We start from the raw sequence: 248,639 nt of genomic DNA, 5'->3' as shown, positions 1-248,639 counted from the left end.
CTGTGAGCCCATTATTGGGTAGGGTCTCTATATGTTGCCGACTTGTACTTCCCAAGCACTTAGTACAGTGCTCTGCACACAGTAAGCGCTCAATACGATTGATTGATTGATTGATTGATTGATTGATTTTCCCACTGGAGTCCCATGTCCGTTCAAGGAATAGGCCGCGGTTGCTGTTGTCTGTCTCCCCCTTCTAGACTGTGAGCCCGTTGTTGGGTAGGGACCGTCTCTATATGTTGCTGACTTGTACTTCCCAAGCGCTTAGGACAGTGCTCTGCACACAGTAAGCGCTCAATAAATACGATTGATCGATTGATTGATTGATTGATTTTCCCACTGGAGTCCCATGTCCGTTCAAGGAATAGGCCGCGGTTGCTGTTGTCTGTCTCCCCCTTCTAGACTGTGAGCCCGCTGTTGGGTAGGAACCATCTCTATTGCCGACTTGTACTTCCCAAGCGCTTAGGACAGTGCTCTACACACTGTAAGCGCTTAATAAATACGATTGATTGATTGATTGATTGATTGATTGATTGATTGATTGATTTTCCCACTGGAGTCCCATGTCCGATCAAGGAATAGGCCACGGTTGCTGTTGTCTGTCTCCCCCTTCTAGACTGTGAGCCCGTTGTTGGGTCGGGACCGTCTCTATATGTTGCCGACTTGTACTTCCCAAGCGCTTAGGACAGTGCTCTGCACACTGTAAGCGCTCAATAAATACGATTGATTGATTGATTGATTGATTGATTGATTGATTGATTTTCCCACTGGAGTCCCATGTCCGTTCAAGGAATAGGCCGAGGTTGCTGTTGTCTGTCTCCCCCTTCTAGACTGTGAGCCCGTTGTTGGGTAGGGACCGTCTCTATACGTTGCCGACTTGTACTTCCCAAGCGCTTAGGACAGTGCTGTGCACACAGTAAGCGCTCAATAAATACGATTGAATGAATGAATGAATGAATGAATGAATGAATAAGCACACCTACCCCGCTGTTACCTGGTTGTTCGTGGCCATCTCTGAGAGTGGCCCTGGCCTCCTCCTCCTCCTCCATAGGCCCAGAGTTGGGCTCTGTGATAAAAATGGGTTCCTTCTTTCCCTCCGCTGGGCACTGCCCAGAGCCTGGGCCACCGCTAGCCCAGGGCACCTTCGACCCACCCAGCCTCGGGGCCAACCTCCAGCACCCTGTATGTCTCCATATCCTTGACCCTAGAGGAAGGGCCCCTTCCCCACCCCTGACAATGGCAGGGCAATTTCCAAGATGTTGGGGAGGGCCCAGCAGTGGGCTTGGAGGTCATTGATCTCCAGCGTGGCTCAGTGGAAAGAGGCCAGGCTTTGGAGTCAGAGGTCACGGGTTCAAATCCCGGCTCCGCCGACTGCCAGCTGTGGGACTTTGGGGAAGTCACTTCACTTCTCTGGGCCTCTGTTCCCTCATCTGGAAAACGGGGATTAAAACTGTGAGCCCCCGCCCCGTGGGACAACCTGATCACGCTGTAACTTCCCCAGTGCTTAGAACAGTGCTTTGCACATAGTAAGCGCTTAACAAATACCATTATTATTATTATTATCAATCAGTGATCCCACCCCGCCCTCCCACACCTACCCTCCCAAACTACAGTAGTGACCGTCACACTATCAGTCGGACATGGGCAGGCTTTTCTGGTAGGGGAGTCGCACTCACGTTGCTCTCACTTCCTCCCACTGCAGCCTACAAGCCTCCAGATTTTATTTTTTTGCAAGGGTCAGTAAGCGCGTGCATTCTTCCCGGAAGGCGACGACGGGGGGGGAAGGTGGGACAGTCCCCAGGGTTGGAATTTCATCCCTCAGCTGCACTAGAAATCACACACTTATTGACGGTGATGGTACAGCTTGGGAAGTCTCCCATCCTGAGAAAAGGATTATGACCGTTAAAGGTCCGAGCTGCACGCCCTCCCCTATCATCTGAAACTCCTTCCCCTTTAGATCTGCCAAGTCCAAGCTAATTATGTCTTCAAATCCCTCTGGAAGCCCCCACCTCCTTCAGGAAGCCTTCCGCGATCGAGGCTTGTTTGGTTTTGTTCAACATCATCATCAGTCGTATTTATTGAGCGCTTACTATGTGCAGAGCACTGGACTAAGCGCTTGGGAAGTACAAATTGGCAACATATAGAGACAGTCCCTACCCAACAGTGGGCTCACAGTCTAAAAGGGGGAGACAGAGAACAAAACCAGACATACTAACAAAATAAAATAAATAGAATAGATATGTACAAGATAAATAAATAGAGTAATAAATATGTACAAACATATATACATATATACAGGTATATATATTTTGTTGTCCGTCTCCCCCTTCTAGACCGTGAGCCCGTTGTTGGGTAGGGACCGTCTCTATATGTTGCCAACTTATACTTCCCAAGCGCTTAGTACAGTGCTCTGCACGCAGTAAGCGCTCAGTAAATACGATTGAATGAATGAGTGAATGACCCAACTACCCCTTGAAAGGACTTCAGTCCATCAGTAGTGTTTATTGAGCACTTACAATGTGCAGAACACTGTTAAAAGTATTTGAGAGAGTACAGAAGAATGAATAGACATGACCGCAGTCTTCAAGGATCACCCGTAATGCATCACCCAAGGAATCACCCATAATGCATCACAGCCACTTTTCATTCATTCAATCGTATTTATTGAGCACTTACTGTATGCAGGGCACTGTACTAATCAATCAATCAATCAATAGTATTTATTGAGCACTTACTGTATGCAGGGCACTGTACTAATCAATCAATCAATCATATTTATTGAGCGCTTGCTGTATGCAGGGCACTGTACTAAGCGCTTGGGAAGTACAAGTTGGCAACATACAGAGACAGTCCCTACCCAACAGCGGGCTCACAGTCTAGAAGGGGGAGACAGACAACAAAACAAAACATATTAACAAGATAAAATAAATAGAATAAATATGTACAAATAAAATAGAGTAATAAATATGTACAAACATCATATACACAGGTGCCACGGGGGGCTCACAGTCTTAACTGATGCTGGAGGGAGGGAGAGGGAGCCAGGGAAGAGAGGGCTGAATCGGGGAAGGTTTAATAATGTTTCGAGGATGGAGAAAGCAGTGGTCTAGCATATATGAATCATCATCATTATTATTATTATTAACCGACAGGGGTTAGCGATGGGTTGAACATGTGGGCTGAATGAGAAGAGTCAAGGATAACACCATGATCACGGCCTTGTGAGTCGGGAACTAAGATGGCTTATTTCAGGGAGACTGGATTTTCAAGCCTTTCGGGGGAAAGCACTGGTCTGCGGATGGAAAGCATCGGTTCTGCCGTCCTTGACGATGCTCCCCTAGCACCCGCTGCGTGCCCGGCCACGTCGCCATCGCCCCGCATGCCCCTTGGAGCTCAATAACCCTGATTCACAGGTGCCAACTCCGTGGGGGCGAGGGGAACCCCTGGAATTGGCACCACGGCGGTGAATGCCTTCTAGCTTTCTCCTCTCAGCTTCCCGCCGAAAGGCACTGCAGAGGCTGGTGGACTGCTTGTGCCAGGGTGGTCTCTGGGCTGCTTCTTGGCCTGGCACCATTGCTGTTCATCCAGCTCCGATCCCACTGACCCACCCTGGTAGGACCACTGGCCGACGCCCGGGGTACCGTGGGAGGATGTCCCGCAGGGCACGCCGGAAAACGGGCGCTACAAATGTGTCTGACGTCGCGGAGGGCCTGGCATCTCCGCAACTAAAAACGAGTTCACCTAGTCAAGGATGAACAACGGGAATTTCGTTTTATTTCTCCTGAAAGAAGGGTGGCTTTGCCAAGCCCTTCGGGAGCTCAAGGGAGATTACCCAGCGCTTAGAACAGTGCTTTGCACATAGTAAGCGCTTAATAAATGCCATTATTATTATTATTATTATTATTACAGTGAGGACTTCCCCGTCGCAGCTGCTGGAACTCCGCCCCGCTCCCTTCCACGTGCCCTTCATCCTTTTATCATTTAGACTGTGAGCCCACTGTTGGGTAGGGACTGTCTCTATATGTTGCCAACTTGTACTTCCCAAGCGCTCTGCACACAGTAAGCGCTCAATAAATACGATCGATGATTGACGATGATCCTCACCCAGCGTGACGCGCTGGCTGGTTCCAGCCCGGATCGAGTCACGACCCCCGCGATCACCAAGCGTAACTCCTAGCCCCGCTCCTGGACAAAGGGAGCAAGAGGCTCCGCTTACAGACTGTCGGTTAGGGCAGGATAGAAAGGCCAGAATTAATGATGCTACAGAAATATCACACTTCATAAAACTCATGTTTATTCCAAAAAAAAAAAAAGAAACTCCGAAAGCGTAATAAATATCTGTACAGGGGCTGCCCATCTCGAATGAAGCGTGAAAGTTGGGAGTAGAAATGATCTGTAAACATAGATCCTGCGGCGGTAAACGGAGCAAGCGCTGAGCCGTGGGATCTGGGTGGAAAGCACAGGAAAGCCCGTCGGAGTCTTCCAGGCGAGTTCGCTGGCTGTCTCGGGGTCAGAGGGGACTCTGCGCTCGGGAGATGTTCCAACTTCCCTTTCGGAAACGAAGCAGTCCTAGACAGCTTCCTTAGCCAAAGCGCCCTGCCTTGCCCTTTTTCATTTCCGTGGCTCTTGGAAGTCACCGGGCGTCTCAGATCGGAATAAAGTGCAAATTAAACCTTCAAAACTCAATAACGGAACCGAAAATTAAGTAAAACGTTCCCGTCGTGGATTTCTACGGTCAACGTATCTTGACTACGTGTTACCACCAACGTTAAGTGCTAATTTCACTTCAGAAACCCAAACAGCCCCCTTGACATCACCACACCAAATCCCATTAAGCATCTGACCAAGGAGCGGGGGAAAGGCTTGACTCTTGCCGGAGGACAGTTTTCCGAGCGGAACCCGTTTTTACGAGGCCACTCCCGCCGGGGCCGAAAGGTCGGCGAGCTTGTCGACGGTGTTGGGGGGAACGCCATTTGTGCCATTTAATCTCCTCGCGCCTCACTTTCCTTGTCTGGAATACCCGTGCCCCCTCCCCCTTAGACTGTGCACCTCAGGTGGGACTAAGGCTTGATTCCACTCTCGGTTAGTTTGCAACGGGGGGCAAAATGAAGCTCGGTTCTAACGAACCAGAATACTTTCTTAGAGGCGGCTGGGAGTTCCTTCGGCTGACGCAGTGTCAGGGACCGGTCTCTCTGGCGTCGGCGTGACTCGAGAGGGTCGAGTCAACCGAATCTGCAAACCGAAACCGCGGTGCAGCTGAGGCTGCCGACCCCACGGCGGGCCACGGGGACCCCCTTCCCTGGCCCGAGGTCTCCGAGTTCCCGTTCCTGTCCCCAACCACCCTGGCTCTGATCCTCATCCTGCCCTAATCCGTCCATCCCGGGAGGGAAGCGGTGTGGCCTGGTGAGCGAAGCTTGGGGCCAGGAGTTAGGAGACCTGGATCACTGATCTGCGCTGTGCCTGTCATTCAAAAGAACAAAAATCCCTTTGCACCTCAGTTTCCCCACCTGTCAAGTTGGGATCAGATCCCCGCTTTCCCTCTTTGACTGCGAGTCCTGAGTGGGTTCAGAGACTGTGGGACTATCAAAGTAAATACTGTTGATTTCAATGTAAATTTGTCAGGTCTGTACTATTGTTGATTCTGCAAGGGATGGGTAAATTACTTGAAAATCTCACGTGCTATTTGGTTAAAATCCAGAGTTTCAATTCTCCTAGTTTCTTTGTGACTCCGATCTCACCGTTAATGAGTCTGGGAAAGGGATATCAATATTCTACCACAGTCTTCCATTCGTTTATCTCCCCCTTCTAGACTGTGAGCCCACTGTTGGGTAAGGACCGTCTCTATATGTTGCCAACTTCCCAAGCGCTTAGTACAGTGCTCTGCACACAGTAAGCGCTCAATAAATACAATTGAATGAATGAATGAATGAATGATTACCCTGCATTTAAGTCAGCGCTTAGCACAGTGATTGGCACAGAGTAAGCTCCTAGTACATACCGTAAGGCTTAATTATTAGGAGAGCAAACAGAAGCAGCCAAGTTGGGCCCAGAAGCAGCCAGGTTTGTCAGTCGCCCTCCCATCCCCACCCTACAATGGGCAAGCAGCAACGGAGGCACGTTTCATTTGGTCAAGGCAGACACAGACTCTGAGTCTGTATAGGAATATGCCGGTCAAACCGCAGTGATTAGCCGGGGAAGCTTTTGGGGAATAAAAATCTGATTTTTTGTGTCTATCCATCACACTCCAATGAATCCAAATAGGATAAAAAGAGGCCATGAACTGGGATGGTTCTTCAGGCTTGAAAAGCAGTCAGGTAAGCTGGCTCTGAACCCAGACTTAACTTTTGGAACTCAGAGCACAGGAGACTGGGTGGGGAGGGAAGACAGAAACAATGAAATAGTCCGTTCTTCCATACTGCGTGTTTCCACTCTGTATTTTAGATAGAATCTGGTTAAGGAATCGGGCAGCATCCCTCCACTGAAAGCGCGTCAATCTGGAGAGGGCAGGAGGCAGCGTTGGAAGAACCAGCTGTGTGCGTGCACTTACTGACTTCCAACACACAGAGAGACGACAGTGCGAGTTTTCCTTAGCCCAGGGCCCTGTGACAACAAGCCCAGCATTATAGGAGAACTGAATGTGTTGCACATTCAGTTCAACACATGTTGAACTGAATGTGTTGAGAACTCCATGCAAGCACAGTTGAGTCCCTCTGACGATCCCCTAACCTCGTTGGGGTTTCCTGTCAATGAGGTGATTTCATTAACAAGTTCTGGGGAGACAGCTGTAAAGGCAGAGTAACCGTCTAAAGGCCGGGCTGAGCCCAGACACAAAACCTCTCAGGGAACAAGAGCACACGTTTCCACGGCTGTTGGCGTGTCCTTCCCTGGCAGTTTCACGGCGTTATTTTAATCTCCAAAGAATAAGGGACCACCTTTCTCCTATCCCCCGGAAGAGAACGGCACACCAAATCGAACATTAAATATCATTCACGTTACTAAGAGTTCAAGCTTTGACTTAAAAATGGATCTCCCTAACAGAAACATCGGCTCAAACACAAACACGCGGTTCCTACAAAGTACATTTCTACGATGAACACAGCTTCTCCTTCCCCACTGATTTCAGGGAACCTGCCTCACAGAAACAGAACCCACGAAGTAACCAAGCTCAGTATTCACAATTTTTTCTTTGAGAAGCACGTGGAAGCAAACACCGATTGACGCCTTCTGAAATAAGCAGATGATGGGAAAATTTCATTCTGGGGGAAAAAAAAAAAACCCCTCCAAATCTTAATTAGATTTCGTGTTTCTTGTGGGCTCCAGGAGATGGGAAAAGATAGCAAAATGCTATTGATCCAGTGTATACTTGCTTCCCCCTCCACGCATACATACACGCACGTGCGCACACACACACCTTGCCCAATTTTCATAAAGAAAGAGGAGAAAAAGGGTCTGGCTAAGTCTTCTCCCGCCTTGTAAAATCAAGTCACCAAGGCATTCTTGTCTTCTAAGTAACTTGAGCTTGACTGGGCAGGGGAGGGGAACAGAATCTTCTTTTGCCGAGGAGAGAGAAGCAGCATATTAAAATCTCATTCAAGTCTAGGGAACTGTGGAAGAAAGCCAAACGCTTTAGATTTGGATGAATCCCAACCAGGGTCCACTCTTGGAGCTTAGCTTAGCGTCCAGTCGGGAACGCTTGTGAATCACGGGAATCACCTTCGGTCTTCCGCAGTGAAGATCGGGGCCCGTCGATCGGTGCGGGGTTCTGCGGAGCCGGCAGAGTTGCAACTTTGGGAATCAACTGCACGCTTTGCAAGTGAAAACAAAGCGGTGTCCGGGCTGCTGACTGGGACACTTGGGGAAACGGGTTCACGGGCATAGGACGAAGGAAGTACAGCATCTTGAAGGTACCGCTGACCTGGGGGTGGTTTTGCCAGATTCCCGTCGGCCCCGCGTGCGGGGCCGGAACATCAAACCGAGGTTCAGGGGTCATGCTGCCTTTCTGGGGGGCCCCTGGGGAGTCCAGCGAGACGTTGAGCTTGGCATTTGAGGTCCAACAGCCGAGGAGCAGCTGCCTCTCTCTGGGGAGAAGCGGGGGAATGTGCAACTAAGGGCCCTCCGCTCACCTGCTACAACCTCGTGGAGGTCAGTCTCTTCATGCCCCTCCGCTGAGCCAAGTTGGAGGACAACACGGGCTCCAGCCTCGGAGCCTGAGGGGTTTGGTTTAAAGCGAAATAGGTTGCGGCCATGGCACCCTGGAAGATACAGAGGAGAAAAGCATCGGAAGTCCCCCAAGTGATCCAACCGGCAAATCTCCTGAACACCCCCAGCCCTGCCTATCCCTCTGACCTTATAGAGGCCTGGTTTCCCTCGGGGGCCTGGGAGATTAACGTGGTTGCCCTGGGCGCTGCCAACCAGGCTGGTCAAACCCTGCCCCAGGGGACGGAGCCTCGATCCTAGTTCTTTAAGGGTCACGATCGCATCGCACCTCTCTTGGAAACGTCATTCGGTGCCGAGGACCGTTCTCTGGGTAGCAAGACCCCATGGCGGACCTTAGGCAGACTGAGACAATCATCCCAGGCCCTAGGCCTTAAGGAGTCTGGATTCAGTGTGGGGGGGACGCACCGGCTGAGTGCGAGGACCCGGGCACCGGAGGAGAGCAGCCTGGGACGTACCAAGTGCGGCTCGAGGAAGACAGGGCCTCCGCCGGACCCCAGTTTTGAGAGAAACGATGGTCCACGACTAAGGGATCTCTTCTTCCGAATAATCTTCTCCCCTGCGGGGCCCACCCTTTCCTGACCCCACGTCAACACGGGACATTCTCCTCACCTCCCCAGTGGAAAGGGGATGTGCTGTGGCCTCCTCTCAGCTGGGGCTCGGGCCCTCGAAGCCCAGAGCAGGAGACGGAACCAGCCTCGCCTCGCCACGGGGGAGACCAAGGGTGGGGGGCTGCCGGCATCTCAGAACGGACCCCGTCCCCATTCCTTCTATTCTTCTCAGCAGGTCTCAGCGAGGCGTGGGGGGCGCCGGGCAGGCGACGGAATATCCCTCCCTCAAACCCCCAATCCCCAAATGGTTTGGGGCTATTTCTGCTCTGAATGTCCTCTCTACCTTGGCCCTTAGCGGTGTTTATCACGTAGTAAGTGCCTGACAGATTCAATAATCACAATAAAAATTCAGAGATGATATTATATGTCATAATAATATGCATCACTGTCAAATCAATACATTATATGACATTATTATTCTTCTTCAAGCTCCTGCTATCGCCTTCCCTGTGCCCGCTCTGGGGACCTTGTGGCCCCGATTTCCTCCAGGGATGGGCTTTGATAGATGCAGCACCGTTGGCTCGGGTGGACCCCAAAATTAATCCTAAGCCATCAGTGACATCTGCGGAGTTTGAACTAGGAGTGGCGGCAACAAAGTCAGTAAAACCACAGATAACCTTTCCCATAAGAAGGATTTTTAGCCATATGCTTCATCGGGTTCTTCAGATTAGGGCTTTGCACATGACAGCACCCAACTTTTCTGCTATCCCACCATACTGTACTTGTTCGTAGTAGTTTGGTGAGACATTGAGAAAGACTGTCTTCTTTCTAATACACTGACAGGTTGTGATGGTGACTCAAGCCAGCTCCATCCATAGAGGAAGGGGTAAGGAGAGAAGTTGCTAGAGGAGGTAAGCACTGACTCCTCATGACCCCTTCGTGAGGGAAAGTTAACTGGATTAAGGACCAGGTGCTTAGATGGTGACCACTCCAGGAACACAGCCAATCACCGGGCGGAGACTGGGAAAGGAGGAGAGTTAACTGGGGGGAGAAGATGCTCAGCTATTTTGAGTGACGAGTTGGGAAGCTATCATGAAGAGCCTGGAGGCAGGAGGAGGGTTTTTTACGTTGGAGTCGGGAGGTTAGGACCCCAGAGTGGTGGGGATCTTCTCCCTGAGGGAGGGGGAAATGACCACGACGATGACAGCATTTGCTAAGCGCTGCCTATGTGGCAGGCACTCTTCTAAGTGCCGGGTTAGATACAAGCGAGTCAGGTTCATTTCTACCCAGGCATCCAAAAATCTTGGAAGAAAGGATCCAAAGGGGACAGACTTGAAACCGGGGATTCCATGAGGTGGCCTGAGGAGAATGGACTGGAAACAAAAGTGCCAGAAAGACACTGAAAAGAGGGAAAGACCATAAAGACTCTCTAGACTGTAAGCTTGTTGTGGGCAGGGAATACGGCTACCAATTCTGTCATATTGTACTCTCCCAAGCAGTGCAATGCTCTGCACACAGTAAGTGCTCACTAAATACAACTGCCTGATCGATTGACTGGAAAGGAGTTTTGGACCGGGATTAACTCATTTAAAATCCAGCTATTAAAAATTCATATAGGGTGCTAATCTTTGTGTCTGTGCAGGGTAGCTTGGATAGTTCCTGGGTGCCGGAGGGATACGTTTGCCTGGAAGCCGAGGGAGATTCCCGCAGCCAAGCTCTGGAGGGAGGGGGGCTGATTGGACCTGGAATAATCTCCTTGCCGCTGAGGATGCTCATTTGAGAGCCAAGAACTGGTGGTGGTGGTGGTGGAATAAAGGGTGGGGAACTTCTGGAGGGGCTCCAAACTGTTGCCCATGCCCGGAATGGTAAAGATGCAGGCCTTTAGGATCCTGTGGACAATTAGTGGGTCTCTGGGCCCTCCTAACTGGGCTTCAGGGGCTATTTTGGGCTGGGATGGAGAATTGAGAAGATCCCAGTCCCTCAAACAGCTGAAACCTCAAAGCTCGAATTTGGACTTTGGCTGCTCCCCTTTGAAGTAGATTCATGACCTTGGAGTCAATGCAACAACTAATAACAAATCCTCCATAAGTAAAATTTCTTAGGAGGTAAGGAGGTAAGCGTAGGGCTAGGGTTCTGTAAAGGACTGAAAATCTTCATGTTTCTAGGAGGGAATCTACTAAGGCTTTAACTGAGTTTCTCTGAATTGATTGCAGTTCAAAGCAAGGCAGGCTTCACCTATTCGATAGACCTCTAAGCAAAGCAGATTCGGCACAGACCCTACAACCCTGAGAGGCTTCTCTTGATCTCTCGTTTTTGGGTTAGTCTCATCGTTAGTGAGTTAAATAATCACTTCACTCCGCTGCCCGGATCATTTTTCTGCAAAACTATTTAGTCTATGTTTCCCCACTTCTCAAGAACCCCCCGTTGTCGCCCATCCACCTCTGCATTAATCAGAAACATTTCACGTCGGCTTTAAAGCAATCGTCTTGTCCCCTCCTACCTTACCTCCCTAATTTCCTACTACAAACCAGCCCTCACACTTCGCTCCCCTAGTGCCAACCTACTCCCTATTCCTCCCTCTCATCTATCTCATCATCGACACCTCGCCCGCCTCCTGCCTCGGGCCTCTTCATATCCGACGGACGATCGCTCTCCCCGCTCTCAAAGCCTTATCGAAAGCACATCTCTTCCAAGCGGCCTTCATCAACTAAGCCCTCGTTTCTCCTTCTCCCACTCCCTTCTGCCTCAACCGTGCATTTGGATTTGCAGCTTTTATTCACCTCTCCCTCAGCCCCGCAGTACTTATGTTCCCATCCATAATTTATTTATCTATATTAACGTCTGCCTCCCTCTCTAGACTGTAAGCTCACTGTGGGCAGGGAACGTGTCTACCGATTCTGTGATATTGTACTTTCCCTAGTGTGGCCTAGTGGCTAAGCGTGGGCCTGGGGGTCAGAAAGGTCTGGGTTCCAATCCCAGCTCCACCACTTGACTGCTGTGTGACGTTGGGCAAATAATTTAACTTCTCTGTGCCTCAACTACCTCATCTGTCAAATGGGGATTAAGACTTCACATGTGGGGCAGGGACTGTGCACCACCTGATTTTCTTGTGTCTGCCCCAGCGCTTAACACAAAGTGAGCGCTTAGCAAATACCATTAAAAAGTGCCTTAGTACACTATTCCGCACACAGTAAGGGCTCGATAAGTAGAACTGATTAAGTGATTGATGAGAAAACTGAATCCCAGAGAGATTAAGTGACATAGTAGGTCAGTGGCTGTCCTGGGACCAGAACCCAATCCTGACTTCCAAACCCATACCCTTCTAGACTGTGAGCCCGCTGTTGGGTAGGGACTGTATATGTTGCCAACTTGTACTTCCCAAGCACTTAGTACAGTGCTCTGCACATAGTAAGCGCTCAATAAATACGATTGAATGAATATTGCCAACTTGTATTTCCCAAGCGCTTAGCACAGTACTCTGCACACAGTAAGTGCTCAATAAATACAACTGAATGAATGAATACCCTTTTCATGCCTCAGGGCTTGGCTTTCACTCTAATTCTCGAAGAAGAGCCAAATAAAAAAAGCTAAAATAAAAAATAGCTAAGCTGTGTGTTGACAAGCCTTTTACACCTGTGATTCCCCCCCCGCCCCCTGCCCCGCCTTTTTTTTAGACCAGCAAAAGGCATTATAGGTTTGGAGGCTTGACATGGTGTAATTTAGCTAAAGCGCATTTCAGCTGGGACTTTTTGAGTTTCATTGTGTTCCCATGTAAAGATCCCAAAGTGTTCTAGCCCCCAAAGAAACTGAAAATCGAGGACGGGGTGTATTTTGGCCCGTTTTTGTTCACCGAAGGAAATGCTCGGAGAACACTTGGACAGAAAAGGAAGCGCAGGGGAATCTCAAGAGATGTCAAAACTGGGGTGGAAACCAATTGCAAGCCCTCCTTTTCTAGGCTAATCCTAAACTCTGGCCACAGGAGATACTTTCCAGGAAGGAGGGGTGCGGGCCACGACTGCTGGAGCCTCGCATTCGTGCCCCCAGTGCTTCTCACACAGTGGCCTCCAAGTACCTTCACCAGGTGGACATCCTGCCGACTGAGCTGGCTCTGAGACAGGTAGTCTCCGTTGACGATCCACGGGTGTTTCAGAACTTGGACGGCCGTTAGACGCTGATGGGGATCCACATAGAGCATCTTGGACACAACATCCTGCGGCGGAACGGGAAGGAGGAGGAAAGAAAAGGTTTGGTTTGTTTGGAAACACGGATTGAGCACTTTCTGTCTCTCTTCCCATTCCTGGGCCGCCGTGGAAAAAAGGGGTTCAGTTTCTGGGTCACACCCGGCCGAGGACCCGTCTTCTACCGAAGCATCCGAGCCCTTGGAGGAAATGCGTGGCCCCCCATCTAATAATAATAATAATAATGGCATTTATTAAGCGCTTACTATGTGCAAAGCACTGTTCTAAGCGCTGGGGTGGATACAAGGTGGGATGGGCCATCCAACCCCCGTAGCCGTCCATGTTCTTTAGTGCCTTTCTGTCTAGTAACCCCATTAGGACGAGCAGTCCCGGAATGGATCCAAAACCCCTCTTCAAGTACAGATACTTCCAGTCCGCACGATTTCCTTTAAGAAGCATTTCTTTTAGTTTGTTTTGAGTTTACGTGGGTAGAAACACACCCAAGGATTTTAAGAACCAGCCCCAGTTCATCATGGGGCGTGTCTCTCCTTTAACATTTTGGAATTCGAGAACGTAAAAAGTGAAGAGGGAGCCCAATGGGAATAGGGTTTAGGTATCAATCAATCAGTCGTATTTATTGAGCGCTTACTGTGTGCAGAGCACTGTACTAAGCGCTTGGGAAGTACAAGTTGGAAACATATAGAGACAGTCCCGACCCAACAGTGGGCTCACAGTCTAAAAGCATATGTCTAAAAGGTATGCATAATTAAGGACCCAGATGGAGAGTAAAAATGTATATATGTTTGTACGTATTTATGACTCTATTTATTTATTTGTTTTACTTGTACATATCTATTTATTTTATTTTGTTAATATGTTTTGTTTTGTTCTCTGTCTCCCCCTTCTAGACTGTGAGCCCACTGTTGGGTAGGGACTTGTACTTCCCAAGCGCTTAGTACAGTGCTCTGCACACAGTAAGTGCTCAATAAATACGATTGATTGATTGATTAAAAAACATCATTAGTGCTTCAATAGTCTACATTAATCTTCTCCCCATTTGATTTGAAGAGTTATCTCTCTTTATAACGTTCAATCAGATGAATAAGTATTTGCAGTTCAAATAAAGGGCACTGAAGCTGAGGAATGGCCTTCTTGAATACCTAGTGAAATGGATTCTCGGAAACGTTATTTCTCCCAAAGACCTCAGAATGTCATTTGCTCCTGCATTTGGGCAGCTGACTAAATGTAGATGTTAGTGGCTGATCGTCGATGTCCATTTTATTTTGGGGGAACTCAGTCAGAGCACATGCAACCCACTTTTTCCCCCTCAACCTCAAGGTAATGGAATAATCATTACAATAATAATAATAACGACGGTATTTGTTAAGGACGTACTATGTGACAAGCACTTTTCTAAACACCGGGGTAGCTGCAAGGTAACCGGGTTGTCCCACGTGGGGTTCACACTCTTAATCCCCATTTTACAGATGGAGTAACTGAGGCACAGAGAAGTTAAGTGACTTGCTCAAGGTCAAACAGCAGACAGGAGGCAGAACCAGGATTAGAACCCACGTCCCAAGCCCGTGTTCTCGCCATTGGGCCACGGTGCTTCAAAATCTGTCAGCCCAGCTGTGGCAACTGTAAGTTTGATTCTAGGGAAGACTAAGAGGGAAGAGAAAGGCAAAGGACTGTTAGGGGAGGGATGAGAAATAGTTGTTGGAGAATTGTAGGAGAGGAAAGAACACTGGCTATCACAGCCCCCCCATGGATTTGAATGCTCTGGATTTCATTAGATCACTCGCTCCGTTAACTGATAGTATTTATTGAGAGCTTATTGTGTGTGGCTCAATCAATCAAATTTATTGAGTGCTTACTGTGTGCAGGGCACTGTACTAAGGGCTTGAGAGAATACAAAAAAACAGATTTGATAGACATGTTCCCTGCCCACAAGGACCTTACAGTGCAGAGGGGGGAGACAGACATAAAAATAAATTATGGATCAATCAATCAATCAATCGTATTTATTGAGCGCTTACTGTGTGCAGAGCAGTGTACTAAGTGCTTGGGAAGTACAAGTTGGCAACATATAGAGACGGTCCCTACCCAACAGTGGGCTCACAGTCTAGAAGGGGGAGACAGAGAACAAAACAAAACATATTAATACAATAAAACAAATAGAATAGATATGTATAAGTAAAACAAATAGAGTAATAAATATGTACAAACATATATACATATATACAGGTGCTGTGGGGAAGGGAAGGAGGTAAGGCGGGGGGATGGGGGGGAGGGGGAGAGGATATGAGGAAGAGGAGAGGGGGATATGTAAATAACAGTGATAACAATAACAACAACAGCAACAACAATAATAACTGTGGTATTTGTTAAGGGTTTATTATATGTCAAGCACTGTTCTAACTGCTGGGAAAGATACTATGATCAGGTCAGACACAGTCCCCGTCCCACACTGGGCTCACAATTCAAGTAGGAGGGAGACGAGGTACTGAATCCTCATTTTACAGATGAGGTAACTGAGGCACAGAGAGGTTAAGTGACTTGCCCACAGTCACACAGCAGGCATGTGGCGGAGCTGGGATTAGAACCCAGGTCTTCAGACTCTCAGGCCTGTGCTTGTTCAATGACGCCAAGCTCTAAATGCTCTTAAGTGCCGTGGGCCTGAGGGTGGGGAGAATAACGGGTACAAAATCCAAGTGCAACGGTGACACAGAAGGGCGAGAGAGTAGTAAATATGGGAGCTTAGTCATGAAAGCCTCTTGGAGGGAATGTGATTTTATCAGGTTTGTGGAGAGTGATTGTCAGATATGAAGAGAGAGGGAGTCAGGAGGTGGGGGAGGAAATGATGGTGGTAGATGAGATTGAGGTACAGTGAGTAGGTTAGCGTTAAAGGAGTGAAGAGTGTGGGCTGGGTCATAAAGTGAGGCAAGATAGGAGGGGGCAAGGTGATTGAGTGCCTCAAAGTCGATGGTAAGGAGTTTCTATTTGACATGGAGGTGGATGGATAACATGGAAGTTCTTAAAGAGTAGGGAATCATGGAGTGAACTTTTTTCAGAAAAAATGATCAGCACAGCAGAGTGAAATATGGACCGGAGTGGGGACGGACAGGAGGTGGGGGGACAGAGACGAGGCTGGTACAGTAAATTCTAGGCGGGATTGGATAAGTGCATCAGTTAACGTGGTAGCAGTTTGGAAGGAGAGGAAAAGGTGGATTTTACCAGTGTTGTGAAGGGAAAACCGACAGGACTGGTGACAGACTGAATAAGTGCATTGAATGGGAGATGAGGTGAGGATGATGCCAGCGTTATGGGCTTGTGCTGTTTACAGTGATGGGAAAGTCAGCGGGAGGACAAGACTTTGATGGGAAGATAAAGACATGGTAAGTTTGAGATGTCTGGGAGACATCCAAGCAGAGATGTCCTGAAGGCAGGAAGAAATAGAAAACTATAGAAAAGGAGAAGGATCCGGGCGGGAGATGTAGATTTGGGAATCATCTCCAAATAATGGTAGTTGAAGCCAAGAGAGGGAACGAGTTCTCCTAATAATAATAACAATGATGATGGCATTTATTAAGCGCTTACTATGTGCAAAGCACTGTTCTAAGCGCTGGGGAGGATACAAGGTTATCCCACGGGGGGCTCACAGTTTTAACCCCCATTTTACAGATGAGGGAACTGAGGCACAGAGAAGTGAAGTGCCTTTGAGCGCCCAAAGTCAAACAGCCGACAATCGGCGGAGTCGGGATTTGAACCCATGACCTCTGACTCCAAAGCCCGTGCTCTTTCCACTGAGCCACACTTAGAGAGTGGGTGCAGATGGAGAATAGAAGGCGACCCAGACCTGAGCCTTGAGGGGACTCCCACAGTTAGGGGATGGAAGGCAGAGGAGGGACCTGCTAAATATTCTGGGACTAAGTAACGTATTAGGGGCTTGGGAGAGTACATACATGAACTGTGAGCAACTGTTCTTCTGGAAACACTAACTGTGGTTTCTCTGGCAAAGTCCTCCCCTGGTTCTCCTCCTAACTGTTCTTTCTTGGCTTTTTTTTAACCAACTGTGCCTCTTCCCCCGTCTCCCTAATTGTAGGTGCCTTTCGGGTCCGAGTGCCCTTCTATTTATTTCCAATCTACCCTCACTCCCTTAGGGGGGACATCAGCTCTCAAGGCTTCAAAGCTCCCAGATCGCCCTCATCTCGCCCTGACGCTTCACCTTCTCCGCAGTCTCACATCTCCTCCTGCCTGCATAAGCATCTGCAACTCTCCAAAGCGCTCCCGTAATCAGTTTCCTTCAGGAGGCCTTCCCCGATAAATCTCTCATTTCCCCACCCTATTTCCCTTGCCACTACCACTTCAGCACTTTCACTAAACACTTGTTACTTCTTCCCTCCCCGCCTCTTCCCTTAGCCCTAATGATGCACATATCCTTAAATCCTATTTATTTCCCCTACCTGTAATTCCTTTCTGCATCTGTCTCCCCCACATGACGGCAGGGATCCCAAGTGCTTACACAGAGTAAGTGCTCAATAAACACCGCTGACTGACTGATCATCCAAGACGTCGGCAGATTTTGGTGGGTTTGGGAACCGTCTTTGCGGGGTCTCTGGTAGGAAAGTCAAGGACGCAGCAAGGGAAAGACGGACGTTGGTACAAATAAATCGGTTATGGATGTGCACGTAAGTGCTTGTAGGGCTGAGGGTGGGTCAAATATCAAGGACTTCAAGGGAACAGATCCAGGTGCGTAGATGACACAGAAGGGACACAGAGTCAGGGAAAAGAAGGTTTAATTGGGGAAGGTCTCTTGGAGGAGATGGGACCTTTAAAGGTGGGGAGAGTGGTAGTCTGGTGAAAATACAACTGGTAGAAGCAGGACTCGACAAAAAAGAAGAAGAATACAAAACGTCCTCCAACAGATGGGGCATAATTCCCGTCCTTTCTTTTCAGCCTCTCTCTTAAAAAGGTCTAAGGTCTAAAAGGCCTAAGAAGAAAATCGATCTGAGTGAGTTAACAACCAAAAGCCTAGAGGAATAGAGGGAGGCATCTCGTTTGTGATAGCACCTCGAAGGAAAGGCAGTTATTCATTCATCTCCACATCATGTAGAAACTCCGGGCCACTAGCTTTATTCATTCATTCATTCTGATCGTACTTTTGAGCGCTTACTGTGTGCAGAGCACTGTACTAAGCGCTTGGGAAGTACAAGTCGGCAACATATAGAGACGGTCCCTACCCATTCCACCAGCTCCCTCTTTTCTGTCCATCCTTGATTACCTTGTATCTTCCCCAGGGCTTAGTATAGTGCCTGGAACCACTTAGTACAGTGCTCTGCACACAGTAAGCGCTCAATAAATACGACTGAATGAATGAATGAACCGTGTAACCGCTTAACAAATACAATTATTATTAAGTCACTCCCTTTTTCTACTGCACATCAGCACACACTCTCCATTCCTCCAAAGTCCCTTCTCAGCGTGCCTGTTCTTGACTCTCCAACCTAGGATGTTCGGTTCACATCCTTCCTCCTTTGTGGAATTTCTTCCTCCAAATCCACCAAATGACAATCCTCCCCAGCTTCAAAACCCTTCTGAAATCTCAACTTCAGCAGGCTTTTCCTGATTAATTTTTCTTCTCCTCAGGTCTCACCCTAACCATTCTCATCTCAGTATGTCTGCGATCACCACCTCTTTGTAGACACAATTTTTCGTACTATTTGAGCACTTCTTCCTTCTATTTGCCAATTGTTCTATGTGAGCTCCTTATGGGTGTGGATAGTGTCTTCTTCTTCTAGCCTTCTCTCCCAAGCTCTTAATACCGTATTCTGCACGCATTAGAGGGTCAATAAAAACCACCGGTTAATTGACTGATGGGTGGGCTATCCGGATCCTCGATTAGTTCCTATTAGTTTGATGTTTTTGTAGGATGGTTTGAGGGGAACAGTAATAGAAATGTCGTGGAAGCAGCATGGCCCGGTGGATAGAGCAGGGAAGTGGAAGTCAGCTGGGACCTGGGTTCTAATCCCAGCTCCACCAACGATCTGCTGTTTGACCTTGGGCAAGTAACTTCTCTGTGCCTCAGTTTCCTCATCTGTAAAATGGGGATTAAGACAGTGAGCCCCGTGTGGGACACGGACTGTGTCCAACACGATTAACTAATATCTACCCGGTTCGTAGTAGTGGCTGGCACACAGTAAGCACTTAACAATTACCATTTAAAAAATGGTAATTATTCAACACCCGATGGCTACAGTGCACTGAACTAAGCATTGAAGAAAGTACAACATAAAAAAGAGATACATCAGATTGGAGAGCAAATCCGGGGGAAGCTCACAGAGGAGGAGGGTTCCCCTACCTCAAATTAAATATGGACTTTTGAGTTGAGGAGTAGAAGATACTGGGCTCGGACTGGGAGAATGGTAAGATTCTCAAAAGCGGAGGAGCAGCGTGGCCTAGTGGAAAGGCTATGGGTCTGAGAGTCGGATGACCTGGGTTCGAATCCCAGCTCCACCACTGGCCTGCTGTGTGACCTTGGGCAAGTCATTTAACTTCTCTTTGCCTCATCTGTAAAACGGGAGTTAAGACCGTGGGCCCCACGTGGGACATGAACTGCATCCAACCTGATCAGCTTATATCTACCAGTGCCTGGGACATAATAAGTGTTTAAAAAAATGATAGAAACAAAACAAAAAAATAGTGTTTCCAGGGCTGGATAGTCATACGCTATGGTGTTTTCTCATTGTCAAAAAGCCCACGGGGGGTGAGCGAATTTCTGGAAGCAGAACAAGGACGGGACAGCTTTTGTCAGCTGACGGAATATCTGCATCCTCCTTCAAAGCTGCAGGAGATGCTATTTCATGAAGCAACCCGTCAATCAATCAAATATATTTACTGAGCCCTTACTGTATGCAGAGCACTGAACTAAGCGCTTGAGAGAATACAATAATACTAATAATAAAGAATAACAGAGTTGATAGACACGCACCCTATCCACAATGAGGTTACAGTCTAGAGGGGGGAGACAGGCATTAATATAAATAAATCACAGTTACGTACATAAGTGCTGTGGGGCTGAGGGAGGTGTGAATAAAAGGTGTAAATCCAAATGCGGGGGGGGGGGGGGGGCCTCAAAAGGGAGTGGGAGAAAAGGGATTAGTCAGGGAAGGCCTCTTGGAGGAGAAGAGGGCTCAGTCAGGGAAGGCCTCTTGGAGGAGATGTGCTTTTAATAAGGTTTTGAAGGTGGGGAGAGTGATAGCCCATCAGATACAAAGAGAAAGGCCAAAGGCAGGACATGGGCGAGTGGGTGACAGCGAGATAGATGAGCTCGAGGTACAGGGAGTAGATTGGGAGCTGGGTTGTAGTAGGAAAGCAGCAAGGTAAGGTGATTGAGATGTTTTCGTTTAAGGCGGAGCTGGAGGGGCAACCACTGAAAGTGGATGAGGATTGGGGAAACGTGGACTGGACATTTCCTTTACAAAAATGACACGGGCAGCAGAATGCCGTATGGATTAGAGTGGGGAGAGACAGGAGGCAGGGAGGTCAGCAAAGAGGCTGACGCAGTGATCAAGGCGGCGGCGTAGGATAAGTGCTTGGATTAACATGGTAGCAGTTTGGACGGAGCGGAAAGGGTGGATTTTAGTGATATTGTGAAAGTTTAACTGACAGTATTTTGTGACAGATTGAGTATGTGGGTTGAATGAGAGAGATGAATCGAGGATAACGCGAAAGTTATGGGCTTGTGAGGCGATGGAGACGATGGTGCTGTCTATAGCGACGGGAAAGTCAGGAGGAGCACAGGGTTTGGGTGAGAAGAAAAGGAATTGTGTTCTGGATATGTCAGATAGAGGAATTTCGGAGTTAAGGAGGGTAGAGATTATACGGTGACTGGAGATGACGAGATCGAGTGTGTGTCCAAGTTGGTCAGTGCGTGAAGTGGGATGGAGCAGGAGGTCAGTGGAGTCGAGAACTGATAGAAAATGGGCGGTGGAAAATGGAAATGGTCATCAGGAACGTCCACATGGATACTGAAGTTCCCAAGGATCAACATAGGAATGGGGAAAGGAATGCGAGAAAGGGATCAAAATGGTTCAAAAAGTTGGACAAGCGGCCCGGGGGTGGTGGCAGATGACCCTGACCGGTATCCGGAGCGGACGGTGGAGGCGGATGATGTGGACTTCCAAGGAAGGGAAAGAGAGGGATGGGGGAGGTGGGATGGTGCAAAAGCATCCAAGGACCTGCCAGTGCAGCACAACAGAATTGACTCACCTTGGCAGCATCCGACACCGAATCCCAATTTCCCCCAGAAAGGGGGTATTTCCCACTGCCAATCCTCCCCAGGATCTCCTCGGGTGTGTCATCAGGTCCATTTGCAAATGGGGTGAATCTGCCGAATGCAAACAACTGTGACAACAGCAATTTCTGCCGAAGGAAGGGTATCATTTGCTACCGGGCAACAGGATTACAGAGCTAAAAGGACCACCCATTTTCCTTCTTCTCCCTCAGTAAGCTCAAATTCATTGCTGGACTTGATACAAAAACATCGGCTTCCTAGATCCAGGTATAAATTCCAAGGGATGACCTTGGAGGTGGCTAAAGTATAAAATCAAAACTAGAACATTAAAATCTAAGAATATGATGAGCAGAGCCCTGTTCTACAGTTACTCTATGTCTCTCTTGAGGTGCTAATACACTCCCTTTTCTTCAATTAATACCTCTATGCGATGACTCCCAAATCTATCTCTCTAACTCATCTGCCCCGCATTCTCGCATCTCCTCCTCGACCTCTCCATCTGGCTGTCCCACCGGCATCTCAGACTTCACAGATCTAAAACCAAACTACTGATCTTCCCTCCCACATCTCTAACTTTCCTTCCCCTATTTACTATTCTATTTATTTTGTTAATGATATGCACATAGCTATAATTCTATTTGTTCTGATTATTTTGACACCTGTCTGCATGTTTTGTTTTGTGTCTGTCTGCCCCTTCTAGAATGTGAGCCCGTTGTAGGGTAGGGACTGTCTCTATATGTTGCCGACTTGTTCTTCCCAAGCGCTTAGTACAGTGCTCTGCACATAGTAAGCGCTCAATAAATATGATTGAATGGATGAATAAACCCATTACCGACCTCTCGTCCATGAATTCATCCAAAGCCCTCTTGAATTGGCTGCTATTTTCTACCTCACAGTTTCCGGTGAGAATGAATTCCATAATAATTTCCCACTTATGAAACGTTTCCTTGTGTTTGTTTGGAACCCACTCTCAAGTTTCATTAGTTATCCTCGCATCCTGGTGATGCGGGATTTGTTGGACAACATATTTTATTTACCTCCTACCTCACCTTACTGATTTCCTACTCCAGCTCCGCCCGCACACTTCACTCCTCTAATGCCAATCTACTCCCTGCACCTCAATTTCATCTATCTCACCGCCGACCCCTCTCCCTCATCTTCCCTCTGGCCTGGAATTCCCTTCACCTCAGTGCTTAGAACAGTGCTTGGCACATAATGAGCACTTAACAAATACCATCATCATCATTATTATATAATGACAGACTACCACTCAGCCGACATTCAAAGCCTTACTGAAAATCACATCTCTAAGAGGCCTTCCCCAACCCTCATTTCCCTTACTTACTCTCCATTCTGCGTTGTCTATGCATGTGGATCTGTACCCTTTAAGTACTTGATATGCATCCCACCCTGAGCCCCACAGCACTAATGTACATGTCCATAATTTATTTTAATATCTGTCTTGCCCTCTAACTGTCAGCAAAGGATCATGGCTACCAACTCTCCCAAGCATTTAGTACAGTACCCTGAACACCAATCTATCTGGTTGGCACTATATCTATCAGGAAGATCTTAGTATCATCTGCCAGCTGGGACACTTCACCTCACACTTTCTCTTCCAGATCATTTATGAAGAGGTTAAAGAAAACTAATCATAATACCGATCACGGAAGATGACACTATTTTACTTTCCACTTATGAAGTGTCCATTTGTCCCTACCCTGCGTTTCTTATAATCACCGACCTTTTCAAAACCTAGTATACCGTCAATGAACCAAACGATCAGTGGCATTTATTAAATGCTTATACTGAGAACGATCAGTGGCATTTATTAAATGCTTATGCTGTGAACGATCAGTGGCATTTATTAAATGCTTATACTGTGTGGAGAATTGTACTAAGCACTAGGGAGCGAATAAAAGACTTAGTAAACATGGACTCTGCCCTCGAGGCGCTTACAATCCTGGTGTGGGAGAATGGGAATCGGGAGACTTAATTTCTATTGCTGGCTCCAACTCTTGCCTGCTGTGCGACTGTGGGCAAGTTGCTTAACTCCTCTGTACCTCAATTTCCTCACCTGTAAAATGGGGATTAAATTACCTGTTCTCTCTCCCCCTTAAGAGCCCTTTGTGGGATAAGGGTCGTACCTAATATGATTATATTCATTCATTCATTCATTCAATCGTATTTATTGAGTGCTTACAGTGTGCAGAGCAATGCACTAAGCACTTTTGGGAGACGGCAATACAACAATAAACAGACACATTCCCTGACCACAGTGAGCTTCCAGTTTAGAAGGGGGAGACGGACATTAATACCAATAAATAAACGACAGATATGTATATAAGTGCTGTGGGGCTGGGAAGGGGGAAGAACAAAGGAAGCAAGTCAGGGCGTTGCTAAAGGGAGTGGGAGAAGAGGGGCTTTGTCAGGGAAGGCCTCTTTGAGGACACCTTCAATAAGACTTGGAAGGGAGGGAGAGTCATTGTCCGTCGGACAATTATTACTCGGTGTTGCAGGCCAGAGGCAGGACGTGTGTGAGGGGTAGGGCAGCTAGACTGACGAGATCAACAGTGAGAAGGTTAGCACTAAAGGAATAAAGCGTACGGGCTGGGTTGTAGTAGGAGAGAAGCGAGGTGAGGTAGAAGGGGGTAAGGTGATTGAGTGCTTTAAAGCCAATGGTGAGGAGTTTTTGTTTAATGTTGAGGTGGACAGGCAACCACTGGAGCTTTCTGAGGTGAGGGGTGACATGTCCAGCGCTTCGAACGGTGCCTGGCACATACTAAGCGCTTAAGAAATACCATCATTATTGTTACGCCCCAAACGTTTTTGTAGAAAAATGATCTGGGCCGCAGAGCGTAGCATGGACTGGAGTGGGGAGAGACAGGAGGTTGGGTCAGCAAAGAAGCGGATGCGAGAATCCAGGTGGGATGGGATGAGTGATTATATTAACGTGGTAGCAGTCTGGATGGAGAGGAAAGGGCAGATTTGAGCAATGTTGTGGAGGTGGGAACGACAGGATTTAGTGATGGACTGAACACGTGGGTTGACTGAGAGAGGAATCAAGGATATATATATATATCCTCACCCTGGGCTTCAAGGCTGTCCATCACCTCGCCCCCTCCTACCTCACCTCCCTTCTCTCCTTCTACTGCCCAGCCCGCACCCTCCGCTCCTCCACCACTAATCTCCTCACTGTACCTCGCTCTCGCCTGTCCCGCCATCGACCCCCGGCCCACGTCATCCCCCGGGCCTGGAATGCCCTCCCTCTGCCCATCCGCCAAGCTAGCTCTCTTCCTCCCTTCAAGGCCCTGCTGAGAGCTCACCTCCTCCAGGAGGCCTTCCCAGACTGAGCCCCTTCTTTCCTCTCCCCCTCGTCCCCCTCTCCATCCTCCCGTCTTACCTCCTTCCCTTCCCCACAGCACCTGTATATATGTATATATGGTTGTACATATTTATTACTCTATTTATCTATTTATTTATTTATTTTACTTGTACATTTCTATCCTACTTATTTTATTTTGTTGGTATGTTTGGTTCTGTTCTCTGTCTCCCCCTTTTAGACTGTGAGCCCACTGTTGGGTAGGGACTGTCTCTATGTGATGCCAATTTGTACTTCCCAAGCGCTTAGTACAGTGCTCTGCACATAGTAAGCGCTCAATAAATACGATTGATTGATTGATTGATTGATTGATATATATATATGCATGCTTGTACATATTTATTTCTCTATTTATTTTATTTGTACATAGTTATTCTATTTATTTTATTTTGTTAATATGTTTTGTTTTGTTGTCTGTCTCCCCCTTCTAGACTGTGAGCCCGCTGTCGGGGAGGGACCGTCTCTATATGTTGCCAACTTGTACTTCCCAAGCGCTTAGTACAGTGCTCTGCACAGAGTAAGCGCTCAATAAATACGACTGACTGAATGAATGAAAACGATAACGCCAAGGTTATGGGCTTGTGAGACAGGAAAGATGGCGGCGTGTCAACAGTGACGGAAAAGTCGGGGGAGGACAGGGTTTGGGTGGGAAGATAAGGAGTTCTGTTTGGAACATGCTAAGCTCGAGGTGGCGGGAGGACATTCAAATAGAGATGTCTTCAAGGCAAGAGGAAATGCGAGACCTGAGAGAGATCGGGGCTGGAGATATATAATTGGGCATCATCCGCATTCAGGGGGTAGTTGGAGCCACGGGAGCGAATGAGTTCTCCGAGGGAGTGGGTGTAGATGGAGATAGAAGGGGACCCAGAACTGAACCCTGAGGGACCTCTCAGTTAGGGGCCGGGAGGCAGAGGAAGAGCCTGCGAAGGAGACTGAGAATGAATGGCAGGAGAGGCAAAAGGAGAACCAGAATAAGACAGTATCGGTGAAGCCAAGGTTGGATAACGTTTCCAGGAGAAGGGGGTGGTCCACAGTGTTGTAGGTAGCTGAGAGGTAGAGGAGGATTAGGATGGAGTAGAGGCCACTGGATTTGGCAAGAAGGAGATCACTGGTGACCTTTGAGAGGGGGGTTTCTATGGAGCGAAGGGGATGGAAGCCAGATTAGAGGTGGTCAAGCACCTCGAGGTGCTTACAGTCCTGGTGTGGGAGAATAGGGGTCAAGCAGAGAATTGGAGGAGAGGAATTTGAGACAGTGGGTGTGGACAACTCGCTGCTCAAGGGGTTTGGAGAGGAAGGGTAGGAGGGATATGGGGTGATAACCGGAGGGAGCCGTGGAGTCAAAGGAGAATTTCTTTTAGGATGGGGAGACATGGGCACGTTTGAAAGCAGTGGGAAAGAAGCCATTGGAGAGCGAACAGTCGAAGCTAGCTGTTAGGGAGGGAAGAAGGTGGTGGTGGGGGAAGAGTTTGGATAAGGTGTGAAGGAATGGGGACGGATGTGCAGGTGGAGGGGGTGGATTTTGAGAGGAGGCTGGATTTCAAAGATGGGGAGGGTAACGATCTGTTGGGAGGAGGGAGTTCCAGAGAGGAGTCAGGGAGTGAACAAAGCGATGACAGTGAAAGTGAGGCACAGTTTGTAGGTTGCTTTAAAGTATACAGGCGAAACTTCAGTGAGAGAGGAGGAAGGGTAGGGAGCGGGCCGAGAGCCGAGCGAGTGCATTAAAGTCAATGGTAAGGAGTTTTCTGCTTCATGTGGAGGTGGATGGGCAGCTACCGGGGGTTTCTGAGGAGTGGGGAAGCGTGCGCAGAACAGTGTTTTGGAAAAATGATCCAGACGGCAGAGTGAAATGGAGAGGGGAGAGGCTGGAGGCAGGGAGGTCAGAGAGGAGGCTGATGCAGTAGTTGAGGAGGAGTGTGCTGGGGCCAGTGTAGTAACGGTTTGGATGGAGAGGAAGAAGCGGATTCTGGAGACGATATGATTACAGAACTGGCAGGATTTGGTGAGTCAACATGTCGAGGCTCAAACTCAACATGCTCCAAACTGAACTTATCATCTTCCCTCTCGAACTCTCGCCTCTTCAAGTCTTTCCCATCACTGTAGACAGTACCACCGTCCTTCCCATCTCACAAACCCACAATCACGTCACTATCCTGAACTCATCTCCTTCAATTCACATATTCAGTCAGTACTCAACTGTGTTGATTTTATCTCCACATATCCAGAATTCACTCCCCTCTCTCCACTACCACACTGGTTCAAGAACTTGTCATACCCCATTTCGGCAACTTGACCTCCCTGCCTCCAGCCTCTCGAGTCCAGGCTTCACTCTTTTACCCGGATTATTTTTCTAAGAAGGATTTACAGCGGTTGCCCATCCATCTCTGCATCAAGTGGAAATTCCTCTCGGCTGCATTCGAGGCCCTCAATCAGCTCTCCCCACTTTACTCATCCGCACCCCACTCCCAATACAACCCAGCCTGCACATTTCCTTTCTCTAATGCCAATCTACTCGTTGTACCTCATTCTTGTCTCATTCACAGTCAAGCCCTTGCTTAATCATCCTCCCTCCTGGAAGTCCCTCCCTATACATCTCCAACAGACAACCACTTTCCCCATTTTGAAATCTCTTATGAAATCATATCTCCTCCAGTTAGCCTTCCCGGATTAAACTCCCCACTAACCCGCCAATCCGATTTTTCCTCCCTACTACTGATGGCATTTAATAAGCGCTTACTATGTGCAAAGCACTGTCTCCCCCATGCACCTCTCCACCTTATCCACATCCCCACAGCACTTGTGTATATCCTTATCCTTACATATACCTTACCTACAATTTATTTTAACATTTGCCTCACCCGCTAGACTGTAAGCTCCTAGAGGACAGGGATCATGTCTACCAACTGTATTGTACTCTCCCAAGTGCTTAGTACAGTGCTCTGCACACAGTAAGTGCTGGATAAACACAATTAAATGATTGATTGACTGACAGTCTGGGTTGAAGGAGACAGATGAGTCAAAGATAACGCTAAAGTAATGGGCTCGTGAGAATGGTAGCGATGATGGGAATGATGGGTGGCGGAGAGGGTTTGGGTGGGAAGATGAGTAGTTCTGTTTTGGACACATTACGCCCATTACTTCTCTTTTTATCGCATGCTTATTTACTCCTTCACAGCAACCCACCAGATTGGTGAGGTATGGTTTTCCCTAACAGAAATCAAATGGTGTTTTCTCCAACAGACTGTGTTTTGCAAAGTGCTCACTTTCTCTAAGCCTAATGACTGACTCAACTGTTTGCCCAGACATAAAAGTGAGGCTCGCAGACTTTATTTCTCAGGAGTACAGAATTTTCTAACCGGATGGGAGTTCCGTGGGCCAACGGGAGTTCAGCAACCTCTCCTCTGGTTCCTTCAGGAGCCTGGTGGTGGTCATTTGGCCCTGCTATTTGTTTACATCTAATTTATCAATATGATCTAAAATACTCTGCACCGTCGTCACAAATTGATCTAATTCTTCTTGTCCCGCTTGTTACAAAATAGAATGAGTAAAATAATTCATTGACCTCTTATCATCTCCTTTTCATCCCCGAGTGTCCGCTTAACCCCAGGATTCTCTGGCTGACTTCCAGTTTTTGATGTAGTTAAAGATTCCTTGTGCCAGCACTGGCCTCGGGTGAATCATTTTCTGTTCCACTTGTCAGGTGAAGATAATAGGTATAGCCGTATGAAATTACTGATGCAGTTCCCAGAACATTCTGCCTATTAGAAAGGCAGAGCATCTCTAATTTTACAGATGGGGAAACTGAGGCATCGAGAGGTTTAGAGAATTCAATCCCATCCTCAATCCAAACTAACCACGGGCATCCCATTTTTGCGAGGGCGGAAAACTACCAAAAAATCCACGTCTGGATTTTTCTGGAAAATCTGGAAAAAACACAGGTTCAGGGGGGCTAAATAAACTGTGAATGATGACGCTACTGAAGGAAGGTTACTTGTCAGGTAGGCCTCAGGGCAGTTCCAAAACTATCTCGGGGGGTGAAATGCAGTTTGGATCAGGAACGTGCTTTCAGGTGGGCTTCGGAGTCTCAGAAAATAATGATGGTGCCCCTTCTCCTACCTGCCAGATGCAGGAGACTGGTGAGACAGATTCCCATGTCCAGGGGTCGGGGCAGGGAGAGGAACCCGGGAGAATGCTCTTTCTCCTGAGCCTCTGTGGTCCCCTGGAAATGTGTAGGGCAAACAAGCAGTAGCACCAGTTTCTCAAGCCCCTACGGTACGTTAGTTTCCCCCCTGAGCTTCAGAGCTGGAGTTGGACGGAAAATGCAAAAGTTTCTTAGCTACGAACGGTTACTTGGTGACCTGAAAAGAGTTTGGCGTCAGCACCATCACTAAGACTGTGAGCCTGCTGTTGGGTAGGGACCGTCTCTATATGTTGCCATCGTGTACTTCCCAAGCGCTTAGTACGGTGCTCTGCACACAGTAAGCGCTCAGCAAATACGACTGAATGAATGAATAAGACTCAGGATGCCTCTTTTCTGTGATTAAACACTTTGCCACTTTGAATGCCCGTTTAGGGAGTAGGATTTGTCGTACACAAGCTAATATGACCAGGTTGCACAGGACTCTGGTTCATGATCGATTGACAATAATGATAATAATTATGGCATTTGTTAAGTGCTTACTACATGCCAGGCACTGTACTAAGAACTGGGGTGGTCACAAGTAAATTGGGTGAGACACAAGAGGCTCACAGTCTCCATCCCCACTTTACAGATGAGGTAACTGAGGCACAGAGAAGTTAAGTGACTTGCCCAAGGTCACACAGCAGACAGGTGGTAGCGCCGGGTTTAGAACCCATGACCTTCTGACTCCCAGCTCTGAGCGTCTACTAGACAGAGCCCTGAAAAACGCCCTTTTGGCAACGTAAGAGCGAATGCAGGAGGACTGCTCAGAGATCACTCTGAGCCTGGGATATTTTTTGCCGACAGCTCTTCTTGCTGGGGTGATACCCGGGGGAAGTCTTTTGGTGGGACCAGAATAGCTGGTCAGCCTGAAGCTGGGGTGGAATGGGATTGGCAGCTGGCTTAACTATTTGGTTAGTCATTCATCCAATCGTATTTATTGAGCGCTTACTGTGTGCAGAGCACTGTAGTAAGCGCTTGGGAAGTACAAGTCGGCAACATCTAGAGACGGTCCCTACCCAACAGCGGGCTCACAGTCTAGAAGGGGGAGACAGACAACAAAACAAAACATATTAACAAAATAGAATAAATAGAATAAATATGTACAAGTAAAATAAATATGCACAAACATATACACATATAAACATATATATACAGGTGCTGTGGGGAGGGGAAGGAGGTTAATCCATGCCGAACTGGGGCAAAAACGATGGGTCACTAACCTCCCTACAAGTTCTTTCTTAAACAAGCTAAATATCATCAGCACTACCTAGAGGAATGTTTTTCCACAGACCCGGCTCTTTCTTAATTAAGTCTGAAGTTCTTAAAGGCCTAATTAAGGCTGTGTTCTGATGCTTGTGGAGAGGGGACACTCACCCTGCCAGCATGGTGTACAGCAGTATGCCCAAACTCCAGACATCACAAGCTGCGTCGTAGCCTTGCCGTTTCAGCACCTTCGGGGAAGAAACCCACAGGGAGAAGTTCAGTTCACATTTGTGGCCAACTCAAACTAATTTTTCTAATGACGCTAAGGGAGGAGAAAAAAGGGGCCGGGAAATACCACGGGCCCACCCAAACTACACCGAAAATTCTGGGTAATCAGTACCTCGGCCTGATTCCAACGCCCTGGAGGTAAAGCTGGAACGACTCAAGTATGACGTACCTAATAATTATATGTTATAAATTATTTGTTGATATTAATGCCTGCAAATCGGTTATGGGCAAGGAAGGTGTCTTTCGATTCTCTTGCACTGTATTCTCCCAAGTTTTCTATATAGTGCTCTGCACACCATAAGCTGTCAATAAGCGCCTGTCCCGCCGTCGACCCCCAGCCCACGTCATCCCCCTGGCCTGGAATGCCCTCCCTCTGCCCATCCGCCAAGCCAGCTCTCTTCCTCCCTTCAAGGCCCTACTGAGAGCTCACCTCCTCCAGGAGGCCTTCCCAGACTGAGCCCCCTCCTTCCTTTCCCCCTCTCCATCCCCACCGTCTTACCTCCTTCCCTTCCCCACAGCACCTGTATATATGTTTGTACATATTTATTACTCTATTTATTTTACTTGTACATATCTATTCTATTATTTTATTTTGTTAATATATTTGGTTTTGCTCTCTGTCTCCCCCTTTTAGACTGTAAGCCCACTGTTGGGTAGGGACTGTCTCTATATGTTGCCAACCTGTACTTCCCAAGCGCTTAGTACAGTGCTCTGCACACAGTAAGCACTCAATAATTGATTGATTGATTGATTAATTGATTGATTGATTGACTGATTTGCCCAGCGCTTAGAACAGTGCTTGGCACATAGTAAGCGCTTAACAAATTCCATCATTATTATTATTTTTATTATCGAAGTACAATTTCTGCTCTCTTCGCCAGTCCCCCAATCCATCACTAGAGGGCAGTCTGGTTCTTCCTCCGCAACGACTTTCTTCACTTTCATTCATTCATTCATTCAATCAATCAATCATATTTATTGAGCACTTACTGTGTGCAGAGCACTGTACTAAGCGCTTGGGAAGTACAAGTTGGCAACAACTTCTTTCTACCATCATCATCATTTATCAATAGTAATGCTAACTGAGGTTTTTATTTAGCACTTTATGTTAAGCACTGTGGTAGATCCAGGGTAATCCCACAGAAGGTTCGCGGTCTAAAAGGGAGGTAGAACAGGTACTGAATGCCCATTTCACAGACGAGGAAACCGAGGCACAGAGAAGCTACGTGACTTGCCGTGGCCAGTCACATCCTGGCCAAGCTAACAAGTTGAGCGCACTAGCCCCGGAGGGGCTGGCAGTGAGGGATAAGACGCACCAACCTTGGCCATACCTCCTGGAATTACTAGTCTCAGAGGGGCTGGGTGACCAATAAGACCGAATAATTAGACCTGGATTGAGTAAATTGTGATGGGCCTTGTCACATGATCCTCCCCCCGCCCCAATTTTGGCCAAAGAAGGGGAGAGGAACATGAAATAGCAAGATATATATGGGGAGGGGTCTCCGGAAATTCTTGGTACTAGGTTGGAACTCTGTCACTTCTATTAGGGAAGCAGCGTGGCTCAGTGGAAAGCGCCCGGGCTTTGGAGTCAGAGGTCAGGGGTTCAAATCCCCACTCTGCCACTTGTCAGCTGTGTGACTTTGGGCAAGTCACTTCACTTCTCTGGGCCTCAGTTCCCTCATCTGTAAAATGGGGATTAAGACTGTGAACCCACCGTGGGACAACCTGACCACCTCGTAACCTCCCCAGCGCTTAGAACAGTGCTTTGCAGATAGTAAGCGCTTAATAAATGCCATTATAATTATTATTATTATCACATTGATGTGGTGAGTTGCCTCTACCCAGAGTTGGGGACACCCACTCTGTCAGACCCTGTGCTGAGTGACTGACTGGACACCTCCGCGGTATGTTGGAGAAGTTAGTATTTCTGCCTTGAGAACTTGACCCCTGTGTGATTTGAAAGGTAGCCCGTGTTGGGGTGGTTTGAAAGATAGCCCCGGGTGATTGATTCATTCAGTTGTATTTATTGAGCGCTTACTGTGTGCAAAGCTCTGTACTAAGCACTTGGGAGAGCACAATACAACAACAAACAGAAACATTCCCTGCCCACAATGAGTTGGCAGCCCATGATGGGGGGGGTTGAAAGGTAGCCCTGAGTGATTGAAAGATAGCCCATGTTGGGGTGATTTGAAAGGTAGCCCATTTGGGGTGACTTAGATAGCCCAAGGAGACAACCAGTGTCTCCTTCCCAATTTTACCAGCTGCTGGTCACCCATGTTGGGTGACATGCTCATCAGCGTACCTATTGCTTATTAATCTAGGAATAGCTTTGCCTCTCGCAATTCCTTGTACAAATAAACCTGCTTCTATTACCCATAACGCCTGATCACGTAAATCCATTTCCATCCCTCCGCTCCGTGGGCTCACGAGTTACCCGGGGGCTGGTTCCGCCAGCCATGTACATTTGGCGTCAGAAGTGGGACTGGAGGCAACCGGAATGGGTTCTCCGACTTTTTCCCTGAAGGACCAGGGGTGGGACTCCCCTAGGTGGGACGTCAACTGGGTCGATAGACATTGGAGCGACTCAGCCGGCCTGGCGTTGGAGTTCATCATCTCACAGAAAGCAGCCCGCAGGAAGAAGGGAAAAGAGAAGGGAAAGGCCTTGCTGGCCGCATAAGTGTATTTCTCCTGAGTGGGAAGCGTTCACTGGGTGGGAGCTAAGCGCTTTCCTAGATGCAGGTAACTAAAGAAGTGTATTCCTCCTGGAAAGGAAGTCCGATTCGCCACGCGGAATACATTTTGCACGGCTCGGTCTTTCCGACTCCGGTCTCTCTCATCACGTCGCTCCTCAAACCCGGACCCGCGTGACGGGTGACACTTGCTCAGGGAAGCAAAGTGGTCTGGGCCCCTTTACCCCTTCTCTTCAGACAGACCCCTCTTGAGTTGTTTTCCCTCTAGGCCTGCTTGATTGTCTCCTAACCATCTTACTAAGGTGACCAAGAGTAACGCTGGTGACTGGAGTTGTAGAATACCAAGGGGCTGAATGTGTTGGGGCTCTAGACCTGACCTGCTTATCGGTGACCTTTATAATGGCGAGAACCAGGCAGGGCCGAGTACTAACCCTGAATTGGAATTTACCTCTGCTGCCTGTATGTCTCACGTATTGTTCCTGCGAAGCTCGGAGGCTCTGCCACCTTATATAAAGAAATTCTTACTGCTTGGAGCTGAGTTGGCTTTGACTGATAAAGGAAACTCTGCCCATCAACCACCTCCCTACTAGCACCAGTAGAAATAAAACTCGCCTCCGAGATACCCGCTTAAGTTTTCTTCGACATCACGTATCGGGCAAGTGGTGGAACCTGGATGAGAACCCAGGTCTCCTGCCTCCCAGTTTCCTGCTCTGTACACTAGCCACTAAATCTCCCTATTTTCACGCGGTGCCATTTACTGCCCGGTTTCACCCCTAAAGGCAAAATACTAATCAACTGCAGCGTGCTTCACTGACTTTCTGAGAAACTTAGCATGTTTCTCAAACTTAGGATGTGCGAGAAACTGCAGCAATCGTCAACATTTACGCCCTTGTTGGAAAACAGGGTTATTCAACCGGGCCAAAGCAGAAAGGATGTTTAGCAGAAGCTTTCAACTGGATTGGGGGGGTAGTTTTCTCATTTTCAGTGGGTTTTGTGTTGCTTGTTTAAGATCGAGAAGGAATTCAAAACAGTCATTCTTGATGCCATGCTCTTTGCTGTTAGGGATGAGAGTGTAGTTAGCATCTTCATCATTTGTTTGGTACCTGTTATGTGCAAGGCACTGTAGTAAGCCGTGGGAACACAAAACAAATGTAGAAAACGTGGACCCTGCCCCCCAAAAGCTTCTAATCGAACAGGGAGACAAAACCTAGTTTTCTACCTTTCCCACAGCTTTATTTCAGGCTTTGCTTATTATTTAGCCCGAACCAAATCAGAGTCTTTTAGGCAAATTTACTGGGGATATGGGGAAATTGAGAAGCAGCAGAGTGACCCAGTGGAAAGGGGATCAGCCCGGGACTCAGGGGACACGGGTTCTAATCCCAGCGCTGCCCCTTGTCAGCTGTGCCCTTGGGCAAACCACTTAACTTCTCAGTGCCTCCGTTTCCCCATCGGTACAATAGGGACTCAATACCTGTTCTTCTTCTTACTTTGAGCGTGAGTCCCACACGGGGCAAGGACTGAATTCAATCTGACTAAATCGTACGCATCCCAGTGTTTAGTACCGTGCTCGACACGTAGTGCTCGAATTGAGTAAAAACTCCTCAAGGCTTCAAGGCTTTCCATCACCTCGCCCCCTCCTATCTCACCTCCCTTCTCTCCTTCTACAACCCAGCCCGCGCACTCCGGTCCTCTGCCGCTAACCTCCTCACTGTGCCTCGCTCTCGCCTGTCCCGCCGTTAACCCCGGCCCACGTCCTTCCCCCGGCCGGGAATGCCGTCCCTCCACGCATCCGCCAAACAAGCTCTCCCTGGGAGCAGGGATTTGGGGAAGGGAGAGGGGAGATAGATAGAGAAGAGGGTGAGGGGGTGGCTAATCCATTGTGTTCCTCCTGTCTCCGATGGTGGAGAAGGGTGGAATCAGAAAGATATTTATATGCTAAATAAGAAGCATCCAATTCAGCGGCGGAGATGGTGGAGAAGGCCTCGGGGAACATCTCCCCTCATCGGAAATTGGAAAGGCGGCTGACCTCTGGAGCCACGAAGTTAGCCGTGTAGCAGGGTGTCATCAGCAGCCCGTTCTCGGCTCTCAGTTGCTTGGCAAATCCAAAGTCACAGATCCTGATGGAGTCTGGGTTTCCTGACTCATCCGTGTACAGGATATTACTGGGCTTCAGATCTCGGTGGACGACCTGAAGGGAACGAGAAACAGAAACCGGTCAGAGGCCTGAAGGGAGGCCCTCCCGTGAAAGCCGCTCTTTCCAAACTGCCAACTCAGAAGTCTGAGCAGTAATCAATGATAGTAATAATAATAATAATGGCATTTATTAAGCGCTTACTATGTGCAAAACCGCTGGGGAGGTTACAAGGTGATCAGGTTGTCCCACGGGGGGCTCACAGTCTGACTCCCCATTTTACAGATGAGGTAACTGAGGCAAAGAGAAGTTAAGTGACTCGCCCAGAGTCACACAGCTGCCAATTGGCGGAGCCGGGATTTGAACCCATGACCTCTGACTCCAAAGCCCAGGCTCTTTCCACTGAGCCACGCTGCTTCTCTGATCAACAACGGGATATCAAACGATCAATCATCTTTACTGAGCGCTTAGTGAGTGCCGAGCAGAGCACTGTACTAAACGCTTATTTATGCTACTTGGGTTTTTTTCTTTTTATCCGTCCCATGCATTCAGAGACACAGATCTGCTTGAGGGAGGATGGAGGGGAGAATTTCCCTGATGAGTAAACGCTGTAACTCCTACTAGAAGGGAGATGGCAGGAGGTGATGAGTCACTTAAGAGATGGAAAATGGCAGGCTGAATAATAATAATAATAATTATAGTAGTGATGGCATTTATTAAGCGCTTACTATGTGCAAAGCACTGTTCTAAGCGCTGAGGTGGATACACGGTGATCAGGTTGTCCCACGTGGGGCTAACAGTCTTAATCCCCATTTTACAGATGAGGTAACTGAGGCCCAGGGAAGTTAAATGACTGGCTCAGTGGAAAGAGCAAGGGCTTTGGAGTCAGAGGTCATGGGTTCAAATCCTGGCTCCGCCACTTGTCAGCTGTGTGACTTTGGGCAAGTCACTTTACTTCTGTAGGTCTCAATCACCTCATCTGTCAAATGGGGATTAAGACTGTGAGCCCCACGTGGGACAACCTGACCACCCTGTAACCTCCCCAGCGCTTAGAAAAGTGCTTTGCACATAGTAAGTGCTTAATAAATGCCATCATCATCATCATCACAGGGCTGACAAGCGGCGGAGCCAGGATTAGAACCCATAACCTCTGACTCCCAAGCCCGTGCTCTTTCCACTGGGCCATGCTGCATGAATCATCATCATCGTCAATCGTATTTATTGAGCGCTTACTATGTGCAGAGCACTGTACTAAGCTCTTGGGAAGTACAAATTGGCAACATATAGAGACAGTCCCTACCCAACAGGGCTCACAGTCTAAAAGAATGAACATGACGAACATAAACAAGTAGCATAAATAAGTTCATTCATTTGCATGAATGAGCATACACAGATTGATCTCCCTTTTAAAAGTCATATAAACACCTCAGGGTTAATTCCCACGGGCAAGCACACTCAAGGTCCAAAGTGCAAAAAACCACTTCTCTTCTGTGGACAGCAAAGGGGAAATGATTGGAGTCCCTTGCTGGACACTCTAAACCCCCCAAACTGCCTACCTAAAAGAATGTACTTCCCAAGTGCTTAGTACAGTGCTCCGCACACAGTAAGCGCTCAATAAATACAATCGAATGAATGAATGAACAAAGAGACCATCACAGGGTTATGAGGGAAGCTGGTTTAGTTCACGGGAGCCTCAGCCTCGGGAAGGAGAACACACCCCGCAGGAGCTGGATTCGGACTGGGCCACCTCATCAAGGCCATAGCATCTCTTCTGCTTGTCCTTTCGGCCTCAAGGGAGGTTTGAAATGGAGAAACTTTGAGCCCTATGTCCTCGCCACGGGGGCACGCTGGGCTATCCCAAGGGCAGAATTACACTGTGGACACCAAATCCTTCAGCTGCTGCCGGGATTGGATTTGCGGGGCCACCCCGAAGTCGGTCCATCTTCTGGGAAACCTCTGACACGGAAGCTTGGGTGGGGGTTGGCTGAGAAATGGAGGAGTCTCAACTCCTCGAGGCCACCTGCATGCCCCTCCTTACGCGGAGCCGCTCCGATCGGTCCCGGGGCTGCCCGGGAATCCCCGCTCTCGTGTCCCCCTGGGCCCTGAGCTGCGTCCTTTTGTGTGCCACGGGAGCCGGGAAGACGTAGTTCACTCAAGTGAACCGGAGATCACCGTCCTGTTTCCTTTTTTCACGTCTAACCTCGTCACCGACCGCCCAGTGCCCTAGTGGGATCGGCCTGCGCTCGACCAGGTGGCTCCGCGGGTCGGGGTGCAGACGTACCCCCTGGGAATGCAGATAGTCCACAGTCTTTGTGATGGTGCAGAGCACGGCGCTGGCCTCTCTCTCGGAGAAGTACTTCTGCCGCAGGATTCGGTCCAAGAGTTCGCCCCCCCGCATCAGCTCCATCACGAGGTACACGTACTTGCCGTCATCGTAGACCTGGAGGGTCAGAGGAGGGCAGAGCAAACAGGAAACACGGGCTTTCAAAATGCAAAACCTTGGCAGGCACTCTAAAAGCTCCCAGAAGAGCCGGGTGAAATTCTGTCGCCCGAGGAGGGAGGACTTAGCGGACTGTCGCCCGAGGAGGGAGTACTCAAGCGCTTAGTACAGTGCCAAGCGCTTAGTACAGTGCTCTGCACATAGTAAGCGCTCAATAAATACGATTGATTGATTGACTGGAGGGTGGAGGCTAGAGGCGCGGTATACAAAGATTTTACAATTCTCATCTTATCCCAAGTCTTCTCCGTGCAGGCCCGAACCACTCCTGATTCAGCTTCCATTATCTGCTTTTAAACAGGAGAATGGGCATAAGCCACGCTAAAGGGCAGTTGCATTTCATAAAACTTGTTCGCCTCTGTTCCTCAAAAGCCAACCTCCTTGGCTTTAGAGGAACACTGCCTAATCTCCTCTTCCAGAAGGAGCATGCGCCCATTTCAATATGTATGCTTCCCATTGTCTCATCAGGAAAACTGAAGTCAACCGAAGTACATTCAGACTGGCCCAAAGACACTCTCTGGAAGCATCTGTCTAGTGAAATGGGAGTCAAAGGTCAGATTAGAGAGTGTGCCAAAATGAGGTTATTGTGAAAAGAGCATCTCCTAGGAGCAGTGCAATAGATGATGCGCAGCTTTTTTTCTCACTGATCTACGTCTTCCTAATTTTTTAGTGCTATCCCAAACAAACAGGGTGCCTTTTAGAATTAGACTCCATTTATTTTACTTGTACATATCTATTCTATTTATTTTATTTTGTTAGTATGTTTGGTTTTGTTCTCTGTCTCCCCCTTTTAGACTGTGAGCCCACTGTTGGGTAGGGACTGTCTCTATATGTTGCCAATTTGTACTTCCCAAGCGCTTAGTACAGTGCTCTGCACATAGTAAGCGCTCAATAAACACGATTGATGATGATTTATAATCCATTTTCCCCCAATGGGGTTGATTTTAAATGAATCGCCCTGTAACATACACGATACGTTACAAGAGTACAGTGACCTTTCTCTGGTTCCTATGCAAAATCACAGACTAATGCCTGTTAATTATATAAAACCTAGGTGGCAGGTCTGGAGAATATGATGATGATGATAATAATAATGTTTTTTAAGCACTTGTTATGTGCCCAGCGCTGTTCTAAGCGCAGGAGTAGATAAATTAATCATCTGGAACACAGTCCCTGTCCCATGTGGGGCTCCTAGTTTAAGTGGGAAGGAGGCCAGGTATTAGATCCACCTTGATATACACACATACCACATGCTCAGGGCTTTTTAAGTTTTGTTTCCTGTATGTAAAATACAATCCGTTTCTTCTGTTTTGTTGGGGCAGGTGTAAATTAAAAGATTCCCTGCCTCTTTGCCCAAGGCAAAGCTCCTAGAGGGCAGGGCTGTTTTGGTTTAGTTGGCTTTCCACAGTGCTCAATCTAATATCCTGAACACAAAGGCAGTTAACACGTATTAGAATGAGAAAGTGCCTTTACCTATTTATCTGAGTTGAAATTCTATATTCAGTCATATTTACTAAGCGCTGTACTGTGTGCACAGCACTGTACTATATCTACCCCAGAGCTTAGTTCAGTACTAGGCATATAGTAGGCATTTTAACTAATAAAACAATCATTATCATTACTAGTATTAATTACACCTAAGGGAGTTTCACATTTTATTTTAATGGTATCTTAGACTCACGTTATGTGTCATCTTCTAGGAAGTCATCTAGAGGCTATATTTAATACTATATATGTGTACATATATGGATGAATTCTAAATCTACCTCTTCAGTCCTAACTTGCACTTCCTCCTGATTACAGGACGTCTCTATTTGGATGTCCCGCGGAGACCTCAAATTTAACATGTCCAAAATAAAACTCAGTCAGTGAGTCAGTCAATAATAATAATAATAGTGATAGCATTTACTAAGTGCTTACTATGTGCAATGTTCTAAGCACTGGGGAGGTTACAAGGTGATCAGATTGTCCTGCGGGGGGGCTCACAGTCTTAATCCCCATTTGACAGATGAGGTAACTGAGGCGCAGAGAAGTTAAGTGACTTGCCCAAAGTCACAAAGCTGACAAGTGGCGGAGCCAGGATTTGAACCCGTGACCTCGGACTCCAAAGCCCGGGCTCTTTCCACTGAGCCACGCTGCTTCTCCACTTGTGACCAACGAGAGGGTTTCTGTGGCGTGAAGGGGCCGAAAGCCAGATTGGAGGGGATCAAGGAGAGAACTGGAGGAGGGAAAATTGAGAAAGCAGGTGTAGACAACTCACTCAAGGAGTTTGGAGAGGGAGAGCGGGAGGGAGATGGGGCGATAATTGGAGGGAGCCGTGGAGTCAAGGGAGGATTTCTTTTAGGACGGGGGGGACGTGGGCCTGTTTGAAAGCAGTGGGGAAGATGCCGTTGGAGAGTGAACAGTTGAAGGGAGGGAAGAAGGGACGGGGCAAGAGTTTGGATAAGGTGCGAAGGAATAGGAAATAATTTTGCCAGGCAGAGGAGAGGACAGAGTTAAAGCACACAAGAATAAACGTGAAGTGGACAAAGTCGGCCTGATATCGAGATTTCTGCCAGCAGAAATCCACCTGATTAAAATCACATTTTCTCCAAGAGGCCTTCCTTAATCAAGCTATCTTTCCCCCATTCCCTCTCCCTTCTGTGTCACCTATGCATTTGATATGACCCAGTGCTCAGAACAGTGCTTTGCACATAGTAAGCGCTTAACAAATACCATTATTATTATTATTATTATTGTTATATGTGAGCTCGTCCCTAGACTGTGAGATCATTATGGGCAGGGAATGTCTCTGTTTGTTGTTATAAATGTCCCCTCCCTAGCACTTAGAACAGTGCTTTGCACACAGTAAACGTTCAGTAAATACAACTGAATGAATTCAATCCATCCCCAGCCCCACAGCACTTAGGTATATAAGTTTGCAGCATGGCTTAGTGGAAAGAGCACGTGCTAGGGAGCCAGAGGTCGTGGGTTCTAATCCTGACTCCACCACTTGTCCGCTGCGTGACCTTGGGCAAGCCACTTAATAATAATAATAATAATGGCATTTATTAAGCGCTTGCTATGTGCAAAGCACTGTTCTAAGCGCTGGGGAGGTTACAAGGTGATCATCATCATCATCATCATCATCATCAATCGTATTTATTGAGCGCTTACTATGTGCAGAGCACTGTACTAAGCGCTTGGGAAGTACAAATTGGCAACATATAGAGACAGTCCCTACCCAACAGTGGGCTCACAGTCTAAAAGGGGGAGACAGAGAACAAAACCAAACATACTAACAAAATAAAATAAATAGGATAGCTATGAACAAGTAAAATAAATAAATAGAGTAATAAATATGTACAAACATATATACATATATACAGGTGCTGTGGGAAAGGGAAGGAGGTAAGATGTGGGGGATGGAGAGGGGGTCGAGGGGGAAAGGAAGGAAGGGGTGATCAGGTTGTCCTGCGTGGGGCTCACAGATTTAATCCCCATTTTCCAGATGAGGTAACTGAGGCACAGAGAAGTGAAGTGACTTGCCCAAAGTCACACAGCTGACAACTGGCGGAGTTGGGATTTGAACCCATGACCTCTGACTCCAAAGCCCGGGCTCTTTCCTACTGAGCCACGCTGCTTCTCTAATTTCTCTGTACCTCATCTGTAAAAAGGGGCTTAAGACTGTCCCACGTGGGACAACCTGATTACCTTGTACCTACCCCAGTGCTTAGAACAGTGCTTGGCACATAGTAAGCACTTAACAAATACAATTATTATTATTACGCTTGATTTATTTTAATATCTGACTCACTCTCTAGACTTGTAAGCTACTTGCAGGCAGAGAACATAGGCACCAATTTGGCTGTACTGTATTTTCCCAAGCACTTAGTTCAGTGGAAAATGCTTAATAAATACTGTTGGTTGATTAATCGACTTCCGGAATCCTGGCAAAATGATAGGCAGGGAAGCGGCAGGTTTCCTGATTTGTTCCAAAACCAGACTGCTCCCGACAGAACTCATACCTCTTGATTTCTCATCCCAAAGCAACCCACAACCTCCTTAGTTTCGGCTGAAAATTGAAAAAAAAAACCTGAAACCAATGTTATATAGTCACTAACAAAACTAGCCACTGAATACTTCACGATGTGTTGCCAACTTGTACTTCCCAAGCGCTTAGTACAGTGCTCTGCACACAGTAAAGCGCTCAATAAATACGACTGAATGAATGAAAAAATGAATGTTAGTTATTAATAAGATTTAACTACACACAGGATTTTGGCCTCTTCAGTCAGTTTTTTGGTTTTGATTTTTGTCCTGGCTTCTTACAGCCCCTCCTGTCTCTGGAACCTTTGCTCTCTTAACAATTTACGATCTCTACACTTTGCGCATTATAAATATATTAGATAGCCTAATATTACCATATACTTTAAATATTGTAAATACTTTCAATATTTCAGGTGGTCCAAAGCCTGGCTGACCTCCTTAAAGTATCTTGTCCTCTTTTCTGCTTTTGTCCTTTTTGCTCTCAATAATGTCACTATTCCATTTCCTTCCCCTAACCTGTTCTTCAGCATTGCTTAGGAGGGCCCCCTTTGTCTTTCTTTTAGACACTTTTTCCCCAAACCCTGTTTTCCATAGTTGATGTTTTATCCTTTTCAGCAGTCGACAGTAGGCTCTCCCTCCCATTTAGACAAGCAGCAGCAGCACAGCAACAGCAGCCGTGAGTGATCTGAATACCCCCAAGGACTTACATCCTTTAGAGTGATGATATTTGGATGCTGTCCGTATCGCAAGAGAATCTCAATTTCTTCAGAAGGGTCACGTTTGCTCTTCTCAATGATCTGCAAGGAAATCAGAACCAGTTGACTGTCTGTGTGACAAAGGGTCGTCACTCCAGCCTTTTTCATTACTCTTCATTCTCGGCCAGGGCACTGATCTGGGTTGGCCTAAACCCCAAAGAAAATAATAATAATAATAGTAATAATGGTATTTGTAAATCACTTACTATGTGCCAGGCACTGTTCTAAGCGCTGGGGTTAGATACAGGGTAATCAGGTGGTCCCACACGGGGCTCACAGTCATAATTCACATTTTTACAGATGAGGTAACAGGCACAGAGAAGTTAACACAAGGTCACACAGCATTGGATATTGACTACAAGACTAAAGGTCACATTACGAATGGCCTAAAATTCATCATAATTTTGCGTCAAATGCCAAGTGAGGAAAAACAACTTATTTTGGGATGCCACTCGGGGCTGAGTGACAACATGTTCTCAAGGGATTTGGAAAGCTAACCGAGGCTGCCTGTGTCTGTTCCACAGCTGCTACACATAATTGCTACCTGAAAAATCTCATTTTCTGTGAGATGTTTATCTGTTACCAGAGTTTCTTCCCAACACTCTTAAAATGACAGATAAAATCGTTTGCTTTTCCCGCCCGTAAAAATGACTTTGAGGGTCGAAGCCCCGTGAAAAGCAGTCCCTCTCCCTCATTCGATCCGGCCCCTCCAAATCCCCAGCCCCGGACCATCTCCAGAAATCCGGGCACCGGGTCAACTTCAGCCACTTCAAATTCGTCCCCACCACTAAAACTCGGCCCTCGCTTTCACTCAGGAATCCTACCTTCCCTCGCCCAATCCGTTGTCCGTTTCTCCACACTTCTCCGGAATTTCAACTCCCTCCTCAAGCCCGCAGTCTCGCCCCCGTGACCCGGCCAACCACTTTGTTGACAGAACTGAAACCGTAAGGCACGAGCTCCCCTGAAGCTGCTCCCGTCATTTCCTCCGCTCCCTCCTACCCCTTACTGACAGTCTCATCCTTCTGGCTTATCTTTCATCTGCCTTTCATCAATCAGCTTTCTCCCTCCTACTTTTTGCTTCCTCCTCTCCCATCACAAGCCAGACAACAGTCTTCACTTCCCCAATTCCAATCTACTCACCACCACTATCTCTTTCCCACTATCGATGCCTTGTTTCCCCATCCTGCTCCCTTCCCCTTCATATCCCCCTTCTTTAAGCCTACTGAAATCACACCTCTTCCAGGAAACCTTCCCTGACTAAGCTCTCCCCCATCCCACCCAATTTTCCCTCCCTATTATGTCACCCATGCCCTTAGTCCAACCCCTAAAGCATTTAAGTGCTTTAAATTATTCGCCCCACCCATCACCCCCACAGCATTTATGTACATAGCCATATTCATTCATTCATTCAATCGTATGTATTGAGTGCTTACTGTGCGCAGAGCACTGTACTAAGCGCTTGGGAAGTACAAGTTGGCAACATCTAGAGACGGTCCCTACCCAACAGCGGGCGTATATTTACATATCCTTATACTGGGTTGCTTCTCCTACCACAGATGGTTTTACCGTCCATCTCCCCGACTAATCTGTAAACTCCCTGAGAGCAGGCACTGCAACTACTCTCCGAAGCGCTTACTACAGCGCCCTGCACCGAGTAAGGACTCAGTGAATACCCCTGATCAATGGATGCCTCTGACCCCTTCCCGTCTCACTTTCTAAAAACACTGGAGCCTACTCCAGTGTTAGAGAAGCAGCGTGGCTCAGTGGAAAGAGCCCGGGCTTTGGAGTCAGAGGTCATGGGTTCAAATCCCGGCTCTGCCAATTGTCAGCTGTGTGACTTGGGCAAGTCACTTAACTTCTCTGTGCCTCAGTTACCTCATCTGTAAAATGGGGATTAAGACTGTGAGCCCCACATGGGACAACCTGATCAGCTTGTAACCTCCCCAGCGTTTAGAACAGTGCTTTGCACATAGTAAGCGCTTAATAAATGCCATCATTATTATTATTATTATTACCCTTTCACCATGCCTGACTGCAGTCATCTGCAAGCTCCTTCCCCGCGACCTTCCAACCTAGGTGAGGAAGAGTTCATCCTGCAACTGCCAGATTACAAGAGGCCATTTTCCAATCTTATTTTATGTTTCTACCCCAGCAAAGTGCTGGGCACATAGGAAATATTTAACATATACCACTATTACTTGGGCAAGTCACTTAACTTCTCTGAGCCTCAGTTACCGCATCTGTAAAATGGGGATTGAGACTGTGAGCCCCACGTGGGACAACCTGATCACCTTGTATCCCCCCAGCGCTTAGAACAGTGCTTTGCACATAGTAAGCGCTTGACAAATACCATCATCATTATTATTATTACTAATACTACTAGTATTAATTATTGTAGACTGCGAGCTCACTGTGGGCAGGGAATGTGCCTACCAAAAAGCAGCATGGAATAGTGGACAGAGCATGGCTCTGGGGGTCAGAAGGTCATGGGTTCTAATCCCGGCTGTACCGCTTGTCCGCTGTGTGACCTTGGGCAAGTAACCTCACTTCTCTGGGCCTCAGTTACCTCATCTGTAAAATGGGGACTGAGACTGTGAGCCCCATGCGGGACGGGGATTGTGTCCAATTCAATTTGCTCGTATCCACCCCAGTGCTTAGTAAGGTGCCTGTCACATAGTAAGCACTTAACAAATGACACAATTTTTAATTATTATGACAGACTTGTATACTGCACACAGTAAGTGCCCCATAAATATTATTGATTGATTGGTTGTTGGCATAAATTGGGTTTGGAACAGCTACAAGGTATCAGCAGTGTTCACAAGTTCATGCGATCAACTCTCCTGTAACTCCCATATGTTCTTGATTAACTGCGTTAGGAAAAACTCATGCTATGATATGCGCACCTGGACAGACTCTGATGCTGCCGTGGAAATGTCCACAAGCATTTAATCAATCATTCATGCAATCGTATTTATTGAGCGCTTACTGTGTGCAGAGCACTGTACTAAGCGCTTGGGAAGTGCAAGTTGGCAACATATAGAGGCGGTCCCTACCCAACAACGGGCTCACAGTCTAGAAGGGGGAGACAGGCAACAAAGCAAAACATGTGGTCAGGTGTCAAGTCATCAGAATAAATAGAAGTAAAGCCAGATGCACATCATTGACAAAATAAATAGAATAGTAAATATGTACAAGTAAAACAAATAGAGTAATAAATCTGTACAAATATATATACAGATGCTGTGGGGAGGGGAAGGAGGTAGGGCACAGGGGATGGGGAAGGGGAGAGGAAAAAGGGGGATCAGTCTGGGAAGGCCTCCTGGAGGAGGTGAGCTCTCAATGTGTGTTATCAGAAGATCATTCCCCAGTTGCCTGAGAGCATTCTATCTAAAACTTACTCTGTAAACCCATGTTATGGAAAAACTGAGTGTAGTTGGATTTCCACTTAATTATGAGCTTCTCTTTGTGGAATCGAATGTTGGTGCCATTAACGGCACAGTATGACCCACAACAACTGTTAAGCAGTAATTATAATAAACTTATAATTGTGTGTCAGCTCAGATACCATTTTATGCTAGCTCCACGTACTTTTTCCAAACATGAAAAATGTGCTCCATTAAGGAATATCCACGTCATTGATACACACGGAACTTTCAGAAAGTTTCTGTTAATGTCACAATAACTGTAAACATATAGAGCTACCCCGCGCTACTCTCCCTGAGGTAAACACAAGGTTGAGTTGACCTAGTTGGGATATGAACTCATGGCTCCAAGTTTCAAGATGCTTTAGGACATGCAGTAATGTTGGGAGTTTCATCTCTGAGCTTTTACAGAAGTTCAAACAGCCTGGACTTTCCCCAAATGCTGAATGGCGGCCCAACGACATAAACCTCCAAATCATGAAATGATGCGACTTGCCTTCCTGAGACTGAACCTGAGCTCTGGTGCAATTTTCTAGCTCATTGGTGCAATTCAACAGAAACCAGTTTGAATGCTTGGTATTAGACGGAATTTATTTCCGATATTCTGGGTATGATAAGGAGAGAAAGAGTTAGGTGACATTTGATGAAACCCATGTTTCATCAAATTATGGCAAATTATGTTGCCAATCTGTACTTCCCAAGCGCTTAGTACAGTGCCCTGCACATAGTAAGCGCTCAATAAATACGATTGATGATTGATGATGATGAACCCATAGCATTCCAATTCTAAGACTTGAATATCATACATTTGGAGTGGCAACTTCCTTTGGAAAGAGATGTCACAGATGAATTTTGGCAATTTCTATCGTCCCAAAGAGTAACTGAAGTTAAGAACTCAAAAAGAATGACAGTTGAAGTCTAGGTTTTGGAAAGAATCTCCTAACGTCTTTCTAAACAAAAATGAGCAGTTTACATAGGACCCATTTTGTTTTAAAGACAAACTTGCTGCTCCTTAGTGAATTTGGGGGCAGGTCATCCAAAATGGAAAGGTGAAAGAATACCGACAGAGAGATTGCAGTGAGGTATCACGTTCTCTGCTGAACACAAAATCAGAACTGCTAGTGTGTAGCATAGCAGGGCATACAAGCAGGGAGACAGGCATTGTTCTTTGAAAAGCTGACAAAACGAACCACACGGTTGCTAAAAATAATCTCATCTACTGAAACTGTGTGAGCTCATTCTAGGTAAAGCATTCCCTAGTGCAGGAGGCAACTCACTCTGAGAAATACATCTCCCAGATAGTTTAATGGGTAGCTAATTAGGAGGAAACGCGGGAAGCAGTGAGGCTTTGGGGAAAAAGCACAAGCCTGGGAATCAGAGGACTTGGGTTCTAATTCCAGATCTGCTTCCTGCCCGCTGACACTGGGCAGATCACTTGGTTTTTCTGTGTCTCAGTTCCTTCATCAGTAAGTAAACCGGCACTTGAGAAATGAAGCAGAGGGTGCAGGTTGGGCTGTAGTGGGAGATCAGTAAAATGAGGAACGAAGGGGCAACCGGATCAAGTGCTTTAAAATCAACGGTAAGGAGTTCTGTTGATACGGAGGTGGATGGGTAGCCACTGGAGGTTCTTGAGGAGTGGGGCGATATGGACTGAACATTTTTTTTTTTTAAGAAAAAGGATCCGTGAAGCAGAGTGAAGTACGGACTGGAGTTGGGAGAGACAGGAGGCAGGAAGGTCAGTGAGGAGGCAGATGCGGGATAGGATAAGTGCTTGGATCAGTGTAGTAGCAGTTTGGATGGAGAGGAAAGGGCGGATTTTAATAATTAATGATAATAATAGTAATTATTATTATTGCTATGGTACTTGTTAAGCACTTACTATGTGCCAAGCACTGTTCTAAAGCTGGGGTAAATACAGGTTAACCAGGTTGGACACAGTCCCTATCCCACATGGGGCTCACAATCTTAATGCACATTTTTAAAATGAGGTAACTGAGGCCCAGAGAAGTTAAGTGATTTGCCTAAGGTCACAGAGCAGAACAGAGCAATGTTGTGGAGGTTGTTGAATTGAAAGGATCAGATGACCGGCTAAGTGAGTTGAATGACGGAGATGAGTCAAGGATAAGAACAAGGTTACAGGCTTGTGAGATAGGAAGGGTCTTGTTAACTTCCATTGTGATGGGAAAGACACAGAGAGGACAGGATTTGGGTGGGAAAGTAAAGAGTTCATGTTTAGTTTGACGTGTTGTGAGAGGAAGAGGTTTGAGGTAGAGATGCCCCGAAGGCAGGAGGAAATTCAAGATTGTAGAGAAGGAGAGAGGTCAAGGGTGGAGATGTAGTTTTGGGAATCATCCCCGTAGAGACTGTAGTTGAAACCACGGGAGTGAATGAGTTCTCCACAGGAGTTGGTACAGAAGGAGGATATAAGGGGGATGTAGAACTGAGCCTTAAGGGACCCTCACTGGCAGAGGGTGGGAAGCAGAGGAGGAACCATTAAAAGAAACTGAGAAGGAACAGTCAGGGAGATGGGAGGAGAACCAAGAGAGGACAGTGTCAGTGAAGCCAAGGTTGGATAAAGCTTCAAGGAGAAAGGGGTGGTCTACACTGTCGGAGGTAGGTGAGAAGTCTAGGAGGATTAGGATTAAGCAGAGGCCATCAGGTTTTTTGAGAAGAAGGTTACCTCAGAGAACGCTGTTTCCACGGAGTGAAGGGGGGCAGAAGTCAATTTTCTGGGGATTAACAGGAGAATTGGAGGACAGGAAGTGAAGACAGTGGATTTCATTTGTTCAATCGTATTTATTAAGCGCTTACTGTGCGCAGAGCACTGGACTAGGCGCTTGGGAAGTACAAGTTGGCAACATGTAGAGACGGTCCCTACCCAACAGTGGGCTCACAGTCTAGAAGAGCGGATGTAAACAACTCTCAAGAAGTTTGGAGAGGAATGGTAGGAGGGAGATGGGCCAATAACTGGAGGGACCTGTTGGGTCAAGGGAGGGTTTTTTTAGGATAGGGGCTATCTAAGCATGTTTGGAAGCAGTGGGGAAGAAGCCATTGAAAAGTGAATAATTGAAGATGGCAGTCAAGGAGGGAAGAAGAGAGGAGGCGAGTGTTTTAAAAAGGTATGGGAAGGGATGAGGTTGGAAGATTTAGTGAGGATGTGAGAGAGCTCTTCTTGAGTTACTGGAGGCAGTATAGGGGAGTTGAAGTAGCGGGAGGAGGAGGGGGCTTTGGAGAGGAGCTGGGGAGACTTTAGGGAGATCACACCTGATGGCTTCAATGCTGCTGATGAAGTATGTAGCCAGATCATTTCAGGAAAGAGATGGTGGGGACAGGGAGACAGGTCGTTTAAGGAAGGAGTTAAATATCTGAAACAACTGGCAAGGGCAGGGCATATGGGAGTGAATTCTGAAGGAGAAGTACTGTTGTCACGAAGAGGAGAGGGCTGAATTAGGGCAGGTAAGAATGAATTTAAGATGGACATGGTCAGAGAGATAGCTGGACTTTTGCCAACAGCTCACCGCAGCTCGGGCACAGGAGCGGAGGAAGCGTACTATTGAGGCAATCCAAGACTGCGGGTTAATGGTAGGAGACCGATGGAGGGACAACGGAGCGAGTTCAGTGGAGAAAGTGGTGTCAAGAGAAGGTAGTTTGAGAAGGTGGTTTGAAGACCAAATGGGGTAGGATAGCTGTAGAATTATTGGAGGAGTTAAAAGAACAGAGGTCTCTGTGGGGAAACAGTACAGATTTCTGGTGGTTGGGTGTATGGGAAAGAGAGCAGGTAAAGAGGTTGTGGTCTGATGGAGGAATTTCAGAATTGGTGAGGGTAGAGGTTACACATCGACTAGAGATTATAAAACCAAGTGTGTGCCCAAGTTAGTGAGCAAATGAGGTGGGGTGTCATTGGAAGTCATTGGTCTAGAGGAGGTCGACAATGGACATCCACGTAATAATAATGATGGTATTTGTTCTAAGCGGTGAGCGCTGTTCTAAGCGCTGAGCACTGTTCTAAGGGGTGGGGGAGTTGGAGGGAGGGGACTGAGGGCACACGGGGTAAGAGAAACAAAGTCCGGAGCTGCAGCAGTTGATCTGCAGAGCCCAGTGTAACTTATAACAAAGTTGGTCAACAAAATCCCTGCCCACAAGAAGCTTACAGTCTAGAGGGCAACACTAGCAGCACATAGAAATTTCTATCTTTTCTGACAAGTAAAAATATTCTTAATTCATTATGGTTGAAATGAACCTGCCACAAAGCAATTTCCGAACCCGACTATGGTTAAATTCAATCTCTGAGTGAGTCTTCCAGCCTGCCTCTCTCTTGCTTCTGACAGCGGTTCGGCTGGGGGAGTGGCAGGGGACTGGGGCTTGAATTGAATTGTCTGCGCTTTTATTTGAAATCAAACTTCGGAACAAGATTCTTTGACTTGTTCTTCATGGCATAGCTGTGGGGCCGAACCCTGCCCCTTGAGAGCAGGGATCATGTTTATTGTGGTCTCCCAAGTGCTTAGGACACTGCTCTGCCTACAATAAGTGCTCAATAAAAATCACTGAGTAACTGAAGTGGGGCATAGACACAGGTGTGTGTTTTGTGGAGTCATCTGGCCAGTTTAGACTTGTTATTCATCTTCCCCTAATGCTCCGCAAGAGCTTCTTACCTTCACGGCGTACTCGGCGTCAGTAGCTTTATGCACACATCGCTTGCACACTGAATAGGCGCCGATACCAATGTCCTCCTTGATCTCATAGCCATCCGTAAAGTGGATGTTGTTCCCATGTAGTTGCTGCGGAAGGAGAGAGATCCGTTAGATGGCAATCACAATAAAAAAATGATAATAATAATCAATCAATCGTATTTATTGAGTGCTTACTGTGTGCAGAGCACTGTAGTAAGCGCTCAGTACAAATAATAATACTTATTTATTTATTTTTATTTAATAATTATTATAATAAGATTAGTAATAATAATAGTATTTGTTAAATGCTTAACGTGAGTCAAATCCCATGCTAAGCACTGGGGTAGATACAAGATAAACAGACTAGACACAATTTCTGCCCCACAGGTGCTGTGGGGCAGGGAGGGGGGTAGAGCAGAGGGAGGGAGGAGGAGCAGAGGAAAAGGGGGGCTCAGTCTGGGAAGGCCTCCTGGAGGAGGTGAGCTTTCAAGAAGAAGAATGATGCTATTTGCTAAGCGCTTACTATGTGCCAAGCACTATTCTACGCGCTGAGGGTAGATCCAAGGTAGTCAGGTTGTCCCACGTGGGGCTCACAGTCTTCACCCCCATTTTCCAGATGAGGTAACTGAGGCACAGAGAAGTGAAGTGACTTGCCCAAAGTCACAAAGCTGACAAGTGGCGGAGCCGGGATTAGAACCCACGACCCCCGATTTCCTAGCCCGTGCTCTTTCCACTAAGCCACGCTGCGCCCATCACTGGCCTCTTGCAACGGCCCTAGTCCCGCTTGAAAATCCCACCTGCTTCATATCCTACCTTCAAAGCCCTTCTGAAATCTTCTCTCTTCCAGGAAGCCCTCTCCGATTATACCTTACTTCCTCGTTTTATTCATTTATTCAATGGTATTTATTGAGCGCTTCCTGTGTGCAGAGCACTGTACTAAGCGCTTGGGCGAGTACAACAATAAACAGACACATTTCCTGCCCACAACAAGCTTACAGTCTAGAGAGGGGGGGACCGACACTAATCAACATAAATAAATGACAGATATGAACGCAGGTGCTGTGGGGCTGGAAGCGGGAATGAAAAAAGGGAGCAAGTCTAGACTGTGAGCCCACTGTTGGGCAGTCTCTATATGTTGCCAACTTGTACTTCCCAAGCGCTTAGTACAGTGCTCTGCACACAGTTAGCGCTCAATAAATGAGATTGAATGAATGAATGAATGAATTAATGAAGTCAGGGAGGGTGAGAAGAGGAAAGTGGGGGCTTATTCAGAGAAAAGGCCTCCTGGAGGAGAGGCCTTGAAGCCGGGGGAGAGTCATCGTGTGGCGGATTCGAGGAGAGAGGGTTTTCCGGGCCAGAGGCAGGACGTGGGCGAGGGGCTGACGGTGGAAAAAGGCAAGATCGAGGCACAAGTTAGCATTAGAGGAGCGAAATATGCGGGCTGGGCTGTAGTAAGAGAGTAGTGAGCAGAGTAGTGAGTAGTGAGTAGTGGCAGAGTATCCCAGCTCTGCCAATTGTCAGCTGTGTGACTTTGGGCAAGTCACTTAACTTCTCTGGGTCTCAGTTACCTCATCTGTAAAATGGGAATTAAGACTGTGAGCCCCCTGTGGGACAACCTGATCACTTTGTAACCTCCCCAGCGCTTAGAACAGTGCTTTGCACATAGTAAGCGCTTAATAAATGCCATTATTATTATTATTATTATTAGTGAGGTGAGGTAGGAGAGGGCAAGGTGATTGAGTGCCGATGGGGAGGAGTTTCTGTTGGAAGTGGAGGTGGATGGGCAAACCCTGGAGCTTTCTGAGGAGCGGGATGTCACGTCCTGAATATTTTCATAGGAAAATGATCCGGGCGGCACAGTGAACTTTGGACTGGAGTGGGGAGAAATTGTGCTTTCGGGACTACTGCTTCATCTAAACCCTGTGTATTCTCACTTCGGCACATATAGCGTGGCCCAGTGAAAAGACCACGTCTGGGAGTCTCTTGTGACCTTGGGCAAGTCACTTCACTTCTCTGCGCCTCAGTTCCCTCACCTGTCAAATGGGGATTAAGACTGTGAGCCCCATGTGGGACAACCTGATCACCTTGTCACCTCCCCAGCGCTTAGAACAGTGCTTTGCACATAGTAAGCGCTTAATAAATGCCATCATTATTATTATTATTATTATTTAACTTCTGTCGGTCGGGGTTCCCTCATCTGCCAAACGGGGATTCGATGCCTGTTCTCCTTCCTACTTAGACTGTGAAACCAATGTGGAACCCGATTAGCCTGTACCTACCTAAGTGCTTAGTACAGCGCTTGACACATGGAGAAGCAGCGTGGCTCAGTGGAAGGAGCCCGGGCTTTGGAGTCAGAGGTCATGGGTTCAAATCCCAGCTCCACCACTTATCAGCTGTGTGACTTTGGGCAAGTCACTTAGCTTCTCTGGGCCTCAGTTACCTCATCTGTAAAATGGGGATGAAGACTGTGAGCCCCCCATGGGACAACCTGATCACCTTGTTGACCTCCCCAGCACTTAGAACTGTGCTTTGCACATAGTAAGCGCTTAATAAATGCTATTATTATTATTACTTACCAAATCCCAAATTATTATGTACTCTATAATTTCCTCTTACCTGTAATTTAGTTAAAGGACTGTGTCTACCGTTATATTATAAGGATCATGAATGCTCTGAGAACTTGGATACCCTGTTGTATTTACGTACACTCTTTATTCATTCAGTCATTCTTTCAATCGTATTTATTGAGCGCTTACTGTGTGCAGAGCACTGGACTAAGCGCTTGGCAAGTACAATTTGGCAACAGATGGAGACAATCCCTGCCCAACAATGGGCTCACAGTCTAAAAGATATCATATTCCTTCACACCACTGGGTTCCATGATTAAGGCCTCTCGCATTCTCCGAGCAGTGAAACCCCAGTTTTTAATCTTGCTTCTAAGCTCTCTATCTCTTTCATTTAACCTTAAAATGTTATTTTAAACACTTCTATCATTCTTCACGCTCTGTTACTTCTAACTGTAATTTATTTTAGTGCCCATCTCCCCCGTGTGACTTTAAGCTTCTTGAGGCTAGGGGTCATGTCCCCTATTTTTAACAAATACCATCATTATTATTTTACTCTCCCAAGTGCTTAGTATAGTGCTCTGCACAAAGAAGGCACTCAGTAAATACAATTCCAGTCTGAAGAGTACCACTTTTCAGTCTTTTCTCATTCAAAAGCTCATCCATTCCCCTGATCATCCTGGTCGCCCTTCTCCGTACACTCAATACTTGTAGTCTTTCCTTTCCGAGATGTGACATTTCTAGACTGTAAGCCCACTGTTGGGTAGGGACCGTCTCTATATGCTGCCAACTTGTACTTCCCAAGCGCTTCGTACAGTGCTCTGCACACAGTAAGCGCTCAATAAATACGATCGAATGAATGAATGAATTCTGGGTTTACTGGTGGTTGCACAGTGGTTGTGGCAGAACAAAGCCCCTTATTTTCTATCCTCTTCCTGATGATGTTTAACATTTTGATGGCTGAGGTGCACTGTGATACAAGATGATGATTAATAAGAAAAACCCAACCAGCCGCAGAGCGCTGTGACTGGATTCTGACGCCCCACTTTTGCACAGGAGGAGGTAGATTAGCTGACGCGAGTAATCGTTCCTACAATAGCAGTGCAATATGATTTCCCCTCCTATCCCTAAACAAGGTCATGGAAGCGTTTCTTTAGTAGCTTGCTAGGAAGGAGGATTTTGTTAATCTGGGAAAGTGTGAGCGGGATAAAAGTTAAGCAGCTGTGCCGGGGGAAGGAGTGGGCAAAGAAGCAGGGCGTTGTAGCAGCCGAAACTCTCTCCTCTCCGCACCGGAGCGGAGGGCGGTTTAGGAAATTGGTCACGGAGGCAACCTGGGGATTCGAGGTCCATTGGTCTCACACACACACACACACACACACACACACACACACACACACACACACACACACACACACAGCCTTCGGTTCACAGACAGCTGCCTCCGTCACCGTGGCTCAGTGGAAAGAGCCCGGGCTTTGGAGTCAGAAATCCTTCCTCTCCCCCTCCTCCCCCTCCTCACAGCACCTGTATATATGTTTGTCCGTATTTATTACTCTATTTATTTACTCATTTTATTTGTACATATTTATTCTATTTATTTTATTTTGTTAATATGCTTTGTTTTGTTGTCCGTCTCCCCCTTCTAGACCGTGAGCCCGCTGTTGGGTAGGGACCGTCTCTACATGTTGCCAACTTGGACTTCCCAAGCGCTTGGTACAGTGCTCTGCACACAGTAAGCGCTCAATAAATACGACTGAATGAATGAATGAATGAAATCCTGGCTCCGCCCATTGTCAGCTGTGTGACTTTGGGCAAGTCACTTCACTTCTCTGGGCCTCAGTTCCCTCATCTGTAAAACGGGGATGAAGACTGTGGGCCTCCCGTGGGACGGCCTGATCACCTTGTAACCTCCCCGGCGCTTACAACAGTGCTTTGCACAGAGTAAGCGCTTACCATTATTATTATTATTATACACCAACATTATTATTATTATTATTATCACTCACCTGCACGATTGGGTGGACGCTGGCTCTGTGCAGATCGGGTTGGGAGGGCTCCTGTACCAAGCTCGAGGCCACAAAACTGAATCCTCTAAACAGATGGTGAGCGTTGGCACTCGGAGGGACTCCAGGAGAATCTGCAGAGGAAGCACGGATGGGATCAGCACGATTGCACAGTCTTTTAGACTGTGAGCCCACTGTTGGGTAGGGACTGTCTCTATTTGTTGCCAATTTGTACTTCCCAAGCGCTTAGTACAGTGCTCTGCACATAGTAAGCGCTCAATAAATACGATTGATTGATTGGACGAGTTCAGGTAATGAAGATTAAACACGGGGCTGCAATCGGGGATCCCGGACCGTCTCTATGTGTTGCCGACTTGTCCTTCCCAAGCGCTTAGTACAGTGCTCTGCACACAGTAAGCGCTCAATAAATACCATTGAATGAATGAATGAGTAGGAAGGTGGGGCTGGAAAAAGCGCCCGGAGAACTTGTCTCCGGTCCCACTGACTTCTAGCGTGGTGTTGGGTGGTTTCTCTGGAAGTCTGTGACTGAGCCCCCTTTTTCCTCTCCCCCTCTTCCCCACCCTACCTCCTTCCCCTCCCCACAGCACCTGTATATATGTTTGTACAGATTTATTACTCTATTTATTTTACTTGTACATATTTACTATTCTATTTATTTTATTTTGTTAATGCCTTTTGTTTTGTTGTCTGTCTCCCCCTTCTAGACTGTGAGCCCGCTGTTGGGTAGGGACCGTCTCTAGATGTTGCCAACTTGGACTTCCCAAGCGCTTAGTCCAGTGCTCTGCACACAGTAAGCGCTCAATAAATACGACTGAATGAATGAATGAATGAATGAAGAGCCAGCTCCATCCTCAAACTACCACTGAATGGGCACCGCAGTGACGTTCCTGGAGGAGATCAGTCATTCAATCAATCAATGGTAGTTATTGAGCGCTTACTGTGTGCAGAGCACTGGACTAAACACTTCGGAGAGGGCAACACCACATTCGATCATACTTACTTTGTGCAGAGCGCTGCTCTAAGCGCTTGGGAGAGTACCATATAGTCATTCAATCAATCAATGGTAGTTATTGAGCGCTTACTGTGTGCAGAGCACTGGACTAAACACTTCGGAGAGGGCAACACCACATTCGATCATACTTACTTTGTGCAGAGCGCTGCACTAAGCGCTTGGGAGAGTACCATATAATCAATCAACCAATCGTATTTATTGAGTGCTTACTGTGTGCAGAGCACTGTACTAAGCGCTTGGGAAGTACAAGTTGGCAACATATAGAGACAGTCCCTACCCAATGGTGGGCTCACAGTCTAAAAGACACATATAACAGACACATTGCCTGCCCACAACAAAACTACAGTCTAGAGGGGGAGAGAGACATTAATGTAAATAAATAAATTGCAGATATGCTGTGAGGATGGGAGGAGGGAAGGATAAAGGGAGGAAGTCAGGGCGACACAGAAGGGAGCTGAAGAAAAGGCTAAGGGGGCTTAGTCAGGGAAGGCCTCTTGGAGGAGATGGGCCTTCAATATGGCTTCGTTTGTCGGATATGAGGAGGGAGGGCCTTCCAGGCCAGAGGCAGGACGTGGGGAAGAGATAGATGAGTTCAAGTTATATTGAGAAAGTTTTAATTAGAACACTAAAGTGGGTAGGGTTGTAGTAGGAGAGTAGTAAGGTGAGGTAGGAGGGGGAAAGGTGATTGAGTGCTTTAGAGCCAACGGTGAGGAGTTTCTATCTGATGTAGGGCTGGATGGACAATCACTGGAGATTCCGGAGGAGTGGGGAAACGTGGCCTGAACGTTTTTGCGGAAAAATAGTCCAGGCAGCAGAGCAAAGTATGAAGTAGGGAGAGACAGGAGGTTGGGAGGAGGCTGATAAAAGTCATCAAGGTGAGATAGGCTAAGTGGTCGGATGAACGTGGCAGCAGTTGCGATGGAGAGGAAAGGGCGGATTTTAGCGATGCTGTGAAGGTAGAACCGACACGCTTTAGCGATGGATTGAATATGTGGGTTGAATGCGAGAGAGGAGTCAAGGTTCCAGCTTTAGTACAGAGTTGGTAGAAACGGGCCCTACCCACAGTGAGCTTTCAGTCTAGAGGGAATGAGAGGAGGCCAACTTGTACTTCCCAAGCGCTTAGTCCAGTGCTCTGCACACAGTAAGCGCTCAATAAATACGATTGATTGATTAATGGAGAGACCTGTCACTGGCTAAGGCAGAGGTAGCGCTGCAGGAGAAGGCGGGAGTGAGCCAGGCCAGTTTGGGCCACAGGGAGACCCATGCCGTGCCAGCCTGGGAAGTGGCAGGTGTTGAGATAGTTGGGAATTTGTCTCTTCAGCAGAAGAGACCAGAAGTTGTCTCTGCACAAAGTAAGTATGATCGAATGTGGTGTTGCCCTCCCCGAAGTGTTTAGTCCAGTGCTCTGCACACAGTAAGCGCTCAATAAGTACCATTGATTGAATGACTGATCTCCTCCAGGAACGTCACTGCGGTGCCCATTCAGTGGAAGTTTGAGGATGGAGCTGGCTCTTCATTCATTCATTCATTCATTCAATCGTATTTATTGAGCGCTTACTGTGTGCAGAGCACTGGACTAAGCGCTTGGGAAGCCCAAGTTGGCAACATCTAGAGACGGTCCCTACCCGACAGCGGGCTCACAGTCTAGAAGGGGGAGACGGACAACAAAACAAAACGTATGGTGTCTGCCATCTCCCATCGCGGCTTCTGGGGCTCGGCTCCCAGCTTGCCCTGGGCCCGGCCCGCCCCCCGCACTTCAACCACTCCGCGGGCCTCTCCGATCTGGGAGGAGAAGCAGCGTGGCTCAGTGGAAGGAGCCCGGGCTTTGGAGTCAGAGGTCATGGGTTCGAATCCCGGCGCCGCCACGTGTCTGCTGGGTGGCCTGGGGCCAAGTCACTTCACTTCTCTGAGCCTCAGTTACCCCGTCTGTAAAATGGGGATTAAGACTGGGAGCCCCCTGTGGGACAACCTGATCACCTTGTATCCCCCCCAGCGCTTAGAACAGTGCTCGGCACATAGTAAGCGCTTAACAAATGCCATTATTATATAAGGCGATGCTGCGGGTTTCCGGCTTCTCTCTTCTGTGGCCCTGCAAACTCACTGGGAAAACTATGGCCTTTCCTCCCAGAGCCCTCTAAGCATTTTGACCCTGGCCCTCAGCATTTACACTCTGCCGCTTTCCCTATCAGTAATTTATTTTAACTTCTGTCTCCCCAACTAGACTGTAAGATCCTTGTGGGCAGGGATTGCGTCTACCAACTCTGTTGTGCGGTACCAGTCGGTCGGTCAATCGTATTTATTGAGAGCTTATCGTGTGCAGGGCACTGTACTAAGCACTTGGGAGAGTACGATATCCATCAATCAATCAATCGTATTTATTGAGCGCTTACTGTGCGCAGAGCACTGGACTAAGCGCTTGGGAAGTCCAAGCTGGCAACGTATAGAGACAGTCCCTACCCAACAGGGGGCTCACAGTCTAGAAGGGGGAGACAGAGAACAAAACAAAACATATTAACAAAATAAAATAAATAGAATAGATATGTACAAGTAGAATAAATAGAGTAATAAATGCGAACATATATACATATAAATATATATACATACATATATATATACATACATATATACATACACTTGCCTGTCCCGCCATCGACCCCCGGCCCACGTCCTCCCCCGGGCCTGGAATGCCCTCCCTCTGCCCGTCCGCCAAGCTAGCTCTCTTCCTCCCTTCAAGGCCCTGCTGAGAGCTCACCTCCTCCAGGAGGCCTTCCCAGACTGAGCCCCTTCCTTCCTCTCCCCCTCGTCCCCCTCTCCATCCCCCGCATCTTACCTCCTTCCCTTCCCCACAGCACCTGTATATATGTATATATGCTTGTACATATTTATCACTCTATTTATTTCTTTATTTTACTTGTACATATCTATTCTATTTATTTTATTTTGTTAGTATGTTTGGTTTTGTTCTCTGTCTCCCCCTTTTAGACTGTGAGCCCAATGTTGGGTAGGGACCGTCTCTATATGTTGCCAATTTGTACTTCCCAAGCGCTTAGTACAGTGCTCTGCACATAGTAAGCGCTCAATAAATATGATTGATTGATTGATTGACAAGCGGCGGAGCAGAAACTCCTTGCCGTCGGTTTTAAAGCACTCAAACAGTTCTCCCCCTTGTACCGACTATCTCTCAGCACCATCTACAATCCAGCCTCTACGCTTCTCTCCTTCAACACCAATCGACTTACTGTACCTCAGTATCACCTCCCTCACTGTCAACCACCTTGCTCACGTCCTTCCTCTGGCTTGGAACTCCCTCCCACTCCTTAACAGACAGACCACCACTCTCTCCATCTTCAAAGCCATACTAAAACCATATCTCCTCCCAAAAACCTTCCCAGAATTTCCCCACCCTATGTGAATCCCCTTTTCCTCCATCTAAGCACATGGGTCTGTGCCTCTCAAGCACTCTGATACTCGCTCTTGCCTCAGCCTCGAAGCATTTACGAACAAATCTTTATACTCTGCTGTTCCGCTATATGTCATTTATTTATATGCATTATATTGTAGTTCCTTGAAAGCAGGAATCATGTCTACCAACTCCAATATGTTGCATTCTCCTAGACATTTCCTACAGTGCTGTTCACACTTGACTGATTAATAATAACAAACATCCAGGAACAAGTAACTAAGGAGAAAAAGCCCCAGTCTTGTGAGGGGAAGGTGGGGGACAAGGAGGAAGTGTTGGATGTTAACCACCAACAGCCCTAGCAAGCATCTATTAAGCTGCTACAGTGGCGCACTAATTACTTACATTAACAATTATTATCCCTATTTTAGCAATTCCTTATCTAATCCAGAATCACCTGCTTACTCATCCAACCCCACTGGTACAAGCCGCTATCTCAACAGTTCGATGTTCAGAAATTGTTACAGGGGAGTGTTGTGTGGGTGCTGTCCTAAGATGTGCCCTAAGTGTCTAATGTACAGAAAAGATTTCTCTACTTTAGAAAGTCTACAAATTGGAGTCAGAAAATGCAAATATAAATATTTTTGCTGTACGGCCACAGGGATTTCTAACCAAAGATGTAATGGAGACAGACAGGCCTCCCAGCTACAAAGGGGGCCTGAAGTGACTCTCGAAATGCTCTGTAGCTTTTACTCATTTTTGTGTAAAACCAGTGGAGTACATCTAAAGCAACAATATTTTTCCAGGAGCAATGTGGTGATAGAAGATCATAGTCAATGAATCACTTAAGGTATTTATTAAGCATTTACTATGCGCAGAGCCCTGTACTATACACTTTGGAGAGTCCAACAGAATTAGCAGACTCGTTTCTTGCCCATAAAAACCTACGGCCTAGAGGGGATACAAACATTAATATAAATAAATAATTTCTAGTATATCATTTCTAGTTATGTACATAAGTGCTGTGGGGTTGCGGGTGGGGTGAATATCAAATGCCCAGAGGTCACAGATCCAACTATATATATATTGCCAACTTGTACTTCCCAAGCGCTTAGTACAGTGCTCTGCACATAGTAAGCGCTCAATAAATACAAATGAATGAATCCAAGTGCATAGACAGTGCAGAAGGGAGAGAGAGAACTGGGGAAAAGTAGGCTTAATCAGGGCGGACTTCCTACCAACATTACTACAAAATTGTTTCTTATGAAACCTTCTGTTTGAATTGGTATCACTATGTTTCTTTTTTTTTTGTCTACAGTGATGGTAATGACACGGGGTGGGGGATACGGTTTGGGTGGAAAGGCAAGGAGTTCTGTTTTGGACATGTTTAGTTTGAGGAATCAACGGGCGGTCCAACAGAGAGATCCTGAAGACAGAAGGAAATGTGAGATTGTAGAGATGGAGAGAGGTCAGAGCCGAAGACGCAGGTTTAGGAATCATCCACCTAAGGGTGGTAGTTGAAGCCAAGGGAGCAAATGAGTTCTCCAAGGAAGCAGGTGTAGATGGAGAATAGAAAGGGACCCAGAAATGAGTCTTGAGGTACCCCCACTGTCAGAGGATGGGAAGCAGAGGACGAGCCTGCAAAAGAGACTTAGAAGCAGCAGACAGAGAGGTAAGGAGGAGAACAAAGGGAAGACTGTGTCAGTGAAGCCAAAGCTGGATAATGTTTCAAAGAGAAGGGGGTGGTCCACAGTGTTGAAGGCCATTGAGAGGCCTAGGAGGATTAGGATGGAGTAGAGGTCATCGGGTTTGGTGAGAAGGTCATTGGGTACCTTAGGGAGGGGTGTTTCTGTAGAGTGAAGGGGGTGGAAACCAGTTAGGAGGGGACTCAAGGAGAGAATTGGAGAAAAAGTGGAGACAGCAGATGTAGACAACTCTCCCATTTCTAGAGGAATGGTTGGAGGGGAGGGGGTGATAACTGGAGGGAGCTGGAGGTCCAGGGTGGGTTTTTTAAAGATCGGGATACATGAGCATGTTAGAAAGCAGTGGGGAAAAAGCCACTGGAAAGTGAACGTTTGAAGGTGGTGGTCGGGGAGAGGGGCTTGATTTTGAGAGGAGGTGAGAGATCTCCTCTTGAGACACTGCTGGGGAAATTGGGAGGGTTGAGGGAATGGAGAGAAGCAGGGGAGCTTTTAGGAAGATCACGCCTGACGGTTTCAATTTTATGTTGATGTCTATTATTTTTCACCAGCGTCACTTATGGAACCATACTCGATATCAAAGGGCAAGACGAGATCACAAACGTGTTCTGGAGTGGAATCAGCCACTGAAGCTAAGCTCAGCTTAACATAGCTACACTAGATAGGACATGAGGGTAGAATGAGTGCCTTCACGATACCCAAATAAGAAATCCGTACAGCTGCCGAATGGAGAGCTGAAACTGGGAAACCAAAAGCTAGGGCGGCAGAGGAAGCATTTTGAGGACACTGTAAACAAAGCCTCAAATAATGCTATAACCCAGCTTAAAACTGAGTGTCAATTACCGAGGAAAAACCTGCATGGCCCACTGCAATCGGGAAAAAAGTGGGGTTTTTCTTTTTGAGCAAACGCTTTGCAACAAACAAGAGACAAGGAGGCCAAAGAGGAAACAGCTCAAGTGCTGCAAATATTAAGCATTCATTCAGTTGTATTTATTGAGCACTTACTGTGTGCAGATCACTGTACTAAGCGCTTAATACTTAATACAGTACTACCAAGGGACAGACTTTTTGTGCGCAGAACACGGCCAGAATTTGGGGTTCTGCTCTGATCTTTTCAGCCTCCCATAAACTTAAAGGTGAATTTCACTCTCACTGGTGTCTTCTTTTATTCTCTGACTATGAAGGCCAACTGGGTAGGTATATAATAATTGTAGTATTTGTCAAGCACTTACTTTGTGCCAAGGACTGTACTAAACAATGGGACAAGATAATCAGGTGCCACAGGGGGCTCACAGTCAAAGGAGGAGGGAGAAGAGATACTGAATTCCCATTTTGCAAGTGAGGAAAAACTGAGGCACAGAGAAGTTAAGTGACTTGCCCAAAGTCACACAACAGGTACGTGGTGGGGAGGGAATTAGAACCCAGTTCCTCAAACTCCCAGGCTCGCTCTCTTTCCACTAGGCCACACTGCTTCTATAAGAGCGTTATACCTATTTACTCGATCTTAACGATGTCAATCACAGTCTAGTCTCCTCCCCAAGGAACTCAAGGTAAGGGACGATGCCTTTTATGTCCATTGTGAACTCTTCAAGTACGCTCACCTTTCAGTAGCTGCTGGATCCATAATCGCCGCTATGAATATGGATTTCCATGCTAAATTCCAATGTGATGGCTGAATTAATATTACCCGGGATAATCAATGTTGGGAATTGGTTCCCAAACGACAGGGCCACCGAAGGTTAATTAAAAAAACAGAGGGAACGGCCGAGTAGCTTTTAGACTCTGAAAATTAATCTGTGCAAGGCCCAAGAGGCAGAGGAGCCTGTCTTCACTTTTCCAGCTGCACTTCAGCTTCTCTAGACAAGGTTGCCATCTCATTAGTTCGTGTTAGCTCTGCCTTCCTCTTTTCACCTTACCTACAGAGAGCTCAGTCGCCTCTCCCATCCCCGCTGCCCCACAGCACTTATGTACAGGTCTGTAATTTATTTATGTAGATTAATGTCCCCCTCTAGACTGTCAGCTTGTTGTGGGCAAGGAATGTGTACGTTGATTTTTATTTTATTTTGTAGTGTACTCTCCCAAGTGCTTAGTAAAGTGCTCCGCATGCAGTAAGCGCTCAGTAAATACGACTGGATGAACGAATGAATGAAATTGCCCCAGCCACTTGTATCTCACCTGAAATAGTCCCACTGACACCAATACAAAGAGAGCTACAGTGGAGCTTTCCACTGTCTTAAAATAACTGACTGTTTTCATTATCTCCTTTCGGTTTTCTTGTTTAAAAGGCTGGTCTACTCCCACAGGTAGACAGTAATTTCCAGAGGCATGTGAAAAGTTACCTCTGGCATCTCCCCCAAGAGGCCTTCCCTGATTAATCTTTCTTTTCCCCTACTCCCTCTCCCTTCTGCGTCACCGTCTCGATATGTTGCCGATTTGTACTTCCCAAGAGCTTAGTACAGTGCTCTGCACACAGTAAGCGCTCAATAAATACGACTGAATGAATGAATGAACGTCCACCAATTCTATTTCATTGTACTTGGAGAAGCAGCGTGGCTCAGTGGAAGGAGCCCGGGCTTTGGAGTCAGAGGTCATGGGTTCAAATCCCAGCTCCACCACTTGTCAGCTGTGTGACTTTGGGCAAGTCACTTCACTTCTCTGTGCCTCAGTTACCTCATCTGTAAAATGGGGATGAAGACTGTGAGCCCCCCGTGGGACAACCTGATCACCTTGTTAGCCTCCCTAGCTTAGAACAGTGCTTTGCACATAGTAAGCACTTAATAAACATAGTAAGTGCTTAATAAATGCTATCATTATTATTATTATTATTATTGTTACAACGCTTTGTACATAGTACCAATAAATACCACTGATTGTTTGACCAATACATTGGCACCTCTGGAGGGTTCTGGGGGGAAGCTAAGGACAAGTTAAAGGCAGAGGAAGAAGCTTGGGAGAAGATATCTTGGCGACTTCATGGTGAGGTGCCTTGAAGCAGTGCGGCCTAGTGGAAAGAGCACAGGCCTGGAGTCAGAGGCCCTGGGTTCTAATCCCACCTCTGATTCTTGTCTGCTGTGGGACACTGGGCAAGTCACTTAACTTCTCTGTGCCCAAGTTCCCTCATCCATTCCATGGGGGTTCGATACCTGTTCTCCCTGCGACTTAGGCTACGAGCCCCTTGACACATAGTAAGCGCTTAACAAATACCACAATTATTATGTTTATTATTATTGAAGGAGTTCCTGAGTACGAGTGAGAACAGTTATCCAACGAGCACAAAAAGGAGCAATAGGAAGAAACAAATATGTGGAAAATTGAAGTCAGACTAAAGAAACATCTTTGTGAGAATAAAAGCAAGGTGAAGACAATAAGGGGCTGGTGTTTTAAATGGACCGAGGAATGGAAAATGCGGGCTGGAATCCCGCCAGAGAGCCCTCTGACCCTAGTTAGGAAATGGTCGGAGTGGATGGGGGGTCTCAAAACCTCATACACACTAGCAACCCCACATCATCACCTAACCCCCACTTTCACCTCCCCATCCAGAAACTCTCTACCAAGAGAGCTGAGCAAAAACCACTGATACCCTAGTCGTTCTCCCACTGTGACAGTCAGGGCGCCGACTCCCGACAACGGCCTCTGCTTGCTGGTCGCTGAGGAATTACCATAGCAGCAGCAGCAGCAGGAAACCTCTATAAATTTTAGAAGGCCCCCACAGGTCCCCTTCGCCACAAGATTAGTTCAACTTTGTACTTTTATCTTGTCTCATGTTGTTTTGTCTTTTAATTTTACCCTTCCCATTCTTATTCAATCTATCTATTGAGCACTTATTATGTTACCATACTAGTGCTACCACATTAATCCAAACACTTATTCTATCCCAACTTGATGACTGCACCAGCCTTCTCGCTGACCTCCCTGCCTCCCCCCACTCCAGTCCATACTTCACTCTGCTGCCCGGATCATTTTTCTACCAAAAGACGTTCGGTCCCTGTTTCCCCTCTTCTCCAGAACCTCCAGCGGTTGCTCATCCACTTGCGCATCAAGCGGAAATTCCTCACCATTACCTTTAAAGAGCTCAATCACCTGGCCCCCTCCTACCTTACTTCGCTGCTTTCCTCCTACAGCCCAACCCAGAAACTTTACTCCTCTAGAGTCAGCCTGTTCTCCGGGCCTCGATCCCGTCTATCCCATCGCCAACCTCTCACCCAAGTCCCGCCCGCCCTCTTCATACCTGAAAGACAATCACTCTCCACACCTGCAGAGCCTTATTAGAACACGGGTTCTAATCCTCGCTCCGACCCTTGTCTGGGCTGTTACCTTGGGCAAGCCCCTTAGTTTCTCTGCGCCTGAGTTACCTCATCGGTAAAATGGGGATGAAGACTGTTAGCCCCACGTGGGACAACCTGATCACCTTGCATCCTCCTCAGCACTTAGAACAGTGCTTGGCACATACTAAGCGCTTAACATATACCGTAATTATCATTATTACTATAATTATTATTAAAGGCACATCTCCAAGAGGCTTCCCCTGACTATACCCTTATTTTCTCTTCTCCCACTCCCTTCTGTGCCACGCTAGCACTTGGATTTTGTACCCTTTATTCACCCCTACCTCAGCTCCACAGCACCTCTCCATCAAACAGAAGTTCCTTACCATCGGCTTTAAAGCACTTAATCACCTTGCCCCCTCCTACCTCACCTCACTGCTCTCCTATAACAACCCAGCCCATACACTTCACTCCTCTAATACCAGCCTACTCCCTGTCCCTCGACCCCGTCCATCTCACCGCTCACCTCTCGCCCACGTCCTGCTTCTGGATGGAAAGCCCTCCCTCTTCACATGATACACAATTTCTCTCTCTACCCTCACTAAACCTTCACTTCCTTTACTTCCACTCCCTCCTGGGTCACCCTGACTTGCTCCCTTTATTCACTGCACCCTCAGCTCCCTGCCCCATGTCACTTATGTGTGGACCCCAGCGCTTAGAACAGTGGTTTGCACATAGTAAGCGCTTAATAAATGCCATTATTATTATTATCCATATAATTATTATCCATTCGTATTTGCGACTGTCTCTCCCTCTAGACTGTAAGATCATCGTGGACAGGGAACATATCTGTTCTATTGTCATATTATGCTTTCCTGTGCGCTTAGTACAATGCTCCGCACACAGTAAGAGCCCAATCAATACGATTGATTATGTACAGAGCACTGTACTAATTAGGAGAGTATAATAATAATAATTATGGTATTTGTTAAGCACTTACTACGTGCAAAGCACTGTTCTAAGCGCTGGGAGGTTACCAGGTGATCAGTTTGTCCCACGGGGGGCTCACAGTTTTTAATCCCCATCAGTTTCCCCATCTGTGAAATGGGCTTGGCACGACGATCCTTTCCTTCCTCCTGCTGGGACTGAATTAATTCAAGGGGCAGCCCAATTAATGATAATACTAATAATTATGATAATAACTGTGGTACTTGTATGAGAAGCAGTGTGGCTCAGTGGAAAGAGCCCGGGCTTTGGAGTCAGAGGTCATGGGTTCAAATCCCGGCTCCGCCACTTGTCAGCTGTGCGACTTTGGGCGAGTCACTTAACTCCTCTGTGCCTCATTTCCCTCACCTGTAAAATGGGGATGAAGACTGTGAGCCCCCCGTGGGACATCCCGATCACCTTGTAACCTCCCCAGCGCTTAGAACAGTGCTTTGCACATAGTAAGCGCTTAATAAATGCTATCATTATTATTATTTTACATATGAGGTAACTGAGGCACAGGGAAGTTAAGTGACTTGCCCAAACTCACACAGCTGACAGTTGGCGGAGCCGGGATTTGAACCCATGACCTCTGACTCCAAAGCCCGGGCTCTTTCCACTGAACCACGCTGCTTCTCTACATAATACATATAATACACCAGAGTTGGTAGACTCTGCCCTGTCCACACGGTATTTTTAGATTCTGAGCTCCTGGTGGGCCAGAGACCACGTTTAAGTCTCGCCTGCAGATTTTCCCCAGTGCTTAGTACAGTGCACTGCACTCAGTAAGTACTTCATAAATACTACTAATTTTTTAGATTGTAAGCCCGGCTGAGGGATGGGAGCCAGGTCTAATTCCTGCCTGCTATATTATTTTTAGCGTAGTACAATGCTCTACGCACAGTAAGCACTTACTAAACACCGTTACTACTATTGTGTTTCTAATGGAGCTGCGTTTAGAAGCAGGGGCTTCTAGGACCAGCCCTAAGATAGGTACCAGAGGACTTGGGTTCACCAGATTTTCCCCATAATATGTGACTGTCCCTCTCTCGTGGCCTCTACTGAGTACTTGCCACCAAAAGGGGGAAATAAATACCATTTATTTCATCATTACTCTCTCACCTCCCCACCTCCCTCTCAGGCTGCAGGGAGTTCTGCAAACTCAGGAAGAAGCCACCGCATAAATACAGGAATTGCCATTTTATTTCTCCCCAGAGGAGTACAGCAGCCCTAGACACGGACTATAAACTATAAACTAAGTCCACGCCATCGACTCCAAGGATGAGAATCCAAAAGAATCAAGAAACAGCCAATCTCATCTGATTACTGGCACCAGACTTGGTTCACCAACCCCAATCTTTTCCAGCAGCGAAAGTCAGAACAGACTGACAGCTGTTGTTGGAAACCGCGCCTGGGCAGCTTCAATCTCACCCACCCCCAGCCCCTGGAATACCCTCCCTTTTTGTATCTGACAGTCACTCCCCCCACCTTCAAAAAGCACACTTCCTCCAAGAAGCCTTCCCCTACTAGGTCCTCATTTCCTCTTCTCCCACGCTCTTCTGCCTCATCCTTGCACTTGGATCTGCACTCGTCATTCACCCACCCCTCAGCCCCACGGCACTTATGTACATATCCGTAATTTATTTATTTAAATTAATGTGGGTCTCCCTCTCCAGGCTGTAAGCTCATCGTGGGCAGGCAATGTATCTACCAACTCTATTATATTATATTCTCCCAAGCCCTTAGTACAGTGGTCTGCACACAGTAGGCGCTCAATAAATACGATTGCCTGGGTTCTGGTCCGTGGCAGTCTTGGAATTGACTAACCACAGACTGCTGCTTCCTTTCCCAACTGCCCCAAAGCTCTTCCCTGGGACTGAGAGAGCCAAATGATAGCAGATTGCTTCACAGATTGGAGTGTGATGAAGTTCAGTGGAGCAGAAGGGCACTGGTCCATCTCAGTAGTCTTGGAAGAATCATATGCAGAGCACGAAATAGCTAAGAGTTGGTACTCTCGATTGAGTTGATTAGACTGCTACGGCGTTTGATCCAGTCCAGCCGCTGAACTGGGGCAATTTCAGCCAGGCACTCTTTTCCGCCCCTTCCTTTGTGACTATTACTTTAGCCATAGGGGTCTGAGCCATCACATGCGGCCAGCGATTATAATAATTATGGTTAATTATGGTATTTGTTAGAGAAGCAGCATGGCTCGGTGGAAAAAGCACGGGCTTGGGATTCAGAGATCGTGGGTTCTAATTCCAGCTCTGCCACTTGTCAGCTGTGTGACTTTGGACAAGCCACTTCACTTCTCCGTGCCTCAGTTATCTCACCTGTAAAATGGGGATTAAGCCTGTGAGCCCCACAACGTGATCACCTTGTATCCTTCCCAGTGCTTAGAGCAGTGCTTTGCACATAGTAAGCGCTTAACAAATACCATCATCATCCTCGTCATATACAGCAGATACCAGTCTCTCCATCTTTAGAGATCATCTCTCCCAGAAACCTTCCCCGACTAAGCCCTCATTTCCCCTCTTGACCCGCTCCTCTATGTCACCTTTACACTTAGATCCGTACCCTTTAAGCACTTGATATTTGTACTTCCCAAGCGCTGCACACAGTAAGCGCTCAATAAATACAATTGATTGATTGATTGACTGACAACCTGATTACTTTGTACCTGCCCCAGTGCTTAGAACAGTGCTTGACACATAGTATGCGCTTTAACAAATACCATTATAATAATGATGATGGCATTTCTTAAGCACTTACTATGTGCAAAGCACTGTCGTTTTATTATTATCATTGAGGGCTTACTATGTGCCAAGCACTGTTCTAAGCGCCGGGGTAGATACAAGGTAATCAGGTTGTCCCACATGGGGCTCACAGTCTTAATCCCCATTTTACGGATGAGGTAACTGAGGCACAGAGAAGATAAGTGGCTTGCCCAAGATCACACAGCACACAAGTGGCGAGATTCTTGAGTCCCGCTGATTCGGCGTGAAGAGCTTTAGAAACTAGTGGCTCTGGCTGCCTCGGGTCTCGTCGGCAGTGAACTGCAAACCACTTCCATCATAAGCCCCACTCCGAGCCTCACCTACCCCAGGCTCGGAATTCACATCCATCCCTCCCTCTCCTACCATCATTAATGGTCCCAGACCATCGCTCCCAGGCACTTAGTATGATGCTCTGCACATAGTAAGTGCTCAGGAAATACCACAGATGGACAGGTGCAGTTAAGAAACAGGAAGAGTGTGGGTGATGGAGATTTACAGTCCTCAAACTCACCCAGCCTACGCTCTCCATCTTCAAGGAAAGCTTCTCTGAGCTGCTGACAATCAGCTAAATCGATCGATTCCATTTCTGTGTTTTATTCTTGGCTGTTCACCAGCTCCCCTCCCCGTGAAGAAAATGTTAAAAAGGGAGCAAAATTCATTCATTCGATCGTATTTATGGAGGGCTTAAATCCCTTCAGCAGGTAGAAGCGGGAGGGGAGATAAAGGGGAGCGAGGAACTGGATTGTCCTCAAATCCAGGGTACCCAGGGATTCATTAGTCAACCAAGAAGAGAGCCAAACTGCAATGAGCGTTCCCTGCCCCGCTGCCACCCGTTCCAGAGGAACAACCCTTCGGAAGAAAACTCCGGCTATCGGCGCTCACCTGTAGGGGTCCGGGATGTGAATTCAGGATCGAAATGAAAGGTGTCTTCAGGCCTCCCGACGGCCGGTTTGAAGGGTGGCTTGATCTCTTTCCGGTACAGCTTCTGCAAGAAAGGGGATACGACTCCTGACAGCGGCTGACACCACTAGGGGCTCAGTCTGTGAAACAGGTTTTGAATCTCCGCTCGGAGGCACGAAGAAGGTAAATGACTTGCCCAAGACTACACAGCGGACAAGCGGTGGATCCGGAATTAGAACCCAGGTCCTCTGATTCCCAGGCCTGTGCTCCTTCCACTAGGCCACACTGCCTCTCAAATGAGCTCTGGGTTTAGGCTCAGGACTCTGATTCAACTCCATCCCTTTAGCTTCCAGGCAACAGGGCCTGGGCCATGGATGTTTCCTCAAAGAAATGGCTCTAGTCCCCTTTCTGGAAAAGTTAGGGCAAGGGGAGCCAGACTCGAGATCAGGGAATCCTCATAAAGCTGGGTCCAATACGGTTTTGGGACCCAGTTTGCCGGGCTCTGGGCAAGCTCGCTGGAATTGTCTTAGGATGGAGGATTTCAGGTTTTCCTGCCTGACTGGGTTTCCTTTTGCAATCACAAACATAATAATAATAATGGCATTTATTAAGCGCTTACTATGTGCAAAGCACTGTCCTAAGCACTGGAGGGGGCCCGGGGGGGGCTCACAGTCTTCATCCCCATTTTACAGGTAACTGAGGCCCAGAGAAGTGAAGTGACTTACTTGCCCAAAGTCACACAGCTGACAATTGGCGGAGCCGGGATTTGAACCCATAACCTCTGACTCCAAAGCCCGGGCTCGTTCCACTGAGCCACGCGGCTTCTCTAACATGCAGTTTACTCACGCTGGTTTAAGCAGCTGAAAGGTTCTCTCGTCCAAAAGTGCAGATGAATGTTTATCTCAAACTGTTTATTTCTCGGAACTTTGCTCATGAAAGCCAAGGGACAGCTTGACCTAGAAGCACGTTTACTGGGAAGATTCTCTGTTGGTGTTTTGCACCGGGAATTTGAGTTTTACCGTCTCGTGCAAAGATATCTACGCAGTGGCCAGTTAGGGTGGGAATTTAGCCGCCCACGTTTTGTACCTAGTTGTTGTAAGAGGGAGAGGGGGGTCTTCAAGAAGGTTCTGCCGTTCCACAGCTTCCCAGCCCTCACCTCACTTTTCCCCTTACCCCTGTCCCTCCCCAACCTATCAAAATTTCAAGAAGTAAGATTTTCTGCTCTGCTTTCCACAGATGGCCAGAGAGGAACCTGGATGGAAGTCAGAGGCCTTGGGTTCTAATTCTGACTCTGCCAATTGCTGTGTGAGCTTGGGTAAACCACTTAATTTTTCTGTGCCGCAGTTTCCTCCACTGGAAAATGCAGATTAAATACCTATCCTCCCTCCTACTTAGACTGTGAGCCCCATGCGGGACAGGGACTGTGTCTGACCTCATCACAGCGCTTAGAACTATGTTTGACGGATAACAAGAGCTTAACAAACACACCGGGAAAAAAGATGGCAGTCAAGGAGGGCAGAAAGGAGAGAGCAAGTGTTTTAATAAAATATGAAGGGATGGCATCAGAGATGCCGATGTAGATTTTGAGATGCAAGAGATCTCGTCTTGAGATACTCCTGGGAATATTGGGAGAGTTGAATTAATCAGTTAGTCAATCGGCCGTATTATTGCGTGCTTAGTGTTTGCACAGCACTTGGGAGAGTACACTATAAGAGAGTTGGTAAGCACATCCCCTGCTTACAAGTAGTTTAGAGTCCAGAGGGAGAATCGAAGAGGCCGAGGAGGATTGAGGGATTGGAGAGAAGCAGTGGAGATTTTAGGGGATCCTGACTGATAGTTTCCATTTTGTTAATAAAGTAGATCGCCAGGTAATTAGGAGAAAGAGATGGCAGGGGTGGGGGGGACAGGAGGTTTGATTTCCATGCTTTATCTAAGCACCAGTTTGCTTACTGTGCCTCAATCTTGTCTATCTTGCCGCTGACCCCTTTTCCACATCCTTGCTTTGACATGGAACCCTCTCCCCCTCCAAATATACCAGATTACTACTCTCCCTACCTTCAAAGCCTTATTAAGATCCTATCTCCTCCCTGACACCTGCCCTGACTAAGCCCTCTTTCCCCCATTTCCCTCCCTTCTGGTTCATTTATACCTCTGGATCTGGATCTTCTGGGTATTTGGCTTCCACCCCACCCTCAGACCCACAGCACCTATGGACATATCTGTAAATTTTTTATTTAGAGTAATGCCTGTTTACCCCTCTAGATCATAAGCGCACTGTGGACAGGGAATGTGTCTACCAACTCTATTGTATCGTACTCTCCCAAGTGCTTAGTACAGTGTTCTGCACACAGTAAGAACTCAAAAAATACCATTGACTGAGTGATTGATTTCCATGCTTTATCTAAGCTCTGAGCCCTCAATGCTCTTTTACGGTGGCTAATTGTACTCTTCCTGCACATGTGTAGGCAACCTGCATATTTGAAGGCACTGACGTTTGTACGTCTTAGAAGATACACCTTTAGGGTGAGTGCCATGACTCGAATGGTAGCCTTCCTTGATACTCATTCTCACCCAACCTAACACACTCTAAGAATTCACTTCACATTCTTAAGATGAGCCGCTAACCTTAGTTCATATTTTAAGCCCCCTTTCACAGTACATTCTATGTAGAAGACACTATTAATAATGCCTTCCATCTCTCCACCTGTCAATGTCCAAATTTTCTCTTCATAACCAAGTCACACTTTTACACACCAGTTGATGCAACTGCACAACAAATGACTCTCCTGTGCTGAATAACATATTTGCCCAGTCAAACACAGTCAGGGACACTGGAATCCTGACTATACCATTGATTTATCTTTCCAATTATAACAAAGACCCTTATCATTAATATGCTGACTGCAGACTATTACAAAATACACGTGCTAGAGAGACAGTGTTACAAAGTCTGCTTTCTCTAACGGCAGGGACTCCAATGATAAACATCTGCACTGGATTTATTCTTTCCCTGTGGTCCTCGTCGGCTTCTCTCCACGGAGAGCTTGCTGACAGTTTACCCATTACCAGGCAGACAATGCAGAAATAAATTTGGGTTCTGAGCCCCGGCTGACAGGGCACTGTGGAATGTATACTCACAGAGACTTGTGGATCATTTTCAAGAATGCTTGAACTTTACGCAAATTCTCTTTAATCCAAATGTGCCCTGGCCCCACTCATGTTTATCAACACCCCCCCCATCCTCCACCTTCCCACTCTCTCTCGTAAGCAAGTCCTCTCCCTTCTCTGCTCCCTTGGCTCTAGATTAAGAAGAAAAAACATTACTGAAGAGTTTCCTCCAAATCCTAAACTCCATGTGAATAAAGTGGTTTAGCAGATTAGATTGCTTTCAGGCCCAATGCCTGACTTCTTTTCTTTCCTCCTGCCTTCCTTCTTTCCCTCTCACTCTCCTTCCCTCTTTTCCTCCTTGCTTTTTCCCTTTCCTTCCTTCTTTTCTGCTTGCATGCCCCCTTCATCTTTTTCTCTCTCTTTCCACCTAAGCACAACCTCTGGCATGTTGGACCCCCGGAGCGATCGACCTCTCAATGGACAAGGAGAGCAGGGCCCAACGCTTGAGGTAGCCCCGCGAGTGCCACGCTAATGCAATACAGACTGCGTACGGGTACAGCAGTCGAAGCAGTATGACTTAGTGGAAAGAGCACGGGCCCGGGAGTAGGAGGACCTGGGTTCTAATCCTGCTCTACCATATGTCTGCTGTGTGAACTTGAGCAAGTCACTTCACTTCTTTATGCCTGTTACTTCATCTGGAAAATGGGGATTAAGGCCGTGAGCCACATGTGGGGCAGGGACTGTGTTCAAACCGAGTATCTTGTATCTACCCCAGTGCTTAGTACAGTGCCTGGAAGTGTATAACAAATGCCATTTAAAAAAGAGTTTCACTCTGATTTTCTGTTCCACAGCTACGATGCACACTCCCAATCCCTCCAGTCTCCTCACACTGTATGCTGGTAGCTACTGGAGGCAGACCGGGCAAGAGAGTGTGGATGTCTTGGCATCCTGCATCATCAGTACAGAAAACATAAATGCTATGCCTTATTCAAAGCACATCTCCGACAGACCGTCCCTGACAAAAGCCTTTTTTTCCTATTCTCCCACTCTCGTCTGCCTCGCCCTAGTACTTGGATTTGTATCATTTATTCACCCCCACCTAAATCCCGTAGCTATCATAGCTCTGGTATATAGTGTCTGTCTTCCCCTCCGGAATGTAATCTCGATGTAGGCAAAGAAGCTTCTCTGCTATACTCAATTCTCCCCAGTGCTTAATATAGTGCCCTGGACACAGTAAGCACTCACTAAATACCACTGATTGATTAACTGACTGATTATGCCAGTCATTCCAATAGGATACCCTTCGACGCTTTTCCATAAATCCTATTGGGAAGGTCTGCAATCAATCAATCCGTCAACCGATCAATCGTATTTATTGAGTGCTTATTTTATGCAGTGTACCTTAAATAAGCAGAAACCCCCCATTGGCTGGGACCAGGGCCACCCTCCCCACACTGCAGGGGCCCCGCTGCTGCCTGAGCAGGGTGGGAAGGAAGGATTCAAGCAGTGGCAGTGTGAGGCCTCCAAATTCTGGAATAATCAATCAATCTATCAGTCAATGGTATTTAATGAGCCCTTAGTAGGCTGTAAGGTCATCGTCGGCAGGGACTGGTGTCCGTTTACTGTTGTACCGTACTGTCCCAAGTGCTTAGTGCAATGCTCTTCACGTGGTAAGTGCTCACTGAATATGATTAATTCCACTGATTGACTGTAGAGCACTGTACTAAGCACTTGGGAGAGTAGACTACAACAGTAGTAGACACATTCCCTGCCCACAACAAGCTTACAGTCTAGAGGACAATGGAAAGCAGGCAAGGATTTGAACATTACTGTGCTCTTCCAAGTGCTTAGTAGAGTGTTCTGCATATATTACACAGTACTCAATAAATACCACTGATTGACTGATTTGGCTCTGGCTTTGTGACTGTTAGATTCTGGACAGTGCAGAGTTCCGATCTTTGCAATGTGTTTGTCATTGTCCCTGTGTTTTTATGTTTTATCGTTACGTATTCGATCTTTCCCTGTGGGACTGTCCTCATTTTCCCAGCCCCCTTCCAGACTGTAAGCCTCCTGAAGGCCCTGGGGCTGTACCTTGCTCATTCTATATTGTACTTCTCTCCCACAAAGTAACAGTGTTATGGATTCAGTCTGTGCTCAGTAAATACCACCGAATGATGAAGGATGACATCATGTTTCTCTTGGTTTGCCGGGGAAGTAAGTATCTCTCGGCAGCTGGCATTCCCACGGGGATAGAAATTAGGCCTTCCAGATTTGGTGTGGAGCAAAGAGACTGCTTTGGGGCTGAAATCCCACACCAGAAGTGTTGTTTTTGAACATACAAGGAGACAGATAGATAGATGACATGCTTAATAATTATATTTATTATTATTATTATTACTAAGTACCAAGCACTGTACTAAGCTTGGGAAATTACACACATAATCTCCTCCACCGCATAGCTGCCCTGCCCCAATTTTTGAGGAGGAAATATTATTTTTTGTACCACACAATTAAAAGCAATAGTAGCAGCATAGTCTGGGGAAGGAGGAGGAACAGAAGAATGAGATCGTGCCGAGGCTGGAGGGGAACTTAATTCATCAGGACTGGTGCAATCCAGAGACCAAAGAGAAGCTATAACAAATCGGGTGGAGTTGGGCATGGAAGAAGGAGCAGAAAGGTGCAGCACTTCGGAGAGGGCAATAAAAGTAATAAATGCAGTCTCAAATATCTGCCTTCTTTTCTCCTCCTTCTTCCCTCCTCTTTTTTTCTATTTCCTCTCCTTTCTGCTAGACTTAATTCTTATGTTACCTATGTAAAAGCCCAACTCCTTATTCAATGTTACAAAATCTACGCAAAGTGGGGCGATTATACAAGTAAATACAGACTATACAGACTGACAACCTATGGAAATGAAAATTGTCAGATCTTTTTATTTTTCCATTGCTCCACTTAACTCCAATTTGTCAGTAGGATAGGAGGTTCCTCATTGCTTAGTGTCAATAACCACTCTGTGGCCTCCAGGAGAGATTTAAATTACTTTAAAATGAGCACACTGATTACATAAAATTGAGGCTGTCATGATTTTCACAATGAAAAAACAAGTGCTACGAGAGAGGCTTCAAGCTCGCATCCAATCAAATTAATGTGAGATCAGAATCAGAAACCATGACGTACTACTTACATTCCAGTCTATGGTAATAAAGAATGGATGTCGCTTAATTTCTTCCACTCCATCAAGTCCAGCACCTGCCACAACAAAACAGCAACAGAGAACGAAATGAAAGCAGGGCAACGTTTGTTTATAAAAACTTAAAATAACTGTAAGGTTAATAACGATTCCATTATAATCACAATAACAGTGTCCCTAGAAGTCGGAATTCCGGTTCTACTGGGTTTTTTGATGGATTTATACATTTGGGGCTTCATTCGGGTACCATTCTACTATTAGCAGCGTCGCCACTGAACCGGGGGAAAGTTTTCCACTATTTCTGTTTGAGTTGAACCCATTCTTTTGACTTTTTTCCTCCTAAGGAAATCTGTGTAGTTGGCTTCGGGCGCCTAGGTGAGGGGTACCAGCTAAACTGGAGACTTTTGCAAGAGGCAAAAACCCAAAATGTGAAAAGCAGAGAAAAAGGAGGGTGAGAGGGAACACATTAGAAATATATCCTCAGTCTCTAGGATAAAGACTTGTCATGTTTCCCGGGGTAACTCCGAAAGCCCCTAAAACTTACTCTTCAGAGAACCAGGGTGGGCTACTGGAAAGAGCATGCTTGGAACTTTCCTGCTGTGTGATCCTGGGCAAATCATATAATTTATCCGAGTCTCAGTTTCCTCATTTGTAAAATGGAGATTTAATACTTGTTCTCCCTCCTACTTAGACTAGTGGGACAAGAACTGTGTCTGACCCTATTCTCTTGTATCTACCCCAGGGCTTAGTATAGTGCTTGGCACTTAGTAAGCTTTTAACAAATACCACGCACATAGAAAAGACTTTTCATGAGCCACTTTGTGGCCCTCAAATCCTGCTGGACAGGACCAAAATGAGCCAACCCGACTGTGCGCCTCTTTCTAATTAAGACGGTGGGTTCTCCGGGCACGGTAAATGGACAAACCCACTGATGCTCAAGAACTATTATAAATCCTCATCTAGTACATCTTCTGGAGTTACTGTACCCAAACTTAGGCTGGAGGCTCCTAAAGAAACTGGCAAGCCTATCTCCCAGTTTCTTTTTTCAGTTATGGGACGTTTCTTTTAGAATGATTCCTGCTTGCCATGGTCAGTGTCGCTGGAGCCCATCTGAAGTGGGGTGGGGTATGGCCGAACTTTGACCACTAACACGCTGGAGAAGCAGTGTGGCTCAGTGGAAAGAGCCCGGGCTTTGGAGTCAGAGGTCATGGGTTCAAATCCCGGCTCCTCCAACTGTCAGCTGTGTGACTTTGGGCGAGTCACTTAACGTCTCTGTGCCTCAAGTTACATCATCTGCAAAATGGGGATTAAAACTGTGAGCCCCCCGTGGGACAACCTGATCACCTTGTAACCTCCCCAGCGCTTAGAACAGTGCTTTGCACACAGTAAGTGCTTAACAAATGCCATTATTATTATTATTACTATTATTACTATTATTACACCTAAGGGTGCTTCCCTACGGAGGGACAATGAGACTCCGTAAAGAGATGGAATCAAGGACTGCAGTGGAAGAAGCGTCCACAAAAGTTCAAGGTATTAGACTTCTAGACTGGGAGCCCACTGTTGGGTAGGGACTGTCTCTATATGTTGCCAACTTGTACTTCCCAAGCGCTTAGTACAGTGCTCTGCACACAGTAAGCGCTCAATAAATATGATTGATTGATTGATTGATTAGGGCTAGGCACTCATTCAATCAGTAGTATTTTTTGAGCACTTATGGTGAGCCGTGCTCATTTCGAAGCAAAGAAAACAAGAATCACTAGTAAATTTCCATTCTTCTTAGCCTCATAAAGCTAGGGAAACTGGTACAAGTTAAACTGAAATGACTCTACACTGCACTTCAAACACCGTGGGAAACAGGTATAATAACAATAATTCTGGTATTTGTTAAGCGCTTACTTTATCTCAGGCACTGTACTAAGCGCTGGGGTGGACACAAGAAAATCGGGTTGGATACAGTCCTTGTCCTGCGTGAGGCTCACAGTCTCAATCCCCATTTTACAGATGTGGAAACTGAGGCCCAGAGAAGTGAAGTGATTTGCCCAAGGACACCTAGCAGACAAGTGGCAGACGCTCCAAGGTCCATGCTTTATCCACCAAGCCATGCTGCTTCCCAGGTATCCAAAAGCTGTATTCTTCTGGATTCATGTCTTAATGGTTAGGATACCGGTTCAGTCTTCATTAACACTTAGCAACATTCATTTCATTCTTAAAAACCTCCAGCAAATGACATTCCACATATTACCCTGAAAGCAGATTCTAACGCTGATCGCTAGCTAATATTTTGGAATCCTTTACCAATTGGACGCTTTGAGCCCCACTCCTCAAATATGTCAGACAGCAGCTCTCCCGATGTTCAATGCTCACCTAAAACCACACCTCCTCCAAGAAGCTTTCCTCAAATAATTCCCAACATGGCAAACTGTATCACCCCACCAGCCATCACTAGTGTTTATGTATTTATTTATTTCCACCCTTAGCACTTTTGTATTTAAGTTTACTAAAATGTATTGTCAATGATTCTCTGATTATTCTATTTGTAAATAATTTTATATCCATCTTCTTTGTTAGAGCGTGAGCTCCTCATGGACAGGGAATGCATCTCTTCTTTCTGTTGTACTTCTCCAAATGCAGAGTTTAGTTGTTTGCATCCAGTGGGCACTCAATAAATATCATTATTACTACTACAATGTGGAGGCTAAACTACCAATCATTCAATCGATTTATACACTGTATCGAGTTCTCGCCGTGAGCAGAGCACTGTATTAAGCACTGATTTAAATTTGTATTTTTGGCCCTAACTGTACCACCTTTTAGATTTCCCTTTTTCATAATATTTTGTTAAGCACTTACTATGTGCCGGGCACCGTACTAAGCTCTCGGGGAGATCAGATTGTTAGATTAATCAGATTGGATACAGTCAGAGTCCCACACGGAGCTCACAGTCTTAATCCCCATTTTACGATCAGATTGTTAGATTAATCGGATTGGATACAGTCAGAGTCCCACACGGAGCTCACAGTCTTAATCCCCATTTTACGGATGAGGTAACTGAGGCACGGAGATGTTAAATGACTTGCCCAAGACCACGCAGCAGACAAATGGTGGTCCTGGGATTAGAACCTAGCAGACCACGCTGATTTCCCTGTTGAGCATCATTCTCTTTTTGACAGACCGTTTCTCTGCCTACAACGGCTGCATTGAATTTCCAAATTTCTGTTGTCCAAGATCTCATTATTTTACCCCCAACCATAATCTCAATGAATACAAACTCTCTTCCACTCTCCAAGAAGATGTAAAATATTAAATAATTATGCTTACAACAACATGCAGCGACACATTTTAGAATGTGTTTCTTGACATTTGCTGCTAACTTCTGTGAAAGCTGCATTCACACAGTTTGTCATTTCGAATCGAGTGAAAAACTCTAAGGATGATGCCGCATTTTTGGCACTCATAATAGCCTTCAACCTTTTATTTAGTCAAACAAGTTAAACTCATTCTTTCAATTCCAGTATGCTGGATAGTAAAAGAACACTGACCCCTGGCTGAGTTGAAGTCTTCGTTTAGGCACTGACTTAGTGTTGCTATGAGATGACATTTGACCGAAAGATTAAAAAAAAGTGGAACAAAATGATGACAGTCGCTGGGAGCTAGAAGGTGGGTAAGTTTCCTCCAAAAAATCAAAGTAACAGCAAACTGGAACTATGTGTTTCTGACTGTCTTTGGGTCCCTTTGAACCACAAACACCACTTTCTGCTTAAGGGGGAGTCATCCTGGATGTACCTGATGGGCGGTCTTACTGTTAGGCCAGGAGACCTGAAGGGAATTCTTGGAGAGTCAGCTCAGCGTGGTGACAAGGGTTGGGCTGGCCACTGCCGAACATCATTTAAATTTTCGCTAGTGACAGAAATCACACTGCTTTGCAATCAATCCACAATTGGTATTTACTAAGCGCTAACTGGTTGCAGAGTACTGTATTGCGCACTTGGGAGAGTACAATACAACACAGTTGGTAGACGTGTTTCCTGCCCGTAATAAGCTTACAGTCTAGAGAGGCAATGCAACACCTCTAACTCTCCTTTTCTTCTCTTCACCTGTTGTTTTTAGAAGTAACATCATCTCATCTTGGACCTCTGAGGCAATGAGCAAACTGGAGTGAGGTCTTATTGGAAAAACAAGCCGCCTTTCTGAAGAGAACGCCTGCACTGATAACTGAAGTAACTACCCATTACTGTCAGAAATCCTAGGGGCTGGCTGCAGAGAATACTTTCTGGTTTCACAGCAGACAACAGTAAGTGGATATTTTGCTTCTTGCTCTTTATCACTCCCCAAATTCCCAGGAAAATATATGGTGTGCTGGCAGGCTGCTTCAGGGCTCTTCTGTCAGTGAAGGATTTTACAGTGATAAATGGAAGAGGCACACGGCATCTTTTGCATTTATCGTGGCATGCCTGCCAAGTACCCTTCAGTAGTAGCTTCCAAAGAATTGGGTCTGAGTCATTCCTAGATTCCCTCGTCGACGGTCAAACAGAGACGGTGTTGAGTTCATAACTAAGCAAAGGTAGGAGGGGAAGGAGAGAGTGTGAAAGAACATAATAGACCTCTGAAAATCTTGGGAGAGCCAATCTCCTGTCTTCTTTTTGGGTAAAACAATTTACCCCATCCAACTGGCCCAGCATCCAAGCCAAAGAAAGGGAATAGGTAGGAGGGGAAAAGGAAGACTGTAACAGACCCAATTAACTGAAGGTTGTCCTTTGTTGATTTTTGATTACCTTATTCCCCTTCCTAATCAGCAGTGATGGAATTAAGAGGTGCTCTCTGAAACAACTTCCATAAAAAGAATATGAACCATACTTAAAAAGAGAAAGAACCATACAATGGGGAAATGGCCAACCTAATTTCAAAACCATGCAAAATGATTGCTGTGTCTGTAGCATTAAGTGAAATAATAATAATAATAATAATAACTGTCATTATGGCATTTGTTAAGCAAATCCCTGTCCCATGTGGGGCTCACAGTCTCATTCCCCGTTTTACAGATGAGGTAACTAAGGCCCAGAGAATAATAATAACGATAATTGTGGTATTTGTTCAGCGCTTATTATGTGCCAGGCACTGTACTGAGCACTGGGGTAGATACAAGCAAATCCACTTGTCCCACGTGGGGCTCACACTTTCTAGCTCCATTTTACAGATGAAGTAACTGAGGCATAGAGAAATTAAGTGACTTGCCCAAGATCACACAGCCGACAAGTGATTTGTTTTTAGACTGTGAGCCCACTGTTGGGTAGGGACTGTCTCTATATGTTGCCAATTTGTACTTCCCAAGCGCTTAGTACAGTGCTCTGCACACAGTAAGCGCTCAATAAATACGATTGATGATGATGATGACAAGTGGCAGAGCCGGGATTAGAACCCACGTCCTCTGACTCCCAAGCCCGGGCTCTTTTCCACTAAACCACGCTGCCTCTCTAGTGCAGAAGGGAAGTGACTTACCCAAGGTCACACAGCAGGACCAGTGGCACAGCCTGGATTAGAACCCGTGACCTTCTGAATTCCAGGCCCGTGCTCTAGCCACTATGCCATGCTGCTGCTCTGCTCTGTATCAGCCCTTCTTCCAAGATGCTGTTTTATTTTGCTAGTCAGCTGTTCTTTCTTTGCCCCAACAAACATAACCTCATATTCACCCCCAAACAGGAGCTGGCTATCTCACGTCCTTTTAAAGTGGGTAGAAAGTAAGACCTGTTGAACATTTTCCTCTTCTCATTTTTGCTATCAGCCCGAAAGCCCTGCTGATATCCTACAAAAAAGAAGTAAACTCAGGAAAAGCGAAAGTAGAGTCGTAACTCATTAAAAACAAACCCTCAGAATGCTCCTTAAGTATAAACACCAAATGAATACTTGTCCTTTGCACTGACGTTTATCTCAAAGGAATAAACACCACTGACAAAGGAAAAGAACTGATTTTTTTTTACCCAAAATTGAAGCTCAGTGGAGCAAGGTTCATCATCAAAGGCATTTTCCTGGTCCAGGGAACCTGCACATGTTAAGGGTGCATTGTTAATAGCTGTTCACAAAATATCAGATTTTAACTTTTACATGAGGCTGAGATGAGCTGAAGATTGGGATCTGATGCCCCGAATGAAGCAAAACCCGGTGGCATATCGTGAACATCATTTACATTTGATAAATTGGTAAGTTTCCTCCAAAAAAAATCAAAGTAACAGCATACTGGAACTATGTATTTCTGAACGTCTTTGGGTCCCTCTGAACCACAAACACCACTTTCTGCTAAGAGGGAGTCATCCTGGATGTACCTGATGGGCTTACTGTTAGGCCAGACATGCTTCTGACGCTTCTAGTCGGGAAAGCTATAATGTGTTTCAAGATTTAATGATTTGAAACTTAGATTCTGTAGTAAAACTGTTCTGAAAGAAGTGAAAAATTCCCGTTAAATAGTGGGAAATTCAGGTTTGTGTTCATTTTAATGCCAGACCCCTATAAAAGTCTATATATGAAAATCTCCCTCTTCAACAGTAGCAGTAATAGTAGTAGTAGTTGTTGTTGCTGTAGTAATGGCTTGACTGAAATGTACTGTGCCAAGCACTGGAAAAGTTCAAAACAAGCAAGAGACACTATTCAGGATGCAAAATATATACCCGCACAGCCTGGTTCTAGGAATTGCTTCCAAGTTCCCATTCAGTTTGGGTTCTGGCCTGGTACCTCAGCTCTGAGATGGACCATTTCCAGCCTAGTCAAAGGCACCAGGCCCAGAGACAGTTCCCTTGGTCCTTGGTCAATCATGAGCTGAGGAATGTTGCCTGGGGCTCCAGAGTGCCGGCAAATCCAAGGAAATGATTCCGAAAATCCCCCCCAAGGGCCACCTACGGTCAGGGAGAAAAGGGCCAGCCACTAAAATAAACGTCCGAGTGACCACCAGACGTTTCCAGGGCCTCACTGCCACTTTGGTTAGAGTAACGGGGAAGTCACGGTTCTCCGGAACTGAGGAGGATTGAAATGCCGCGGTGGAAAGGAAGGGAAAACTCCAGCTGAGGGGAAGGAAGGTGAGGGAGGAGAAGGCTTTTGGGAAGACCAAGTCTTGCAAGCCTGTTCCGGTTCAATCGCGGAAAAACAGCGTGGCCTCGTGGATGGAGCACGGGCTTGGGAGTCAAAGAACCTGGGTTCCCATCCCGGCTCTGCCACTTGTCTGCTGTGTGACCTCGGGCAAGTCACTTCACTTCTCTCTGCCTCACTTACCTTAACAGCAAAATGGGGATTAAGACTCTGAACCCCATATGGGACATGGGCTGTGTCCAAACTCATTAGCTTGTAATATGTATATATGTTTGTACATATTTGTTACTCTATTTATTTATTTATTCATTTTACTTGTACATATCTATTCTATTTATTTTATTTTGTTAGCATGTTTGGTTTTGTTCTCTGTCTCCCCCTTTTAGACTGTGAGCCCACTGTCGGGTAGGGACTGTCTCTGTGTGTTGCCAACTTGTACTTCCCAAGTGCTTAGTACAGTGCTCTGCACACAGTAAGCGCTCAATAAATATGATTGATTGATTGGTTTTACTTGTACATATCTATTCTATTTATTTTATTTTGTTAGTATGTTTGGTTTTGTTCTCTGTCTCCCCCTTTTAGACTGTGAGCCCACTGTCGGGTAGGGACTGTCTCTATGTGTTGCCAACTTGTACTTCCCAAGTGCTTAGTACAGTGCTCTGCACACAGTAAGCGCTCAATAAATATGATTGATTGTTTGGTTTTACTTGTACATATCTATTCTATTTATTTTATTTTGTTAGTATGTTTGGTTTTGTTCTCTGTCTCCCCCTTTTAGACTGTGAGCCCACTGTCGGGTAGGGACTGTCTCTATAATGTCGCCAACTTGTACTTCCCAAGCGCTTAGTACAGTGCTCTGCACAGTAAGCGCTCAATAAATACGATTGATTGATTGATTGATTTTACTTGTACATATCTATTCGATTTATTTTATTTTGTTAGTATGTTTGGTTTTGTTCTCTGTCTCCCCCTTTTAGACTGTGAGCCCACTGTCGGGTAGGGACTGTCTCTATAATGTCGCCAACTTGTACTTCCCAAGCGCTTAGTACAGTGCTCTGCACACAGTAAGCGCTCAATAAATACGATCGATGATGATTAGCTTGTATTTGCCTCAGCGATTAATACAGTGCCTGGCACATAGTAAGCGCTTAACCAATACCACAAAAAAAAACACCCCACCATCAATGTAACCTTTTGTTTCTCAAAAGCTCTCTGGAATAAAGGCAGAACTGTCAAAGGAAAACAACTGAGAAGTAAAAACACACTGACCTGCCCAACATCCTCAGACGGGACACCCCTAAGATGGTCATCCCTATTTAGCGACAGGAAGAACTGCGGCCAGACTGGCTGGGAAAGCTGCGGATGAGGGAGGATTTATCGCGGAAGAGGAAGTAGCCGAGGTGCTGCTCGCAACACTCGGCCACATTTCCTCCCCCCGACCTTAAAACCCAGTACTGGGAACAAAGCGCGGGAGAAATTGAGATCCCACATCCGTAATGATGTCAGAGCAGGTGCTTCTTTCCTGAAAACCCTATAAAGCTGAAAGGTTGGAAGCCATGAAATCGCTAGCAAATAATTTTGCAGACAGCAAGGATCAGGATGGCTCCCTTTCCCGGACTGCCAAGGCCCGCAGCCTGGGAAAGAAGGTGCCCAGCCCACCCGTCACGGGGACTTCCCGGAAACTCCTGCTCCACCCCAGGGACCTTAAGAGGGTGAATTCTCAACCTTAAATTAGATTAGACTGCAAGCCCCGTAATGGCCAGGAAATGTGTTCTCTTTATACTTCCTCAGCATTTAGGATTGTGCTCTGCCACTGCTGAACATCCTTTAGATTTTCGCTAATAATAATAAATTGCGAGCCCCATAATGGCCAGGAAATGTGTTCTCTTTATACTTCCTCAGCATTTAGTATTGTGCTCTGCCACTGCTGAACATCATTTAAATTTTCGCTAATAATAATAATGATAATAATATCAATCAATCAATCAATTGTATTTATTGAGCGCTTACTATGTGCAGAGCACTGTACTAAGCGCTTGGGAAGTACAAATTGGCATCACATAGAGACAGTCCCTACCCAACAGTGGACTCACAGTCTAAAAGGGGGAGACAGAGAACAGAACCAAACACACCAACAAAATAAAATAAGTAGGATAGAAACGTACAAGTAAAATAAATAAATAAATAAATAGAGTAATAAATATGTACAACCATATATACATATATACAGGTGCTGTGGGGAAGGGAAGGAGGTAAGACGGGGGGATGGAGAGGGGGACGAGGGGGAGAGGAAAGAAGGGGCTCAGTCTGGGAAGGCCTCCTGGAGGAGGTGAGCTCTCAGCAGGGCCTTGAAGGGAGGAAGAGAGCTAGCTTGGCGGACGGGCAGAGGGAGGGCATTCCAGGCCCGGGGGATGACGTGGGCCGGGGGTCGATGGCGGGACAGGCGAGAGCGAGGTACAGTGAGGAGATTAGCGGTGGAGGAGCGGAGGGTGCGGGCTGGGCTGGAGAAGGAGAGAAGGGAGGTGAGGTAGGAGGGGGCGAGGTGATGGACAGCCTTGAAGCCCAGGGTGAGGAGTTTCTGCCTGATGCGCAGATTGATCGGTAGCCATTGGAGGTTTTTGAGGAGGGGAGTAATGTGTCCAGAGCGTTTCTGGACAAAGATAATCCGGGCAGCAGCATGAAGTATGGATTGAAGTGGAGAGAGACACGAGGATGGGAGATCAGAGAGAAGGCTAGTGCAGTAGTCCAGACGGGATAGGATGAGAGCTTGAATTAGCAGGGTAGCGGTTGGGATGGAGAGGAAAGGGCGGATCTTGGCAATGTTGCGGAGCTGAGACCGGCAGGTTTTGGTGACGGCTTGGATGTGAGGGGTGAAGGAGAGAGCGGAGTCGAGGATGACACCAAGGTTGCGGGCTTGTGAGACGGGAAGGATGGTAGTGCCGTCAACAGAGATGGGAAAGTCAGGGAGAGGGCAAGGTTTGGGAGGGAAGACAAGGAGCTCAGTCAATAGTATTTGTTAAGCGCTTACTATGTGCAAAGCACTGTTCTAAGCGCTGGGGAGGTTACAAGGTGATCAGGTTGTCCCACGTGGGGCTCACAATTTTAACCCCATTTTACAGATGAGGCGACTGAGGCCCAGAGAAGTTAAGGGACTTGCCCAAAGTCACACAGCTGACAGTTGGCGGAGCCGGGATTTGAACCCATGACCTCTGACTCCAAAGCCCGGGCTCTTTCCATTGAGCCACGCTGCTTCTCTTCGCTAGTGACAGAAATCACTACTTTGCAATCAATCCACAATTGCTGCCCATTATCAATCAACCAATCGATCAATGGTATTTATTAAGCTCTGACTATGTGCAGAGCACTGTACTAAATGCTTGGGGGAGTACAAGAAGCAGCGTAGCGCAGTGGAAAGAGCACAGGCTTTGGAGTCAGAGGTCATGGGTTCAAATCCCGGCCCCGCCAATTGCCAGCTGTGTGACTTTGGGCAAGTCACTTAGCTTCTCTGGGCCTCAGTTACCTCATCTGTAAAATGGGGATTAAGACTGCGAGCCCCCCATGGGACAACCTGATCACCTTGTACCTCCCCAGCGCTTAGAACAGTGCTTTGCACATAGTAAGCGCTTAATAAATGCCATTATTATTATTGCAATACAGGAGAATTAGCATACATGGTCCCCATAATGAGCTTACAGTCCAGAGACGAGTTTACGGTCTAGAAACTTCTAGATGCCCAGTATTTGCAGTAGTGTAGTTATTGTTACTCTTCTATCTTAATCCTCTTAATGTATTTATCATTGTCCTTTTCTTCTATATAGTATTTTTAGCTTTTATTGTTTCATCTTTTTTAAAAGCAACGTGGCTCAGTGGAAAGAGCATGAGCTTGGGAGTCAGAGGTCGTGGGTTCTAATCCCGGCTCCGCCACTTGTCTGCTGTGTGACTTTGAGCAAGTCACTTCACTGCTCTTTGCCTCAGTTACCTCATCTGGAAAATGGGGATTAAGACTGTGAGCCCTACCTGGGACAACCTGATTACCCGGTATCTCCCCCAGCGCTTAGAACAGCGCTTGACACATAGTAAGCGCTTAACAAATGCCATTATTATTATTATTATTATTATTATTATTATTATTATTATTATTATATCACTGTGGGCAGGGAATGTGGCTGTTCACTGAATATACTGTCTTCTTCCAAGCACTCAGTACAGTGCTCTGCACAGTAAGCACTCAGTAAATATGACTGACTGAATGAATTAATTATACGTCTATCACCAACCCCTTTTCCCTCCTTAATATTCTTAGATGGGTGAGCTAGGAAGGAATGCGGGGATCGTGTCTAATTTTCATCTGGGTATTTTTGCCCAGCACTCAATTCAGTGCTTTGCATACAGGTAGACATTTAATAAGTACTACAGCTACTAGTATAAGAGCTCAAGAGTAACAATAATCCTGATAATAATAATAATAGTACTTGTTAAGTGCTTACTGTGTGCCAAGCACTGTTCTAAGTACTTGGATAGATGCAAGTTAATAATAATAATAATGATGGTATTTGTTAAGCGCTTACTATGTGCAAAGCACTGTTCTAAGCGCTAGGGGTATACAAGGTGTTCAGGTTGTCCCACATGGGGCTCACAGTCTTAATTCCCATTTTCCAGATGAGGTAACTGAGGCAAAGAGCAGTGAAGTGACTTGCCCAAAGTCACACAGCAGACAAGTGGCGGAGCCGGGATTAGAACCCATGACCTCTGACTCCCAAGCTCATGCTCTTTCCACTGGGCCACGTTGCTTTTAAAAAAGATGAAACTAAAAGCTAAAAACAATATATAGAAGAAAAGGACAATGATAAATACATTAATACATTAATCACGTTGGACACAATCCTTGTCCCACAAGGGGCTCACACTAGTAATCCCATTTAAGAGATGAGGTAACAGAGGCAAAGAGAAGTTAAGTGACTTGTCCAAGGTCATCCAGCAGACATGATGATTAGAACCCAGGTCCTTCTGACTTCCACCCCTGTGCTCCACTAAGCCACCCTGCTTCTCAATAGCAACACTAGGGCAAATACTGAAAGTCTGAAAAGAGATCTGAACGAGCGGTAGACCGGCAAAGTCACTAAGTGCCTCATTTCCGAAGCATTCTTTTCCCGTGCTGTTGCTATTCTCATAACTTTTTCCCCCCGATTTGCTTGAGAAGGGAAGGAGGAGGAAGAGGACTGAAGAATGGGGGTGGGTTTTCTATCATGGGGACAAGAAAGCAATCTATGGAATTAGAGAAGTGAGGGAGACTGTAAATATATCCATCACAGAATAAGGGTGGCAGTTATTTAAGGCCCCCTTGCTTCCTGGGGAGCAAAGAGATGTCACCCGAAGTGTGAATGGGCTGGAGGTTTGGAAGTAGATGTATGTCCATAACAAAAGACTGCTCGACTACCTACAATTTGTTTTCTGCTTCCCTTGATCCACTGAGATCACTCTCTCCTAGGTCACCAATAACTGCCCCCTTGCCAAATCTATACTATAGTCAGTTCTAATCCACCTTGACCGCTCAGCTGCTTTCAACACTGTGGCCCACCCCCTTCTCCTTGAAACATTATTTAACCCTGATTTTTCTGACCATTTTCTCCTGGTTCTCCTCCTATTTGACCAATAATTTTCCACCTCTCTCAGTCCTTTGCCTCCTACTGTCTAACTGTGGCTGTCCCTTAAGGCTCAATTCTGGATCCCTTTCTCAACTCACACCCCTCTCGTTCAACCCACAATACCGTCATTATTATTATATTCATTCCGTCACTAAATCCTGTCGGTTTGACCTTTCATTCATATTTATTGAGCACTTACTGCGTGCAAGGCACTGTACTAAGTGCTTGGGAGAGTACAGCATAACAACAGACACATTCCTGCCCACAACGAGCTCACAGTCTAGAGAGGGAGACAGACATTAATATAATAAATAAATTGCTAAAATACACCCCTTCCTCTCCACCCAAGCTGCTACAAAGAGCTTGGGCTTTGGAATCAGAGGTCATGGGTTCAAGTCCCAGCTCCGCCACTTGTCAGCTGTGTGACTTTGGGCAAGTCACTTCACTTCTCTGGGCCTCAGTTCCCCCATCTGAAAAATGGGGATTAAGTCTGTGAGCCCCACGTGGGACAACTTGATTACCTTGTATCTACCCCAGCGCTTAGAACAGTGCTTTGCACATAGTAAGTGCTTAATAAATGCCATCATTATTATTATTATTATCAGCATTTATCCTACCCCGCCTTGATTACTGTATCATTCATTCATTCATCCAATTGTATTTATTGAGCGCTTACTGTGTGCAGAGCACTGTACTAAGCGCTTGGGTAGTACAAGTCGGCAACATATAGAGACGGTCCCTACCCAACAACGGGCTCACAGTTGAGAAGGGGGAGACAGACAACAAAACAAAACATGTAGACAGGTGTCAAAATCGTCAGAACAAATAGAATTAAAGCAATATGCACATCATTTAACAAAATACGTAGAATAGTAAATATGCACAAGTAAAATAAATAGAGTAATAAATCTCTACAAATATATACAAGTGCTGTGAGGAGGGGAAGGAGGTAGGGCAGGGGGGCGGATGGGGAGGAGGAGAGGGAAAGGGGGGCTCAGTGTGGGAAGGTTTCCTGGAGGAGGTGAGTTCTCAGCAGGGCTATGAAGGGAGGAAGCTTGGCGGATGTGCGGAGGAGGGCATTCCGGGCCAGGGGAAGGACGTGGGCCGGGGGTCGACGGCGGGACAGGGGAGAACGAGGCATGGTGAGGAGGTTAACGGCACTCTGCTGCCCAGACTATTTTTCCACAAAAACGTTCAGTCCATGTCTCCCCCGTCGTGAACCTCCAGTGGTTGCCCGGCCACCTCTGCAACAAACAGAAACTCCTCACCAGTGGCTTTAAAGCAGTCAATCACCTCGCCCCCTCCTACCTCACCTCAGTTCTCTTCTTCTATAACCCAGCCTGCACACTTCGCTCCTCTAATGTTAACCTCCACAACATTGCCAAGATCCGCCCTTTCCTCTCCATCCCAACCGCTACCCTGCTCATTCAAGCTCTCATCCTCTCCCGTCTGGACTACTGCATCAGCCTTCTCTCTGATCTCCCATCCTCGTGTCTCTCCCCACTTCAATCCATACTTCATGCTGCTGCCCGGATTATCTTTGTCCAGAAACGCTCCGGGCATGTTACTCCCCTCCTCAAAAATCTCCAGTGGCTACCAATCAATCTGCGCATCAGGCAGAAACTCCTCACCCTGGGCTTCAAGGCTGTCCATCACCTCGCCCCCTCCTACCTCACCTCCCTTCTCTCCTTCTACAGCTCAGTCCGCACCCTCCGCTCCTCCGCCACTAATCTCCTCACCGTACCTCGCTCTCGCCTGTCCCGCCATCGACCCCCGGCCCACGTCATCCCCCAGGCCTGGAATGCCCTCCCTCTGCCCATCCGCCAAGCTAGCTCTCTTCCTCCCTTCAAGGCCCTGCTGAGAGCTCACCTCCTCCAGGAGGCCTTCCCAGACTGAGACCCTTCCTTCCTCTCCCCCTCGTCCCCCTCTCCATCCCCCGCATCTTACCTCCTTCCCTTCCCCACAGCACCTGTATATATGTATATATGTTTGTACATATTTATTACTCTATTTATTTATTTATTTTACTTGTACATATCTATTCTATTTATTTTATTTTGTTAGTATGTTTGGTCTTGTTCCCTGTCTCCCCCTTTTAGACTGTGAGTCCACTGTTGGGTAGGGACTGTCTCTATATGTTGCCAATTTGTACTTCCCAAGCGCTTATTACAGTGCTCTGCACATAGTAAGCGCTCAATAAATACGATTGATGGTTAACCCTCTCACTGTGCCTCAATCTCGCCTATCATATCTCACACTGTCAACCTTTCACTCATATCCTGCCTCTGAACTGGAAAGCCCTCCCTCTTCACACCGGACAGACAATTACTCTCCCCTCCTTTGAAGCCTTACTGAAGGCACACCTCCTCCAAGAGGCCTTCCCAGACTAAGCCCCACTTTTCCTCATTTCCCGCTCCCCTCTGTGATGCCCTGACTTGCTCTCTTTGTTCTTCTCCCCTCCCAATACCACAGCACTTGTGTACAGATCTTTAATGTTGCTTATTTGGATTGATGTTTGTCCCCCCACCCCCAGGCTGTAAGCTCACTGTGGGCAGGGAATGTGTCTGTTTGCTGTTGTAAAGCACTTAGTACAGTGCTCTGCATACAGTAAGTGCTCAATCCACTCTCTTCGTCCCCTCATAGCCCTAGTGACTAAGCCCTCATTTTCCCTCTTGACCGGCTCCTCTATGTCACCTTTACAGTTAGATCCGTACCCTTTACGCACTTGATATTTGTACTTCCCAAGCGCTTAGTACAGTGCTCTGCACACAGTAAGCGCTCAATAAATACGATTGATTGATTGATTGATAGTGAGAGCTCACCTCCTCCAGGAGGCCTTCCCAGACTGAGCCCCCCTTTTCTTCTCCTCCTCCACATCCCTACCTCCTTCCCCTCCCCACAGCACCTGTATGTATATTTGTACAGCTTTATTACTCTATTTATTTTACTTGTACATATTTACTATTCTATTCATTTTGTTAATGATGTGCATAAAGCTTTAATTATATTTGTTCTGATGATTTTGACACCCATCAACAGGTTTTGTTTTGTTCTCCGTCTCCCCCTTCTAGACTGTGAGCCAGTTGTTGGGTAGGGACCGTCTCTAGATGTTGCCGACTTGTACTTCCCAAGCGCTTAGTACAGTGCTCTGCACACAGTAAGCGCTCAATACATACGATTGAATGAATGAGTGAATAAATATGATTGAATGAATGAATGCATTATGGGGCAGGAACATATCTACCATCTCTATTGTATTGTACCCTCCCAAGTGCTCTGAGCACAGTAAGCGCTCAATCAGTACCACCGATGATTGATTGATTGATTGATTAATTGATTGGGAGAGTAGCATCAAAAGAGCAGAGTAGAAAAGGAAAGCAGCATAGAGTAGTGTGGATAAAGCCTGGGCCTGAGAGCCAGAGAACCTGAGTGCGAAATCCCAGTTCTACTACATGACTGCTGGGTGACCTTGGGCTAAAATCCACCCTTTTCTGTGCCTCAGTTTCCTCAACTGCAAAATGGAGATTCAATACCTGTTCTCCCTGAGCCCCACGTCCGACAGGGACTGTGTCTGTATCTGCTCCGGCACTTGGAACAGTGCTTGACACAAAGTGCTTTATAAACACAATAAAAAACAAAACAAAACAGTAGTTGCAGACTATTCCTGCCCACAAGGAGGTTAAAGACTGTGAGGCTGAAGGTGGGGAGAATATCTAAGTTCTTAAGGGGAAGAAACCCAAAAGCAGTGTCACCACCTCCCTGTCTCTCAAGACTACAATTTTCCTGTTATCCCGATTTTCCTTACCTCTTGCCATTTTTAGTCTGTTACTAAATTCTGTCGCTTCTTCCTCCGCAACAATTTTCAGAATCTGACCTTTCCTCTCCTTCCAAATGGCCACCATTCTGCCTCAGATAATATTTGTTAAGCACTTACTATGTGCTGGGGAAAAATGCGAGATAATTAGGTCCCACATGGGGGTCACATTCAAAGTAAGGAGGGAGCACAGGTATTGAATCTCCATTCTGCGGATGAGGGAACTGAGGCACAGAGAAGTTAAATGGCATGCCCAGGGTCTCCCAGCAGGTAAGTGGTGGAGTTGGGATTAGAACCCAGGTCCTCTGAATCCCAGGCCTGGGCTCTTTCCACTAGGCCACACTGCTTCCCTATCCTCCAGTTTCTCTCCTCCCCAGTTGGTACTTCACCCTGCTTTTCAGATCTTTTTTTATTTAAAAAAAAACCAAACTGTTATTTGCACAGGTTTTCTCATTCCTCAAATCCCGCCAGTGGTTGTCCTTTCCTCTCTGCATCAAGCAAGAGCCTCTGATCACTGTTACTCTTAGCATGTTTACATGGCTAAATTGGAGCCAAGCAAGCAAACACAAATAAAATTCTGCGTTAATTTTGCAGAAATATCCAGAAACGGATCCTGGCAAATATGCCAAAACTGCTGGATGCTGGACGCTTATCTGTCTACAATATTATCCATGCAACACAATCCAGAGGACTTAGAATTTAGAATTTCCAGCCGGCAATGGCATTTATGAATTCATTCCATGTCCTGAATTCCCGCACGATGGGTTTTGGCTTCCAGTGCCATCCCCGGGGGCTTTCCTGTCTCTTGCACAATCAGTTGAAATCCGATGTTCTCAAATAACGGTCAATATGTGAGTGGCTGTATGGTCGGGCCCGCCACCCCCGTCACGACGAGGGGGGCACGGTAGGGCAGAGTGGCGAGGGAGAGCCATACCTAGGCGGTTGGCGGGGTTCCTCTTGAAGAGTGCTCGCAGCAAACTCTGGGCTTCGAGGCTCAGGAACTGAGGCATCCCTAGTTTGGCCCTGAAAGACACAGAAGGCGTTCGGGATGGAGACAGAGCAGGGAAAAGAGCTCTCTGAAGAGCCTTTCAAATTCACAATATCTGGACCGCATATCCGATGCACGGCAAAACAGAAACCCCAAATCGGTCAATCCGTCAGTGATGTTTACTGGGCACTTTTCTACTTCTACCACCACCACCGCCGCCTCCACCACTAGTACTTATTAAGCATCTACTAAGTGTTAAGTACTGGGGTAGATACCAGGTTATCAGATCAGACACGGTCCCTGCCTCACTCATGGCTTACAATCTATTTTATTCTCATCATCATCATCATCAATCGTATTTATTGAGCGCTTACTATGTGCAGAGCACTGTACTAAGCACTTGGGAAGTACAAATTGGCAACATATAGAGACAGTCCCTACCCAACAGTGGGCTCACAGTCTAAAAGACTCATTTTGCAGCTGAGGAAATTGAGGCCCAGAGGGTTTAAGTGAGTTGCCTAAGCACTTAGTATAGTGCTCTGCACACAGTGAGTGCTCAGTAAATACGATGGACTGACTGAATGTACTTGTCTCCCCCTTTTAGACTGTGAGCCCACTGCTGGGTAGGGACTGTATATGTTGCCAACTTGTACTTCCCAAGCGCTTAGTACAGTGCTCTGCACACAGTAAGTGCTCAAAAAATACGATTGATGATGATGATGATGATGAGTGGTGTATTTCTCCAAGCCCTCCTACTTAGACTGTGAACCCCATGAGGAGCCGGGACTGTCTGCCCTGATTAACTCGTATCTTGCCCAGTACTCAGAACAGTGCTTGACGCAGAGTAAGTGCTTAACAAATAACATAAAAAGAAAAACCAAAGCCCCGGGCAAAGAGCCAACACCAGAGACTGTTGAATCAATGATCCAGAAAGCAGCCTAGAAGCCTGTACACTGACAGCTGACTGATAAAGAGGGTTGCCTAGCCCTCATCCTCAAGAAGGTGAGCTCACCGTGGGCAGGGACTGTTACTCTTGATTGCTGAATTTTCATTTCCCAAGAGCTTAGTACAGTGCTCTGCACTCAGAAAGTGCTTAATAAATACGACTGAATGACTAAATGAATGATGGAGTGGATGGGAGAGGACCTGGCTCATGCCATGGTCATCCTTTCCAAGCCAATCTCGAGTGTAACTAGAGGTGATCAGCAAACTTGCGTGTCCCGTCGGGCGTCACAGAATGACTGTTCTGACCGCCAGCCAAAAAACGGCAGCCTTTGGTGATGGACGTAACGTTGACTCCACTTGGTTCACAGGAACAAGCTCGTCTTCTAGACTGTAAGCTCACTGTGGGCAGGGAGTGTGTCTGTTTGTTGTTATCTTGTATTCTCCCAAGAGCTTGGCAATGTGCTCTTCACACAGCAAGCACTCAATAAATATGACTGAATGAATATTAAATGGGATAATTCAACCCATGTGCTATTTTTTAATTGTACTTGTTAAGCACTTACTATAATAATGATAATTAATAATAATAATGGTACTTGTTAAGCGCATACTCTGTGCCAAACACTGTTCTCAGCACTAGGGTAGATACAGGGTACTCAGGTTGTCCCAAGTGGGGCTCGCACTTTGTACAGATGTACCCCATTGTACAGATGAGGTAACTGAAGCACAGAGAAGTCAAATGACTTGTCCACGGTCACACAGGAGACAAGTGGCAGACCCAGGATTAGAACCCAAGTCCTTTGACCCCCAAGCCCCTGCTCTTTCCACTAAGCCACGCTGCTTCTCTACTTACTATACGCCAAGCACCACTCTAGCACTGGGGTAATCTGTGTCCAGCCCGAGAATCGGATTGGAAGCAGTTCTCGTTCCATATAGGGCTCACACTCTTAAACCCCACTGTACAGATGAGATAACTGAGGCACAGAGAGGTTAAGTGACTTGCCCAAGGTTGCACAACAGACAACCTAGTGAGCTGCGATTAGAACCCAGGTTACAAGGTCCTGGGTTCTAATCCCAGCTCTGCCACGTGCCTGCTGTGTGACCTTGGATAAATCCCTTCACTTCTCTGAGCCACAGTTACCTCAGCTGTAAAATGGGGATTAAGATGGTGAGCCCTATGAGGGACAGGGACCGTGTCCAACCCGATTATCCTGTATCCACCCCAGCGCTTTCAACAGTGACTTCGCAGTAAGCATTTAACAAATACCATTATTACTATTATTATTATGATAAAGGGACGTATTGTGAGAATCCAAGTGCTTAGGTGATGTGGAAGGGCTGAAGTGATAGTTGGGGGCTATGGGATGGGGAAAAGAAAGATTAATTGGGGAAGGCCTCATGAAGAATACGTGATTTCAGAAGGATGTTGAAGATGGGGAGATCTGCGGTCTGCTGGGTGTGAAGGGGACGGAGTCCCAGGCAGGAGGGGCAGGAGCGAGAGGTTGGAGGTGGGAGAGATGATAATGAAGCACAGTGAGCATTATGGGTGAATCTGATGGGTTTTGTGCAAAAGTGGAAATTTATGGACTCACTTGAGGATGAGCGCCATTGTCTCCTTTCTGTCCTTCCCCTGAAACGGCAGTGATCCCGTCAGCATCTCAAACTGCGAAGAAAAAAATGAATGGTAACGGTATTAATTAAGCACTGGCTCTGTGCCAAGCGCTGGGGTAGATATGAGATAAATGGATCAGACACAGACCCCCTTCCACATGGGGCTCATGATATACGAGAGAGAGAGAACTGGGATTTTATCCCCATTTTATGCATAAGGTAACCGAGGCCCAGAGAGGCTGACTTGCCCAAGGCGTCACAGAGGACAAGCGGCAAGATCGGGACGAGAACTGGGTCTCCTGGCTCTCCGCCCTGTCAATGCTGCCTTCCCATTGCTCAGTTTTGGAAATTCGGGCAAGGTGGGATTACCGAGATGCTTACCAATCCTTACACCCACCTCTCAGGATGGCACCGGGAGAGTTTCCAGTGCTCTACCAGTCTCGACTACAGGAGGGAGAGTCAAGCAGAGGCCTATCCCATTCCCCTCCTAGCTAAGTGAGGGGAAGGCAATGTGCTACGAGTCAAAATTCACCTGTGCTGGGCAGCGGTGGCATGGGAGGGAGTCGAGGGCGGAAATTCAAGTTTACCGCGGGAAACCACTTCCGTATTTTTACCAAGAAAACACCGCCAGAACGATTGCAGATGGAAGTGGGGGCTCTGGGAGAGACGCGTCCATGGGTCGGAGACGGCTCGACAGCATAGGACAGAGGGCAATCTGCAGCAGTCAACCTCAAACAGCAAGACCCAGTGGAAAGAGCAGGGGCCTGGGAATCATCAATCGTATTTATTGAGCGCTTACTATGTGCAGAGCACTGGGTTCTCTGGTGGGTTGCGGTAAGAATTCGAGTGCTTCCTGGTCCAGTGGACGAGCGGATTTAGAAGCAATTCAAAGATGCTTCAGTAGGTAACTGGCCTTCTGGGTGTCATGGAAACACTGTGGGGCTTCAGTTCTTAGGTCAAAGCGGATTTGCTTCCTTGGAGCTCAGATTTTTACTAACTGCTATCATCGTGTTCAGGGTTCTCAGATTTGACTTGCTAGAGGAAGATGAGAGAGACTGGTATCACCCCAGTCACGTCCTCTCCGAGTCACAAAAAGGAAGGGATGGAGAGAAGCAGCAGGGAGAGGAGGAGGAAACAAGAACAAATCTTCCCATCATAAGATTCTCTGGGGAAACTGGGCTGCTCAGGAGCTCGAAGATTTGAAATTGAAGGGCATTCCAGAACCCGGGGCCAGTCTGCATTTTCTGGCACTGATCTGGCCCACTTCTAAGGATCAGAATGGTAATCTCTGATGGTACTCACTAGCATCATCATCATCATCATCAATCGTGTTTATTGAGCGCTTACTGTGTGCAGAGCACTGTACTAAGCGCTTGGAAAGTACAAGTTGGCAAGTACTAGCAGCCAAAGGGTGATTTCTGTAAGACCAGCAGTGACTGAGTAACTGAATCAGCATAGCCTAGTGGAAAGGGCACAGGCCTAGGAATCAGGAGATCTGGGTTCTAATGAGAAGCAGTGTGGTGTAGTGGATAGGGATTGGGCTTGGGAATCAGGAGGTCGTGGGTTCTAATCCCGGCTCGCCACTTGTCTCCCGTGTGACCGTGGGCAAATCACTTAACTTCTCTGGGCCTCAGTTACTTCATCTTTAAAAAGGGGATTGAGACTGTGGGACAAGGGACTACGTTCACCCTCATTTGCCTGTATCCACCCCAGCACTTAAACAGTGCCTAGCATGTAGTAAGGGCTCAACAAATGCTATTATTACCGTGGGACAATCTGATTACCTTGTAACCTCCCCAGCGCTTAGAACAGTGCTTTGCACATAGTAAGCGCTTAATAAATGCCATCATCATTATTATTCTTATTGTTATTATTATTATTATTAATGATAATAATAATTCTGGCACTACCACTTGCCTGCTGGATGACCTTGGGCAAGTCACTTAAAGGTCTCTGTGCCTCAATTTCCTCATATGAAGAATGGGGATTCAATAGCTGTCCTCCCTCCTCCCCCTTAGAGTGTGACCCCATGTGGGACAGGAACTATCTCTGATCTGATTTCGTTACATCTACCCAGTGCTTAGTACAGTGCTAGGCGCGGATTAAATGCTCAACAAATATCACTATTATTATTATTATTGGCAATAATAATAATAATTGATTTCATTTGATGGCACTTTCCTCTGCAGGAGTCCATGAGCTATGAAAAAATAGGGATATTGGCTCAGTGTCTACCTAACTGAAAAACCAGTGGGAAGAAAGGGTTATTACCATCAGCACGCCAAAGGACCACCAGTCTGCACTCTGCGTGTGACCTCTTCGGTTGACCACCTCGGGAGCCATGTATTCAATTGTTCCACAGAACGAATACGCTCTCTTGTCATGGTCAATGGCCTCCTTACTCAGGCCGAAATCTAAATAAGAAAAAAAAAAAAATCTCTCCTCAATCACAGAGCCGTGATAATGACTATTCATAAGGCCTACAGTGTCACAAAGGAATTAGGTCACGGGCCCGTGTGATTTGGGGCACAAACTCCTTGTGTCTGGTTAGTGGGGTCTTGTTCTCACTCACCCTGAAATAATCTTTTCCACAGAACCTTTTTAGGCAGAGGAGAATGCAGACGAGTGAGAGCATAAGCCCAGAGGCAGAAATGAATAAAAGAGAAATTCATGAACCGAGAGTGCAGCAACTTCACAGGCTTTCTCTTCCCCTGGGTTGCTAGTCCATGCAGGGACAGCATCCAGAACCAGAAAAAAGTGAGATATGGACTATGAAAAGGAGAAAAGAAAGGCAGATGTGCAGAAAAACTTAAAAGACGGTGAAATTATTTTTAGCTGTATGCCCACCTAGAATTCAGAAGGAACAATGAAAATGAGACAGGAGAGTCAAATGAAAAGGACCTCGGGAAAAAAATTCACATGATCATTACCCCAAGTGCTTCTCTTGTAAGGGTAGCTCTGGCCTCTGGAAAGAAGTTAAGATTTCCTGGAATAATATCTCCTTTCCTCTAATGAATAAAAACGGTACAGCCTGCTACAACAATGCCAACTGGCAAGAGGAGTGAGTACTGTAAACCTCACACCTGATCAGGATTTCCATCTGTCGTGTCTATGGGGGAATGGGAGGGGAGAAAGTGGAGAAGACTGTCCCTCTGTTTCCAGAGGAGTTGGGCCATCATGCTGCAGCTGCTTATTCAAAGGTCTTACCAAACACCGCTTCCCTCATTTAGGTGTTTTCCTCCTACAACTGACTCAAATGGGGACTTCTTAACTTTGAGATTTCAGAAGATCGAGGGATAAAGTGGCCAGAGGCTCAGATTTAAGTCTTGGTGGCTAACTGCTATCCTTTACCGACCTGTAATCTTAATGTGTCCCTCTTCATCCAGGAGGATGCTGAAAGACAATGAAAGAAAGGAGCAGCTTTAGAAAGAGACATAACAAAATAACCTGTAGGTTTTGACAACTACCAGAAACAACTGAGAAGCGGGTGGGGGGGTGAGACAATTTAGTGATACACTACATACAGAATTCTTCATTAGCATATGCTGACATCCCTCCCTCAATCCCTCAAAGCAAGAATAGTGCAGAGCACTGTGCTAAGCACTTGGGGGAGTACAGTATAACAGAGTGTACTGCCCACAGGGAGCTGATAATCTAGAGGGGGAGACAGACACGTGGGGCTGGCGGAGGGGTGAATTAAGGATGTACATCCAAGTAAAACAGCAGCACAGAAGGGAGTGAGAGAAGAGGAAACGAGGGTTTCGGAGACGGGCCTTCAATAAACCTTCGATGGTGGGGTGAGGGATCATCTGTCCGGTGGTGTTCCAAGCCACAGGCAGGATGTGGATGGTGAGACAAGATGAGATCAAGGCACAGTGAACAGGTGGCACTAGAGGAGTGAAGTGTGGTGGGCTAGGAAAGCAGAGAGGTAAGGTAAGAGGGGACATATCTGACGCCGAGGTGGATGGGCATATGCAGCAGGTTCTGGAGGAGTAGGGAAACATGCACTGACCTTTTTTGTAGAAAAATGACTCGGGCAGCAGAGTGAAGTATGGACTGCCATGGGGAGAGACAGGAGGCAAGGAGGCCAGCAGGGAGGCTGATACAGTAATCGAGGCAGGATAGGGTAAGTGCTTGGATTAACGTGGTAGCAGTTTGGATGGAGAGAAAAGTGTGGATTTTGTCCACGTTTAGCAGGATTGAATTACAGATTAAGTGGATTGAATGAAAGAGATGAGTGAAGGATAATGCCAAGGTTACAGGTTTCTGAAACAGAAAGGATGGTTGTGCTGTCTACAGTGACGGGAAAGTCAGGGGGAGGATCCAAACCAACTTACTCCTCCTAAATGTTCAGTTTTAGCACACAATAATTATCGTGGCATTTGTTGAGCACTTAAGACGTGCCATGAGCTATGGTAGATACAAGTAAATTGGTTATAACCCCTGTCCCACGTGGGGGTCACAGTTTAAGAGCATGGGAGAACTGATGGGTATTTTATCCCCACTTTACAGCTGAGGTAACTGAGGCACAGAGAAGTTAAAGTGACTTGCCCAAGGTCACTGCAAGCAAGAGGCAGACCTGGGGATTAGAAAAAGCGTTCTATGCTCCCAGGCCCGTGCCCTTTCCATTAGGCTATGCTGTTTCTCGGAAGTAACTCAGACATCACGGGAGATCCTGCGGGAGATCAATCAATCAATCAATCAATCGTATTTATTGAGCGCTTACTATGTGCAGAGCACTGTACTAAGATCAGGGTGGAAGTGCATTTGGAGGTGCCCGTACGGGGCTGCATGAATAAGAATGGGTGGCCACGTTTACGCAGGTTACCGTGAACCAACTTGTACTTCCCAAGCGCTTAGTACAGTGCTCTGCACGCGATAAGCGCTCAATAAATACGATTGAATGAACGAATGAATGAACCAACCCTGAGACTAAAGAAGGGCAAGCACTGAGAGGTGGTGATGGGAAACAATCAATCCAATAGGCATATTTATTTTCTTACTCTAGTTACTCTTCCCTTTTCACCAGGTCCCTATCCAGTATATACTCAACACCTACCCATGGGCATTTTAAATGGGAGCCCCTTGGGGGACAGGGACTGTCTGACCTGAATAACTTGGAATAATAACTCCAGCACTTGGAGTACTGCTTGACACAAAGTAAGCACTTAAATGTAATAATAATGACAACAAGAATAATACTTCGGAAGTCAGGAATTCTGGACCTATCCTCAGGTCCACTGATAATGCTGTTTGAAGACATCCACAAATCTCTCAACTTCTTGAAATTTCCATTTTCCCATTTATAAACCCTGATAATTTTACAAGTTCCTTAAAATTTTGGAATGAAACAGACTCCCAACTGCAGCACGTTGTAGGCACTTGGGTAAAATGGCATGTTTTAATGAGGAAATTCAGCGTTCCCCATGGGAAAATCATTAGAGTAACCTCCCTTTCATTTTTTTGAGGATAACCTAAAGGGAAATAATATTTCATAGGGATTGCAAGTTCATTTGTCTGGTGGGGAGGGCAGAGCTCTCCTTTGCTCACATCAGACTAATCTCTGCCTCAAAAAGTACAACTTTCAAGAGTGATAATCTAATAATCCTAATGAGATAAACAAAACCCTTTTCATCAAGTCTCCAATTAACTATTGCTATTTTCTAACTAGGATGACTACTTTGACCTTTAAAAAGACTGAAAAGGCAACATGCCTGCTGATCCTTCAATGTCTGCTGCCACCTTCTCAACACCCACATTAAGCAGAGAAAATAGAAGGAAACCAGCAACAGGGGAATAAATGCCTACAAAATGATGCCTGTGCGGTGAATGACAATTTAAGTGAGTCTTTGGGGCACGGGGCAGACGTAGAGATTGAAAATCAAAGGTACCAGGCAAGTCGCTAATTATCTCTTGATAATTAAAATCACATGAAAGGTGAAAAACTATTTAAAGGCCCAAAATGTTTAGGAAGAATCAGATATGTCAATTTTTAACATGCCCTCACCTTCTCTCAATGCAACAATAACATTGAACAAAACATTCTCGTAACCCCAGTAGCTATCCAGAAAGTTTTTCTATTAACTGTAAGAGTGGTTCTAAAACACGCTGAAAGGCTGTTTGCAGCTAAATAGATAAAGGGATATCTATTTCCCTTATTTCATTCTATTTTTACATACATAATCACTTAGTTCAGTGCTAAGCACACAGTAAGCTCTCAATAAATACAACTGAATGAATGTACTAAGTTCTCCCATAGCCCATGATTTCAATTAGTCAATCAACCATATTTACTGTGCTAAGTACTTGGGAGAGTACAACAGAATTAGCAGCCACTTTTCCTGCCCCTGATGAGCTTACAGTCTAGAGGGGGAGACTGGCGTTTATATAAATAAGTACTTAATAATATATATTTTAAAGAGGGGGAGACTGGCGTTTATATAAATAAGTACTTTATAATATATATATTTTAAAGATATGTACATAAGTGCTGTGTGGTTGGGGGCAGGGCAAGTATCAAATGCCCAAAGGTCACAGACCTTAAAGTGTATAGAAGATGCGGTGTGGTCAAGTGAGAGGAGCCTGGGCATCAGAGGACCTGGGTTCCAATCCTGGCTCCGTCACCGGTCTGCTGTGCAACCTTGGGAAGGTCACTCCACCTTTCTGGGCCTTAGTTATCTCCTCTGATGGGGATTAAGGCTGTGGGAGCCCCGCGTGGGACGTGGATTGGGTCTAACCTGATTAGCTTGTATCTACCCCAGTGCTTAGTACAATGCCCGGCACATAGCAAATGCTTAATAAATACCACTGAAATAAAAAAAAAATTAAAAGAAAAGAACAGGGAAAAGAGGGCTTAATAGGGGAAGGCCTCCTTTCCCCCTCCATCCCCCCGCCGCCTTACCTCCTTCCTTTCCCCACAGCACCTGTATATATGTATATATGTTTGTACGTATTTATTACTCTATTTTACTTGTACATTTTTATTCTACTTATTTTATTTTGTTAATACGTTTTGTTTTGTTCTCTGTCTCCCCCTTCTAGACTGTGAGCCCACTGTTGGGTGGGGACCGTCTCTGTATGTTGCCAACTTGTACTTCCCAAGCGCTTAGTACAGCGCTCTGCACCCAGTAAGCGCTCAATAAATAGGACTGAATGAATGGATAAGGGGAGGGGTCACAGGCTGCAGAAGGAAAGAGGTCGGAGCCGGAGGATATCTGGCTCAACTCCCAACTCCCACCCCAAGCGCTTAATCAGTCGTATTTGCTGAGCGCTTACTGTGTGCAGCGCACTGTGCTAAGCGCTTGGAGAGAGTACAGTAAAACAGAGTTGGTGGACGCATCCCCTGCCCACAGAGAGTTTACAGTCTAGAGTTCAATGCTCTGCACATGGTAAGCGCTCAGTAAATACGACTGACTGGGACGATGCCATTTTGACAACATTCTCCATTAATACTTGCTCTTAGTGATTTCTTACTTTTCAGGCTTGAGATCCCGGTAAATGATTCCCAGACCGTGAAGATGGTCTAAAGCTAAAGCCAGTTCCGCTAGGTAGAACTTGACATCCTCCTCGGTGAACATCACCTGGCAAAGGAGGAGAGACGGATGGGGTCATTTTCGGCAGTCGACAGGCTCTGAGGAACTCCGCTGCCAAACGGCTCTGATTCAGTGGTTCCAGAAAGGACCCGGTTTAATCAGATTCGATCTGACAATGACCACGGGTTCCGAAATTAGCCCTTGCTGCCACCTCCAAAGGAAAGAGCCGCCATCATAATACACGTTTTCATTACGCCGCTTGGATAGGAAAATATTGAAGACTTAGGGCGCATTCTTGTCTGTTGGGATAGAATGCAATCTGGTGTTGGGGCTGGAAAAAATATCCGGGTGGCATCAGTTAAGACGTGAGTGCTATGTAATTTATCCTCAATGTGGGATTCTTTAAGACTGCAACCTCCACATTACAGGAGAAATGACTGCATATTTACTCTGCCTATAGACTTTTAGGACCAATAGGAGAAGATGAAAGATTAAGATTCTACTGCCTGCATTTTATGGGCCAGCTAATAATGAGACATAGCCAAAGCGCAGGGGACCTATCTACAGGTCACATAAGCAACAAAGAGAAGGATAACTTTCTACGACTCTACTGTCTTTGGAGTCAAACCACAATTGATCGTCCTCCCTTTTATTCCCCCTTTTATTCCCCCTTTTAGACTGTGAGCCCACTGTTGGGTAGGGACTGTCTCTATATGTTGCCAATTTGTACTTCCCAAGCGCTTAGTACAGTGCTCTGCACATAGTAAGTGCTCAATAAATACGACTGATGATGATGATGATGACTACACCCTCTTACTACTTCACCCTCCATGAGAAGCAGTGTGGCTCAGTGGAAAGAGCCCGGGCTTGGGAGTCAGAAGTCGTGGGTTCTAATCCCGCCTCTGCTACTTGTCAGCTGTGTGAGTTTGGGCAAGTCACTCAACTTCTCTGTGCCTCAGTTACCTCATCTGTAAAACGGGGATGAAGCTTGGGAGCCCCACGTGGGACAACGCGATTACCTTGTAGCTATCCCAGCACTTAGAACAGTGCTTGGCACATAGTAAGCGCTTAATAAATACCACTATTATTATTATTATTATTATTGTTGTGCTACAGTGCCTTTGGGAGAACAGATTATTTCTTCTTATCTTTTTCTGTTGCCTCGTGTGCTGAGAGTTAAATAACTTGGAGATGGGTATGGTGCTTAGCTCTGTGGAAGAGTTAATCCTAAATGATTAGGTTCCTGCCCCATAGGAGCTTCCTTTGTCTGAGGAAGCGTGAATCTAGCTGACAACAGTGTTGGGCATTTCAGTTTCTGGGATCACACCTGGGGAGAAACATCACGAATATAAGAAATTTCATATATTTCTTATATGAAATCCACATGCAGAGACTCAGCAAGCCTCCTGCACCAAACTGATTTACTTTGAAAGCTTACCTCTTTGGAGAGTCTGGTGAACAGGTCCCCTCCTCGTAGGAAGTCTAATATCAGATAGAGTTTCCCTTCTGTCTGAAAGGCTGAATGGGAACCGAAAAAAAAAAAACCAACAACCAAGGTTTAAATAGTCAACAGCGTTGAAAGTCTCTATGGAATGGATGTTACTCCCACTGAATCAATCTCTTTTTGTAATTTAAAAGCACAATCTCTCTTTTGCTAGCATAACGCGTGATCTTGAACACTGAGTCATTCCAGAGACAGTCCTGGACGCTTCATTAGAAAATTGACTGCTTGGGTACAGAAAATAAACAAGATGACCTATTGTTAATGGGGTTTTTTAAACCTACCTTCACCCAGGGTGTTGAAATTTCCTTAGCCCTATTTCTTTTCAATCCAAATGTCTGTTCATTCATTCAATCGTATTTATTGAGCGCTTACCACTGTACTGAGCGCTTGGGAAGTACAAGTTGGCAACATATAGAGACAGTCCCTACCCAACAGTGGGCTCACAGTCTAGAAGGGGGAGACAGAGAACAAAACCAAACATATTAACAAAATAAAATAAATAGAATAAATATGTACAAATAAAATAAATAGAGTAATAAATACGTACAAACATATATACATATATACAGGTGCTGTGGGGAGGGGAAGGAGGTAAGGCGGGAGGGATGAGGAGGGGGAGGAGGGGGAGAGGAAGGAGGGGGCTCAGTCTGGGAAGGCCTCCAGGTCTGTTCTATTATCTTTGTTGAATGGTACATGGATAAAGCCACCACTCGTCAGCTGTGTGACTTTGGGCAAGTCACTTAACTTCTCTGGACCTCAGTTCCCTCATCTGTAAAATGGGGATGAAGACTGTGAGCCCCACGTGGGACAACCTGATCACCTTGTAAATTCCCCAGCGCTTAGAACAGTGCTCTGCACATAGTAAGCGCTTAATAAATGCCATTATTATTATTATTATTATTCTTATTATTATAATAAAGGAGTTGATGTATAGCCAGGGGATCCAAGCTGAATAAAAAAAATTTGTTACATCAAAGTTGCAGCTGGAGAAGCTGTTTTGGTTCTTATATGAGTAAAAAGTGACATGACACATAAGACAGAAGTGTTAAAAACCACATTTTAGTGCTGCGGCCGATAGTAGCTTCTTTTGGGAAAGAACTCCGATAGGAGAGAGAGACAGAGAGAGAGGGAGAAAGAGAGAGAGAGAGAGCACATTTGCACATCTCTATCCATTTGTGTGGGACCAGTAAGAGAGAGAAAAGAAAAATTTCTTATAGGAAATGCTTGCTCTGTCACTTCCTTGATGGCAGCAGTAAAACTAAAACATTTTATGATGTATTTGTTTGAATCGGTCAATTGTATTTACTGAGCATTTGGTCTGTGCAGAGCATTGTACTAAAAGCCTGCCGGCGTGCAGTAGAGTTAGCGACATGATCCTTGCCCTCAAGGAGTTTGCAACCTAGCAGAACTTTATAATCTATTATTCACCTCAAGTTTTCATTTTTAAAATTAAGGATGAGAATGAAGGAGTGTTGTCATCTCATTATTTTTAACAGTATTTGTTAAGCACTTACTATGAACGAGGAACTATATAATTCCTATTTAATATAGGAACTATATTAAATGATGGGTAGATACAAGCTTATCAAGGAGGACCCAGTCCATGTCCCACGTGGGGCACATAGTCTTAATCCCCATTTTACAAATGAGGTAACTGAGGCTCAGAGAAGTTAAGTGACTTTCCCAAAGCATATTCTGCTTCACATGTAAACGAGACACACACAGAAGACACACACAAACTTCTTCATATTCAAAGAAAGCACACTGATAGTAGCGTGTCTCAGTGGAAAGAGCCCGGGCTTTGGAGTCAGAGGTCATGGGTTCAAATCCCGGCTCCACCACATGTCTGCTGTGTGACCTTGGGCAGGTCACTTCACTTCTCTGAGCCTCAGTGACCTCATCTGTAAAATGGGGGTTAAGACTGTGAGCCCCCCGTGGGACAACCTGATCACCTTGTATCCACCCCAGTGCTTAGAACAGTGCTTTGCACATAGTAAGCGCTTAATAAATGCCATCATTATTATTATTATTATTATAGTAAAGTTCACATATTCACTCCTCACTTCGCTCCTCTATCGCCAAACTTCTCACCTCTGGCGTGGAATGCCCTCTCTCCTCAAATCCGGCAGTCACTCTCCCTCCCTTCAAAGCCTTACCGAAGGCGCATCTCCTCATCATCATCATCATCAATCGTATTTATTGAGCGCTTACTATCTCCTCCAGGAGGCCTTCCCTGTCTACGGCCCCCCTTTCCTCTTCTCCCACTCCCTCCTGCGTCACCCTGACTTGCTCCCTCTGTTCTTCCTCCCTCCTAACCCCACAGCATTTAGGCATCTATCTGTACTTTTTTTTTATATATTAATATCCGCCTCCCCGCCTCTAGACTGTAAGCTCATTGTGGGCATGGGATGTGTCTCTTTATTGTTGCACTGGTCTCTCCCGATTGCTTAGCATAGGACTCTGCACATAATTAAGTGCTCAATAAATATGACTGAATGAATGAAAGAGCATAGACTTGGGAATAGGGGGACATGGGTTCTAATCAATCAATCAATCAATCGTATTTATTGAGCGCTTACTGTGTGCAGAGCACTGTACTAAGCGCTTGGGAAGGACAAGTTGGCAACATATAGAGATGGTCCCTACCCAACAGTGGGCTCACAGTCTAAAAGGGGGAGACAGAGAACAAAACCAAACATACTAACAAAATAAAATAAATAGATGTGTACAAGTAAAATAAACAAATGGAGTAATAAATATGTGCAAACATATATACATATATACAGGTGCTGTGGAGAAGGGAAGGAGGTAAGATGGGGGGGATGGAGAGGGGTCTCTCCCCCTTCTAGACTGCGAGCCCGCTGTCGGGTACGGACCGTCTCTATATGTTGCAAACTTGTACTTCCCAAGCACTTAGTACAGTGCTCTGCACTCAGTAAGTGCTCAATAAATATGACTGACTGAATGAATGAATGAACCTCAGCTCCATCGCATATCTGCTGTGGGATCTTGGGCAAATCATTTCACTTCTTTCCACTTCAGATTCCTCATCTGTAAAATGGGGAGCCAATATTTGTTCTTCCTCGTATTTAGACTGTGAGCCCCATATGGAGATTCCTGTGATTCCCCACAGCACCTGTATATATGTATATATGTTTGTACGTATTTATTACTCTATTTATTTTACTTGTACATATTTATTCTATTTACTTTATTCTGTTAATATGTTTTGTTTCGTTGTCTGTCTCCCCCTTCTAGACTGTGAGCCCACTGTTGGGTAGGGACCGTCTCTATATGTTGCCGACTTGTATTTCCCAAATCATCATCAATCGTATTTATTGAGAGCTTACTGTGTGCAGAGCACTGTACTAAGCGCTTGGGAAGTACAAGTTGGCAACATATAGAGACAGTCCCTACCCAACAGTGGGCTCACAGTTTAAAATGCTTAGTACAGTGCTCTGCACACAGTAAGCGCTCAATAAATATGATTGAATGAATGAATATGGGACAGGGACTGTGTCTAACCTGTGTCCCAGCACCAAGGACAATGTTTGGCACAATGTTTGGCACAAAGCGAGTGCTTAACAAATACCTTTGCTATTCTAAGGGCTGGGGTGGCTTTGCTTTCCTATTAATATCATCATTATTACTTGAGCCCAATGCAGGACAGGGACTGTGTCTGACCTGATCAATTTGTATCCACCACAGCCCTTAGTACAGTGCTTGGCACCTAATAAGTACTTAACAAATACAATTATTACTATCATCATTTAATTATTAATTATTATTACTATAAATGCTTAGTAGATGGTCTGCACTCGGTAAGTACTATTGATGGATGGACACCAGTTCCCTTTTGTGGTACAGAAGAGGCATAGGGCAAGTCACTTCACTTCCCTGGCCTCAGTTCCCTCATCTGTAAAATGGGGATTAAGACGGTGAGCCCCATGTGGGATAGGGGCTGTGTCCAAACTAATTAGCTTGTATCTACCCCGGCACTTAGAACGGTTCTTGACACGTAGGAAGCTCTTAACAAATACCATCATCATTATTATTATTGCACCAGATGTTCCGGATCCATTTTCGAAAGGAATTTGTTCCCTCCCATCCGCCGCAGCAGGTGCAGCCCGGGATTCCAGGAAAGATGGAAAAGCAATAGCAGGATGGTGCAAGTTCATGCCTTCCGGCACAAAAAGTTCTGCTGTTCTTGTTCCCCAATAAGATAACAAAAGAATAATAATGGTATTTGTTAAGTGCTTACTATGTGCCACTTGTGCTTACTTGTACTTCCCAAGCGCTTAGTACAGTGCTCTGCACCCAGTAAGCGCTCAATAAATACGATTGAATGAATGAATGAATGCCAGGCTCTGTTCTAAGCACTGGGGGGATACAAGGTAATCAGGCTGTCCCATGGGAGGCTCACAGTCTTAATTCCCATTTTACAGATGAGGCAACTGAGGCACAGAGAATAATAATAATAATAATAATGATGGCATTTATTAAGCGCTTACTATGTGCAAAGCACTGTTCTAAGCACTGGGGAGGTTACAAGGTGATCAGGTTGTCCCACGGGAGGCTCACAGTCTTAATTCCCATTTTACAGATGAGGCAACTGAGGCACAGAGAATAATAATAATAATAATGACATTAAGTGCTTACTATGTGCAAAGCACTGTTCTAAGTGCTGGGGAGGTTACAAGGTAATCAGGTTGTCCCATGGGGGGCTCACAGTCTTAATCCCCATTTTGCTGATGAGGCAACTGAGGCACAGAGAATAATAGTAATAATAATGATGGCATTTATTAAGCGCTTACTATGTGCAAAGCACTGTTCTAAGCACTGGGGAGGTTACAAGGTAATCAGATTGTCCCACGGGGGGCTCACAGTCTTAATCCCCAATTTGCTGATGAGGCAACTGAGGCACAGAGAATAATAGTAATAATAATGATGGCATTTATTAAGCGCTTACTATGTGCATAGCACTGTTCTAAGCACTGGGGAGGTTACAAGGTAATCAGATTGTCCCACGGGGGGCTCACAGTCTTAATCCCCAATTTGCTAATGAGGCAACTGAGGCACAGAGAATAATAGTAATAATAATGATGGCATGTATTAAGCGCTTACTATGTGCACAGCCCTGTTCTAAGCGCTGGGGAGGTTACAAGGTAATCAGGTTGTCCCACGGGGGGCTCACAGTCTTAATCCCCATTTTGCTGGTGAGGCAACTGAGGCACAGAGAATAATAGTAATAATAATGATGGCATTTATTAAGCGCTTACTATGTGCATAGCACTGTTCTAAGCACTGGGGAGGTTACAAGGTAATCAGATTGTCCCACGGGGGGCTCACAGTCTTAATCCCCAATTTGCTAATGAGGCAACTGAGGCACAGAGAATAATAGTAATAATAATGATGGCATTTATTAAGCGCTTACTATGTGCATAGCACTGTTCTAAGCACTGGGGAGGTTACAAGGTAATCAGATTGTCCCACGGGGGGCTCACAGTCTTAATCCCCAATTTGCTAATGAGGCAACTGAGGCACAGAGAATAATAGTAATAATAATGATGGCATTTATTAAGCGCTTACTATGTGCACAGCCCTGTTCTAAGCGCTGGGGAGGTTACAAGGTAATCAGGTTGTCCCACGGGGGGCTCACAGTCTTAATCCCCATTTTGCTGATGAGGCAACTGAGGCACAGAGAATAATAGTAATAATAATGATGGCATGTATTAAGCGCTTACTATGTGCACCGCACTGTTCTAAGCGCTGGGGAGGTTACAAGGTAATCAGGTTGTCCCACGGGGGGCTCACAGTCTTAATCCCCATTTTGCTGATGAGGTAACCGAGGCACAGAGAAGTTAAGTGACTTTCCCAAGGTCACACAGCTGACAAGTGGCGGAGCCGGGATTTGAACCCACGACCGCTGACTCCCAAGCCTGTGGTCGTTCCACTGAGCCACGCTGCTTCTCTCAAAAACTTCTTCTCTAACAAAAGAGAAAACGGAGCTGGAGGTGGGGAGACTTAAGAAAGTGATGGGCTTCTGAGCAGCTGGATTTAGCAGTCATTTGTCAAGACAAAATTCCCCCGGCGTCCAGCCTGCCCGGGGTCGCCCATTTGAATTCAAGAGAGCCTCCCATGTGGCTTGTTTGGGAGCCGGTTTCTGTACTGTGAAGCAGCGTGGCTCAGTGGAAAGAGCCCGGGCTTTGGAGTCAGAGGTCATGGGTTCAAATCCCGGCCCCGCCAACTGCCAGCTCTGTGACTTTCGGCAAGTCACTTCACTTCTCTGGGCCTCAGGTACCTCATCTGGAAAATGGGGATGAAGACTGTGAGCCCCCTCCGTGGGACAACCTGATCACTATGTAACCTCCCCAGCGCTTACAACAGTGCTTTGCACATAGTAAGCGCTTAATAAATGCTATCATTATTATTACTCATCCCCCTCTCCATCCCATCTTACCTCCTTCCCTTCCCCACAGCACCTATATGTATATATGTTTGTACATATTTACTACTCTATTTATTTATTTATTTTATTTGTACATATCTATTCTATTTATTTTATTTTGTTAGTATGTTTGGTTTTGTTCTCTGTCTCCCCCTTTTAGACTGTGAGCCCACTGTTGGGTAGGGACTGTCTCTATATGTTGGCAATTTGTACTTCCCAAGCGCTTAGTACAGTGCTCTGCACATAGTAAGCGCTCAATAAATACGATTGATGATGATGATTACTGTGGGGAGCCTTCCATAGCAGAAACATCCCTATACAAGGGCCTCATTTTAGTAGGCAGTTCTGCCAACTTGTACTTCCCAAGCACTTAGTACAGTGCTCTGCACACAGTAAGCGCTCAATAAATACGATTGATCGATTGATCTAGAAAGTGCTGATTGGGAGGGGAAGGTCCGGAAGGGAGACGGACAGACCAGCAGCCCAAACTGGAACTCTGTTCAGGGACTGACCTTCAACAGCTTCCCCAGGTGCTTTGGTTTGAGGAATTGAGTCATCTGAAAGCCCTTGGCTTTTTAGTATATTTACCATAATGAAGCTTGACAATGAACGGGTGATTCACTTCCGCCAAAATGTCTCTCTCCATTTTCGATCGTACCCGGTCCCGGACTACGAGACAGAAAAACAAAAAAAAAAAGGCTTTCAAAACGGAGGAAGAGGAACGTGGATATCCAACGGAGATACAAAATTTGAAGCAGGAAATTTAGTCGCAAAACGATCCACAGCCCTCTCCAACCCCCTCTGAAGTTCTCTTGAAACTTGAAATTCTCCTCCCTTTTTACCCCCTCTTCCTTCTCCTTCCTGCTGCTTGCCTTTCGGGCTTTCAATTTTTCAGCTCTTCCGCAGGGAACAAGGGAGGGACTGGAGAGGAGATGAAACTCAAAGACGGTAAATTTGACTATTAGATTGCTGGTTGAAATCCATGCCGTAAAGAAGGTTGCTGGTTTATCTGTGGATTTCCTTTATCCACGGAATCTTTCTCCTTCACATCATAGATCTAACTTATTTCGCAGAACTGTCTAACTATAGTTTAGGTACTTTACTTGGTCCTTGACTAATGGGAGTTTTGCTAGAGAGGAATTTTCACGTAATATCAGCAACACAGTGGAGGGCACGTGAACAGAGGCACCTGTCTCAAGGTCGTTTGGGCCTTTCAGAGGTTTATAGCTTTTTAGCTTTAGCTTTATAGCTCCCGTTCATTATCCCAGAGCCCAAGCCCTGCCTCCCTCTCGCTCTCCCTCTCGCCCTACTACTGCAGAAGAGCAGGAACAGAAACTTCATAAACTGCAAGCCACTGGGGACCTGACTATTTTCGTACTGAAAGAGGAAAAGCATCCGTTTTGATGACTAAAAGTTACTTTTCCGTGTTCGTCTCCTTGCTGGTCTGGGCCCATCTTCAATTCACATATTTTTTTTGCATTTTCCCCATCACTTAGTACCATGGTAAGCATCCAGTAGGTATCCACAAATATCAGTACCACCAGTTTTGCTATAATCCATGCCTTCATTATGTGATTTAGAGACAATGATATTGGAGAGTTAGGAGAATGCTCTTCTCACAGTCAATCACGTAAAATCACTTAGAGAAGCAGTGTATCTTAGAGGAAAGAGCACAGGCTTGGGAGACAGAGATTGTGGGTTCTAATCCTGGCTCCGTGACCTTGGGCAAGTCACTTAACTTCTCTGGGCCTCAGTTACCTCATCTGTAAAATGGGGATTAAGACGGTGAGCCCTACGTGGGACAATCTGCTTACCTTGTATATATCCCAGTGCTTAGAGCACTTAACAAATACCATAATTATTATTTTTATTATTGAAAGTATTTACTGAGCACCTATTGTGCTCGGAGCACTGTACTGGGAAAGTACGGCATTAGTGGAGTTTAGAATCTAGTGGAAGAAACACAAAATGAACTTAAGGTAGAAGAAGAAGGGAAAATTGTACATATTTACTCGTACATATTTACTATTCTATTTATTTTGTTAATATGTTTTGTTTTGTTGTCTTATCTCCCCCTTCTAGACTGTGAGCCCGCTGTTGGGTAGGGACCGTCTCTATCTGTTGCCAACTTGTACCTTCCAAGCGCTTAGTACAGTGCTCTGCACACAGTAAGCGCTCAATAAATACGACAATGAATGAATAAAAAAATGGAAAAGTAGATGGGCAAAAGCTTAAAAAGTACAGTATGTAAGTTCATCTGTTCTTAAGTGCTGTGTGTGTGTGGAAGAGTTGGTGCAGAACAAGAAAAGGTGCTTGGATTAATGTGGTAGCAGTTTGTTGGAGCAGATAGGGCAGATTTTAGCAATGTTGTGAACGCTGAAATGACAGGATCTGGTGACACTGAACACATGGGTTAAGCGAGAAAAGTGCCAATGTTTCAGGTTTGTGAGGCAGGGAGGATGGTAGTGCAGTCTACAGTGACAGGAAAGTCACGGGGAGGACAGGGTTTGGATGGCAAGATAAGGAGTTCCGTTTTGGACACGCTACGTTTGAGGTGTCAGCGGGCCATCATCATCATCATCATCATCAATCGTATTTATTGAGCGCTTACTATGTGCAGAGCACTGTACTAAGCGCTTGGGAAGTACAAATTGGCAACATCTAGAGACAGTTCCTACCCAACAGTGGGCTCACAGTCTAAAGGGCCATTCAGGTAGAGATGTCCTGAAAGCAGAAGGAAATGCAAGACTGCAGAGGAGAGAGATCAGGGTTAGAGATGGCATTTATTAAGCGCTTACTATGTGCAAAGCACTGTTCTAAGCGCTGGGGAGGTTACAAGGTGATCAGGTTGTCCCACAGGGGGCTCACAGTCTTAAGCCCCGTTTTACAGATGAGGGAACTGAGGCCCAGAGAAGTTAAGTTCATTCACTCATTCATTCAATCGTATTTATTGAGCACTTATTGTGTGCACAGCACTGTACTAAGCGCTTGGGAAGTACAAGTCAGCAACATACAGAGACGGTCCCTACCCAACAACGGGCTCACAGTCTAGAAGGGGGAGACAGACAACAAAACGAAACATATGGACAGGTGTCAAGTCGTCGGAACAAACAGAAACTTGCCCAAAGTCACACAGCTGACAATTGGCAGAGCAGGGATTTGAACCCATGACCTCTGCCTCCAAAGCCCGGGCTCTTTCCACTGAGCCACGCTGCTTCTCCAAATGTACATTTGGGAATTATCTGCATAGAGGGTGGTAGTTGAAGCTGGAGAAAGAGTGGTCAGAGAGACAAGAGGAGTGTCAGGGAAGCCAAGATTGGATAATGTTTCCAGGAGAAGGGGTGGTTGACAGGGTCCTGATCCTAATCCTCATCCTAATCCTATCCGAATCCTCCTTAGGATGGAACAGAGGCCACTGGATTTGGCAAGAAAACTGGTGACCTTTGGGCGAGCACTTTCCGTGGAGCAAAGGGGGCGGAGGAGAGAGTCGGAGGAGAGGAACTGTAGACGGTGGGTGTAGACAACTCTCTCAAGGAGATTGGAAAGGAAAGTTGGGAGGGGGATGGGGTCAAGGGAAGGTTTTTTTTTTAGGCTATCAGTCTAGCGTCTATCGCTAAAGCTATACAGCCAACAGGAGCTAGAAGCAGATCGTTTTGCAGCATAAATCACCACCGAAGCATTCATTACGTAACTGACGTACAAACGCTCCAGCACTCCAGCCACCTGGAAGTCGAGGGAGCGTGGCTCAGTGGAAAGAGCCCGGGCTTTGGAGTCAGAGGCCGTGGGTTCAAATCCCGGCTCCACCACTTGTCAGCTGTGTGACTTTGGGTAAGTCACTTAACTTCTCTGTGCCTCAGTTACCTCATCTGTAAAACGGGGATTAAGACTGTGAGCCCCCTGTGGGACAACCTGATCACCTTGTAACCTCCCCAGCGCTTAGAACAGTGCTCCGCACATAGTAAGCGCTTAATAAATGCCATCATTATTAAAGGGAGCATGAAAATGATCTCCTTTAGCCAAGACGCATCAGGTGAAGAAAGCCACATTCATTCATTCAATTGTATTTATTGAGCGCTTACTGTGTGCAGAGCAATGTACTAAGCGCTTGGGAAGTACAAGTTGGCAACATATAGAGACAGTCCCTACCCAACAGTGGGCTCACAGTCTAAAAGGGGGAGACAGAGAACAAAACCAAACATACTAACAAAATAAAATAAATAGAATAGATATGTACAAGTAAAATAAATAAATAGAGTAATAAATATGTACAAACATATATACATATATACAGGTGCTGTGGGGAAGGGAAGGAGGTAAGATGGGGGGGATGGAGACCTCCTGAGGTCTCTTCCAGCTATTGGACTTGACAATTTACTTGCTTCCCTCGTAGGGAAAATACAGACATCCATTACAGAAGTGTTGGAACAGCCTATTCATTTGTAAAACGCTTTAAGAAAGGAAGGGTGAGTCTACTGAGGAAACTGATTACAGTGCAGCTATTCATGTCTATCAGGAAATTTTATTATCTTTACCTAATTGAAATGTCTAATTCAATTTTCTCTTTCTCTTCAATCATTTCTTTACTAAAAAGAAAACTACAAAAGGAACTTGGGATTTTTAAAAAAACAAACTGCCACACTGCTTTGCTGGCTTCGTGTCTTTTCTAACCATGAGAGTTTAGTCAAACCAGCTTTAAAATGAAATTTCCATTTTTCAGGCATCTCAATGAGCAGGAGGCATCACTTGATTAATTTCTTCTAGACTGTGACCCCCCGGTTGGGTAGGGACCGTCTCTATATGTTGCCAACTTGTACTTCCCAAGCGCTTAGTACAGTGCTCTGCACACAGTAAGCGCTCAATAAATACGACTGAATGAATGAAAGTACTGATGAATTTCAACAACAAAACTATACAGGCCATGGAGATTTGCCTAGTAGCCGCATTGTGATTTTTGCCTCTGTATTTGCTGCTTGCAAACAGGAAAAAAAGCAAACTTGTTGACTTGCTTTTCTGAGACACCGTAATAAAGAAGCAGAGAAGAATTAGAGAAGAATAAAGAATTAGAGAAGCGGCGTGGCTCAGTGGAAAGAGCCGGGGCTTGGGAGTCAGAGGTCGTGGGTTTTAATCCCGGCTCTGCCACTTGTCGGTTGTGTGACTTTGGGCAAGTCGCTTCACTTCTCTGTGCCTCAGTTACCTCATCTGTAAAATGGGGATTAAGACTGTGAGCCCCATGTGGGACAACCTGATTACCTTGTATCCCCCCCCCCCCCCGGCCCCAGGGCTTAGAACAGTGCTTGGCACATAGTAAGCACTTAAATGCCATCATCATCATTATTATTATTATTAAATAACAAAAAACCAACGAGTGAAATACATTTCATTGCCTGCTGTGTCAGCAATTCTGCTAATTCTCTTCAGGCTGAATTAAAGAGTCTCAGACTATCACGGCATTCTCGCTGCTTTCTCGACTCAATCAATGAATCACATTTACTGGACACCTCTACTTGGAGATCCTGCCAACACCTCAACTTGACATGTCCTCATATTCCCACCCAAACCCTGTCCGCTCCCTGACGTTCCCATCACTGTAGACATTACCACCATCCTCCCTGTCTCGCAAGCCTGTAACCTTGGCATTTTCTTCGACTCATCTCTCTCATTCAATCCATATATTCAATCTGTCACCAAATCCAGTCGATTCAACCTTCACAACCTTGCTAAAAATCCGCCCTTCCCTCTCCAGCCAAACTGCTACCACACTAATCCAAGCACTTATCCTATTCCGCCTTGATTACCGCATCAGCTTCCTTGTGGACTTCCCTGCCTCTCGTCTCTTCCCACTTCAGTCCATACTTAACTCTACCGGCCAGATCATTTTCCCCCAAAAACGTTCTGTCCATGTTTCCCCGCTCCTCAAGAATATCCAGTGGTTGCTCATCCTTATCTGCATCAAACAGAAACCCCTTGCTAGCGGCTTTAACACAATTTATCACTTTGACCCCTTTCCTTACCTCCCTGATTTCCTTCTATAACCCAGCCTGTACATTTCACTCCTCTACTGTACTTTCCAAGCGCTCAGTGCAGTGCTCTGCACACAGTGAGTGCTCGATATGACTGAATAAATGAATGAAAACCTACTTGCTGTACCTTGATCTCGTCTACCTCCTGCCACCTTCACAACATCGCTAAGATCCGCTCTTTCCTCTCCATCCAAACTGCTACCACATTCATAATCACCCTATCCCGGCTGGATTACTGCACCAGCCTCCTTGCTGACCTTCCCACTCCGGGACTGGAGTCTCTCCCCACTCCAGTCCATGTGTCACTCTGCTGCCCAGATCATTTTCCTACAAAAGCATTCAAGGCATATCACCCCACGCCTCAGAAAACTCCAGTGGTTGCCCGTCCACCTCTGCATGAAACTGAACTCCTCACCATTGGTTTTAAAGCACTCTACCACCTTCCCCCTCCTGCCTCACCTCACTCCTCTCCTTCTACAACCCAGCCCGCACACTTCGCTCCTCCATCTCGCCTATCTCACCCCCAATCCCTCCCCAACTGCCTGCCTCTGGTCTGGAACGCCCTCCCCCCTCAAATCCGACATTTTCTTTCCCTGCCTTCGAAGCCTTAATGAAGGCACATCTCCTCCAAGACATCTTCCCAGACTGAGCCCCTCCTTCCCTCTTCACCCACTCTCTTCTGCATAGTTTCGACTTGGGCCATTTCTTCTTCCCCCCAGCACTTCAGGACATATCTGTGATTTATTAATTTGTATTGATGTCCGTCTCTCCCGCACCCACCCCGAGACTGTAAGCTTATTGTGGGCAGGGAATGTGTCTGTTTATTGTTGTATGGTACTCGCCCAAGTGCTTAGTACAGTGCTCTGCACACAGTAAGCACTCAGTAAATATGATTGAATGAATGAGTGCTAACTGTATCAGCCTCCTTGTTGACTTCACTGCCTTCTGTCTCTCCCCACTCCAGTCCACATTTCATTTTCCTTTAAAAATATTTGTCCGTGTTTCTTCACTCTTCGAGATCCTCTAGTGTTTGCCCATCCACCTCCACATCAAACAGAAACTCCTTACCGTCGACTTTAAAGCACTCAATCACCTTGCCCCCTCCTACCTTACCTCGCTGCTCTCCTACTACAACCAATCCCACACACTAAGCTCCTGTAATAATAATAATAATGATGGTATTTGTTAAGCACATAATATGGGCCAAGCACTGTTCTAATCCCTGGGGTAGATACAAGGTAACCAGGTTATCCCATGTGGGGCACACGATCTTTATCCCCATTTGACAGATGAGATCACGGAGGCACAGAGAAGTTAAGTGGCTTGCCCAAGGTCACACAGTCAAGGCGCTGACCTCTAGCATACATCCTGGCTCTGGCCTGAGATGCCCTCCCTCTTCATATCCAACAATTACTCTCCCCACATTGAAAGCCTTACTGAAGGCACATTTCCTTCACGAGGTCTTCCCTGACTAAGCTTTAATTTCCTCTTCTCCCATCCTCGTCACCCTTGTACTTAGCCTCCCTTTATTCATCCCTCCCTCAGCCCCGAAGCAGAGTTATAGTGATTATTTTTTTTAAAAATTGGAATTGGTTAAACACTTACAATGTGCCTGGCACTGTACTAAGCGCTGGGGTAGATACAAGCTAGTCAGGTTGGACACAGTCCACGTCCCACATGGGGCTCACGGTCTTAATCCCCATTTTACAGATGGGGTAACTGAGTCACAGGGAAGTTAAATGGCTTGCCCAAGGATTAGAACCCAGGTCCTTCTGATTCTCAGGTCCGTGCTTTACCCACTACGCCATACTGCTTCTCATATTGTTCTATCTGCTCTCCCAAGCACTTAGTACAGTGCTCTGCACACAGTATGCGCTCAATAAATACAATTGATCGATCGATTGATTATCTATAATTTATTTATATCAATGCCTGTCTATTTCTTTACAGTAAGGCCATAAGCGTGTTGCGGTCTGGGACCGTGTCCACCAACTCTGCTATACTGTATGCTCCCAAGAGCTTAGTACAGTGCTCTGCACACAGTAAGCGCTCAGTAAATATGATTGATTGCATGCCTACTATGGGCAGAGTTCTGTTGTGCTGTTGTGCTCTCCCAAGCACTTAGTACAGTGCTCTGCACACAGCATTCACTCAATAAATACAATTGATTGATCGATTGATTATCTATAATTTATTTATATCAATGCCTGTCTATTTCTTTACAGTAAGGCTATAAGCGTGTTGGGGTCTGGGACCGTGTCCACCAACTCTGCTATACTGCATGCTCCCAAGAGCTTAGTACAGTGCTCTGCACACAGTAAGCGCTCAATAAATATGATTGAATGAATGAATGAATGAATGAAGAACTTGGGAAAGTATAAGAAAACCGTAAGCTCCCTCCTATGACAAGAACCAGGCACAAATAAATTACAGATAATTACAAATAAATCACAAGTCTTCTAGACTGTGAGCCCACTGTTGGGTAGGGACCGTCTCTATATGTTGCCAACTTATACTTCCCAAGCGCTTAGTACAGTGCTCTGCACACAGTAAGTGCTCAATAAATACGATTGAATGAATACAAATGAGAGGAATATTTAAGATATGTATATAAAGCCACGGGGGCTGTGAACACGGAAGTGCTTAGGTGGCACAGATGGGCAGAAACGGCTTTTGGGGGATATAAAAATGGGGAGATTAGAGAGTACTTGGGGAAGTTCTCCTGAAGAAGATGGGATTTCAGAAGGGGTGTGAAGATGGGAAGTAGGGGGGACCTCCAGGCAGGCAGGGAGGAAGGTATGAGAAGTAGGTTGGTGAAAGAAGAGACGAGAATGTAGTTGTAAGTAGTCTGGCTTGAAGGGAACAGGGCATAGTGGGAAAGAGAAGTATCGGAAGTCTCGGGGGTAATCTTTAGAAAAATTAACATTTAGCTGGAGGCAGATAGGTGAATGGAATTAGACCCAATAGACCGATTTCCAAAAATAGTGAGAAGCGCTCAGAACAGTGCTTTGCACATAGTAAGTGTTTAATAAATGTTGTTATTATTATGCCATATAGCTGTCTGGTGAGCAGCTTGCCTGGGGACTGTTTTTCTGTTTTTTCGGAGTGATATGTACTGAATACCCCCCCGGAGCAATGTATTGGCCTAGATGCTTGGTAAAGTGCAATAGAACGGAGAAGCAGTGTGGCTCAGTGGAAAGAGCCCGGGCTTTGGAGTCAGAGGTCATGGGTTCAAATCCTGGCTCTGCCACTTGTCAGCTGTGTCACTTCACTTATCTGGTCCTCAGTGACCTCATCTGGAAAATGGGGATTAAGACTGTGAGCCCCCCGTGGGACCCCCTGATCACCTTGTAACCTCCCCAGTGCTTAGAACTGTGCTTTGCACATAGTAAGCGCTTAATAAATGCTATTATTATTATTATTAAGTCTTTGCAACATCCTTGCCAAGGAATCTGATTTCAATTTCTGTTTTGTTCTCCCCTAAGAAGGAAGTGAAAACCTGGAACTGAAATATTTCCCAGTGATAACTTCTGAGACTGAACAAAATTAAACCCAACAGTATCCCTCCCTGATCAATCAATCGGTCAATGGTATTTCTGGAGCACTGACTGTGTGCAGAGCACTGAAGCACTTGGGAAGGGATATTAAGCCTGTGTCAGGACTGGAATTCTTACCTTTCAGGGTGGCTTTCTTAAGGACTTTCATGGCATAAAGCTGCCCGGAATCAGATCCTTTGATCTTCCTCACCAGAAACACCTGCCAAGACAAAGACTTGTTGAAACGGAGGAGAACATTGAAGTGGACACATATGGTGCTAGATAATGAGGCTGAGCAGAATCCTGGTCAAGATGAAAAATGAAAAAGGAGTGATTTAAAAATTGTCTTCAAACCCCTTGACTGCCCTATGACCACCTGTAGCCCTGAGAGGAGGGTGCCCAGCTCATACAGACCTAATGCCAACCCTCTCTGCTGGCTCATAGCACCACTTATTCTCATCTTTGCAAAACATATCTTGAGTCTATGCCCAAGAAAGTCCAATCCACCCTCAATGAATAAATCGCCATAATAAGGGTATTTATTAAGCACTTACTATGTACCAACCACTGTGCTGAGCACTGAGGTAAATGCAAGATAATCAGTTTGGACACTGTCTCTGCCCCACATGAGGGAGAGAGGTATTTTATCCCCATTTTAGAAATAATGAAACTGAGGCTCGGAGGAGTCAAGTAACTAGCCCAAGATCACGGGGCAGGCAACTGGCAGAGCCAGGACTAGAACCCAGGCCTCCTCACTCCCAGTCCCATTGAGGAGGAGGAACAAGGAAGAAAGAAAAGAAAAAGGAGCATGAAGAAGGAAGACATTAGAAAGAAAAGAGAAAGAAGAGGGGAAAGGGAAGAGGAAGGAGAAGGGAATGAAGAAGGGGAAGAAGGAGAAGGAGGAAGAGAAAGGAGGAAAGTAATCACAGTGCAGCAGCTTCTCCTGGATCAAAAGCCCCCTTGAGAATCTCTCCGTTCCAGTTAACTTTGGAGTTTCATCCTGAGTCCTAGCTGGTCCAAGATGACCAAGTCACCACTCTGAGCAGACAGAAAGATTGTTCTTGGTTGTACTGTCATGTTTGTGGCCGGCAGCACCTGGTGCTGATTCGCTTTTATCCCCCTGTTTCACAATCCCAAGAAGTTTCTGTTTAGAGACACTCATTCCTTTCTTGATCGCAGTGCTCTGTTCGGGCCTTTCTGTGGCAAATGAAAATGTAGCACGATCTGAGGACGTGTTTTATATATGCTTAAAACACGTCCTCTGCCTTCTCTGCTTTTGGTTTCCCAATTCCAGCTCACTCTTTAGAAGATGTTTAGGTATCCCACTGTCAATAACTCTCATTTCAAGAAGCTCCCACTACAGCTGTGCTGTGAAGAGAAGTTTAATTCAAGGAGGTTGGTTTTGTTGTTTGAGATCTAGCCATTTGATGTACAGCATTAACCCATATGTGACCCCGATGGGACTGCTCAAAGAGTTGAACCAATCAATCCATCAATGGTATTTATTGAGCGCTTACTGTATGTGGAGCACTGTTACTAGGCACACTGGGGGAGAACAATATTGTCTCGAACTTGACTCGAACTCACAGTCCAGAAGGATGTATGCAGCATTTGTGGGGAGTCTGTCTTCTCCCTAATAATATAGCTCTCTGCACACCGTTATTGCTCAATAAATACCTTTAATTGACTGACTGACTGGATCAGGAACAAGTCAAGGATGAAGGGAAGCTTTCGCATGATGGCACGAGGGTTCCACTTGGCTGTGGCTGTGGGGAAGGAAATGCAGGAAAGTGTTGGATGGGAGTAAGCTGGGATGGAGAAGGAGGAGGGATTCGTTGCGGGGGTTGCATTTTAGGTATGAGGGGATTGCTAGGAAGGAAGGACATGGGTAGATTGATTAGAGAGAAGTGAAAGGAGATATGGTGAGGTCAAAAAAGCTTTAGGGTTATAGGGGAGGTTGTCAGCAGCAATAACTGTTTAATTTGGTGGTTTCTTTTAACTGCTGAATTGATCGCAGGACCTTGGCTTAGGAGAGTAAAGAGATAAATATCTAGGAGTAAACAAGAGGCTGAGTCGTTGAGAAATCAGGCAGCTTTTGATATGTAAAAAGTTGGGTCTTTGTCAGACAGCCACACCTGTTCTGTGTTCTCCACTATTTATTCAGGTCAAGCTGCAGGCAGATTGGGAGCGGGGAGAGGTAAGATGAAGGAGAGGCCATTTTTTGGCAGAAACAGTTTGGGAGTGAGTTATTTATGTCCTGGCAGTGATTCTGATGGTTCTGAGGAGGTTGAGGCAGCTCAGAGAGGGATATCTCTGGGTCCTCAAGCTGCTCTGAGGACTGCAGCTGCACAGAGGCAGATCTCTGTGTCCATGGATGTGAGATGATCTTGGGCTGGCTATCCAGCAGTTTTGGTCTTACATTTATTCCTAGTATAAGATTAGCACTATTTGTACTCTCATTTCTGATGTGAATCCGGAAAAATGCAGCTTCTGTAAATCCACGGAGCTGCATTTACAGGCTGACAAACTTAACCCCCTTATGACATTTAACTTGGGCCCGTGTGTAGGTTGCTCTCTGGGAATTGGTTAGTCTGGATATAGGCTCAGCATGAGGAACAGTGTGGCTTAGTGGCAAGGGAGCAGGATTGGGAGTCACGAGACCTAGGTTCTAATCCCAGCTCCCCCGCTTGTTTGCTGGGTGACCTTAGGCAAGTCACTGAACTTGCTGTGCCTCAGTTTCCTCCTCTGTAAAATGGGACTGAAAAGCTCTTCTCCCTCCCCGTCAAGTGGAACGGGGCCAGGGTCAGATCTGTTTTCACTGTCTCTACCCCAGTACATAGCACAGGGTTTGGCATATAGTAAGCGCTTATCGAACAGAATGTCTGTTCGGATACTCCTATGAATTAGACTTCAGAGATTTCCTGTATCCTCCCTACAAATCAGCCGAAGGGAGGCATTCTTGAGGGGCATGAATGCAGTGATGGTGAGGAGAGAAAGTTCTAAGTCTTGTCTTTTCTGATTGGCCTGGGTTGTTCGTTTAAAGCTTTTAGGGGAAACAAGCAGAGCAAAAAATGGTGCTTTTAGATCCCCTTAACCAAGGTTTGTCTCTTCGAGAAGCACTGTGGCCTAGTGGAAAGAGCGCCAGCTTGGGAGTGAGAAGACCTGGGTTCTAATCCCAGCTTCACCACTGAGCCCACTGTTGGGTAGGGACCGTCTCTATATGTTGCCAACTTGTTCTTCCCAAGCGCTTAGTACAGTGCTCTGCACACAGTAAGCGCTCAATAAATACGATTGAATGAATGGTCATGTCATTGAACTTATCTGTAGGGATTCAATACCTATTCTCCTCCTACTTAGACTATGAGCACCATAAGGGCAGGGGTTGCGCCAGAAGTTGTAACTTGTATCTTCCCCAGAGTTGGTACATAGTAAGCACCTAAATGATTTATTTATATTAATGTCTGTCTCCCCCTCTAGACTGTAAGCTCATTGTGGGCAGGAAACGTGTCTACTAATTCTGTTATAATGTACCCCCCCAAATGCTTAGTTCAGTGCTCTATGCACAGCAAGCGCTAAAAAAATACCACTGATGATGATGATGAACAGATACCACTATTACTATTAGAGGAGGCTATTTGCTTTTGGGGGAAGCCCTTAAAGGGCCATGTCTTTATTTTCCTTTCTATCCTTAAACAGGGTTCATAAACATGGGTTTCCCACACCCACTCAGACCGCCACATTTTCTCTGCTAGCTTAATGCAGTGCTTTGAACAAAGTAAGTGCTCAATAAATATAACTGAATGAATGAATGGGGAAAGCAAAGCAAATGTCACAGGAGAATTTGTGCCAAAAGGGGGATTTTTTTTATCCAAAAGAGATTAACAAGCATTAGGAAAACAGGCATCAAATTTTTACACCGCCTTAAAGAGCCCGGGCTTTGGAGTCAGAGGTCATGGGTTCAAATCCCAGCTCCGCCAACTGTCAGCTGTGTGACTTTGGGCAAGTCACTTCACTTCTCTGGGCCTCAGCTACCTCATCTGTAAAATGGGGATTAAAACTGCGAGCCCCCGGGACAACCTAATCACCTTGTAACCTCCCCAGCGCTTAGAACAGTGCTTTGCACATAGTAAGCGCTTAACAAATACCATCATCATCATTATTATTATTAAGCTTGGCCTGAGAGTGCTTTTAATCACTTCTTACCTGACTTCTAAATGTGTAAGAAATTAGTGTATTCTAGTGGTTGACCTATGTATGGTTCATAGTATGTACAGTACAGTACATTGGAAGATGCTGTGTCTTATGAACGTGAATGAATGATAACTGAAGCTGAGGTTCTGATGGGAAATTGGGTTTCTCTGCACCCCCAGTGAACAAGACAATATTCCTGAAGAGTGTAGCAGTTGCAGCCTGACTGCTCACCTCAAATTGGGAGTGCAGAGAAACCTGATTTGGAAAGATTCAAGGGTATGGGTGTGCATGATTGTGTGATTCGCTTTGATTCTGGCTCTCCCACAGATCGCTAAGGGTAGGAGGCTGACTCCCGTATGTGAATCATTCTGACACTGGGTCTGCTCCCCTTTGGTGATGGCAGAAGGAAAGGAAAGAACCTAGGTTGGCTAGGTGCTCAACAAAGCCTGTTGATACTGATGAACACAGTGGTGACGGTAAGGGTCTGACACCCGCCCCTCGCCCCCGACATATGGCCGAAGTCCTTGGAGGGAACCAGCTTCTCCTTCTGAACTTTGAGCTAGGGATAGGGAAACCCTCTGTGAGCAAGTGAGGCCATTCTGAAGGGGAACGCTTCCTTCCTACTCTAAGATATCAGATAAAAGAGGACCCCAGCCCACCCCAATATCCCCTAGACAATGCACTGTAATGAAAATCAGCCAGGTTTCTATTTCGCTGGCTGTTAACCAAAGACGACCTCAGAGGCGAGGGTGAGGAAGATGCTCGGGTCTTTTGAGAAAGAGGTGGAACTGTGGGGGAGTTAAGTCTCTGGGACCAATTTTGGTGAACAGGGGCTGAGTTTTAGGTGAATTTAGATTTTGTGCCAAAATTCAACTGCACTCAACTCTGAATGGAGGATATTCACAGTAAGCATATTTTGGGGGGCATTAACTGCCTCCGGGGCAAGAACTTGGCCTGCGTCCAACCCTTGCATATTCGCTCCCAGGACTGTCAGTGCCGGCAGCGAACCGCACATCTTCCATAATGACTTCCTGTACGCCACTGTGATGGTCTGTAAATTGTGCAGAAAGTCTCCCAGGTGTCAGACTGCATCCTCTTACCTTGCCATAGGAGCCTTGCCCTAATACCTTCAGGAACTCAAACTGTGATGGGTCAGCCTTCTCAAACCCTTCCTTCACGTGGTGGCTGATGTCTATTTCCTTCACAATACCTTCTTCCTGCCAAGAGGGAATCATAACACAGCCTGTTACCAAAATTAAAGTGAAAAAGACATTTTAAAAAATCCAGGACATGTCCCAGTCCAGCATAAATTAATATTAGCAAAATTCTTGGAGAGAGTCTGTTGGAGCTTAATAAAGACAAACATACACATGCCACAGATTGGAACGCAATCTGTAGTGAATTATTCAGAATGCTACTTATGCCGTTGCCCTCCCTTACCTTTCCTTCGGCTATCTGACTTTTGGCTATTTCATAGAGGGGGAAAGAACAAAGGGAGATAAAACTCAACAGGTCCTCAAAAGGTGATGGGGGTGAGACTGAAGTTCTTAGCTAAAATTAAGGGTTTGGGTCATCAATGGATTTTTATTATCCATACTACCCTTGTCGCCTCCTTCTTTTGTCCTCTTTCTAATCCTCTTCCCACTTGCCCTCTGTTCCCCTCTCTCCTTCTGGCGACCGTAGACATTCAAAATTTGGCTAAATTACATTACAGCGCATCTGACTGAATTCATAAACAGTAAACAGAGTCAAAATTATATGCACATCCTGGAACGGCATAAGGGAGCACAAAAAATAGCTTTAAACTTTAAATGAAAACTCAAAGGTGTCATTTTTTCAGACTTTCTGGGGTATTAATGTGAAAAGTGAACAAACTGAATTTAAGTGTCTTCTTTACGGGACAAAAAAAACTCTGGGCACCAGGAGGAAGGGCATAAGTAACAACAAAAGGCATCCTCTTCTGGAATACTGCAGGTAGCTCTGGTATACCACATCTCAACACGGACATAACAGAGAAGCAGCGTGGCTCACTGGAAAGAGCCTGGGCTTTGGAGTCAGAGGTCATGGGTTCAAATCCCGGCTCCGCCAACTGTCAGCTGTGTGACTTTGGGCAAGTCACTTCACTTCTCGGGACCTCAGTTCCCTCATCTGTAAAATGGGGATTAAGACTGTGAGCCCCCCGTGGGACAACCTGATCACCTTGTAACCTCCCCAGCAGCTTAGAACAGTGCTTTGCACATAGTAAGCGCTTAACAAATACCATCATCATCATCATCAACAGAGCTAGAGCAAGTGCAGATAATGGCACCCAAGGCTACTGGAAGGATGGAGACTATTCCTTCTGAGAAACGACAACGACTCCCCAGCCTGGAAATATTCAGGTTGAGAAGTGACATGCTTGAAGCTTACAAAATCATGAAGGGGGTGGATGTAGAGTCGTTCACCAAACTCCACACTCCAAGGATGAGGGGACACTATGAAAACTTGAAGGTGGTAAGTTCACATCGAACCAAAGAAAACACGCCTTCACCCTGTGGGTGCCAACATATGGGATTCAATCAATCAATCAATCGTATTTATTGAGTGCTTACTGTGTGCAGAGCACTGTACTAAGCCGCTTGGGAAGTACAAGTTGGCAACATATATAGTCCCTACCCAACAGTGGGCTCACATGTCCCCCTCTCCATCCCCCCCATCTTACCTCTTTCCCTTCCCCACAGCACCTGTATATATGTATATATGTTTGTACATATTTATTACTCTATTTATTTCACTTGTACATATCTATTCTATTTATTTTATTTTGTTAGTATGTTTGGTTTTGTTCTCTGTCTCCCCCTTTTAGACTGTGAGCCCACTGTTGGGTAGGGACTGTCTCTGTATGTTGCCAATTTGTACTTCCCAAGCGCTTAGTACAGTGCTCTGCACATAGTAAGCGCTCATTAAATACAATTGATGATGATGATGATAAAAGGGGGAGACAGAGAACAAAACCAAACATACTAACAGAATAAAATAAATAGAATAGATATGTACAAGTTAAATAAATAAATAATAAATAGAGTAATAAATATGTACTTCTTCATTCTTCTGAAGTTGAGTAGACAAAAATTTCACCAGGTTTAAGAGGGGTTTGGGTAGATCCACGGATGAGCGGTAACAGAAGCAACATTGGAGAAGCCAAAGTGTTGAATGGTTGGACCATCCCTAATCCTGAGGATGGGTGTCCAGCGTGGCATCCACCACACAGTTCTTTCAAGTATTTTGGGACCACTGCCAGAGAAAAAGAAGTTGGATGGACGGATCGTGGTTCTGATATGTCTGCAAAAATACCAGTAGAAGCTATCTAACCTACAGTACTCTTCCCACTTACGGTTTAATAGTTATTATTGTTATTGTATTTGCTAAGTACTTAGTGTATGCCATGCACTAAGCGCTGGGGCAGATGCAAGTCTGTGAGCCCGCTGTTGGGTAGGGACCGTCTCTATATGTTGCCAACTTGTACTTCCCAAGCGCTTAGTACAGTGCTCTGCACACAGTGAGCGCTCAATAAATACGATTGAATGAGTGAATGAACGAATGCAAGGTTATCAGGTAGGATACAGTCCCTGTCCCACGGCTCACAGTATATACACACGAGGATGCCGAGGCACAGAGAAGTTAAGTGAATTGCCCAGCATCACACCACAGGTGACACAGCTGAGATAATAATAATAATGATTCATTCATTCAGTCGTATTTATTGAGCGCTTACTGTGTGCAGAGCACTGTACTAAGCGCTTGGGAAGTCCAAGTCGGCAACATCTAGAGACGGTCCCTACCCAACAGCGGGCTCACGGTCTAGAAGGGGGAGACAGACAACAAAACAAAACGTATTAACAAAATAAAATGAATAGAATAAATATGGACGAATAAAATGGTATTTGTTAAGCGCTTACTAGATGCCAAGCACTGTTCTAAGCACTGGGTTAGATACAAGGTTAACAGGTTGTCCCACGTGGGGCTCACAGTCTTCATCCCAACTTGTACTTCCCAAGCGCTTAGTGCAGTGCTCTGCACACAGTAAGCGCTCAATGAATACGATTGAATGAATGAATGAAACGAAAAATCCCCATTTTACAGATGAGGTAGCTGCGGCACGGAGAAGGGAAGTGACTTGCCCAAAGTCACACAGCTGACAAGTGGCGGAGCAGGGATTAGAACCCACAACCTCTAGGTCCTCTGAGTAGGTCTGTGCTTTTTCCACTAGGCCATGCCGCTTCCTGCACTGCTTTAGAAACTCCTCCTAGACCGAAGGCCCGATGACCAGCAAAAACCATTTCCCCATGTCTGTTTCAAGCCCTCCTTCCCCAGAAGCAGCACGGCTCAGTGGAAACAGCCCGGGCTTTGGAGTCAGGGGTCATGGGTTCGAATCCCAGCTCCACCAATTGTCAGCTGTGTGACTTTGGGCAAGTCACTTAACTTCTCTGGGCCTCAGTTCCCTCATCTGGAAAATGGGGATTAAGACTGTGAGCCCCCCATGGGACAACCTGATCTCCTTGTAACCCCCCAGCGCTTAGAACACTGCTTTGCACATAGTAAGTGCTTAATAAATGCCATTATTATTATTATTTTTTTTTACATGCCTATTCTGCATTCTCTAAAGCATGATATGGTTCCTTCCAATTGTAATCCCTCTGGATCACAGTCCTTCTAGACTGTAAGATCACTGTGGGCAGGGAACGTGTCTGTTTATTGTTGCACGGCATACTGAATAGAGCACAGGCCTGTGAGTCAGAAGGTCACGGGTTCCAATCCTGACCTAATCGGCCACTTGTCTGCTGTGTGACCTTGGGCAAGTCACTTCACTTCTTTGGGCCTCAGTGACCTCATCTGTAAAATGGAAATTGAGATTAGGAGCCCCACGTGGAGCAGGGACTATGCCTAATCTGATTTGCTTGTGTCACGCAAATACTATTAATAAGCAACAGTATTAATTATTATTATTTAATTCAATTTAAATAAACAATAAGCCAACTGTTACTGTTCGCCTGTAATTTGATTTGCTTGTAGAGAAGCAGCATGGCTCAGTGGAAAGAGCCCGGGCTTGGGAGTCCGAGGTCGTGGGTTCTAATCCCGGCTCCGCCACTTGTCAGCTGTGTGACTTGGGCAAGTCACTTCACTTCTCTGTGTCTCAGTTACCTCATCTGTACAATGGGGATTAAGACTCTGAGGCCCACGTGGGACAACCTGATTACCTTGTATCCTCCCCAGTGCTTAGAACAGTGCTTGGCACATAGTAGCACTTAATAAATGCCATTATTATTATTATTGTATCCACCCAGCGCTTAGTACTGTGGTGGGCATGTAGTAAGCGCTTAACAAATACCATACCACAATTATTATGATTATTACCCTCCCAAGTGCTCTGCCCACAGTAAGCGCTCAATAGATACGACTGAATGAATGAATGATCATGTTGCGAAGGGGTGGGGATGGTGTGGGGACTGGCAATCCTTTCCTCGTGCAGTCCCAAGTCTCTGGTGCCCGGGAGCGAATGAGTTCTCCAAAGGAGTGGGTGTAGATGGAGAACAAACAGAAGGGGACCCAGAACTGAATTTTGAGGGACCCTCACAGTTAGGGGGTGGGAGGCCGAGGAGGAGCACAGGTTCTGGGTGTTGAGAACATCTATTTGGTCATCAAGGGACGGTAGTTCGAGTATGGAGGTGAAGTGGGGCATAAATAGTTGAGAAAATTGGATGGGGTCAAAAGAACGGAGGTCTCTATGGGGGAACAGTACAGATTTTGGGGGAGGAGGTGTACGGGAGAGGAGGCAGATAAGGAAGCTGTGGTCAGAGAGAGGGATTTCAGAGTTGGCGAAGGTAGAGATCGTGCAGTGGTTAGAGATGATGAGATCGAGTCTGTATCCAAGTCTGTGAGTGATAAGATCCGAGCGTGTGTCCAGGTTGGGCGAGGTGGGGTGGAGCAGGAGGTCAGTGGAGTTGAGGAGTGATGGAAGGTAGTCAGCAGAAGGGTCATCAGGAACATCTGTATGGATATTGAAGTCCCCAAGGAGCAATGTGGACATGGAGAAGGAGAGAAGGAAAGTGAGGAAGGGATCAAAATGGTTAAATAAATCGGAGGTTGGACCTGGGGGGTGGCAGATGACAGTTAGCAGAATCTGGAGTGGGTGGCAGAGGTGGATGATATGGGCTTCAGTGGAAGGGAAAGAAAGGGATGGGGGAAGATGGAATGGTGCGAAAGTGGCACTGAGGCGTGAGGAGGAAGTCAACACCTCCTCCTTGCCCAGCGAGTCTGGGGGAGTGAGAGAAGATGAGGCCTCCTCTGGACAGAGCAGCAGGGGCGACTGTGTCGTCTTGGGACAGCCAGGTTTTGATGGTGGCGAGGAGGAGGAGGAGGAGTGAGAGCGTGATGGAGTGGGGGTCCCACAGGCCACACGTGGCTGAAGCTGTGGGAGGGGGGTAGTCGGGGAGAGGACAGCGCGAGAGATGGGGAGGGTTGGGTGGGAGTGAGTTGTCGGGGGCCGGCGTAGGGGAGGGGAACAGGTGCTGGGACACTGGATCTGTCCCTTCCTTCCCACCCAGACAAGAATTTGGGCCATATTCATTCATTCAATCGTATTTATTGGGCGCTTACTGTGTGCACAGCACTGTACTAAGCGCTTGGGAAGTACAAGTTGGCAACATATAGAGACAGTCCCTACCCAACAGTGGGCTCACAGTCTAGAAGATCTCAGCTAGACTCTTGGATCAGCCTCTTTGTCTGTCTTCCTGTCTCCAGCCTCTCCCTAATCTAATCAAAACTACACACTGAGGCGTGAATCATCTTTTATTAATGATGTGCACACATCTATAGTTCTATTTATTTATATTGATGCTATTGATGCCTGTTTACTTGTTTTGTTTTGTTGTCTGTCTCCCCCGTTCTAATAATAATAATGATGGCATTTATTAATAATAATAATAATAATGGCATTTATTAATAATAATAATAATGATGGCATTTGTTAAGCGCTTACTATGTGCAGAGCACTGTTCTAAGCGCTGGGGGGGATACAAGGTGATCAAGTTGTCCCACGGGGGGCTCACAGTCTTAATCCCCATTTTACAGATGAGGGAACTGAGGCTCAGAGAAGTTAAGTGACTTGCCCAAGGTCACACAGCGGACATGTGGCGGAGTCGGGACTCAAACCCATGACCTCTGACTCCAAAGCCTGTGCTCTTTCCAATGAGCCACACTGCTTCTCTATTAAGCGCTTACTATGGTGCACAGCACTGTTCTAAGCGCCGGGGGGGATACAAGGTAATCAGGTTGTCCCACCTGGGGCTCACAGTCTTCACCCCCATTTTACAGATGAGGTAACCGAGGCCCAGAGAAGTGAAGTGACTTGCCCAAAGTCACGGGGCTGACAAGTGGGGGAGCCGGCATTTGAACCCATGACCTCTGACTCCAAAGTCCGTGCTCTTTCCACTGAGCCACGCTGCTTCTGGCCTGTGAGCCCGTTGTTGGGTAGGGACCGTCTCTATTTGTTGCCGAACTGTACTTCCCAAGCGCTTAGTGCAGTGCTCTGCACACAGTAAGCGTTCAATAAATACGACTGAATGAATGACTCTTCTTGGCATGTCACTCGACAAGCATCTCTCTGCGTTCACTGGCTTCCACATCAAAGAAACACTCCTCAAAATCGGCTTAAAGGATTTCTACCAAATTTCCCCACCTAACCTTTCTGTTTTCTTCTTCTGTTTTTCCTGAACTCACTCTCTTCGTTCCCTCCGGGACAATCCTGTAACTCTCGACTCTCCCGCCTCTGTCCTCCCACACATCGAGCGTAGAACGACCTCTCTCCCCAAATCCAGCGGTCCTCAGTTCTTCCCACATTCAAAACCCCCCGAAAATGCCCCCTCCTACGGCAGGCCTTCCCCAATGGATCCCCCAAATTCCACGTTTATACCCATCAGGCATCTGGAGTACTTGGAAACTTATTTATATCCATTCTCAGGATATTTGCAGCCACATTTAATTACTTGTACATTCAATTATTTATCTTAACTACTCTGTAAGCCTTCAGTTACAGTGCAGTCTCTTTGGGGGCCAGTCACTTGTTGCTATGTACTTACCAAGCGGTTAGCACAGTGCATTGCACCAAGTGGACCACTACTACTACTACTACTACTACTACTACTACTACTACTACTACTACTACTAATAATAATAATAATAATTAGTATGACTAATAATAATTAATAATAATTAGGGTATTTGTTAAGCTCTTACTATTTACCAAGCACTATTCTAAGCACTGGGGTAGATACAGAGTAATCATCATCATCATCATCAATCGTATTTATTGAGCGCTTACTATGTGCTGAGCACTGTACTAAGCGCTTGGGAAGTACAAACTGGCCACATATAGAGACGGTCCCTACCCAACAGTGGGCTCACAGTCTAAAAATCAGGTTGTCCCACGTGGCGCTCCTAGTCTTACTCCCCATTTTACAGAAGAGGTAACTGAGGTGAGGTTAGGGAAGCAGCGTGGCTCAGTGGAAAGAGCCCGGGCTTTGGAGTCCGAGGTCATGGGTTCAAATCCCAGCTCCGCCACTTGTCGGCCGTGTGACTTTGGGCAAGTCACTTCACTTCTCTGGGCCTCAGTTCCCTCATCTGTAAAATGGGGATTAAGACTGTGAGCCCCGCGTGGAACAACCTGACCACCTTGTAAACCCCCCAGCGCTTAGAACAGTGCTTTGCACATAGTAAGCGCTTAATAAATGTCATTATTATTAGGTGCGGTTAAGGTTAAGTGATTTGCCCAAAGGTCACACGGCCGACAAGTGGCAGGGCCGGGATTAGAACCCACGCCCTCTGATTCTCAAGCCCGTGCTCTTTCCCCTAAGCCATGTTGCTTCCCCTGACGTCTTTTCCATGACTGTACTGTGCTCCAACACTGTAAGGGATGTCTACTTTATGCAGACGTTGTATTTGGCGTTATAACGTGAAAAGTGACTAATATGTTTGGAGCACTGAACTGACTCCATCCTACTTGCAGAGTGCTGTTCTGGCCACTTACTGTGTGCACAGTTCTGATTAAGGGCACAGAGATCTGCCCAAAATAGACAGTACAACTGCACCGGCGATGCTGAACTTGGGAAGATTCCTTCCTACTTAATTGTTTCTGTTTCTGGGGATTTTGTTTTTTATCTTTATGATATCTTTGAAACACTTACAAGTGCCAGGCTCTATACTAAGAGCTGGATAACAGTAATTGTGGTATTTGTTATGCACTTATTAGGTGCCAGGCACTGTACTAAGCCCTGGATAACAGTAATTGTGGTATTTGTTATGCACTTACTAGGTGCCAGGCACTGTACTAAGCCCTGGATAACAGTAATTGTGGTATTTGTTATGCACTTAGTAGGTGCCAGGCACTGTACTAAGCCCTGGATAACAGTAATTGTGGTATTTGTTATGCACTTACTAGGTGCCAGGCACTGTACTAAGCCCTGGATAACAGTAATTGTGGTATTTGTTATGCACTTACTAGGTGCCAGGCACTGTACTAAGCCCTGGATAACAGTAATTGTGGTATTTGTTATGCACTTATTAGGTGCCAGGCACTGTACTAAGCCCTGGATAACAGTAATTGTGGTATTTGTTATGCACTTAGTAGGTGCCAGGCACTGTACTAAGCCCTGGATAACAGTAATTGTGGTATTTGTTATGCACTTACTAGGTGCCAGGCACTGTACTAAGCCCTGGATAACAGTAATTGTGGTATTTGTTATGCACTTACTAGGTGCCAGGCACTGTACTAAGCCCTGGATAACAGTAATTGTGGTATTTGTTATGCACTTATTAGGTGCCAGGCACTGTACTAAGCCCTGGATAACAGTAATTGTGGTATTTGTTATGCACTTACTAGGTGCCAGGCACTGTACTAAGCCCTGGATAACAGTAATTGTGGTATTTGTTATGCACTTACTAGGTGCCAGGCACTGTACTAAGCGCTGGGGTAGATACAAGTTCATCAGATTTGAAGCAGGCCCTGTCCCACTTAGGGCTCACAGTCTCAATCCCCATTTTACAGAGGAGGTAACTGAGGCCCAGAGAAGTAAAGTGACTTGCCCAAGGTCGCCCAGCAGACAAGTGATGGAGCTGGGATTTGAACCCAGGTCCCTCTGACCCCCCCAGGCCCACACTCTAACCACTAGGCAAGCCGCTCCTCCTTCTATTTAGGTGACCCTGGGCAGGGAAGCAGCAGCACGAATAGAAATGGTATTTTTCGAATGCCCACTGGATGCCTTTTACTAAGAGCTTGGGAAAATACAACGGAAGCAAGAGACGTACTTCCCATCCACAGTGCTCTGAGAGAATAATCATTTTCTTCAAATGCCGTCGAGTCATTCCGCATGGCATCTGTTGGGTGCTTTCTGTGTGCCGGCCACTGTATTAAGCACCAGGATGGACACAAATAAATCGGGTTGGACACAGTCCCCGTCACACATGGGGCTCACAGTTTTAATCCCCATTTTACAGATGAGGTAACTGAGGCCCAGAGAAGTGAAGTGACTTGCCCAAGGTCACACGGCACATACGCGGCAGAGCCGGGATTAGCCATGATGTATCCTCAAGGTCATGCTGCTTCTCGAGAAGGCAGATGTAAAATATTTACAAATAGAAAAATCAGAATAAAATGACCGTTGAGCAACCGACTAAACACGAGTGTTGAGGAACGGAAGAAATAAACACAAATTCTAGAGGGGTTGCTGGGCTAGAATGATGGGGGTGGGGAGCAGAGAAAGTTTGTTGGAGGAGGTGGAACTTTCAGAGGGCTTTGAATAACAATAATAATAATACTAATGGCATGTGCTAAGCACTTACTATGTGCCAAGCACCATTCTAAGCACTGGGGTAATCAGGTTGTCCCATGTGGGACTTAATCTTAATCTTAATCCCCATTTTACAGATGAGGTAGCTGAGGCACAGAGCAGTTAAGTGACTTGCTCAACGTCACAGAGCAGACAAGCAGACACCCACGTCTTCTGATTCCCAACTCCGTGCTCCTGCCCCGAGGCCATGCAACTTCTAGGTGGGGAAAGCTCTGGTCTTTTGGGTTGGGATTTGAGCTCTCTCTATATGTTGCCAATTTGTACTTCCCAAGCGCTTAGTACAGTGCTCTGCACATAGTAAGCGCTCAATAAATACAATTGATGATGATGATGATGATGATGGATGCAAATGTGTATGCGTCCTGCACCTTTATGCATCTTTGTCCAACTGTGTGAGTGCCAATTGTGGGAGTGTGTCAGTGGGAAAATATGTGCGAATGTGTGTGTGTCTCCCCCCTTTTAGACTGTGAGCCCACTGTTGGGTAGGGACTGTCTCTATGTGTTGCCAATTTGTACTTCCCAAGCGCTTAGTACAGTGCTCTGCACATAGTAAGCGCTCAATAAATACGATTGATTGATTGATTGTGTGCACGCCGGCCACCTAATGTCAAGAACCTCAGTATGTGTCTGCTTCTGTCTTTGCTGTGTCTCCATCCCCTCAAATGTTTCTTCCTTTTCCCCTCCACCCCAGTGCCACCAAATTAAAGGAAACTTTAACTTTATAAGAAAAATGTACGCATTGACTTACGGATGGGCCAGGCTCTTGAACAGAAAATTTCTTTCATTTTCTTTTATAAGTTGCTCAACGTCGTTATCACCTGTCCACATGTTTTGTTTCGTTGTCTGTCTCCCCCTTCTAGACTGTGAGCCCGCTGTGGGGTAGGGACGTCTCTACGTGTTGCCGACGTGCACTTCCCAAGCGCTTAGTACAGTGCTCTGCACACAGTAAGTGCTCAATAAATGCGATTGAATGAATGAATATGAGTGAGAAAAGAGTTCCAGGCCAGGGGAGGAAATGGGAGCAAAGGGCAGAGGCAGAAGCATTGAGAGCGAGGTACAGTTAAGAGGTTAGTTTAAACTAATTAAACTAGTTAGTCTAAACCAGTGCCCTCTAGACTGTAAGCTAGCTCACTGTGGGCAAGGACCGTGTCTACCAACTATACTGTACTCTTCCAAGCGCTTAGTACAGTGTTCTGCACACAGTGAGTGCTCAGTAAATATGACTGAATGATTGGAAAAAAACAAGTGGACTGCAGAGTAGCACCATTCATTCATTCATTCAATCGTATTTATTGAGCGCTTACTGTGTGCAGAGCACTGTACTAAGCGCTTGGGAAGTACAAGTCGGCAACATATAGAGACGGCCCCTACCCAACAATGGGCTCACAGCCTAGAAGGGGGAGACAGACAACAAAACAAAACATGTAGACAGGTGTCAAAATAGAACAAATACAACTAAAGCTATATGCACAGCATTAACAAAATATATAGAATAGTAAATATGTACAAGTAAAATGAATAGAGTAATAAATCTGTACAAATATATATACAGGTGCTGTGGGGAGGGGAAGGAGGTAGGGCGGGGGGGATGGGGAGGAGGAAAAAGGGGGCTCAGTCTGGGAAGGCCTCCTGGAGGAGGTGAGCTCTCAGTAGGGCTTTGAAGGGAGGAAGAGAGCTAGCTTGGCGGATTTGCGGAGGGAGGGCATTCCGGGCCAGGGGTCGATGGCGGGACGGGCGAGAATGAGGTACGGTGAGGAGGTTGGCGGCAGAGGAGCGGAGGGTGCGGGCTGGGCTGGAGAAGGACAGAAGGGAGGGGAGGTAGGAGGGGGAGAGATGATGGACACCCTTGAAGCCAAGAGTGAGGAGTTTTTGCTTGATTAGTAGGTTGACAGGCAGCCACCGGAGATTTTTGAGGAGGGGAGTAAGATGCCCAGAGCGTTTCTGCACAGAGATGATCCGGGCAGCAGAGTGAAGTATAGACTGAAGTGGGGACTGGCAGAAGGATGGGAAATCAGAGAGGCGGCCGATGCAGTAATCCAGTCGGGATAGGATGAGAGATTGAACCACCAAAAAGCCAGTGAAAAGAGACACTGACTGGGGTTCAAACTGAGGTAAGAAGGCCACAGAGTCATGATGACCCCTTGGAGTTTTGCGGCTCTGACTGGTTTCCATTTCCATCATCGCTTCCACGTCATCTATGCACTGGGGCACTTAACCGCTAAGTGCTCGAGTCCTTCCCTTGGCAGCATTTATGTAATAATAATAATGGTATTTGTTAAGCGCTTACTATGTGCAAAGCACTGTTCTAAGCGCTGGAAAAAGCATTTTGGGGGGATTTGAATACAAAATCAATATGGGCCTTATGTAGACATTTTTATACTCACCCCCCTGCCAAAACACACACATACACCGGAATTTATTTTATTGTCTGTCTCCCCCAGCTAGACTGTAAACTCACTGAAGAAGGGGTTCATGTCTCTCAAGTGCTTAGTAGAGTGCAGGGCACAGAGTAAGCGCTCAAAAACTTGTCCAATCAGTGGTTTTTATTGAGCACCTACAGTGAGGGGGGAGCACTGGATTAAGTGCTTAGGAAAGTACAACTATAACAGAGGTGGGACTGATTGATGGATGGATGGATCACTTCCCCAGAAAAGCTGGGGGCAGGACACTCCTTTCCTCTTTTCTTTACCCCTCACTCCACAGCAGGAGGGGAGAGCTCAGAACATCAGAGGAGAAGCAATAATAATAATAATAATTATGGTATTTGTTAAGGGCTTACTATGTGCCAGGCACTGTACACCCCACCCTGTACTGCACCCCAGGCGCTGGGGTGGATCCAAGTAAATTGGGGCTCACAGTCTCAATCCCCATTTTACAGATGACATAACCGAGGCATAGAAAAGTTAGGTGACTTGCCCAAGGTCACACAACAGACAGGTGCCAACTTATACTTCCCAAGCGCTTAGTACAGTGCTCTGCACACAGCAAGCGCTCAATAAATACTACTGAATGAATGAATGAATGAAAGGTGGCAGAGCCGGGATTCGAACCATGACTCCCAGGCCCCATGTTCTGTGCGCTATGCCGTGCTGCGATGTACCCTAACTGCATCGCACACTGAATAAATAATAATGATAGTGTTTGTTAAGCGCTTACTATGTGCCAAGCACTGTTCGAAGCGCTGGATCTGAATTCCCTGCCCAGATCAAACCCCAGCAGTCCTGCCAGAACAGTCAGAGGGAAAAGTCCCAGGGATTGGGAATCTGTGAAAATCATTCTTACTCCCAGTTACATATGTACAATATGGTTGTACATATTTATTACTCTACTTATTTATTTATTTATTTATTTTACGTGTACATTTCTATCCTATTTTATTTTGTTGGTATGTTTGGTTCTGTTCTCTGTCTCCCCCTTTTAGACTGTGAGCCCACTGTTGGGTAGGGACTGTCTCTATGTGTTGCCAATTTGTACTTCCCAAGCGCTTAGTACAGTGCTCTGCACATAGTAAGCGCTCAATAAATACGATTGATTGATTGATTGATTGATTACAGGAAAAAAATAGCCAGTGTAGTGCTCTGAACCCACTAAGCCCCCAGTACAGTGCTCTGGTCACAAGAGGCATTCAGTATATACTGATAATGATGAGTTCTGTAAGGGTTAGGACTACAGAGAAGCTGCGAGTAAGACCTGGATTTCTAACTCTACCTTTGCCACTTGCCTGCTGTGTGATGTTACGTAGGACACAACTTCTCTGTGCCTCAGTTCCCTCATCTTGCAATACCTGTTCTCCCTCCCCTTAAACTGTGAGCCCCACGTGGATCGGGGACTGGGTTCAACTAGATTACCTTACCTCTACACCAGCACTTAGGACAGTGCTTGCCGCATAATAAGTGCAAATACCATGATTATGATTATTATTTGGGGGGGGGGGAGGAGAAATACAGGCAGAAATAAAGAGATTCAAATGCCTTGTTGGGCATAACCCCTGGGGAAACTGACTCGGACAGTGGCTTCCAAATAATCGTTGATTGAAAACTCTCAGCCTTAAATGGTACGCTTTTGGGGCAGCGATTACGCCTACGGATTGTGTCAGTCCCTCTTGGATAGTGTAATCCCACCAGAGAGGCTTGGAAGATTTGCAGGCTCCACGGAAGACCTGTAAAAGCATCCTGCCTTTTATCCTGGGGTTTCCTGCCACTGTATTCATTCCGTCAGTCAATCCTATTTATTCATTCATTCAATCATAATTATTGAGTGCTTACTGTGTGCAGAGCACTGTACTCTGCAGGGCACTTGGAAAGTACAATTCGGCGACAGTTACCTCGTCTGTAAAATGGGGATTAAGACTGTGAGCCCCCATGGGACAACCTGATCACCTTGTACCCTCCCCAGCGCTTAGAACAGTGCTTTGCACATAGTAAGCACTTAGAAAATGCCATTATTATCATTATTATTAGATAGGGACAATCCCTACCCAACAACGGGCTCACATTCTCGAGCAATTACTGTGAGCACAGTGCTGTACTAATATCGAGCAGCCTTCAAACTCATAGGTGACATCACTGATGGAAACAGTCGCTTGTCTGTGGAAAGACCCACAGTTCTTTCCACAGCATGTATAAACCCCCTACACACACACTTATGATGACCACGCAGTAAACAACATGGGCACCAAGTAGCCCTGTCCACTACCCAACACTTCTGTATTTCTACAGCCCCTTGCGTTTGTAATACCTTACTAAGTACTGGAAAAGACATTCTGGATGAAATGTAAGACAAGATCTCTCTCTCTCTCTTCATTTAAAGGAATTTAAGTGCTTCCTATGTGTCCAGCACTGCCCTAAGCGCTGGTGTTTAAGCGTTAGTCAGGTCAGACCTACTCCTTGTCCCACATGGAGCTCAAAATTTAAGTAGGAGGGAGAACAGGTACTGAATTCCCATTTTGCAGGTGAGGAAACGGAGGCATTGAGAAGTCAGGTGTCTTGTCCAAGATCACCCAGCAATCAAGTGTCTGGCCCTGCTGAGAGCTCACCTCCTCCAGGAGGCCTTCCCAGACTGAGCCCCTTCCTTCCTCTCCCCCTCGTCCCCCTCTCCATCCCCCCATCTTACCTCCTTCCCTTCCCCACAGCACCTGTATATATGTATATATGGTTGCACATATTTATTACTCTATTTATTTATTTATTTATTTATTTACTTTACTTGTACATTTCTATCCTATTTATTTTATTTTGTTGGTATGTTTGGTTTTGTTCTCTGTCTCCCCCTTTTAGACTGTGAGCCCACTGTTGGGTAGGGACTGTCTCTATGTGTTGCCAATTTGTACTTCCCAAGCGCTTAGGACAGTGCTCTGCACATAGTAAGCGCTCAATAAATACGATTGATTGATTGATTGATTGATTGATTGCCCAAGATCACCCAGCAGGCAAGTGGTGGGGCCAGAATTAGAACCTAGGTCCTCTGGCTCCTCTTTCCACGAGGCCATGCTGCTTCCCACTGAGGGCCGGGGATTATGTCTAATTCCCACCGCTCCGAGAGCTTAGTACAAAGCTGTACACACAGTGAGCATTTAACAAATTCTATCACAACTTCTCTTACCACCACTAACTACCACTAAGAATACGTTAGGGGGAAGGGGGTGGAAATAGACACATAAGGAAAAAGCATAAATAATTAAAAGACAAGGACAACCGATAAACAGAAAGGAGCCGGAGGATTTCAGACTCCGCAGACCAAGTCCCAGGGGTGGTCGCGGAGGTGACCTTCTCTACATTCTCTAAAAGTTGGGAAGGCCTCAAGCTGCCACTGTTTGAATCCTTCCTGGGCTGGAAAGCCTATGGCTTGTGCTTATTGGCTTGCCCCCACTCGTCTCCAAGTGACAGAGATCTTTTGTACCGACGGCTCTCTATTCTTTTTCCTCCAGTTTTTCCCCTTAACTCATTCCACATAACTGTACATCCTAGACGGGGAACTAAAGGGTGTGAGAGCATCATGTATTTCCTCCAGCCCCCAAAAGCTGCAAGCAGTGTGGAAAGTGAATCCCTGCATAGTATGAATACGTGCTCCTGCAGAAAATGCTTCCTCTTCATAAGCCTCCGTAGTAGTTTGAAATCAGTCAAGGAGGTAGAAGAATGCCTAGACCATTGACTTCATCTTCTGCTCAGCCCTTCCTAACTGCCTGATTCTGTCAATCCCATCAAAAAGCCTATCTCTGCCGTTACGTTGCTGCTGGGTGATTAACGAGTATCCTTATTTTCACTTGATGCATGTAACAGAGGCCTCAGAGACGGCACCAATCATAAATTTAAATGTCACATCAGATCTACAATACTTTATTATCCACATGGATACCTGCAGATAAATGTCATAGCAGAAACAATATAGCAGTTATTAGGCCTCCCCATCCGCCAAAATTAAATTAGAACCCAGAAGCTTACAACCTGAAATTCTGAGAAAAACTCGGATGAAAAAAGGCTATAAAAACTGCCTATCAATCAATCTGAACACCACCTGCCAACTCCACACAGTTTCTACATCCCTACAGAATTTTCTCTCTTCCAATACCCTACAAGCTCTGCATTCAAAACTGCTCCAAAAAACGGAAGTTCAAGATGTGAATTTGGCCGCACATGAGTATGTGGAGAATAACAGAACGTTATTTGGGTGCAAAATTTTAAGCACTTATATAAAATGGGTTTTCAACATTTTAAGGAAAAAAATTGTACGCAAAGGTCTCTCGGAAAGATTTAATTCATTAGATTGTAAGTTCCTTGCGGGCAGACACCACATCGTCTGCTTCGTGGTATGTTCTCAAGTACCTCATTAAGTACTCTGACCATTGGAGGACATTGCCCTGCACTTAGTCAGCTTCCAAGACAGTGCACACAGAGCAACCAAATTCCGTTCTTCTCCGTCCCCTGGTCTCAATCCCTCATCCAGGTAGCACAATAATATAACAATATTTCAGTCCATTTCCATGCAAAGCATAGGTTGACATTCTCTTCCTTATAATTACGCTGACCCTACAGATTCCTGATGACTCTGGCTACACAGAGTTTCTCAATCAACTTGTAATTCATTATTATCATCAGTACTATCATTGTTACAAAGCTGGGGTATATAAAAATTCATCAGATCCCACGCAGCCCCTGTTTCCAAACGGGGCTCACAGTGTAAGTAGGTGGGAGAACAAGAACCATCTCTACTCTCCCCAACTCTGAAATCCCTCTATCTGACCACAGTCTCCTCACCTGCCTCTTCTCCCACACTCCTCCTCCCCACCAATCTGTGCTGTTCCCCGAAAGAGATCTCCGATCTTTTGATCCCATCCCATTTTGTCAACTCGGCATGCCCCCATTTAACCTCGATGCCCAAACTACCTTCCCTGGATGACTAAATTGATGCTCTCAACATCACCCTCTCTAATAATAATAATGATTGTGGTATATGTTAGGTGCTTACTATGCGCCAGGCACTGTAGTAAGCGCTGGGGTGGATACAAGCAAATCAGGTTGGACACGGTCCTTGTCCCACCTGGGGCTCACAATCTCAATCCCCATTGTACAGATGAGGTAACTGAGGTCCAGAGAAGTGAAGTGACTCGCCCAAGGTCACACAGCAGACATGGGGCAGAGGCAGGATTAGAACCCATGACCTTCTGACTCTTAGGCCCATGCTCTAGATACTGCACCATGCTGCTTCTCTGCTGAACTCAACTATTCACTCCCCTAACTCTTCATCGATCTATTCTATTTATTTTATTAATATGTTTTGTTGTCTGTCTCCCCCTTCTAGACTGTGAGCCCGCCGTTGGGTAGGGACCATCTCTATATGTTGCCAACTTGGACTTCCCAAGCGCTTAGTACAGTGCTCTGCACACAGTAAGCGCTCAATAAATACGATCGAATGGATGAATGAGTGAACGAATAGTACCACTAAACCCATAGCCCTGGCCAGGTCATTAGGAGAAACAGATGGAGAAGAGTCAAGGACAGGTCCTAGGGAACAAAAATCCCGCTCTGAGAAGACTTATACATTTATTTCAAATGCCTTTTTGGAAGAATACAAAGACTGTCCCTGGACTGTATAGAGCTGTTTTGGGGGAGTCACTGGTAGGACGGCATTTATCTATAAACTCATTATGGGCAGGGTATGTGTCTGCTAATTCTGCTGAATTATACTTGCCAAGCACCTAATATAGTGCTCCGCACACAGTATATGATCAATGAACACCACTGATTTATTGATCTAGTTATAGCTTTGAGGCTAAAAAGATCCACGTGTGGCCACTATTCCCTTCCTACTTACAGGGTCAAGGTCATACTCTGTTGCACTGTTTGTTGCCCTTGCAGCTGCAGTGCCTAAAGTCATTCTCAGTTCTACTTTTAGGAGTCACATTCTCCCCGAAGTCATGGAAATCCTGAGTCCTGCACTCACGTGCACAATTCTGCCAGCCACTGATGTTTTCTTAGCTCTGCTTTGGCAATGTTTAAAACATTAACGCAGACCAAGCATTACTGAACTGATTGTATTTCCCCCAGTTTATGATTTAACAAACATTGCTTTCACGTCGCTGGGAAATCACATCTCCTCTGGGAGGTCCTCCCAGATTAAAACTCCCCATCTTAGTCATCCTTCTGCACTCTGTCCCCTGCTTCCCTTCCCTTCCACCTCCATCACTTCCACCTCCGTATCAAACAGGAATTCCTTAGGACAGGCTTTAAGGCACTCAATCACTCTGTCCCTCCTCCACCTTAATTCCCTAATTTCCTACTACAACCCAGCCTGCACACTTACTGATCTAATGCCAACTGATCTAATGCCCCTCGTCCCTCTCTCCATCCCCCCCATCTTACCTCCTTCCCTTCCCCACAGCACCTGTATATATGTATATATGTTTGTACATATTTATTACTCTATTTATTTATTTTACTTGTACATATCTATTCTATTTATTTTGTTAGTATGTTTGGTTTTGTTCTCTGTCTCCCCCTTTTAGACTGTGAGCCCACTGTTGGGTAGGGACTGTGTCTATATGTTGCCAACTTGTACTTCCCAAGCGCTTAGTACAGTGCTCTGCACACAGTAAGCACTCAATAAATACGATTGATTGATTGAACAAGGTCATTGAACCTCAATCTTGTATATCTTGTCGCCAACCCCTCGCCTGCATCCTGCCTCTGTCCTGGAATACCCTCCCTCTTCATATCTCACAGACAATCACTCTCCTCATCTTTATTAGTAGCACTAAGGACCATATCTTTAAACTCTGATGTTTTCTCGCTATCTGTAATTTACTTTAGTGTCTGCCTAATAATAACTTTGGTATTTCTTAAACACTCACTAGGTACCAGGCACTGTACTAAGCGCCGGGGCGGACGCAAGATAATCACGTCAGGCAGTCCCGTCCCCACAAGAGAGTCATAATCCAAGTAGGAGGGAGAGCAGGTATTGAATCTACATTTTACAGATGATGTAACTGAGGCCCAGAGAAGGGAAATGACTTGTCTAGGGTCATATAGCACACAAGGGGAAGTGTCATGATTAGAATCCAGGTCCTCTGACCCCCAAGCCCGGGCTCTTTCCACGAGGCCACGCTGCTTCTGAGGGAGAGGAGCAGGGAAGTCCTTCCGCCTCAAGACACAGCCGTCCCGACATCAGGCGAGATCCCTCTGGGATTTTGGATCCGACCATCATGAAGGTCAGATGGCAGAGGCGACTGGGGCTCCTGGTCCGGTGGCGTTACCCAAAACGGCTGCCCCATGAAGGTCCGGTTGGGACACGTGCCAGGGAAAACCTCTGGCCTGTAGAAAGAGGTTATGTTCGGGTACGCCCTGGCTCTCCCCCTGCCCCCGACTCCCTTCCCCAGTCGGAGGGCCGGGGAGATGATTTAGTTTCTTAAAGCTGATGTTCAGGAGTTTCTGTTTGATGCAGACGTGGACGAGCGACGAATGGAGCACTCTTTCTCAAGTATTAGTATAAGATAGGTCATCTGACCCAGAGGTTCAATGAATAACCCAAATTCAGGTTAAAAGATGCTCAGAACATATTTGCGTAGCTGTCCCAGCTTTTACATAATTTTTGTAATGTTAAAACTGGGGTGAAACTATTGAACAGTGTCACCTAAGAATTAAGTCTAGTAATAAGAGATATGTAACAAGTAATAAGTCTAACTCCCTCCTAAAACCCCTTTCCACATTTTGCTTTTTAATGACCTGGCAACGTAGTTTATTGAGAAAACTGAAACCATCAGGAGTGATCTCCCGAAAATCCCCCCTGCTCCTCTCTAGTCCCTCCTTCCTCCTGTTCCTTCTTCAATTCTCCCATCCTCCCCAGCAGTATCTCAAGAGGAGATCTCCTGCTTTCTCTCAAAATCCACCCCATCTACCTGCACCTCCACCCCATCTCCATGCACCTTTTCAAAGTGCTTTCCCTCCCTCCCTCCCTTCACCTCTCCCTGTTTGTTCTACAATGGCTTCTTCCCCACTGCTTTCAAACATGCTCTTATCTCCCCTATTCTAAAACAAAACTCTTTCCTTGACCCCATGGCTCCCTCCAGTTAGTGCCCCATCTCCCTCCTAACTCCTTGAGCAAGTTGTCTACACCTGCTGTCTCCACTTCCTCTCCTCCACTCTCCTCTTTGAGCCCCTCCAATGTGGGTCTGTCCCCTTCACGCCATAGAAACTGCCCTGTCAAAGGTCACAAATGATGTTCTTGCCAAATCCAAAGACCTCTATTCCATCCTAACCCTCCTTGCCCTCTCAGCTGCTTTCAGCACTGTCAACTAACCTGCTGTCTTGGAAACATTATCCAATTTTGGTTTCACTGGCACTGTTCTCTCCTGGTTCTCCTCCCATCTCTGTGGCTGCTCATTCTCAGTCATGGGCTCCTCCTCTGCCTCCCATTCCCTAACTGTGGGAGTCCCTCAAGGTTTAGATCTGGGTCCCCTTCTATTCTCCATCTCTGTCCAATCCCTTGGAGAACTCAAACTGCTTCTATGCTGATACAAACGCTTAACCTAACTTGCCTCTGCCTCTTTGCTGACCTCCGGGCCTCCTGTCTCTCGTCACTCCAGTCCATACTTTACTCTGCTGCGTGGATCATTTTTCCAAAAAAAAGTTCAGTCCACATCTCTCCACATCTCAAGAACTTCCAACGGCTGACCATCCAGCTCCTCATCAAACAGGAGCTCCTTACCAGTGGCTTTAAACACTCAAATCAGCTCACCCCATCCTACTTCACCAATCTCCTACTACAGCCCAACACTCACACTTTGCTCCTCTGGTTCCAGCTTGCTCTCTGTGTCCCAATCTCCACTGATCCCTTTCCCACATCTTCCCCTAGCCTGGAACTCCCTCCCCGTCAATCTACACCAGACCACCACTCTCTCCACCTTCAAAGCCTTATTAAGGTCACATCTCCTCCAAGAGGCTTTCCCTGATTAAACCCGTTTTTCCTCTGGCTCCCTCTCCCTCCTGCATTATGTACTGAGATCTATGACAATTGATATTCACTCCACCCCCAATCCCACAGCATTTATGCATCCATACATTAAAGCATATACTATAAATTATTTATTTGAATTAGTGTCTGTCTCCCCCTTTAGACTGTAAACTAGTTATGGGCAGAGAATATGCCTGCTAATTCCACTGTATTGTATTCTCCCCAGTGCTTAGGACATTGCTCTGCACATAGTAAATTGCTTAATAAATGCCATTGATTGATTGATCATCTCTCCCATTCAACCCACGTAAAGTCCCATCAGGTTAACCTTCACAACATTGTTGAAATCTGCCCTTCCCTCTCCATCCAGATTGCTACCACATTCATCCAGGCATTTATCCTACCCTGCCTTGATTACTGCATCGGCTTCCTTGCTGACCTCCATGCCTCTTATCTGGCCCCACTCCAGTCCACAATTTACTCTGCTGCCCAGATCATTTTTCCTAAAAAACATGCAGTCTATCATCCTCTACTCCTCAAGAACCTCCAGTGGTTATCCAACCACCTACACATCAAACAGAAACTCCTTGCCATATCTTTATAGCACTCAGTCACCTTGCCCCCTCCTACCTTACGTCACTGATTTCCCACTAGAACCCAGACCACATATTTCCCTCCTCTAATGCCAACCCACTCACTGTACCTCGATCTCATCTATCTCGCCTCCGATTCCTTGCCCACGTCCTGCCTTGGGCCTGGAATGTCCTCCCACTTCCTATCTAACAGATGGTCACTCTCCCCACCATCAAAGCCTTATTAAAACTACATCTCTTCCAAGAGACCTCCCTTGACTAGGCCCTCATTTCCTCTTCTCCATCCACCACCATCACCCTGGCACTTGAATTTTCACCCTATATTCACCCCTCCCTCAGCCCCACAGCACAGACATACAAATTCAAAATGTATTCATTTATTAATATTAATGTCTGTATCCCCCTCTAGACTATAAGTTCACTGCCGGAAGGTAATTTGGTCAATCATTCATTCAACTGTATTTATTGAGCACTTACTGTGTGCAGAGCACTGTACTAAGCACTTGGAACGTAATGCATCTACCAATTCTGTTTTACTATACTCTTCCAAGCCCTTTAGTACATGTTCTGCATGCAGTAAGCACTCAATAAATACCACTGATTTCTAAGGGATGTGACTTTTTGGGAGAGCTCAGTTCAGTATCTTGCATACAAAGGGCTCTCAAATGCCCTTGATGAAGATGGTTAAGAAGATGAAACCTCAGCCACATCAGGATAAGCCCAGGACAACACAAGCTCCCTAAAACTATCAAACCCGTAGCAACGCCTTCACCGGTGGCAAAGCCGGGTCCATTGGACTGTCGGGAAGAGGGGAGTAACCCAAACCTGCCCCACAGCACAGACGCACAAATTCAAAATGTATCCATTTATTTATATTATTTATTTATTTATTTTACTTGTACATATCTATTTTATTTTGTTAGCATGTTTGGTTTTGTCTCCCCCTATTAGACTGTGAGCCCACTGTTGGGTAGGGACTGTCTCTATATGTTGCCACTTTGTACTTCCCAAGTGCTTAGTACAGTGCTGTGCACACAGTAAGCGCTCAATAAATATGATTAATGATGATGATGATGATGATGTCTGTATCCCCCTCTAGACTATAAGTTCACTGTGGGCAGGTAAAACAGTCAATCATTCATTCAATCAATCCTATTCCTGAGAGTGAGAGTGGTTGCAGCGAGGTCACAGCAAACAAAAGCAGCATGAGAAACTGGATTAGAAAGACCCTGGCGCCATTTCCCTGCCACCTGGCAGGCTCCTTCACCTCAACAATTTAAGTAAGAGTACTGTATGTCTGAGGCACAGCTTTTAATTGCTAATAAGCAACAGCAGGCAGGCTCCGCTGCCTAGAATATACATGATTCAATTCAACCAGCCCAGGAATTAGCCAGAGGCCTCAGGGGTCGGGGGGAGTCAACAATGCCTCTTTCCAAAAGCCACATGCAACATTATCACCAACCCCACCGAAATGGCCAGGAAATTCACCCTCTGGATCAGCCAAATGCCAACTTCTGTCCCAACCCCGAGCTGTTCTTGCCCACTGAATATTCTTGGACGGGCCACGTCTGGTCTGGAGCAGGCTCAATCTGTGGTCGGTTTTGACCTCATGTCATTTTGGCAATGGTGAATATTATTACATTAGCCTCCCCTCTCTCCCATCTCTCTCTTTGGGTGTCAACTCAAGGCAAATGATAGAAGCCAATCCCCCCCTCTTACCTCCTTCCCTTCCCCACAGCACCTGTATATATGTTTGTACATATTTATTACTCTATTTATTTTACTTGTACATATCTATTCTATTTATTTTATTTTGTTAGTATGTTTGGTTTTGTTCTCTGTCTCCCCCTTTTAGACTGTGAGCCCACTGTTGGGTAGGGACTGTCTCTATATGTTGCCAACTTGGACTTCCCAAGCGCTTAGTACAGTGCTCTGCACAACGTAAGCGCTCAATAAATACGATTGATTGATTGATTGATTGATTCAAGGAATGGCGACTGAGAGAGTGAAGACCAAAGTGCACGGGCTTCGGAGTCAGTGGATGAGGGGTCTAATCCCGGCTCTGCCACTTGCCTGCTCTGTGACTTGGGCAAGCCACTTAACTTCTCTGGGCCTCAGTTACCTCATCTGTAAAATGGGGATTAAGACGGTGAGCCCCACGTGGGACAACCTGATTACCTTGTATCTATCCCAGAGCTTAGAACAGTGCTTGGCACAGAGTAAGCGCTTAACGAATACCAAATAATATACCAATATTAATAATAATACCCAACAAATAATGTCTTAACAAATACATCATTATTATCAGGTTTTTCCTCCCTCTACCCCGAGCTTTATGGGCCTCCTGTCCTGCCCCTTGTCGGTGGATGAGGTCTAATCAGAACCTGGTATTCAGGGTCCCATCTCTCCCCTCTAGGGTCTCGATGAAAACCATCGGGACAAGCCGATTTCTTCTTTAATTATGATTGGACCAATTGTCAGAGAAAGAAAATGGACACTGTGGTCAGTCCTCCAAATTATGTCCACAAAAGGAGCGAAACCCACCACCTACCTAAAATTACTGCTAATAAAACCTAGCCTGAGTTGAATTTTACAGTCTGACAATACTGCATCGGCTGCATGTTCCCTAATGCTCCTCAGGCAGGGAAAATGGGTCAGGTTGTTGAGGGTGATTTGATAAGAAACAGGCGAGCTGAGGAAGCAGACTGTGCAGCTAGATGTGTTAGATATTTTGGGAGCATTTCTCCTTTGGAAGACCGGGAAAAGTGCCTTTATTCTAGCTTCCCAAAGGCCGAGAAAGCAGGTGTCTTTCAACAGCGGATGGGAACCAACTTGCAGTCAAGCAAGAGAGATGCCTGTTGGGAACAATTAAGTGTTTTCAGGCTTTACTTGTATGGGTAATGTAAGTTTCCCCAGGCAAAATGCGAAATTCATTTAAAGGAACCATTTGGTCAATCGGTGCTGCTTTGCTCCCCCCTACAGCTCCCAGACTGGGGAGGGCAAATCTCTCTGCCAGATAATTAAACTGAAGACCTGGCTCCAGTACTTCACTTCCTAAATTACCATACATTTGCCTAATTAGCAATTACTCTCCCTGTCACTGCATGCTTGCTAAGTAATCCCTTTAATCCACTGTACATTCTCATCCGCCCTCAGAGGGCTAGACAGCCATCACACTGACAGAATCGGCTGCTATGGGGACAGGTAGTAAAGAAAAGTAGGGTGTGGGGCTTATTAATTAATCAATCAATCGCATTTATTAAACACTTTCTGTGTGGAAAGCACTGTCCTAAATGCTGGGGAGAGTACAATTCAGAAGGGCTGGTAGACATGATCCGTCAGATCCACATCTCCAGCCCTGATCTCTCTCCCTCTCTGCAGTCTCACATTTCCTCCTGCCTTCAAGATGAATCTACTTGGATGTCAACTTATATGTTGACAACTTGTACTTCCCAAGCGCTTAGCACAGTGCTCTGCACACAGTAAGCGCTCAATAAATACGATTGATGATTGATGCTGATGCCCTAGTTGTGGTGATCAAGAGTGAGTCCATCTTGTAACGGAGAAGCCATTTCATAAGAGACAGTTCTTTGACCCAGTGAGCAATCATGTTAGAGGAGGACTTCTAGACTGTGAGCCCACTGTTGGGTATATATGTTGCCAACTTGTACTTACCAAGCGCTTAGTACAGTGCTCCGCACCCAGTAAAGCGCTCAATAAATATGATTGAATGAATGAGGAGAAAAGGACTTTAATTGGTGAAGAATTTGAGGAGAAACAGAATTGCCCTACTGTGGGGCTAATAATAATAATGATGGTATTTATTAAGCACTTACTATGTGCAGAGCACCGTTCTAAGCGCTGAGGAGGTTACAAGGTGATCAGGTTGTCCCACGGGGGGCTCACAGTCTTCATCCCCATTTTACAGATGAGGTAACTGAGGCCCAGAGAAGTTAAGTGACTTGCCCAAAGTCACACAGCTGCCAATTGGCGGAGCCGGGATTTGAACCCGTGACCTCGGACTCCAAATCCCATGCTCTTTCCACTGAGCCAAAGACTTCCAGTTGAGCCCGCAGGGTAGGCGCAGGGAGAGGAGGAGCCATTCCCCCTGGCTTCACCCGGTAACGAGCTTAAGACAGCATTCGGAGCAGTGAATCGGGACCCCTGTTGCGACCCCCCACCCAAGAAACAACTTCCATGAGTGGATAAAAAGGGGGAAATTCCTGGCCCCTGGGCCAGGGCAAAACCATCTAAGAAATGCATGGAGACGCCTACTGCAGCCAGGGCCAAAGCAATCAATCAATCAATCAATCGTATTTATTGAGCGCTTACTGTGTGCACCTAAGATGGGAACCGGGGTGATATCCTGCAGTCAGCCAGACTCCTTGAACTCCTCCGATGTGGGACTACCCGCATAAACTTGGGGAAACCAGTTGGATGGGTAGCTATATCTGTGTTGGTGCGTGTGTGTTTGTGCGCATTTACCCCCTTTTTTAATTAGGCTGAGCGGAATAAAGCTTTCCGCTGCAGCCGGTGGTGGTTTGGTTTCACTTGGAACTTGTCAGCGAGCGCCTGACCCGCTAAGAGCTCCCAGTTAATTAGAGGTGCCCAGTGTGGGAGGTGAATCTATGGATCTCATCCCAGGGACCAGGAATCTGGGGGAGGTGAATCTATGGATCTTGCCCCAGGGGATCAGAAATCTGGGTGAGGGGCATCCAAGGATCTCATCCAAGGGGAGCAGGAGTCTGGGTGAGGTGACTCTTTAGCAGCCTTGGGGAGGCCAGGCAGGGCAAAGATCTCAGTCGGGGCTCATGACACCATCGTCAGCAGCGTGGCTCAGTGGAAAGAGCCCGGGCTTTGGAGTCAGAGGTGATGGGTTCGAATCCCGGTTCCCCCAATTGTCAGCTGTGTGGCTTTGGGCAAGTCACTTCACTTCTCTAGGCCTCAGTTCCCTCACCTGTAAAATGGGGATGAAGACTGAGGCCCCCGTGGGACAACCTGATCACCTTGTGACCTCCCCAGCGCTTAGAACAGTGCTTTGCACATAGTAAGTGCTTAATAAATGCCATTATTGTCTAAAAGAGAACTCCATATATTCCCATCCAAACCCATCCCATCCCTCCCCCTGACTTTCCCATCACTGAAAATGACACCACATCCCTCCTGTCTCACAAGCCGGTAATCTTGGTGTTATTCCTGACTCCCCTCTCGTTCAACCCGCGTAGTCAATCCGTCACTAAATCCTTCCGGTTCAACCTTCACAGCGTTGCGAAAATCCACCCTTTCCTCTCCATCCAAACTGCTACCACTTCAATCCAAGCACTTCTCCTATCCCGTCTTGATTACTGTATCAGTCTCCTTGTTGACCTCCCTGCTTCCTGGCTCTCCCCACTCCAGTTCATACTTCACTCTGCTGCTCAGATCATTTTTCTTCAAAAATGTTCAGGCCATGTTTCCCCTCTCCTCAAGAAGCTCCAGTCATTGCCCGTACACCTCTGCAACAAACAGAAACTACTTACTATCCGCTTTAGAGCACTCAATCACCTTGCCCCCTCCTACCTCACCTCTCTGCTCCCCTCCTACAATCAAGCCCACACCTCTAATGCCAATCTACTCACTGTGTCTCCCCGCTGACCTCTGGCCCTCGTCCTGCTTCTGGCCTGGAATGTCCTCTCTTTTCATATCATCAATCGTATTTATTGAGCGCTTACCGTGTGCAGAGCACTGTACTAGGCGCTTGGGAAGTACAAGTTGGCAACATATAGAGACGGTCCCTACCCAACGGTGGGCTCACAGTCTAGTTTCATATCCGACTCTCCCAACTTTCAAAGCCTCACTGAAGGCACATCTCCTCCAAGAGGCCTTCTCTGACTAAGCCCTCCTTTCCTCTTCCTCCACTCTCTTCTGCATCACCCCAAATTGCTCCCTTTATTCCTCTCCCCTCCCAGCCCCATGGCACTTATGTACATGTCTGTAATTCTACTTATTTACATTACTGTCTGTCTCCCCCTCTACACCGTAAGTTGGTTGTGAGCATGGAATGGGTCTATCAGGTTAGTACTTTGCCCAGCCCCTAGTATAGTACTTTGTACAGAGGAAGTGCTCACGAATCAGTCAATCCTATTTATTGATTGAAGGTACGGAGATCAGCTAGGAGGCTGATGCAGCAGTCAAGCTAATCAATCAATTGTGTTTACTGAACAATTACTGTGTGCAGAGCGCTGTACTAAGCTCTCTTTGGGGAGTACAACATGACAGAGTTGATAGACACATTACCTGCCTACAGTGGGCTTACAGTCTAAAGGGGGAGAAAGATATGACAAGTAAATAATATATTATAATAATATATAATAAAATACACTATGCAATTATATAATAAATATTTTATTAATATGTAATCACATATATTATATATCAATGTATAATACTATAATAATAAAATATATCAATATATATAAATATAAGTGCTGTGATGCTGAAGGAAGGACTCACACATCCAAGTGCAAGGACGACGGAATGGGAGAAGAGAAAATGAGGGCTTGGTGAAGACCTCTTGGAGGAGATGTGCTTTTAGTCGGGCTTTGAAGGTCGGGGAGCGAAGAGGGCGGGCGTTCCAAGGCCTGAGACAGGACCTTGGCAGAGAGTCGGCGATGATATAGACGAGATCAAGATCCTCTAGGCTGTAAGATTGTTGTGGGCAGGGAACATACTCTCCCAAGCCCTTAGTACAGTACTCTGCACACAGTAAGGGCTCAATAAGTATGTCTGATTGATTCATCGAGGTTCATTCATTCAGTCATATTTACTGAGTGTTTACTGTGTGCAGAGCACTGTACTAAGGGTGGACTGGCATTAGAGAAGCGAAGGGTGGGGGGTGTAATAGAAAATCAGGGAGGCAAGGTAGGACAGGGCAAGGTGAATAAATGGTAAGGAGTGTCTGTTTGTTGCGGAGGTCCCTGAAGAGTGGGGAAACATGAATGGGGAAACAATCTGACAGGCTGGCGGACTGAATACGACAGCTGAAAGAGGAGGAGAGAATCATGGATAATGACAAGATTGTGGGCTTCAGAGACAGGGAGGACACTGGTGTTGTCAGGTGTGAGTACTTTCAAATGATGTGTTTTTCTCACATTATGTATCCTCGTGAAGCAGGGAGAGACAGATATGATGAGGAAACTGAGGCACAGAGAGTTTGTGACTCACCCAAGATCGTTTGTTCAAGGGTGAAGTAAGTGGCCTTCAGTTCTCCTGACTCCCAAATCTGGGCTCCTGCCATTGGATGACCCAGCTTCCTGTGTACCAGCCACAACTACTTCCCAAGCGCTTAGTACAGCGCTCTGCACACAGTAAGCGCTCAATAAATACGATTGAATGAATGAATGAACTAAACCTGAACACTTTTCAGAGCAATTTGTTTTCACTGACGCACAAAGAGATCGAGGCCCAAGGAGATCACAACATAAAGATTTCCAGTACACTGAGAGAAAAACAATTTCTTTATTCCAGCTTCCTAAAAGCTCATCCTGTATTTACCTGTCATTGATTCAAGCATCTCAGACTTTTAATGAGCAGCGACTACTATCTGTCTTATAATAGAAACGTTTTTATTTCCCTTCAGAATTAACAAGTGAATCACTGACATTAAGAACAGAAAGGGAAACTAGCCCTCCACAAACTCTTCCCTAAATCTGGATTGCAAATCCCCAAATTTGGCTTGTAAATTCCATCAGTGCTTAAAATAATAAAGTCATATTTTAAAGTACACTAATTTATTCTGCTTCTGAACAAACACACGCTACCAGTGGCAGTGGAAAGGCAGGTTTCAAGGCCTCTGTAAAACTTTCAAGTCCTAAAAAAATGTTATTTGAATTCCAGGCTATACCATTACAAGGGAGCAAGCGCAGGGGAGAATCCAAGAGGAAGGAGGAGAAGGAGGTGTCTTCCTCCTCTTCTCTTTTCTCTTCCTCCTCCTTCCACTTGGCATTGGCAGTAGCAGTCACTTTAGCTGACTAAAGTGGCCCTTCCCGAGTCCTTTTGGAAGTTAAACTGGAGACCCTCAGAAAGAGGCAGGGTCAGTTCAACTGTAATGACTGACTTTTCCCCTGAAGAGGAGGAACAGGAGAATGAAGAAGCGGAGAAGTGTCTCCCGCACTGTCCAAAAAAGCAGGATCCTCATGGTTCTCGGTTTTCCCAAGTTGTGACTATCTAATCTAAAGAGGGATGCTTGGTCTCATGAACTTCTCCCCTTTCCAAACTGCTCATGTCGGTTTGTTTCCAATTCCTCACCACCGCACGGCTATTGCCAAGGGGAGGGAGGGGGGACTGAGATGGATAAGTTCCCAGACAGCCCATTTCACCCAAACAAAAGGGGGGGAAAAAAACAAAGTCAAGGACAAAAAGCTAAATAAGAGTTTCTATATAGGCCGGTCCTTCATTCAATCGTATTTATTGAGCGCTTAAACCGACCAGCCTGCGCCATGAAGGATTTCCAAAGAAGAATCCCCTTCAGGAAATGGCCAGAAAATGCAGAATAGTCACTAAGGAACACTGTTTGGGCTAAGTTTCATCAACGGGGTAAACAGGCAATAATAACATAATCAATGATGCTGAATGATTACTCCACACAGAGCAATTACTAGGTGCTTGGGAGGGGTACAATGGAGTTGATAATAATAATAATGATGGTATTTGTTAAGCGCTTACTATGTGCAAAGCACTGTTCTAAGCGCTGCTAGACATGACCCCTGTCCTCAAGGAGCTTACAATCTAGTGGGGAGGCAAGCATTAAAATAAATTACAGACACTGGAAGCAATCGGTATAAATCTAAGGGCATGAGGACCAACGGGGGGAGAGGTAGGGAGAGTATCTAAGTGCATAGGGGGTAAGGTCTCAAGCCACAGGTGACCCATTAGGGAGGACAAACAGGATGGGGAGATGAGATTAATCAGAGGAAGCTTCCTGGAGAGTAGGAAGTAGTAGGGCTTTGACGATAGGGAGAGGATGACGATGATGATGATGACGACTACTACTACTACTATTATTACTACTACTAAAGAGCTATGTGCCAGGCACTGTCTGATCAGTGGGAAGTGGGAGAGAGCTCCAGGCTGGAGGGAGGATGAGAACAAGGGGTCTATGGTGTGAGAGAAAAGTGTGAAGAAGAGTGAGAAGGTTGGTCTTAAAGGAGAGAAGTATGCAAGCTGGGGTGTAGGAGGAGAGGAGCAAAGAGGTGAGAACTGATTGAGAGCCTTGATTGAAGCCAATGATGCAGAGAAGGATGAGTAACCACTGGAGGTTCTAGAGGAATGGCAAGATCTGTACAGAACGATGTTTTTAAAAAAGGGATGAGAGAGATGAGAGAAATATTCGACAAGGTCACCAACCTCTCTGAATTGGAAGTTCTGCTTACTGTAAACCCCTAGTGCTTGGGTGATAATGTGAGACTAACAACAGCATCTCCTTATGGCACTGGATATTAGACATGAGATCTTGCAGGAAATTTTCGGTAAACTTTAATCCTCCCCAGACCAACTGCAAATGAGACATATAGTCAGGTGAATTTAATTTATTTCCTGTGAGCCAGGAACACTTTCTGAAACAAGTCCTTGGGGAGCAATTAGCACAACTACTCAATGAAGAGTTCTACACGGAAGCTATAACATTGAATTTGCAGGCCACCAAGGATCCTGACACATTTCTCACTGATTAGGAGAAAGTTCAACCACTGCTTTTCAGAAAAACTAGAGAACTCCAAAATGCCAATACTGCAAAGCTCCTGGAAATGCAAATAAGACATATAGTCAGGTGAATTTAATTTCTTTCCTGTGAGCCAGGAACACTTCTGAAACAAATCCTTGGGGAGCAATTAGCACAACTACTCAATGAAGAGTTCTACACGAAGCTTTAAGATTGAATTTGCAGGCCACCAAGGATCCTGACAATTCTCACTAATTAGGAGAAAGTTCAACCACTGATTTTCAGAGAAACTAGTGAACTCCAAAATGCCAATACTACAAAGTTCCTGGAAAGTAAAGCTGTCCACAAGCACGTCCGAAGTAATATTACAACGTTCTTGCTGGACTGGGAAACTAACCCCAGTCTCCTTGATACCAACTACTAGGCCACCGTAAAGACAATGGGCAGAGATAGGCCCCGCTCTTCTACCACAGTGCTTTCTTCTGATCCTTGTTTTTGTATTTAATAATAATAATAATAATAATAATGGCATTTGTTAAGCGCTTACTATGTGCAAAGCACTGTTCTAAGCGCTGGGGGATACAAGGTGATCAGGTTGTCCCACGTGGGGCTCACAGTCTTAATTCCCATTTTACAGTTGAGAGAACTGAGGCTCAGAGAAGTTAAGTGACTTGCCCAAGGTCACACAGCAGACATGTGGCGGAGCCGGGATTCGAACCCATGACCTCGGACTCCAAAGCCCGGGCTCCTTCCACTGAGCCACGCTGCTAATAATGATAATAATGGCATTTATTAAGCGCTTACTATGTGCAAAGCACTGTTCCGAGCACTGGGGAGGTTACAAGGCGATCAGGTTGTCCCATGGGGGGCTCACAGTCTTCATCCCCATTTTACAGATGAGGTAACTGAGGCACAGAGAAGTGAAGGGACTTGCCCAAAGTCACACAGCTGTTAATCGTCAGCGCTTTGTTTCATCTGTCCATGTTTCTATCCCCATTCCCCTCTCCCCCTCTTTATTTTTAGATGGTGAGCCGACCAAGGGACAGAGGTGACGTCTAATTTCCACCTATGAACTATTTCCCAGGACTTTTAGACTTTTAGACTGTGAGCCCTTTTAGACTGTGAGCCCACTGTTGGGTAGGGACTGTCTCTATATGTTGCCAACTTGTACTTCCCAAGCGCTTAGTACAGTGCTCTGCACACAGTAATCGCTCAATAAATACGATTGATTGATTGACTTAGTATATAGTGCTCTGTACACAGTGAGCATTTAATAAATACCATCTCCATAACTAGGCCACGTCACCGAGATTGGTTTGATCCAAATGCTTCAGAGCTGATTGTATTCATTGTAAATAACTGTAAATTGATTGCAAAAGACTGTAAACCACTTTGCCGAATCAGTCAGATATTCAGTCAGATATTCTGCATTGATCGTGTCTACAGAAAACCATATTTACTATTCTGTTTCTTTTATTTTGTTAATATGTTTTGTTTTGTTGTCTGTCTCCCCCTTCTAGACCGTGAGCCGGTTGTTGGGTAGGGACCATCTCTATATGTTGCCAACTTGTACTTCCCAAGCGCTTAGTACAGTGCTCTGCACACAGTAAGCGCTCAGTAAATGCGATTGAACGAATGAATGAATCAGCCTGCACTGGGGAAACCATACAAAAATCTGTTGGCCAATCAATCAATCGTATTGATTGATTAATTGATCGTATCAAGGCCACAAACAAGAGTTTGAACAAAACTCTCTGAATAGCAAAGTATCCAGTTTATTCTCCTTATTTGAATTACAGGACTTAAAATAATAGTTTGTTTTGTTTCATGGCATTTGTTAAGCGCTTTCTGTGTGCAAAGCACTGTTCTAAGCGCTGGGGGGGATACAAGGTGATCAGGTTGTGCCACGTGGGGCTCACAGTCTTAAGCCCCATTTAACAGACGAGGTAACTGAGGCTCGGAGAAGTTAAGTTAGTTCCTAGTTAACCATTTATAAGCTGACTGACCTCTTTATTAGACTATGTAAGAGTGACCAAATTAATCAACAAACAATATTCTTAAAAGCTTATATGAGACATCAAGCTGTGGGGGGGTTGTTTGAAAAAACTGCAACATGTATAGCTTTTCCAGAAAAAAAAAAATCAGAAAACATATGGAAAGATTTTCATCTAGAATGATTTAAAAGGTGCTTCCAGCTGAAAAAAAATGCTTTAAAAATGTCAGGCTACTTGGGCCAGGATTCCTTCTTAATTAAAAGATCCAAAATAGTTTATTGGAACTTTTCATCTCTTGAAGGGTTCTATGAATATACTGTTTCTTTTTGTTCTTTTTTCACTTGTTTTAATTTAGGAAAAAGCATTTGCTTCTGACCAGTTAGCAGCAGCACTGTGATGTATAGGATTTAGAATTCAATATATTTAGAAATTCAGGTGGGTTGCTTTACAACGGGGAATTAGGTAAAAAGAGGTCAGATCGGAGAGTTCTTTAAGTATAAGATTTAGGGCTAAGAACCTCCAGTAATCTCACAGAGGGGAAAAAAGCTGGGGGGTAGAGAGTTTAGACAGAGAAGGCTATCTGGAAGAGATATTAATAGGGCTTTGAAGATGGGCAGGGTGTTAGTTTGTCCGATATGTAGTTCCAGACAGGAGGGAGGATGTGAAAAAGGGGTCGATAGCGGCGGAGTGAGAGAATTAGAGGAATGAAGTGAGTGGGCTGGTCTGTATTGCGGGAGGAGTGAGAAATGGAGGGGTGAGAGCTGACTGAATGTTTCAAATCCAAAGGCGAGGATTTTCCGCTTGATGCGGAGGTGGATGGGCAACCACTGGAAGTTTCTGAGATGAGGGGAGAGGTGGACTGGATAGTTTTTTTAGAAAAATGAAGCGGGCAACAAAGTGCGGACTGGAGAGGGGAGAGACTAGAGGCAGGGAGGTCAGAAAGGAGGCTGATGTAGTAAAGATATGATTATCTAGCTTCCTGTTCCTACTTCTATTCACTGACTGGACTGTATACAACTGCCACATCCACTACACTCGTCCAACCCCCTTCTTGACTCTCCTCAATCGGATTTCTACCCCCTTCAGTCCACTGAGGCTACGCTATTCAAGCTCACCAATACCCTGACGAATCTAACAGATTAATGAAATCACATCTCATCTAGAAGGACTTCCCCAACATACCCCATATCTCTCCACCTAATATCCCTTTAACTGCCACTTCCAACATTTAAATTCTACTTAGAGAATTTAATTTTTAGAGAAGGAGCGTGGCCCAGCGGAAAGAGCACGGGCTTTGGAGTCAGAAGTCTTGGGTTCAAATCCCGCTCCGCCAATTGTCAGCTGTGTGACTTTGGGCAAGTCACTTAACTTCTCTGGGCCTCAGTTACCTCATCTGCAAAATGGGGATGAAGACTTTGAGCCCCTTGGGGTCAACTTGTATCCTCCCCAGCACTTAGAATAGTGCTTTGCCCATAGTAAGCACTTAATAAATGCCATCACCATTATTATTATTACTATTTACCCCGCTCTGAAATTTATTGTGCATTTGCCTCACCCACTAGGAATGTAACTCCTTGAGGGCAGGGATCATAACTAATAATTCTACCCTCTCTCATTGATTGAACATTCTTCGCTGCATCAATTGGGAACTCAAACCATCCACTTAAAGGTACATTCAATCATTCATTCAATCGTATTTTGACACTCTCCCTCAGTCAGTCAGTATTATTTGTTGAGTGCTTACTGTGTGCAGCTCGGGGGAATACAATACAACAATAAACAAACACATCCCCTGCCCACAACGAATTAAAGTCCAGTGGAGGAGACAGACATTAATATAAATAAAAAAATGAATTAAAGATACGTACATAAGTGCTGCAGGATTGGTGGCGGGGAGAGATGAATAAAGGGAGAAAGTCCCTGGGAGGAGATGTGCCTTCACAGTAAGGCTTTGAATGGGGGAAGAGTAATTGTCGGATCTGAGGGAGGATGTTCTGGGCCAGAAGCAGGATGTGGGTTAGAGGTTGGTGGCGAGAGAGACGAGATCGAGGTACAGTAAAAAGTTTGGCATTAGAGGAGAGAAGTGTGAGGACTGGATTGAAGCCCTATTTGCACTTCTCTTCATTCATTCATTCAATCAACTGTATTTATTAAGCACTTACTGTGCGCAGAGCACTATACTAAGCACTTGGGAAAGTACAATAAAGCAATAAAGAGTGACAATCCCTACCCACAACGAGCTCACGGTCTAGGCAGACATCAGAACGCGTAAACAGACATCAATATAAATAAATAAAATGACAGATATATGCATAAGTGCTGTGGGGCAGGAAGAGGGGGGAAGAGAAAAGGGAGCAATTCAGGGAGCTGCAGAAGGGAGTGGGAGATGAGGAAAAGTGGGGCTTAGTCTGGGAAGGCCTCTTGGAGGAGATGGGCCTTCAGGAAGGCTTTGAACGGAGGGAGAGTAATTGTCTGGGAGATTTGAGGAGGGAGGGCATTCCCGGCCAGACCCTAAGTGGGACAGGGACTGTGTCCAATCCGATATTTGAGGAGCAGCATGGCACAGTGGATAGAGCACGGGCCTGGAAATCCGAAGGCCTTGAGTTCTAATCCCACCTCTGCCACTTGTCTGCTGTGCGACCTTGAGCAAGTCACTTCACTTCTCTGGGCCTCAGTTAACTCATCTGTAAAACGGGGATTAAGACTGTGAGCCCCATGTGGGACAATCTGATCACCTTGTATCCCCCCCCCAAGCGCTTAGAACAGTGCTTTGCACATAGTAAGCGCTTAACAGATACCACCATTATTATTAAAAGGGGGATTGAGTGTGTGAGCCCCATGTGGACTGGGGCGGTGTCCAACCCGATTTACTTGTGTCCACCCAGCGCTCAGTACAGTGCCTGGCACATGGTAAGCACTTAAATACCACAATTGAAAGGGGGCACTCTCAGGTTGGGAGGGTAGAAGGAGCACTTTAAAGACATGGTGGAGCCATGTCTTTTAGACTGTGAGCCTACTGTGGGGTAGGGACTGTCTCTATATGTTGCCAATCTGTAATTCCCAAGTGCTTAGTACAGTGCTCTGCACATAGTAAGCGCTCAATAAATACGATTGATGATGATGGTGGAGCAGTCTCAGATACTGGACGTAGCAGAGGGCTGCTCAGAGCCCTCTGCAGCAGATAGACCAGCCTCGAAGGCAGAAATCAGCAGAAGAGCTGCCTAAATGCTCATATATAAAGAACGTAACAGTTAACCAAGGAACTACATTTATGTACTCTGCCAGTCTTCACCTACAGTACCAAACCCACAAAGATAGAACCTCAGAGTCAGTAGCTTCATCTGTGGCAAGAACAGCTCGATAAAAAAATATATATATATACATATGCATATGTACATATATATGTATGTATATATATATATGCATGTACATATGCATAGTAAGCGCTCAATAAATACGATTGATGTACACACATGTATATGATATGTATGATACACGAAAAATACATATAATACAAAAGAAATGTTCTCTGCAGTAATTCCGAGTAACCAGTCAGGAATCCTGGCTAAGTACCACTCTGGCACCAAGCCACATCGAAATAAATCACACAAGTGACTTCTTGTGCCTCAGTTCTTCTGGGTGAATTACATCATCCTTAGGAAAGATGATCAATTTTATATCTGCAAGTACGTTGCCATTTGTGTAATTCACGACAGCTCCGTTGGGCCACAAATCATCAGGACCATGCTAGGGTTCAGATTAGAAAATGGAGCCTGGAGAAATTGAGTAATTTTTTCACGCACTTAGTACAGCGCTTTGCACATAGTAAGTGCTTGATAAATAGGACTGAACTGAATGAAGCAGTCCAAAAGTCACTGTTGAAGGACGGATTTGGTCTGCCTAGAATCGATTTCTTTCACCCACTGAATAATTCTGGCTTTTCTCTATGGGGCTTAGGTGAAGTTAACGTACTTCTGGATTTTCACATGAAAAGGAATCCATCATTATCTGGGTTTTTAACCTTACAATAAACTACAATAAACTACTACAATATTGGACGGCTATCGAACCACCTTGCAAGACTATAAGGACCATCTTCATATATGAATGTATTCAGAACCAAGAATAATGGAAAATATTATCTTTTTCCCCCCATAAGAGCCAATATCAACATCTGTCATTCTCTCTTGATTTTGTTAAAGCTCTTTAGGATTCTTTAACATGCCTGCATAAATTAAGGACAATTCCTTATTTATTCATTCATATTTATTGAGTGCTTACTGTGTGCAGAGCACTGTACTAAGCGCTTGGGAAGTACAAGTCTGCAACATATAGAGATGGTCCCTACCCAATAACGGGCTCGCAGTCTAGAAGGGGGAGACAGACTAAGATGGCATTATTAACCTGAGCACCAGTGGTAATATAAATGTGCACGTAGGCTCTAAAATGACATTTAAAAATGTCCGTGTGGTTGTTTCTTGCCAGAGGAGTATCTAATTGTCTTTTTCCCAAACTCAAGTGGCCTCCAAAGGGGTTTCAGAACTAGAGAAAGTGGGAACCTATTTACAAATGCAACCTGACACTTTATGTCCTTGAATTAGGGAAGGAAAAGTAATTATGACATCTCTATTTTCCATATTAAAAGGATTTAGAACCAAAGAACCATCCTAATGATTCTCGCACTCCCTTCTGCATCACCCTGACTTTCTCCCTTTGTTCTTCCCGGCTCCCAGAGGCACAGCATTTATGTGTCTATCTGTAATTTCTTTATTTGCATTAAAGTCTGTCTCCCCGCCTCTAAAATGTAAGCTCATTGTAGATGGGGAATGTATCTGTTTATTGTTATTTTGTACTCTCCCAAGCACTTAATACAGTGCTCTGCACACAGTAAACGCTCAGGCTTCTCTGATTAAGCCCTCTTTTTTCCACAGCTCACTCTCATTCATTCATTCATCCAATCGTATTTGTTGAGTGCTTACTGTGTGCAGAGCACTGTACTAAGCGCTTCTCCTTTTTGGGTCATCTAAGCACTTGGATCTGTGACTTTTGAGCATTTAACAGTCATCCCACCCTCTATCCTACAGCACTTAGGTGCATGTCTTTAAATTATATAATAAAAAGTACTTATTTGCTTATATTAATGTCTAGTTCCCCCTCTAGACTGTAAGCTCATTATGGGCAAGGAACATATCTGCTTATTCTGTGGTACTGTACTCTCCCAAGTGCTTAGTACAATGTTCTACACATAGTAAGTGCTGAATAAATACCACTGATTGACTGATTTATTGATTGGTCTTTTCAGCCACACACATACCCATGGATGAAGTGACTCCTCAGTGGTGTCTTCTTCAATTAGAAGGGACAACTACATAAATGTCTTTTCTATTGTTGTTGTTTTTTTAATTCTTTCATCCTTCTTTGTCTGTCACCCATATTTCCTCCCCTCCTTAGGTCATGAGCTCCTTGAGAACCAGGGACTGTGTCTCATTTTGCCTTTCTCAGAAATGAATCAATCCATCAACGGTATTTATTGAGCGCTTACTGCACTGTACTAACCATTCGGTGGAGTTTGTAGAAAAGTTCCCTGCCCACAAGAAGCTTATAGTATAGAAAGGGAGACAGGCAGTATTATAAATTATGGATATGGAGAAGCAGCGTGGCTCAGTGGAAAGAGCACGGGCTTTGGAGTCAGAGGTCATGGGTTCAAATCCCAGCTTGACCACTTGTCAGCTGTGTGACTTTGAGCAAGTCACTTCACTTCCCTGTGCCTCAGTGACCTCACCTGTAAAATGGGGATTAAGACTGTGAGCCCCACGTGGGACAACCTGATCACCTTGTAACCCCCCCAGCGCTTAGAACTGTGCTTTGCACATAGTAAGCGCTTAATAAATGCTATCATTATTATTATATGTATATAAGTGCTGTGGGCTGAGGGTGGGGTGAATAAAGGATAAAAATTCAAATTCATTCATTCAATCGTATTTATGGAGCTCTTACTGTGTACAGAGCACGGTACTAAGTGCTTGGGAAGTACAGTTGGCAACATATAGAGACGGTCCCTACCCAACAGCAGGCTCACAAATGCTAACAAAGTATACAAATCCCAGAATCCTAGTACAATGCTTTGCAGAGAGTAAGCCCTTGTTAAATGCCATTACTAATACTACAATAAAAGGGTAAAAACCATGTTGTTTGTTTAAGTCCAAAAACTAATTGCTAATGAAGTGTTAGTTAACAATAATTTAAAATATCCTATAAAGATCAAAGAAAGGCAATTTGCTGAATACATAGAAGCCAAGAACACATAAGATTTCAACTTCATCATCATCTCAATCGTATTGATTGAGCACTTACTATGTGCAGAGCACTGTACTAAGCGCTTGGGAAGTACAAATTGGCAACATATAGAGACAGTCCCTACCCAACAGTGGGCTCACAGTCTAAAAGAAGTCTAAACTTCATGAAATCAAATTACTCCAATTAACTCTTTAAAGCAACAATGGGAATTTTCAATGAGCATTCCACATGTAAAAAGATTAAGGAAATAGAAATAGATGAACAAGGAACATCAGATGGACCAGGTATTTAATAGATTTCCTGGCCGGTCCATGGACTGGAAAAAGTGCCCTTTTGTGTATGTATGGTCTCCACTGCCCAGTTTCAGAACAATCGGGCATCCCTAACCCGTGGCTCATCGCCCCGCTCCTACTGATTTATTATGAGCAATTACCCTTACAAATGGAGCTGCTGCAACACTGAAACTGGCATAGCCTGTATTCTTTCTCTATTAAAATATTCCTCTCCGTTCCCATCTGAATGGATTTCAGAGGCTCCTATGAAATCCATAAACAATGGCAGGGGGGCCAACAGGCTTTTTGAAAGGACTTAACAACTGTAATCGTTGCGATTATTTGTACCTCATGGTTCTCCTCTAAGGCTGGAAGTCAACAAAACACTTCTCCGGAGGTAGAGGAAAGAAAAGTAGATTTGTGTGCTAAACTAGGTCGTCGTCCAACCTTCCAGCTGTATCTTACACTTTATAATAAAAATAATAATAATGTCATTTATTAAGCACTTACTATGTGTAAAGCACTGTTCTAAGCGCTGGGGAGGTTACAAGGTGATCAGGTTGTCCCTCGGGGGGCTCACAGTCTTAATCCCCATTTTACAGATGAGTGACCTGAGGCACAGAGAAGTTAAGTGACTTGCCCAAAGTCACACAGCTGACAACTGGCGGTGCTGGGGTTTTGAACCCATGACCTCTGACTCCAAAGCCCGTGCTCTTTCCACTGAGTGCTATTTGGGACACTACTGTGAGCTCCATTCCCGACTGATCCTTAAAAATTCACCTTCCCTCAATTTCTTCTGTGGATTGAGTGAACAGACTGCTCTAACTTTCTTGAATTAAGCTTTTCTTCTTTCCTAGAGTTGGCCTCAGGATTAAAACTCAGAACAAGTTGGTTACCTGATCACTGATCACAAAGAAGGACCAATAATGGAACAGAAGTAAAGGAAATGTCCAAGGGAATCTAGGCTCCTAAGCAATGATCAAACCAGTTGTTTGAAACTCAGAAATCTAGAGTCAGATGACCATCTGAACTTGAGGTTATTTACATAGGTCAAATGTAGAATATGAGCATTTGTGGCTAACCACACCATGAGTTGATCATTTGGGTAAAACTACTAAACACTTGGACTGTAAATTTCCATGTTTATAAAACAATCTTTCCTCTGGGGCCAGAAAAGGAAGTCATGACTTGTTTTCTCTGGGGAATAGAAGCAGGGAGAAGAAAGCAATTTGGTAATCCTTCTGCTTTGTTGTAACAAATGTCCCAGCCTTCTCTCGATGGTACACTAATTTTTCTCATTTCAGGTTATTTCAGATTATTGATTTATGTGGAGTCGCAACCCCAAGATCTTGTGATCACAAGCTTTTTGAGGACAGGGACTCTGTCTGCCAACTCAATTGTATTGTACTCTCCCAAGTGCTTAGTACAGTGCTCTCACACACGGTAAACGGTCTATAAATACCACTGATCTAAACGATGAGGACGATCATGATGGAACTACCCGTTGGGAACAGTGGATTAGCCTCGGTCTGGAAGTTTCTGGACTGGAAAACTTGCTGGAAGGAATTGATTATCATGCTGGTGACTGTGCAGTGCCACTTAAACTCTCTTCCGTATCAGTCAGGTTCCCACCAGGGGAAGGAGTGTAATAACCAAGTAGGTAGGTAGACATGGAGCACACTGAAAAATGCAAGACAAGGCTTTTTATGTGCCGTTCTCTTTTACGAAGTGATCCCAGCATAATATGGTGCTGTGGCATCATGATTTAATAAGTGGAAGATAATTATAATAATGGTAATTGTGGCATTTGTTAAGGTGACTACTATGTGCCAATGGGCTACACAGAAGATAAAAGTTCAGTCCCGGATGAGGCGCTCAGCCTAAGAGGGAGGGAGGGCAGGTGTGAATTCCCATTTTGCGGATGAGGAAACTGAGGTAGAGATAAGTCACTTCTCCAAGGTGACACAGCAGACCAGAAGTGGAGCCAGGATTAGAACCCAGGTCCTCGGAATCCCAGGCCCATGCTCTTTCCATTAGACCACACTGCTTCTTTTTCATAATAGAATTAAAGTATTTGTTCCACGCTTATTATGTGCCAAGCACTGTATCAAGCACTGGGGTAGATGCTAGATAATAAGGTGGTTCTTTGGTCAGAATCCTTCACCACTGATGGCACAGCCCCAACTGGAGTAGACTAGACGAGAACCCAGTTTAGTCAAGTCTAGTAGACTAGAACTCCAAGAGCACTGCTCTTTCTACTGGACCAACAGAACAGCAAATCTAATCGCGAAAAAAAAAAAGGGAAAACAACCCAAGGGTCTGGAGCGACTGCCCTGACCGGCTGAACAACACTTTTGTGTTTACAACCTGAACCACAGCGATGAATTTCTGAAGGTCTGCGAACAAACCAGCAAAGCAGTCTGCTTTTCCATAATGCATGCTTTCCCTGCGTGCTTTGGATTGGATACGGTAGCAAAAGCAGCAAACGTTCTTCCGACAAGGCATGTACCACTGAGTAAAACATAATGTGACGTTGGAAGGAACTGTTGCGGGCAAAATTAGACACATAATGAGCACTTCTCCATCAGACACAGGTTAGGAACTAGACACAACTTTTCCTAGCAGAGGACTGATTTTATCTGCTAGACGTTCAGCCCCTTCAGCCCCCGCATGGGCGACATGCTCGGACCCCGCCGCTTTCCTCTAAAACCAGTTACATCAAACAGCAGACATCCCATCACACCGTAGTTGCATTCTTGGCAAATACTGTGCCTTCTGAAATTGTTTCTTCTGAATCAGTGAGTCAGGAGGAGATGGGGGGAAATGTTCTGATGCCTTAGATTTTTTGTTCACTTGCTGAAGGGATTTCAAAACAGAACCTAAAATGGATGTGGGATAAGGGAGGTTAAGAGCATGTTACTGTCTTTTTTCCCCCAGTCTCTGGCTCCTTCTCCTGCCGAGGCCATAACCTCCACCTAATCCCCTTCTCCTCAATCTCTTACTTTTATGCCACCTCCTTTCAGAATTAACTGCGCTAGTTCCACAGTTCCTGTTGAGGTGATTTCCGCTCAGATTTCCACATTTATGGATTCAATAGGTAAGTCAACCCACCCAACCTCTGGACCATGGCTTTTCTGCCCCGACTCCCTGCAACCCAGACTCACTTCTCTTTCCACTGTCTCCCTCGTCACCATCAGGCCCCCCGAAAAATCTAAACATAAACATTTTCAGAAAGAAAACATCCAGGGAGATTATGGAGCTCAGTGATGGTGCAGGGGTAGGCGGGGAAAGCAAAGGGCAAGAAAGGATGAGGGAAACAGGCCATTTTAAAAAAAATGTCTAAAAAAGAAAAGCCATAGGCAGAAATGAGAGGCGAAGGACTAGGGGGGCAGGAGGGTGTAAGTTAAGGATCCGTTGAGGGATCAATGAAGGATGGCGGGAAAGCTTCGAGGAACGAGGGAGAGTGGTGCACGGGAGGAGGAGAGGTTAGAGGTAAGGAGGAGCCAAGGTGGAATTTCCTACCTTGACAGGAAACACATCATGAAAATAGTGTATTTTGTGGATGTTAGGTACCAAAGCCTACTGCTTATGGATAGTCTAAAGGCTGAAGTAATAATGCTGGTATAATAAGGTTAATACTTAGATTGTGAGTTCCATTTGGGACAGGCACTATGTCCAACTTCATTGGAGAAGCAGCGTGGCTCAGTGGAAAGAGCCCGGGCTTTGCAGTCAGAGGTCATGGGTTCAAATCCCAGCTCTGCCAATTGTCAGCTGTGTGACTCTGGGCAAGCCAAGCTTCTCTTTGCCTCAGTTACCTCATCTGTAAAATGGGGGATTAAGACTGTGAGTCCCCTGTGGGACAACTTGATCACCTTGAAACCTACTCAGCTCTTAGAACAGTGCTTTGCACATGATAAGCGCTTAATAAATGCCATTATTATTATTATTATTATTAACTTGTATCTATCCCAGCACTTGGAACAGTGCTTTATATATAGCAAACACTTAAAAAATATAATAATAGTGATTAATAAAATATGTTACTATAATATAGTAATAGCAATGGAATTTGTTCAGCACCTGCTGTGTGCCCAGCACCATACTAGACACTGGGAAAGACATGGTCTCTGTTGTTGTTATTACTAATGATACTTGTTAACCATTTACCATGGGCCAAATACCGTATTAAGCGCTGGGGTAGACACGCAATAAGTAGGTTGATTGCAGTTCCTGCCCCGGCATGGGCTAACGGTGGGATGGAGAACAGCTATTTAATAATAATAATTGTGGTATTTGTTAAGTGCTCATTATGTGCTAAGTGAGGGTTAGGTTGCAGGAGAAAATCACCGAGGTAAGAATTTATCCTAGTATTAAGAACACAGTAGGTGCCTGACACCTGCCAAAATTAAATTTAATTTAATACTGTTGAATGAACAATTATTACTTCAGAGCACTGTCAGCTACTAGGTGTTGGCGGTAACGCTCTCCACCAGACGGTCGCGTGGCTCTGGCTCCCAGGGCCCTCAGCATGCCTCTCTACTGGATCACCATGCTGACTCCCCTCCACATCACCGAGGATTCCCCATCCCAAGCTGCCTCAAACCATCCAGACGGAAAGGAGGAAAACGGCCGCAACACGGCCTCACCTCCACAAAATCCTGGAAAGGGTGTAGCGGCTGCTGCTGCGGCAGTCGCCGTGGCCACGGTTGTGACTGTGGACCCGGAGTCTGGAGGAGGCGGAAATTCTGCTCCTCGTGCTATGGCACCCGACAGATCTTTGATTTTGTCTTTACGTCTTCTGCCTTAGTGTTTTTTAATCTCTTTGTGTCTTTTGCCAGTCACCTCCCCACCTTTTTTATCTTTAGATTGTGACCCTTCCCGCCCCCGCGAGGGACAAGGACTATGTCTAATTCCCAGTGCTTAGTATAACCCTCTGCGCTCAGTAATTGCCTAATAAATACTATTACTACGACTACTAGGGCCTAATGATGTGCTCCCACAGACTCCCTTTGTTGGTGGCTGTTGAATTTAGGGAGCCCTGATTTTGTGCTTTACTTCCTCCCATATTAATGGAGGGAGCTTCCAAAATCCAGAACCAAAACTCCAAACTCTGGAGCCAAAACCCAAAGGAGAAATTTTGGAAACAGCACCCAATGTTTGCAGGGAAATGCACAAAGCAATGGCATCAGAATTGTGCACTCTAATTCTCACAGTGAGTCATAATGGGCCTCTTAGGGATAATATTAATAGAATCTGTTGAAACATCCAAGATTTGGGGATTCAGGAATTTTGAAATAAACCCGAAAAGTGAATACATAACATGAGCCACCCACTGTTCCAGGAACATCAGTACAGATTAACGACCCCGGTTATTCTGAATCCAAAATCCCTGCTACACACTGCAGATTGACTCAGCATCCACCTCTGGTTATCAACTTAGGGCACGTACTGGGTAATTTTTCCTACTACTCTAGATTCAGCCACTTATACAGAGAGCTATTGAATGCACCAATACGAAAGGCCCTGCAGCATCCTGGAAATCCGGGTCACTGGCTGCAGACCCACGCCTGTATACCCTGAGGAGCTAGGAGGCAGCTGCTTGAAGGAGAGAAGAAAGACGATTAAAGTAGGAGAAAATAATAATAATGATAATAACGGAATTTTTTAAGTGCTTACTGTGTGCCAGACGCTGCACTAAGTGCTGGGGTGGATACAACTAAATCAGGTTGGACACATCCCTGTCTCACGTGGAGCTCACGGTCTTCAATCGCCATTTTACAGATGAGGTTACTGAGGCACAGAGAAGTGCAGTGACTTGCCCAAGGTCACACAACAGACAAGTGGCGGAAGCAGGATTAGAACCCATGATTCCCGTGCTCTAATCACTACACCATGCCGCTGCCCATATCAAACAATCCATTCCATTTATTGACTACTTCCTGAGTACAGAGCACTGTGCTACAGAGTTGGTTGCCAACTTGTACTTCCCAAATGCTTAGTACAGTGCTCTGCACACAGTAAGCGCTCAATAAATACGATTGAATGAATGAATGAATGGATGTGATCTCTGCCCACAGTGAACTTACAGTCTAGCAGGGGAAACACATATTAAAATAAGTTACAGATAGGGAAATTGGCAGAGTGCGGTGGGGCTGTCAGCCGAGTGACTGCCAAAGTGCTTAAGGGAAAACACAAGTGTATAGGTGAGAAGATCTTGCCTGTCACAACGCGGACCCCTGGCCCACATCCTGCCTCTGGCCTGGAATGCCCTCCCTCCTCAAATCCGACTCTCCCCACAAGTTCAAAGCCTTATTGAAGGCTTAGTACAGTGCTCTGCACACAGTAAGCGCTCAATAAATATGACTGAATGAAGGCATATGTCCTCTACGATGGCTTCTCGGACTGGGCCTCACTTTTCCTCATCTCCCACTCCCTTCAACATCACCCTGACTTGTTCCCTTTGCTCTCCCCCCTGCCCAGCCCCGCAGCACTTATGTATATATCTGCATATATATATATATATATATATATATATATATATATATCTGTAATTTTATTTATTGGTATTGATGTCTGTCTCTCCCCCTCTAGACTGTGAGCCTATTGGGGGCAGGGAATGTCACTGTTTATTGTTCTACTGTCCTTTCCCAAGTGCTTAGTACAGTGCTCTGCACACAGTAAGCGTTTAATGAAAATTATTGAATGAATGAATGAAGAGAAGGGCAAATAGGGTGGGGAAATGACAGGTTAGAAAGGGAAGGCTTCTTGGAGGAGTTAGGATTTTAGTACAGCTTTGAAGATCTGGAGAGTGGTGGTCTGTTGGAAATGAGCTCACGCAACTACGGGCTAAGGAATCTCCTGCCCCCTTGTAAACCTGACTCTGGGGTCAGGCCAGGTTCATTCCCCAGGAGGTCTCTTAAGCCCCTTGGGTGAATTTTAAGCCTTTAGGCTCCAAGCTCAGTCCATGTCAATGGGATCACTACCTCCCCATTCCCAGTCTCCCAAGGTCCAAGGCCTCGGAAGTCTATTTCGGGCTTATTACCTTCCACAGTGCATTTCTCTATCACACATAACCCCAAATCCTATTCTAGTCTGCTTTCCCTGACACTGTGGCCCTCAGAAAGTAGCAATACTCTATGCTTTTCTCCCTCTTAAAGATAGAATATTGTCCCCCACCAGCTCCTCGGGTGTACAACCTAAGTCACTGCGGAAAATAAAATCAGTTTTGTCAGAGTAGATACGAAAGAAGGCCTCCCTCATTATAATGAAATGTGTCTATAGCTATGGAAAATTCCTTACTGCAAGGAAAGCTGCTCCCAGCTTCTGCCTGCCAACCATTAAGTGACAGGACATCACCCTGCCGTAAATCATCAGGAGTATTAAATACGATGTCAAAAACAAAAGCCACTTAGAGTTAATGATTCCAAGAGAAAAGTCAATGCTGACTCAAAACTGCAATGGTTTTCCTGATAAATACCACCCCGCAACCTTGGCCCTGTTGAAAGAGTAGCAGCACCATGGAGGCTAGGCAACCAACCAGACAGGGAAAGGGGACCCCCCGGACCCCAGGAAACTGGGAGCCAGGCTCAGAGTGAAGCAGCAGTCAGCGTTGCACTCTCCACCGATGCTGGAGGAAATAATTCAAGCCCAAATACAAGCCAGGTCCTAGGAGGAGGAAGAAGCTTTGAGACACAACAGCAGGACTCTGCAACTCTGCCCCCCAATCTCTCTTAATGAACCAGCAAATAAGTGTTCACTTTATCTCTTTCCTCTCCCCACATTTTTCTTTCCTCCCCTCACTCTCCTGGGTAAGTGGCACGATACACATAAATGCTCACAGATTTCATTTTATTTGGCTCGTCTATATAAAAAGGCAGCAGGCCCCTGACTAAAGGCTTAGAAAATTCAGATAAGTCCTTTTCCCTGGAGACTGTAGCTTAAGGTCCGAGGAATCATCTTGAAAATTGATTCAATTTTCTTCAGTAACCTCCGAGGGGGTATTTGGGTGCACGCTTGACAATAGAGAATGAGGAGAGGAAGAGTGAGGGGAAGGGAAAGAAAAGGGGGCAGAAACGGAGAGGTAGGAGGGAGAGAGAGGAGGAAGGAGAAAAATGAGAGGCTAAATGAGAAGATGGCAAATAATGAGAGAAAGGGACAATAAGAGGAAGGAAAAAGAATGAAAAGCACTATGGCTTAGCGGAAAGAGCACAGACTTGGGAGTCAGAGGTTGTGGGTTCTAATCCCAAGTCCGCCACTTGTCAGCTGTGTGACTTGGGGCAAGTCACTTAACTTCTCTGTGCCTCAGTTACCTCATCTGTAAAATGGGGATTAAAACTGTGAGCCCCCTGCAGGACAACATGATTGCCTTGTATCTGCCCCAGTGCTTAGAACAGTGCCTGGCACATAGTAAGCGCTTAACAATTACCATAATTATTATTACTATTAATGAGACAGGAGGGAACCTGAAAAACAGAGGAGATTGATGGAGAGGAGAGGGGTGAAATGAATAAAAAAAGAGAAGCATAAAGAAAGGAGAAAGGAAGATGTAATGACAGAGACAGAGGGATCACTTTGTTTTTCTGAGAACAGCAGTCATTCATTCATTCATTCAATCGTATTTATTGAGCGCTTACTGTGTGCAGAGCACTGTACTAAGCGCTTGGGAAGTACAAGTTGGCAACATATTACAGTTACGTGGAGGGAGAAACCACAGCCTCCTTCCACTGGAGTTTGGTACTATTAAGATGTGTATGCTTATTTTTGTGAATAAACAAGCACCTAGAACAAAGTGCTGAGTGCTGCATAGATTGTAAAATTATGCACAACCCTGCCCAGCAGGCTTTAACTCTACATCATCATCAATCGTATTTATTGAGCGCTTACTATGTGCAGAGCACTGTACTAAGCGCTTGGAAAGTACAAATTGGCAACATATAGATTTAGCAGGTAAGACAAGTTACGGACATGGGAAAGAGAGGGGAGCTACCGAGGGATGGAGATGATAACTCCTATTAAGTTCCTTCAACTCCACGGGCATTATGTTTGAGTCGGCTGGCTGCATTTGGATTTGCCCCCTTTATTCGCCCTTCCCTCAGCCTCACAGCACTTATGTACAAATCCATAATTGATTCATTTATATTACTGTCTGTCTCCCCCTTTAGACTCTAAGCTCATTGTGGGCAGGGAATGTGCACCAACTCTGTTGCACTGCACCCTCTCAGACACTTAGTACAGTGCTGTGCACACAGTAAACACTGAATAAATACGATTGATCGATTGGGTGTGCAGACCAAGATGCAGCACACGGGGGCTTCGACATTTCCAGAGTGGAGGGGCAGTTCCACATCAACCCAGGAAGACATCATTTCTTCTCAGAGTGACCAGCGATTGTTGCTCATGAATGCTGCAATTTTGCCTGGGCGCACCGCTGATCTTTCCAGCTTGTTGCAGCTGCGCCTTCTGCAGCTCGAGGCCCCTGCTCCTGGAGCAGCAAAGATCAATCAATCGTATTTATTGAGCGCTTACTGCGTGCAGAGCACTGTGCTAAGCGCTTGGGAAGTCCAAGTTGGCAACATATAGAGACGGTCCCTGCCCAACAGGGGGCTCACAGTCTAAAAGGGGGAGACAGAGAACCAAACCAAACATACTAACAAAATAAAATAAATAGAATAGATATGTACAAGTAAAATAAATAAATAAATAGAGTAATAAATATGTACAAACATATATACACACATGAGACTTGGGGTCAGGCCAGGATGGGCTGAGGGACAACAGGTGGTGGTAGCGGCAGCAGACGAGAAGGGACAGAAGGACCAAAGTAGCCCCCTCAGCCCCCTTCTCCCCGACATCTGCTTCCAACCTCTGTTACCACCTCAGATGTTGCTGTTCTGTTGTGTTCAGATGTTCTGTCGCTGCCCCATCTTACCTCCTTCCCTTCCCCACAGCACCTGTATATATGTATATATGTTTGTACATATTTGCTCTTTTTATTTATTTTACTTGTACATATCTATTCTATTTACTTTATTTTGTTAGTATGTTTGGTTTTGTTCTCTGTCTCCCCCTTTTAGACTGTGAGCCCACTGTTGGGTAGGGACTGTCTCTATATGTTGCCAATTTGTACTTCCCAAGCGCTCAGTACAGTGCTCTGCACACAGTAAGCGCTCAATAAATACGATTGATGATGATGATGCCTGTCCCCCAGTGATCCTCTTTCCCTATCCCCATTCTATTTTAATGCCTGTCTCCCCCTTAGCCTACAAGCTCCTCTTGGGCAGGGAGCACACCTAACAGCTCTGTTGCACCGTACTTTCCCAAGTGCTTAGTGCAGTGCTCTGCATATAGAGAGTGTTTAATAAATACTATTCAATTGACTGAAGACTTTGACTGATTGAGTCTCTCATTCCATCCGGGTGAGCTCCTGATAGCAGCTGCTAAAAATAGCATTGAAGAGGATAGAGTAGATGGGGGGATGCACCGGGATTGAGGATAAGGGGGTGTAGGGAAGGGAAACAGGCAAGCTGTGGGAAAAGATGGTGCAGGGCTTGGTTTACTATCACACGGGGGCCGGGTCTGCATATCTCATCAGGAAAGAAATTCTTTGTACTACATCTGACACTGCGGCCAAACTCACTATACAGACCCACATCATTAGGCTCCCTAAATAACTGAGGTGCCTGCCTACTCTATTAAACAGTACTCTTCCGAGCACTTAGCACACTGATTTGCACACAGTAAGTGCTCAATAAATACCACTGATTGATTGAAGGGGGCGGGGGGAGCATGGCAAACTGAGTTTCTGAAGGAAGAGACCCCAAATTTTGGCCCAGCACGTGGGAGAAATAAGTGTGGGAAAATTTCTATGATGCCAGACACACTATACTGTCCGTTGGACTCTTGCTTGGTTCAAAGGCCAGCTATGTGACCTTGACAAAGCCATTGATCTTCTGGGCCTTTTGATTTTCCGACTTGAAAATGTCTCTCTCCTTCTCAGGGATACTGTGAGGACTGAGTTCATGTGCGGAGTCTTTTGAGGGTCCTGAATGATCCTCAATATCATCAATCGTATTTATTGAGCGCTTACTATGTGCAGAGCACTGTACATAGGGGACAGAAAATAAAAGAGAAGACAAAGTTTGGCCACTTTAAAACCCAAGGCACAAATCGGGTCACTGCCTTTTAGGAAGGACAGAAGAGAGCTGGAAAAGAGAACAGCATCCAAGATTATCAAGGAAGATGGAGAAGCTTCCACAGGTGGAATGACTGAATAGATAAGGAATTCAAGCTAGAAAGATGAAAGATGAGAGAAGCAATGTGGCCTGGGAGACACCAGGGCCTGTGTTCTAATCCTGGCTCTGCCACCTGTCTGCTGTGTGGCCCTGGGCAAGACACTTAACCTCTCTGTGCCTCAGTTACCTCATCTGTAAAATGGGGATTAAAATTGTGACCCTCCCTTGTGACAAGGACCGTGTCCAACCTGATTAGTTTGTAACTACCCCAGTGCTTAGTACAGTGCCTGGCATACAGTAAGCACTCAGCAAATACCATAATGAAAAAGCACGGGTGGGGGGGAGTTGGTGAGTTCAGAAAGAGAGTCGTGTCAATGTAAACACTCAGTGAACACCACTGATTGTCCAGCAAAGATGAGGTCCGGGGTATGCCCAAGTTGATGTGTGGCTTCTGTGGGAACAAGTAAGAAGTCAGTTGAGTTAAATAGGGGGTGAAAATGATCAACAATATGAATGGTCAAGTCTCTGAAGTTCAGTGTAGATCTTTCTTCTTTCTCTTCTTTATGTTATTTGTTAAGCACTTACGATGTGCCAAGCCCTGTTTTAAGATAACAGGAATAATAATAATAATAATGGCATTTATTAAGCGCTTACTATGTGCAAAGCACTGTTCTAAGCGCTGGGGAGGTTACAAGGTAATCAGATTGTCCCGCGGGGGGCTCCCAGTCTTCATCCCCATTTTCCAGACGAGGGAACTGAGGCCCAGAGAAGTGAAGTGACTTGCCCAAAGTCACACAGCTGCCAATTGGGGGAGCCGGGATTTGAACCCATGACCTTTGACTCCAAAGCCCGGGCTCTTTCCACTGAGCCATGCTGCTTCTCTAAGTGACTTGCTCAAAGTCACCTGGCTGACCAGCAGCAGGAACCGGGATTTGAACCCACGACCTCTGACTCCCAAGCCCGTGCTCTCTCATTCATTCACTCATTCAACCGTATTTATCGAGCACTTACTGTGTGCAGAGCACTGTACTAAGCGCTATAAGAAAGGAGTTACAGACACACAGGAATACAGAGGCCGAACAAGGTGGGCTGGGGGTGATGGCGGCTAATATAGCTCTAGCGAGTGGCAGAGGCAGATGACATGGACATGTACATATCTATTCTATTTTATTTTATTTTATTTTGTCAGTATGTTTGGTTTTGTTCTCTGTCTCCCCCTTTTAGACTGTGAGCCCACTGTTGGGTAGGGACTGTCTCTATATGTTGCCAAGTTGTACTTCCCAAGCGCTTAGTCCAGTGCTCTGCACATAGTAAGCGCTCAATAAATACGATTGATGATGATGATGATGACTGTCTCTATATGTTGCCAATTTGTACTTCCCAAGCACTTAGTCCAGTGCTCTGCACATAGTAAGCGCTCAATAAATACGATTGATGATGATGATGATGATGGACTTCAAAATGAGAGGAGAGAACAGAAAGTGTGGGGAAGGGTAAAGAAGTTAGTGGGGTGGGGGGGCAAGTCAACTTTTGAACCTTCACCCAGGAATCTGAAGTGAAGGGGTGAAGGAAGAAATGGGAGTTTGTCAATTACAGAGCAGCTGTTCCAGGGGACACAACTAAATGATGCTGGAAGCCAGGGGAGGATGTGGGGGAGATGAGGGACATAACAAGGCTTTGGATTCGGGTGAGATCCATTGTTGGGGATGGGTCGATTTGGGCAGGGGGAAGAGAGAGGAGGATTGGGATGTGGTGAGCAGAAAGTGGAGCGGAAGAGGAGAGGCATCATGAAGAAGCGGCGTGGCTCAGTGGAAAGAGCCTGGGCTTTGGAGTCAGAGGTCACGGGTTCAAATCCCGCCTCTTTCCACTGTCAGCTGTGTGACTTTGGGCAAGTCGCTTCACTTCTCTGTGCCTCAGTTACCTCATCTGTAAAATGGGCATGAAGACTGGGAGCCCCCCCGTGGGACAACCTGATCACCCTGTAACCTCCCCAGAGCTTAGAACAGGGCTTTGCACATAAGTAAGCGCTTAATAAATGCTATTATTATTATCTGAAAGGTCACTCCCTGCAAGGGAGTGAATGAAAATGGTAGGTTTACAAGAAGCATAAAGGAACTAGTGACTGAATTACGATCTTCTGAATCTACACAGAGATTTTTCTCTTTCCTTTGCCTGTTGCATTAATCACCTCTTTGTGCTTCTGAAATTAATACATGCCATAAAAGGTCAAAGACGCTTCTCAAAAATCAAAGTGCACAAGCTGGCTGAGGACTAGAGAGCAAGGGCTGCTTCGAAAAGGCTGACACTTCTCATTTGTTCCCTTCCTTTCAGATCCATTCTCAAGGCAAACAGGACCACACCTGCAGTCTCTTTGGTCTGAAACAGAAAAAGCTTAAACTTCAGCAAGGGCTATTTCCTTATATTCTGAGGGATGGAGGCAAACACAGCTCAAATTCCCATTCTGTTTCTGGCGTCCCATCCACCCTGTCCCTTCTAATGACAGCAAAATACATAAAAGTGGCAGCAAATGAGTACATCCAGAAATCTAACTCAAGCCTTCCAAGGCTCAATTATAACAGGGCAATTCAGCCTGCCAGCCAGGCTGTGGATTTTGAAAAATAAACCCTGTTCTTATTTCTCTGTTTCTGTGTCTGAAAAAAAAAAAAAAATCACACTAATACATGCCTTGTGGCTTTAACAATTTTTTAGATATTCCTTATTCCTGCTAGCTTTAGCCAAGAGACGTACACACAACATAGCCTGACTATTCCTTTGAGAGTTTTTTTTTAACCTATTCTCTCCTGGCCACTGCTAGAAAGTTTCTAGCCAGAGTAATGTCGCACCATCTAACTGAAGAACTATTCGAAAAAGTACATCCTGAAAGCCAGTGAGATTTTGGATCAGGATGAGGTATTACTAATGTGACTTTAGCTGCAGGAGAAAGGCAGAGAAGGGGTCTCTGGTGGAATGCCCTCCCTCTTTATATTATTATTATTATTATTATCCGACAAATACTCTCCCCTGCTTCAAAGCCTTATTGAAGGCACATCTCCAAGAGGCCTTTCCTGACTAAACCCTCTTGTCCTTTTCTTCCACTCCCTTCTGCACTGCCCTGACTTGTCACTTCATTCATCTCCCCTCCCAGTCCCACAGCACTTATGTACATGTCCTAAAATTCATTTATTTATATTAACGCCTGTGTCCCTCTCTAGCTCATTTTGGGCAGGGAATGTATTTGTTATATTGTCCTCTCCCAAGATCTTAGTACAGTGCCCTGCACACAGTAAGCATCCAATAAATATGACCGATTGATTAATTGATTATACACAGTCTTCATCAAGCTCATGAAGGCTTTCGACTCGGGAAATCACAATGCACTATGCGCTCTTCTTCACATGTCTCACGGTTCAGACAAGTTGGTTCATTCATTCATTCATTCAGTCGTATTTATTGAGCGCTTACTGTGTGCACAGCACTGTATTAAGCGCTTGGGAAGGACAAGTTGGCAACGTATAGAGACGGTCCGGGATCCCCGATGCATTCATTCATTCAATCGTATTTACTGAGCGCTTACTGTGTGCAGGGCACTGTACTAAGCGCTTGATATGAGGGCTCACCAAATTGGAAAAGAAGTCAGCACAGTTCTGGACCAAGGCTAATTCCGGACACCCTTTGTTGAAAAAAAAAAAATGGTGCCCAGAAAGGCTAAGTTTTCACATCAATACTTTACACCACAATGTTTTAGGTTTTGCTGATCAGTGCATGTAACGTGGAGCCTGCAGGCACAATTGCCTCAGTGGGGGACTCCTGAATTTGTACTACTTCCATGCAAAAAAAAAATCTGTGAACTTTTTTAAGGGTATTGTTCAGCGCTTACTAAATGCCAAGCACTACCACTGAGCGCTAGGGTAGATACAAGATAATCGGGTTGGACTCAGTCAGAACTGTCTCACAGTCTAAGTAACAGGATGAAGGATTTAATTCTCATTTTACAGGCTCGGTAACTGAGGCCCAGAGAGGTTAAGTGACTTGCCCAAGACACCCCTGCAGCAAAGTGGCAGAGTTGGGATTAAAATCCATGTCCTCTCACTCCCAGGCCAGTGCTCTTTCCACTAGGCTAGGCTTTCGGTAGGCCACACTGCTTCAGTGAATGACTGTCCATCAGTAGGCAATAGGTGTTCTTGGAAACACACAACTGCTTTGCTGAATGTCTTGCATGAGCTGCTAAAGATGCTGAGCAGAAAATCTGGCTGTAAAAGACCAAAGTCATGCTCCAGTTGGAGCCTAATGCCACAGGGCCTGTCCTGAGTGTCTCTCTAAATGCCGTGCATCTTAAAGCCATCAAAAAACTCCGTTACTTGGGCAAACACCCTGTAATGTTGTCATCTGTACCAGCATTTGGAAAGCTAAAACAGTGGCTCTGGAAAGAAAAAGGAATCAGCCGGAAAACGAAAAATTAATGTCAACAATGTTGTTGCTGTCACAACGTTGCTAGAAAGTAGTGACAACAAGGACAGCATATCCAGTAATTTGATCAATTCCATCCGTGCCATCTAAGGTGGACAGCCAAGACAAATCCTGGCACTCCACTTCTCTGCTGTGTGATCTCGGGCAAATCGCTTCTCTGTGCCTCAGTTACCTCATCTGTGAAATGGGGATTGAGACTGCGAGCCCCATATAGGACATGGACTGTGTCCAAACTGATTATCTTGTATCTACCCCGGTGCTTAGAACAGTGCCTGACACGTGGTAGACCCTTAACAAATATCATTAAAAGGAAAAAAAAAAAAAAAGGCAAGGTCTCATCCCAAGCACTGATGTCCTGCAACACTGTGGGATCACAGGCACAGAAGTGATGATAATGACTTGAGAATGATAATGAAGAGATGAATGATAAGCAGACACCCAAAATGATCTTTTACGGAGAGTTTAGCACTGGAACATGATCCGGGGGCTGGGCAGAGGAAAAGCTACAAAGACGTAAGAGAAGCCAACGTCAAAATGTCCTCCACTGAAAGTAGCGCTTGGTAATTTATATGGCATGAGACAGATCTCCTGGTGCTAGATCCAAGGAGAGCCACGCTAAGGGAAGGGTGGTTTTAACCCCTGCATAACTTCCAAAAACGACCTTCAGGCCAACAGTCTGCAGCGAGCCAAGTACCTCACACCTTGGCCTCCATGCCCATCATGCGAGAGAGTGGAAAAGGCAGGGCCAAGGCTCTGCCACTGTTCTCATTCATTCATTCAATCGTATTTACTGAGCGCAGAGCACTGAACTAAGCGCTTGGGAAGTACAATTCAACCGGAAGCTCCGTCATCAAGGGAAGAAGGCCTGTCTCATTGAGTACTTTAATATTCACCACGGTCAAAACCCACCTTGAAAGCACTTAATCCTTCCCCCCGATTCTAGGAAAGCAAATTAAGGGCAAAGCTGGGAAGAATGGGTGTGATCTGCGCCGAGGTACTGAGTGTTGTTGGAAGGTCACTAAGACAGTTCATGCCCCAAGACTTCCCAGACTTAGACTTGAAAAGGAAATTGATGGTCACAGGTAACCAATTAGGTGCTCTCCAATGTAAAAATCTTAAACAGTCTAGGTAAGCACGATGAGTAATCGCCCACTATGAGGCACATTTTAGATGGGTTTGTAATCTTAGTAAGGCAACCAATTTTGTTGGAAACTTGACAGTAGTACTAATAGCATTTAGAAAGTTCACAACAGAGAAGTGACATGTTGGCAGAGAATGTCTCTGTTATATCATTATACTGTACTCTCCCAAGAGCTTAGTACGGTGCTCTGCACGGAGTAAGCGCTCAATAAATACGTTGATTAATTGATTGATTTTCTGCCACAAGGAGCTTACACTCTAATGGGATCGGCAGACATAAAAGTAAATACAAATAAAAAGTAAATAACTGAACTTACAATTGAATAGCATAAATACAAAAGGGCTCAGGCTGGGTTAAATAAGTATGTAAGTGCTGGTGATGGAGGGATTGTACCACTTGGGGTGTTGGGAAGCAATTGGAAAAGATTTGTAGGAGGAGGTGGGATTTTATAGCGGCACTGAACGCCGGCAGCATGCTGATCTGTATGATTTGAGGGGAGGAGGAGGCCCAAACTAGCAGAACAACGGGGGTAAAGGGAACAAAGAGGGGAAGGCGAGAGAGGTACAGACAGCTGAAAGATCAGTTTGAATAGAACAGCAAAAGTCACCCAGGGAAGGTGGGTAAAGAGATCAGAGATATAGGATGGGGTGTCTGAATGAGAGTTTTTGCTTGATGCGGAGAGATATGGGAAGGCAGTGGAGGGTTCGGAGGTGTGGAGAGGTGTGTGCTGAGCCACGTTCCAAGAAGACGACCTAAGCAGCAGTGGGTAGTTTAGACTGGAGATTAGAGAGGCTGGAGGCAGAGACTCCAGCAAGGAGGTTGAGCTTGGACCAGAGCTTGGACGAGGGTGGTCACTGTTTGGGTGGAGAAGCAGTGGTGGATCTAGGAGATATGTAAAATATTTCAAGTCTACCAACTCTGTTTTCCCACTCAGGATGGCACCTGGAGAGTTTGTAGTACCCTACCAGTCTTGGCTACGGGAGGGAGAGTCAGGTAGAGGTATCCCCATTCCATTCCACATTCCATTCCCATTCCATAGAGAAGCAGCGTGGCTCAGTGGAAACAGCCCGGGCTTTGGAGTCAGAGGTCAAGGGTTCAAATCCCAGCTCTGCCAACTGTCAGCTGTGTGACTTTGGACAAGTCACTTAACTTCTCTGGGCCTCAGTTACCTCCAGTTTTCTCCAAGAGAACTCTTAAGGATACACTACCAGAATGATTGCAGGTGGAGGTGGGGCGTGCTGGGAGAGCCCATGGAGTTTCTGTGGTTCGGAGACGACTCTCGACACCATAAGACAAAACCGACTCCGTTACACTATATTCTCAAGTACTCTGCACACAGTGCTCTGCGCACATTAAGTGCACAATACATTTGATTGATTGATCGCAAGAACTGGGCGGACTGGGGAACAGATCAAATGTGAGAATTAAAAAGCCAGTAAGGAGTCAAGGAAAGTCTCAAGGCTGTGGGTTTCTGGAAAAGGGAGGCAGTATGGCCTAGAAGATAGAGCAAAGGACTAGAAGACAGAAAACTGCAGTTTGTCATCGGTCTTCTATGTGACTTTGGGCAAATCACTTCACCTCTCTGAGCCTTAGTTTCCACATTTGTAAAACGGGTCCAAGAGACTGTGATTCCTGTATGGGACAGAGGCAGCGTTCAGTAGCATAGCCTTGTATCTACCCCAGTATACTCAGCACAGAGTAAATGTTAAAATAATGATATCATTATTATTATTATTATTAGAGAAACAGCATGGCCTAGTAGAAAGAGCACAGTCCTGGGAGTCAGAGAACCTGGATTCTAATCCTGCCTTGGGCAAGAGACTTAACGTCTCCATGCCTCCGTCTTCTCAACTGTAAAATGGGGATTAAATCCTACTTCCTCCTCCTTGGACTGTAAGCCTGATGAGGGACAGGGACCGCGTCTAACCTGATTAATTTATATTTTTCTCAGCACTTACAACAGGGCTTGACGCATGGTAAGTGCTAAACAAACATACTAATAATAATGGGAAAGTTGGGAGGATGAATGTGTTGAGAAGGGAATATAAGTAGTTCTATTTTAGATCTGTTGAGTTTGAAGTACCAGCAAGACAGCTAGATGGAGATATTCTGGAAGCAGAAGAGACACGATACCATAGGTTAGATAAGGGATTAGATGGAATGGTGGTAAAAGAGGTAGAATGGTGCAGAACTGAGACTCTTCTGTGAATTTCTTGACTTCAGATGCAAGTAAATCATAATAATTATAAGCCATTTATTAAGCACTTACTATGTGCTGAGGTACATAAAAGATTACCAAACATCACGGATCTGAGAAATCCTAATGAATCCCAACCTGCCCTGTCAATTAACTAATCAATTAATGGTACTTAATGAATAACTAATGCATACAAAGCACTGTTTTAAGCACTTTGTACAGTACAACAGAAGCAAAACGTACATTCCCTGACCTCAAGGAGCCTAATCAATCAAATCATATTTATTAAGTGCTTATTGTGTGCAGAAAACTGTGCTATGTTCCTGAGAAAGTGCAATATAACGAAGCTCCCTGTCCACATGGAGCTGCCAGTCTAGACAGGGAAGGGACAGTAATTATTTTTTAATAGTGAGAGAAGGAAAAAGAACACCAATATATGACGAGTATGAGTATGAATATGAGGATGAAATAACAGAATCAAAATCTGAACTGACAGTCAAATGTACATTTACACCTAAATGCTGAGGATGGGTATAAATGAACAAATGGCAAGAACACCTTTTGGGTCGAGGGACTCGGGGTGTTGGGAATTAATCAGAGAACGCCGCTGCCTGGAGCGGGAGGAGGGATTTTATGAGGAACTTGATGATCGAGAGGGTTGTAGTCTGGTGGAGGAGAAGGAAGTTCCTGGTAGGAGGAAGGAGAGTCAAGATTGAGGTCTAGTAAAAAGGAGAGGTTGGGAAGAGTAAAGAGTGGGATCTGGTGAGTAGTCAGGGAAGAGAACTAATATGAAAGAAGGAGAGGGCTAGTCGAGAACCTTGAAGCCACTGATCAATTTTTTCTGTTTGATGTGGAGGCAAATTGTAGCCATTGGAAGTACCTAAGGAAGAGAGAAACGCGTACCGAATGAAGATGATCCCGGCATCAACATGCATTATAGACTACAGTGGGGAGTTACTGAAGGCTGGGAGGCCACTGAGGATGCTGATTAGGCTGTCTAGGAATGAGATGATGAGAGCTTGAAACAGGACAGTGATAGTTTGGATGGAAAGGAAGAGGTGCAACTGGGAAATGTTGCTGAGAAAGGATGGACAGGGTTTAACAACTGAAGTGAGAGCTAAAAGACAGCGAGGGCGAGGGGGGAAGGAAGACACCAAGGTTGCAGGTTTCTGGGACAGGGAGGACTCTGGTGTTTTGGATAAAGGTGGGAATGTTAGGCAGAGGAGTGGGTTTAGAATGGTCGAAAGGGAGTTCAGTTTTAGACCTGTTAAGTTTGAGGTTCTGTTTGGGGCATCTATGTGGCGATTTGACACTAAAGGAAATGTGAGATCGTAAAGCAAGAGAGAAGCTAGTGAATAGATCAGAAAGCCATCCACAGAAAAGTGGCAGCTTTATGTGAGTGAATGAGTGTAAAGTGAGACCAGAAGGGGACTCAGAACAGAGCCTTGTGGGACATCCGCAGCAAACAGACGAGTTGAAGAAGAGAAACCAGCAAGTGAAACTGATAAGGAGTGGTCAGAGAATCAGGAGAAAACAAGACTTGAGGGTGTTTCAAGAAGGACGCAGTGGTCAACAACATCAGAGGTGGCTGAGCAGTCAAATAGGATTAAGACGGAATAAAGCCCATTACTCTTGGGTAGAAGGAAGTCATTGGTGACCTTGGACAGTGAAGTCTTGGTGGAGTGAAGGGGACGAAAATCTGATTGACGTGAGTCAAGAGAATTGATGGGGCGAGGGGCGGGGGACAGTGGGTATATGCGCCCATCTGAAGAGTTTGGATGGGGAGATGGGGCAATTTCAGGAGAGGGTTGGGAGATTCAGAGAAGGCTTTTTTTAATATAATAAGGGAGATCTGAGTGAGTCTGAAGGGAAGGAGCTATCAGAGTGAAAGATGGAAGACATCAGTCAGGGAGGGGAGAAGGTTGGGAGCAAAGTTTTTAAAGAGCTGACAGGGGTTGGAGTCTGAGAGGACAGATTCTGATAGCAGGCAGGAGATTTCTTTTTGAAAGACACCTTGGCTAGGTTTAAGTATTATATTATAATCTCACTCTACTGCTGTCTTCATCTGATGAAAATCTATCCATTTACCTTTCCTCTTCACCAATGTAAATTGGCGATGTCACCAATTGTAACCAGAGAACACTAAGTACAGTGGAAGTCTGATCTCATACTACAATTGGGAATGTGTCTTGGACTCAAGGACCAGACCATGAGCATTTAGGAAATCCCTATGATGGCCCTGGCATGATTTTTATAGAAATCTTGTCTAGCTGTGTGCCTGAAGGGTCTCTAGGGTCTGGGGGAGGAGATTTTAAAGGGGGGAACCAAACTAGGAAGACAATACATCAGAGCTTGCAGCGCATCTGAAATTGTAGTGGAATGAGCCACCCTTGTCATTTTACATTTGCACAGCATCTGTGTGTTCTCTGTATTTATACATTATGTGAGAATCTCCAAGGACAATTGTCGCTTTGATGTTTCTGGTGGGAGAAGGAGAGCATTCCTTAGTCATAAAGCGAAATGAGAACCATATTCAAGCATCAAAGGTCTTCCACTTACCATTATGCTAATAGCTCTAAAAACCCGGGCTTTCATAGCTTCTTCAACCTGAGAAAATATTCACGGTACACAAATCCTATTATCAAGTGAAATCATTATTGGAGCTTGAAGCTGCTTAATAGAATTACAGCCTCAAATAATTCTACTTGGCAGCTCTTCTTTTAGTAAATCAGGTATAATAGTACTTATGAAGATTCAGGCACCAAAATGATACGGGCTCTCGGAGGATAAAGAATAAACCTAGGTCTCACCCTGCTTAGACATACTTTCCACCTACAGTTTCCCATGAACCTCCCCTAAAAGTCAGATATATTCCAATGAGTTATGCAAACAAGATGGAACAAGGACGTTGATTTAAAATGCCTCCCTTCCTGACTGCTAAGCAGGAAAGGATAAAAGAGGTTTCTCGCCTTGCAAATCCTTCTTCATCCTTCCTCATCCTGAATTCCCACCAGTTAAAATAGGCTCATCTGACCTGCCCCAAATTAAGCTCTGGATGGGGCAGTGACACTTTGATGCTTTTGTAGAGAAAGAGAAAAAAAAATAACGGTAACATTGAAATCTGGGATTTGTGACAACTAACTGCTGCAAGACAGACACCTGGAAAATAAAGTCATGTCCTGAAGAATAAATGCTGGGTGAGCAAACAAGCCTAGAGTTCTGAAGCATGTGGAAAACCATGGCCTCAAAAATCAAAACTTTTGCATATTTTGGTTACCTCTGATGGCTTTGCTGGATATAAGATTGCCAGGTAACTCAAATTACTCAGGAATTTCTTTTATTTTTTTTCTGTTATTTTATTATTGGAACCTGAAATCAATTTTAATTAGAAATTAAACATTCTAATTAGAAATGGTTTTCATGAAAGCCAAACTGATCCGGAAGGGGTAACTTACGTAGCAAGCCTCCCGGATAAGCTATAATATTCAACTTTCTAAGAAGCTTTTTTTCCATTACGGATGCCAACATAATCCATGATACCTGCTTCAGATTCTCACTGTGGTTGGCCATGTTAATAGTTCAGCTTCCCTTTTCAAAAGTACGTGAGAACGTGGGTACATAGAGTTCTCTCAATTAGGTGTGGTAATGTGTGACGGAAAATCAAAAACGTGTTATTGTGGCCAGTAGTTTTAACCTCCTTCCTCATGAGCCTTTTAACCGAACGGCTAACAAGAAACCTAAATGGCTGGCTTGAGTTTCATCCACCCTAGGGTGGAGCCATTTTTTAAAACAAAGCGGCCAAGAGAGGAGAAAGAAACAGGAGTCTGGGCAATGTACACCTTGGACAAGAATATAACAAGACTGCACTGAGTAGCTGTTCCCTGCAATAGTCACTCCCTTACAACCCCAGACTACTGTTTTACGAAATTAGAAAGAAAAAAAACCATTGATTCGATCAATTTGCTGATCAGTTCTTGGGCAGATGAAAGAATGAGGGCAAACGAAGGACTAATACACAGGTCTGTAGAGCTGTAGGGTTGTCCAACCCTCTCTCTGGCCTTGAGACTAGAATCACAACTAGCACAGCATCATCATCATCAATCGTATTTATTGAGCGCTTACTATGTGCAGAGCACTGTACTAAGCGCTTGGGAAGTACAAATTGGCAACATATAGAGACAGTCCCTACCCAACAGTGGGCTCACAGTCTAAAAGGGGGAGACAGAGAACAAAACCAAACATACTAACAAAATAAAATAAATAGAACAGATATGTACAGGTAAAATAAATAAACAAGGTAATAAATATGTACAAACATATATACATATATACAGGTGCTGTGGGGAAGGGAAGGAGGTAAGATGGGGGACCCGGATCCTTAAGCAGTGACACTTTTAGGCCCTATTCAGCATCAAGAAGCAAGACAAGATCATAAACAATGGAGTCCTAGAATGTAGCCAATGTCTTAGCATCAGAGCTACGTTCAACTTAATGCAACTTTGCTGGTTTAGCCGTGTGAGGAGAATGAGCCAAAGTGGATCCCCAAATAGCTGCTACGTGGAGATGTGGAATTGGCAAACCGAAAGGGGAGCATTTTAAGGACACAGTAAAACAGAGCCTCAGACACGCTTGCATCACGGCTGAAAACTGTGAATCATTTGCTGAGGACAGACCGGCAGGGTACACTACCACCAAGAAGGGAGTGTCTCTTTGAGCGAAGAGAGATGAGGAGGCAAAAGAATGGTTTATACTCCAGGAAAGGGCCAATACTTTTGTGTGCCCAATGCAGGACTGTGGATCCTGCATTGGCCTTTTCAGGCACAGACGCATTCACAGGTGAAACAACCTCACTGTCAATGGTATCTGCTTCAAACATAAAAGACAAACAGAAATTGAAGCATGTCGGTCTAGTGGAAAGAGTCAGAGGAGCTGGGTTCTGACCCTGGCCCCACCCCTTATTAATAATAATAATAATAATAATAATAATAGTAGTAGTATTAATATTATGGTATTTACTAAGTGCTCACTATGTGCCAAGCACTGTACCGAGTGCTGGGGGGAATCAAGCAAATCAGGTTGGACACAGACCCTGTCCCACACTGGGCTCAGTCTTAATCCCCATTGTACAGATGAGGCAACTGAGGCACAGAGAAGTGAAGCGACTTGGCCAAGGTCACCAGCAGACAAGTGGCGGAGCGGGGATTGGCGCCCAAGTCACACTGTGCCTCGGAGGCCTCTGCAATAAAACGGGGATTCAATACATGTCCTCCCTCCTACTTAGATTGTGAGCCTCATGTGGGGCAGGAACTGGGTCTGACCTGATTATCCCGTATCTACCCCAGTGCTCAGTACAGTGCTAGACACATCGTAAGCACTTAACAAATACCATTATAAACATATATAGTATAAAGCAAAAAGTCTGCACAACCCTCTACAACCTGGTATCAGTCCTCTTCGCTCCACTGAGTTTGCTCTCTCCAGGATCACCAATGACCTCCTCCTCCTTGCCAAATCGAAATCCCCCAACCTTTCGGCCGTGAACCACCCGCTTCTCCTCGAAACCGCCACCCAACCTTAGACTGGTTGACATAGTCCTCTCTCAGTTCTTCTTATGACTCTGGTCCTCCTTCTCAGCTTGCCATCCATCTCTCATCCTCTAATGTATCTCTGCTTAGGTTCCCTGCTCATTGTACACCCAGTCCCTTGGTGAGCTCATCTGCTCCTGTGGTTTTCACCACTCCCTCATCTACCTCACTTTGGGGTTCCTCTACAGTCTCCCATTTCCTCCTGCCTCCAGGACATGAGTCAATCAACCTTATTTATTGAGCACTTGGTGAGTACAGAGCACTGAAATAAGCTCTTGGGAGAGTACGATATAACAGAGCTGGTAGACATAATAATAATGACGGCATTTATTAAGCGCTTACTATGTGCAAAGCACTGTTCTAAGCACGGGGGAGGATACAAGGGGATCAGGTTGTCCCACGTGAGGCTCACAGTGGACATGTTCCCTGTCCACAACGAGCTTACAATCTAGAGGGGGAGACAGACATTAACATAAATAAATAAGTGACGGATATGAAAATAAGTGCCATGGGGCTGAGGGAAGGGTGAGACACGGGTACAAACACAAGTGCAAGGGTGAACAGAAGGGAGTGGGAGAAGATAAAATGACGGCTTAGACGGAGAAGGCCTCTTGAAGGAGATGTGCTTTTAATTGGGCTTTGAAGGTGAGGAGGGTGATCATCTGTAAGATATAATAATAATAATAATAACAATGATATTTGTTAAGCACTTACTATGGGCAAAGCACTGTTCTAAGCGCTGGGGAGGATGCAAGGTGATCAGGTTGTCCCACGTGGGGCTCACAGTCTTAATCTTATTTATTGAGCTGCTCTGCACATAAAACAGTGCTATATACATAGTAAGCGCCTAATAAATGCCATTATTATTATTAATCATAATTTTAATGGATGAGGTAACTGAGGCCCAGAGAAGTGAAGTGACTTACCCAAAGCCACACAGCTGACAAGGGGCAGAGCCGGGATTTGAATCCATGACCTCTGACCCCCAAGCCCGGCTCTTTCCACTGAGCCACGCTGCTTCTCTATGAAGATAGGAAGAGGGGGATTGTTCCAGGCCAGAGGCAGGACATGAGGTCAACGGTGAGAAAGATGAGATCAAATTAGTGAATAGCTTGTCATCAGAGGAGCGAAGTGTGAGGGCTGGTTTGTAGTCGGAAATTAGGGAGGTAAGGTGATTGAGTGCTTTAAAGATTATGGAAAAGAGTTTCTGATGGATAGGGAGGTGGATGGGGAGCCACTGGAGTTTTTGAGGAGGGGAGAAATGCGAACCGAATAATTCAGGCAGCAGAGTAGAGCGGGGAGATACAGGAGGCATGGAGGTCAGCAAGGAGGCTGATGAAATAATCAAGGTAGAGGAAAAGTGCTAGGATTAGTGTGGTAGCAGGTCGGATGGAGAGGAAAGGGTGGATTTTAGTGATGCTGCGAAGGTTGAAACAACAGGATTTGGTAAGATGTGAGTTGAATGAGAGAGATGAGTCAAGGGTATAGCCAATGTCATGGGCTTGAGAGATGGGGATGGTGGTGCTGTCTACAGGGATGGGAGAATCGGGGAAAGACGGGGTTTGGGTGGGAAGATAAGGAGTTCTGTTTCGGGAATGTTAAGTTAGAAGTAGCGTGGCTCAGCGGAAAGAGCACGGGCTTTGGAGTCAGAGGTCACGGGTTCGAATCCCTGCTCCGCCACATGTCTGCTGTGTGACCTTGGGCAAGTCACGGACCGTCTCTATATGTTGGCAACTTGTACTTCCCAAGCGCTTGGTACAGTGCTCTGCACACAGTAAGCGCTCAATAAATACGATTGATTGATTCTCTGAGCCTCAGTTACCTCATCTGTAAAATGGGGATTAAGACTGCGAGCCCCACATGGGACAGCCTGATCACCTTGTATCCCCCCAGCGCTTAGAACAGTGCTTTGCACATAGTAAGCGCTTAACAAATGCCATCATTATTATTATTAAGCGTCGGTGGGACCTCCAAATAGAGATGTCCTGAAGGAAAATGGAAATACGAGACTACAGAGAAAGAGAGATAGTAGAGTTGCAGATGCAGACTTGGGAATCATCCTCATAAAGATGGTAGCTGAAGCCACGGGAGTGCACAAATCCTCCGAATCAATCAATCAATCTTATTTATTGAGTGCTTACTGTGTGCAGAGCACTTGGGAAGTACAAGTTGGCAACATATAGAGACAGTCCCTACCCAACAGTGGGCTCACAGTCTAGCAGGGGGAGACAGAGAACAAAACCAAACATACTAACAAAATAAAATAAATAGAATAGATATGTACAAGTAAAATAGAGTAATAAATATGTATAAACATATATACATATATACAGGTAAGGAGTGGGAGAATCAAAGGGACCCAAAACTGGGCCACGAGGGGCTCCCACAGTTAGGGGATGGGAGGCAGAGGGGGAGCCCGCAAAAGTGACTGAGAATGAACAGTCTGAAAGGTAGGAGGAGAACCAGGAGAGAAGAGTGTCAGTGAAGCCATGGTGGGTACTGTTTCCAGGAGCAGAGGGTGGTCAACAGTTTTGAAGATAGCTGAGAGGGCGAGGAGGATATGGACGGAGTAGAGGCCATTAGATTTGGCAAGATGGACAGCACTGCTGAGATGAGGGAGGTCGGGGGGCAGGGGCTTTGAGGATGGATTTAAACATCTGAAACAACTGGCGTGGACAATGGGCACTGGAGTCAATGAGGAGGGAAAAATAATGTTGCCAGATAGTGAAGACGGCAAACTTAAGGTAGGCAAGGCGGACTGTGGAGGTGATGCAGGGCTGTGGGTTAGTGGTAAGAGATCGTCAGAGGGATGGGGAGGGAGGGAGCTGAGTTCTAGAAAGGGTAGTGTTAACAGTGTCCGTTGGGTCTTAAAAGGAAGGAAATTTGAGGACAGAGACTAAATGACAGCACGATGACGGCCTTAACGTCCTGCTGGCCTCTCAAATTCAACACGTCATAAACTGTACTTCCCATGTCCTCTTCTCTACATAACTTTCCCATCGCATTTGGCAACCCGTATAGTCCTTCCCATTTCTGAAACCAGCAACATTAGCATTATCCTTCAGTACAACCCCCATTTTCAGCCTGGTTCTAAATCCAGTTGGTTTTTCGTCCACAACGATCAGTCAATCCGTGGTATTTACTATGTGCGGAGCACTGTACTAAGCACTTGGGAGACTGTCACACAACCAAGTTTGAGGATCTACTCCATCCTCTCTATCCAAATGGCAACCACCCTGGTTCAGGCACTAGGCATATGCCAGCTTGATGATTACATCAACCTCCTCACAGGTCTTTCTCGCCTCTCCATACACTCTGCTACCGAATTATTTTTCTGGAACACCATCCTGCATGGGTCTCCCCATTCCTCAAAAACTTTCACTGGCCAAAACTCCTGACAACTGGCTTTAAACCACTCACTTTCTCTCCTTATTTTCCGAGCCTGTACTTACAATCCGATCGAAATATCCAGGTGAAGGGAAATATACAGCTCTGACATTCATCTCGATAATCATCCTAATAATTTTTGGTATTAACTGCTTACTCTGTGTTCAAGGGGTAGGGCAGATTCATGGTAATGAGATAGGACACGGTCCCCGTCCGACACTTTATTCTCATTTTACAGATGCAGGAACTTAGGTACAGAGAGTTAAAGTGACTGCCCTGAAGTCACACAGTAGACCACCGGCAGAGCTGGGACTCAAGCCCACGTCTCCTGACTCGTGCTCTTTCCTCCGGGTTGCCTCCGGGACTTGGAGTTTTACAATAGTGGGATTCTTATCACACATCAAAATGGGAAGAGACAGGGCCTGAAACATGTTTATACTTGTCCTTCCCAAGCGCTTAGTACAGTGCCCTGCACACAGTAAGCGCTCAATAAATACAACTGAATGAATGAATGCATCGGGGATCCCGGACCGTCTCTATGTGTTGCCAACTTGTCCTTCCCAAGCGCTTAGTACAGTGCTCTGCACACAGTAAGCGCTCAATAAATACGATTGAATGAATGAATGAATGAATGTTTAGAGCCAGGTTGGGGGTCAGTCCCTCCCACCTCATTTGAAGATGACCATGACAGGATAGGTGGAAGAGTAGCTACTCCACCTCTAGTGAGGGCAATTATTTGACTTGCTGTGTGTCCCTGACCTGCCATTAGAAGGCAGTTCACCCGATAAGTTGGGTAGGGACTGTCTCTATATGTTGCCAACTTGTACTTCCCAAGTGCTTAGTACAGTGCTCTGCACACAGTAAGCGCTCCATAAATACGATCGATTGATTGATGAGGAAAACAGTGCTCTCCGAGGAAACCTCTCCTCTGCAGTTAGCCCGCCTCTCCTCAGATTCATCTTGACCACCGTGACCTAATAAAATATCCTCAATCAGTATCATTTATTGAGCACTTACTCTATGCAGAGCACTGAACCATGGGCTTGGGAGAGTGCAATACAAAAGAGTTGGTAGATATGCTTCCTTTACACAAGGAGTTGACAGTCTAGAGGGCGAGACAGGCATCAAAATAAATTGCAGATAAAGAAATGGGAGAGTACCAGGATATTTATATAAATGCGGTGGGGTTGGGGATAGGGTAAATATTAATCAATCATATTTATTGAGCGCTTATTGTGTGCAGAGCACTGTACTAAGCACTTGGGAAGTACAAATATCAAGTGCTTAAAGGGTACGGATCTAAGTGTAAAGGTGACATAGAGGAGTGGGTCAAGAGGGGAAATGAGGGCTTAGTCAGGGAAGGTTTCCGGGAGAGATGATCTCTAAAGATGGAGAGACTGGTATCTGCTGTATATGATGATGATGGTATTTGTTAAGCGCTTACTATGTGCAAAGCGCTGCTCTAAGCACTGGGGAGGATACAAGGTGATCACGTTGTCCCACGTTGGGCTCACAGTCTTAATCCTCATTTTACAGATGAGGTAACTGAGGCACAGAGAAGTTAAGTGACTTGCCCAAAGCATATGAAGGGAGAGGGAGCTCCAGGACAGAGGGAGGATGTGGGCAAGAAGCCTGCAATGAGATGGAGGAGATCTAGATAGAGTGAGTAGGCTGGCCTTGGAAGAACACAGTGTGTTGGATGGATTGTAATAATCACAATGGTGGTATCTGTCAAGGGTTTATTTTGTGCCAAGCATTGCACTAAGCCCTGCGGTAGAAATAAGATAATCAGGTTGAACATTGGCCTTGCCCTCGTTGGATTCACATTCAAAGTACGAGGGAGAACTGGTATTTAAACCTCATGTTACAGATGAGGAACCTGAAGCACAGAGAAGCCAAGTGACTCGCTCGAGGTCACACACCCAGCAGACTATCGAAGTAAGGTAGAAGGGGGGGAGCTGATTGCTGATTGAGAAAAAGAAACGATGAAAGCTGAAGAGTACATTTCAAAATATATTTCTTCCTTGCATCGACCCCAAAATATCCTCATGTATCGATGGAACAATTAAACCAGGAAAAGAGACGGAGCCCACGATCTCCGATGGTCATGGTGGGTGGGAGAACTGACTTGGGAAAGTCTGGGACTTTCTTCCTTCCTTAAATCATCAAGGTTCTGCAACCAGGATAGGGTCTGAGCTCTGGGACCTTTTGAGGGAGTGATAGAGGCCAATCAATCAATCAATCGTATTTATTGAGCGCTTACTGTGTGCACAGCACTGTACTAAGCGCTTGGGAAGTACAAGTTGGCAACATAATGTCAGATAATGCTCCCTAGAACGATCCTGGGGAAAGGTTCATGCAGATCTTCTTGCTACCCCAAAGACTGACCTGCCCCAAGGGAACCGTTGTGAGAAGCAGCGTGGCTCAGTGGAAAGAGCCCGGGCTTTGGAGTCGGAGGTCATGGGTTCAAATCCCAGCTCTGCCAATTGTCAGCTGTGTAACTTTGGGCCAGTCACTTAACTTCTCTGGGCCTCAGTTACCTCATCTGTAAAATGGGGATGAAGACTGTGAGCCCCCCCCGTGGGACAACCTGGTCACCTTGTAACCTCCCCAGCGCTTAGAACAGTGCTTTGCACCTTGTAAGCGCTTAATAAATGCCATTATTATTATTATTATAACTCAGATCAAGTCTCAGCAGGGATCTGGAGACCCTAATGGTGGTGAAGCTTCAGCCTGGGACTGACAAAGACACCTCTGAAATTACGGCGAGCTTGGAACAACTAGATACATCAGGATCCTCAGGATAGAAAAGACACCAAGAAAGTATTTCCCAAACGAATGATACTATTTTAAGTTTACTTCAACTGTGGTGCTTTACTATTTATATTACAATAAGGAGATTTATGGAGTCAGTGAAATATACAAAAAAAATCCTTGCAAAATTTAAGCTGGATACAGCATATTTTTGTCAGATTCAGTGGCGATTCTTCCCTACCAAAAATGCTGGCTCTTCTCTCTCAAAATTACTTGGTTTGACCTTATCTGATTGAAATTTTTATGTTTATTTTTTCATCAGCAGCCTGAAACTAGGCCTTCCCTTAAGGCAAGTCCTCCGTATTTCTACTCCTATACTCCACACTTTGGGCATCTTTTCTGTTGCTTGCCTAGATGGTGAGGCACTGAGGCAAGCACAGAAATAATCTGACATTTTCCTCTTTTGGGTTTGGCTTTTTCCAAAAATCGGAACAGATTATTTTCATTCTCACTCACAGAGATTCAGTAATCTCTTTTCCTGTTTGCCTTTCCTTGCTCCATTACCCTTCTGAGTCACTTGCACAAAATGAGCAGACTCCTGCAACACTGTAATAACTCTAGTAATAAAGGTTACGGGCTAAGTTTAATGCGGCCCCGGCACTTGAGCAGTAATGCTTATTTTTTCATTTACGAGTACATTACTACTAATGAGACTATCACACTAATAATACCTTTCAGCAGTGGTGTTCTTCTACAGAAAGAGTCCTGGGACTGTCGACTTTTCCCTCCAGGCTTGGCTGTGTCACAACAGAAAAGTTTCCGCGGTAGTATCGGTCCTAGAGGTGCCCGTACTAGCAAGTCTCTGATAAATCTCCATTCAGGGCTCTGCACACAGTAAGCGCTCAATAAATACGATTGATTGATTGATTCTCCTTCCCTAGCCCGAAGGCTACTGCGTGCGTCTCATCAGATGTAGCCCTGGCTTTGAGCACAACTCTCCAGAGCACAAGAAGGAGCCAGTTGAAGTTTAAAACCTTTTCCCTTTTCAAACCCCCAAATCACAACTGTTCCTCACCAATCCAAGACAGTGAAAGGTAAAGGGAAACCAGGAACAAGTGCTGGAAAGGAAAGTGCATTCCAGAATTGCTCTTCTGTGCTGGCGGATCAACTTAATTTTCCAAAGCATCCATGTCTCTGAGTACCTGAACAGGTAACAGCCCACTGCTGATGATTATCGCTTTTAGATACGAAAGGAAAGTCCCCTTCCAATGACTATTTTTTTTACTGAACCTACGACTTCTCTCTGGAAATGCAGACAGAGAAATGTTTATGACACGTGAAGAAAGGACATCTTTACTAGCCTTCTTTCTCATGTTAACTTTGAAAACTGACTTATGGAATCTGCACAAGTGCACAAGTGGAGGCTCATCAGAGACAATGGGAATAACTGAAAAGAAATGAATTAAACTGATTGATGAAAAAATTGTAAAAAAAAGGTGATATCGATAAATCAATCGTATTTATTGAGTGCTATAATAATAATGATGATGGCATTTATTAAGCACTTACTATGTGCAAAGCACTGTTCTAAGCACCGGGGAGGTTACAAGGTGATCAGGTTGTCCCACGGGGGGCTCACAGTCTTAATCCCCATTTTGGGAACTGAGGCACAGAGAAGTGAAGTGACTTGCCCAAAGCCACCCAGCTGACAACTGGCGGAGCCGGGATTTGAACCCGTGACTTCTGACTCCGAAGCCCGGGCTCTTTCCACTGAGCCACGCTGCTTCTCTAATAAGAAGTTAGAGAAGTTAGAAGTGCAGAGCACTTTACTAAGCGCTTGGGAGGGGACAATTCAACAGAATTAGCAGACAGGTTCCCTGCCCATAACAAGCCTACAGATTTTTAAACCAAGCCTAGGACTGAGGTCAATATTTGGTAAATTGTAGATTTATCTCCCTTTGCCATTCATAATGTCCTTCGCTTTTCCATTTGGCCACACGCTTTGGGCCTGGAGGTGAAGCAAAATCTCTCCGTAGGGACCGACTCCGGCCCAAGACTTACACACGGAGTGATTTGGGATCTGCTGGAGGTCGAGGCAGGAGGAGGAAGGGCAGAGTACGGAGCTTAGTACAGTGCGCTGCACGTAGTAAACGCTCAATAAATGTGCCTGAATGAGTGAACGAAGGGCATCATTTCCACGGGCCTTTCTATTCAAGACAATCCAAACCGAAATGTAATATGGGGGGACGGTGTGGCAACAGGGGTGTCCGGTGGCAAAATTACCCCTCCCCTTCGTCGGTCCAACCCATTTAAGACTGCCCGCTGGCAATTTTGATAACAATAATGGCATTTATTAAGTGCTTACTATGTGCAAAGCACTGTTCTAAGCACTGGGGGGGGGATACAAGTGTGATCAGGTTGTCCTATGGAGGACTCACGGTCTTAATCCCCATTTTGCAGATGAGGTAACTGAGGCCCAGAGAAGTGAAGTGACTTGCCCAAAGTCACACGGCTGACTATTGGCGGAGGCGGGATTTGAACCCATGACCTCTGACTCCAAAACCCGGGCTCTTTCCACTGAGCCACGCTGCTTCTCTTATGATGCAATTGAAACATTATTTGAAATCCATGAGTCGGATTATGGGGCGCTACCAGTAACAGACCAAATCCAAACCAATTACTTGACTTCTTTGTGCCTCAGTTATCTTATCTGCAAAATGGGGGTGAAGACTGTGAGCCCCATGTGGGACAACCTGATAATCTTGTATCTACCCCAGTGCTTGGCACATAGTAAGCGCCTCAGTGGAAAGAGCCCGGGCTTGGGAGTCGGAGGTCACGGGTTCAAATCCCGGCTCTGCCAACTGTCAGCTGTGTGGCTCTGGGCAAGTCACTTCACGCCTCTGGGCCTCAGTTACCTCATCTGTAAAATGGGGATTGACTGTGAGCCCCCCGTGGGACAACCTGATCACCTTGTAACCTCCCCAGCGCTTAGAACAGTGCTTTGCACATAGTAAGCGCTTAATAAATGCCATCATTCTTCTTATTATTATTATTATTAACAGATACCATCATTATTATTATTAATTTGGGGGCGTGGGTTAATTTAAGGACAACCCCCCCCCCCCCACCCGGTCCTTTCCTGGAGAATCCAACAGCCCAAGGTGGCTCCGGGGACAGAGAACTTGGAAGTGGGAAAGTGGATTTCATTCATTCATTCATTCATTCATTCAATGGTATTCACTGGGCGCTTACTGTGTGCAGAGCACTGTACTGAGCGCTTGGAAAGTACAAGGTGGCAACAGATAGAGACGGTCGCTATTCAACAACGGGCTCCCAGTGTAGAAGGCAACACAACAAAACAAGTAGACAGGTGTCGATACCATCTGAATACCTGGGGCGGAATAGAACGAGGGCATCGGTTAAGCGCTTACTATGTGCCAAGCACTGTTCTGAGCACCGCGTGACTTCTGTTCTCCGGAATAGCTGGGCCGAAGGGGGCATCTTCCGAACAGAGGATGAAGCTGCAAGCAGGGCGGCGGCCCAACAGGCTATTTTGGGGAGGGTTAAGGTGCCACTTTGAATGCCACGGGGCAGGTCTCTGCTCATTCATTCATGCAATCGTATTTATTGAGCGCTTACTGGGTGCAGAGCACTGTACTAAGCGCTTGGGAAGTACAAGTGGGCAACACAGAGAGACGGTCCCTACCCAACAACGGGCTCCCAGTCTAGAAAGGGGAGACAGACAGCAAAACAAAACAAGTAGACAGGCGTCGCTTAGTCCAGTGCTCTGCGCACAGTAAGCGCTCAATAAATACGATTGATTGATTGATTGAACAAATACCATCATTATTATTATTATCTCTGAGCCTCAGTTCCCTCATCTGTAAAATGGGGATGAAGCCTGTGAGCCCCACGTGGGACAACTTGATCACCTTGCATCCCCCTCAGCGCTTAGAACAGTGCTTTGCACATATTCATTCATTCGTTCAATCGCATTTATTGAGCGCTCACTGTGTGCAGAGCACTGTACTAAGCGCTTGGGAAGGACAAGTTGGCAACATAGTAAGAGCTTAACAAATACCATCGTTATTATTATCTCTAAGCCTCAGTTACCTCATCTGTAAAATGGGGATTAAGACTGTGAGCCCCACGTGGGACAACCTGATCACCTTGTATCCCCCTCTGCGCTTAGAACAGTGCTTTGCACATATTCATTCATTCAATCGTATTTATTGAGCGCTTACTGTGTGCAGTGCACTGTACTAAGCACTTGGGAAGTACAAGTTGGCAACATAGTAAGCGCTTAACAAATACCATCATCATTATTATTATTATTATTATTATTATTATTATTATTATTATTATTATTATTACCTCTAAGCCTCAGTTACCTCATCTGTAAAATGGGGATTAAGACTGTGAGCCCCGCATGGGACAACCTGATCACCTTGCATCCCCCTCAGCGCTTAGCAAATACCATCATCATTATTATTATTATATGAGCCTCAGTTTTCTCATCTGTAAAATGGGGATGAAGACTGTGAGCCCCACATGGGACAATTTGATCACCTTGCATCCCCCTCAGCGCTTAACAAATACCATCATTCATTATTATTACCATCTCTGAGCCTCAGTTCCCTCACCTGTAAAATGGGGATGGAGACTGTGAGCCCCAACGTGGGACAACTTGATCACCTTGCATCCCCCTCAGCACTTAACAAATACCATCATTATTATTATTATCTCTGAACCTCAGTTCCCTCATCTGTAAAATGGGGATGAAGCCTGTGAGCCCCACATGGGACAACCTGATCACCTTGCATCTCCCTCAGCGCTTAACAAATACCATCATCATTATTATTATTATATGAACCTCAGTTTTCTCATCTGTAAAATGGGGATGAAGACTGTGAACCCCACGTGGGACAACCTGATCACCTTGCATCCCCCTCGGCTATTAACAAACACCATCATTATTATCTCTGAGCCTCAGTTTTCTCATCTGTAAAATGGGGATGAAGCCTGCGAGCCCCACGTGGGACAACCTGATCACCTTGCATCCCCCTCAGCGCTTAACAAACACCATCATTACTATCATTATTATCTCTGAGCCTCAGTTCCCTCATCTGTAAAATGGGGATGAAGACTGTGAGCCCCACGTGGGACAACCTGATCACCTTGCATCCCCCTCGGCGCTTAACAAATACCATCATTATTATTATTATTATCTCTGAGCCTCAGTTCCCTCATCTGTAAAATGGGGATGAAGCCTGTGAGCCCCACGTGGGACAACTTGATCACCTTGCATCCCCCTCAGCGCTTAGAACAGTGCTTTGCACATATTCATTCATTCATTCAATCGTATTTATTGAGCGCTTACTGTGTGCAGAGCACTGTACTAAGCGCCTGGGAAGGACAAGTTGGCCACATAGTAAGCGCTTAACAAATACCATCATTATTATTATTATTATTATTATCTCTGAGCCTCAGTTCCCTCACCTGTAAAATGGGGATGAAGCCTGTGAGCCCCACGTGGGACAACCTGATCACCTTGCATCCCCCTCAGCGCTTAACAAATACCATCAACATTATTATTATTATTATCTCTGAGCCTCAGTTCCCTCATCCGTAAAATGGGGATGAAGACTGTGAGCCCCACGTGGGACAACCTGATCACCTTGCATCTCCCTCAGCGCTTAACAAACACCACCATTATTATCATTATTATCTCGGAGCCTCAGTTCCCTCACCTGTAAAATGGGGATGAAGCCTGTGAGCCCCACGTGGGACAACCTGATCACCTTGCATCCCCCTCAGCGCTTAGAACATTGCTTTGCACATATTCATTCATTCATTCAATCGTATTTATTGAGCGCTTACTTTGTGCAGAGCACTGTACTAAGCCCTTGGGAAGTACAAGCTGGCAACATAGTAAGCGCTTAAATACCATTATTATTATTATTATTATTATTATTATCTCTGAGCCTCAGTTCCCTCGTCTGTAAAATGGGGATGAAGCCTGTGAGCCCCACGTGGGACAACCTGATCACCTTGCATCCCCCTCAGCGCTTAACAAATACCACCATTATTATTATTATTATCTGTGAGCCTCAGTTCCCTCACCTGTAAAATGGGGATGAAGACGGGGAGCCCCACGTGGGACAACCTGATCACCTTGCATCCCCCTCAGCGCTTAACAAATACCAGCATTATTATCATTATTATCTCTGGGCCTCAGTTCCCTCATCTGTAAAATGGGGATTAAGACTGTGAGCCCCACGTGGGACAACCTGATCACCTTGCATCCCCCTCAGCGCTTAACAGACACCATCATTATTATCATTATTATCTCTGAGCCTCAGTTCCCTCATCTGTAAAATGGGGATGAAGACTGCGAGCCCCACGTGGGACAACCTGATCACCTTGCATCCCCCTCAGCGCTTAACAAATACCATCATCATTATTATTATTATTATTATCTCTGAGCCTCAGTTCCCTCATCTGTAAAATGGGGATGAAGACTGTGAGCCCCACGTAGGACAACCTGATCACCTTGCATCCCCCTCAGCGCTTAACAAATACCATCATTATTATCTGTGAGCCTCAGTTTTCTCACCTGTAAAATGGGGATGAAGACTGTGAGCCCACGTGGGACAACCTGATCACCTTGCATCCCCCTCAGCGCTTAACAAATACCATCATCATTATTATTATCTCTGAGCCTCAGTTTTCTCATCTGTAAAATGGGGATGAAGACTGTGCGCCCCACGTGGGACAACCTGATCACCTTGCATCCCCCTCAGCACTTAGAACAGTGCTTTGCGCATATTCATTCATTCGATCGTATTTATTGATCGCTTACTGTGTGCAGAGCACTGTACTAAGCGCTTGGGAAGTACAAGTTGGCAACATAATAAGCGCTTAACAAATATCATCATCATCATTATTATTATTATTATCTCTGAGCCTCAGTTCCCTCACCTGTAAAATGGGGATGAAGCCTGCGAGCCCCACGTGGGACAACCTGATCACCTTGCATCCCCCTCAGCGCTTAACAAATACCATCAACATTATTATTATTATTATCTCTGAGCCTCAGTTCCCTCATCCGTAAAATGGGGATGAAGCCTGTGAGCCCCACGTGGGACAACCTGATCACCTTGCATCCCCCTCAGCGCTCAGGACACAGTGCTTTGCACATATTCATTCATTCATTCAATCGTATTTATTGAGCGTTTACTGTGTGCAGAGCACTGTACTAAACGCTTGGGAAGTACAAGTTGGCAACATAGTAAGCGCTTAACAAGTATTATTATTATTATTATTATTATTATTATCTCTGAGCCTCAGTTCCCTCACCTGTAAAATGGGGATGAAGCCTGTGACCCACGTGGGACAACCTGATCGCCTTGCATCCCCCTCAGCACTTAACAAATACCATCATTATTATTATCTGTGAGCCTCAGTTTTCTCATCTGTAAAATGGGGATGAAGCCTGTGAGCCCCACATGGGACAACCTGATCACCTTGCATCCCCCTCAGCGCTTAACAAATACCATCATCATTATTATTATTATCATCATCTCTGGGCCTCAGTTCTCTCACCTGTAAAATGGGGACGAAGCCTGTGAGCCCCACGTGGGACTGCCTGATCACCTTGCATCCCCCTCAGCTCTTAACAAATACCATCATTTATTATTATTATCATCTCTGAGCCTCAGTTCCCTCATCTGTAAAATGGGGATGACGACTGTGAGCCCCACGTGGGACAACGTGATCACCTTGCATCCCCCTCAGCGCTTAACAAATACCATCATCATTATTATCAGCATGAGAAGCAGCGTGGCTCAGTGGAAAGAGCCCGGTCTTTGGAGTCAGAGGGGATGGGTTCAAATCCCGGCTCCGCCACTTAGCTGTGTGACTTTGGGCAAGTTACTTCACTTCTCTGTGCCTCAGTTCCCTCATCTGTAAAATGGGGATTAAGTCTGTGAGCCCCACGTGGGACAACCTAATCACTGTGTATCCTCCCCAGTGCTTAGAACAGTGCTTTGCACATAGTAAGTGCTTAATAAATGCCATTATTATTATTATTATTATCTCTGAGCCTCAGTTCCCTCATCTGTAAAATGGGGATGAAGTATTATATGAGCCTCAGTTCTCTCATCTGTAAAACGGGGATGAAGACTGTGAACCCCGCGTGGGACAACCTGATCGCCTTGCATCCCCCTCAGCGCTTAACAAATACCATCATCATTATTATTATCTCTGGGCCTCAGTTCTCTCATCTGTAAAATGGGGATGAAGACTGCGAGCCCCACGTGGGACAACCTGATCACCTTGCATCTCCCTCAGCGCTTAACAAATACCATCATTTATTATTATTATTATTATCTCTGAACCTCAGTTCTCTCATCTGTAAAATGGGGATGAAGCCTGTGAGCCCCACGTGGGACAACCTGATCACCTTGCATCCCCCTCAGCGCTTAACAAACACCACCATTATTATTATTATTATCTGTAAGCCTCAGTTTTCTCATCTGTAAAATGGGGATGAAGCCTGCGAGCCCCACGTGGGACAACCTGATCACCTTGCATCCCCCTCAGCGCTTAACAAACACCATCATCATTATCATTATTATCTCTGAGCCTCAGTTCCCTCATCTGTAAAATGGGGATGAAGCCTGGGAGCCCCACGTGGGACAACCTGATCACCTTGCATCTCCCTCAGCGCTTAACAAATACCGTCATCATTGTTATTATTATATGAGCCTCAGTTTTCTCATCTGTAAAATGGGGATGAAGACTGTGAGCCCCACGTGGGACAACCTGATCACCTCGCATCCCCCCCAGCGCTTAACAAATACCATCATTATTATCTGTGAGCCTCAGTTTTCTCATCTGTAAAATGGGGATGAAGCCTGGGAGCCCCACGTGGGACAACCTGATCACCTTGCATCCCCCTCAGCGCTTAACAAACACCACCATCATTATCATTATTATCTCTGAGCCTCAGTTCTCTCATCTGTAAAATGGGGATGAAGACTGTGAGCCCCACGTGGGACAACTGGATCACCTTGCATCCCCCTCAGCGCTTAACAAACACCACCACTATTATCATTATTATCTCGGAGCCTCAGTTCCCTCATCCGTAAAATGGGGATGAAGCCTGGGAGCCCCACGTGGGACCCCTTGATCACCTTGCATCTCCCTCAGCGCTTAACAAACACCACCATTATTATCATTATTATCTCTGAGCCTCAGTTCCCTCACCTGTAAAATGGGGATGAAGCCTGCGAGCCCCACGTGGGACAACCTGATCACCTTGCATCTCCCTCAGCGCTTAACAAATACCGTCATCATTGTTATTATTATATGAGCCTCAGTTTTCTCATCTGTAAAATGGGGATGAAGACTGTGCGCCCCACGTGGGACAACCTGATCACCTTGCATCCCCCTCAGCGCTTAACAAATACCATCATTATTATTATTATTATTATCTCTGAGCCTCAGTTCCCTCACCTGTAAAATGGGGATGAAGACTGCGAGCCCCACGTGGGACAACCTGATCACCTTGCATCCCTCTCAGCGCTTAACAAATACCATCATTTATTATTATTATCATCTCTGAGCGTCAGTTCCCTCACCTGTAAAATGGGGATGAAGCCTGTGAGCCCCACATGGGACAACCTGATCACCTTGCATCCCCCTCAGCGCTTAACAAATACCATCATTATTATCTGTGAGCCTCAGTTTTCTCATCTGTAAAATGGGGATGAAGCCTGTGAGCCCACGTGGGACACCTTGATCACCTTGCATCCCCCTCAGCGCTTAACACCATCATCACTATCATTATTATTATTATTATCTGTGAGCCTCAGTTCTCTCATCTGTAAAATGGGGATGAAGACTGCGAGCCCCACGTGGGACAACCTGATCGCCTCGCATCCCCCTCAGCGCTTAACAAACACCATCATTATTATCTGTGAGCCTCAGTTTTCTCATCTGTAATATGGGGATGAAGCCTGGGAGCCCCACGTGGGACAACCTGATCACCTCGCATCCCCCTCAGCGCTTAACAAATACCATCATTATTATCTGTGAGCCTCAGTTTTCTCACCTGTAAAATGGGGATGAAGCCTGCGAGCCCCACGTGGGACAGCCTGATCACCTTGCATCCCCCTCAGCGCTTAACAAACACCACCATCATTATCATTATTATCTCTGGGCCTCAGTTCCCTCATCTGTAAAATGGGGATGAAGCCTGCGAGCCCCACGTGGGACAACCTGATCACCTCGCATCCCCCTCAGCGCTTAACAAATACCATCATCATTATTATTATTACCTCTGAGCCTCAGTTCCCTCATCTGTAAAATGGGGATGAAGCCTGTGAGCCCCACGTGGGACAACCTCATCACCTCGCATCCCCCTCAGCGCTTAACAAATACCACCCTTATCATTATTATTATTATATGAGCCTCAGTTTTCTCATCCGTAAAATGGGGATGAAACCTGGGCGCTCAGCGCAGGGCTGCGCACACAGTAGGCGCTCAGGCCGACGCCGTGGTGATCACGGCTCCAAGCTGGGTAAAACGCCCCCCCCCCCCCCCCCCCCCTTTTACCTCGAACCGCGCGAAGCTGGAGCTCTTGGAGCGCGATTTCCCGCGGAGGTAGGCGGAGAACAACCTCCGCACCGTGAACTTCTTCGTGCCCGCTTCCATGGCGGGCCCGGGGGCTCGGGGGACGCATGGGGGGCGGGAGGAGGAGGAGGAAGAAGAGGAAGAGGAGGAAGAAGAAGAGGAGAAGGAGGAGGAGCGGTCGCGGAGCCCCCGCCGCCCCCCGGGGCTCGCCCGACTCCCGGCGTTTCCATCGCGGAGCGGCCGCACGGCTCCCGGCCCCGCCCACTCCCCGCCCCCCGGCCAATCCGGGGCCGCGCCCGCCGCCTGCATAATGAGCTCGGACTCAGGCCCCGCCCCCCGGCCAATCCGGGGCCGCGCCCGCCGCCTGCATAATGAGCTCGGACTCAGGCCCCGCCCCCCGGCCAATCCGGGGTCGCGCCCGCCGCATGCATAATGAGGTCGGACGCAGGCCCCGCCCCCCGGCCCATCCAGGGCCGCGCCCGCAGCCTGCATAATGAGCTCGGACTGAGGCTCCACCCCCGTCCCCGCCCGCCGGCCAATCCAGGGCCGCGCCCGCCGCATGCCTAATGAGGTACGGACTCAGGCCCCGCCCCCCGGCCAATCCAGGGCCGCGCTCACCGCGTGCATAATGAGCTCGGACTCAGGCCCCGCCCCCGGCCAATCCAGGGCCGCGCCCGCCGCCTGCATAATGAGCTCGGATTGAGGCTCCGCCCCTGTCCGCCGCGTGCATCATGAGTTCGGACGCAGGCTCCGCCCCCGTCCCCGCCCGCCCGCCAATCCGGGGCCCCGGTCGCCGCGTACATAATGAGCTCGGACTCAAGCCCCGCCCCCCGGCCGGTCCAGGGCCGCGACCGCCGCGTGCATAATGAGCTCGGACGCAGGCCACGCCCCCCGGCCACGCCCCCCGGCCAATCCGGGGCCGCGCCCGCAGCCTGCGTAATGAGCTCGGACTGAGGCTCCACCCCCGTCCCCGCCCGCCGGCCAATCCAGGGCCGCGCCCGCCGCATGCCTAATGAGGTACGGACTCAGGCCCCGCCCCCCGATCAATCCAGGGCCGCGCTCGCCGCGTGCATAATGAGCTCGAACTCAGGCCACGCCCCCGGCCGATCCAGGGCCGCGCCCTCCGCGTGCCTATTGAGCTCGGACGGAGGCCCCGCCCCTGCCTCCGCCCCCCGGCCAATCCGGGGCCGCGCCCGCCGCGTGCATAATGAGCTCGGACTCAGGCCACGCCCCCCGGCCAATCCAGGGCCGCGCCCTCCGCGTGCATAATGAGGTCTGAATCAGGCCACGCCCCCGGCCAATCCAGGGCCAAGCCACCGCCTGCATAATGAGCTCGGACTGAGGCTCCGCCCCCGTCCCCGCTCGCCGGCCAATCTGGGGCCGTGCCCGCCGCCTGCATAATGAGCTCCGACTCAGGCCACGCCCCCGGCCCCGCCCGACGGCCAATCCAGGGCCGCGCCGCCGCATGCATAATGAGCTCGGACGCAGGCCCCGCCCCCGGCCCCACCCGCCCGCCAATCCAGGGCCGCGCTCGCCGCGTGCATAATGATGAGCTCGAACGCAGGCTCCGCCCCTGTCCCCGCCCGCCGCGTGCATAATGAGCTAGGACGCAGGCCCCGCCCCCGTCCCCTGGCCAATCCAGGGCCGCGCCCTCCTTGTGCATAATGACTCGGACTCAGGCCCCGCCCCCCGGCCAATCCAGGGCCGCGCTCGCCGCGTGCATAATGAGCTCGGATTGAGGCTCCGCCCCCGTCCCCGCCTCCCGGCCAATCCAGGGCCGCGCCCGCCGCCTGCATAATTAACACGGACTCAGGCCACGCCCCCGGCCAATCCGGGGCCAAGCCGCCGCCGGCATAATGAGCTCGGACTAAGGCTCCGCCCCCGTCCCCGCCCGCCAATCCAGGGCCGCGCTCACCGCGTGCATAATGAGCTCGGACTGAGGCTCCGCCCCCGTCCCCGCCCGCCGGCCAATCCAGGGCCCCGCTCGCCGCCTGCATAATGAGCTCGGACTCAGGCCACGCCACCCGGCCGATCCAGGGCCGCGCCCGCCGCCTGCATAATGAGTTCGGACTCAGGCCACGCCCCCCGGCCAATCCAGGGCCGCGCCCACTGCCTGCCTAATGAGCTCGGATTGAGGCTCCGCCCCCGTCCCCGCCCGCCGGCCAATCCAGGGCCGCGCCCGCCGCCTACATAATGAGCTCGGACTCAGGCCACGCCCGCCAATCCAGGGCCGCGCCCGCCGCCTGCATAATGAGCTCGGACTGAGGCTCCGCCCCCGTCCCCGCCCGCCGGCCAATCCGGGGCCGCGCCCGCCGCCTGCATAATGACTTCGGACTCAGGCCACGCCCCCGGACAATCCAGGGCCGCGCCCGCCGCGTGCCTAATGAGCTCAGACGCAGGCCCCGCCCCCGCCCCCCGGCTAATCCAGGGCCGCGCCCGCCGCGTGCCTAATGAGCTCGGACTCAGGCCCCGCCCACTCCCCGCCCGCCGGCCAATCCGGGGCCGCGGCGCCGCCTGCATAATGAGCTCGGACGCAGGCCCCGCCCCCGCCCGCCCGCCCGCCAATCCGGGGCCGCGCCCGCCGCGTGCCTAGGGAGCGTGCGCGGAGGCTCCGTCCCTGTCCCCGCCCGCCGGTGAGGGGAGCAGTGGGGCAGTGTGAGGGGAGCAGTGAGGCAGTGTGAGGGGAGCAGTGAGGCAGTGCGAGGGGAGCAGTGGAGCGGGGCGCAGGCAGTGTGAGGGGAGCAGTGTGAGGGGAGTAGTGGGGCAGTGTGAGGGGAGCAGTGCAGCGGGGCGCGAGCAGTGTGAGGGGAGCAGCGGAGCAGTGTGAGGGGAGCAGTGGAGTGGGGCGCGGGCAGTGTGAGGGGCAGTGTGAGGGGAGCAGTAGGGCAGTGTGAGGGGAGCAGTGGAGCGGGGCGCGGGCAGTGTGAGGGGAGCAATGAGGCAGTGTGAGGGGAGCAGTGGAGCGGGGCGCGGGTAGTGTGAAGGGAGCAGTGCAGCGGGGCGCGGGCAGTGTGAGGGGAGCAGTGGAGCGGGGCGCGGGCAGTGTGAGGGGAGCAGTGCAGCGGGGCGCGGGCAGTGTGAGGGGAGCAGTGGAGCAGGGCACTGGCAGTGTGAGGGGAGCAGCGGGATGTGGACAGTGTGAGGGGAGCAGTGCAGCGGGGCGCGGGCAGTGTGAGGGGAGCAGTGCAGCGGGGCGCGGGCAGTGTGAGGGGAGCAGCGGAGCAGGACATGGGCAGTGTGAGGGGAGCACTAGGGCACAGGCAGTGTTGGGGGGGAGCAGCGGGGTGGGGTGCTGGCAGTGTGAGGGGAGCAGTGAGGCAGTGTGAGGGGAGCAGTGGAGCGGGGCGCGGGCAGTGTGAGGGGAGCCCCGGGGCGCAGGCGGTGGGGGGGGGCAGCGAGGCGGGGTGTTGGCAGTGTGAGGGGAGCGGCAGGACGTGGGCAGTGTGAGGGGAGCAGTGTAGCGGGGCACTGGCAGTGTGAGGGGAGCGGCAGGACGTGGGCAGTGTGAGGGGAGCAGCAGGACGTGGGCAGTGTGAGGGGAGCGGCGGGACATGGGCAGTGTGAGGGGAGCGGCGGGACATGGGCAGTGTTGGGGGAGCGGCGGGACATGGGCAGTGTGAGGGGAGCGGCGGGACATGGGCAGTGTGAGGGGAGCGGCGGGACATGGGCAGTGTGAGGGGAGCGGCGGGACATGGGCAGTGTGAGGGGAGCGGCGGGACATGGGCAGTGTGAGGGGAGCAGTGGAACAGGGCACTGGCAGTGTGAGGGGAGCACTGGGGTGCAGGCAGTGTGGGGGGGAACAGCGAGGCGGGGTGTTGGCAGTGTTAGGGGAGCAGCAGGACGTGGGCAAGTGTGAGGGGAGCACCAGCTTGTGGGCAGTGTGAGGGGAGCAGCGGTGCGGGACACGGGCAGTGTGAGGGGAGCAGTGGGGTGGGGTGCTGGCAGTGGGAGGGGAGCAGCCGGATATACAAGTGCTGTGGGGAGGGGAAGGAGAGGGAAAAGGGGGCTCAGTCTGGGAAGGCCTCCTGGAGGAGGTGAGCTCTCAGTAGGGCCTTGAAGGGAGGAAGAGAGCCAGCTTGGCGGATGGGCGGAGGGAGGATGTGGGCCGGGGGTCGACGGCGGGACGGGCGAGAACGAGGCCCAGTGAGGAGGTTGGCGGCGGCAGAGGAGCGGAGGGTGCGGGCTGGGCTGGACAAGGACAGAAGGGAGGCGTGGTAGGAGGGGGCGAGGTGATAGGGCGTAAACTGCAGTTATTGGGGTTTTTGTAAAGTGGGTACTTTGTGTGCCAGGCGCTCCACTAAGCGCTGGGATGGGTACGGAACAAGCAGATAGGGGCCCTGGCCCACGTGGGGCTCACAGCCCAAGGGGAGGCAGTCGACCTCCAACCGTACAAATGAAGGCCCAGGAAAGATGCATGACTGGCCCAAGGTCACGCAGCAGGTAAGAGGCAGGGCTGGCTGGGATTTGCGCCCAGCTCTGCTACCCTCAGGACCCGTGATCACGTTCCCGGTCCAGACATTCCCAGGGACGGGCATGGGAGGGGGACCACGGGGTTCAAAAAGCGGCCTGTAGGAAGAGGAGATGCTGGGTCAGTTGGCATGGCGGTCTTCTGGCATTGCCGGCACTCAGCTCCTCTCCCCCACCTCTTTCTCTTCCTCAGTTCCAGGGTCTCCCAACACATCAGTGAATCAATCAATCAATCAGTCGTATTTATTGAGCGCTTACTGTGCTAAGCACTTGGGAGGTACAAGTTGGCAACGTATAGAGACGGTCCCTACCCAGCAGCGGGCTCACAGTCTAGGAGGGGGAGACAGAGAACAAAACCAAACATACCAACAAAATAAAATAAATAGAATAGATCATCAATCAATCGTATTTATTGAGCGCTTACTGTGTGCAGAGCACTGTACTAAGCGCTTGGGAGGTACAAGTTGGCAACATATAGAGACAGTCCCTACCCAACAGTGGGCTCACAGTCTAGAAGGGGGAGACAGAGAACAAAACCAAACTTACTAACAAAATAAAATAAATAGAATAGATACGTACAAGTAAAATAAATGAATAAATAGAGTAATAAATATGTACAAACATATATACATATATACAGGTGCTGAGGGGAAGGGAAGGAGGTAAGGCGGGGAGGATAGAGAGGGGGACAGGAAGGAGGGGGGCTCAGTCTGGGAATCAGGGGAGGATGGAGAGGGGGACAGGAAGGAGAGGGGCTCAGTCTGGGAATCAATCAATCAATCAATCAATTGCACTTATTGAGCACCCACTGTGTGCAGAGCACCGCACTAAGCGCTTGGGAAGCACAAGCTGGCAACATATAGAGACAGTCCCTACCCAACAGCGGGCTCACAGTCTTGAAGGGGGAGACAGAGAACAAAACCAAACCTACTACCAGAATAAAATAAATAGAATAGATATGTACAAGTAAAATAAATAGAGTAACAAATATGTATAACCATATATACAGGTGCTGAGGGGAAGGGAAGGAGGTAAGACAGGGAGGATGGAGAGGGGGACAGGAAGGAGGGGGCTCAGGCTGGGAAGGTCTCCTAACCTTGTAACCTCCCCAGCACAAGTAAAATAAATAGAGTAATAAATATGTACAAACATATGTACAGGTGCTGAGGTAGATATGTACAAGTAAAATAAATAGAGGAATAAATACGTACAAACATATATACGTATATACAGGTGCTGTGGGGAAGGGAAGGAGGGAAGGCGGGGAGGATGGAGAGGGGGACAGGAAGGAGGGGGCTCAGTCTGGGAAGGCCTCCTAACCTTGTAACCTCCCCAGCGCTTAGAACAGTGCTTTGCACATAGTAAGCGCTAAATAAAAGCCATCATTACTATTATTAGAGCAACTGGGGCCAGGCAGAAGGCGGGCTGGCCCCAGGGACCGAATTTGACTTTGCCAGAGCTGAGATCACAGTGCTGTCAACGTGGTGGCCGACTGCCTGAGCTGAGGGACGGGTAAAACGGGTCAGAAGCAGGGATGCCACTCAGCGGGAGAGGAGTGCCAGCTCAAAAATCAATCAATCAATCAATCGTATTTATTGAGCGCTTACTGTGTGCAGAGCACTGTACTTAGCGCTTGGGAAGTACAAGTTGGCAACATATAGAGACAGTCCCTACCCAACAGTGGGCTCACAGTCTAGAAGGGGGAGACAGAGAACAAAACCAAACATACTAACAAAATAAAATAAATAGAATAGATATGTACAAGTAAAATAAATAGAGTAATAAATATGTACAAACATATATACAGGTGCTGTGGGGAAGGGAAGGAAGTAAGATGGGAGGATGGAGGGGGGACGAGGGGGAGAGGAAGGAAGGGGCTCAGTCTGGGAAGGCCTCCTGGAGGAGGTGAGCTCTCAGCAGGGCCTTGAAGGGAGGAAGGGAGCTAGCTTGGCGGATGGGCAGAGGGAGGGCATTCCAGGCCCGGGGGACGAAAAACCCATGGTACTGGGAGAAGGCTGGCTAGCCAATGCGTCCAGGTGGACGAGAGTTTGCCCAAGGATCGGTATCAGGTAGCAATTTGATCAGCTCCAAATCCCAGCACTTAGTTCAGCTTGCAGAACCCCGAAAGTGCTTAAATAAATATTATCACGACCACTATCACGATTGTGGTAATCAATCAATTACTAATCAATCACGATTGATTGATTACTAGTGCAGGAAGTGGTGCACGGTTGCTGAGCCGCAGGCCAGTTGCAAAGTTACGTAGGGAATCAAGGAAACGTTCAACATTCCATAAATCTTGGAAGCCTCTTGTAGGACAAGCAGCGTGGCTCGGTGGAAAGAGCCCGGGCTTTGGAGTCAGAGGTCATGGGTTCGAATCCCGGCTCCACCACTTAGCTGTGTGACTTTGGGCGAGTCACTTCACTTCTCTTTGCCTCGGTTCCCTCATCTGCAAAATGGGGACTGAGACTGTGAGCCCCATGTGGGACAACCTGATAACCTTGTATACCATCATTATGTTATCTATATAATATAATCCTATCCAATATAATATAATATCTATCCAGCACTTAGCAACCTGATAACCTTGTATGCCATCATTATATTATCTACCCCAGCGCTTAGAACAGTGCTTAGCACATAGTAAGCACCTAACAAATACCATCATCATCATTATTATTATTAACACAGAAACCTCAAGCACCGTTAAGGCTTCCACAAGAAACTGGATTATTTTAAATACTAGGCTGATCAATCATTCATTCATTCAATCGTATTTATTGAGCGCTTACTGTGTGCAGAGCACTGTACTAAGCGCTCGGGAAGTCCAAGTTGGCAACATATAGAGACGGTCCCTACCCAACAGTGGGCTCACAGTGTAGAATCATTGAGTGCTAAGCACTGTATTCAATTTCTGTAACTGTCCCCGGGGAGCTTAAGTTGCAGTTGCGGACACAAAAATGCCTACAAATGAAGGAAGCGGAAGGAAGAACAAGTATATATCAGAGTAGTGCCACTCTGCTGGGGTGAAATAACCAGACCAATAATGGAATATAGAAATATGCAATGAAAATTGAAATTTGCTTATGGCTATAAGTAGCGAGGAGAGAAATAAAATCCTTTGGCAGGTTTATCTAAGGGGTTGTGAATGGATTGGGGAAAGCTTCCTGGAGGAGGTGGGGTTCAAGGCGAGCTATGAAGATAATGAGAGCTGCGGCCTGGGTGGATCTGTTATGTCGGGGGTGGAATTTTAGGCCGAGCAAGAGGTCCGAGATGAGAGCAAAGTGTAGTTGAAAGGTGAGCTTGAGAGGAGCATCATCATCATCATCATCAATCGTATTTATTGAGCGCTTACTATGTGCAGAGCACTGTACTAAGCGCTTGGGAAGTACAAATTGGCAACATACAGAGACAGTCCCTACCCAGCAGTGGGCTCACAGTCTAAAAGGGGGAGACAGAGAACAAAACCAAGCATACTAACAAAATAAAACAGAATAGATATGTACACGTAGAGTAAATAAATAAATAAATAAATAAACAGAAAGTGTGGCCCGGGTCCGAGTTAAAAACCCACTGGGTCCGAGTTAAAAACCCATTTGTTGCCAGCGGAATGATCTTTCCTGACCAAGCAATAAAAAAATCAATGGTATCTATTGAGCACTTACTACTATGTGCAGAGCACTGTACTAAGCGCTTGGGAAGTACAAATTGGCAACATATAGAGACGGTCCCTACCCAACAGTGGGCTCACAGTCTGAAAGGGGGAGACAGAGAACAAAACCAAGCATACTAACAAAATAAAATAAATAGAATAGACATGTACACGTAGAGTAAATAAATAAATAAATAGAAAGCGTGGCCCGGGTCTGAGTTAAAAACCCATTGGGTCCGAGTTAAAAACCCATTTGTTGCCAGCGGAATGATCTTTCCTGACCAAGCAATAAAAAAATCAATGGTATTTATTGAGCACTTACTACTATGTGCAGAACACTGTACTAAGCGCTTGGGAAGTACAAATTGGCAACATACAGAGACAGTCCCTACCCAACAGTGGGCTCACAGTCTAAAAGGGGGAGACAGAGAACAAAACCAAACATACTAACAAAATAAAATAGAATAGATATGTGCACGTAGAGTAAATAAATAAATAAATAAACAGAAAGCGTGGCCCGGGTCCGAGTTAAAAACCCACTGGGTCCGAGTTAAAAACCCATTTGTTGCCAGCGGAATGATCTTTCCTGACCAAGCAATAAAAAAATCAATGGTATTTATTGAGCACTTACTACTATGTGCAGAGCACTGTACTAAGTGCTTGGGAAGTACAAATTGGCAACATATAGAGACAGTCCCTACCCAACAGTGGGCTCACAGTCTGAAAGGGGGAGACAGAGAACAAAACCAAGCATACTAACAAAATAAAATAAATAGAATAGACATGTACACGTAGAGTAAATAAATAAATAAATAGAAAGCGTGGCCCGGGTCTGAGTTAAAAACCCATTGGGTCCGAGTTAAAAACCCATTTGTTGCCAGCGGAATGATCTTTCCTGACCAAGCAATAAAAAAATCAATGGTATTTATTGAGCACTTACTACTATGTGCAGAACACTGTACTAAGCGCTTGGGAAGTACAAATTGGCAACATACAGAGACAGTCCCTACCCAGCAGTGGGCTCACAGTCTAAAAGGGGGAGACAGAGAACAAAACCAAGCATACTAACAAAATAAAACAGAATAGATATGTACACGTAGAGTAAATAAATAAATAAATAAATAAACAGAAAGTGTGGCCCGGATCCGAGTTAAAAACCCACTGGGTCCGAGTTAAAAACCCATTTGTTGCCAGCGGAATGATCTTTCCTGACCAAGCAATAAAAAAATCAATGGTATTTATTGAGCACTTACTACTATGTGCAGAGCACTATACTAGGCGCTTGGGAAGTACAAATTGGCAACATATAGAGACAGTCCCTACCCAACAGTGGGCTCACAGTCTAAAAGGGGGAGACAGAGAACAAAACCAAGCATACTAACAAAATAAAATAAATAGAATAGACATGTACACGTAGAGTAAATAAATAAATAAATAAACAGAAAGCGTGGCCCGGGTCCGAGTTAAAAACCCACTGGGTCCGAGTTAAAAACCCATTTGTTGCCAGCGGAGTGATCTTTCCTGACCAAGCAATAAAAAAATCAGTGGTATTTATTGAGCACTTACTCCTGTATGCAGAGCACCGTACTAAGCATTTGTGAGAATACAGTATAACAGGTGGTAGACACGGTCCCCGCCCGCAACAAGCTTATAGTCCAGAAGGATGAGGCAGCAGCTTCCAAGTTTCAACCTGTTTAAATTGTAGCTCTCCCTCCCCTACAGCTGTTGGTCAGGGCTCATAGAGCGTCTGATCTATGCCTCCTACTCCAAGGCTTAGCACAGTGTTTGGCACATAGTAAACTTTAAATTCAGTCAGTCGTATTTACTGAGCGCTTACTGTGCAAAGCACTATGCTAAGCACTTGGGAGAGTACAATATAACAGAGAGTATGAGCTGCAGAGCGGGGCGTGAAGAAAGCCAGGTAAGAAGGAGAATGCTAGTGTGGAGGGACTTGAAGTAGATAGAGCGATGTGGAGAGATGGGGAGCCACTGGAGGATCTTGAAGAGTGGAAAAAGGAGTTCCAAGAAACCCGTCAAGGAGACGGTCTGTCTGTGTGGCAGAACAGACTGAAGAAGAAGACATTAGGAGCAGGGAGGTGGGTGAGGAAGATGATGCAGTAGTCTATGCATGAGGTGACAAGAGTTTGGAATAGGTGGAGAGAATGGTGTGGACCCGGGAAAAATGACGGAACAGACAAATGATCAAACTCCTCTGCGTCAGAAACTCCTTACCGTTAGCTTTAAAGCGCTCAATCAGCTCCCACCACCTCCTACCTTACTCCACTAATCTCCTAAAACAGCCCGCACAGTCACTCCTGATCTCATTTATCTCGCTGCTGACCGTTCACCGGCTTTTCCCCTCTGACCCTACCCCTCTATACACGTCAGACCATCACCCTCCCCGCCCCCAAAGCCTTATTAAGGTCACATCTCCTCCACGAGGCCTTCCCCGATTAAGTCCTCTTTCCCGACTCATTCATTCATTCAATCGTATTTATTGAGCGCTTACTGTGCGCAGAGCACTCCCTCTCCCTTCTGCATTGTTTACACACTTGGCCCTTGGGGACTTTGTATTCACCCCACTTTCATAAGTCCTCTTTCCCGATTCATTCATTCAATCGTATTTATTGAGCGCTTACTGTGCGCAGAGCACTCCCTCTCCCGTCTCATCAATCATCATCATCAATCGTATTTATTGAGCGCTTACTATGTGCAGAGAACTGTACTAAGTGCTTGGGAAGTACAAATTTGACAGTCCCTACCCAACAGTGGGCTCACAGTCTGCATTGTTTACACACTTGGCCCTTGGGGACTTTGTATTCACCCCACTTTCAGCCCCAAAACACGTAAATTATACATTATCTGTCATTTATTTATATTAATGTCCATGCCTGTCTACTTGTTTTGTTTTGCTTTGCTTTGTTGTCCGTCTCTCCGCTCCTAGACTGTGAGCCTGTTGTTGAGTAGGGATTTTTTTTTTTGATGGCATTTATTAAGCGCTTACTCTGTGCAAAGCACTGTTCTAAGCGCTGGCGAGGTTACAAGGTAATCAGGTTGTCCCACGTGGGGCTCACAGTCTTAATCCCCATTTTACAGATGAGGGAACTGAGGCCCAGAGAAGTGAAGTGACTTGCCCAAAGTCACCCAGCTGACAATTGGCAGAGCTGGGATTTGAACCCATGACTTCTGACTCCAAAGCTCAAGCTCTTTTCCACTGAGCCATACTGCCTCTATTTGTTGCCAGACTGTACTTTCCAAGTGCTTAGCACAGTGCTGTGCACATAGTAAGCGCTCAACTAGACTGTGAGCCCATTGTTGGCTGGGGACCGTCTCTATATGCTGCCGGATCGTACTTCCCAAGCGCTTAGTACAGTGCTGTGCACACAGTAAGCGCTCAGTAAATATGATTGAATGAATAATTATGATCGAATGAATGTATGAATAAATTGCAAGCCCATTGTGGGCAGGGAACGTGTCTACCAACTCTTGTATTGTACTTTCCCAAGCACTAATCAATCAATCAATCAATCGTATTTATTGAGCTCTTACTGTATGCAGAGCACTGTACTAAGCAGCGTGGCTCAGTGGAAAGAGCAAAGGCTTTGGAGTCAGAGGTCAATGGGTTCGAATCACGACTCCGCCACGTCTGCTGTGTGACCTTGCGCAAGTCACTTAACTTCTCTGAGCCTCAGTTACCTCATCTGTAAAATGGGGTTTAAGACTGTGAGTCCCCCCGTGGGACAACTTGATCACCTTGTATTCCCCCCAGCGCTTAGAACAGTGCTGTGCACATAGTAAGCGCTTAACAAATGCCATCATCATTATTATTATTATTATTAATACCGTGCTGTGCACACAGTAAGCACCCAAATACCAAATTAATTGATTTAGCAGTCGATCGAATGTGAAAATCGAAGGACAGGGCAGAGTCGGGCACAGCAGCAAGCTTGCAAACTCCTAGGCCAGGGAGGACAATGGTGTTATCGATAGAGATGGAAAATCAATAATCAAGGATGGAAAGTGAAGCCCCTCTCTGTGTGCACATAATAAGCGCTTGAAAACCGCCATTCTTATTTTTAAGCATTGGGAAGAGTAAAATAGAATTGCATGTCCTCAAGGAGCGTGCAATTACTCGGGAGACAGACACAAAACGAGGAGCACTTTCGGAAGGTGATCTGTGCGGCCGTATGTAGTATAAATTGGTGGACGGATAGCCCGGAGGTTGGGAGAGCCGCGAGAAAGTTAATTCAATGGTATAGCCGTGGGTAAAGAGGAAGTTTTTCCCCCGCTCGGGATCGCACCTGGAGAGTTTCCAGTACTCTACCAGTCTCCCCTGTGCTGGGCAGCAGTGGCATGTACTTCCCAAGCGCTTAGTACAGTGCTCCGCACCCAGTAAGCGCTCAATAAATACGACTGAATGGATGAATGGGCGAGAGTCGAGGGCGGAGACTTAAGTTGACTGTGCGACAGAAGACAATGGCAAACCACTTCCCTATTCTTTCCAAGGAAAGTCTATGGATACATACAGGAACAACTACAGATGGAGGTAGGGCGTTGTGGGAGAGATGCGCCCATGGAGTTGCAATGGGTCGGAGACAACTCAACAGCGTAAGATAAAGAGGAAGTGTCAGATCTGTGAGATGATATTCATTCAATCGTATTTATTGAGCGCTTACTGTGTGCAGAGCACTGTACTGAGTGCTTGGGAAGTACAAGTTGGAAAAACTCCCAAGATTTGAAGATCAGAAGGAGGGCAAAGAGTCAGGAATGACACCAAGGATGTAGCCTTCTGGGACAGAGGGTGGTGGTGGTTTTGTCTGTTATAATAATAATAATAATAATAATAATAATGGCATCTATTAAGCGCTTACAGTGTGCAGAGCACTGTACTGAGCGCTTGGGAGGTACAAGTTGGAAAAACTCCCAAGATTTGAAGATCGGAAGGAGGGCAAAGAGTCAGGAATGACACCAAGGATGTAGCCTTCTGGGACTGAGGGTGGTGCTGGTTTTGTCTGTTATAATAATAATAATAATAATAATAATAATAATAATGGCATCTATTAAGCGCTTACTGTGTGCAGAGCACTGTACTGAGCGCTTGGGAGGTACAAGTTGGAAAAACTCCCAAGATTTGAAGATCGGAAGGAGGGCAAAGAGTCAGGAATGACACCAAGGATGTAGCCTTCTGGGACTGAGGGTGGTGGTGGTTTTGTCTGTTATAATAATAATAATAATAATAATGGCATCTATTAAGCGCTTACTGTGTGCAGAGCACTGTACTGAGCGCTTGGGAAGTACAAGTTGGAAAAACTCCTAAGATTTGAAGATCGGAAGGAGGGCAAAGAGTCAGGAATGACACCAAGGATGTAGCCTTCTGGGACAGAGGGTGGTGGTGGTTTTGTCTGTTATTATAATAATGATAATAATAATAATAATAATGGCATCTATTAAGCGCTTACTGTGTGCAGAGCACTGTACTGAGCGCTTGGGAAGTACAAGTTGGAAAAACTCCTAAGATTTGAAGATCGGAAGGAGGGCAAAGAGTCAGGAATGACACCAAGGATGTAGCCTTCTGGGACAGAGGGTGGTGGTGGTTTTGTCTGTTATTATAATAATAATAATAATAATAATAATAATGGCATCTATTAAGCGCTTACTGTGTGCAGAGCACTGTACTGAGCGCTTGGGAAGTACAAGTTGGAAAAACTCCCAAGATTTGAAGATCGGAAGGAGGGCAAAGAGTCAGGAATGACACCAAGGATGTAGCCTTCTGGGACAGAGGTTGGTGGTGGTTTTGTCTGTTATAATAATAATAATAATAATAATAATGGCATCTATTAAGAGCTTACTGTGTGCAGAGCACTGTACTGAGCACTTGGGAAGTACAAGTTGGAAAAACTCCTAAGATTTGAAGATCGGAAGGAGGGCAAAGAGTCAGGAATGACACCAAGGATGTAGCCTTCTGGGACAGAGGTTGGTGGTGGTTTTGTCTGTTATAATAATAATAATAATAATAATAATAATGGCATCTATTAAGAGCTTACTGTGTGCAGAGCACTGTACTGAGCACTTGGGAAGTACAAGTTGGAAAAACTCCTAAGATTTGAAGATCGGAAGGAGGGCAAAGAGTCAGGAATGACACCAAGGATGTAGCCTTCTGGGACAGAGGGTGGTGGTGGTTTTGTCTGTTATTATAATAATAATAATAATAATAATAATAATAATGGCATCTATTAAGCGCTTACTATGTGCAAAGCACCGTTCTAAGCGCTGGGGAGGTTACAGGTTGATCAGGTCGTCCCACGGTGGGGCTCGCGGTCTTCATCCCCGTTTTACAGATGAGGAAGCTGAAGCACAGAGAAGTGAAGTGACTTGCCCAAAGTCACCCAGCTGACGATTGGCGGAGCTGGGATTTGAACCCGTGACCTCTGACTCCAAAGCCCGGGCTCTTTCCACTGAGCTACGCTGGGAAATGTTGGTTGAAGAGCGAGTTTAGGAGGAAAGATATAGGCCGAGGAAGACATGTTGAGTTTGAGGGCCCCCGAGGCGTGCAAGAAGAGCCAGCAAATGAGGCTTAGAAGGATTGGTCAGTGAACCTATAGATGGATCGATTGCAAGCACCTTGAGGGCAGCGGGAGTGTCTTCTAACTCCATTGTACTCTCTCAAACGCTTAGCATATCTCCCTGCACATAATAGTTGCTCAGTAAATACTGTTAGTTGACTGACTGGAGGAGAAACAAGTGACTGTGACAAGTGAAGTGACAAGAAACAAGCACCAACGTCGGAAAAAGCGGTGAGTGATCCCGGGTGTGGAACGTGACATAGAGTTAAAAGAACAGGACAGGGTAAAAACCCACTGATTTGGCTATGGGGGGATCGCTGGTGATGATCAGTCCGCTGTTAGGGGGTGGGGGGCAGAGGAAGAGCCTGCAAAGGAGACTGAAAGTGAGCGGCCAGAGGGACGAGAGGAGAACCAGGAGAGAACAGAGGCAGGGAAGCCACGGTTCGATAATGTTTCCAGGGGGAGGAGGTGGTGGTCCACAGTGTTAAAGGCCCCTGAGAGGTTGAGGGGGATTAGGATGGAGAAGAGGCCATTGGATTGGCAAGAAAGAGATCACTGGGGACATCTGAAAGGGCGGGTTTGACAGAGCAAAGGGAGGAGATGTCGGCTTGGAGGGGGGCAAGGAGCGAACTGGAGAGGAACCGGAGGTCAGTGTAGACAACTCAGTCAAGGACTTTTGAGAGGGATGGTAGGAGGGACATGGGCTGATAACTGGAGAGAGCTATGGGGTCTAGGGAGGGTTTTTTTTTTAGGTTAGGGGTTACACGAGCAGGTTTGAAAGCAGTGGGGTAGAAGCCATTGGAGAGTGAACAGTTGAAGATGACGGTCAGGGAGGGGAAAAGGAAGAGGGGTAAGTAGTAGTAATAGTAGTAATAATAATGACGGCGTTTGTTAAGCGCTTACTGTGGGCAAAGCACTGTTCTAAGCGCTGGGGGGGAATACAAGGTGATCAGGTTGTCCCACGTGGGGCTCGCACTCTTAATCCCCATTTTACCAGATGAGGGAACTGAGGCTCAGAGAAGTGAAGTGACTTGCCCGAGGTCACACAGCAGGCATGTGGGGGAGGCGGGATTAGAACCCATGACCCCTGACTCCCAAGCCCGGGCTCTTTCCACTGAGCCACGCTGTTTCTCTAACAGTAGTAGTAACGGTATTATTAATCCCTTGCTGTCTGCAGAGCTCTGTGCTTAGCACTGGGGGGGGAGGTGGGAATTAGACACGGTCCCCATCCCTCAGCGGGGGGAAAACGCCTAGTCCGTAGCCCCGCACAGTGTTTTGGAGGTCATTTTAGGATTTGAGCGGTTGGGCCAGAAGTCTCCCTCGTGCGCACTGTAGCCTTCCACGCCCAGTAGCCCCATTAGGGCTTGAGTAGCCACTCCACCCATCAGCTCAGTTATCTTCAGCTGTTCCTGGGAGATGCAGGTTGGGAATTCCAGGCAGCCGGGAGTGATGGGGCATCCTTTCGCTTTCCTCCTCCTCCCGCTGTGACCCTGCTCCCTGCTCAGGGCATCACCAACTGTTTGAATCTCTGTGGTCAGGCCTCGCTCGCTCGAAGCCTGGGTGTCCAGCATATGTCTCTCCTCCTGAAAGACAGAGCTCATCTAATAGCGCCAGGTTGACGCCTTTTTCTGGCTAGTATCGCGGTCTCTGTTCTTTTCCATTCTTTAGCACTCTGATGCTCCCGCTCGGTCTCTAGCTGCTGCATCGGTCATTAAATCTCGCTTTTACAAGCAGCGGGAGGATGGTATGAGTAATTAGACGGCCATTAAGCCTCACTTATATAAGCAGCAACTATTATAAGAGGGCGTGTTCGGAGGAATGACCAAGACAAATAGATGGGTAGGCTTTTTCGAGTCTCATCGATTGACACGTGAATGTCAAACCGCAAAAAGTAGCTGTAAGCTTGAGGGTACGGATCGTGTCTGCCAACTCTGTTGTACTCTCCTAGGCATTTAGTTCAGTGCTCTGCACGTGTCTGCTGGGTGATCTTGGGCAAGTCACTTAACTTCTCTGGGCCTCAGGTACCTCATCTGTACAATGGGGATTAAGACTGTGAGCCCCACGTGGGACAATCTGATCAGCCTGTATCCTCCCCAGCGCTTAGAACAGTGCTTTGCACATAGTAAACACTTAACAAATGCCAATTATTATTAATATTATTATTACGCACTCAATAAATACTACCGATTCCCTTCTGGGAAAATATTTTAGCCCTGCAGAAAACTACGAGCCACCTCTTCACTTCCTACCTTGAACTAACTTAGCAGTCCCATCTTTAGCAGTCTCAAATGGCTCCATAGGCGTCAGGAGACTTTTATAAATAGATTATTTGGGAGGTTTTTTAGGGTGTTTGTTAAGCACTTACTATGTATCAAGCACTTGAGGTAGGTTCAAGTGAACCGGGTCGGACCCAATCCCTGCCCCATGTGGAGATCACAGTCAAAGTAAGAGGTTTACAGTTGAGGAAACTGAGGCACTCAGAGAAGTTAAGTGACTTGTCCAAGGTCACATAGCAGGCAAGTGGCAGAGCCAGGATAAGAACCCAGGTCCACTGATTCCCAGTCCTGTGCTCTTTCCACTAAATCACAATGCTTCGTTGTCTTTTGTATTCAAAGATATGGCTGATGGTAAAATTCACCTATGAGTGCATTCATTCATTCAAGGGTATTTATTGAGTGCTTACTATATGCAAAGCACTGTACTAAGCGCTTGGGAGAGTACACTAAAGCATCAGAGTGCTTGTGTTGCTGAAAAGATCAATGTGGGAAGCACAGTCTCGACCACATTGTGTACATTAATAGGCTGCCCCTTGGGTTGTCATGTTTAATATTTATGGCTCCTGGCACTGTTTTCTCCCTTGCCTCCTGGTCTCTTCTTCTTTACCAAGAAGCAGCATGACATAGTGGACAGAGCACGGGCTAGGGAGTTAGAAGGTCATGAGTTCCAATTCCCGCTCCACCACTTGTCTGCTGTGTGACCTTGGGCTAGTCACTTCATTTCTCTCGGTTCCCTCAGCCGTAAAATCAATCAATCGTATTTATTGAGCGCTCACTGTGTGCAGAGCACTGTACTAAGAGACTGTGAGCCCCATGTGTGTCCACTGCCGTTTGCTTGGACTGGCACCATGTGCCTGGCACATAGTAAGCACTGAACAAATTCCGCAATTATTATTTCGTTCGAAAGAGTCTCTTAAACTTCTGATGGATACGTTAGGTGCATTTCTGCGACAATCCGACCGGTCGTAGGCAAGTCTTTTTTATCTATTTATTATTCCCCCTGCCCTTCCTCTTTCCTCCCCTCTGACCTCTCCCCCATTCCACTCTCTGCTTACCCTGCCCTTCCTGCAGCCATTTAAACCTCCATTTCCAGTGCTTCCCTGTCCTTGAGCTCCACTTGAGCCCCAAACTCACTCTGCCATCTCTGCAACCTCCCTACCTGCCTCCAATCTCCCCTTGCACCCCAGGTTTTTATTTTTTCCACCATATCCCACCGTGGCCACCCCATTTCTTCTCTGCCATCCAGATCTCCTTCACAATCCCTCCTGCCCAGGACCTTCAGGAAAGCTGCGGGAGCAGCGGGAAGCAGGGTGGAGGGATGGAGCTCGGGGGGCGGGATTCGGGAGAGCCACAGGGACGGCGAGGGATACTCTAGAAAGAGGGCCGGGGATGAATGGAAGAAGCGCTGCAGAAACCCAGTGCGGATGAGGAGAGGGAGGATAATGGAAAGATGAGCAAATAATAAGTAACAAAATTGAGAAGTAGAGTAGCCCAGTGGAAAGAGCACAGCCCTCGGAGTTAGAGGACGCGGTCTCTAATCTGGGCTCTTCCACGAAACTGCTGTGTGCCCTCGGGAAAGTCACCTAACTTCTCAGTGCCTCAGTCCCCTCATCTGCAAAATGGGAATTAAATGCCTGTCATCATCAATCATAATTATTGAGCGCTTACTATGTGCAGAGCACTGTACTAAGCGCTTGGGAAGTACAAATTGGCAACGTATAGAGACAGTCCCTACCCAACGGTGGGCTCACAGTCTAAAACTCCCTGCCACTCAGACTGTGAGCCTCACGTGGGATCTGATGAGCTTGTATCCACGCCAAAGCTTAGTACAGTGCTTGGCACATAAGAATTTAACAAATAGAATGATTGTTATTATTATTATCATTTTTATCATTATCCCTTCTAGACTGTGAGCCCACTGTTGGGTAGGGACCGCCTCTATATGTCGCCTACTTGTACTTCCCAAGTGCTTAGTACAGTGCTCTGCACACAGTAAGCGCTCAATAAATACGATTGAGTGATTTTTTATTATTATTGTTATGTTGGACATAGACTGTGCCTAGCAGTGTGGCCCAGTGGAAAGAACACGGGAGTGGGAATCAGGACCTGGGTTCGATTCCCAGATCCACCATTTGTTTGCCTTGTGACCCTGGGCAAGTCTACAGCTTCTCTATCCCTCAGTTACTTCATCTGTAAAATGGGGGTTAAGACTGAGAGCCCCATGTGGGACAGGGACTGTGTCCAATCTGATTAGCTTGTATCTAGCCCAGCGCTTAGTACAGTGCCCGGCGCAGAATAAGCGCTTAACAAATAACCATTAAACCCCCTCAGAAAACCTGATGATCTTGTATCTACCCCAGTGCGTAGTACAGTGCTTGGCACATAGCACTTTACAGATGCCGTAAAAAGTAATAAATAAATGATAATAAATAATTAGTAGCAGTTGAGATTATCACATAAAAATACTTGCAACGTGCTTCAACAGGCAGAGCCGTGATTATTTTCAATGCATCCAACCCCGGACACCCAAAGAAAAATTGCAGGTCGGATAGATGGGCAGTTAAGTGTTTCCATGTGGTTTTGGGTTAGGGGTGGGTAAATTCTGCTTTGGCAGTGCTGCAGTCACCAGTGCCCCGCTGTTCAGGGTGTGTCTGGGCCTGGTTAACAAAGGTTCATTTATAAATCGGACTTTTGAGGAGACCTGGAAGGGGGTGGAGGGCGAGGCAGGCTTAATTTGAGTCGGAAGAAATACCAGAATAAAAACTGACATCTGCGCAATAGGAAGAACACAAGGCAGAAGTCAAAAGACCTGGTTTCTACACTCATCATGGCTGCTGGCCTCCTGTGTGACCTAGGGCAAGTCACTTGATATCTCTGTGCGTCAGTTTCCACATCTGTAAAATGGGATGAGCCTCACGTGGGACAGAGGCTGCCTCTACTCCAGTGCTTAGCGCAGGGCTTGGCATATTCATTCAATCGTATTTATTGAGCGCTTACTGTATAGTAAGTACTTATAGTAAGCCCTTAATAAATAATAATAATAATAATAATGGCATTTGTTAAGCGCTTACTATGTGCAAAGCACTGTTCTAAGCGCTGGGGGGATACAAGGTGATCAGGTTGTCCCACGTGGGGCTCACAGTCTTCATCCCCATTTTACAGATGAGGTAACTGAGGCTCAGAGAAGTTAAGTGACTTGCCCAAGGTCACACAGCAGACGTGGTGGAGCCGGGATTCGAACCCATGACCTCTGACTCCAAAGCCCGTGCTTTTTCCACTGAGCTACGCTGCTTCATTCATTCATTCAATCGTATTTATTGAGCGCTTACTGTATAGTAAGTACTTCTAGTAAGCCCTTAAATGAATTCGTTCATTCAATTGTATTTATTGAGCACTTACTGTGTGCAGAGCACTGTACTAAGCACTTGGGAAGTACAAGTTGGCAACATATAGAGACGGTCCCTACCCAACAGCGGGCTCACAGTCTAGCAGGGAATGGGAATGTGTCTGCTTACTGTTATATTGTACTCTCCCAAGTGCTTAGTACAGTGCTCTGCACGTAATAAGCACTCAATAAATGCAGTTGAATGAATGAATGAGTGCCTCGGCCCATGACTGAAATGTCTTCCCTGGACGATTGAAAGTAGGATCGGAGGAAGCAGGAGGGAGATAATTTGGATTGATTAGTCAGTGGCAGGACTCTAATCCCAGTATAGGGCATGAGAAGCGGACTAATAATAAGAATAATATTTAAGTGCTTACTATACTTATATTATGCATTATAATCTGATACATTATCAGATATAATCTGATACATTATAATCAGATGGGACACAGTCTTTGCCCCACAAGTGGCTCACTGCCCAAGTGGGAAGGAGAACAGATATTTCATCCCTACTTTACAAACCCAAGGAAATCAAGTTCCAGAGAAGTAAGGTAACTTGCTTTAATCACCTGGCAGACAAGTGTATGAACCAAGGTTTCCTAACTCCCAATCCTGTGCTAGACCACAAAGGAGCAAGTTTTTACTTCTCTCTGTGGTGGCATCATCCTTATTCCAGTGTCACTAGAACTGCGTCTCAGCGTGGTCAGGTTAACCTGCCTTCCCTTCTTCCCTTCTAAAGCCAGTTAAAGTTGTGAAATGTGTGCTGGGGCTCTGTCAATTCACCTGGGAGAGTGGAATTTCTGAAATTGTTCCAGAGTTCCCTGAAGAGGATTCCCTCCTGCCTAGCTTCCCTAGCACTCCTCTCCAGAAGGTCTTTGCTCCTTCAGCGATTCTGTTTAAAAATGTCCTAAAGGCTATTTAAATCTACTCTGACACCCATTCTAGACTGTGAGCCCACTGTTGGGTAGGGACTGTCTCTATATGTTGCCAACTTGTACTTCCCAAGCGCTCACACCCAGTAAGCGCTCAATAAATACGATTGATTGATTACAGGGACACAATAACTGCTACAACGCCTCCTCCAGATCTTCTCCTCCCGACTCATTCAGTCCCTCTAGAAATGTAGCTTGACGAAAGAAAAAGAAATTCTACAATTCAGGCTGCTGCCTGGATATTATCAAATTTCACAAAGCTCCAGAGATGCAGCCTCTTTCCTATCCTTTGAGGTAGCCAGGGAGAGCGGAGTTATCACCCCTCACATTCAGCCAAATGAAAACGAGGAACAGAATAAAAATCACAAACATGTCTGCAACAACTGCAATCCTTTGGACAACTCCCCTGTGAAAGGTCAATTGTATTTAGAAATTCTGGTTGATAGTTAATCGTTCATTTTGACACCAATTATGCTCACAAGACCAGATTCTCCCGGGCAATCTCCCTTGATAGAAGGAAAGAAGATGAAAATGTAAATTTGCATAGGAGAGTAATGCAGCATCGATCTGCTGCTGTTACTGCAATCCTGAAGTAGAGCGATTGTAGAAGCTATGGATTTAGTAACAGTACCTTTTATATTCAGGCAAGTTCTTTCCATCAAACGTTAATATCATTTTACAAAGGGTACAGCTTAGTTGTGAGAAATTGGGTAACCATTCATACTTTATAAATGAATAACATGTATTATTAATAAATACTAACGGCAGATATTTCAGCCTTTAAAATAGTAAGGCAGGGAAAGCAACTCGGAGTACAAAGCTCATTCTAGGCAGGAGACATGCCTCAAGGTCTTGTACTTTGCTAAGCATTTAGAATTGGACCTGATGGGTACTCAATATATAACTAATAAGTGCTTAACAAATATCACAATTATTATTATTACTACTGGCACTACCCCTACTATTACTACTACTGTGAGTTAACCCATTAGTAACCTGCCTTTAGGATCCCAGGTAATAGCGGCAACATTAATTTAAAAGCCGGTGCTTCGTGGTACCCAGATTAAAGGACACTTTGGAAATAAACCTCTGACTATGTATTTTTGTGGGCTGGATATCTTAAAATTTGGGCTGGAGGAAAAACCTTTCCACACAGTATCATTTTTATGTCCCCTATAGGGTGCTTTGTGTAAAATTTGGCATGAAGCTAGTAATACTTTTGAGAGAAACTCGTATCTACTTTTATTCGATCCCTGAAATAATTGCCTATAAAAAAATAAGGGTTTTGTTCACAGGTTCCTTTTCATAAGTACCCTGCCTAGGCCTTCAATCTTAAGCAGTAGAAGTAACGAGCCATATCCATGCTTGCAATCTGTTTTTTACGCACTCTTCAATTAACTGTATAGCCTAATGAAACGGGTTATAAACAGGGGCTAGTGCTGGAAGGAATTCCAAGGTGTGCATTTGTGACACCCCATTCCTCCCCTTCAAAGATCATGGGGATTAATGTTATTTCCCCTTTACCCCTGTGAATCACAACTTTGAAAGCTGTTTGAAATACTCCAGGTGAATTGGTTGTAATGGAGGTAGGATTGCAACCTGATCTTTTCCTTCTTTTTTCTTCGGTAAGGCCCTGACATCTCACCAGCAAGCCTTCAATCCTCTGTGGAGGGTGGTTACTTTTAGTATTGGCACGGCCTGATGCAACTGAAGCTATACCGAGCCTCACAGAGGGCCTAACCAAAATGCTGATTCTCTGATCTCTGTAGTCTGTCAATCAATCGTATTTATTGAGTGCTTATTGTGTGTAGAGTCCTGTACTAAGCATCTGGGAGAGTACAATAGAGTAGCTAAGCCTGATCCCTGCTCTCAAGGAGTTCGTGAGGAGTTCACAGACTCGTGGCAGAGACAGACATTAAAGTGAATTAAAGGTAAGGGAGATAACGGAGTATAAGGATTTGTATAGAAGTACTCTGAGGATGGGGTGAGTATTAAGTGAGTATTAGGGGCATGCACAGGGGAGGGAGAATAGGGTGGGAAGAAAAGAGGTTAGTCAGGGAAGGCTTTCTGGAGGAGGTACTTTAAGAGGGCTTTGAGGTGGTTGTCTGTGCGGCTATGGAGGGAGAGGGAGTTCCAAGAAGGAGGAAGAGTGTGAACAAGGGATTGTCGGTGAGAGACAAGATGAAAGCACCCTAAGTACCTGTCCTCATTCATTCAATCATATTTATTGAGCGCTTACTGTGTGCCGAGCACTGTATTAAGTGCTTGGGAAGTACAAGATGGCAACATTACCTCACAGTCTGGAAGTGTGCTTTAAGAGGATGTGTCTATATAAAGTAAGCCTGTCTTCAGGATAAAAACAAATGTCCAGTACCCTCAGTTTCAGATCCTCTCTAATATCTGACTTTGTGACCAGAGACATTTGATATGAGTACTGCTTGTTTTTATTGTTGTTTTAATAGAATGAGGTCCTGATCACAGGGTATTTTTTCTAAGATTCATTCATTCATTCAATCAATCGTATTAATTGAGTACTTTCTGCGTGCAGAGCCCTGGACTAAGCGATCGGGAGAGTGCGATGTGACAATAAACAGACACATTCCCTGCCCACGATGAGCATACAGTCTAGAGGGGGAGACAGACACTAATATAAATAAATTACAGATATGATTACATCCGTGGATGCGTGCCTCCTGATTGGCAGGAATTTGCCTGATGGAAAGCTGTTGCCCAGAACGACAGTGGCTCTGGGTTCCTATTTACCCTGCCTCATATTGCCAGAATGCTGAGATCTGCCATAAAACCATTCAGAATGACAGCAGAGGTAAGGACAGGGCTATCAGTGGGCGTAGCAAAATCTGAAATGCCACCCATCCCTAGGGTGGGCAGATAGATCCCCTGAGCTAGTGGAAACAAAAAGGTGGCTTGCCTTGGGGATGTTTGGAGCGAACCGCATGTCTCATACAGTGTGACTTAGGCTCCTTGAGGGTTGCTCCTTGCCTCAGCTCACTTCAGCTCACTAAACCCGGAATCCCGATATTTGTCTCCCTCACTGTCCAGCCAGCGGAGAACTGTGTAAGCTGTGTTTCGGTGCCTGTGGGCCGAATGAATTTCTGGATCTAATTGTGAATGACTCTGCCTAGGTACAGGAAGAACCACGCCAAGCTTCCTCGGTTATTCATTCATTCAGTCAGTCGTATTTATTGAGCGCTTACTGTGTGCAGAGCACGGTACTAAGCGCTTGGGAAGTCCAAGTTGGCAACATATAGAGACGGTCCCTACCCAGCAGTGGGCTCACAGTCTAGAAGGGGGAGACAGATAACAAAACAAAACATATTAACAAAATAAAATAAATAGAATAAATATGTACAAATAAAATAGAGTAATAAATCCGTACAAACATATATACATATATACAGGTGCCATGGGGAGGGGAAGGAGGTTCTCCAAAGTCATCGCAGTCTTCATTTTGCCCTCCTAAAGGATCATCACCTGCCGTTCTTAGCTTATCCGGTCTCTTGATCTCAACTGATGTTTAATAAGCTACAGCTGGTCTATTCTCATTTCAAACAAAGTGACAGGAGCAGACCGCTCTGTTACGAGTTCTCCTCACTATGTCCACGAACAGATGATATAAACTACATAAAAGCAAGAGTGAATACTTCAGGTTAAATATTTTACATCAGTTCCAAGAACCTCAGAGGAAAGAGGGAAGTAGAAGTTTTAATTATTATTATTATTATATATTATTATAATATTTGGTGAGCACTTATTATGTACCAAGCACTGTTCTAAGCACTGGGATAGACACATGTGAATCGGGTTGGACGCAGTCCCTGTCCCACTTGGGGCTCACCATCTGAGGAGGAGGGAGAACGGGTATTAAATCCCCATTTTACAGTTCAAGAGACTAGTTACTCTGCTCCGCAACAATCCTCAGATTAGGATATGATCATTCGGATTTGGAAAAGATGAAACCAAGGTACAGAGAACATATGTAATTTACCCTAAGTCATTTAAATAGCATTCTAAATAGCAGCCTATTTCTGTAACTGAAGCTCTTAATTGTAGTTTAAACTGGTTTTTACTGATAATTCCTGGAATTACAAAAAGTGAATCTAGTTGGTTAATTTTTTTATATCATGCAATTTTTCTATGAATCAATTAGGTGATCTACATACAGCAAGCATTTGGGCACGTGGAGTAGATCCATTTTGAATACCTGAGAGGGGAGATGAAACATCTGGATTTAGCTTATTTCCCCGGGTGGCTCAGCGGGATTTCCTGAACCCTCCCTGAATTGTCAATGGGTCTATGCTGCTCCCTTCCCAGTTGATAGTCAAGGGGAGAAGGAGAAAAAGGGAGTGAGGAACACCTGCCTCCAAGCACGTTGTTGGGTAGGAAATGTCTCTACCTGTTGCCGAATTGTACTTTCCAAGCACTTAGTACAGTGCTCTGCCCACGGTAAGCGCTCAAAAATCACGATTGAATGAACGAATGAATCAATCAAATGATTTATTGAGTGCTTAGCTTGTGCAGTGCATTCATTCATTCAATCGTATTTATTGAGCGCTTACTGTGTGCAGAGCACTGTACTAAGCACTTGGGAGAGTACAATACAACAGAGCCTGTAGACAGGTTCCCTGCCCACAAGAAGCTTTCAGTATCCAACTTTTCAGTCCGCAAAATACATTCTGACATGTACCCAGGAGTATCATTTTTTTTCCCTCAACTTTCTTTTCTTTCTGGGAAATGATGCAGAAACGAACCTGAAAACAACAGGTCCATCAGCCTCACGTATGGGATTAACGTGAATCTAATTCCCCTGAACTGCCTTAAAGCATGAGTGTTCTAATTCGGTTTTCCAAATCCCCAACGAATTCACTTTCTAGGTTCGGAGGCAGGCACAAAATAGATCAGTGTTGAGAGGGAGAAGAGAATGAAAGGTGGATGAGTAAGTGTTTAAGTAGATTTTGTAAATCAGTATGTACAGGCATGCCGCAGGTGTTGTGAGTGTGCATAAGTGTGGAGGCGGTAGCTCCCGTCGCACGAAACTCTCAAGGGAGGAATTAAATTTGAGTTCCAAATAAGAGTTACTTAAGGGTACAGGAAAGGTTTACATCTTGCTAATCTATGACCCCCAAACAAATGAGAAGCTTCCGGGAAACCTCTGTGGTTTGGATTCTTCCAGTTAAAACGTCGGCGTATGATCTGTCCCTAAGGCTCCCTCATCTGATTGATTCCCAGATGGGATTTTGATTATAGGGAAAACTCTGCCCATTGAGTGCACGCCGCTTCTCGGCTAGATCTGATTTGGTGGGAAAATCTGCTCGTCGAGTCCCCCATGTCAGTGACACGATTCCCTCGAGTTTTTAATGCGGGAGGTGGGTTCAGTGGGCCCTCGGCACTTTCAATTCATTTCTTCATTCGTTCGGTCGTATTTATTGAGTGCTTCCTGTGTGCAAAGCACTGAACTAAGCGCTTGGGAGAGGAAAATGCAGTGACAGACAGACACATTCCCTGCCCACAATGAGCTGACAGTCTAGAGGGGGAGACGGACATTAATATGCATAAATAAATAAATGAATTACAGATATATACATATGTGCTGTGGGGATGGGAGGGAGGCTGAATGAATAGAGCAAATCAGGGGGGACGCAGAAGGGAGTGGATGACGAGGAGAGGAGGGCTTAGTCAGGGAAGGCTTCTTGGAGGAGATTCATTCATTCAATCGTATTTATTGAGCGCTTACTGTGTGCAGAGCACTGTACTGAGCGCTTGGGAAGTACAAGTTGGCAACATATAGAGACGGTCCCTACCCAACAGTGGGCTTACAGTCTAGAAGGTGTGTCTTCAGTAAGGCTTGGAGAGAGCAATTATCTGTCTGATATGAGAAGGAAGGGAAGGATGAGAAGCAGCGTGGCTTAGTGGAAAGAACACGGGCTTGGGAGTTAGGGGTCATGGGTTCTACTACTCGGCCCTGCCACTTACCAGCTGTGTGACTTTGGATGAATCACTTAACTTCTCTGTGCCTCCGTTACCTCATCTGTAAAATGGGGATTAAGACCAGGAGCTCCACATGGGATAACTTCACATGGCACACGGTGAGAGCTTAACAAATACCGTTATTACTATTATTATGTGGATGGGAGGTTGGCTGTGAGATAGACAAGATGAAGGTACAGTGAGATGGTTAGCGTTAGAGGAACAAAGTGTGCGGGATGGATTGTAGGAGGAGAGTAATGAGGTGAGGTGGGGGTGGCAAGTGATTGAATACTTTAACGCCAATGGTGAGGAGTTTTTGTTTGACGCAGAGGTGGATGGGCCACCACTGGAGTTTCTTGAGGAGTGGGGAAACATGTTCTGAACGTTTTTGAAGGAAAATGGTCTGGGCAGTAGGGTGGAGTAAGGACTGGAGTGGGGCGAGACAGGAGGCAGGGAGGTCAGCAAGGAGGCTGATTCAATAATCAAGGTTGGGTAGGATAAGTGCTTGCATTAATTAGAAGCAGCGTGGCTCAGTGGAAAGAGCACGGGCTTTGGAGTCAGAGGTCGTGGGTTCAAACCCCGACTCCGCCGATTGTCAGCTGTGTGACTTTGGGCAAGTCACCTTCTAGACTGTGAGCCCACTGTTGGGTAGGGACCGTCTCTATATGTTGCCAACTTGTAATTCCCAAACGCTTAGTACAGTGCTCTGCACACAGTAAGCGCTCAATAAATCCGATCGATTGACTTAACTTCTCTGTGCCTCAGTTACCTCATCTGTAAAATGGGGATTAAGACTGTGAGCCCCCCGGGGGACAACCTGATCACCTTGTAACCTCCCCAGCGCTTAGAACAGTGCTTTGCACATAGTAAGCGCTTAACAAATGCCATTATTCTTCTTTTTATTAATGTGGTACCAGTTTGGATGGCGAGGAAGGGGCAGATTTTGGCGATGTTATGAAGATAGAACTTGTACTTCCCAAGCGCTTAGTACAGTGCTCTGCACACAGTAAGTGCTCAATAAATACGATTGAATGAATGAATGAATGTTGCAATGGTTATTTTCTGTTGATGCAGTTGTTGTTTGTCTTGTGAGATTCAAGTTCACCAGATTTGGTCCTGGTGGATTGTTGAAGTGCCCAAAAGCTAGGAAATCACAGGAGATTTTTCAAAGAGGGTTTTTCTTCCACACTGTGATTCTTCTAGTCTAGATTTTTCTTCTAGACTGTGAGCCCGCTGTTGGGTACGGACTGTCTCTATACGTTGCCAACTTGTACTTCCCAAGCGCTTAGTACGGTGCTCTGCACACAGTAAGCGCTCAATAAATACAATTGAATGAATGGATTGTTGAAGTGCCTGAAAGCTAGGAAATCACAGGAGATTTTTCAAAGAGGGTTTTTCATCTAGACTGTGATTCTTCTAGTCTAGATTTTTCTTCTAGACTGTGAGCCCGCTGTTGGGTAGGGACCGCCTCTATGTGTTGCCAACTTGTACTTCCCAAGCGCTTAGTACAGTGCTCTGCACACAGTAAGCGCTCAATAAATACAATTGAATGAATGGATTGTTGAAGTGCCTGAAAGCTAGGAAATCACAGGAGATTTTTCAAAGAGGGTTTTTCTTCTAGACTGTGATACTTCTAGCCTAGATTTTTCTTCTAGACTGTGAGCCCGCTGTTGGGTAGGGACTGTCTCTATACGTTGCCAACTTGTACTTCCCAAGCGCTTAGTACAGTGCTCTGCACACAGTCAGCGCTCAATAAATACGATTGAATGAATGAATGAACTGACAGGATTTAGTGATGGCTTGAATATGTGGTTTGATGCCCCACTGCATCTTGTTTCTCATAACATCAGGCATTCTGTCTTCCAGATCCTCGGACTACCAGTCCCGTGTTCTTCCTGTAGCCCAAGCAAAAACTCTAGGAAAAGGGAGATCAGAAATTGTGGGAGAAAACGGAAGGGAGGAAGAGGCAGGCTGAAAGGGAGAAAGCCTGGTGGAGTTTCAATTCCTTTTGAAATGTGATAATAAATTGCAGTCAAGTGGAAAGGCAAGCTGAAAGTATTAGCTGAAATCCCTGCTCAAGGATTGAAGCTGGCAACTTTTCACCTGCTTGCCCACAAGTCCTGGTGAAAAACAGGCATCTTTTTTCCTTACTGGTGGCAGCGTAGGGGGTGGTGAGCAGTCTGTAACCCAGACTTTCAGCTCCAGAAAATTGGGGGCAATTGGGTAGGATCTGTTGCCACAAAAATTGAGAGTAAATGGGTGATGTCTGGGGAGGTGGCTCCGCAGCAGACGGACCATGCCTCCATTACACCCTGCCTGCTTCCCTCCTGCCCCGCCCCACCTCTTTTTTTACTTCTCATCTTATGCCGTCGAGTCGTCTCGGACTCGTAGTGACACACTAGCAGTGTGAAATCAAGTCTTGGTAGCCTTGAAACTGAAAATGGCTTCGTAAAGCTGCCTCCAAAACAATCAATCGCGGGGAATTTGGCAAACTCTAGGACCTCTGCCCAGAAAATCGGATTAGCTTCACTGTGCCTTGTTCAGAGCTCTATACATATATAGTGGAAACTTTGTTATCCAGCGTACTTAGAAAATAAGAGGTACTATTTACTCCACAGTCTATTTTTTTTCAGTGTTGAGACTAGGTAATGCATAATAGCACCCCAGAAACCCCAGCATACTTAGGAAATAAGAGGTACTATTTACTCCACAGGCTATTTTTTCTTCAGTGTTCATTCATTCATTCAATCGTACTTATTGAGCGCTTACTGTGTGCAGAGCACTGTACTAAGCGCTTGGGAAGTACAAGTGTTGAGACTAGGTAATGCATAATAGCACCCCAGAAACCCCAGGAAGGTTTGCAGTTGGGGGAAAGATGGTCGTAGCTTAGTTTGAGAGGGAACCAGAAGCTGATGCTCACTCACTGACCTGGAAGTGAAATTGTTTGCAGATCAGATTAGGAGAGAGTTTATGCAAACACCTGTATAGGAGAATGAGAGATTATTATGAGAGACCATTATAAATGGCCTTTGCCACAAGGATTCAGTCGAACAAGTCTGCCCTCAACCAAGATCACAGGTTTCTAGAACTCTGTGGGTGGACAAGTGCTAGATAATAAGTGTGTATAAATGTGTATACATTTATAATAGATATAGATATATGTAGATATAAGTGTGTATGTAAAGTGTATAAATGAAGGGCAGCTGTAAAAACATCAATTCACTAAAAGCTTTGTTATATGATGCTCTTTATTTTCGAAGATGACACTATGAATGGTGTGTAATTTAGGTTGAAGAAACCAGCGTGCAACTCACAAGTTATCCTACAATGTGCCCATAAAGTTATGTCCTTGTTACATGGATTTGCTTGCCTCTTGCGTGGCCCCTAGACGTTTTCTGGACTGTCTCTTTAATAATAATGATAGCATTTGTTAAGCACTTACTATGTGCAAAGCACTGTTCCAAGTGCTGGGGAGGATACAAGGTGATCAGATTGTCTCACGTGGGGCTCACAGTCTTCTTCCCCATTTTACAGATGAGGTAACTGAGGCACAGAGAAGTTAGGTGACTTGCCCAAAGTCACACAGCTGAAAATCGGCAGAGCCAGGATTTGAACCCATGACCTCTGACTCCCAAGCCTTTTCCCATTGAGCCACGCTGCTTCTCTTTGTGACCTGATCTTCCCCACAGCCTCCACTTAGGAAGGATGGTCCCTCTTCGTGTTGCTGCCCATCAGACCGGACTGTCTGCTTCTCTTGCCGCCGATCAGTCCTCCATTATTGTAGTCATGGTATTCATTGAGGCCTCAGTGACCTCCTGTAAAATGGGGATTAAGATTGTGAGCCCCACGTGGGACAACTTGATTATCTTGTATCAGCCCCAGGGCTTAGAACAGTGCTTGGCACATAGTAAGCGCTTAACAAATACCATAATTATTATTATTATTTCCTGTACTAAGAGCTTGGGAAATCATAACAGACAACCAAGACCAATAAAACTGTGCTTCACTATTTTTTGAAACTCAAGACCCCTCGCTCGTGTGAGCCACATGTAAAGACATGGGCCTGATTTTCAGAGAACCTGTGTTCTAATCCCTGCTCTCTACCACGTGCTGGCTATGTGTTCAATCAATCAATCAATCAATGGTATTTATTCCATCAATCAATGGTAATAATAATAATGATGGCATTTATTAAGCGCTTACTATGTGCAAAGCACTGTTCTAAGCGCTGGGGAAATTACAGGGTGATCAGGTTGTCTCACGGGGCGCCAGTGTATTTACTGAGCACTTGCTATATGCAGAGCGTTGTTCTAAGCACTTGAGAGACTATAATAATAATGATAGCATTTATTAAGTCCTTACTATGTGCAAAGCACTGTTCTAAGCGCTGGGGAAATTACACGGTGATCAGGTTGTCCCACGGGGGGCTCACGGTCTTAATCCCCATTTTACAGATGAGGGAACTGAGGCCCAGAGAAGTGAAGTGACTTGCCCAAAGTCGCACAGCTGACAAGTGGCAGAGCCGGGGTTTGAACCCATGACCTCTGACTCCAAAGCCCGGGCTCTTTCCACTGAGCCACGCTGCTGTATTTATTGAGCACTTGCTATATGCAGAGCGTTGTTCTAAGCACTTGGGAGAGTATAATAATAATGATGGCATTTATTAAGCACTTACTATGTGCAAAACACTGTTCTAAGCGCTGGGGAATTACAAGGTGATCAGGTTGTCCCATGGGGGGCTCACAGTCTTAATCCCCATTTTACAGATGAGGTCATTGAGGCACAGAGAAGTTAAGTGACTTGCCCAGAGTCACACAGCTGACAATCGGCGGAGCCAATAATACAACAAAATTAGCAGACATGCTATTAACATGATCAGCGCTTAGTACAGTGCTCTGCACATAGAAAGCGCTCAATAAATACGATTGATGATGATGATTAACAAGTTGTAACAAGTTTATTTGTTGCAAGTTTACTTTATTGAGAGCTTACTGGGTGCAGAGCATTCTACTAAGTGCTCGGGAGAGGCGAACCAAACAACACGGGTAGACACATTCCCTGTCCACAGTTTAAAGTCTAGAGTAGGAGATAGACGTTAAAATAAATTACAGATATGTACATAAGTGCCGTGGGATGAATATCAAGTGCTTAAAAGCTCCAGATCCCAGTGCGCCGGCAGTGCAGAAGGATGAGGGAGTAGGAGAAATGAAGGCTTAGTTAGGAAAGGCCTTTGGAAGAGACGTGATTTTAATAAGACGTGGAAGATGGGGAGGGGGGTGGTCTGTTTATATATGAAGGGAGAAGGAAATCCCGACCGCAGGGAGGAAGTGGGCAAAGGATCCGCGGCCAAATAGATGAGAACAAGGTACTGTGCGTACGGCGGCTTTAGAGGAGCCAAGTGTGAGGGCTGGGATGTAATCAGTGAGGTAAGGTCGGAAGGGGCACAGGATTGAATGCTTTAAAGCCGAGGGTAAGGAGTTTCTGTTTGATGCAGAGGAGGAATGAGAGATATGAATTGAATGTTGTTGTTTTTTTAGAAAAATGATTCCGACTAAGGACTGTCCGATGGCAAATCCAAGCCCCAGGTGACATTGCTCCGAAGCGGGGAAAACCTTCTAGAAGAAGGTGCCCCAGCACGGGCTTGGGAGTTAGAGGTCGTGGGTTCTAATCCACTTGTCAGCTGGGTGACTTGGGGCAAGTCACTTCTCTGTGCCTCAGTTCCCTCATCTGGAAAATGGGGATTAAGACTGTAAGCCTTAAGCCTTGTCTCCCCCTTTTAGACTGTGAGCCCACTGTTGGGTAGGGACTGTCTCTATATGTTGCCAATTTGTACTTCCCAAGCGCTTAGTGCAGTGCTCTGCACATAGTAAGCGCTCAATAAATACGATTGATGATGATGATGATGATGATAAGCCCCGTGTGGGACAATCTGATCAGCTTATGTCTACCTCAGTGCTTAGAACAGTGTTTGGCACATAGCAAGCGCTTAACAAACACCATCATTATTATTATTATTTCTGAGAGTGGTCGCATGTAGTCTGGCTCAGGGCTGGGATGTTGACTCCATGTCTGCACGGTTTAAGTACCGACTGCCATCCTTCTTTAGGGGCTAGGTGTGTTCTAAAATCATCATCATCATCATCAATCGTATTTATTGAGCGCTTACTGTGTGCAGAGCACTGTCCAGATGTTCCAAGTTGCAATGGTTATTTTCTGTTTATGCCGTTGTTGTTTGTCCTGTGAGATTCAAGTTCACCAGGTTTGGTCCTGGTGGATTGTCGAAGTGCCCGAAAGCTAGGAAATCACAAGAGGTTTTTCAAAGAGGGTTTTTCTTCTAGACTGTGATTCTTCTAGTCTAGATTTTTCTTCTAGACTGTGAGCCCGCTGTTGGGTAGGGACCGTCTCTATGTGTTGCCAACTTGTACTTCCCAAGCGCTTAGTACAGTGCTGTGCACACAGTAAGCGCTCAGTAAATACAATTGATTGAATGAATGAATGTTGCAATGGTTATTTTCTATTTATGCAGTTGTTGTTTGTCCTGTGAGATTCAAGTTCACCAGGTTTGGTCCTGGTGGATTGTCGAAGTGCCTGAAAGCTAGGAAATCACAAGAGGTTTTTCAAAGAGGGTTTTTCTTCTACACTGTGATTCCTTTCATCTAGATTTTTCTTCTAGACTGTGAGGCCGCTGTTGGGTAGGGACCGTCTCTATGCGTTGCCAACTTGTACTTCCCAAGTGCTTAGTACAGTGCTGTGCACACAGTAAGCACTCAGTAAATACGATTGATTGAATGAATGAATGAATGTTGCAATGGTTATTTTCTATTTATGCAGTTGTTGTTTGTCCTGTGAGATTCAAGTTCACCAGGTTTGGTCCTCGTGGATTGTTGAAGTGCCCGAAAGCTAGGAAATCACGGGAGATTTTTCAAAGAGGGTTTTTCTTCTAGACTGTGATTCTTCTAGTCTAGATTATTCTTCTAGACTGTGAGCCCGCTGTTGGGTAGGGACCGCCTCTACGTATTGCCAACTTGTACTTCCCAAGCGCTTAGTACAGTGCTCTGCACACAGTAAGTGCTCAATAAATACGATTGAATGAATGAATGAAAGAGGTACTAAGGCAGCAAAATCAGTGAATCCCTTATGATGGTAATTTTGTTATTCTTTTGCCCTTAGGCACTGTACACTTTATATTTTCCAAGGGATTTACAATCATGAATTACTCCAGTCCACAGGCAATGCATTTTCAAGATTATGTTGAAGATTATTTTGAAGATTAAACAAAACAGCTGAGCAGTTTACTCAGGGCAACAAAGCAGAAAGTGAGCAAGGCTGGTTCTGAACTCCTTATTGAGCCCAATCATGAATTTATTCATTCATTTATCACTGTTTATTGAGCAGACTATGCAGAGCAGTGGATTGGAAAAAACAAAGTTACAAAGAAATAGAAAGAACACTTTCTTTTTTTAAAAAAAAATGGTACTTGTTAAGCGCTTACTATGTGTCAGGCACTGTACTAAGTGCTGGCGTAGATTGAAGATAATCAGCTTGGACACAGTCCATGTCCCACATGAGTCTCACAGTCTTAAACCCCATTTTACAGATGAGGGAACTGAAGCATAAGGAAGTGACTTGTCTAAGGTCACACGGCAGACGAGTTGCAGGGCTGGAAGTAGAACCCAGATCCTTTTGACCCCTAGGCCTGTCCTGTGTCCACTGGGCAATGGTTCCTGCCATCAAGAACATAAGAATATAAGAAATGCTCTTTCTGGGTTATTTGTCAATAAGTACGATTGATTGATTGATTGATTTGTCCATCCAGCTGATTTTGGCTACAAAGTGCTCGAAGGAACCGCGGCCTTAGGGCTCTCTTCCTGCTTTCTCTTTCTTCTCCACTCTGTCTTCCTGGTATAGCCCAGCTTGCATGCCTTACCCCTCCTAAAGAAACCTTTTAACAACATTTAACTTTTTACTCTCCTCTCTCCAACTCAATAACCCCATTCATCCATTCATTCAATCGTATTTATTGAGCACTTACTGTGTGCAGAGCACTGTACTAAGCGCTTGAGAAGTACAGGTCGGCCGCATATAGAGACGGTCCCTACCCAACAACGGGCTCACAGTCTAGGAGGGGGAGACAGACAACAAAACAAAACATGTGGAAAGGTGTCAAGTCGTCAGAACAAATGGAATTAAAGCTAAATGCACTATGTTAACAAAAAAAATAGAATAGTAAATATGTACAAGTAAAATAGAGTAATAAATCTGTACAAACATATATGCACCATTACTCCCCATTCCTGGAATTAACACCCTTCCCTGTCAAATCTGCCAATCCATGTTCCTCCCCATCTTCTAAGGCTCCTACCGCATCAACGTCCTCCTCTCAGAGATCCCTGGCTCCAACCAATCAATCGTATTTATTGAGCGCTTACTGTGTGCAGAGCACTGTACTAAGCGCTAAGGCTCCAGCCTCTCCCTTTTCCAGTCCATACTTCAATCTGCTGCCCCGGTCGTTATTCTCCGACATTGCTTCGCTCACGTCCCTCCACTCCTCAGAGACCTCCAACGGTTCCCATACCTCCCCACGTTAAGCAGAAATTTGGCTCCATTGGTTTCAAGGCACTCATTCAGCTCTCTCTCCTCTACTTAATGTTAATACTACTACTACTACTAATAATAATAATAATGGCATTTAAGTGATTACCATGTGCAAAGCATTGTTCTAAGCGCTGGGGGGGATACAAGGTGATCAGGTTGTCCCACATGGGGCTCACAGTCTTAATCCCCATTTTACAGATGGGGTAACTGAGGCTCAGAGAAGTTAAGTGACTTACCCAAGGTCACACAGCAGACATGTGGCAGAGCCGGGATTTGAACCCATGACCTCTAACTCCAAAGCCCGGGCTCTTTCCACTGAGCCACGCTGCTTCTCTGTAGCCACGCTGCTTCTCTAATAATAATGGTGGTATTTGTTAAGCGCTCACGATGTGCAAAGCACTGTTCTAAGCGCTGGGGGGGATACTAGGGGATCAGGTTGTCCCACGGGCGGCTCACAGTTGTAATAATAATAATAATAATAATAATAATGATGGCATTTATTAAGCGCTTACTATGTGCAAAGCACTGTTCTAAGCGCTGGGGTAGATACAAGGTAATCAAGTTGTCCCACGTGGGGCTCACAGACTTAATCCCCATTTTCCAGATGAGGGAACTGAGGCCCAGAGAAGTGAAGTGACTTGCCCAAGGTCACACAGCTGACGAGCGGCTGAGCTGGGATTTGCACCCATGACCTCTGACTCCAAAGCCAGTGCTCTTTCCACTGAGCCACGCTGCTGTTAATCTCACCCCTCTCCCCCTACACCCCAGTTCACGCGCTTCGCTCTTCTCCAGCCAACCTGCTCAATGTGCCGCCTTTTCATCGCTCTCCCTCCATCCTTTTGCTCATTTCCTCTCCCACGCCCGGAACGCTCCCTTCCCGTCCAGCAGACCACTGCTCTCCCCATCTTCAAAGTCCTTCTGAAATCACCTATCCTCCAAGAGGCCTTCAACACTTCCATGCCACCTAACCACTTACGTACTCACAGTACCCACTTAATGTCCAGATTTTTAAACTCTATTACTTCCGACGACCTGTAATTTATTTTAGTGTCTCCCCTGAGGGACGGTAACCTCCTTAAGGGCAGGGGTCATGTCTTTTAACTCTATTACACCCTCCCAGAGGCTCAGGACAGTGCTTACATACAGAATGGGACGAGAAGGGAGAAGTAATCAAAAATCTCCAGTGGCTACCAATCAATCTGCGCATCAGGCAGAAACTCCTCACCCCGGGCTTCAAGGCTGTCCATCCCCTCGCCCCCTCCTACCTCACCTCCCTTCTCTCCTTCTCCAGCCCAACCCGCACCCTCCGCTCCTCCACCGCTGATCTCCTCACCGTACCTCGCTCTCGCCTGTCCCGCCGTCGACCCCCAGCCCACGTCATCCCCCGGGCCTGGAATGCCCTCCCTCTGCCCCTCCGCCAAGCTAGCTCTCTTCCTCCCTTCAAGGCCCTGCTGAGAGCTCACCTCCTCCAGGAGGCCTTCCCAGACTGAGCCCCTTCCTTCCTCTCCCCCTCGTCCCCCTCTCCATCCCCCCCATCTTACCTCCTTCCCTTCCCCACAGCACCTGTATATATGTATATATGTTTGTACATATTTATTACTCTATTTATTCATTCTACTTGTACATATCTATTCTATTTTATTAGTATGTTTGGTTTTGTTCTCTGTCTCCCCCTTTTAGACTGTGAGCCCACTGTTGGGTAGGGACTGTCTCTATATGTTTCCAATTTGTACTTCCCAAGTGCTTAGTACAGTGCTCTGCACATAGTAAGCACTCAATAAATACGATTGATGATGATGAAGTAAGAGAATATTTGAAACTCAATCAATCAGTGGTGTTTATTAAGCCCATACTGTGCGGGGCACTGTACTAGGTGCTTGGAAGAGTACAATATTCATTCATTCATTCATTCAATCGTATTTATTGAGCGCTTACTGTGTGCAGAGCACTGTACTAAGCACTCGGGAAGTACAAGTTGGCAACATATAGAGACGGACCCTACCCAACAGTGGGCTCACAATATGTCAGCATTGGTAGACATAAGGCACTGTACTAAGCTCTTGGGGGAGTACAGTATGACAGCATTGGTGGACCTAACCCCTGCCCACAAGGAGCTCACTGTCTAGTGGGAAAAACTTGGAACAGTGCTTTGCACATAGTAAGCGCTTAATAAAAGCTATTATTATTATTATATCAAAATAGATTAAAATCTAGGAATAGGAATCTAATAGGGTGTAAGAATATTTACTGAAGTATTGTGGGCTTGGGGTGAGTATCAGAGCTTTTAAAAGGAGCCCAACCAAGTACGTAATCGATGCAAAGGGGAGAGCGGAGAGGAGAAATAAAGGGCTTAGTCTGAGAAGACCTCTTGGAGGAGACATGATTTTTAGAAAGGTTTTGAAGGTGGGGTGACTGTTGGTTATGAAGGGAGGAGGGAGTTCCAGGCTTGAGGCAGAATGTGGACAAGGGGTTGGGGGTGAGATAGATGAGACTGAGGAGTGGTAGAGGACAAGAGTGTGCATAAGATGAGAAGTAAAAAAAGAGGTGGGGTGGGGCAGGAGGGAAGCAGGCAGGGTGGAATGGAGGCATGGTCCCTCTGCTGCGGAGCCACCTCCCCAGGCATCACCCATTTACTCTCAATTTTTGTGGCAACAGATTCCACCCAGTTGCCCCCAGTTTCCTGGAGCTGAAAGCCTGGGTTACAGACTGCTCACCTCCCCCTACGCTGCCACCAGCAAGGCAAAAAAGGTGCCCGTTTTTCACCAGGACTTGTGGGCAAGCAGGTGAAAAGTTGCCAGCTTCAATCCTTGAGCAGGGGTTGGGGACTACTTTCAGCTTTCCTTTCCACTCGATGGCAATTTATTATCAGATTTCACAAGGAATTGGTAGGAGATTAAAGTGGAAAAGTAGGAGGGAGGGAATTGATCGAGCACCTTAAAGCTGATGGTAAGGAATTTCTCCTTCTCCTCCTCCTCCTCTTTCTCCTCCTGCTCCTTCTTCTCCTACTCCTCATCCTCTTCTTTCTTCCTTTTCCTTCTCCTCCTGCTTTTTCTCTTCTTCTTTCCCTCCTCCTTCTCTACTTATTAATCTATCAATCAATCAGTTCTATTTATTGAGCGCAATATAACGTGCACATTACCTATCCACAGCGATCTTACAGTGTAGAAGTGGAGACAGACGTTAATATAAATGAATAAATTAGAGACATGTACATGAATGCTGTGGGGCTGAGGGCGGGGGGAAGGTGAATAAAAGGAGCAAGTGACGCAGAAGGGAGTGGGAGAAAAGGAAATGAGGGCTTAGTCAAGGAAGGCCTTGGAGGAGTTGTGTTTTCAGTAAGGTTTTGAAGGTAGGAAGAGTAATTGTCCAATATGAAGAGGGAGGGCATTCCAGACCAAAGGCAGGATGTGGGCGAGAGATTGGCGGTGATATAGCTGTGACTGAGGTATAGCGAGTAGGTTTGCAATAGAGGAGCACTGAACGTAGCATGGGTTGTAGTAGGAGAGTAGTGAGGTGAGGCAGACTGGGCAAGGGATTAAGTGCTTTAAAGCCCATGGAAAGGAATTTCTTTTTGATGCAGAGATGGAGGTGGAGGTTCTTGAGAAGCGGAGAAACATGTACTTAAATGTTTTTGTAGAAAAAATGATCCAGGCAGCAGAGTGAAGAACAGACTGGAGTGGAGAGAGACGGGAGGCTGGGAGGTCAACAAGGAGGCTGATTCAGTAATCAAGGTGGGATAGGATAAGTGCTTGGATTAACATGACAGTGGTTTAGATGAAGAGGAAAAGATGGATTTTAGTGATGTTGTGGAGGTTGAACTGACGGGATTTAATGATAGATCGAACATGTGGGTTGAATGAGAGAGAACTTTGAAGGATAGTGGCAAGGTTACGGGCTTATGAGACAGAAAGGATGGTGGTGCCAGTTACAGGGATGGGAAAGTCAGGGAGAGGTGAGGGTTTGGTGGAAAGATAAGAAATTCTGCTGTAGGTGTGTTAAGTTTGAGGTGACAGGAGGACATCCAAGCAGAGATGGATTGACGGAAGGAGGAAATGTGACACCGCAGAGAGCGAGAGAGATTGACTGGAGATGGAGATTTGGGAATAGACCATACAGAGGTGGTAGTTGTAGGCGAAAGAATTCGCCAAGGGAGTCGGTGTAGAGGGAGAATAGAAGGGGACCCAGAACTGAAACTTGAGGGACCCCCATAGTTAGGAGGTGAGAGGCAGAGGAGGAGCCCAGGAAAAAGACTGAATCCAGAGAGATAGTAGGAGAACCAGGAGAGGACAGCGTCAGTGAAGCCAAGGTTGGATAATGTTTCCAGGAGAAAGGGCGGGTGGTCAACAGTTTTGAAGGTAGCTGAGAGGCCAATGAGGATTAGGGTGTTGGATTTGGCAAGAAGGAGAATATTGGTGACCATCGAGAGGCGATTTCTGTGGTGTGAAGGGGCTGGAAGCCAGATTGGAGATGGTCAAAGAAAGATTTGGAGGA

The 248,639-nt window shown here is 46.2% G+C and overlaps 1 protein-coding gene across 2 annotated transcripts; it reads right to left on the bottom strand.

Moving 5' to 3' along the window:
- Positions 1 to 8,111: 8,111 nt before the first annotated feature.
- On the bottom strand, positions 8,112 to 208,374 carry RPS6KA2 (ribosomal protein S6 kinase A2). Of its 2 annotated transcripts, XM_038759371.1 has the most exons (21): positions 208,276 to 208,374; positions 126,813 to 126,929; positions 121,660 to 121,741; positions 112,554 to 112,634; positions 105,452 to 105,531; positions 103,955 to 104,061; positions 99,837 to 99,874; positions 98,753 to 98,895; positions 96,463 to 96,533; positions 93,872 to 93,960; positions 76,396 to 76,460; positions 70,089 to 70,191; positions 55,054 to 55,184; positions 50,466 to 50,591; positions 42,341 to 42,430; positions 37,389 to 37,547; positions 35,003 to 35,164; positions 30,170 to 30,246; positions 21,209 to 21,326; positions 12,835 to 12,972; positions 8,112 to 8,249 (listed from the first exon to the last, which is right to left on the bottom strand). In XM_038759371.1, the coding sequence occupies exons 1-21, from the start codon at positions 208,372 to 208,374 to the stop codon at positions 8,124 to 8,126; spliced, it is 2,202 nt and encodes a 733-aa protein (XP_038615299.1). In that variant the 3' UTR covers positions 8,112 to 8,123. The 2 variants fall into 2 exon arrangements, with proteins under 2 accessions (XP_038615299.1, XP_038615308.1); XM_038759380.1 differs by lacking the exons at positions 126,813 to 126,929; positions 208,276 to 208,374 and adding an exon at positions 123,199 to 123,221.
- Positions 208,375 to 248,639: the final 40,265 nt, after the last annotated feature.

This window comes from Tachyglossus aculeatus, chromosome 2 (assembly GCF_015852505.1).
Source record: "Tachyglossus aculeatus isolate mTacAcu1 chromosome 2, mTacAcu1.pri, whole genome shotgun sequence".
Taxonomy (NCBI): domain Eukaryota; kingdom Metazoa; phylum Chordata; class Mammalia; order Monotremata; family Tachyglossidae; genus Tachyglossus; species Tachyglossus aculeatus.
The sequence above is the reverse complement of the archived record's forward strand: the minus strand, read 5'-3'. Positions and strand labels throughout refer to the sequence as shown.

Excerpts from the sequence above, each read along its gene's own strand:
- RPS6KA2 (XM_038759371.1), bottom strand. The coding sequence starts at position 208,374 with ATGGAAGCGGGCACGAAGAAGTTCACGGTGCGGAGGTTGTTCTCCGCC. Across the intron at positions 105,532-112,553 it reads CATTGTCAAGCTTCATTATG|CCTTTCAGACAGAAGGGAAA; the intron begins GTAAATATACTA and ends GTTCCCATTCAG. Across the intron at positions 21,327-30,169 it reads CTGTACACCATGCTGGCAGG|ATTCACCCCATTTGCAAATG; the intron begins GTGAGTGTCCCC and ends TGCATTCGGCAG.